Raw genomic sequence first — 288,358 nt, forward strand, 5'->3', positions numbered from 1 at the left:
CCATCACTTGCCCATCTAAAGTCTATTTAAATACCCTACTTTTCCTTATAACCAAACTTCAAGTTTTGTTTCACTCATCTGTTCTACTGTAAGTAATACTAATGCCAGTGTTTGACGAGCATATACAGTAGGTACATGATTTCAGAGAAGATTGGGAGCATTGATAAACAGTGGAAAAATACTGAAAGGAATGAGCTACATAATAGGAAATGAACGGGGCTCTTAGGCATTCAGCAGTGAGAAAAATATAATTCATCAAACAAATTTATCCATAAACATCCTCAAAGAATCCAAGAAAGCCTTTTGTTTTCACTCAGTGCCTCGAATTGAAAAGTAACAAGGAAGTTGTTAAGCAATTCACAGGCCACAATATTCAATCTAATGTATTATAGGTTAATGCAGGGTTAATTACAAGTTGCATCCATTATAGCAGTTATGAACACTTTGATCAAATATCAACTTGGGTGAGCGGGTGGGGGAGACACAATTAAATCAAATATGCCCTTTCCTGAATCTGTGATAAAATAGGTATTTTAACATTTTAAGATGTAACCATAGTCTGTATGATTCCAATGATCTGGTCTGATCTGATCATGAAAAAAAATGTAATTATTGCTTATGGTAATAATTAATACAATTTTCTATATTCATATTTTAGATGTATAAGGCCATCCAGTTCAACACTATTTATGGGCAACAAACAAAAACAAATGCATTAAAGAAATAGCATGGGAAAGAAACATACACACTACTCAAAATGGGCCATATATTTCACACCCTGATCTATCCCAGAGCTTGGGGGCAAAAAACAAAAGAAAACACAAACAAATAGCTTTTTGATGCAGTGTCAGGGCCATTCAGACTTCTGAGGGAATGATATTTGTATTAATTTTAATGCCTATTTTTTCAACAGCTGTTTAACTTATTTATTTTTATAATATTTATAACCAGCCCCAATCCTAATGGATTCTAGGCAAGGCCCAATGAGGTAAAACAAAAGCATTCAAAACATGTATAAATAATAGAAATCAGCAGCAAAACCTGGTACATCAAAAACATCATTCATTTGACTTAAGTGAAGTGCCAAACTATTGCTTGAATTATGTTGTTTTAGTTTATTTTCAAAGTATTTGTAGAGGAGGGTGCATTCATATCATCAAAATGAACTCAAATATTTGTCCATGAATCTCTTAACACTTCCAACCTTGGAATTTTGGAAAACTGCTCCTATCCCTAAGACTGACTTCAAAAGTGTTTCTTACCTTTTGCTGAGACTTTGTGTTTTATCTTTGGCTTGGCTTTCAACAAAGATAAGGTTGTAGTTGTATACTACTAAACTACAGCTTAACAAGTGACCTTCTGGCCTAATATGCACTTTGTGTGAAGCCATAAAAATTGGGCAATTCAGTGATTCATGAGTAGGCATGTTGTACAAGCAAAGCTCATATCTCTGCAAGCTACTGGCTGCTCCAGAAATGGGGCAGTGTTAACTGGACTTGGGGCAGGTCCCCACTAAGACTTCCTAATGTCTTCCTAGCATCACCTATCATGAAGTTATCATGGACAGTACAGGAAGTCTTTGTTTAGCAACTGACTTGTTTAACAACCATTTGCTATTAAGATGGTGATGGAAAAAATAACCTTGTGACCAATCCTCACCTTTATGACCTTTGCAGGTCTGTAAAGTGATGGAAAGCTGAAATAAGGTCATAAACACAGTAGCAGTTTCACTTAGTGACCAAGTTGCCGATCTCAATTGTGTTAAACAAGGACTACCTGTACTACAGAAGTATGTTAATTTTGCTTATATTCATTAATAGGTCAGCTGTTATATCAATCAAATGATTTCCTTTTTAAAGGTTTTAACCTACAGTACCAGCTTAAATATAAAATGCGTTATTTTCTATATAGGCTGGGAATTTCTGATCTTTCACAGTATTTGGGGAAATTGAAGACTACCTTGTTTGTGGTTTCAGTTCGCATGTCAATAAAGCAAATGGCAGTGAGCAAAAAATAGAAAAATGTTTTCGATTCCTGTGATTGTAGCTTATTGTTAGAGGGAATATTTAACTTTCTCCACAAATACTACCAATTGACCTGAAGGTTGGAATTGAACATTTGGCATCCTGTTTAATGCATATAAATCATACAAATGCATCTGCACACATTGAAAACACCCATTCCTTCTAATAAACTTAGTGGAGGACAAGATGTTGGCAAGTTCACCAGCCGTTTATCAGAAAGTAGATACACAAAAATGTCCACGAGCTATATAGCACACTATAAACTATATTGACTGTTTGCACAGCAAAAGTTATATGACGCATTAAACTTTATATGAAGAGACTGGTGATGATCTGATAAACTCTCATCTGTTATCTTTAAGAAATTCAGGAGATCCAAGAAGTACTGTACCAGACGATTGGAGGAAAAACAACTGTTGCCCCTATCTTCAAAAGGGGGGAAAGGAGAAACCACATAGCAATACTGTAAATCTAATGTCAATATCTGGGAAGAGTCTAAAGTAGATCATAAAGTGGTTTGATCTGTATGCAGTAGGAAAACAGTGCCACAGAACTTTGTTAACAACCGTAGTTTTGTCAGGATGGGTTTTGTTGTTGTTGTTGTTATTTTTAATCACCGGGATTGAAATGGACTTAATATCCCTTGATCTTAGCAAAGCAGAATCTCAGAAACTAAGCTTTATCGGGAGAGACTGGAGGAACTGGATGCAATTAATATTCAGGAAAAGAAAATGACCAAGAAGGACATAGTAGCACTATTCAAACAATTGAAGGGATGACATATTGAAGCATGCCAGAGTGCAAATAAAGAATTGTGGCTTTAAATTACAAGAAGGCAGATTCCCGCTCAACGGTAAAACCCCCATAGTTTGATAGTGAAGCCAATTATCATAGGAGACAGTAAATTTCACTGAGTGTTTCCTAGCAGAAGACAAACATCTTTCTGTTGGGATGGCTTTACATTGGAATTCCCTTGAGCAAGGAGTTGGATTCATAGAGCCCCTTCTATCTCTATTATTTTGTGATTCCTTCTTTAGTACTCTTTTCTCCTAAAATGCTAGATTCTAGAGTCAAATCTGAATCCTATAAATAATAGTAAGAGAGAAAGGCAAAGGAATCTCTGCAGATTTTACTCCACTAGTTGGGCCAACAATAGGGGGTGGTGCTCGTCTCCCTTTCAAGGTGATTGCGCCAGCGCTGTCCAAAGACATTTCCGTGATCATGTGGCCATCACGGAGTACCGTTACCTTCCCACCAAAGTGGCATCTATTTATCTACTTGCATTTGTATGCTTTCAAACTGCTAGGTTGGCAGGAGCTGGAGCAAATACAGAAGCTCACCCTGTCACGTGGAGCTCAGCTCTTGAACTGTGCTGGCAGCTTTCAAGCTAACAAACCCAGTGTCTTAACCACTGAGTTGCTCCATAAATAATAATAACCATCCAATATACCGTATTTAAAATCCAATTCTTCAAACTGACACTTATTGCTCAAAAATTCATAGGTAATTACTATGGTGCCTCGAGAGAACAGAACTACTTCAAGTGGTTATATTGCTTTCAATGACTCCTCAGTGAATATCTGAAAACCTAGTTTTTAAGATTGATACAGTTCTTAATTGAGAATATTTTCCAGATTTAATCTATGCCCTTAATCCCAGATTTCTAGGAATTGTTTGTCCATGATTACACAAAAACAAGCAAAAAGTTTTGTCTTCTTGTTGCTTCACATACTATATATGTAATACCTGGCACTGGCATGAAAATCAGGGAAAAGTCTGAAGTCCGCGGAGACATGGTTCAATTTAATTAAGCCCCAAATTATTTTCTTAGTATAGTCACACACATCCTTTCAAGAAATGCACAGATTGTGAGAACACCATTCCTACATATCTCCTTGAGAGGACAGAATGTGTTGGGGGAAAAAGTTGGCACCTCTGCATGGAGTTGGCTTTGAAGACAATCCAGAAATGTGGTGGCATTCAGAGTTTTGGATGCCCCAGGCTTCACTCATGTTACACCACTGCTTTGTGAGCTGCATTAACTTTCAGTTTCTTTCCAGATATGATTCAAGATTCTAGTTATCATTTTTAAAGACTGAATGGCACAGGGCAAATTATTTGCAGGACTGCGTCTCCCTGGGCACATCTGCTTGTTCCACTAGGTCTGATAGGATAGAATAGGCCCAACAGAGACTTCACTTCCTCAGGGTCTTGCGGAAGAACAGGGTAGAACAACGGCTAATGACCTTCTTTTACCGGTCTACTATAGACAGCGTCCTCTCACACTGTATTGTGGGTTGGTATGCTGGCCTGACAGCAGTGGATAGGAAGATATTACAGAGGGTGGTGAGCACAGCACAAAACATCGTGGGTTGTCCCCTGACACCACTGGATGACATCGCCAGGGTTCGCTGCCTTGGATGAGTGAGGAAAATTCTCAGGGATGACTCACAACCTGGTCGGTACCTCTTTACTCTCCTACCATCGGGCAGGAGATACAGGAGTATAGCCAGCTGTACCAACTGGCTGAAGAACAGCTTATATCCATGGGTTGTCAGGCTCTTGAACAGGAAATAACTTTATGTATGATTGACTTGCGAGGCCGGTGTGTTGTGTGCAGTTAGCTCACATGGTGTAATAAGATGGTGGATTTGTTGCCACTGTGAGTTGTGTGGGGGGGGCACGAAGGGAGGCTCAGCCAATCTCAATGTATACATGGTTGTACTTTGACAATAAAGGTTCTTTCATTCAGTCCTGTTTCCTTTTCTTAAAAACTATCATTTAGTGAGAACTAGGGACCACAGCTTTCCAGTAGTGGTCTCTGCATTTTCCCAAGATCTAGCAGGCTCCTACCTACCTAGCCTTCTGAAAATCCTTGATGATCTGGCTTTTTCCGTGTTGAGGGGTTGCATGAGACTGAAGACAAGTAATATTGTTGGAGGATAGATGGGGATGTGTTGTGTTTGGGAGCACTGGAAGTTTCTATGTTGATTTTTCTTTCCCACCCCCCCCCCCCCGTTTTTATTATGACCTGCTCATGATTATATTGCATAAGATGGGCAGAGTTATAAATCTTAGGAAGGAAGGAAGGAAGGATATTGCTTTTAGGCCATAAAAATTACCATGTGGAATGAAATAATGTCTTATTTTTGTTAAGACAGACTTGGATTACCCGGTCATTTATTTTAGAAGACTACTGCATCTAATCTTCCAAAATTACCACACCCTTTAGTAACAATATATTTTTCAAGCAAGTGTAGGCTTTTTTTTAAATAAAGAAAGGAACCTTGGGAATCCTGGCCTCCAAGAACAAAGAGATGCCTTGTGCCTCTGTCTCCAGACATTTGTAAAGAGCACAAATATATCTGATCAAATATTTTAATACATCCCTATACTCGGTTGTTAACAGCGAGACGGCAGATTTTATGAGGTACAAAATTATGCTTCTACTAAGTGGATATTAGGAAAATCCCAGAGTTTGGTATTTCTAGATGTTGCATTAGAATTCCTATAATCTCTAATAAGTCACTATTGATTCCAAGTGGATGAATGCTACAACTTTTCATTAGTCCATTACACGGTGAGCCACCAGCTTTAGGCAGCTTTTTTTTTGAATTATGGAAAACCAGTAATGTATTAGTGATTTTATGGAATATTTATGATCTTGAGGTAAAATGAAAAACTTATATAATCTGAAAAATAGACCAGAGAATGTTTATTTTTGAGTAAGGAGAGATGGCTGAGGGATTTTTTTGTTTCAATCTCAAAATAATTTATCTTTTGCTGATTATAACTTGTTTAGATTTCTTTAAATGAGAGATTAAATGATTTTTAAATTCTCACTTTCTTGATTGTGGTGCAAAAAATACTTGCCTCAGGTATATATCAGATAGGAATGGGCTTTTAGACAATCAGTTTGGTATCTGTAGGAATAGTGCTTACATATTTGTGAGGGTGGTTTTATTTTTTTTTAGTTAATACTCAATCTGCTATTCATGGCTTATTTTTAGAGTTTTCTGATTTATCTGGTATCTATTAGTCATAGTGTGCAATTTGAAAAGCATGAAAATATATATATTTAACTTCTCACCACAAGTTGTTTAGAGCAATGATATTAATGCTACAGCTTGAGTATACAACAGTTATTTTGCTCAATAGATGGAATCATTTTGCAAATGAAAATACAGATTTTTCTTTAATAGGGGAAAATAATAAAATCTGATCCCTACTCAGAAGTAAATCTCACTATTTTCAATTATGCTTACTTTACACTAAGTAAGCATAAGCTTTCGGTAATTATGTAGGAACAGTTCAAATAAAGGATAATTTAATTGTATTCAATTATTCTGCTCCAATAACATTTCTGAATCAACATAATCTAAATTTGCAGTCCTACTTAAAGTAAAAACTTAATTTTTTAAAGACTGTATAAAATTAACTTCTATTGCTGGGCTAGGATTACTTTATAATATAAAATAGTTTCCCAAAGAATTCATGGACCCTCCCAGAAATCTATTTTTGTCTCATATGATAGGAAAAGGTAAAGATGAAAGGAGGGGAAATTGTATTGCCAAATGTAGGTAAGAAAATGTTCTCTAGGAACAACTACTATATATCAGAAAAAGTTCAGAATCTAGTGAAAACGGAGAATTTGAGGGTAAAATGTATATTTACTGAAAGAAAAGGGAAAAAAAAAATAGCTGGCATTCGGTAAAGCCACTAATATCAACAAACCGACATCCTATCACTACCTATATTATATACTATGTGAAAGAACCACAGACCTAAGTACACTGGCACTGAGCAAGGCAATTAACAATTTGTAAGCTATTTTAGGCATACTGCTAAATTTATTCCAGAAAAACCTGTTTCACAACTACTATGGTTGTTTCTGTTCTTTTCTGTTTTGATTTGCAAAGGTAGATTTAGAATATAGTATTAAAGGCCTATAATTCAGTGATCCAGACACCTAAATTTTGATGTCAGCTAAAATTCTACATATCAGCATTCCTTACTCGCAACAGTCTGAAAATTTGCATCATGACTTAAATGGCGTGGAAAAATATGTTCCTGAGTACTAGAGTTTTTTAAAATCTACATTTTGGACCAGTTAGTGGTCGAGAAAGTAGGTCATTTTACCCACTATCAAAATCCATCACATTTTTCTCAACAAGGAGAAAAAAAAATACATATTGTATTCTACAAAACCAATACCTCTGGCTAAAGATAACAGTATTTTAAATATGATTCTACCTGGCCTATGCAAAATAGTGTTTATTAAAAACATACTGGAATAATTGATTAAATAAATACATGTGTAAATAGTAATGACAGCTCCTTGGCTTGTGTTTGTATTGGTTTTAATAATTTCAGATACATCTATTATTTGAATTGAACTTTTTAACAGTTATTGATGCTTCCTCTGAGTTTTTATTGTAGAAACAACAATTGTTAAGAAATTTCAACCATCTTTGTGAGTAAATCAGGGCCCTGTCCCGTAATTTTATCTACTAACTAGAACCCTCCATACGATATACCATTTTGTTCAATAAGCTATCTAGCTCCCTCACCCCACCTACCCCCCCAGCCACTGGTCACCAAAAAAACTGAAGGGAATGGCAGTTTTAAGTGGTTGTGATTGATCACAATTGATCAACTTAGAGCTTTTCAGTATGTTGGAGCATACTCATTTTAACAATAAATATTGTTACTTCATCATTTTGGGGGGAGGTAATCTAGATACAGGGACATGGTGGCTCAGTGGGTTACGACGCTGAGCTTGTCGATCGGAAGGTCGACAGTTTGGCGGGTCGAATCCCGAGTGCCGCGTAGCAGAGTGAGCGCCTGTTACTCGTCCCAGCTTCTGCCAACCTAGCAGTTCGAAAGCACGTAAAAATGCAAGTAGAAAAATAGGGGCCACTATGGTGGGAAGGTAACAGTGTTCCGTGCGCCTTTGGCGTCTAGTCATGCCGGCCACATGACCACGGAGACGTCCTCGGACAAGCGCTGGCTCTTCGGCTTTGAAACGGAGATGAGCACCGGCCCCTAGAGTCGGAAACGACTAGCATGCATGTGCGGGGGAACCTTTAACTTTACCTTATTAGATTATATTATCAGGCAAAACTGCTGCAAGAGTCTATTACTGTTGTAGATACTGCTAATATCTATCAATATAATTTCCCATTACAATTCCTGTCAATGTATAAGTAGATAACTAGGGTTAAAAGAGAAAGCACAACTATGCTTTTCCTTTGACAATGTCCTATTATTTGAACATTCATTTTAAGAAAAATAAAAGAGACAAAGTGATAAACATCTCACAGTTTCTAAGAGTAACTTTATTTGCAGAACTGTTACTAAAGGTTTAAAATATAATTAGAATACATTCATTGGTAAAGGATTTCTAACTAATCTCATCCCAGATCAAATACAATTTTAACTACTTAGTAGTATTCAGCAAACATTTAATTTTCCTGTACAATTGAAAAGAGAAAATTAATTAGATCACAGGGAACTCTTATGGGATTTAAGCAAATCAATATAGACTTTTTGACTTTCAAGCAATAGTGAATACAAGAATCTTTTCTCTGCTGCATTTAAAATGGTAAGGTCTTGCTTTTTTCTCCTTGTTCTGATTGCCATCATGTGCAAAGCTGTCATTGCTACGCATAGATTTTCCTTACTTTCCAGGAATCTGAGAGAAAATATAGTCACAACAAGGGTAAATACAAAGATAAGGTGCACACCACTAGCATTTAGCTTGGAACTAGTAGTAGAGTATGCTGATAACAGCATAGGTATCTAGCTATTATATGAATGCGATTCACTTGAGCTCTTTCATTCTGGTTGGGTATGTGAAAATACATGGTAAATACCTTGTTGTGGCCTCTTCAAAGGCACATGCCAAGTTCTTATGCATAGCCCTCAGGCAAAATTCTCCCCTGCCCTGACTCATGTGGAGGGTTGCAGTGGAACCAATTTATTCAGCTTTGAGTCAAAGGGAGTTTGATGTACCTTACATATGATTAAAAATACAGTGAAAACACTTACTCATATCAAGCAACAATGCAGCCAAAACAGTACTGAACATTAACTGTTTTGATACCACTAAATAAAACCTCAACATCTTCAAATATATTTGGATGAGAAAGAAGGCAGAGGATTCACTGGTGAGGTATCTTCGCCAGTGTTATTTTTTTAACCATTTATCACTCTTAGCAACATTATAGGCAAGTGGTCTCCATGCTACCCTGTCAAACACAGCTTCTTTCAATTGTTGGATGCTCATCTTGGTATCAGATCTTTGCAGCTACTTTGCCCATTTTTTTGGGGGGGAAAAACGTCTAGTTTTACACTCCAGTATAGGAGGGGATCTATGAAAAGTCTTTTTAAGATGATGACCTAGCATTTATTTTATGGGAAAGAAATGGGTCACTATCAGAAGCACAACCTTAACAGAAGACAAAAGGACAATTATCAAGAAAATGGAAATAAATCATGTGCATCCATAACTGAATTCCTTGCACTTTATTGAGTGTTTAAGAAGCTTTCAGGATAAAAAGTAAAAAATGTTAACTTTTGACAGTTTTACTATTCAAAAATTATTTTTAAAGCTTTCCAATATCAATGCATTATAGATTTCCACACCCCGGAACACGTAATTTCAAAGTTTATAATTGCGACATAAATTTACAGGAAAAAATGTAGAACACTGGAAAAAACATATATATTTCTCAGAGTCACAATAAAATAGAACTAAATTCATTATAAATTGATGAACAATTGGTGCACAGATGGAACTCTTTGGAAATACAATCATTACTGGAATTTGGCCAGTTTTGTTTTGTTTTTTTGCTTAGAAAAATCAATTCTTAACTTTTCTATATTTGTATAACCATTTTATTAATTTGATAACAGTCAAATAATGAAATTAATGAATGAGTTGGTATTTGTTTAACCTGCCTTTATATCAACAGACTTTACTGAGTATTTAAAGATATAGGCTCAGAATAATGACAGAAGTGACTGGAACTCAGAATTCCACGTCATATTTCTAAGAAAGGATCATAATTAACTTAAACATACCGTCTGTCCAGTGATAGTCCAATTGATTACTCTAGTAAGCAATTTAATTTGGACTTTCAATCTGCCCTCTTTAAGCAAATTAAAATAATTAAAATTGTGTACAAGTGACTATAGGTTTCTCTACTCTCATTTACTGTTCAAGGTGACAACTCATTCTACAAACCTGCCTAGAGGATGGGCATGTACATCATCTTGCTTACATACTGCTCATCTTTTAGGTACCTAATGGATAAGCATGTATTAACTTCAAACAAGACAGTCCCTCAGCTGCTTTTTATATTATATTGCTTGTGCATCTGTGAACATAAAACTTTATTCAGGTTTTTTTGGCCCAAGGCACCTGCTGCCTACCTTTGTTTTCCACAGTAAGCTTTTTGAAATTAATCAATTTGAAATATCTAGTTTATTCCATGTATATTAGGAAATCTGGAGTATTTTCAACTTTGAAGACCAAGCTCATTTACTCACATAATAAAGTTAAGTTGTATCACCCCCATTTTACAGAAATAGGAACTACACTTTATAATAACCTCATTCCAAAATTGCATATTTTTTCATGTAGGATTTTTCAAAATATTTTCTCTGAAATTCTTTCTGCTGTTTTAGGAAGGACAGGCTTGATCAAGAGAAAAAGTAACATCAATGACGGTCAAAAGTTCCCCGACCTATTCGAGTTCAATGGAATTTAATCCTGTGACATTAAAAACATGCAAACAATTCAGCAAAGACCTCACTAAATTCAACCCGATTAATCGGACAGGTGTAGTGAGGATTGTTGCCAAGAACATTCATTTCACGGTCTATACAAAACCAGACTTTTCTTGTAGAAAAATGGAAACAGGATATGGGGAGACTTGCCCAACTCCTAGCAAGGTTCCAGCATAGTGAAAAGACTACTTTATAAACACGGGTCTAGCACGTCCTGTTCTCCGCATTGTGGGTGTTTTATTCTTCGGCGACTCATCGCAGGTTGTTTGCAGCCGCCCTTTCGGGTTTGTTTTTTTTAAAAAAAACTGAGCAACTGAAACAAAACAAACCCGAACGTAACTCCCAGGGCTTCTTATCCGCAACCTCGTCCTCCATGCAGACCCAGCCCCTTTCAGTCGCCTCCCTTCATTGTTCCTGCAGCTTCGCCTGGCTACCGCGCGACTCTCCCCGTCCACGCGGATTCAAACTCAACGCCCTCAAGTGCTAATTTCTCCTCTTTACATAGACAACACAGCCAGACGCTTTGGGAGGGGAGGAGGTGGGAGCGATAGGCGCTCAAGCTGCTTTCCCAGCGCGCCCTCGCCCGCTCTTGACCTGACATCGGCGCGCGGATGCTTTCCTGGAGGTGCGCGCGCAAAGGACCGAGTGGGGGGGAGGGGAAGAGGAGGTGAGCGGCGTTCGTGACGCGCTCGTGATAGAACGGCGGAGCGGCCGCGCGCACGAAACGGTGTCTCTCTCTCTCTCTCTCTGAGAAAAGGCGGGGAGGAAGGAAAGGAGACAACCGGGGCGGGGAGAGAGGCGGCGGCGGCGTTGTTCCGTGAGGCAAAGGAGAGACGCTGCCGAACAGGAAGCGCTGCCACCAAACCTTAGAGCCGCTCGGTGCCTGCGCTGAAGCGAAGGGGCAAAGTCTAGGCTTCGCGAAGAAGGAGGATTTTGCTCGGCGAGGAGCGGCACCAGAGGACTGACTGCCCTACTGCCTGCCTTCCCCACACACACACACACACGCACACGCGCACGCACGTATCCCGCCATCCGGCTTTTTGTGGTGGTGGTGGTGGTGAGGCAAAAAAGACATATTCGCCGGGAACTCCGTGCCCGGGCCGTCACGGGCCCTCCCATCGTGTCGGTGGCTGTGAGAAACCCGGAGGACGGCCGAGAAGGATGTCGGGCGGCGGTGGCGGTGGTGGTGGTGGAGGAGGAGGAGGTAGCCGCGAGGAGGAACGGCGCAAGCTGGCCGATATCATCAACCACTGGAACGCGAACCGGCTGGACCTGTTTGAGATCAGTCCCCCCACTGAGGTGAGAAATACGAGAAAGGTTGTTTTCTCTGACGTCCCTCCCCCCCCAACTCCCCGCTCTTTCCCGTCCGGGTTGTGCTGTTGTTGCTGGCCGCTTCCCCCCCCCACACACACACTTCAACATGCACACATGCCCCAGCTCCCCCCCCCAACTTAAGTCCTGCGGACGCCTCCATCCTCGCCGAGGGGAAACTCCGCCCCTTCCCGAGGTGAGAGACCCGGCGGCTTCCCGGGAAAGAGGTCCCCCTTTCCTTCGCCTGCAGTGTGCCGGCGCCTTGGGGTGGAGGGGGAGGTCTGGATTTGGCTAGAATTACCTTTTTGATTAAAAAGTGACCTGCCTCTGTCGGGGGGTGGGGGTGTCTCGGTCGTTCTCGGGAGGCAATAATCGACTTCTACCTGACTCCACCACGTCTTTTAACGCCTGCAAAATTTGCCAGTCGTAGTAGTCATTTCCACCCGGTGAAGAAGGGATTTCGTGTTGTAAGAGGGAGGACTCGGTGCCTTGGCTTTACCACTTCCTCCACTGGCCCGTGGTCGTGATTCTCCACGTAGCCCGCCCCCAATTCCCCCTGGTTTTTCCTTCCTTCGCTTTGGAGGCATTGCCGTTCTTGTTACAGGCCTCGTCCAGCCACTGCAATCCCCGGATCAACCTTGTGTTTCCTTTCAGTGATTCCCCAACTAGCACTTCCTGACTCCCTCCCCTGCACTTTTTCCAATACAGGTAGTCCTCAACCACAATTGAGCCCAAAATTTCTATGGCTAAGGGAGACATTTGTTAAGTGACTTTTGCCCCATTTTACAACATTTCTTGCCACAGTTGTTAAGTGAATCACTGCAGTTATTAAGTTAGTGACACGGTTGTTAAGTGAATCTGGCTTCCCCATGTATTTTGCTTGTCAGAAGGTTGCAAAAGAGGATCATGTGACCCCAGGACACTGCCACCATCCTAAATATGAGTCAATTGCCAAAAGTCTGAATTTTAATCATGTGACTGTGGGGATGTTGCAATGGTTGTACGTGTGAAAAACGGTCATAAGTCACTTTTTTCAGTGCATTGTAACTTTGAGCAGTCACTAAACAAACTGTTGTAAGTTGAGGACTGTATTACGAATATTACCACCCCTTTGTACTCTTTCTATAGAAGCATGATTTAAGAAAGTGCACACAACAGAGTTTATTCCTTTTTAGAAATCTCAGATTAGTAGGAAGTGTATCATGATCTTTTAGACACTTAAAAATATTCTCAAGGACATAATTCAGTATGTGAAATAAGAACTGGTTTTGTGAAAGTATCCAAGGTCAGCTGTTGAAGAGTTTCATGCAGTACATTTATTTTAAAATTAAATTTTGACATCCCAATTGATTTTTACACTGATTACTTGTGTGTGGAGATAAACATTGAAAACATTGAATCTGTTCAAAATACTATCCCTAATATATATACTTCAACAAACATAACTTCTTAATTTTAAGAGGTTCTTTCAAAATATTGAAAAAATGTTTTATTGGAAAGCTCAATGAATAATTTTTTATTAAATCTCTGTTTAAAAACAAAAACTTAAAAAAAATCTTAAAGCCACACCTAATTGCTGGTGCTGTTATATTTTTAACTAGTTGTGAGTGTGTACAAGTCTGATATGAGAGATGATGAGTCAAGAATTTTAAAAGCTGTTTTTCCCTGGACAAAACAGAGCTATGATGCCTGCTTATTGAGTAGAGATTTGTCACATGCCTGTTCCCAAGATAACAAATGAAATTTGCATTTGACTGTAGTTGGTCTTCAGTTGTTAATGGAAGCCTTCTGATAAATAATATCTAATATGTTAAAATTATTAAACATAGACAGCTGAATCTGGTTGTTTTCGAGTAAAACACTTGTTAGTTTATTTTAAATACAGTTTGATTATGTTTGTCGATTTTTTCCTCATATGACAGGTTACAAACTGAAAACTGTTTTAGATTAGCAGTTCAAATTTTATTGTGATAATTCCTGCTCAAAATGTATTTTTCAAGTTAAATTTGGCACAGGTACATAAATTGTCATTGTCTGAGAAAATATTACAGGCAAGGGTGCAGTCTTTGGAGAACTTAAGTTCTTATTACAAGTAATATTTAACAATGGATTTTAGTAAAAAGGATAGTTCTTTAGGTTTCTTGGCTGCCTTTTCCCTGAAACTCCAATATTTGTGCAATTTTGATTTTGGTTTGCTTTTGTAGAACAGAACAATGCTTTTATTTCTTCTGTACAAGTCACCTTGTACATTTGTATTGCCAAATGTTACCTAATGCAGCGGATATGTTAGATTAATATGATGTGTGATTACGTCTATACACTGGCCACCATTCTTTGCATGCTTGTATTTTTAAAAGAATTCACTTAGCAACATAGAACCATTTCAACATTTTATCTAATGGAATTTCCTTAAACTTAAGCAATGCTGAACTTGCTTTCTTTAACATGAAAGTGGAGAAACACCTGTATTGTCATGGTAACTAAGTTATTTCCTGTTCTCTGTCTTACAGACTTCATGACTTCATTTCTGTTTGTACCTCATCATTTAATTCATCCATGCATAAATTATGTTCCTGGACCACTTTTATTTATTTATTATAAGTGCTTTCATACCAATTAAAGTGCATGCAAGCAATTTACCCTTATTGACAACAATACTCTTGAACAATACATACACCCACACCCATAGGTAATTGATAACAATAGTAACAGTTAACAAAATAAAAGAAGCAGCCCTCATATATCCCAAGTACTGTACTTTTAGTAACTTCTCTGAATATTAACAGTAAGAATGGGGATCTTATGTCCCAGGTGACTACAGGTAGTCCTTGACTTACAACTTCAATTGAGCCAAAAATTCTCCTATTAAGGAGACAGTTAAGTAAATTTTACACCATTTTATGACCTTTCTTGCCACAGTTGTTAAGTGAATCACTTCAGTTAAGTTTGTAACATGGTTGTTAAGCGAATCTGGCTCCCCCGTTGACTTTGCTGCAACCATCATAAATATCAGCCAGGTGCCAAGCAACGATTGTAAGTGTGAAAAATGGTCAGTAATCACTTTTTTCATTGCTGTTGTAACTTTGAATGGTCACTAAATGAATGGTTGTAATTCGAAGACTACTTGTAGTCCCACAGGAGAGAAGCCCTGGCAAAGAATGTATGCTTCTGAATTCCTTGCAATATGTCACACCTAATGAGAACTTTAAGGTACAGGCTCTCTGTGGCATATTTTGCCTTTATCTAATCTTTCTCCTCCCCCAGCAGTTCTATCTTATTCCCTTAGCCTTCATCCTCCAGCATTTTTATTTATTATAATGAATGTACGTTGTGAAAAGCATAGTACAGTGTAGACAATGTATGGCATTCTGAATGTTGCTGAATTGCTACTACAAGCATTTTAGTTATATTTGTTGGATTGGTCACTATTGTAGGTCAACAATAGGTGGGTTGCTATTGAGTGTTACCTACTCCCAGTGATGTACTATTAGTGACATAGCATAGTGCTTCCTTAAGGAACAAAATTTGCAAGCTCTTTTCAAAAGGGCTTCACAATTAAATACAGTACTGAATGATGCTGAATTATTCATTTTACAAAAAAATCAAAAGTCAAGATTTATATTTCACATAGAGATTTTCAAGTATTCCAGATTTTGTTCTTTAGAATAATAGAATAACAGAGTTGGAAGGGAAGAGGTCTTCTAGTCCAACCCCCTGCTCAGGCAGGAAACCCTGTACCATTTCAGACAACTGGTTATCCAATCTCTTCTTAAAAACCTCTAATGTTGAAGCATTCAAACTTCTGGAGGCAAGTTGTTCTAACTGTCAGGAAATTTCTTCTTAGTTCTAGGTTACTTCTCTCCTTGATTAGTTTCCATCCATTGCTTCTTGTCCTGCCCTCAGGTGTTTTGGAGCAGGGCTTTTCAACCAGTGGTACAGGTACCACCTGTGGTACATTGGTACCTGGCAGGTAGTACGCGACCATCCTAGAAAAGTGGTAGCGGGGGAGGGGAATGAGCTGAACCTGTGGCAGCACTGCACAAGCCTGAGCGAGAGACAGCTGGAGCTGCAGGCCTGTCAGGGCTCAGCGGAAGCGCCAGGATCAGCACCGCTTTCCAGCTGATTGGTGCTTCTTCGGGGCTGTCAGGGCTCAATGGAAGCGCTAAGATCAGCGCCAGGCTCCAGCTGGAACTCGGCGCTGATCCTGGCACATCTGCTGAGCCTAGAAGAAGCGCTGATCAGCTAGAATGTTGCAGCATCCCCAGGGTCTTGTGATTTACATTTAGATGCTTGGCAACTGATTCATATTTATGACGGTCACACCAGGGTCATGTGAAGTGACCAAAACCTGCTGCAACCACCCAGCAGATGGTGGGGAATAAAAACCAAACACCCCCACCCCACCCCCGCTGTCAATCCTCAACAGAAACATTCCCAACAATAAAAACCTTGGACAGGAGGAAGAGCGCCGTTGGGCAGGCAGGCAGGCAGGTGTCTTGCTTGGGGGGCACTTTTTTCAGTGCCATTGTAACTTCGAACAGTCACTAAGCGAACGGTTGTAAGTCGAGAACTACCTGTACTTCATAACTTTTTTCCTTTTTTTTTTTGGTCATCAAGTTTTTGACACCTTGCTAGGCGACTGGTGGTACTCGGATGTTGCCATATCCTAAAAGTGGTACAATGGGTGAAAAGGTTGAAAAGCCCTATTATGGAGAATAGCTTGACTCCCTCTTCTTTGTGGCAGTCCCTGAGATACTGCAGCACTGCTATCATGTCACCCCTACTCCTTTTCATTAAACTAGACATACCCAATTCCAGCAACCATTCTTTATATGTTTTAGTTTCCAGTCCCCTGATCATCTTTGTTGCTCTTCTCTGCACTCTTTCTAGAGTCTCAACATCTTTTTTACATTGTGTGACCAAAACTGGATGCAGAATTCCAAGTGTGGCCTTACCAAGGCATTGGTGTTAACACCTCACATGATCTTGATTCTATCCCTCTGTTAATGCAGCCTAGAACTCACAGTTACTACTATTGAGCGAGGTACCACCTATATTGTACATGTGCATTTGGTTTTTCTTGCCTAAATGTAAAACCTTACTTTTTTCACCATTGAATTTCATTTTGTTAGATAGTGCCCAATGTTCAAGAGTGTCAAGATCCTTCTGTATCTTAAGCCTATCTTCTGGAGTATTGGCTATTCCTGCCAGCTTGTTGTCGTCTGCAAATTTGATGAGTTCCCCATCTATCTGCTCATCTAAATCATTAAATGAAGATGTTGAAGAGTACTAGGCCTAAAACAGAGCCTTGGGGTTCAGATACAGTTCCATTGAGGACTACACATTGATATATGTTTTTCTTTGTGATTCTTACTATGTTCTAGAAAGCATAGTTATATATTAAACTTATAGAAGTTAAAATTAAGAACTTTTACAAAGTATTTCATATGATGTTCATTGATAACTTGAATTAATTTATATTTTTTTCAGGAAATATAACTGACACAGAATAAAAAAGGCTAATGATTTTTTAAAAAACAAAAGTAAGGAAAGTATAACTTCCCAGATATTATTGAAGTACAATTTTTATCTCATATTAGACATGCTGGATAAGGGCAGTAGAGTTGAATAATATTTGGATGGCCTTATATTTTCCACTCCTGGAACAAACATACATACATACATACATACATACATACATACATACATACATACCAAAAGAACTAATTTCAGTATTCTTAAGAATTGACATACCTGTCTGAAAAAGAAAAAGACAGATAGGCAGAAATCTTAACTAATATACTCCATTGTTTCCTGCACTTTTTAAAATGTTTTATTTTAGATTTTCTTCCTCTAGCTATATGTTCTTAAAAGCTGAACGGCAGGTAGCATTCAGCATGGAATACTATTCTTGCTGCTTAGCAAATCCAAGCAACAGATTTATCATACTTTCTTTTTTAGGTTGTTTTACAGGCACAAGATAACAGGAAAGCAGAACTCTGTATTTAATGTCTATTCTTGCTCTCCTGGTCAGGGCCCATTTCAAATATTGTGCCTAGTATTCCAGTTGGAACAATTTTAAAGAAGATAGTTAAAAGTATGAAGACTAAAAACTGAAAAGAAAAGGAATGAACATAATACTTTAGTGTTGAGAAAACTTACAGAAAACTAAATAACATTGCACTTTCAAAGAATTTTTTTCATATAGAAAACACTATCATTCATCTGTTATCCAAAATATTTATTTCTTAAGTTACAAGAAGGGGTGGAGAGTAAAAGATGACCTATCAGTGCCCCTTTCCCTAGCTAATTGACGATGTTTGAAAGAAAGTGAGGCTGATCTATAAATGTTGAGAGGCTGCAGAGAATCATATGGTAGACCTGTAGTATCTACTCTGATAAGGAGTTGGAATTACTTGTCCTCCCTCATGCATAGCTATGCTAATTTGGGTTTTTGTTTCTGCCATCAGCAGAATTTTACACACACTTCATTTTCAGTCGTATTTATTTTTTAAATATTTATTTATTTCTATCTTGCCTTTTTTAAAGTATTTTTACAAATAATTCAAGGCGGTTTTCTCCACAACAACCCTGTGAGGTGAATTGGGCTGAGAGAGGGTGACTGACTCAAGGTCATCAAGCTGGTTTTCATGACTAAGGTGGGACTTGAACCCACATTCCTCCAATTTCTACACTAGTGCCTTAACCAATAGACCAAACTGACTAACCCAAGGTCACCCGGTTGACTTTCATGGCCAATCTTCACCTGTTCACTTCCTCAAACAGGCCAAGGGTAGGAGATCAAGGTAAAATGGAGTTCTCTTTCAGAAAGTTTTCAGCAAGAGAGGGCTTGCTTTCTAACTGCAACCGTGTTAGACACATTAGCCAATCAAATTAAGCAGCATTTTAACATTAGATAACCCTCATAGCTGATTAACATTTTCTGTGATTTAGGTAGTCAAGGACAGGAATTCAATATCCATTTATATATTGCATTCTAGCCACTGTGTGGTGGCACAGTGATTAGAATGCAATATTGGAGGCATAGTCTGCTCACTGCCAGGAGTTTGATCCTGACTGGCTCAAGGTTGACTCAGCCTTCCCTCATTCCGAGGTCAGTAAAATGAAGAACCAGATTGTTGGAGGCAATATGCCTGATGTTGTAAAATGCACAGAGAGTGCTGTAAAGCACTGTGGAGCAGTATATAAGCTAAGTACCCTGTTGCCCTGAAAGTATGGCCTACCCCGAGAACAAGCCCTAGCTTGATTTTTTGGGGGTGGGCCTAATATAAGCCCTAGTTTTGGGGCAAGGCACACCTAAAAATCAAGCTAGGGTGGTGTGTGTGTGTGTGGATCTGCTCCATGTGCCCCGCACCCGCTTACCTTGTAGCCAGGTCTCTCCTCGCTGGCCCACTTCTTCTGCGGCGTTTTTTGCAGCCAGGACTGCATTTCGCAGACAGAGGCCTTTCACCGCAGCTGAGAATCGAGCTATGGATTCAATCCATAGCTCGGTTCTTCAAGAGATCTGCAACTAAGGACTGAGCTATGGATTGAATCCATAGCTCGGTACTTGTCTGCAGAGGCCTTCCAGAAAGGCTTGATTGTAAAATGCAGGCTGGAATGCAGCTGCAGCATGAAGCTGCTCCTTCATTCCAAGAAGAACTGGGCTGTCTGGGTGGGTTTGTCAGTGCCGGAGGGGAGTAAAGACATCCCCCAAAAGTAAGACCTGGTGCCTCTTTTGGAGGCAAAGAAGAAGAAGAAGAAAGACCCAGTCTTATTTTCGGGGAAACACTGTAGTATTACTACTGTAACACTCAGCAGTAGTACAAGAGGTAAATTGGCAGCTAGATATATATTGGGGAAAAAATACTTTCAGCTTGCTATTCTGGGTTGGATAGAAAGCCGACGTCCTTTTCAGTTTTCATTAGGCAACAACAAAACTTAACCATTAGAAAAATAGGAGGAACTATAATTGTGTTTCTTATCTCCACCGTTATTTAATGAAGCTCTTTGTATTTTAAACTGTTTCTTCCTCGTCTCCTGGCAAACTCAAACTATATCCAAGTGAAGCTTTTGGTGAGAAATGTATTTGGTTGACATTGTTTTAGGGCTGAGGTATGTTTCCTCATTAGGGACTCTAGTCTAGGGCTTAATGACAGGACTGATGCACATAGCTGTACGGGTAAAGATTCCTTAAAGACTCAACATACCAAAATATCCATTGTCTCATAACTTTTTGATACTTGTTTCTACTATTTAAAACTCTATGATTAATTAAAAACTGCAGTTTTTAATATATACAGAAATAAGTTGTAAATTCTCTTGTATTCATAAGTTATCAATAAAGAACATATTGGCAGCATTTTTAATCATTGTGGGGGCACTAATGACACTGACACATTATTACTGATATTACTTGCAATTTATTTAAAAGAACGTATTTGAAATGTAATTGTGGACTGATGCAGACTGACAGTCTTAAGGTTTAATTGGTAGTTTATGACTCACATTATATGCAAGAGTTGATTGAAAGAGGTTATATGTAAAATAGCTAGGGGAGGGAGGCAGAAAGAACAGATATGTGGCATTGTTTTGTTCTGAACTTTCAGTGTGAAAACTTTGAACTGTGTCAAATCATTTGCCAAGAAATCTCATTAATTTATATTACCGTAGTTTCCGGCGTATAAGACTACTTTTTAACCCATGAAAATCTTCTCAAAAGTCAGGGGTCGTCTTATACGTGCTGAAAATTTAGGGACAGGGCTGGCTGGAAAACCTGGAGCGGATCTCCCATTTAGTCTGCGCAGGGAAAGCGGGACCAATTGGAGAAGAAGCTGCAGTCTGTGATTTTTTACAGGCTGGGGTCTGAGCGTCTTTTCTTCTAAAGTTGAAGAGCAGCTGTAGTATATCCCAACTTGAAAGGCAGGTGGGGAAGGCAGCAGCCAGAGCAGCGGCTTAGCTCTAAGAACACATTTGACTCAGGAACTGGCCGGGCTGGCTGGAAAACCTGGAGCGGATCTCCCATTTGGTCTTTTTTTAAAAAAAATCCCATTTATATCCTGCCCTTCTCCAAAGACTCAGGGTGGCTTACAATTTAAAGCACAAATCAATGTGCTTAGCAATAGCCTTCATTCTGTGTATATGCCTGCTTATTAGGGCTTTCACCCCCCCCCCCCAAGCGGCATTATTACAAAGTCAGCTTAATTGCCCCCAACAGTCTGGGTCCTCATTTTACCTACCTTGGAAGGATGGAAAGCTGAGTCAACCTTGAGCCTGGTGGGATGCGAACCTGCACTAATTGCAGGCAGCTGGTTTTACGTAAGGCTCTGCGCAGGGAAAGCTTTAGAGTGAATTAGGAAAAGTGAAAAAGTGAATTAGGAAAATAGGGAACGGTTGCTGGAATTGGGTATGTGTAGTTTAACGAAGAGAAGGGTGAGGGGTGACATGATAGCAGTGACCCAATATCTCAGGGGCTGCCACAAAGCAGAGGGAGCCAAGCTATTTCCAAAGCACCTGAAAGCAGGACAAGAAGCAATGGATGGAAACTAGTCAAGGAGAGAAGCAACCTAGAACTAAGGAGAAACTTCCTGACAGTTAGAACAATTAACCAGTGGAACAACCTGCCTCCAGAAGTGGTGAATGCTCCAACACTGGAAGTTTTTAAGAAGAGACTGGACAGCCATTTGTCTGAAATGGTATAGGGTTTCCTGCCTTAGCAGGGGGTTGGACTAGATGACCTCCAAGGTCCCCTCCAACTTCTTCTTCTTCTTCTTCTTCTTCTTCTTCTTCTTCTTCTTCTTCTTCTTCTTCTTCTTCTTCTTCTTATTATTATTATTATTATTATTATTATTATTATTATTATTATTATTATTATTATAGTTTAATCCACTTGCACTGTTTTATGTTTACATGTTTGATGACAAACAGCCTTATGTTTATAAGTGACAGTTTTCCTACTAAGCACCTGCATGTCATAAGCATTTGAATTAAAATTACCATATTAAAATCAAATCTGATGTTTTTTAATTTTTATTTGGTGTGCATTGGAAGAGGGGTAGTCTTATACGGCGAGTATAGCCCAAACCCTATAATTTAACAGGAAATGTAGGGGGTCGTCTTATACGCCCAGTCGTCTTATACGCCGGAAAATACGGTATTTTATGGAAGTTTGCAAAAAGAATAAAACAAGTGAATTCTGGATATCATAAATATGTTGACGGCTTTTGAAATATTATTGTGAAATTTTATTTAATTGAACATAGTAATATTCTTTTCCATCTGAAGTTTTAGTTGAAATTGCAATTTACAAAAAGACAAATATCAGTTAATTGCATAAGGAAATTGACTATATTAAATGAATAAGCAAAATAAATGATGTGGTAGCCTTTTTGAATTAAAACATATAAACATTGTTTTACAAATGTTGAATATTATTTTCCACTAGAACTATTCATGATATGAATGATAATTATTTTTTCAAAATATAGTCTAGTATAAACATAATTTCTGAACTTTGGATACTTTACCATTAACCTTGTTTCATTATCAAGCAAAAACAGTTTCTTGCCAAAATATGCAGTGTATTATGGAAAAATATTTCAGCAGTGGATAAGTTTAGAGGTCAAAATGTGTGAGAACCACGGTTCCGGTAGTGCTGCCGCGCCGAATGGCGGCGTTCTGAAGTCGCCCGATCCTAGGAAGCATCAAAACGCCCGGAGGCAGCAAAAATCAGCTGTTCCGTGGCGCTGGAGCTTCTCCCTCGGGAGAAGAGGGAGAGGCGAGCCTGCCTGGATAGAGGTAGAGCTCCCCTGCGATTCTCCCAAGTAGTTTGGGGGATAACAGGGTGAGCCCCCTCGGAGCCCAGGCTTTCTCCGCTCCCAGGACGTCTTCGCTCCAAAAGGAGTGGAACAAGACGCGACAACTACACCTGCTGCTTAGAGGGGACTGTGAGTATTTTGTTTCTTTGGAAAGCAGGCAGAGCAAAGCAGGAAGATCTGAATTTTTAAATTGGATTTCAACTTTAACTCAGTTTCATTATCTTCTTCAAGTTTCAAGTTTGAAATGGAGTAAAAATGGCGCTGGAATGTTTCTCTCCTGTGTGAAGTGACTGTGTTTGAAAATTGTTATATTTTGCTACAAAGCAAGAGATACAATTTGCAACTGACTTTATCCAGTATCGGATTTTGTGTATTTGAAAGCCTGTTCCCTATTCTTCTTATTGAAGGTTAAGAACTTTGAGAGAATTGTTATTTCTTCTTCCCTTTTTTTTTCTTTTTGAACTTTGATTCTGCTGGGTGAAAGAGGAAATTGAAACTTAAGAGATGGTTGCGAGACGTGGGGGAGGGCCTCCGCTTTCTAAGAATGTTATCTCCTCACCTATACCACAAGAGTTTTCTAGATTTTTACTCGAAATTATATTCTAAAGAGAATATACAAGCTTTAGATGTAGACAAGTATTTACAGGGAGCTCATTTTCCAAGACTTTCACAAGAACAACAACTTGAGATGAATTGCCTAATTACATCAGAAGAAATTTTTTTAGCTATTAAACAGATGAAATTGGGCAAAGCTCCGGGAACAGATGGATTAACAGCAATTTATTATAAAAAGTTGTTGCCTGAAATGATTGAACCCTTAAAGATTTTGTTTAATGAAATTCAGACTGGAGGCGCAGTTCCTCCATCATGGAGGACAGCTTTTGTATCGTTGATCCCAAAGGAGGATCAAGATCTTACTCAACCTAAAAATTATAGACCTATATCGCTTTTAAATACAGATTATAAGATTTTTGCTAAAGTATTGGCTAATAGATTAATGCAAGTTTTGAAACAAATGATTCATAGTGATCAATCGGGATTTATATCTGGAAGGTATATGAAATATAATGTAAGACAAATTGTTAATTTGCTTGAATATTTGGATAAGAACAACCAAGTCTCAGCAGCATTGATATTTTTGGATGCAAAGAAAGCCTTTGACCAATTGAATTGGCAATTTTTATTAAGAGTTGTTGAGGAGATGAATTTTGGAGAAGGTTTTCTACATGCTATTAAAGCTATATATCAACAACAAACTGCACAAATTATAGTTAATGGGGGATTAACAGAGACTTTTAAAATTGAAAAAGGTACAAGACAGGGTTGCCCCCTATCACCATTATTGTTTGTTTTAACATTAGAGATTTTACTAATTAAAATTCGAGAGTCCTCTTTGATAAAGGGAATTAAAATAAAACAGAATGATTATAGATTGAGAGCTTTTGCTGATGACTTGGTTGTGACAGTATCCCAACCGTTACAGTCGGTTATAGACTTGATGGAAATTATAACTCAGTATGGTAAGGTTTCTGGGTTTAAGGTGAATAGTAATAAGACTAAGATATTATCCAAGAATTTATCTATGAGTGAAAGGGATATGTTATCTAAATTAACAGGTTTTGAAATAGTGAAGAAGGTTAAATATCTAGGAGTATATATTGCAGCCTCAAATGTAAAATTGTATAAGAATAATTATGAAACACTATGGTTGAAGGTACAAAGGGACTTAAATAATTGGAAAAAATTACAATTATCGTTACTGGGAAGAATTGCAGTTGTTAAAATGAATGTTCTACCAAAGTTTCTCTTTCTGTTTCAGATGATACCTATATTGAAAAAGGATGCCAACTTTGATCAATGGCAGAAGGGTATTAACGAATTTATCTGGGCGGGGAAAAAACCAAGAGTTAAATTCAAGATTTTACAAGATGCCAGGGAAAGAGGGGGACTCAAGGCGCCGAATTTGAAATTGTAGTATGATGCGGTTGCCTTGACCTGGGTTAGTGATTGGCTTAATCTAACTAACAAGAGAATACTTCATCTTGAGGGATGGGATTTGGTATATGGATGGCATGCATACTTGCTTTATGATAAGAAGGTAGACAGGGCTTTTAAATCCCATATTCTTAGAAGTGCTTTATTGCGTGTCTGGAAAAAGTATTATTATAAGTTAAATTATAAAATACCGATTTGGGAAATTCCTGGACACGCGATAGAGGGCGTATCTATGGGAGTGAGTATGGATATGGTTTCTTATAAGGAACTACTTAGATTGCAAGGGAATGATTGGCAACTTAAACCAGTAGAGGAGTTAAGACAAGAAAACATAAGTTACTCTTGGTTTCAATATACCCAATTGAAAGCTAGGTGGAAGTCAGATCAAAAGGTTGGCATCACAACTACAGATCAAAATTTAGTAAAGCAAATTAGAGATTCAAATTGTGTACATATAAAGAGGATATATAATGCTTTAATTGAATTGGATTCGGAAACGGAACTGGTTAAAGACTGCATGATAAAGTGGGCACAAAATATTCAGGAACCAATTTCGTTGGACACCTGGGAGATAATTTGGGTCAGAAATGTTAAATTTACCCAGGCTCAAAATTTAAGAGAAAATTTTTATAAAATGTTTTATAGATGGCATCTGGATCCCAAGAAGCTGTCCAACATGTATCCTAATTTACAGTCTAAATGTTGGAGGTGTGGTAGTTTAGAAGCTACCTATTTTCACATGTGGTGGACTTGTAGAAATATAAAAGCTTTTTGGATTAAAATTTGGTGGAACATTCAAAAGATTTTTAAGAGAAAGATGAAGTTTTCCCCGCAATTGTTTTTATTGGGCATTGTTGTAGATTGTGATGTTAAAGAAACTAACTTGATGTTGAACATGATAACGGCAGCACGATTACTGGTGGGACAATATTGGAAGAAGGATAGTTTGCCTACTATAGAAGAATGGGTGTTTAAAGTTTCGAATCTTGCAGAAATGTCTAAGATTTCTGCTTATCTGAAGGATCATTCACAGGAAAGATATATTTCAGTTTGGAGGAGATGGATAAATTATATTCAAAACAAATATGGGACTAAAAAGTACCATTTAGCTTATGAGTAGATTTTAGTGGGATATTGTTATTGGTACGTTGTTTGTAGTTAAAGCGCATTATGAATTTGGTTAATTGTATATTATGCATAATTTTTATTTAGAATATGATTATTGTAACTATAATCCTGTATTTAGCTCTGGGAAGTGGGGGGGAAGTGGGTGGGTTTGGGGTGGGAGGGATTTGGGGATATATTGTAAAATTTTGTTTTTGTAAAACTCTTTAATAAAAAAAAATGTGTGGGAACCACATGTGAAATTGGATGGGATTCATATGTCTTTATACAGGTAGGCAAATTTTAAAAAATAGTCTCTATTGTCCTCCAACTCAAAATGTCACATCATCATAGTTAATATGCTTTGTCTATTGAATATGTGAGTAAACATTATTGCTATCATAATATCTGATTACTGTATCTGAACATTTTGTGAGGTAGTTCCTCAGATAATAAATAATTGAAGTTAGATCTACAAGAAAGAATCACAGTTAGTTGTACTATAATTTTGAGGGCATCTTGTGAGTATCCTCACAAAATGCCTATTATTTGATGGACAAGTAGGATTTTTGTGATGGACAAGTCCAGCTTCAAAATACTCTTTTACTAGAGCATACAGAGTGCTTGCTACATTTCTTCTTTTTTTCTTTTCCCCTAGTCCAGTAGGTGCACTACATTGGAATTGGTTAGTTGTCAGGAATAGTTATTTGTATTTCAAGCCCATGGACACAAAATTGTTTATTTCTGATTTAATTCGATTGAAATCAGTTGGCATACATTTGATATTAAATAGTGAATGTTAATTGTATTATGGGCTAGAATTCATATTATTTAAAGCTATTAGGCACATAGAAAACCTATCTTCACTGGATTTTGCTGATAAAGATTGACTGATGCAGCATTTTGATTTTGTTTTCTGTACCTAAGAGATGAGCTATGAGGAAAAGAGGGATTATGTTTTATTTAGAGTTGGTGATATACTATTAAAATTGTTTTTACCTGCTGGGATGAAGAAAGAAGTTACCGTATTTCTGTTTCCTTTTCCTTTTTTCTTTCTTTTCCTCTTTCACTTCCCCCTTTTGTATTTTTATTTGCATTTTTTGTAGTTCGTATTGACATATTATTTATATGAATTATTCTTAATAAAATTATTTGGAAAAGAGTAATCATAGAAAACCTTTGGAATAAATACATATTTATTTGGCAGCAGAAGTTTTTTTCCTGTTATAAATGTCCTATCAAATTGTTCTTCCGGATTGCCACTTCACTGGTAGTTCTTCAGTATGCCATTAGATTTATAAAGCTATTACTACTAGTTATTGATAAAATAATCCTTTAACAAATAATTTCTTCTAATATTTCTGCATCTGATTTGCTTCCATCAATGGAATTGATAAGTAGTGTATGGGTTTTATACATAGTATTCAAATGAAACCAGTAGAGAAGACTGTGGGATCAACTTTTCCAATTCTAATTATAGCATTTATATTCTGATCTTTTTGAAAAAAAAACCTCTTACATTGAGTTTACATCCATTTTAACACCCCAATTTCCACTTAGTTACAATAAGGGTTAAAATTTCTAAAGACATAGGTAAAGGTAAAGGTTCCCCCGCACATGCGTGCTAGTTGTTTCCAACTCTAGGGGCCGGTGCTCATCTCTGTTTCAAAGCCGAAGAGCCAGCGCTTGTCCGAGGACGTCTCTGTGGTTATGTGGCCGGCATGACTAGACGTCAAAGGCGCACAGAACACTGTTACCTTCCCACCGTAGTGGTCCCTATTTTTCAACTTGCATTTTTACGTGCTTTCAAACTGCTAGGTTGGCAGAAGCTGGGATGAGTAACAGGCGCTCACTCTCTTACGCGGCACTAGGGATTCGACCTGCCAAACTGCCGACCTTCTGATCGACAAGCTAAGCGTCCTAACCCACTGAGCCACGGCATCCCTTTCTAAAGACATACACATCTTGAAATTATGTGATGTGGAACACTAAGTAGTATCAAATGAAAATCAGTAACTCAACAGGGAGAGCATTCTCTTACCTGGTCACGTGTACCAAGAATGGTCTCCCTTATGTCACCATACAGAAATTTGGTGGGAGGTGCATGCAAAATAGGGCAGGAGGGGTCTAAACAGGACCTAAGCATTGTAGATTTCCTACACCTAGTCTATAAATACTAACAGATTTGACCTGGTTTTATCAGGTAAAATATATGTGTGTGTGTGTGTGTGTGTGTGTGTTAAATGTTTATTTAGATTACCTTGCTAGGCCCCAAACATGGGACAAATCTTATTTCCTGTTTCAGCCTAGCCCAAGGCCATCCACAGGCAGTGGTCACAGTAGTGACAGCTCATATTTGTGTAAATTTTTTTGGATTGCTAACAAAGAGTTAAAGGGAGACTGATATGCATTTCAAACTTATTAGTTGAGAACAAATAAGTTTGAAATGCATGTCAGTCTCCCTTTAACTCTTTGTTAGCAATCCAAAAAAATTTACACACACACACACACAAAGTATATTCCCTCCGTACTTGTGTAGAGCTTCAAATTTAAAGGCAAAAGGTATATTATCAGCAGTTCTTTAAGCCAAGTGAGATTTTTCCCAGGATTATACTGCAACTTCTGGCTCTGGAAAAAGGATGCATCTGACATTTAAGGAACTAAACATGAGCTTCAGAGATCTCCCTCCTCTTTGAATGCAAAGCACTGTACAGACTTCCTTCCCTAATTACTTTCCTAATTATTGAAAGAAAGACTCAGCCATTCACAGTGCCTGTAATTTACTGGGTTTCAGTTTAGTCATTGTTCTTCATTTAGCTCACCTTCATTTCCCTAGGCTGATCCTGATGACTTAGATGATACAGAGATATTACTGAAAAGAGATACTTCATTAATACATTGTTATTCGTTATGTATATATATCTACTGTATTAAAACTCTTCTTTCTTGTAATGTTTAACTGGGTAAAACAGTACAACTTGGTCAGAACCTTTTGAACCAAGGGACCTCAAATGGCCTAATCTACAGAATGTGTCCAAAATCTGGGACACATGACTAGCTAGAATTGAAATTTGCAAATTTTAATTAAACATTTTATGACATAAAATTACCATAAAACAATTTATGACATAATATAAAATGTCATAAAATATTTCTGTACTTATGTTTGTGCTAGTTCAGTATGGGATATTTTCAAGCCACATACTTCTGAACAGGCTTTTCCACTGAAAGCAGTACATTAGAAGCTCTGTCATTGTTGAAGATAGCAAGGAGTCTGGTAACAAAATATTTCTGAAAAAATGACCCAAAGGGTCAAGGATTGCCTAATTGAAATTAAAGCTAAGTGGATAAACAATTGATCTTTTCCTTTGAAAATAAGTAGGACTTTATGCTATAATCCTATTTACCATGGGGGGGGGAGAGAAATAAGAAACTCCTTAATTTTAGTTCTGCTGACAGGTTACATAAATTTTATTTGGGATCAGTTGCCCCTTTACCAAGGACTCTCCATATGCCTCACTTACAGATGGCTCTGAAGAACACTATTCAAGGGAACATAAATATGCGAGCAGATATTAACATTGATCTATTCAAGATTTAGGGCTGCCATTAAATATTTTCTTATTTACTGCAGAGGGGTGTGCCCCTTTATTAATGTGATGCTATACTGGATAGTCTAGAAGAGATACTTTTTAAGATTACAGAAGTATGTGTGATTATCTGTTAAAATGAATGCTTTAAATTAGAGGCTGGGAATATTTTAGTATTTAAACGCAAGCAGCATTTAATATTTGAGGGCGTGAGGATGGTTGTGACTAAAATTAGTGGGAAAGTATCATATATGTGGGCAACAGCATAATTTTCATTAATTCTTTGGTTTTGTTAAACTTCTTCAAGGGTTATTTACCATTTTCATGTGTTCCCAACTTCAAAATCATGAAGAAATATAGCATTCATTTTTTTTCAGTGTGCTCATAGAAAAATGAGGAAAATTTAAAGAGATAAATAAGATATAGATTGTACTCCTACTTTAATTATTTGATTCCAAAATATTTTGGATGTGGAGGATCTAATCTTAAATCTTTTTTAAAAAAATACTTGCAGATTATTGTCAATGTATTTTAAAAAAATATAATATGAAAGAAATTGGTTCAATGAAGAATCTATGCATTAACTTCTTTTAACTGTGCTTACAGCTTATCTGCTAGAATCACTGGAGAAGTGGCTGTGTCTGCGTAAAAACTGCAGAATTAAAACAACAGCTTTTTTTAAGCAGGAAAGCTATTTCCGTATTAATACAATAAAGTTACAGTTTTATTAAACTAACTGTTATTCAGAAAACTCTGTAAAATTACTTTTGAAGGTGAATATCCCAAACTTGAAATTTTACGATTTATTTAGCAAAACAAAATAATAAGGAAAACTTTGTATTTCCCTAAAATGGTAGTTCATACAATAGTTTTACTGGTGCCATTTCACTGCTAAGAGTGACATGGAATTATGATCATAGTTAGCTTCATATTGTCTTTAAATTTATTTTTTTTAGTTTGTAAGTGTGTCTGAAAATCTAGGTTTACTTTTGCTGCATTTCAGCATGTTTATTCTTCATGGAGCTTCCACTGCTAAGGAACCTATGCTAAGTACATTCACCCAGATACTAATCCTAGCTAAACAAAACAAGCTCTCTCTCCATCCTCATAATTACCTGTGAATTAAGGGAAAGGGGGGAGGTTATTTTATATTGGCTGAGGAGATGCTGCTATTAAAAACACATAATGGGAAGGAAGTGAAAATGTCTGCAGACCATTGAAAATTAACTGTCAGTTGAGGGGAGTTGATGGCTTGTGGATTTTAAGCGTCTCCTAATACCCAAATAGAACTTCTATCATTTTTCTTTTATTGTTTCCCTTTCTCTTCTCTTTCCAGCATAGCTAACCCTTTCATTTGCTTCATCTCTTTCAGCTTTTTGCTGCTGCTTGCTAGAAAAGAAATAGGAAATATGTTTCTGTGTACTTGATATGTCTTTGGAGTGATTTTTGATAAATAGTTGCATACACAAAGTACATAGAGATGGGCCATGTGACTGTCTTTTTGCTGGTTGGGGGGTGTGAGTAGAAATCTTGCCTGATTTGGGAGCAGGCTACAGTGGGCAATTCTGGGTGAGCAAGGTGAGAGGAGAATGCAAATTGAATGTACTTAGTGATAGAACACTGAGGAGTGAATTGGGATGAGCAGTTAGCGGTTTGTTTTTTAACTTACTTGTTTTCTAGTCTTCTTCAGAGATCGTTTAATTCAAGAATCTATTGTTGTGGGTTTTTTCTTTCTTTCTGGGCAGAGGATTGTACTTGATAACAGGTCCATCTTACTTTTGAGCTGATTATTAACCCCAAATGTTAGGATAAGAATGTAAAGTACCAATGTAATGTACCTTCATGAGCATCTCAGTTTGATAAATGCTACTAGAAAGTATCAAGTTCTCTGTTTGCAGCTACAGCAGTCACAATGCTGTTGATGGCAGGGAAGATTATTGAGGGCCTGTTTGTATTAACCAGTAACCTTTCCACTTTTTGTCAGTCTAGTTGTTATGATGTTTTTATTATAAAAGGATTGCTAACACTTCTGCTTTTTTCACGTAGAACACCTTCAAAGCTCTAGTAACATTTCATTTGGTGAAGAAAATGTTTTAAAACTTAGGTTTGTTGTAGCATTGCTTAGTAAAACTATTCATAATGTTCTTAAAAATATTGAATGTGATGCAACTGCAGTTTGTTACATTTGTTGAAGCTTTTTATGTTGCATTTGTTGCTGTAATTAATACTTGCCAAACTTAGCATCTGCTGGGAGAAGTAGAGAATGAAATTATTTATGTGCACATCGAATTGCAGTCAATAGATATGTTATTTTACATTGTCAGCCTAAATATTGCATTGAGTTAAAATCTAATATAATTCTGATATAATTGATTGGGTATCTTTTGAAATATATCATGAAATTACCTTAGGGCTATTAGAGTGCTTCTGGTTGCAATCCTGAGGTTCCACATAATTGCTTTAAAAACTGACTGCCCCTCATAGTAAAAACCACTTTAGCTATATTAACATGGAAAAGCCAAAGAATTATTTGATGAACACCGTTTACTTACTTGAATATTTGGTTAAGATTATTGATTAAAATAGTTTATTTATCATGTTATATTTTTCTAATACAGTTGGTTTGAAATAGAATAGGTAGTTATGTACACTCGATCTTGAGATTTGTTCATGTTTGTTGTTATGCTACTTACTGCTTAGGCAGAATTAAATTATCAGAGTCTCTTAGTTATAACATGTTATCACAACAAAAAGTCTATTTGGTCCACATATATGAATTATGTTCTGTCAGAATTTAAAGTGGCAAGAGATTTGACTGCTTAAATTAAGCAATTATAAAAACTGAAAACAATTTTGTAAGGCTGTTAAAATAGTATTGCTGTGATTTTGCTAAAATTAATACATTCTAAGTATTAATTTTGAAAAATCTGAATTATATATGTTCAACTTTACAAAGTAACGCAGAGAATAGAAGCTCTGGCCCATTGAGCCTTGAGCAAAGCTTCAGCTTTTCCAATTTTCCATAACCTCAACAGGAACAACTGTGTCATTCACAGAACACTTTTTCTTCATGAGAGTTAGGAACAAGGCATTTGGGAAGCAGACAAGACTACCAGGTCCTGTTCCTCACTTTTCCATATCCGAATAAGTTCACCAGGTTTCCACCAACACCCATTTTGTCAAGTGGTGGTTTACTTGTGTCTCATGGGAGTCATGCATCTTTTAGGATGATTAGTGCACCAACTTTCTGTGATCAGCACTAATTAAAACATTGATCTCACTGGAAATGAATACAAAGAAATTTCTTGAAAAAATATACAAGGCTTAAAAACAATAATAGCTTATGATTCCTGGTTTTTTGATGTTAAGATACAGTTCTCAAATTTAACTTTTCAACTTCTATTTTGAGCAAGGATTTTTTTATATATAGTACCACTACAATTGAAAAGCATTAGGAAACATGGCAAAATGTGTCTAGAGTGTCTGTTAAAGTAGTAATCTTTGCCAATTTAGTATTATATAATTTATATGTCCCCTGGTTCTTCAAGGATCTAAATAATCTTTCCATGAAAAACACTGAAATTTAAAACATGATAGTCTCCGAGAAGTTTTAGTTTATCCTCTGCCTGTTATATTGATCTGAAACTTACCCATTTCATATCAAAGTTTTCCAGTTTAATATTCTTATACATATAGTACAAGTAGAATATTCCCTGTATTAATATACTTTTCTACTTAGTGTAATGCAATTAATTGGTCTAAACAATCACATTTAAGCTATTTTAATCAAAATGAATCAAATTAACTTTGTTTATTTCATTGCAGGATCTGGAATTCCATGGAGTTATGAGGTTTTATTTTCAAGACAAAGCAGCAGGAAATTTTGCAACAAAGTGTATCCGTGTGTCTAGCACTGCCACAACTCAGGATGTGATAGAAACACTTGCAGAAAAATTCCGGCCAGATATGCGAATGTTATCATCCCCAAAATATTCACTTTATGAGGTGCACGTCAGTGGAGGTTAGTGTATTCTATTTGGGCTCTTAAAAAAGAAATGACAGCAGTGGAAAAAATAGACTTCATAAAGTATCTTGTTTTACTCAATTTCAGCAGCTTAACAGTTGAGAAAAAGAAATTGCTAACTGGCAGTGGTATACTAAAACTTAAGAATGTCAAAATATGTACCAGTAAAAACGTATGCAATCAGAACATTCTGATACCTTAGTAAGTTTGTGGGCTCAAAAAAATTCTCAGCATATTTCATTGATGTAAATCTTACATTAAGTTTTGAAGGATTGAAAGCTTATTCAAAGATGGGTCACTTTAGGAAACATGCCTGGAATATTGGGACTGTGGCTATGAACATTTTTTCCCCCTAAAGAAGCCATTACAGTTCACGAGTGTACAGTAATAGCATAATGATCGTCTGAATGACGATTTTTAGTAAGGCGCTGGCCTAGAAACAGGAGACTGATCTTTAGTCTTCTTTTAGGTTTGAAAGCCTGCTAGATGACTTTAGGCCAGCTGCTCACTCCCAACCTCACAGTTTTGCTGTTGTAGGGAAAATAAGAGGAAGGAATAGTATACAAGTTTGCCTCCTTTAATTGCATATAAAAAGGTGGGATAAAATCTAATCATTATCATCATCTGAAGTCATTTATGCTAAAGAAATGGTCCTTGAAATTGGGCTGGAATTTTTAGCTGGCACAGAATATGATAATCTTCCTCCTAACAGGAATAGAAAGGCTCGAGTGCAGTAAATTTTCTTTCAGCTTCAGTTTGTTTTGAGAAACCATTCAGGATACCAATATTTTTATAAGACACTTGTCTAATCCAAGGTTAGCAGAGTTAGAGATAGTGCTCCAGAATGAGCCATTTTATTTGATGCCTTTTGAAATGGGGCCTTCTTAAAGGCACTTTTCCTTAGGTAAGTGAAATTTGATTATTAAAAAAGTGGACGTTCAGATTATTTTCTTAATCATTGTAGGAAGATCATAATTGAAAGATATTGTAGGTGAAATAATTTTCTTATTTGGGATGTATATGTATTTGGTGAGATAGATGTTTTGGCAAAAGACTATATACAGATATTTATGAAGTGGCCCTGCCCCATATGTTCCTGGTTGTGCGACCCTGCTTATTAAGTTGGGGTCTAGGGATCGGTTGGGACTGTTGCTATTATACCAACCTCCCTGCTTCTTAGGAGCCTTCCTACCTGAGCTCCTTTGACTCCATTTCTGGAGTTCCTCAAATTTATAGTTTTGCAGGATTTTAATCTGCCTCCCCTGGAATGGATTCTGATTTTTTTTTTGGGGGGGAAGAGATGGGTTGTTCCTTTATCTTATAAAGAGATTGTGGTCTGCCCCCTGCTCAAGATCAATAAAGTGCTGCAACCCACTTTATTGGATAATTTTTATCCAATATCGCACTCCCTTGCTTGGGAAGGTGGTAGAGAAATTTGTTATACCACAGTTTCAGAGGGCCTTGGAGGAAACAGGTTGTCTGGATCATTTTTAGTTAGGATTCAAACCCAGGTATGGGATAAAAACAGCATTGGTTGCACTTTGGGATGTACTTTGGCATGGGTGACTGAGGGTAATGCATTCCATCTTTTGCCCTTCATAACCTCTGAGCTTTCAATACCATCAATCATGGTAGTCTTCTTCATCAGTTCAGAGGACTTAAGAGTGGGCAGCATGGTGTTATGCTGCATCTTTCAGGGCTAATTCCAACTGTTGTTGATAGTGGAGGACAAGTCTCGTTCTCGGCCCCTACTATGTGAGGTGCCGTAGGGTTTGGTGTTTTCTCCTCTCCTTTATAACATCTACATGAGGCTGCTGGGTGAGCACATGTGCCACCATGGGCTGAGGTACCCAGTCATATATTTTCACCCTGGGGGTTTAAGCAATGCTGTGAATGTCTCATCCTGGTGACTGGAGGCTGTGGGACTCTAGATCAGGGGGTGTCAAACTGCCGGCCCGCGGGAAGGACGCGTCATCTGGAAGCCGTGCCCACCCCATTGCCAGCAACAGCAAAACAGTCCCGATACGTCTCGCGACATCCCGTGACGTTGTGAGTTTGACATGTCTGATATAGATGGAGAACAAGAGACTTCAGCTGAACTCTGGCAAGTGGCTTTGGCCTGTGGCTCTAGGATTTTGCCATCTTTGGTGCTGAATGGGATTTCAGTATGTAGAGACATCCAGTGGGCACTCTGAGGATCCTCCTACTCCTACTCAAGGAGTAGGGAGTTGTGGGTAGGAAGGCTTTTGCACAGCTTTGTCTTGTGTGCCAGTTGTGTCTGTTCTTGGATTGACTTACAGTCACATGCCTTGGTCACCTCCAGATTGTCTATTGCAATGTACTCTACATGGTGCTGCTCTTGAACAGTATTGGGAAGTTTCAGCTGGTACAGAATGTGGGCAGCTATGTGTATTCCTAGAGCAGTGCATGTTACAGCACTACTCTGAGCTGCACTGCTTGCCCTTGGGTCTAATTCAACATGCTGGTTTTATTTTTTAAAAGCTTATATGGCATGGGGCAGGTTATTTGAAGGACTATCTTCCCCAATTATATCAGCCCAGCCCACTAGATCTGGCAGATAGGCATGTTGTAGGTACCAACAGCTGGGGCAGGGGGCTTCGTTTGGTGGGTCCTGGGAGACATGCCTTCTCTATCACAGCATATACCTTATGGAACATTTTCCTCCCCCAAAGTTATATTAGCCCCATTGCTTTCGATATTCTGAAAAATCATCAAGTCTTGACTACATTGTCAGACCTGGGACTCCCAGGCAACCAAAGACTTGTTCAGATGGCTCCGTTGTTGAGATGGCCATTTTTATCCTCCCTCTCTTGTGGTTTGTATCTTTCATTTTTATTATATTTATTATTAAGGATGTTTATATTGTATATTTTGTTTTTATTTATTGTTTTTATCTGATTGTTATTTGCTGCTCAGTGGGATGGGCAGCTATACAAGTTTAATACTTAAATAAGTGTAATGATTTAATTCCTATAAATATATGGACTGTCTTATCCACACCTGTAATAGACTCCCCTTTAGACTTGTACCGGTAGGTAGAAATGGAAGAGCAATGGCTCCCTGTTCTGGGTCCACTTTTCTGTATAGGAGAATTTTTTTTGGTTTTTTAGAGAGAGAGAGGGAATAGTTGCCTCTTTGCTTACGCAAAAGGACTCTGAGAATTTAAAAAGTACATTCAGTATGTGTGTGATAAAACTGATGGATCTTATGTAATACTTTGCTGATAAATAGATGAAATGCTAAAACTCAATGCTACTACATTCTTATATAAATACTGTTTATCAATTTGTGAGCAGGAAGAAATAAAACATTAATATAGAATAATCAACTTTGTGGTTAGCACAAAGGAAAGGCATATTTGAGCATAAGAATTGTACGTAGGCCTCAATATTATCATACAAAAACAGAAACTTTCTACAGACTTTTCAAAACATGCATTAACATCGGGTACTGAAAGTAGTTAGACCTTAAGCCAGACTCTGTGTTTCTTTTTAAAATGTCTTTCTTTTCCCCTTTTTGTTCAGGTGTAACAACGTGCAATCATTAATACATTTATAGCATTCAGACTGTAATTTCTAAAATGTTTAATTCACCATGTTTTCTCTTTTGGAATATTTACATTTATTTTACCTAAAATCTCTTTTTAACAGATTAATAGAGGTATTCATTATTCCCAGCAGTGTGTTTGTTGTATCTAAAAATATATAATCAAAGTAACTCAACTGAAGCAAATTACATTGTGTAATTGAAGTAGCAGGATGATGTCATTTCAAAAAAGCAAATTGAGGCACATAATGAACACTGTGCCACATTTGATACTGAACCTATATGCCAAGGTCATCAGTATAGTCAACATTTGGAGGGAAAGCACAAGGATGTTGTGTTTTGATATTTTTTTTCTGGACATTTCAATGAAATGGATTATGGGCTTCATCTGAGTTGGCTCGGGAGTTCATGGCTTCCATGACGGCCATGGACCTGACGCAAGTAATTTCGGGACCGACTCATGAGGAAGGCCACACCCTTGACCTAGTTTTCTTATCTGGACGGTGGTTAGATGATCTTGGTGGGGGCTCTCCAATTATTATGCCCCTGTCATGGACCGATCATCATGTCCTGCGGCTGGTCTTCCGTTTTGCCACCCCCCGCCGTGGGTATTTGGAACCAATTAAATGGTACCGCCCCAGACGCTTAATGGATCCCCAGAGGTTCCAGGCGGCGCTGGGGTCCCCACCTGCCTCCCTTGCTCACAGCTCGGCAGATGCCTTAGTGGAAGCCTGGGAAAGGACGGCCACTGAGGCTCTTGACCGAGTTGTACCCCTGCGGCCCCTGACCCGGTGCAGATCCCGTCGAGCTCCATGGTTCTCTGCGGAGCTCCGGGAGATGAAGCGTCGGAGACGGGGCCTAGAGAGCGGTTGGAGGTCCAGCCGATCCGAATCCGACCGATTGCGACTAAGAACCTACATTAGGTCTTATCTCGCTGCGATAAGGGAGGCGAGGTCTAACCACTTCGCCACCCTTATCGCGTCCGCAGATAATCGCCCGGCCGCCCTGTTTAGGGTGACTCGCTCCCTCCTAAATCAGGAGGTGAGGGAGGATCCCTTGCAGGGTCGTGCCGAGGAGTTTAACCAATATCTGTCGGACAAAATCGCTCGGATTCGGACCGGTCTGGACTCTGACTGGGCAGAGTCTGACGATCAGGACACGGGCGGTCTTGTCGATATCACCTGGGAGGAGTTTGATTCTGTGACTCCGGAGGAAGTGGACAGGATCATGGGGAGGCTGAGCACCACCACATGTTTATTGGACCCGTGCCCTTCCTGGCTGGTCTATGCAGCCCGGGAGAGGACACGCAGCTGGTTCCAGGCAGTTATATCGGCTTCTCTGAGTGAGGGTAGCTTCCCCGCCGTCTTGAAGGAGGCGGTGGTGAGGCCTCTCCTCAAGAAGCCTGCCTTGGACCCAGCTGTATTGAACAACTTTCGTCCTGTCTCCAACCTTCGCTTTCTTGCGAAGGTTGTTGAGAGTGTGGTGGCGCATCAGCTCCCTCTGGTCCTGGATGAAGCGGATTATCTAGACCCGTACCAATCGGGTTTCAGGCCCGGGCACAGCACGGAGACGGCATTGGTCGCGCTGGTGAATGATCTCTGGAGGGCTCGGGACAGGGGATATTCCTCTGTTCTAGTCCTATTAGACCTCTCGGCGGCTTTCAATACCATCGACCATGGTATCTTGCTGCGGCGTCTCAGGGGGCTGGGAGTGGGAGGCACAGTCTTACAGTGGTTCTCCTATCTCCAGGGACGTTCGCAGTCAGTGTTGGCAGGAGGGCAGAGGTCAACCGCGAGGTCTCTCATTTGTGGAGTTCCTCAGGGGTCGGTCCTCTCGCCTCTCCTGTTCAACATCTACATGAAACCGCTGGGTGAGATCATTCGTGGCTTTGGAGTTGGGTATCATCAGTACGCTGATGATACCCAACTTTTCCTTTCGACCCCAAACCACCCCAGTGATGCCCTCAACGTGATGTCCCGTTGCCTGGAGGCGGTTCGGGTCTGGATGGGGAGGAACAGACTTCAACTCAACCCCGACAAGACTGAGTGGCTTTGCATACCTTCATCCCGGGTTTATTCGGACATTCCACCTCTGGCTATGGGGGGTGAACTATTACCCCCCGTAGATAGGGCTCGCAACTTGGGAGTCCTCCTAGATTCACGGCTCACCTTGGAAGACCATATAGGAGCTGTGACTAGGGGGGCCTTCGCCCAGGTTCGCCTGGTGCGCCAGTTGCGGCCCTATCTTAGCCGGGATGATTTGTGCACGGTCACTCATGCGCTCGTGTCCTCTCGTCTGGACTACTGCAACGCTCTCTACATGGGGCTGCCCTTGAGGACCACCCGGAAGCTCCAACTGGTACAGAATGCAGCCGCGAGAGTTGTGTTGGGAGTCTCCCGATACTCCCACGTTACACCTCTGCTCCGTGAGCTGCATTGGTTGCCAGTTGTCTTCCGGGTGAGATTCAAGGTACTGGTAACGGTGTTCAAAGCCCTCCATGGCATGGGGCCGGAGTACCTTAGGGAACATCTGCTGCCGGCATCAAGCTCCCTGCGCCCTGTGCGTTCCCACAGAGAGGGCCTCCTCAGGGTGCCACCGATCAGAGAATGTCGATTGGTGGCCCCCAGGGGGAGATCCTTCTCTGTGGGCGCTCCGGAGCTGTGGAATCAGCTACCGGTAGAGCTCCGGATGGCGCCCGATCTTCGCTCCTTTCGTCGCGATCTTAAGACGTTTCTGTTTGTACAAGCCGGCCTAGCCTGATGGGGATTGGTGGGGTTTTTTATTTTTGGTGTCTTAATTTTATCTTGGGGTTTTAGAATTGTATTCCAATTGTTTTAACTGGGGCAATCATTTAATCTCTTTTTAATGTTTGTATTTACTATTTTATTCTGCCCTGTGAACCGCCCTGAGTCCTCAGGGAGAAGGGCGGTATATAAATATTATTAAATTAAATTAAATTAAAAATTAAATTTAGAGTGGATGATAGTTTTTCTGGTTTAACAAATTAGCACTTTAACCAATTTAGTCTACAAGTTTCATTTAGTCATGTTTTCCTTACTGTTTCCACACCTTTTTGCTTTGTCGCACCATATTCATTTTTAAACTTGTTTTATTGTTATGCCCTTTTTGTTTTCATCTCTCCCTCCCAATGTTAGAAGACATGTCAAGCAATTTATGAAGATAAAAGAGTGACAAATACATGTATAAGAATTGTAGCAAAGCACTTTTCTTTATTTATTATATTGTGAAGACTGATGAGCTAATTTGTAAGTAAAAAGCCAACGTTTTTCTTCCTTCTCCCAGTCACTAGAAGAAATTTAGATTTGATTTTCATGAAGCTACCATGAGCACAACTAATGGGACAGTCTAGGGCAGGTTTCCCCAACTCCTGGTCCGGAGAGTGCTAGTAACTGGGCTGCGCAAACAAGCAAAACCCCATTCATGGGATGCAGACAGCATGCCAAACCATTCCCCCTCCAGTCCACAGAAAAACCTGTCCACAGAACTGGTCCCTGGTGTCCGAAAATGTTGGAGGCTGCTGGTCTAGGGAATCCTCTCTAGAAGCAGTTGCAGTGTGCGCAAACTTTTTCGATTTCACCTGGTTTAGTCAGCACAGAAACTCAGAGGCTACACCTATAATTAGGAATGCAGGTGTTACTTTTCCATGTCATCAAATGACGCAGAGAATACAACTAGTTTCCAAAACAAGTTAATATGCCAAAGATTCAAATACCTAATGATGTACTACATGCAATATTAAGTGAGCAGATTTACATGTACATGTGAGAGTTTTCTCTTGCTGTTCTGCTGCCTACTCTCTGGAAGATTTAACATTTGGAGAATAGGCCACATCTCCTACTACGCTTTTAAAGAAGACCAGAAGTTAGTAACCTGATCTCCAACAGTTGGAAGACAAATACGTATCTTCTATAATAAAACAGCCAAATTTCACTCCCGTTACCATGTTGCTTTTTCTTATTTTATTATAGAGATACGCCTGCTTTAACAGAAGGTTCTTGATACAGAGAAGCTTTTCATCAATCTTATATTGTTTCTGTAGTTTTCTTACTACTGTTTAATCTACATACATATTTTTGTAGCATAATAAACTGATACAAGACAATTCCAAAGGATTTTTTCTATAATCTATAAAATGAGTTTCTAATTTAATCTCTTATTGACATAAAGTTGCCAGTGTTTCTGAAGTAGAATATGATATTTCTACAAAGACAAGAAAACTAAATCACTATTTTTTGTCTCTTGGCTTAATAGAAAAAGTTCAGGTTGGTATGCGTCAAGGTACCAACAACCAAGAGGAAATACTTGTTTTACTGGTTTATTACGGTATTTAACTGACTGATTTTTTTTTCATGCTTGAAAGAGATTATAGTGATTTATAATGATCTGCTACTCTATATTTGACACTGATTGATTGATTTTGTGTCATTGGGTCATTGTCGGCTTTTACTGACCATATAGATTTTATCCATGATGATCTGTCGCTAACCTGATATTCCAGTGGTACACCCATTATTACTGTACGTCTATCTACCTTGTTCTTGTTCTTCTTCTCTTTCCTAGCATTAGAGCCTTTGGTAGAGAGCTGTGTCTTTGCATAGTTTGGGTCTGGTCATTTGTGCCTTAAGTAAAAAACTCTGGATTGATTAGTTTGAACATCCATTTGTTTGTTTTTTTGGTCATTCATGACATTTTTAGGAGTCTTCTCCAACAAAAAAAATCAGAACAGTTTTGCTTCTTGAAAATCCAACTTTCACTGCCAGAGAGTATCCCAGGGAAAGTGCTTGCACTAGACACATCATGGCATGAGTATCTTTTCATGGCTGCTTTGCTAAGTGCTAGTCTGTTTTCTTGACTTCATGTTTTTATACACATGATCCTAAAAGGCCAAAGCTATCATTTCAATATCTTCATTAGCATTTCTAAAACTGATTGTTGTACCTGATGTGATGATTCATTTGTTTTTCTTATACTTGATTTTAGTCCATTTTTTTTGCCAAAACTATTGTGAAATATAGTCACATGCTCTTGAGATGCTGCAAATGGCCATAAATGTGGCTGTGTCACCAAGCATTCATAGTTCTGTCATGTGACCAGTGGGTAGGGCAACTTGTAGAACATTGGATCCAGATTGTAAGTCCGATTTATCAGATCAGTTGTAACTTTGAACAGTTACTAGATCATTTTTGTTTGTTTTCTTTTGATTTTAGCTGATAATAAACCAAGTATTGAATGAATTGATCGATTGATTACTTAGTTGTAAGTCGAGTACTTGTAGGGTCATAAGCATAACACAGATCATTGATATTTTTTTCCTCCAAATACAGAAAAAGAACACGTTTCTTCCTCCAATCAATAATAATAATAATAATAATAATAATAATAATAATAATAATAATAATAATAGTAATAATAATAGTAATAATAATAATAATAATAATTAATAATAATAATAATAATAATAATAATAATAATAATAATAATAATAATAATAATAATAATAATAATAATAGATGTTGGAAAGGACCTTGGAGGTGTTCTAGTCCAACCCCTGCTCAGGCAGGAAACCTATACTATTTCGGACAAGTGATTGTCTCTAGTCTCTTCTTAAAACCTTCCAGTGTTGGAGTATTCACAACTGCTGGAGGCAGGTTGTTCCTATATTCCAGTGATGACGAACCTTTTAGAGACAAAGTGCCCAAAAACCGCCCCGCCTCCAACCCACCTCCACTCTGCCCGTCCACAGGGCCACCCACTGCCTTCACGGCCCACCGATTGCCATGGTGGCCCAGCAGCGCCATGGCGGCCATGCCTTCTGTCCGCACCCTGCAGCATCATCTGTGTGCGACGGGGCTCAAGGGCGGAGTCTTGTCCCCTCTACCCGGCTGCCATGTCCTTAGCTGTGCTGCTCCCCGCGGGCCATGCTCAGGGGCGACTCTCCTCCCAGGGGCTACTGGTGAGGGGGCTGCAGGGGCAGTTGGGGCTGGGGCGATGGCGCGTGTGCCACAGAGACGGCTCTGAGTGATGCCTCTGGCACGTGTGCGATAGGTTCACCACCACTGCTATATTCATTATATTGGTTGAATAAATAAGGGGAGAGTATAAGCCTTGTTTCACTACTTTACCAACCATATTCTGTCCATACTGTAGCTTCCTGATTGTATATATGTTTCTCATAAGGACAATGAGATGTTCTGTGATCTATGACACCATTAAATATTGATAATGAAGCTGTTTATTTAATTCTTGGTTAGTTTAGGAACATGTCTTTTGAATATTAATCAATAGATGTTTTACTGCAATAGTTACTTGAATAATAATTAGTAAATTGAAGTTTAGATAGTTGTATCAGCTAGGTTTACAGCAAGCAAGTTTTATATCCCATTAGCTTAATAATTTTTAAAAAACTTAAAATGATTGTTCATTCTTAATTTTTAAATCTTGTGCTTATTAAATCTGAACGGTTAATAATTATATATTATTTGGTTGATTATTTTTTAATAGATGAATGACTAAAAACAAAACGACCCCCTTGACATTATTAACTTATGTTGTCATAGAAGGAGACGTTTCTTAAGGTTATGGTGGAAAAAAAGGCTAGTAAATTAAAAAGGAGTGATTTTTTCCCCCCACCACTTACTGAAGAAACGCTGATATATATAAAACATTTCATTGCATGTTTAATTTTTGGACAACTACAGCTTACCTTTGAAGTTTTAAAGACTTTAAATGTTCAAAGCAAGTTTGTTTTAAAATAAGGTGCTTTTTATATTGTTCTAAGAGTATTCTCCCAGAATTCTCAACCAAAAAAATTGTGCTTCCTGGAAATTTTGAAAATTGTCCTAATACACCTAATGTCAGGTTAAAAATGGTTGGTTCAAATTTCAATTACTAACAGTTTATTCATTTTGATAACTGAAAGACTTGACAGTCTTCCGTTATGGTACAAGAGCAGTCTATTAACCTAATGTGTTTGCTGTATCATTTCTTGGCTTCTATGTTCATTGTCAATATTCTGCAGTGATTGATCTTGTCTTTTTTCTCTTACTTTGAAGAAGAAAGAAGATTGGATATAGATGAGAAGCCTCTAGTTGTACAATTAAATTGGAACAAAGATGATCGTGAAGGAAGATTTGTACTTAAGAATGAAAATGATGCACTTCCTCCAAAGGTAAAAAGCAGCAATGTTCTTCAATGTATATATTTGAGCTGCGTTTGTGTGTATATATGAGTTTTCTGTGTTTATAAAAATTAACTTTGTATATTTGAGTTTTCTGTGTTTGTAAAAATTAATTGTCTGCATGTTGTATTTTTTTTTGTACATCCCCATTTGTAGTCCATGGATGTGCTTTTACAGGTAGTCTTATGCATGTTGGCACAGTTGTATTAGGCAGAGTGTGTGATTTCCATTCCATTTTGTTTCTGTTAGAATAACTTTTCAAATTAGCCTGTTAATGCTGATTCAAATACTGCTTTTAGCCAGTAGTAAATTTTTGTTGGAATGGAAATGTTTTCAGTGCTTCTGAGGATCTTCGTTATATTTCAGCTCAAAAAAGGAATTTTATGTAATACTTAACACTCAGTTAAGGAAATTTTTGTTCATTGTTGCAAGTTAATAGCCATTCAAGGTTGACCATAATAGGAAGCCACATTATAAATGCTAATACTGTTCTTATTATAAAGCTACAGTAACATATTGAGAGCGTGGATACACATCCTTGATTCCTCCCTTTATCTTCATGAAAACTATAGAGGATTCTGTCTGAGGTGCTTTCCCAGATTACATTTTTGCCCAGATTTAGAATTCTTTTATTTGACATTGTTGTAGTTGTGTTTCTTCCTTCTATTCCTCAAACTTATATCTTCTGTCCATTACATAAGTGGAAGATTTATGTATATTGTATTATTTCCAATAAGAAATAAATTATAACCAAACACAGGTAATCGATTCATGTAAGAAAAAGTAAAAGTTAAAAGCAGTTTTAATACATTATAAACCAAATGAATTTGTTTATTAGTAAACTTAAATTCTGAGGTATGTTTAGCTAGATTATGATTATCATGAAGTAATTATTTCTATTATGATGTGTCTTGGGTTTTATATAACTGTAGTAGTCTAATGTTTACCAATTTGGCACATTCAGATTACTATGGGAACAGTTATTTTTGTGTTTCTTTGAATATAGGAAATGACATTTTTAATGGTTAGTAAACTGACTAATTCTTATATTCTGATAATTAGGCTGATAAACAATATATTCCTGAATTATATCTTATGTATTGATGTTTTATAATAAAAATCAAGGGGGAAAAATCCAGGTGTTCCCCACTATAAGTATTCTTTGCTAGTTGTCCTGAAAAAACTCTTTTGGCTATAACATACTCAGTTTGTATCTGTGAATGTCGATTAAAGGTCATCCACACTTGCGTGTAATACTGAACAATAGACTGGCAAATCCAAGTAAACTGAACCAACATAAAGATAGTCCTCGACTTACAACAGTTTGTTTAGTGACAATTCAAAGTTAAAACGGCACTGAAAAAAATGAGTTATGACCGTTTTCACACTTATAACCATTGCAGCTTCCCCAAGGTTAGTGAACTAAATTCAGATGCTTGGCAACTGGCTCATATTTATGACGGCTGCAGTGTCCTGGGATCATGTGACCCCTTTTGTGACCTTCTGACAAGCAAAGTCAATGGAGAAGCTAGATTCACTTAACAACTGTGTTACTAACTTAATTGCAGTGATTTACTTAACAATTGCGGCAAGAAAGGTCATAAAATGGGGAAAAATTATGTAACAAATTTCTTGCTTAGCAAGAGAAATTTTGGGCTCAGTTGTGGTTGTAAGTTTGAGGACTACCTATATTAAGCTTATGTACACTCTTTGAGGGGCACAGTGGTTCAGTGGTTAAAGATGCTGAACTTGTCAGCTGGAAAACTGACAGCCCAGGTTCAAGACCTGAGCGCCTTGTGACTGGGTGAGCGCCTGTTCTTGCCCCAGCTCCTGCCCACTTAGCAGTTTGAAAGCATGCAAATGCAAGTAGATAAATAGGTGCCACTTTTGTGGGAAGGTAACAGTGTTCTGTGTACCTTGGGCTGGCTTCCTCAGCTAAAAAACAGGGATGAGCATTGCCCCCTAGAATTGGATATGACAAGACAAGGGAAACCTTTTTACCTTATATCCCTTTGATAATTTAATGTCTACAGAAACTCCACTCAGGTCAAGAATTCTGGTTTGAAATAAATTCTGAGGTGTTGGTCAAGAATAATGAAATTGGTTTGTTAAAATAATCAGAACTTCTTTTAAACAAGAATCTTTGATTGAAAGATGACACTGAAGCTGAATTCTGTCAAAGTAAAAAATAATCGCTCTCTAGACAGTGATTTTGGAGACTCATGCAACTGCATCCACATAGGAATAAACTGGTTCAGCCTTGTGAATGAATTGTAACCATTCTGTGTTAATCATCTTGGTCAAACGTTGAGATAATTCTTGCTGATCCTTTGTCAAATGCATAAATGACAGTTCTTATCACCATTGACATTTACAATTGAATAATGTTGCTTTGGAAAATAATACAACTAAATGAATCACATAATACTAATAAAATTGACATGTTTCAGAAGGCTCAGAGCAATGGCCCTGAAAAACAAGAAAAAGAAGGAGTGATCCAAAACTTTAAGCGGACCCTGTCAAAGAAAGAGAAAAAAGAAAAAAAGAGGCGAGAAAAAGAAGCACAGCAACAAGCTTTAGACAATCATGGGCCATTTCATGGAGATGATATGTGAGTCTTAAATTAAAAAAATTACAGGAATTGTTAAAAAACGTCTTTTAAAATTATTTTACTGATTGTTTCTTACCACATAACTTATTGGTAAAAAGTTTTTTATGTGCATAACAGCACTTCCATTCATAAATACACTTGCCAAGCATCCAAATTTTGGATGCTGCAGTAGATGTAAATGTGAAGAACTGTCATAAGTTGCTTTTTTCAATGCTTTGTAACTTCAAATATCACTAAACAAATGGTTGTAAGTTGAGGACTACCCTATTTTTTTATTCTTTTAATATGTAAGCAGATATTAAGAATTATGATCACCTTTTTTTGTAATAAGTTTCCACATGTGTGCTCTTCATATGCATGTATGATCATCCCTCAATATTCTTGGGATTACTTTAAGCAGAATTTTGGGGGGGAAATTGAAATCAAGCAGGTTTCTTCTTTTCTCTTAGTGATCCATTTTATATTGCTGGATCCTAGAACTATTTGTCACAAGAAAATTATGATAATGTTCTAGAAACTGGTTGATGAGATGATAAGCTAGTTTGGGGCGCAGATAGCTGGTTTTGTCTATTAATTATTACAATAAATCACTGCTTATCTGACCAGTGGGTAAAGTACCTTTAAGTAACAGGTACAAGGAAAAGTAATATGTACTTGCGTATTTTGAAGAATTCTTGAAATTTCTTTTGGCAGTGAAAATTCTCGTCTTGCAGCAGAAGTCTACAAAGATATGCCTGAAACCAGTTTCACTCGAACAATATCCAACCCAGAAGTGGTAATGAAACGGCGGAGACAACAGAAGCTAGAAAAAAGAATGCAAGAATTTCGGAGTTCTGATGGCAGGCCAGATTCAGGTGAAAGTTTAGATTAAAACCGAAGAATTTATTTTATGCGTTAAGGTTGGTTGTCTAGCAAGAGTGTACAAAAATAAGCATTTTCCTTGGCAAGTGAAGTTTTCTTCAGTCAGAGAACAGTGTGTAATATTCATAAAAACCTATCTTTTGAAAATACTAAGGTTACCCTTGGGAAATTAGAGGCTTATAATTATGTTCATTACAATTATTAATGAAAGCATTGCTTTTGCAGAAAGTCATGTTATTTTGAGAAAGATCTTTTATTTTGAAATTATTGTTGGGAATTCCATGAAATGTATGAAAGAAATCAAATCACATTAGCATATATATAACTTGAATTAATAATTTATTTTTAGGTGGAACACTAAGAATTTATGCAGATAGTTTGAAACCAAATATACCATACAAGACAATCCTACTGTCTACTACAGATACGGCAGATTTTGCAGTTATTGAGGCCCTGGAGAAGTACAGCCTAGAAAAGGAAAATCCCAAGGATTATTGTATTGCTCGTGTGAGTAAATTAATGAAAGAAAATAGTGTCAAACTAATTAACTTTTCTCTGAACATTTGCAGTCTTTCAATGCTATCTCATTTGAATTTTATATCTGCTATTTAACATTAATACTGACAAGAAAGCACTTTTATTTCTTAGCCAATACACAGTAAATGTTTTGTCTCTGATTTGATTTGGCTATTAGTAGCCAAGTAGTAATGTAAAATAAGAGTTATTCTGGACTGGTTAAATTAGTTAAATGATTTGTTTTTCCTTGCTTTAATTTCTCTATGACTCCCAGAGCAGCTTTAATAAAGCAATACGACATAATAAACATATCAAATAAATAAGCTGTTTTCAAGATAATTCTTTTGAAATAACCTTTAAAGTTTTTGTTGGGTCCATGTTCAACTTGCGTTATAGAGGAGGTAGCCCTATAGACATTAAAGAGTTGCACAAACACATTTATATTTAACAAAAAAAGTAATTCCTTTGCTTTTTCCATCTTTCTGCCTCTTTCACCCTTTCACAATCTTATATCTTCCTCAGATGATCCAAACTCTATGGATTTTGCTTTAAGCATGTGATATATAGGTGGGAAGGAGGACCTTACTATTCTGTTTTACTTAGTAAAAAGATGCATAGTGCCCTGACTTGAGATTATTAAGATGAGCTAATTCTCAATTGTCTGCTGATTGGAGAGGCAAAGCTAAAAGAACCAAAGACACAGTGTTCACACTTCAGTCATGTTATATCTCTTCTCCCTTTCCTACTTTGTAATACTGAAATTCAGAAGGATGAGCTGTGCTTAAAATGTCCTTGATTAGCAAATTAAACTGAAGTATAAGCAGAGTGTAGATTGAAACATGTTATTATTACAAATAATATGGACATTTTCTATCTTACTTATACCCTGCCTTTTCATAGGTTATGCTTCCTCCTGGTGCTCAACATTCTGATGATAGCGGTGCTAAAGAATTTATCCTTGATGATGACGAGTGTCCACTTCAAATATTCAGGGAATGGCCAAGTGACAAAGGTAACTTTAGTTTTTTAAAGTATGTAATCCAATTGAGTGACTATTTTGACACAGTACTATTAGTGAGCTGCAAACAAATCTAAAGGGTTTGAGATTTGTGCCTAGACTTTTGAATAAATAGGAAAACTTTTTTGAAGCACCTGAATCTGGACTGAGGTATTGTAAGTTCCTCAGTGACTGAACGGTCAAACTCAGAAGTCCAAAGTGTTTTGATGGCCTAAAAGAGAGAAAGATTGTATAGTGAAGTTTGTGTAGGTACATTCTGTAGCACTAAATAAAAATTGGTAGTAATCTGAATACAATTGGATTTTGTAATGAAGCTGCATGTGATAGAGAATTAATTTTAATTTTGTAACTTTGTAATGAGACAATATGACAGCCATTGGCCATTTAGTGTAGTTAATTTATGCTTCTGTTTCTCAGGTCACATTCAAATGATCTGTTTGTGATTCTGTATTTTAGGAATATTAGTCTTTCAGTTAAAAAGGCGGCCACCTGATTATGTCCCAAAGAAACTGAAGAAGCAAGTTGATGTAAAACTATTAAAAGGAAAGGAAAGAATTGATAGGTCTGGTTATGGCTCTTCTCTTCCACCTGAGAAACTACCTTATCTGGTTGAACTAAGTCCAGGTAAGAATTACGTTATTAAAATATTATTTGCATTTGGAATGATTGACTTTCAGAATTACTCTTGACAATTTCTGAGAGTTCCAGTCTGGAAGGTTTGTCTCCTCAGAAGGAATGCCTGCCACAGAGCGTGAGATTGGGGGAGGGTAGTCTGGAGGGTAGGGTGCAAGAGGCCTCAAAGTGATAATTACTTGATTCAGACAACCAAACCCTACTATTGCTGGAGATCCACTGGGTTGGACGAAGTACAGTGTGGCCAGGCCACTGTTCTTCCTGGAGGGCATTGCTTGATCCAGTGTGCCCATGTCTTGCTGGGCAGCATCTTTAGTGCCTACAAAATGGGCCAAAAATCATTTGGAGGACAGAAAGAATGACTCAGAGGGCTATATGCATGAATTTATTTTACAGTTTTACCTTCTAGCTATCTAGTCAAATATTTATGCCTAATTTAAATACTGGACTACTTTCAAAGATTATCATCAGAAGAAAAATAGCTATTTCTTAGATACTATAAGTGGTTGTACAAGAATTCATATGGTGGGAATAAGTAGTGAAAGTACTTCCTCTTATGTAAAAGTAACCAGTTTCACACCGCCCATTATTTTATGTTGAAGTTTAACATGGGCCATTGTAGAAGAGAATATTGCTTTCAGATGCAATCAAACACCTTTATATTTTAGTCATTGTTTCATAAGGTGCTACGTGAAATATTAAATTATTTCCCTTATAACGTTAGAGCCACATGCCATTTCTGTACTTCTAAATTCCTGCTTTTATAGTTTGCTAATTGATAATGGATTGTACTCACTTATTTTTGCATGATCACCGATAACTTCTACTTAAAGTGGAGCAAGTGTCTTGATTTGTTGAAATACTTGGTTTGTTGAAAGATGATTCTGAAGAATGATTCTTCTCTGAGTGTCCATCAGGTATATTTGACATGTTTACAGCAGTAAAGAGATTAATTTTAAGGAGATAAGGACAGGGGATTGAAAAAGGAAAGTACATGAGATATTCTGTATGAACAATGTGGTCTTTGGAACCCTAAATTTTAAAAACAAAAGTACAGGACGGTTCTTTCATAAAGCATTAAATATATAATGGTGCATATTTTTAAGGATTATTGATGCTATAGCAGGGGTCCCCAACCCCACTGGTCCACAGCCTGTTGGGTACCGGACTGCGCAAGTGGCAGGCGATTGCACGAAGCTTCATTTGCACTTGCGTCAGAGCTAGGTTGCGTGCATGAAACCATCCCATCCCCCAGCTGCCGCTTCCAGTCCATGGAGCAAGAAAGATTGGGGACCTTTGTACTATAGCATGTGGGAATGAACAATACTACTTAAGAAACTTTGTGACATCATGAATGGTAATGGACTTGGATGTTTTTCATCAGTAAACTCACCTTGGGCTAGCCACAAATTTGACCAGTCACAAATTCTCAGCCTAGGCCAAGACATCCCAATATTTTCACACTGGGTGACATTTGAAATGCTCGGCATGTTATAGAGCTCTCACTAAACAGCTGGCAATGATGATTATGGTCAGTTATAAATTACCCTTTTACCAGAAGACAATGTGATGCTGCTGCTCCTGATCACTACTACTACTTCTCCATCATGCTGTCTAGTTTTACCTTCTTTTTTCTCTCTCCAGGCTTATTGTACTCCCAAAAAATTTGGGTGTATATTAGATGAAAAACTTTATTTGAATTAAAGATTATACATGAGGCTTTAGCATTTTATTTCTGCAATATGCTGCTTTTTAAATTAAAATAATAATTTAAAAAATCAAATAAAATATACCTTGTCTGTGTATGTCAGGGAAGGTGTCTATAGTACCTAGGGAGAAGGCTGACCCGTACTGTATTTTTCATTTTATCTGATTAAAATTATGTGTTTTGGGAGAAGAATTGAGTCCAAAAATGTATGTAAGTGAAGAAAAACCTATTGGAAAAAAACAGCATTGCACAGTGTTAATATGTATCCAGGTTTTTTTGAAATGTTGAAAGTTCAGGAGTAAAAGAATCTGGATTCTTTTCATATCCATTTTTATATACATAGAGATGGGTATGCATACATTAACACGTGCATGTGTTATATACACAGTGTGATGTATATCTTCATCCAAATTATCTTCCTCCACATTTTACTAAGGATTTTAATGGAATTCTTTTCCTACAATATACTTAAAATATACTTCATGGATTAAACGCATAGTATCTTCTTTGCTTAAATAAATGTGATTTTTGATGTTTCTGATTAGGAAATGTAGAAAAATGACAAAAAGAAAACTAATCAGTTGATTTTTTTGGTTTGCTTGAAGATTTCCTTAAAACTGCAGTTAACTGAATATGTACTGGATCTGCTAAGTTGTTGAGACCACATAATTGGAACTTTCTTTTTTCCCCATCTGAGTTTATAACTATATTGGTTTCTGGTCTGTTCCCAAATATTATCCAAACTGTTTATCTGTCCCTTTTAAGTCCCTATATACGTGGGGGAACAAATACTTGAAGAGATTTTTTTTTCCAACATCAAACCTCTCCACATGCTGAGATCACTTTTGGAGGTCTCTCACAACGTCCTTGCAATATGAATTTGAGAGTGGCAAAGACATAAACTGTTTTGATGTTGCCATCCTGAAAGTTAGAATATTTTCCTCACATGTAGTTAGTTGTCTTATATTCATTCTCACAGAAATAAATGATTTAGGCTGCCATGAGAAATTGATTAGGCCAGAATTGCCTAGTGAGCTGCACAGTTCATATCTTTGTCAGTACACTAGTGAAAGCAAAATAAATTTGTATTTCTTTCAAATGTGATAGGACATAATGCAGGTTTTCTCTGCATAAGATACAACTTTCAATATAATGTACTTCATGCATGACAGCATTCTGATATTTTGTTATATCTATATCTGGAAGAAATAAATCTTTGGTGGATATATAGTTACAGGACTCTGTGCTTAAATGTATATTACATTATCCTGGTGTAGTTGTAAAAAATAAACGAAAGACAGAACAGTGAGTATAATAACACAGAACTGTAACATTAATTATTTCTTATCTGTATACAATTACCGCCTTTTCACTTTGTTTGACGATTTTTCTGTGCTTTCTTCTAGCAGCTTGTTGCCAACTACTTAATCATATTAATCCATCCACAACACCAATGTCTATGTATTGTGCAGTTTTTAAAGTTGAAAGTATTAAAAGCACTGCATCCTTTTAAATTGAATCAGTGTTGGTGGCTTACAGTTTCACTCTTTCCTATCTTTTCTTTTCGCTGCCCTCCTCCGCATGTTCTGCATGGCATCTGTCCTGCCGATGCTGCCTTCACCTGGGTCCTGTGCATGTCTTTCTAATCCCAGGGAGAAGGAATCACTTTGCCTACTACAACTATCCCAATTATGAAGGTAATTCTACTATTTAATACTGCTGTTTCACACTAATCACTAATATTTTGTTAGCAAAAAAAAAAAAGCTTCTCTCCGTTTTGATAACAGACCTTTCATTTTCTTTCTTTTATTGCTAAATAGTAAAATAAAATTGTTCTTTCTCTCATAGACACCCAAACATGGTTAGGAAATATGACTTTTAAAAGATTAATGTGGTTTTCCTATTTGTCATTGATAATTTCAATATATTGGGACTTGGGTTATTACCTTTTTAAAAAAATTGTGTGTCCACAATCAGTGATCTTAGTCTTTTGTATCATAAATTTCACCAATAATAAATTCCTCACAAATATAGGGGGAAAGGCACACATTTAGGGGGAAAGTTTTCCATTTGTGTATGTATATGTATGTCTTTGTGTATGTGTATACACACACGCATGCACATACCCCTTTTTTCTTATATTTTCTTATATTTTTATTACTGTAACTAAAATAAAAATGAGAACTGATCGGGTCTGAAGCAGGACTTGCTACTGTGGGAGCAGTCTTTGTCTGAACTCAAACCAAATTAAATAATGAGAGCTGTCTAGTGCAAAACAGATTTTTATTTTTATGGTTCCTAATCCCAAACAGTAAGTCTGTTCTCAGACTTGTAACAAACTGCTGAGCTGATTAGTTTTATATGTGTATAACTTGAATTTCAAAAATGGAACATTCTAGAAATAGCAATAGCACTTAGACTTATATACCGCTTTACAGTGCTTTACAGCCCTCTCTAAGTGGTTTACAGAGCATATGGCCCCCAACCATCTGGATGCTTATTTTACTGATCTTGGAAGGATGGAAGGCTGAGCCGGTAAGAATTGAACTGCCGAGCTGCTAGCAGTCAGCAGAAGTAGCCTGCAATACTTCATTCTAACCGCTACACCACCACGGCAACTGAAGAATAGCAGTTTCCCAGAATTACCATACCCTGGAGGGAAATTGGAATGTTTGTGTGTTTCCTAGGCTTGCACTCTGTTTCATTTGCATTAGCGTTCTTAATATACCTATTCCTAGTTTTTGATGCTGAAGATCGAGGCACTTTTAAATCAGCTGCATGGAAGAAAGAGTATAACCCAGACTTATGTTTTGTTACACAAGATAAAACCAAACCTGTACCTGCCTCTCGGCGAGTGCTACTAACCTTCCCCCATAGCCAACATAGACCTATTATCATTAAGACAGGAATAAAGATACCTATTATCAGATCTATACCCCGACCAAGGTGGAACCTAAAGATGGCTAATTGGGAAAAGTTTACGATGGCCCTTGAGAACATAATAGGACGTATCCCAGCAGTCAGTAAAAGCTACTATCACTTTGTCGGAGCAATTATGTCAGCTAAAAAAATCCATCCCACGTGGCTTCCGTAAGGAATACATCCGAGGATGGAACGAAACCTGCGAAAACCTGTACCAAAAACATCTAGAGAATATGTTATGCTGAGATAGCCGATGAACTTCTTTATAACCTTGACCTGGTGAGCAAACTACGTCTGGATTAGACTTTAAACACTCAAGCAGGAAGGCATGGAGCCTACTGAAAAAACTGGGAGGAGGCCAACCAACTCAACGTAAACAACAAGAGATTACTCCAGATCAAATAGCAACTCGAATTGTCAACTTAACCAGAGTACCCCATGATAAGAAACACACTAAATTAGTGAAAAGAGAACTAAAGCACTTAAAAATTTTGTGCTTGCCTAACCAGGAATATGCTCAACCCTTCCAAGTGGCTGAAATAGATACTGCCCTGAAGAATGTCAAAGCTGGAAAATCTCCTGGTTTTGATGGAGTAATGCCTGAATTTATCATCCACTCTGGGCCTTGCACAAGAGAATGGCTGGCAAAATTCTACACAGATATCCTAACTTCCAGTAAGCTCCCTCCAGAATTTAAGAGAACCAAGGTAATCGGCATATTAAAACCTGGGAAAGAAAGCAATAAGCCAGAAAACTATCGCCCCATTGCTTTGTTAAGTGTTTGTTATAAACTACTTAAAAGGTTGATTCTTAACAGAATTGGACAGAAAATTAACGAACAAATACCGATTGAACAGGCTGGGTTTAGATCTTATTGGAGCTGTGCTGATCAAGTCCTTAGTCTTACTAGCCACATTGAAAGCAGCTACCAGAATAAATTGAAAACATCTGTTGTATTTGTGGATCTCACAGCAGCATACGATACAGTGTGGAGGGATGGACTACTAAGTAAATTCCTCCACGCTGTCCCTTGTAGGACCATGGGCCGCCTAATAAATAACATGCTTTTAGCAAGGACCTTTCAAGTTATTATGGGTGATAAAATTAGTAAGCAAAGACACCTGAATAATGGACTCCCCCAGGGCTCTGTACTGGCCCCATCTTTATTCAACTTATATATTTCCAATATACCACCTACGCTAACAACAAAGTTCTCTTATGCTGATGACTTGGCATTAGCATATAGCCACAAGGACATCGAAGTTACAGAAGGTGTACTAACAGCCGACCTTACAACTCTGAGTACATACTTCCACCAATGGAGGCTAATCCCAAGCGTAAGTAAAACAGTCACATCATGTTTCCACCTTAATAATAAACTGGCAAAAAGAGAACTCAATGTATACCTAAATAACAAATTGCTCCCATATGAGGCAACACCAAAATACCTGGGGGTTACCTTAGACAGGACTCTTTTAAAAAACATATTCAGAATTTGGCTGCCAAGGTTAACAGCAGAAACAACATTCTGCAAAAACTATGCGGAACAACTTGGGGAGCTTCAGCCCCAAATCTTCGATGTGCAGCCCTTGGGCTTTGCCACTCTGTAGCGGAATACTGCGCACCTGTATGGATAAACAGCTCACATACAAGGCTTGTCAATGTTCAACTCAACCATACGATGATGGAAGTATGGAGTAGCTATATCTCCCAAGATATTTCTGAGCATATTAATCCTAATAGTATACCTCCAGGATTTAATCTACCCCGACACATATGGGTGTCATACAGTAGAATTAGAACGACTCATGGGGTGTGTGCCGACTCTTTGTATAAATGGACAAAGACATCTTTAGCGCAATGTGATTGTGGGGCTCCCTGACAGACTATCCAACATATAGTGAGGGAATGCACTAATAGAAAATACCCAGGAGATTTCAAGGACTTCCTCTGCGTAACAACGGCAGCTACTGGCTGGATTTCCAAACTCGACATTAAACTCTGAAATGTTATTTCTGTTTTCCTCTTAGGTTTTATTATTGTTTCTTTTTAATTGTTTTAACTGTTTTAACTTGTAAATATGAAGTGCTTTTAATATTGTGTGTGACCAGCCATACGCTAAATAAATAAAGCGTTCTTAACATAGGATTTGGCTGATCTGCCTTCCTAGTCTTCTCTTTCTCTGCTATGACTCTTTGCTTATTTATAGAGGCAGTATGCATCCCAAGTAAGCTTTGTCTGCATGCTACCTTGACATACAATATCCTTATTATACTATGGATCTAACTGTTTTGTCAATCTGCTTGTTTACTTGGAGCTTAGATAATGGTATTTAGTACTACTGTAGGATTAAGCCTTCGACTTTTATAGCATAGCAATGTTGAGAGAACCAGTCATAAAAGTACTAAGTTTGGCTCTGTGATTATATACCAGCTTCTGGGAGAATTTGCTGTCATGGTGATAAACTGAGAAGGACCAGCTTATATTGGATGTACAGAAGATAGTTTGGCCTTATCACTGGCCAGTGTTTATAATAGGAATAGAAATAGAAATAGAGCTGGAAGGGACCTTGGAGGCCTTCTAGTCTAGCCCCCTGCTCAAGCAAGATGAACCTATACCATCTCAGACAAGTGTGTGTCTAGCCTCTTTTTAAAAAACTCCAGTGATGGAGCACCCATGATTTCTGGGGCAAGCTATTCCATTGGTTAATTCACTGTCAGGAAGTTTTTCCTTAATTCCAGGTTGCTTCTCTCTCTGATCATTTTTCAACCATTGTTTCTTGTCCTGCCCTCTGGTGCTTTGGTGAATAATGTGACCCCCTCTTCTTTGTGGAATACTGCTATCATGTCTCCCCTATTTCTTCTTTTTTTTAGACTAGCCAAACCCAAGTCCTGCAGCCGTTCTTCATATGTTTTAGTCTCCAGGCCTTTGATCATCTTAGTTGCTCTTCTCTGATTTTTTCCCCATAATCTCAACATCTTTTTTGTGATACGGTGACCAAAATTGGCTGCAGTATTCCACGTGTGGTCTTACTAGGGTTTTATAAAGTGGTACTAATACCTCATGTGATCTTGATTCTGTGTCTTTGTTTATACAACCTAGGATTGTATTAGCTTTTTTGGCTGCTGCTGCTGCACACTTTTGGCTCATGGTTAAGTGATCGCCCACTAGGAATCCAAGGTCCCTCTCACAGCTACTGTTTTAAAGTCAGGCCTTGCCCAATCTGTACTTGTACCTTTGATTTTTTTTAGCCTAAATGTAATTTAATGAGTTCCCCTTCAGTTCCCTCATCTAAGTCATTGATGAAGATATGGAGGAATACTGGGCCTAAGATGGAACTTTGTGGTACCCTACTGCTTACTTCTCTCCATGTGGATGTAGTGCCATTGAGGCCCCAGTGGTTTATATTCGTCAAGGTCGGATAGGTGTTCTCTTACGATTTTCTTGATTATTTTAATTTTTGTTTCTAATTTGTCTTTTGCAGTGGATTTTTTTGGGGTATGTTGGGCTATAGTTTCTTTTTGTGTGAAAACTGATGCAAAGTATGAGTTAAGCAGCTCTGCATTCTCCCTGTTGCCTGTTATTTCCTTGCCAACTTCTCTCTTTAGTGGACCTACAGCTTCTTTGTTAATCAAAAGTATTTAGTTTGGGCCAAATATCTTGAATCCATATACTCATTTCTACTGTAATTCCAGTAAAAAACTAAGGATGGCTTTATTTTGAGTCCAGGACCAAAAGCACCTGAAACCACTGATGGGACAAAAATTAATATGAGTGAGAAAATATTTATTTTATGCTTTTTATGCCAGGGCTACAAAATTAAATGGGGTTGTAATTCACGCTGACTTATCTATTCCCTAATTTGCAAAAAAGCTAGTATAATTTGTCTTGATTGCATGAGAACATTACCTGTAATCAATAGTCTGCTTTTTTTTTTTAAAAAAAAAAAGAAAAATTCCAAAATAGCATTAACTTATCCTTCATCATATAGGGAAAATCTAAATATTTTCTTGTAGAGTTTTGTTAAGTGGTTTGAATCATTTTGACTACATCTAGCATGATTAAACTTGTGTTTCAAACTTGTTTTTATGGTGATAGTGCAGGTAAACTAATCAGTCAGTTTAAGATTAATTTAAAAATCACTTATTCTTGAAGGCCTCAGAGAGGAAATACATTAATAAAAAAGCATGCTGGGGAGTTATTGCTTATTCATAAAGGTACGGAAGTGATGGTCTGTGAAGCCAGAATTTAAGTGGCTTAGTATGTTTAGGAAAGTTGAAGATAGTGGCTATGGATGGAGTGGAAACTCTTCTGGTACTAGTGGGACTGTTGGCAACTTTTAAGAACTTTGACCACAATAGTAGTGGAGGCTGGAGTAAATGCAAAAATGGCTGGTGAAGAACAGCCCTGCAAGAAGCAGGATCCTAGACATGTCAAAATCAGTCTAGCAGCTGGAGAAGATATGAAGTAGCTATACCCATTTAGCAACAGCAGCTGTGATACTGCTGACCAGCTGTTGATCAGTTACATTTGCTTACTTGGAAGTACAGCCAATCAACTGTTTGGTGCTAAGCTGCAGAATGGTGGAAGAGTGGATGAAGTCATATATCAGCTTGGGTTAGATATCATCAGTATGTTGATTTTACACAGTTCATTTCAGCCCCTAGTTGCCCAAATAATTCCATCTAGATTCGATTTCCATTTGTAGATGTGAGGATATGAGTGGGAGGAATATAAGTCTCATTTCTAATAAGACTGCATGGCTACATGTTTTGAAGCCTCTTGAAGACTTTCTGTGTTTGGTTCTGAGGTCCCACTACCTCAGATAATAACAGACTATAAAATAGTTGTTTGCTGTTTGGGGTTCCTCCTGGATTCATGACTTCTCTTTCAAGTGCAAGTGGCCATCATGGCTTGGAGGCTTTTGCAGGAATTTATCCATAAATTATGCCCATTCCTAGTTCAAGAGGCCATACTTAGTCACCCATGCTTTGGTCAGTTCCCATTTGGATTACTGCAATTTGCTCAACATGGGACTGACTTTGAAAATCATTTGGAAGCCACAGCAGAGTGCAAAATCTGTTTGCCCACGTAACACTGTTGTGACTGCACTGGTTCTCAGTGAGTTTCTGAGAGTGATTCAGGGTGCTTAGTTATCACCTTTAAAGCCTTCAGTGCATTTGGGCCTGGTTATTTGCAGCCTTGCTTATCTCTGATTCTTGCTGCCAACCAAGAAAGATTGATTCGATTGATATACCGTGGGTCCCATTGCTGATGGGATCCAGAAACATGCCTTCTTTGTTTCCATGCCTGCCCTTTGAAACATTCTCTCTGGGATTTGGATGGTCTCAATCCTGCTTGCTTTTCCAAAGACAGTAGAACTCTGTTTTCCCCAGGCAGATCTTGTGAGCTCATTTTACAGATTATTTTTGATTGTTTAAAACCATGTGTTTTTATTTTATTGTATTATCCTTTTACAGCTATTTTTGCTAGTTTGTTTTCTTTTTTAATGTCATACACAGCCTTGAGTTGCAGGTTGAGGGAATGCCTGTATAAATAAATATTGTCAGATAAATTATGCTCATATTTTTTCTTCTTAATGTCTATCCTAAGACCTTTGCTCTTCTTATTATTAAAGAGAAAGGCCTGCCTTTTTGTATCACGTTCTTTTTTTCCATCAGCATTCAGAGGAGAGGCTGGATTAGTAAAGCAACCATCTGATCTGTTGAGTCTCAGAATTATTTCAACTCTCTACCTTTACTGGTACTTTAGAGAAGGAACAAATACAGGGTCAATTTGAATTGCCATCTCATCTTTGCTAAGGCATTTGACTTTATTTCTATTTAATATTTAATACAAGAAGCAATTCAGAAAGAACCAGAGTGACAAGCAAGAATGGATCCCCTAATTCATTGACAAAGTGGACTGCTTTCAACTATTGGAGATTATTGGAGGTGACAGTAGAAAGTAATGATAGACACATGATCATGGGGAGTGAATGGAGGGTCTAAAAATAAGTGATATGTTTTACTCCTAATTCCACCATCTGTTTCCCTTTAGGATTAAGAATAACCTCTATAGGCTGGGTGAAAAGATGCACATCTTTCTTGTTTCAAATTTTTACTGTGATGATTCTGCTTGGGGGAATGTATCAGTGGGTATCTTATTTATAGCTCAGCCTCGCCCTTACTGTTGCTACAGATAGTTGGGGTAGATTATGGCAATTTTGAATTTGATAAGAACTCCCAAATTTAATGTATCAGAACTATCCTCCTAAAAATATTTTGGATTCTGCAGGACTGGAAGTTGACTAAGCAATTTACCAAAATTCAGCATCTTCTAAGATTCTCCCCTGATGTTTTCATCAGGGTAAGGCATTTGATAAAGTAGATCACAACCTACTACTTGATAAGATAGAAAAATGTGGGTTAGACAGCATCACCCCCAGATGGATTTGTAGCTGGCTGACTGGCCGTACTCAGCGTGAATGGAACCGCATCTACATGGAGGGAAGTGTGTAGTAGAGTGCCCCAGGGCTCTGTTCTGGGCCCAGTGCTCTTCAACATCTTCATCAATGATTTGGATGAGGGGATAGATGGGGAACTCATCAAATTTGCAGACGACAACAAGCTGGCAGGAATAGCCAACACTCCAGAAGACAGGCTTAAGATACAGGAGGATCTGGACAGACTTGAACACTGGACACTATCTAACAAAATGAAATTCAATGGTGAAAAAAGTAAGGTTCTACATTTAGGCAAGAAAAACCAAATGTACAGGTATAGTATAGGGGGTACCTTGCTCAATAGTAGTAACTGTGAGAGGGATCTCAGAGTCCTAGTGGGCAATCACTTAAATATGAGCCAGCAGTGTGCTTCAGCTGCCGAAAAAGCCAACACAGTGCAAGGTTGCATTAACAGAGGGATAGAATCAAGATCAAGTGAAGTATTAATACCACTTTACAATGCCTTGGTAAGGCCACACTTGGAATACTGCATCCAGTTTTGGTCACCATGATGTAAAAAAGATGTTGAGACTCTAGAAAGAGTACAGAGAAGAGCAACAATGATGATTAGGGGACTGGAGGCTAAAACATATAGAGAACGGTTGCTGGAATTGGGTATGTGTAGTTTAATGAAGAGAAGGGTGAGGGGTGACATGGTAGCAGTGTTCCAATATCTCAGGGGCTACCACAAAGAAGAGGGAGCCAAGCTATTCTCCAAAGCACCTGAAAGCAGGACAAAAAGCAACGGATGGAAACTAATCGAGAGAAGCAACCTAGAACTAAGGAGAAATTTCCTGACAGAACAATTAACCAGTGGAACAGCCTGCCTCCAGAAGCTGTGAATGTTCCAACACTGGAAGTTTTTAAGAAGAGACTGGACAGCCATTTGTCCGAAATGGTATAAGGTTTCCTGCCTGAGCAGGGGTTGGACTAGATGACCTCCAAGGTCCCTTCCAACTTTATTATTATTGTTGTAGGGAAAAAGCTCAACAAATTAGTTAAAGCAGCAGATTACAGCATATTTGTAGGTTTTGTATAACACTTGTAGGACTACAGATGCAATATATTCTATAATTGTTTAGTTACAAACAATGTTGAGAGAAAGTAAATGAAAACTTCAGTTTTATAACCATAATTTCATGACACACTGTACAATAATCTTATTTATTTATTTATTTATTTATTTTATTTTATTAGATTTATATACCGCCCTTTCCCGAAGGACTCAGGGCGGTTTACAGGGCATTTTAAAAATCACACCAATATAAAATACAAAAGTTAAAAGACAATTACAAAGATTAAATTATCCCTGAAAATAAAACCCCAGTTAAAATTCTCAGCCTGGGCCAGAGAGCTCAAAGAGCCAAGTCTTCAGGTCCCGGCGGAATGAACGCAGGTCAGGGGCAAGTCCTGATTAGTAGGTTCTTAGACTGAAACTCACTTGTATAACTCCTTCCATCATTTTCTTCATAAATTCTTTGGGTATCTCAGATTGGAGATTGTTAATTCCTGATGGAGACAGTTAAACCAAATAAAATAATGTTTAATATTTCTCTTGTACTTGGAGCATTTCACAAGGATCCACTTGCACATCAGCATAATTCCATATGTAGCCAGAGGAACCTGGAGGTTAAAAGAAATATAGACTGCTTCACTAAACTCCCCATTTCAGTTTATTCTAAAAATGGGATTTCAAATAAAGGTTTGAAAGGTTTATTAATTATAAATTCCATCCCTTGGGTAGGGTGCTACATTAACTCTTGCTATCTTAAGGTCAATATTAAAAAGGCAAGCTGGAGAAATTGAGCAACATTGTCTGGAAGGACATTCAGCATAGTTTTTGGGGAAAATACAATATTCTGGAGCTTCTTTACTGGACCAATGAATGTTAGATATATCTAATTATTTAGCCAATCTTAAATATAAATCACTGCTTGGGAGATAATTTATATTAGAATACCTGTAACCATTTAAAAACAGATTTCAATAACAATTCTGTCTCCGTCTATACGTCTATCATCCATCCATCCCTTGGTTTTAGATTTTTCTGACATTAAATATATTTCTGTGGCCCAATTTAACTGTATTTGTTATGTTAATAATTACCAGAAACACAAAACATATAAAACTCCCCCTCCACCGCATACTTGCATTTTCCCTTTCCTCCCTCCCTCTTTGGTGGTTTTGGCTTTTTCCTGCTTTTTTCCCCCTCACCAACACTTTTGCTTTCCACATCTGTGTTTCAAGGAATCCAGAACAAAATAGCCCTGTTTCAGTCTATATTCAGACCAACATTTCAGTTGGATCATGAATTATTCTCTGGATGCAACAATTTTTGCATAAAGTGGTTTGAACACCCCTTCTAAACAGTTTATTAATAGCTCCTCCTGCAAGTCAATGGAATCCATGATATTCACCTACAGACAAACAGGCATAGAGAGGCATAAACCTGGTTAGAGGCACTTCTGCTTAGTATTTACTTACTTTTAACAGAATTGGTTGGTTTACTTCAGTGCAAATGAGAATTTTGCTTAGGATTACTACTTTAATTTGTTGTTAGATTGAGATAACAATTTAACATTGAATAGAAGTTACAGCAATGGAGTATATATTACAGTATTGTTTTCTAGACATTATTTTATCAAAATTATTGACATGAATATTGCCATATCTATGCACTGCAAATCTTCAAATAAAAATATTTTTTGAAATACAATGATTGGGCATCCAGAATAAATATATGGCATTTAAAGAGATATTTTGCATATTAGGGATCACATACCAAAATCACATAATGTTTCTGATCTTTTAGGATAATTATATTTTGTAACTATGTACAATCAGTCAAATGGTAGAATTTATTGATATAAGGCAGGGGTATCAAACTCAATTTTATTGAGGGCCGCATCAGCATTGCGGTTGCCCTCAGAGGGCCAGGTGGGTGTGGCCAGGGTGGGCGTGGCCTACTGGGTGGGCATGGCTAGAGTGCGTATGGCCTACTGGGTGGGCATGGCCAGCTCTACATCGTTCGCATCAAGGGTGCCTATGGGGGCCTGGGCAGGAGTGGGACAGATCTGAGGGTCTCTTGCAGAAGGAGGGTCTCTGGGCCAGGGCCAAAGCAGTGGGGGCCGTTCCCTCACTGTTTCCAGGATGGCTTCGCGGGCCGCATGAAACCACTTTGCGGGCCGGATTCGGCCCCCGGGCCTTGTGTTTGACATGTCTGATATAAGGCATTTTTACATAATTCAGGATGAATAGATGTAACTAGTTCTCATCTTATAAGTGATAATTTGAGAATTCATATGCAATATTGTTCCATTAAAAACTAAAAACTTCTTAAATTTTTTTAGAAACCAGGAGGCTGTCAGTTCTAGTCACACCTTAGCATGAAAACTGACTGAGCCACTCATTCCCTCTTAGTCCAACAATAGTGGGCTAACAGTGTTGTTATTGTAGAGAAAATTGGAAGGAGCATTATGTATGTTCACTGCCTTGAGTTATTTGTAAAATAAAGGTGAGATAAAAATCTAATAAACAGGCAGAAAGCTGTGCAGCTTGTTCTCCCACATTTGGGGAAAGAGAAGATTTCTTAAGAAGTGTTCTATTTAATCTTTTAATAGTACACAAATGAAAATATGTACAGTGGAAAGAATTAACATTAAAAGCACTTTTCCTTCTGCAAAGGAAGAAAATGAGTGCTAGCAGAAGAAAGGGATGATTCTCAAGAGGCGCCTTTTTGGTGGCACAGGGAATAATTGATTTTTAAACATAGTTAAAATTAGTTTTGAAGGGGCATTTGACATAATACGGGGAGTCTTAACCTATGCCCAGAATTAAGGTCGCATGTTGTGCTGGTCATTAAGTAGATCACCAGCAACAAATTTCTTAAATTGTGATCGTATAACTATGAGGCATTGCAAATGACTTTAATTGCTGAGTGCCCAAAATGCAGTCATGTCATTCAGGAGGATGGGCAGCATCAGAACTTTGAAGCTGGGTCATGAGCAGTCCTGGAAAAGTCCATGGTAACAGTCACTAAGTTACTGTTCATTAAGTCAAGTGCTACTGTATATGGTTATGTCTTTAAAAATCAGTATCTTTTGTTTAGTTTCATGATAAAATTATCTGTTGTTACAGATGGGTCTGACTCCAGAGATAAACCAAAGCTCTATCGTTTGCAACTAAGTGTGACAGAAGTTGGTACAGAAAAATTTGATGACAACTCCATTCAGGTGAGCAATACTATTTTGAGACAAATAATTCCATAAAAGTTGGGTTCAAGTTTCAGAGTATTAAAGAATTATGTCTGTAAGCCACATTTAGCATATTTGGACAAAAATGTAACTGGTTGCAAAATACAGTGGGGAGGCAAATATCTTTGTGACGTGTAATGCAAAATTTCTAAGTGAGGCAGGGCATACAATGTGAACTCTTCTGTAACATTGCAATGCACAAAAGTCTATTGGAACATTTAAAGAAGATGTATTATGTTGAGTGATGCTGGAGAAAGGCTAAATTCTTAAATTAATAACACAAACTTGAGCAGTATTTTAAAATGGTTCTTTGAAGCCATTGTCAAATGCTTCTCATAACCATACACTATACTAATTTGAGAATATAGTTTTAGTAATAGTAGGTACCTGAAGAAAAAAACACTAATATTAATAGTTATAAACAACTGTGTATTCAGTAAGTGGGAAATGAGACAATCTTGGAGACTGTTCAAGGCTAATACAGGTGTGTATTCTGTCATTTTGAAATGAGTCATAAGGATCTTGGCTTTATATTTTAACTATTCTTGTATGAGAAGTTTTGATCACTATTTGTAAAAAGCCCACCAAATAATAGTCTGCAAAAAATGTGGATTTGCAAATTAGCATTTATGTCTCTTGATCCAGGCTTGTATTCTGATCTGACGGCACTTGTGATTTATTTTAAGTTGTATTCAGAAGTATTGGATTCCTAATGTGGCAAATGAATACTAAGAGGATAAAGGTCCTCAAAAGCCTAAAGAACTGTCTTGTATTACTTAATCATGGCTTAGATTAAATTTGAATAAATGCAAAATATAATTTTGTTTTTGTTTCAGCAATGACTTCTAAAATACTTTTGTATCATTTTGTTCAGTGTTCATAGATTTTGTCAGTTCTGGGTTCTGTCTTCATTAAAACATTTTGCTATAATTACTTCTAAAAATAATTCATAGTCACAGAAATAATGAAGGATACATTTAGGCAGGAATTATTGAGTGAGAAAAGTATCAGTTCAACATATCTTAGCATAAATGAATAAAAGTATAAACATTGGTTGGAAACATACTATGGAACAGATCTCGTTTCAACTTTTCAATCATCACTTCTTAGTAACGTGGTTTTCAGTTTGCTTCAAGATAAAAAATAACTGATTTTTTTTTAAAGTGAATTTTACTGCTACATTTTGGTAGTTAACAGGTATAAATTATGGTATATTGAAATAGGCTACATATTAATAAAACGTAACTTTCTATACAATAAGCATTCTTATTGGAAAGGAATTGATCACTAATTAATTGATCCCACTACACTCTAAAACTGTTCCGCTTACATAATATTTGATTGATGAGCGGTTATGTGCCATCAATTTGCAACAATTTCTTTAATAAGAGAAAATGGATGTCTCTTTGAATGAGTTATGTAGATGATTGTATATTTATTAGTTTTAAAAAAAAATCCTGATTTTTTTTGCTTTTGCTTTGATTATTTGTATCTTCAGTTATTTGGTCCAGGAATTCAGTCACATCACTGTGATCTTACTAACATGGATGGAGTTGTTACAGTTACTCCCAGAAGCATTGATGCTGAAACTTACGTAGAAGGTCAGCGGATCTCTGAGACCACTATGCTGCAAAGTGGTATGAAAGTTCAGTTTGGGACCTGTCATGTATTTAAATTTGTGGACCCCATTCAAGATCACATTCCTAAAGGACGTCTAGATGCAGGTCACATGGTCAAAAGTTCACGTCTCAAATCTGGGTAAATCCACAGTTTTTAAGAAGTAATCCCAAATTTAGAAAATTATTTAAGATGGTGAAGGTGTATCAATGTTTAATGTCATGTGCCAACTAATAATGATAATCTGCTCTTCAGTAATTGTCCTCCATTGTGTGAATTCTGATGCAGTTCACACTTCTTCATAATTAGAATAAATATTAGGATTTTGATAATACTGTACATTAGCGAAATCAATATATGCATTTATATTTTACCCTTCTTATGGACTATTCAGACACCTAATGACAACTAAAAGCAATATAAGGTGATGCCATTAAATGTTACAAAGAAGAGTTATAGAAGAGGGCAACTGTAGTAATTAAAATGGAATTTATTTGATAGTGGAACTAATATCATCATAAAGAGGGTCTTAAATAATTGATGGCAAAAAAGTCATCTGAGTGGTAGGAAGTCACCTACCTTACAAGGTAAGGAATTGTACAATATAAGCATACTCCCAAAAAGCTGTTTTCAAAAACAAAAGACCGACCCTATTTATCAACTTTTGAGACTGGCACTTTGCCAATGTTTAGCATCTCTGAAGTTCATCTTTGTCTAAGAAGGATACTTTTTTGCTGTAAAGTTCAGTTATTCAATTAGAATTGTACATCTTCTGTTTAGATTCCAGTGTTCAATCCTGTACCTATACCTAAAATTCACTTTATATCAGTGGAAGAAAAGAATCACCTATTGACAATTGCTAATTAAGTATTTAGATAGTTCTCTAAAAATAACGCCATAGCATTTCTGTCTTGAAGTAAATAAATAAATTAATAATAATCATTGCTAGCAAATTTACTGGAAGTATGACTATCACTTTCTCTTCAATCCATCTGAAAAAGAAATCTGAAATAGTTGTGGAGGAATAGTATTTAACAGTATTTTACATTATCTGAAATCAAATTTCAGAATGAGTGATGCCATGATACACTATTTAAAACACTTTGTGTAGCATTTCTGCACTGTATCTAAGATTGACAGAATAACTGATAAACAAAATGTTCAGGCTTGGAAAAAATAAAAGTTCCCTATATTTAGCTAGGTAGGAAAGTAGGTAGATAGGACTTAACACATTTCATTTTGAATCATATTGAGCATGTAGAGGTTTCCACTTCAAGTGTGAATATGTTTTGAGCTAGGGTCAGGTCTGTTTGATCCAAAGATACTTTGAAAATGCCCAGGATATTTCACAAACTTGAAATGTGAAATTATATGTTGAAAATAGTTTGAACCGAAATGTGCACACCCTTTCTTAACACTTTCAGATATTTTATACTTTTATGTGAATCAAATACACAGTGAATTTGCTAACAATGATAAAATACTGAACAATTGTGTAAGCATTGTTTGTATTATATATGCTTGTGTTTACTGAATATTCCTAATCATCTAGTTCTTGAATGTATATTGCCTTCTCAGAGGTGTACAAGAAACTACTTTTGATTTGGAAGGAGACATCCAAAGTGTAACAGGATTATCTACAAGCAAGGTAACAGTTTATTAGTCTGAATACCATGACTACTATCAGACTTAACAGTTGATACTTTAAATATTTAAGAACACAGGACCATCTCAGTATAACCATTCACTTTTCTGTTTAGTGCTTTGAATGATTTGATGATTTATGTTCACATTGATTTGTCTAACATTTTCATAGAATTTATGCAAAATAATTGGAAGGAGGTTTGTAGCAGCTGTATTATTGGAATACCATATGGGAATGGACAGGCCACCTTCAGTGGGAACATTTACTTATTTGGTTTTAGACAGTGATACATTTTCAGAAAGCATGTTCATTATTACTAGATTTAATAAAATAAATCTTTAAGAAACTTGTGAGGATTCACATATTTTATATAAAAATTTAATTCCACTAAAACTTTTGGATATGTTTCGTATGGAGCAGAGCATCAATAGATTGGACTGTGACAGAATATCAACTTCAAGCACAGCTGAACGAAGCGTGGTGAAACCAATGATCAGAATAGAACAGCAAGATTATCACAAACAGGATGGCAGGTACCAAAAATACTTTTTAAAATTTTGTGACTAAAATTTACACAGTGTTATTTTTAAATTAAAAAACAACAACAGACAAGTTTGAGAAGAAAGTTGAAAATATTTTTATGGAGAAAACTAAATACTTTGAAAGGTCTTTCCAAATAATATGTTGTATAATCTTTTATTAAGAGCTCATACTAGTAGTTTATTTTAAAATCTTATAGCCATTGCAAATCATGGTGTGCCACAGGTTCTGTAGAATACAATTTTTTTGTACTTGTTATAATTGGTTCATACTTATCTAGCATCCTCCCTATAGACTTTCTTTCTGAACAATTCCTAATCCTTCTTGCATTTAAGATCATATGGTGAAAGGGAGCAAACGGCTTGTGTTCAGTTCTCAGTGATAGCACCAATGTCTTGGGGTGGTCAAGGTTTTACTTCTTTGGATCCCAAATGTGCTTTTTCATGAGGCAACTGGACTTTCTTGTTTTTCTTTGAAGACATTTCACTTCTCATCCAAGAAGCTTCTTTAGCCCTGACTGGATGTTGAGGAATGGCAGACAGCTGGTCATTTGCATCCCTGACTGGATGTTGAGGAATGGCAGACAGCTGGTCATTTGCATTCTTCTAGATTCAGCAATCCATCTGCATTTAAAAGACAAAAGCCACTCTTTCAAAGACAGCAATGTCCACATTCTAGACAGAGAGGACTGCTGGTTTTAAATGGGTCAAAGAGGCCATCTATGTCAAAACTGAAAAGCCTTCTCTCAACAGAGGGGGAGGGATACGACATCACCTATCTCCAGTCCAGAACAGAGTCCTTTCAGCAGTTCCAAGAAGGCTCCACACCCATTTGCACTACTCAGGTGACCCTGATAACACAGATAAACTTCCAGGTGGCCTCAATGACTCTCCAAGATAATGCAAATGACTAGCTGTCTGCAAGGAGTATAAATCCTTCCATTCCCCACCATCCAGTCAGAGCTGAAGAAGCTAAAGGTCTTCAAAGAAAAACAAGAAAGTCCAGTTGCTTCGTGAAAAAGCACCTTTGGGATAACTATGACCTGGATGACTGAGAATCTCCATAGACACTTCTTTGGATCACAACTAATTTGAAATAGCAAAGGTGCTTTTCAAAAGGCAACTGAACTTTCTTGTTTTTTTCCTTGAAAATTTTTCACTTCTCATCCAAGAAGCTTCTTCAGTTGTTATGGCTTACCGGACTGAAGAAGCTTGGATGAGAAGTGAAACGTTTTCAGGAAAAAACCCCAAGAAAATCTAGTTATCTTTTCAAAAGCGCTTTTGGGACAACCATGACCTGCGTGATTGAAAATTAGATAACTAATTTGAAACATTCCAAGTTCATTTGTTTTGTTACATGCTTGAAGCAACCCTTCTTTTCTGGGCAGCCTCCTTTTAAGCAAGAGGTCCTCAACCTTTTGGGCACCAGGGACTGGTACCATGGAGAAAGATTTTTCCACGGACCAGAGGGATGTGGTTGTGCATACTGCTTGCATGTATCCCGCAGATGGAGCTTCGTTTGTTTGTGTGGCCCAGTTGCTGGCATGCTATGGCCTAGTGCCTGTCCATAGACCAGGGATTGTTTTAAGCCATGCTAAATCTAGTATTATGCGAGAAATAAATTAAAGCTGGCAAATGCTATTCAGCATTTAATATTTCTGTAAGTACTGTAATCTTCACCTGTAGATTATATTTCTGAAATCAGTCAAAACAATAACATGTTAAAAAAAAGCAAAGGTATCTGGTGCAAAAGATAGATGCAGTGTAACTCTCAGAGTAATAAATTTGTAGGAAACCATGATCACATTAGTTAAGATGAGATTCAGATCATGTACATTCTGCAAATTCCTAATTAAGTTGCTGTACATACATTTTTAAATTTCTCAGTATTTTGATCACAGTCAGAATCTCTTTCAACTGTCTACTGAGGAATATTATTGTGAGGCTAAAATTAAGGGAGAAATCCATGTAAGATTCCTTCTATTTCTGGAGAAAAGATAACATAAAGCTAACGAATTTAAAAATAGACATCATAATCATATAATAACAATATTTACTATTTTCAGTGACTCATAACTTATTACTCAGCCAAATTAAAACTGCTGACCTAACCCCCAAACCTTCATATTTTGAGATTCTCTTGTTTTCTACCCGTACTACCTGAACCTTTACTTCTGGGTACTGTGGCATACTGAAATCTGTCAGATGACACTACTGGATGAGCTATCTGATCAACAACTCCCCTTTATGTAACACTTTTATAATACAGTTTATAAATTAACCGCTCCTTCATTTTTGTTTTGCCCTGGTTATGAGTTTAAGTAACATGATCTAATTACAGTAGACGACTGTCTTGAACAGTACATTGTGTGCTGCAAATGCATTAATAATGCAGACTTTCAATTCAAGTAGGCTTGCTGTCTTTTCAGCAAGTGGAACCTCGGTGAATCTAATAATAAGATCAGGAAAGTAAACAAGATATATTTCCCGCGCCCCAGTGTTTTTGTGTTTCATATGTGTACAAAAGATGTATACAACCATGAAACAAAAATCTTTGAAAAAATCTCTATCTCTTGAAAGTGAAATTAATTTGTTCTCTTTGAACTGGATTTCTGAAGATCTGCTTTCTGCCTCTAGAATTCAGGATGCACATGGTCCAGAGTTGATACTACCTGCAGGCGTTGAATTCAGAGAAAACTGTAAGTATGTATTTTTATTTTTATTTAAAAAATAAGGCTAACGACAACTTTTATTACAAACTGTTTTATTTTGATAATACGATATACTGAGAGTTGACTGCCTATACAGTAGTAATGATATAAAAATAATCAGTGTTTAAATTCATGTCTGTAAGTAAACTTCTGGTTTCATATGATCTGGGATATAAAATCCAGTTTGAAAGCACTAGTTTTGTCCTGAATTTTGTCAAAGCCCGGTTATTCGGATCTGCTTTAGTTTACAAGAATGAACTTTCTAGTTTAAGATAGATCTACTATGTTATATATTTTAGAAAGCAGTTGCCCAAGAAAGATGAAATTGATTAATCTGCAGTCATTTTGCCAGTCTTGCTAGCAGTGATCATGGGCATCAAATACTTAAGGCAAAATGCATGGTTTTGACTATCTGATTAAAAAAAGAATAATTCCAAATCCATGTATAAATTTACTCAGGAATGTTACTAAATTACTTGTCATGTTTTAGGTTAACAGTGAGGAAAATTCATTTAAATTATTGTGGTGGACAACGTTGTCCACGGTGTCGCAATGGGTCGGACACGACTTTGCAACTAACTAAGAACAACAACAACAACAATAAAGATTTATTAAACTCCTTTTTGCATTTACTTGCCTGTTATTGCCCATTACTATTTAATTTTCAGTAATTTAATCTTGTAAAAATATTTTGGTATTAATGTTTGAAACATGAAAGTGATCTCAATAATTTAATTTGGGTATTTCCTGAAGTGGTGTCTTACTATTGCTTCTTAGATATTTCAGTTAAGAGTTAGCTTATCCCTTTTTTGTTTTTGTTCTTCAGCTGAGGATTCTTTTTTGTCTGCCATCATCAATTACACCAATAGTTCAACAGTTCATTTTAAGCTATCACCTACTTATGTTCTGTACATGACATGTCGGTATGTATTATCAAGCCAGTACAGACCTGACATCAGTCCTGCTGAACGAACTCACAAAGTCATTGCGATAGTCAACAAGATGGTGAAAATGATGGAAGGAGTTATACAAGTGAGTTTCAGTCTAAGAACCTACTAATCAGGACTGCCCCTGACCTGCGTTCATTCCGCCGGGACCTGAAGACTTGGCTCTTTGAGCTCTCTGGCCCAGGCTGAGAATTTTAACTGGGGTTTTATTTTCAGGGATAATTTAATCTTTTTAATTGTCTTTTAACTTTTGTATTTTGTATTGGTGTGATTTTTAAAATGCCCTGTACACCGCCTGAGTCCTTCGGGAAAGGGCGGTATATAAATCTAATAAAATAAAATTAAATTAAATTAATTCTTTTACATCCACAAAAAGACCTCACTTTTGCAGGATTGTTTTTACCAAGTTGCGTTTATATTAGAGATCATAAGCACAGTTTGTTTTGGATATCCTAATGCCATTTGTAATTGTGTATGAAATAACTTTAGTTGTGACCAAACTGCAGTTAGACATTTGTAATTAATCTACAAAAAATATTGAAAATGTTTTTAAGAACAGTGATACTTCTTGATATGGAATGGTGAACAAAGATATAATGATCTGTTATAGTGTTAATATTCGTATGTTTTGTTGGTAGATCTCTAAAATATATTTCAAACTGTCTTCAAATTTTGTTTGAATTATCAATATTGGTTCAGTCTTATGGAATATGATGGCAATCATGTTACAATACTATCATATTTTATACTCTATCTTTTTAATGGAAGTGGCTGTGAATAAAACTCTGTTCACAGATGTTTCTGCTGATGGCTGTGGGTGGGCAATTCCTCCTAAAAAATGTGGGCTGGTGGGTCATCCCTCCAGAAAAACTGCTGTAGAAAGTTGCTGAAAAGATGTGGGTGGCTGCAGTGGGAAGGAGGTGAATTGTGAACTGTGTCCTTTTCTTCAGCAAGATGTCAGTCATAGGAAGATTTATGGAATGAAAACTCTGGACCAAACTATTGTCCATATATGCAAGGACAATTATTATTGACAATAATAATAATTAAATATGGCAAGCTTTTAAATATAAATAAGTAGTGCCATAACTTGAGCACCACCCAATTTTTTTATATTCTGTGTCCAAATAATTCCATTTATATGAACAGCATATTATTTCCTAGTTATGCAGCCAATTTATTAGTGTTTCAATTTTCATTTTCTTTTAAATTGTCCTGTTTCTGTCTTCACATGTCTCCTGTTACTTTAATGATACTGTAAATTTGAAGTATGATTCTGCAAGGACTAATGTGCACAACTGTTCAATAGAAGCCAGTAGAACACTTCTCACAATGGGCTATCAACTTATTTAGCAAGCTTAGCTGCACTGCCTCTTACACTTTGAGGCAGACACTTGTTTAAAGGCATTTTGTGTATGTGTTTGTGTGACGGAGCTTTGAGTCAGTTTTCAACTTCTGATGATTGTCTGAACTAATTCCTGCTAGTCTTTTATACATAGATTTAAAATATAGGTAACATTTTTGCATAATAAAAATAATCTATAATGATTATTTTGATAATCGAGTACATCTCTATTTTCTCCTCAAAATTCAGATTACATGAATACCACAGGATAACTAGTTTGTTAGGTCAGGGACTATAGCACTAAAACCCTTTTATTAAAAGCCTGTAATGGTCAAGAATGGAAAAAAATCATGAATATCACAAATACCCTATTAAACAAAAATTTATTAAATGAAAGAACTTTACTGTGAAGCAGAACTGCTTGTAAAAAAAAGGTTACAAATGGGGCCTATTCATTTTGGCAATTAATTGGTAGCATTTTTATTAACCAGAACACTAATATTTTATTTTGTTATTGGCTTGGTATATAATTTTGTTTTAAAAATTTTTGTATCTACAATGATGCATCGTGGGGACCCATTCCACTGTGAATACAACAATCCTGTCCCTTTCCTCTCATTTGTTGCTGAGCAAAAATTTATTTATTTATTTATTTTATTTTATTACATTTATATACCGCCCTTTCCCGAAGGACTCAGGGCGGTTTACAGGGTGATTAAAAAACCAAGATACAAAAGTTAAAAACAAATTTTAAAAAAAATTATATTTGTCCCTGCATAAATAAAACCCCAGTTAAAATTAAGATTAATCCTCAGCCTGGGCCAGAGAGCTCGAAGAGCCAGGTCTTCAGGTCCCGGCAGAAAAAATATTGTTCCTTTTTTGCTTTCCCTTCTCTTCTCTTTCTTTGCCTAGGAGAGAAATGTTGTCTAAGTTCTTACCCAGGAGACACTCTTGTAGGGTGGACCAACCTGCCCCCCCCCCCTTAGTCACCTCTTCTCCTTTCGTGCACAATTTCAGTTTCATTCTTTTTTCCCCCCAGTGATTTGTTTTGCTTGATAGGAGATTCTTTCAAACAGCAACAATGTGTGTGTAGCCTTGGCTGAGCAGAGAGCCCACTTGGCCAGGAAGCCTGTCAGCTATGGCCAAGGTGAGCTGCTAAGCCACTGCTCCTTTTCTTCCTGCAGCACTTCCCCTGGCTTACACCGTGAATGTTTGTGTGGTTCTTAAGTCTCTGACCTTGCTGTGAAGTGTTGTTTCAGCGGTTTGGAAGTAGTATTTGGAGGCATAGAAAATGACTTTCAGTGAGGAAAAAAATAAGTGAGACGTTAGAAAAAATAATACAAGAGTGACTTATGAACTCCTCGATTCAAAGGCTAGTGAAACAAAAAGTGTGAATTTTTGAACAAATTCATTATTTTGTTTTGCAGTAGTTTTCATTTCTCTTAATAATACTGTTATTAGCTGTTATGGCTAGTGTGATGAAGAACTGCCAAGGTAGAAGACTTTACTGGCTTCCATGGACAGATTTAGATATTATTCCATGCAGGATTATACCATTGGTATTAATGCATATATATAGATTGGCTGGAGGAAAAACTTGGGCTTCCTCTAAAATGTTTCTCGTATATATCTGTCTTTTAATTTTTTAGTTATATCATGTTCCCCCAGTGAAATGTTTTAATGTGACTGAGCATAAGTCTTGTGCTTTCATATTTTAGTGTTTCATTTCTAAAATTGTCATGATTGTTCACAAGTTTCTTCTGTTTGATTTCCTTCGTTTTTCTCCAGGAGGTAGACCAGGTTGATCAGGTAGGATATATTGCTGGGAACTGATCCTAGCTATGTTGGCTTAGCTCAGTTTCTCATGCTGCTTCCATGTAAAATACAATATTTCTACAGCTGGATTGAACATAACACTCATTCAGCAACTGGAACATGCAGTACTAAAATCCTTTTTTGACTGCGCAGCCTATCAGCATTTCATAATTTCTGCTTAACGCACTTCAGTACAGAGATGCAATGACAAAAGTTCTTTTCCTTCCTTTTTTTTGTTTATTTTGTCTGTGGTTCTGTTCTTTGGATTTCATCTGAGGTTGCCTGGCCTAGCATTTGTGGTCGGGAAAGTGTGAGATAGACCAGTACTTGATACTGCTGGTGTCACAGCCAGTGACTAGGCAGTATCTGGGTGACAGTGTGTATTAATGAATGTGTGCTCACACAGATACAGATTACCAGATAATGCATACATTTAAGCTTTCAACATTTCATGACAACATGCTAAGTCCATTTCATTAATAGCATTTGGAAAATTTAATACTTTATCATTCAACTTGCAATTTAAAGCAGTTTGTAACACGCACTATTTATTATTTACACTTTCATTTAAGTTCTTTGCAATTATCTGGTATCTGAGACCTGTTTGGTTATTAGTTGGTACTGGTCTATCTACAGAGCCTTTGACAGAATGAAAGCTGAAGTACAGATGGATTTATGTTGATGTTTACACCCCTATTTCAATATTTGCAGAAACAGAAGAATATTGCTGGGGCACTTGCTTTTTGGATGGCTAATGCATCTGAGTTGCTAAACTTTATTAAGCAGGACCGAGACTTAAGCCGAATCACATTAGATGCTCAAGATGTTTTGGCACACCTAGTTCAGATGGCATTTAAGTAAGGAAAACTAATTTATGCTTGGGGATCAGTTTTACTTTTTCTTAAAGAGGAGTTGTTTATTCTGATTGAATTCTAAATCTGTATGGAAACAAAGTAATGTATGTTTCTAAAAGTGTAAATGTCCTGATGTGTATTCTTTCTATTTTTTAAAATAATATTGTTACATATACTGGCATAGTTACTATATTTATTCTGAAAAGCTATAAATGGTATGGTTACAAAACAAACATTCAGTTTGGAGCTGTAAGGAGTATTCAGGAATATTGGATTAGCCATTGTATTTTAAAATTAAATTAGCTCCCCCCACCCCCAGACAACCTGAAATTTAAGGTACCTTCCTATCCCCAAAAAAGAAAAATCAGGGGGGAAAAAGTTAAATATATGAAATTCCTGTCCACCTTTCCTAACTTGTTAAGTAGGGAAATCAATCAGTGATCCCCCCCACCAAAATAGTTAATAACAGTGCCATTAAATAATTAATTTGAGATACTAGTTAATTTTTTATCAGTTTATGATGGCCAAATTTCCATACTTTACTCAATTTTAGTGCTGGAATACTTCTGTATCTTGGAAATAATATAGTAGATATTTCATAACTTGTGAATATATGTATGTGTTTGTGCGTGTGTGTATATATCTATACATACACACATTCAGTGTGCGTGTGTAGGCTACTAGTATACTTGTTTGAAAATAAACACCATTGAACAACGGGACTAATTTTGAGTTGGTATGTATAGGGAACATCTATGAGAACTAGATTTTCTGTTTGTAATGAAATTATTTTTCATAGCACTACAAGCTTGAACTTATTTACCTGCTATTCATCAGTTTCACACAATTTACTTTTTCAGATACTTGGTCCACTGTCTTCAGTCCGAGCTTAATAACTATATGCCTGCATTCCTTGATGATCCAGAAGAGAATAATTCTCAAAGACCTAAAATAGGTTAGAGTATTTTATGTTATATTAGTTATAATGTATGTTACCTTAACAAGACTGTGATAGCATAATACGCATATGTTAGGAAATCCTGCCTAGTATGTTCATGAGCAATAAGAAATATTTTATTTACCTAGGGAAGTTGGTCGCTTACTAAAAACCAGATCGTCCATTACATTATTGTTTGTGTGATATTAGAATGCAGTTATTAATGTAAATACATTCACTTACATGGCTGGGCAGGGGCAGGGGCCGTCAACATAAATTTAATAGGAGGCCCCTGATTAATTTTTTATTGAAATTTTTTATGGGGCTAGGGGGAGGGGTGGGAGGGGGTGGGGGTTGTTTGGCTTTGGGGGGTGGCCGATCAACCATGGCTCAGGCCAGGCTTGGGTCTGACCGCGCGGGGGGAGAAAGGGGTGTGGTTGTCTCCGGGGCTCTGGAGCGGGTCGTGGGACTACCGATTCCCACGACGGGGAATGGCAGCTGGTGGATAAACAGAGGGCCGTATCGTTACCGGGGGGGCCGTCCCCGCTATTTGCAAGCGGTGAGGCGCTCCGACCCTCTGCTTTTTCCCCGAGGTTCCGGGAGCGAGGATGTGCAGCCTCCTGAGCTCCGGCTGGTGTACCTGAACGCCAGGTCCGTGGTTAACAAAGCTCCCCTTGTTAGGGATTTAGTTGAGGGTGAGCACGCGGACCTGGCTTGCATCACGGAGACTTGGTTGGGCCCAGAGGGTGGGGTCCCTTTGGTTGACCTCTGCCCACCAGGTTTCCGGGTGCTACACTGGCCACGAGCTCAAGGTAGGGGTGGGGGTGTGGCGGTAGTTATCAGGGAGACCTTATGTCCACGGGAGACCACCGTTCCTCAGATAGTTGGGTGTGAGTCTCTCTTTTTGAGATTTGGTTCGGGGGCGCAGTTGGGCTTGCTGCTGGTGTACTTTTCACCTAGTCGCGCAGCGGCAGCCCTGCCCGAGCTGCTCGATATCCTCTCGGGGTTGGTGATTGAGTTCCCCAAACTTATAGTTTTGGGGGACTTCAATCTACCATCCCTGGGAGGCTCATCTGAGCTAGCTCGGGAGTTCATGGCTTCCATGACGGCCATGGATTTGACGCAAGTAATTTCTGAACCAACTCATGAGGGAGGCCACACCCTTGACCTGATTTTCTTATCTGGACGGTGGTTTGATGATCTTGGTGGGGGCTCTCCATTTATTACGCCCCTGTCATGGACCGATCATCATCTCCTGCGGCTGGTCTTCCGTTTTGCCACCCCCCGCCGTGGGGGTACGGAGCCAATTAGATGGTACCGCCCCAGACGCTTAATGGATCCTGATAGATTCCAAGCGGCGCTGGGGTCCCCACCTGCCTCCGTTGCTCACAACTCGGCGGATGCCTTAGTGGAAGCCTGGGAAAGGGCAGCCACTGAGGCACTTGACCAAGTTGTACCCTTGCGGCCCCTGACCCGGTGCAGATCCCAACGAGCTCCATGGTTCTCTGCGGAGCTCCGGGAGATGAAGCGTTGGAAACGGGGCCTAGAGAGCTGTTGGAGGTCCAGCCGATCCGAACCCGACCGGTTGCGACTAAGAACCTATATTAGGTCTTATCTCGCAGCGATGAGGGCGGCGAGGTGTAATTACTTCTCTGCCCTCATCGCGTCCGCAGATAATCGCCCGGCCGCCCTGTTTAGGGTGACTCGCTCCCTCCTTAATCAGGAGGTGAGGGAGGATCCCTTGCAGGGTCGTGCCGAGGAGTTTGGTCAACATCTGTCGGATAAAATCGCTCGGATTCGGACCGGTTTGGACTCCAACTGGGCAGAGTCCGGCGATTAGGACACGGGCGGTCTTGTCAATGTTATCTGGGAGGAGTTTGATTCTGTGACCCCTGAGGAAGTGGACAGGATTATGGGGAGGTTGAGCTCCACCACATGTTTATTGGACCCGTGCCCTTCTTGGCTGGCTTATGCAGCTAGGGAGAGGACACGAGGCTGGTTCCAGGCAGTCATATCTGCTTCTTTGAGTGAGGGTAGTTTCCCCACCGTCTTGAAGGAGGCGGTGGTGAGACCTCTCCTCAAGAAGCCTGCCTTGGACCCAGCTGTGTTAAACAACTTTCGTCCAGTCTCCAACCTTCGCTTTCTTGCGAAGGTTGTTGAGAGTGTGGTGGCACATCAGCTCCCTCTGGTTCTGGATGAAGCGGATTATCTAGACCCGTACCAATCGGGTTTCAGGCCCGGGTACAGCACGGAGACGGCATTGGTCGCTCTGGTGAATGATCTCTGGAGGGCTCGGGACAGAGGATATTCCTCTGTCCTTGTCCTATTAGACCTCTCGGCGGCTTTCGATACCATCGACCATGGTATCCTGCTGCGGCGTCTCAGGGGATTGGGAGTGGGAGGCACAGTTCTTCAGTGGTTCTCCTCCTATCTCCTGGGACGCTCGCAGTTGGTGTTGGCAGGAGGACAGAGGTCGACCCCTAGGACCCTCGTTTGTGGAGTTCCTCAGGGGTCAGTCCTCTCGCCTCTCCTGTTCAACATCTACATGAAACCGCCGGGTGAGATCATTCGTGGTTTTGGAGTTGGGTATCATCAATATGCCGATGATACCCAACTTTTTATTTCGACCCCAAACCACCCCAGTGATGCCCTCGATGTGATGTCCCGTTGCCTGGAGGCGGTTCGGGCCTGGATGGGGAGGAACATACTTCAACTCAACCCTGACAAGACTGAGTGGCTGTGCATTCCGGCATCCCGGGACATTCAAAATATTCCATCTCTTCTTATGGGGGGTGAGTCCTTACCCCCCGTGGATAGGGCTCGCAACTTGGGAGTCCTCCTAGATTCACGACTTACTCTGGACGATCATATAGTGGCCGTGACTAGGGGGGCTTTCGCCCAGGTTCGCCTGGTGCGCCAGTTGCGGCCCTATCTGGACCGGGATGCCCTGTGTACGGTCACTCATGCGGTCGTGACCTCTCGCCTGGACTACTGCAATGCTCTCTACATGGGGCTTCCCTTGAAGACCACTCGGAGGCTTCAACTGGTACAGAATGCAGCCGCGAGAGTTGTCTTGGGAGTTTCCCGGTACTCCCATGTTACACCTTTGCTCCGCGAGCTGCATTGGTTACCAGTTGTCTTCCAGGTGAGGTTCAACGTTTTGGTTATGATCTTTAAGTCCTTACATGGCATGGGTCCGGGATACCTCGAGGACCACCTGCTGCCGGCGTCAACTCCCCTCCGCCCTGTGCGTGCCCACAGAGAGGGCCTCCTCAGGGTCAGGAAATGCCGACTGGTGGCCCCCAGGGGGAGGGCCTTCTGTGTAGGTGCTCCGGCATTATGGAACCAACTGCCGGTTGAGCTCCGGATGGCATCGGACCTTCGCTCCTTCCGCCGCGGGCTCAAGACCCACTTATTTGAACTAGCTGGTCTGGCCTGATGGGGGAATATGGGTTTTTTTAATGGGTTTTTTACTATTTTATCGTTGTTGTATTTTAATTGGGCATTGGTTTAATTTCTTTTTAATTTTTGTACTGCTATTTATATATGCCCTGTGAACCGCCCTGAGTCCCTCGGGAGAAGGGCGGTATAGAAATCGAATAAACTAAACTAAACTAAACTAAACTTAACTATAGAGGTATAAATAAATATAATAATGATCTAATAGGGTCTTACAGTAAAGTCATATGTAACTTCATTGTGGACAAAAGATACTTTACATAAACCTCAATGGTTTATATTATTTTGCTGAAACTGTAAATAGTAGAATCCTAAAATATTGTAGAATAGGATTTAGATGGTAGCATTACTAAAAAAATTGTGTAAAGTTTAGAAGATACTCAGCTAAAGTTTGATGGGATGGGATGCCCAAGAGTATAGTTTTGGAATATCCCAACAGTAAAATTTACTGTGAAGTAATGAATAACTATACATCACCAGTGGATTCCTTAATTATCTTGTTTGTGACTCAAATAGGAAACATGTGGACTTTAATTTAGTATAGATTGTATCTGCAAATAAGCAAAAAACTGCTGCTCCTATGTTTACATACTGTTTATGTTACAACTAAGGTAACAGATCTGGCAAGTTACCAATAATATAATACTAATAGCCAATTGCTTGTTTTTGTTTCTGAGAGTCAGAGAGGAAGGGAAAGCAGTAAAGGATTAAAATTATAAAAATATATTTTTATCCATATCCATTTATTTGTATTAATTATGTATCACATTAATATTAAAAGTTTATAATATAACAATGTAGTATAATACATATAGTGATGTAGTTCAGTATTATCTTTCTGCAGTAAAGATTTCCATGCAGACTTTAGTTTTTTATATTAACATAGTAGTTCTATTTAGAATTTATTGCTAAGTGAAATGTCATGTGTAACTTTTTTCTTGTAGATGATGTCTTGCATACGTTAACTGGAGCCATGTCCCTGTTGCGACGATGTAGAGTGAATGCAGCACTGACAATACAGCTTTTCTCCCAGCTATTTCATTTTATCAACATGTGGCTTTTTAACAGATTGGTTACTGATCCAGATTCAGGACTGTGCTCACATTATTGGGGAGCTATTATTCGCCAACAGTTGGGTCACATAGAAGCCTGGGCAGAAAAACAGGGTTTGGAGCTGGCTGCTGATTGTCATCTCAGTCGGATAGTACAGGTAGGTATTTGAGTACTTTGGAAAAAAATTAATTCAGTCTTTTTGGGGCACATACATCAAGTTGTATAAGACACCCTAAAGTCACTTTAATAATCAGCTTTAGGAAATTAGGAAATCCCCATATTTTTTATTCTGTTCTGCCATATTATTATCCCTGTTTCTGTATCATAATCTGTGGTGCCTTTGTTGAAGGTTCTTAATAGGATGGGAATGATTAAGAACTATTTAACTGTGGATCTAATTCATATGAGTAGATTTCAGAATGAGTTAATCAATCTATATAGTATATGGGATTCCATAGTGTTTCATTTGTGCCTGTAGCTTGCCTTTATATATTCAGAACTGTTGGGACACTTTGTCTAAGTATGGCTGGTTTATCTGTGCAGTTTTAATAGGCTGCTCTGAAAAGTTGATAAATCTAGTAAATTTCCTAATGTTACTAGTTTTCTGTTCTTCTAGACCAGACAGTTAGGCCTTGGATTGTATTTCATACTCTGTTCTATACTATATTTACATTTTATTATGCAGAAGCTATGCGGATTCTAAATTGGTGTATGCTTTTGGTAATTGGTTGGATAAGTCTACATAGCATACTTTGTGATATCAACATTATTTTGTAATATTTCAAATTATCAAATTAATATTTATCATTTCTTATTACGTTGTATGAGGACTCATGCCTTGAGCAGGGAGTTGGACTAGAAAACCTCCAAGGTCCCTTCCACTTCTGTGATTCTATGATTCTATTTTTCTGTTTTACAGTTTGGTGGCTCTGTATACAAACAGCATGAAACAATTTCTGACAAAGCCCCTTCTTTCTTTCTGCATCTATCACTTTTAAGTTATGGATGGAAGTTTCTGGGGGCATTGTTTTTGTTCTTTTTCCTTCCAAGTGGAGACGGCATTGGTCGCGCTGGTGAATGATCTCTGGCGGGCTCGGGACAGGGGCTGTTCCTCTGTCCTAGTCCTATTAGACCTCTCAGCGGCTTTCAATACCATCGACCATGGTATCCTGCTGCGGCGTCTCAGGGGGTTGGGAGTGGGAGGCACAGTTCTTCAGTGGTTCTCCTCCTACCTTCTGGGGCGTTCGCAGTCGGTGTTGGCAGGAGGGCAGAGGTCGACCTTGAGGCCCCTTGTTTGTGGAGTTCCTCAGGGATCGGTCCTCTCGCCTCTCCTGTTCAACATCTACATGAAGCCTCTGGGTGAGATCATTCGTGGTTTTGGAGTTGGTTATCATCAGTACGCTGATGATACCCAGCTTTTTATTTCAACCCCAAACCACCCCAGTGATGCCCTCGACGTGATGTCCCGTTGCCTAGAGGCGGTTTGGGTCTGGATGGGGAGGAACAGGCTTCGACTCAACCCTGACAAGACTGAGTGGCTGTGCGTGCCGGCATCTCAGGATATTCAGAATATTCCATCTCTTTCTATGGGGGGTGAGCTATTACCCCCCCGTAGATAGGGCTCGCAACTTGGGGGGTCCTTCTAGATTCACAGCTCTCCTTAGAAGATCATATAGGAGCTGTGACTAGGGGGGCCTTCGCCCAGGTTCGCCTGGTGCGCCAGTTGCGGCCCTATCTAGACCGGGATGCCTTGCGTACAGTCACTCATGCGCTCGTGACCTCTCGTTTGGACTACTGCAACGCTCTCTACATGGGGCTGCCCTTGAGGACCACTCGGAGGCTTCAACTGGTGCAGAATGCAGCTGCGCGAGTTGTGTTGGGGGTCTCCCGATACTCCCATGTTACACCTCTGCTCCGCGAGCTGCATTGGCTGCCAGTTGCCCTCCGGGTGAGATTCAAGGTGCTGGTTATGACCTATAAAGCCCTACATGGCATGGGTCCGGATTACCTACGGCAGCACCTGCTGCCAGCATCAACTTCCCTCCGTCCAGTGCGCTCCCACAGAGTGGGCCTCCTCAGGGTGCCTCCGATCAGAGAATGTCGATTGGTGGCCCCCAGGGGGAGGGCGTTCTCTGTGGGCGTGCCAGACCTGTGGAACCGCTTGCCGGTTGAGCTCCGAATGGCCCCCGACCTTCGCTCCTTCTGGCGCGATTTAAAAACTTATTTATTTGAACAATCTGGCCTGGTCTGATGGGTTTGGGGTTGGATTTAGTTTTAACACACTTTTATTATTGTATTATATTGGGCATAATTATTTAATTCTTTTTAACTCTTTTTTAACTTTTGTATTTACATTTTGATATTTATTGCCCTGTACACCGCCCTGAGTCCTTCGGGAGAAGGGCGGTATAAAAATTTAATAAATAATAAAAAAATAATAATTTTCTGTTACTGGATAAATTTGCATCAGAACTTTTCTGCATGGCTACAACAAATCCTACTGACTTCTTATACATACATAGTGCAGAGATAAAACAGTTTCCTGCTTGTATCACAGTGTCACAGGATGGCAGCTATCTGATATCATACTGACACAGAGGTAGAAGCCATTATAAACCTAGGCAGGAAAATTACCTCCATCTGTTTGTTGACAGTCAGAACTCAAGCAAAGACACATTCTTAGTCCTTGCTAAACTGAATGTTTTCAAGCTCGCTTCATATTTCTGTGAAGAACGTGGGAACTTTTGATAAGGGAAGTTAGCAAAGGGAAATGATTAAGCGCAATTTTCAGTGTAAATGTATGTGAATGCAATATTACTGCACAGTGACTTTGAAAACCCTTTCCTGTTGGGTCCATCTTCTGGCAACCAGAAAGGCATGTCATGGCAATCTCAAGTATTATTTATTGTTCCATATATGTTGGATAAGTGGTAAGACAGGATGTTGTACGGCCAAGTGCCAGCCTCAAATATATTGTGTTTCCCCGAAAGTAAGACCTATCCCAAAGATAAGCCCTAGCTTGATTTCTGGGGTTGGGCTTAATATAAGCCCTACCCCCCCCCCCCAAAAAAGAGCCTTGGTGGAGCAGTGGGCTAATGCCTCCTTAAGTAACACCAGCTGCCTGCAATTAGTGCAGGTTCGCATCCCACCAGGCTCAAGGTTGACTCAGCCTTCCATCCTTCCGAGGTAGGTAAAATGAGGACCCAGATTGTTGGGGGCAATTAAGCTGACTTTGTAATAATGCCGCTTGGGGTGTGTGTGAAAGCCCTAATAAGCAGGCATATACATAGAATGAAGGCTACTGCTAAGCTTGTAAGCCGCCCTGAGTCTTCGAAGAAGGGCGGGATATAAATGGAATTAAAATTAAAATTAAATTAAAATTAAAATTACCGTAAGTCCTAGTTTTGGGGTGAGGTGCACGCCTAAAAAGCCAGGGCAGGGGTGGGAGTGGGGTAGCTTACTGTTGCAGGCTTACAGGCTTCCCATGGATCAACACTTGTGTCTCTGGCACACTTTTTATGCAGCCGAAGGAGCAGCTTCATTCTGCAGCTAAGAATGGAATTCTGGTGTGCATTTTGCAGTCAGAGGCCTTTCCGGAAGGCCTCTGCAGCCGAGAACTGAGCTATGGATTCATAGCTTGATTCTCTGCTACAGAGGCTTTCCGGAAAGACCTCTGACTGAGAAATGCCCGCCAGAGCTCCATTCTTAGCTGCAGAATAAAGCTGCTCTTTCAGCTGCAGAAGTGGGCCGGCTGGGCGGGGCTGTTGGTGCTGCTGCCACGAGGTGAGTGGAAAAGATCCCCCCCCCAATAAGACCTGGTGCCTCTTTTGGAGGCAGAAAAAATAATAATAACATGGTTGAGAAACATGGTACCTAGTTTTAAAAATGTCTCTTGACCTCATGGACCTCATAAATTATGAGATATGTCTCTTGAGGCTGTTTTATTAACTATTTTATTTAGTTATTGTGTGATTATTTAAATAATATATGTTTATTACTTTTATATTTTGTGAACCACTTCAACTATCCTTTGGATGAAAAGAGAATTTTTTTTAAAAAAAATCATAAATGTGAACTATGTGCAAAGTAGGAGTTACTTAAGAATTTCCTTAAAACAGTTTTTGGTATAAATTTGTCTGACAACCTTCCATAGAAAGGTGGTAATACGCTGTTTTAATTTAGCTTGGAATGAATTTATATTGTACATCTTACAGTTCATTCCTAAACAAACCCAAATGGTGGGGAACAAACAAAACTCAAGCATTTCTGGTGACTAGGTTGTGATGTCTAACGTTAAACCGATCCATGACAAGAAAAAATCAAGCCATATTTTAAGTGTCCAGTGGTTATGGTATGCTGACCGACTGAAGACGAAAAAATAAGACAAAGCATAATGCAAGATGAAAAATGCACTGTTTCAATATTTTATTGAGGAACCTAGGTAGTGCTAAATCAGAAGCATTTTATCTATATTATAGTGTCCACTGCTATATAGATTAATATCAAAGTGGATTTACTTATAATCCTCTCTTTTTTCAGGCAACTACATTACTTACCATGGATAAGTATTCTCCTGAAGACATTCCTAATATTAATAGTACCTGTTTTAAACTCAATTCCCTACAACTGCATGCATTGCTACAAAATTATCATTGTGCCCCAGATGAGCCATTTATCCCACCAGTAAGTTAATCTTATCTTTTAATTAGGGGGGGTATTTTTTTGCCATTGATACATTATAATAATACCTTGATACTGCTCACTTAACCATTTATTCAGCTATTGTTTGAAGTTGCAATGTCATCAAACAAATGATAGTTATGACTAGTTCTCAAAGTTGCAGCCATTGCCATGCCCCGGTGGTCACATGATTAAAATGTAGGGGCTGCCAGGAGATATGTGGGGTCCTTACTGGACAACAGTTCAGTCATGGCCTAATAGCTGCAGCCAGGACTACTGAAATTACCATCATTAAGTTATGCAGTGCCATGATATTTCGCCTAACCACTTCAATAGTAATGGGAATTCTGATCCCAAGGATTGCTAAGCAAAGCTTATCTGTGTTTAGTGTATCTGTTTCCTAGAACAGTCACCAGAGCAGTGTTTATATCCTAAATATTTTCTTCCGGATGTTTAATACTCCTGAAATATCTCTTATCAAATGAATTAGTCTTCTTAACTGAACAGTGAATATCTGCATCTGAATCAATAACATGACTAACTCCAGACAGCAAAAATGTAGAATTCCCTTGCCTACATTTCCATGTATAATACTGTATATTTTTCCTCTTTCCACCAGGAATTAATAGACAATGTTGTAGCTGTTGCAGAAAATACCGCCGATGAACTAGCTCGTAGTGATGGTAGAGAAGTACAGTTAGAAGAGGACCCTGATCTTCAGCTTCCTTTTCTTCTCCCAGAAGATGGTTACTCATGTGATGTTGTCCGAAACATTCCAAATGGATTACAGGAATTTTTAGATCCACTCTGCCAAAGAGGTTAACTTTTTTTTTAAAGTTCGCATTTATGTAGAAATTATATGTCAGCCCTCCCAGGTAAACCAGACAGGAAACATGACTAGATAAGCTAAATCTACTTTATACCTTCAGACTTGCAAAATTCTGTTAATGTAGCCTTTCAATAGCTACATTAACAGAATTTTGCAAGTCTGAAGGTATAAAGTTCCCACCACCGGTTTTAACTATCTGATCAATTAGGGCACATCCTTCTTAAGTTTCTTTCCCTGACCATTAAGCAATTGCAGGCTACTTCCTCTAGGCAGCATCTTTTTATCTTGTCCCCGTCAGTCATCTACACATTCCATTACCCAACCTATTTTAATGCATTGGTTGTTTTACACATACCTCTTGAGGCACATCTTTATTTATTATACAGTTTTAGCTTCTTAGCTGATTAATGACCACAATAAAGTAATTTATTTATATTTTAGTTTCTGTTTGGTCCAATATCCTTATTACTATTTTGTACGCCACCCAAAATCTATGGATTGGTGGTGGTGTTGTTAGCTGCGAAGTCGTGTCCGACCCATCGCGACCCTATGGACAACATTCCTCCAGGCTTTCCTGTCCTCTACCATCTTCTGGAGTCCATTTAAGCTCACGCCTACTGCTTCAGTGACTCCATCCAGCCACCTCATTCTCTGTCGTCCCCTTCTTCTATTGCCCTCGATCTTTCCCAGCATTAGGCTCTTCTCCAGTGAGTCCTTCCTTCTCATTAGGTGGCCAAAGTATTTGAGTTTTAGCTTCAGGATCTGGCCTTCTAAAGAGCAGTCAGGGTTGATCTCCTCTAGGACTGACCGGTTTGATCGCCTTGCAGTCCAAGGGACTCACAGGAGTCTTCTCCAGCACCATAGTTCAAAGGCCTCAATTCTTTGGCGCTCAGCCTTTCTTATGGTCCAACTTTCACTGCCATACATTGCAACTGGGAAGACCATAGCCTTGACTATACGCACTTTTGTTGACAGGGTGATGTCTCTGCTTTATGGATTGGTGTAGGTTACAATAACTGCAAGTAAATAAATGCATTTATCAAGTTGATGCCCAATTTTTTTTAAAATAATGAGTCCTTTGTGGAGTGAGTTTTTGGGAGGTCTATAGTGTTCTAATTAATTTATTTGAGCATACGGAATATAAGTCCTGTTATCCGTTAACATTTTCATTTAGGGTTTTGCAGGTTAACACCTCAGCCACGATCACCAGGAACTTGGACAATATATTTTGAAGGTGCAGATTATGAAAGCCATCTGTTACAAGACAATGCAGATTTGGCAAGTATTCATATTGCAGGAGAAACAACAAAAATGGATACTTTAAACTATGCAATGAAATATGACATTTGTAGTAATGTGCATCATGGTAAAAATTAGAATGTAGAATTCTCCAACTTTGTCTTACAGTAGAAAAAAAGCATTCTCTTAATAAGTCGTTGCTTTTTTCTTATTCTTTAGTATTGGAACAATAAGACAGTAGGATAACTTCAAGTAAAAAAATATATTATTTCTCAGAAATTATTTCTCTACCCAGTTCTCAATATTTTCTTCTTATTTTGTTTCATCAGGCTCAGCCATTGAGGAAAGAACCTGAAATAATCACTGTAACATTAAAGAAACAAAATGGGATGGGATTAAGCATCGTTGCTGCAAAGGTACTAAATGATTTATTGGTATGAAACTTGTTACTCAAAGTGATAACAATAGCTCATGTGTGAAGCTTAATATGAATAAATATTGGAGGCAGTCATAGATTAAGATAAAGTTGAAAAAAATACTTGGTGAATTTTCTTTAAAAAGTTTTCACTAATGCTGTTATAGCAACTGTTTCATTTTTCAGGCAGCTGTACTTTCACCACAGACAGAAGAGGGTGTCTCCACTGTATTTTAATAAGGAGGCTGGCTGGTATGGGAGCAGATGGTGATGCCCATCATAATATTTCTTGCTCTTTAAAGAGGAAAGGCAATGCAGTCTGACTAGGTTTTTCTGTTAGAAGTAACTGGAATCTGTTAGTGTGAGAGAAATGGCATTTCTCATGTGGAAATAATAACAAGTACCATATATTTTATGCCATTTTCCACATGAGAATAGCCTTTCTTAATCCTGAGACACTTGCAGGTCAGCTTGTTCTTTACCTCATAGATGACTAAAGGTACAACACCAAAAGCTGAAAATCAGTTAAAGATGCAAAATGGCTGCTCAGATGAATGGGCACATATTTCTTCCTAAGATTCCATGCGTCTAAGCTCAGCTCAACACAACAGGATTTTTTTGGATATTGGGTTAAGATGAACACTTCTTTCTCACAAGCATATATCTGTTTTGTCTTTCTTGTTTCCACTGCCCCTTGCTTTTGAATTAGAGACAGTTTTGGTTGATGTCAGTTGGAAGTTGAAACCCTGATCAATTTAGCTAAAACATGAATAGATGGTTATAGATTAGAAACTCCCTCCCTCCATATTTTTGTCAACAAAACTACATGGATGTGTCCATGACATTATCAGGTTGTATTCATCTTACTAGAGCCTTTACTTTTTAATTTATCTCATTAGCTATACATCTATATTGTACAAGCAAGAAAGCCTTGCTTGTTGATTTTGTAGCAACCTGAGCATAATCTAAAGTAAATTCTTGACTCACCAGTTTTCACCCACCAGATGGTGCAGTTCTCCAGTACTGAAAAATATTAAATTCATGTAACTAAAAAATAAAGTACCTCTGATGCAATGTAATGTTTGAAACTTCATTTTTTCAGATTATTCTGTAAATATATTTTTATTTATAGGAACATATGAGGAATACAGCTTTGGTGTTATTAAAAAAAGCCCTCTACCTCTGTTTATTTGGGCATTTTACAAACTATGTAGGTGTCTTCATATTAGCTGTAATACACCAGTGCAATCCAGATTTCTAACATCTAAGAAGTTAAGGATTTATAACCATAATGGGCAGACTCCATTACAGTGTTAACTTGAAGACTACTTGTATATTCTTTTGCTGCAGATAAGTAGGTCTAATTCTCAGTTATTTAAAAAGGCTGTGTAAGAATACTGACATCTTTGAAGGAAGGATCATAATTCTGTGACTTTTCTATAGGTAAGTGGTGGATTAGTATGGTCCAGTTATTAAGATATTGGACTAGAATCTGGGAAATTCAGATTCAGGTACTGTATGCCCTGAGTCATTAAAGCTTAGTAGACATTTAGGAAGCAGTTTCTCTCTCTCTGGCAGTTACCTCACAGGTTTGTTTTGTGGAGGGAGCAAATTGGAGAAGAAAGTGTTATGTATACAGTGTTTAGTTCCCAGAGAAAAGATGGGATATGAGGAGTGAAATAAATAGCACATAGTTTACCAAGTTCCACAAATGAAATTTCTTGTTATTGATTTTTAAGGAAGAGTTTACAAGGATGTTGGTTTGACATTTATTTCTCTTAAACAGTATATAAATAATTTCTAAATTATTCTGGCAGTGATATTGCTTTTGTGTACCACTTAATGGGCTATTTTTTGTCTCAAAAGCTATTGATTCACTGAATATTTTGCATTAAGATGCAAACAGAACATGTTGTAAGGTCATATCTGACTTCTATGAGAGTTTGGTTTTGAAAAGTTCTTAGTGTAATTTTATTAACAACTGAACAATTTCACTATCTTTTTGAAGCAAGAGAAAAATTAGCTTGTTGAATGAGACAATGGAATAATGTATACGCTTGATATGTCTAGGCTCCCTAAAATTTCTATTACCTAATTGATCACTTAGATTGATTAATTTCTCTTTATTTACCAAGAAACAAGTTCTGAGAAAGATTCAGCAGGGAGTCAAGATTGTTTTATTCTTACAGCCAAAATTCCTCTAGTAGAGAATTAAAACTTAATTAAAGTAACCTTAGTAGACGAGAAGTATATTTTTCTTTTTGTAATTTTAATAGGATTAATGTATAATCATCTTAAGTATTTTTAATACCTCTTAAATGTTCTGTAATAAAGAGTTGATAAACATCAGTCTTTCTGCTAAAGTGATGGTACTTTTAGGTGCTATTATCTAAAATTAAAGAAGACAATTTTTGAAAAGGGATATCGTTGGTCTTCATATATTCTGTAGTGGCATTTTAGCCTTTGAGAAATATCTGGCAATTTGAAATTGTTGACTTCATGCCTTGCCATTGAGTAACCAAATGCAAATTGTTGGCTGCTTTTTAAAACAAATTTCTGAACTCACCAAATTTTTAACCAATTCAATCACTATATCGCTGCTAAAGAAGACTACTTCTAATTCCTAATATTCCTGAAATAATTACTACAATACCCAACCACTTTTTAGTTAATAGGGGATTAACCCAATCTATTATTAATGGTGAATGGCAGGGATGTGGTATTGGATCAAACGTCTAAAAAGCCAGATGTTTCTGTTAGCATATTGTTTACAACATTGGCATTCTATATGAGCATAGCCATTCTGAGCTGAAGGGCAATAGTTATAATTCCAGTCTCTTTTGAGTGGGTTTTCTACTCTTGCTGTGATGATTTCCATTTGCTGACATTTAAATGGTTGCTTGCCAATAATAGTACCAAGAAGCACACTTTGGGTGGCAGAAATTGGATTATTTGGGGTTCAGGGATAATAATACTCTGAGAGTGAGGGCAAAATTTTAGTAGTATTATGTCTAAAATAGGTTTTGATGTTAAATGCTGCTTAACTTCCAACCACACTATGGTTACATTTTATGAAATCCAGATGAGTTGGAAGCAGTGTGTGCATGCAGTTTACTTTAGAAATATATCACTTGGGGGAGGAGGGAGGGTGGGGAGGAGCCAGCATTTGATTTCTTCAAATCTGAGAGCCAGCACTTTACTTCCTGTTTAATTTGGATTTTCTATATCTTGTACAATAGAGTGATTGATTTTTTTCTAGGCAGTATCTTCATTTTAATAAAGCTTTTAAATGAAAATCAGAGTAGCAAAGCTGTGTATGAGTTGGACTATTATATCGATTGTAGCTAGTGTTGATAGATGTTACGCAGCATCAGTTCCTGGCCAAATTATCCTGCTGGGTGTTTTGGAAAATCTAGCAGACTGAAAGTTGTGCTTAAAGTCTAAGAAACAAGTGAGGAGTTGTATTTTCTGGAGTTACAATGTGGTTTTCAGTTGTTGGAAGAACAGAATCCTTGGTAAGTCTCTACAGCGAAAGTTTCCCTATAAACTTATACTTTTAATGTTCTTCCTAATCTTCCATTTAATCTAAAATTGTTTGGCAAATTTAATTTTAGGAGCACTGCTTTTATAACATTACTATCTATTTGAATTTATGGAATTAAAAAACAAATGAATTATACATAAAACCTGTTCCTATTATCTGATATTAAATGAAAAGTACAGTGGCAGGGTTTAATTTCTGTAACTTGTAAATAACAATTGTTATATTAAGTGTTGAAAAATCAGGTCTAATTTAAGCACTTTGTGTTGCTTGATAAAATGGATGTACTATTTCAATCCTGGACATAAAAAATGAATAATTTGACATTAATAAATAAAAGAACGCTTTGCAAATGTTCTCATTTCATAAATTTCATGTAAGTAAAATAAATGTTGGTATCATTTGATTCTGATGTTAGAAAGCAAAAATATTTTAAAATGTCTTAACAGGTTATTTAATAGATTGACAACAACAATTTTAGCTGATCACATTTGCTATTCTTTGTTTTCAGTTGCTTTTACAAAGAAAGAGTAAAGAAAAACAATCAGTTTACAATGATTAAAATTGTAAAGAAAAGTGGAAAAAAATTAGTGGGAAACTTGAAAATATGTTATATTAAATAATCTTAAAAAGCCAAACAAAAAGGCTTAACCTTATCTATGCTCTCTCTCTCTCTCTCTCTCTCTCTCTCTCTCTCTCTCTCTCTCTCTCTCTCTGTGTGTGTGTGTGTGTGTGTGTGTGTAGGTAGATGTCTGTCTCCATGTGTATTTTTATGTATGGAACAGTATAACGAGAAAACAGCATAATGCTAGGCATGCTTATTTGTAGGTATGTGTATATACACCCACAATAACTGTTTAACATTCATAGCTGAAGCCCTATTTTTATTCCAATTCATAAAAAAGGTACAATTGCACTTGACTTCTAAACTTTCCTCTTTTTAAAGTGCTTGATCACATTTGATTTTTTTAATTCTGAAATTTGTCTTACTTTTCCTTTCAAATTGTTGTACTTAAAATTTTCAGTTAATATTACATTTTGTTTAGTAACCTCTCTTGAAAAATATTCAGAAGCTGGAAATACAGTATTTGATCACTTGTTTTTTTAATCTCAGAAATAAGTGACCATTGTACACACACGATAAATTCATTAGATGGAAATAAGCCTTTCCTCAAAATTTATAACAAGCACTCACCTGAGGGAGGGAGGGAGGCAGGCCATTTTCACTGGAATTGCTTCCTCTGTACTTCCTTGCATCATCTAAAAGCTACTTCTACTGTACAGATTATTAGGAAGAAATAGGAAATTAATAACATGACTTTTAATAGAACAATCTTTACTATTTATAAGGAGCTATTGTGAATATTTATATTTTATTACATCAGGACTTTATAAAAGTAGTGGAGTTATATCTTTTTCTGGTTTAATTCTGGAGGGAGTAATTTTTAAAAACCCTTTGAACTGATTTCTTTGTCACTTGAATTGCTGAGTGTTCGTGAAAATATTTTTTTCATTGTAATATTAAAACATTCCTCTGACCATTATCCTACAAGCTACTTGGAACTCTTCTCCAATGTTACACATCAGATTTCTGCTTATGAGTATTAACCTTGTTCTACTCTGCCCACTTCACTCCAACTGACTTAAATCAAGGTTTACTCTGCAGTATTTTCAGTGAAAGGGATAAGGATGATACATGCTAAGCTTGTGCAATATTTTTCTTTGGATTTGATGAAAAAAATTATTTTGGAGCATGTAGAGATGCTCATGTACTTGCCTTATCAGCAACTCCTTAAAAGTACTGTGAGCTTTCACTAGGATTGTTGTGATGCACCAGTCTTCAATCCAAAATGCTGTTTCTAATAAAATACTTCAGAGATATTCTTCATCGATCTTCAAAGGATGCTGCAGGGACACTTGTCCCCTTATATGTTTATTAAATACTAAGGTTTGTGTAATTCTGCACTATCATCTTTCTATTGTATTCATCTGAAACGCCAAAATGTTCAAGGAAAGTGGCATCATATTCTTATTGAATATTATTTTATTGTTATTAATCTTCATGGGAATTGATACAGCCTTGGTGGAGCAGTGGGCTAATGCCTCCTTAAGTAACACCAGCTGCCTGCAATTAGTGCAGGTTCGCTTCCCACCAGGCTCAAGGTTGACTCAGCCTTCCATCCTTCCGAGGTAGGTAAAATGAGGACCCAGATTGTTGGGGGCAATAAGCTGACTTTGTAATAATGCCGCTTAGGGGTGTGTGTGAAAGCCCTAATAAGCAGGCATATACATAGAATGAAGGCTACTGCTAAGCTTGTAAGCTGCCCTGAGTCTTCGGAGAAGGGTGGGATATAAATGGAATAAAAATAAAAATAAATAAAATACATTCCATTGGTAACAGCTATTAGGAAACCTTTAACAAATAGATTAATCTAGTGGCTATGGGTAATTTCTCTGTGAAAATGGTCAACTTACTCATCATCAGAGTTGATTCAGGTGATTGATCTGCTGCCTTTCTTCACCACCATTGCACATGTGACTTTCCCAAAGCTGTATACTTGGTGTAAAAAAACAACCATCACAGACATCATATGTCATTTTTAGACTAAATATATTCAGAGCTTTTTACTTAGGAAGATTGTTGGAAACGTACACAGGTTGTCAGAAAGCTCCATAGACTATCCAGGAATTAAGTGTTTGCATTGACCTCTACTGCAGCAAGGAGCAACTCTATTGCAAATGCTACTCCTTGCACCCCAGCTTCTGTAATGGAAATTTCTCATACTTGATATCCATAACCAAAAGAATAAAAAATACAATAGACTTAGTTGCCAAAGGTCTGAATTAAGAGCCACCTGACCATGGAAATAACATCAGACTATGCTAAATCCCTCCGCCCCCTAGAATTGGACATGACTGGATAGGGAAAACCTTTACCTTTACTTTTAGGAATATTTACCTCCAACTTTATAGACCGACTTCCAAATATGCAATTTCTTCCATTCCAGTCTGAAATACAAAAAACAACAATAGTGGTTATCCTTGTTAGAATTCTTAAAAGTCTGTAAAATGCTTTATACTTAGTTGAGATTGCTTTATTACTGACACTTAGATGATGCATAAGATGATGGTAAATTCCATAAAAGTGTGTAAAATATTGCTGGAAGGAATATATCTCTCCAGAGGTTGCTAGCTTGAATTCCGACCATTGCTCATTGTTAAGCAATGCTACTTATTTCACTTTGTTGCTAAAAATGTGTTGTCTATAATATATTTATAGTTAAGGTTGCTACAACTCTTTGAAAACATATTGTGATCCATTGTATGGATATTTGGAAATAAGAGAATCTAAATCAGTTACATCACTCTCTTATAAAATGTCTTTATGATCCTAGCCTTACTTATCTTTTTTTGTTTTAAAAAAATTGCTTTATATCTTTTTAGGGTGCTGGTCAAGATAAACTTGGCATCTATGTCAAATCTGTGGTAAAAGGTGGCGCTGCAGATGTGGTTAGTAATACTTGTAATTATTATAAAAAATGTTCACTTAGTCTTTTAATTTCAAATATTTCTAAACTGCATGAAATCTGTTTTCATGCCATGTTAAATAATATAATTCTGTTTTGTCAAATATGTAAACAGGATGGTCGATTGGCTGCAGGAGATCAGCTGCTTAGTGTGGATGGGCGTAGTTTGGTTGGACTTTCTCAAGAAAGGTATATCATACTCTGGAAATTGTAAACATAGTAACAGATATTGGTGCATTATGTAAAACAGGTGTGACTTGTTTGTTTTCCATATTTTTTCTTCTTAGCTATTTTATGTTTCTTCATCATTGCTCAATATATTATTAGTCATACCATAAAGGCTGAAATGCATCATTTTCATCCAGAACACTTTTAATATAAATATATTTGGTGGGGTCTAGGACAATTTTTCGCAGCCATTTCGCTGTGGCCATCTCATTGCAGCCAACTCACCATGAACAATTCCATGTGGGATAACTCAGTGCCATAAATGTTATGCACTGCTGTTTCTTTGACATTATTTCCACCCCATGTGGAGTTGCCTGCAGCAAGTTGTTCCACGGAGACTTGGCTGCAACAAGTTGTCCCACAGTGAGTTGGCCATGGCGAGATGGCTGTGGCAGATTGTCCTATTCCATATATGGTGGTGCTTAAAAGTTTGGGAACCCTTCTGATTTTTCAAAATTATACTTGTTCATTTATTTATTGTGGAAAATGGTCCAAAGCTGCAATATTTCTGCCTGATAAATATATGTGGGCAGCAACGTATTGTTTCCAGTGTCTTTTAATCAGTTCTTTGCAATTGGTTTGGAGGAATTTTAACCCATTTCTCCTCACAGAACCACTTCAGCTCTGGGATGTTATAGGCTTCCTTGCTTCAGGTCCTTCCTGATGAGGTTACTTTCTTACTTGGATTTTGCCGTTCCCAAACATTAACCTTCTTCGCTTTAACTATTCTTTGGTTGTTTGACTTTTGTGTTTTGGATGATTGCCTTGTTGCATGACCCACTTTCTTTTGAGCTTTGGATCACAGACAGATTCCCTGACATTTTTTTAAAAAAGATTTTTATCCCGCCTTTTATTTCATATACAACTCAAGGCAGTGAACATGCTAATACTCCTTCCTCCTCCTATTTTTCCTCTAACAAAAACTCTAGGTTGTAGGTTGGGCTGAGAGAGAGAGTGAAGGCCCAAAGTTACTCAGCCAGTTTTTCATGACTAATTTGGGACAAGATCTACTAAGTCCCCTGTTTTCTAGGCCAGCACCTTAAACATTATACCAAAATTCCAGTAGAATTTGCTGGTACAATTCAGAATTTATATTCCATCAATGATGGCAAGCCATCCCTGTCCAGAGGGAGCAAAGAGGCCTAAACTGCTTTGATACTGCCACTATGTTTTACACATGGAGTAAAAATTCTTATGCTGGAGTACAATTTTTATCTTTTGCCAAACATAATGCTTTTTATTTAAGCCAAAAAGTTCTATTTTGGTCTTATTCATCCATAGAGCGTGCTTCCAATAGCTTGGCTTTTCCACAAGGTCTTTCACAAACTGTAGTTAACAGTGTTCTTTTTGGAGAATAGTGGCATTCTTGCAACACTGCCATGCACACTATTGTTGTTCAGTATTCTCCTGATAGTGACTCCTAGGACTTGTGTGAGATCACAAGATCATAGGTCATATTTATGCAGAACTATTGAAACACAAAGGGTTCACAAACTTTTAAGCACAGTTGTAGCTTGCAGTATTTCTGGAAGTTACGAAATGTATGAAGCATAAGCATAACTGCTTCTCATATCTGTCAGTCTGTTGAGTAGGAGATAATTGAGTAATATACCTGAGCATTGTATTGCAAGCTGTAGTACCATTATTAGAATTTTAAGGGGAATTAGACAACTTGTGACTCATTGGATCATTGTTTCATTTTCTTACCTAAACAGAGAAACAGAATGACCACAGGACAAAAATACAGTAGGAATGGGAGTGACTTCTGACTTCCTGTCAACTTCCCCATTGATGTTCCTTGTGGGAAGCTGGCAGTGAGCATCAGAAATTTCCCTTTCCTTTCCCTTTCCTTTCCCTTTCCCTTCCCTTCCCTTCCCTTCCCTTCCCTTCCCTTCCCTTCCCTTCCCTTCCCTTCCCTTCCCTTCCCTTCCCTTCATGAAACAGATGGAAACATTTAGTAGTATATAAATAACCTCTTGCTGGTTGTGAAAAAGATATGGCGTAATCCACTTGTTTTTACTATGATATTCCTTATAGAACCCAAAGGACTGCACTAGAACTCAAATATAGTGCCAAAAAATCAGTTCTTGTTCCTAATATGCAAATATTCATTGCTTATAAATGAGTCTTGGGCATATCTTTATGGGAAATAGATAAAAAAATGAACATTTCTTTTCAGGTGGTTTGTACCCAAATCAAATATTAGAATATTTTATCTAGATATGGAATGAAACAGGACTTTTCTGTTTCAATTATAGACTAAACTACAGTTGTTTCAGGCAGAATTTTGGGGGCAGAAAGGAAGAGAACAGAAAAATGTCAAAGGCATCAGTAACTATAGCTGAAGGCAGGCAGGAAAGAGAGGGAGACAGGAAAGAGAAGGAAGATCAAGCGATGCACAGGCTAGTAAAATATTCTGAGCAGCAGAAGTGAGAGTACAAATATGCTTTGTACTTACTTACTTACTCCAGGATCCTTGCAAGTTTGCTTTGGCCAAAACCCAAAGCGACAGGAACATTCTGATTTTTTTTACTTCTGCGGAACTTAGCCAGATAGAAATTATCTGCTGGAATGACAAGGATTTGATGTGTTTCTTTGTGTTTCTTTTCTATTTTGTAAACAGTTCTATTACTTACCGTATATTCATTGTGCACATTTTTCTACTGACTAAATGCTTCAAATTTGCTGTGTCATAGTTTGTTACTACTAATTCTTGCAAACTCACCATTATATTTCCAAATTTACTCAGAGCTGCAGAACTGATGACAAGAACAGGAACAGTTGTCACACTAGAAGTGGCAAAACAAGGAGCTATTTACCATGGTTTAGCAACACTATTAAATCAACCGTCTCCAATGATGCAAAGAGGTAAACAACTAAAATACATCTGTCCACATATGAAAAATATATATATATATATATATAGAAATTCAGTTTTAAAAATTAGTATAAAAATAAGGCCTATTCAAGTACCTAGTGCGTAATCTGACATGCTCATAGCTCTCTCCCTCAAGAAGACTAAATTAAAGACCTAGTTAAGTTCTGCTCTAAGCAGTAACATGGAATTGGCTTGCCACCTCCTTTTTCTAGGATGTTTTTCCAACGTTCCAGACTAGCCTACTATTGTAGAATTGTCCAGTGATCTTCATTTGGTACAAACAAGTTTTAATCCTGGAAAACCTTTCAGCATCCATGGCAGGACTTACAAGTATTACTTTGCAAGGATTGTTACTCTTAAAATCTTACTGAATTCAATGGGATGCTTAGTCTTAAGGATTTTCCATATGGGATTATCCTCTTAACTGAGTGAGATTTATATCCTCAGAATATTAGCAACACTCCTTTCTCAATTTGTTCTTAAAAGGGAATTATAATGAATTGATGAAAAAGGAGAGATTTGTGTTGTAAAGCATTTTTTGTTAAGAGGTTTTATTTAAAGATGTTTGTTTTTCTAATATTTTTTGGCATGTGTAAAATTAGTCTGAAGACAAATCTGTGTAGTCTGCTACTGTTGGTGTGAATTTTAGCTGTTCTTCAAACTCTCAAACATTGCTTTCCCCCCCCCCCAACTATAGAACATGATTATAATTTTAATAGAGAAACTAGGAATATAATCCGGAACATTAAGTAGGTAGTATAGACTGGAGAAAGTCAAGAGCATACCATCTGAGTTCTACAGGACCAGGAAATGCAAGCAAATTTGCAACTACTTTTTTTTGTCTGCCTGATTCTATTTTATATGAATTTTGGTTTTTGAAACTGCACATATGAAGAAGGTTAAGGGAGAATTTAGAAATGGGGTCTCTCCTACCTTCATTGCAGACCAGAAAATTATTATTATTCATTCTCTCTCTCTCTCTCTCTCTCTCTCTCTCTCTCTCTCTCTCTCTCTCTCACACACACACACACACACACACACACACACACTCATTGTTCAGTTTCAGATCGCCGTGGCTCAGGTAAACCCCGACCAAAGAGTGAAGGTTTTGAGCTATATAACAATACTGCTCAGAATGGATCACCTGAAAGCCCTCAGCTGCCTTGGACAGAATATAATGAACCAAAGAAGTTACCAGGGGATGATAGACTGCTGAAGAATCGAGCTGATCACCGATCTAGTCCCAATGTAGCAAGTAAGCAAGTACCAGCTTTTACAACTGTTTCTGTGAATTAACACCTGAAATAAGCCTAAAGGGATTGGAATTTATATAATTAACTATCACATAAATTAAATTGGTAAAAATGAAATTTATTGTCTTAACTAATTATTTAAATAACCTTATTAATTATTTAAATAATCTATATGGCTGCACCCACTTAAACACTGACCCTGTATAGTGTATCGCACAGGAACTCAAAGCCCAAGGAAAAAAAATTTACTGTCCTCCTGATGACTGATAGGGTCAGAGGCAGTCACATCTTATTTATTTATTTATTTAATAATATTTATATACCGCCCTTCTCCCGAAGGACTCAGGGCGGTGAACAGGGCAAGAATAAAAATACAAAGTTACAAAAATTAAAAACGAATTAAATATATGCCCACTAAAACAGTCAATACAATTAAAACCCCAATAAAACAACAATAAAAAAAACCCCACCGATCCCTCATCAGGCCAGGCTGAAATGCATCAGGGGGAGACTGTTGCAAAGGGCTGGCACCACGGTGGAAAATATAGCTGAAGAAACGCTAATAAATCCTGGGCCTTGTTTGAATGTTTATTTTGCATTTGTTAACATTTAAATCTGCTTGCTTTCAATAGATCAGCCTCCAAGTCCTGGGACCAAAAAGGCTTATACTGGAGGAACTACAAATAAGATAACTTCAGTGTCTACTGGAAATCTTTGCACAGAGGTTAGAAGTAGTAAAAAAATCTTTACCTGTGAATATTTATAAAATGTTTGATATTATTTTTGACATCTGTAAATGATCTTTCCATATTTACGCAGGAACAGATACTACCAGCTAGACCTGAAGCATATCCAATTCCAACACAAACTTATACCAGAGAGTATTTCACATTTCCAGCCTCCAGGTCTCAGGATCGAATGGGTCCTGTTCAAACTCAATGGGCAAGTTATGAAGAAAAGCCCCAAATTCCTGCTGAAAGTAATCACTATATCAATAATGCAAATCAGGTTAGAAATCATTTGCTTCATCAAATTAGTAGTTTGGGGATTGTGGGTAGAATAAGAATTATGATGACTAGGATTGGTCTAGTATTAAGTTGTTGTAAAAAATACCTTCATATTTTATTATATTTTGCTATTCCTAAAATACAGTATTTGGCCAGCTTCTAAACTAGAATCCTGCAGTCATTTATATTATGTTTGAAATCTGCTGCTTTGTTTGTATTGTGTTTGAAAACCTATCAATTTATATTTGGATTTGATGGTTGAAATGCAGAAGAATACTGCTATATATATATATTTTAATCACATTTAGAGCTTTTGAGAAAGAACTGCTGTATAGGAATAAGAGTATGTTAATTTTTACAAAGTATAGAATGCCTGGTTTATCTTTGTTTTCTTTTAAGATATTACTAATCTGTCAATGCATTTTAATCATGTGCATTGTATTCAGTGCTTTTGGACTATTAGAGCATAAGAAATGCATTCATTGAAAACAGCATTTTTAGGTCATAAATTAAGGTCTTTGAAAGAGAAGTACAGAATGTTGCTTTTGTTCAGAGCTGCCAGCTCTTCTATCTGGTCTTTTTTGTATTCAAAATAAATTGTTGAAGTACACAACAAGGCTTGTGAAGCTTATAAACGGATTAGAAATTTTCAGGTATTTGGTATGTTATTATTACATTTCTGTACAGCTGTTGTATTTTATATTTAATACTGCAGATATTCACAGCAGCACAGTATCTTTTGACAATTGAGCATTTAATAAGGAATTTATAGTTAGTTTAAATTTCAGTATTGCAGAAGTAAAAAAATGAATAGGAGATGAATAATAAGGTGGGATGAACAAATAGTTCCTTTTTCTTTGCAATATTGGTATATGTATCTTTGTGTGTGTGTAATTATACTAAACGTTGCCAAAGCAGTGGGAGGAATGATGTTAGTTATTTGTATAAGCTCTTAGACCTAAATATTTCTGGGAGCACAAGTTGTAAAAGTGATACTAGTTTGGCATTATTCTGAAGAAAAGTATAAAGCATGGATTCTGCTGATGTTGAACATGTGCCAAGATAGTGTCAAAATCTTGTCTCAGGTTGCTTTAGGGTTTGTTTAACTTGATTGGAATGAAAAGCTGAATGTAGGGTTTCAAACTTATAATGTATACCACTTGTTAAAAGCTGATTTTTAAGAACAAGTGAGTAAGCATTTCATCATCATTATGCAAAGGTAATAAACTGCCATTTAGTTCTTGCAGTATGGCATATTAATATGTGGAAACTAATGTTATATTCTTTATTTTTTTAAGCGTGTAACACGTTCTCAAGAGGAACTACGGGATAATAACATTTATCAGGCAGACCGGAATCAATTAGAAGTTGCCATGCAAAAAGATATGGAATATATGGATAGAAAATCAGATAGCGATCCGTGGATGAATTCTTCTGTGGATTCTAGCACATCAAGCCAGGAGCATCTAAACAATTCCTCTAAATCTATCCCCTCTGGATCTTCTTTAACCAAAACTGGACCTGGCCGCTGGAAAACACCTATAGTTACTCAACCAATGTTGCTGGCAGTTTCTCAGTCCACAAGGACAGACCTTCCTCCCCCTCCCCCTCCCCCACCCATGCACTATGCCGCTGACTTTGATGGACTGCAAATGGATTTACCTCTCCCACCACCGCCTCCACCTGCAAATCAGTTGGGGTCACAGTCCTCTCAGGCTGCTGCTGCTGCTGCAGAGCGCAAAAAGAGAGAAGAGCACCAGAGATGGTATGAAAAGGAAAAAGCGCGCTTGGAGGAAGAACGAGATAGAAAACGTCGAGAGCAGGAAAGAAAACTGGGGCAAATACGTGCACAGCCACTAATGCCGGCTCAGTCGTTGCTTCCTCCTCCTCTTCAGCAGGGGAAAGCAGAGAAACCTTCCACCCTGCAGAGGTCTCATGAGACTGTCATCAGAGAATTGCAGCCCCAACAACAGCCCCGAACCATTGAACGAAGAGATCTCCAGTACATCACCATAAGTAAAGAAGAGCTGTCCTCTAGTGATAGTCTGTCACCTGATCCCTGGAAAAGAGATGCTAAGGAGAAACTGGAGAAACAGCAGCAGATGCATATTGTGGATATGCTAAGCAAAGAGATTCAAGACCTTCAAAATAAGCCAGATCGAACCGGTGAAGAAAATGACCGCCTGCGCAAGCTCATGCTGGAGTGGCAGTTCCAGAAACGACTTCAAGAGTCAAAGCAAAAAGATGAGGATGAAGATGAGGAAGAAGATGATGACATTGATACTATGCTGATTATGCAACGACTAGAAGCTGAGAGAAGAGCAAGGGTAAAAATGAGAGAACCCATTTAAAAAATGTATTTCATGGGCTAAAATTCCTGCATACTGCTACCATAAATAAAAATTAGTTATAACTACAGGATAAATGAGGACTGGACTCTCATAATGTCCCTGTCTTTCATTGCATATAATCAAGTTGACTATTCTGATTTGTCAGTTAAGTGGTGTGTTGCAAGCTATTACCTAGAAATTGTCAGGGGGAGGTAACCTTTCAAGTTCCTTTTTTTTAAAAAAAATCCCTATTAATATTTTATAAGTTTAATTTGTATGCTGCATATGTAATATTCCAGAACATTAGTGTAGCTTTTTTAATCTTGTCCATTGAAAGCTGTTTTAAATTTTATGTTTCAACTTTTAATAGTCCATAGCATAACAGGATTTGGAATTTTCATTCCAAAGAGTAATGATTTTGTCTTTACCAGGAAAAATAGCTCTTTAATAAATCTACTTCTAAGAATACAGCTTCAAAAACAATCCCATACTTTTTTTAAAAAAAAACATATAGACTCTGTACTAGGGGGCTGTATAAATAACACTGATGGATGATCAAATTATAGCAGCAACTTGATTTCAAGTGAGTTTTTTTTTACAGCAATTGCTTTCTACGTTATGCTTCTTTTCCTGTTTTTAAAAGCTTTACTTTCCATTGCTGCTTTTAACGCATTTTCTTGCTAAATGCATAGCTTTGTTTTTATTTATTTTTTGTTTGATTAAGTTTTTTATACTGAAAATTAGGTAGATAAAATGAAAGTAACAACTATCCATGGTGTTGTTGCTAGTTCTACTTGTTGTCATTCAACTTTTTAACTGCATGGATAAAAATCTACATACTGTATAATTTTTAAAACATTTTCATCATTATTGAGCAGTTTGACCTGTTTTCAAACTTGCACCACGTGCTTTGTTAAAATCTTTCTAAATAGTTGCAAAATATATCTTGTATTTGTTTTGCACAGTTTTAGAACTCCCATTAGATTTGCTTCTTATTAATGGTAAATTTAAAATAATATAGCCACTTGGCCATTTTTCCACAATACTCTGTTCTCCTGATATTGTGTAAATCTTTAAGCACAAATAGATGAATTAACAGAGTTTACAGAAAATATTTTTTTAAAAAAAACTTTTCCTGATTTATCTTAAGAGATTTGCTAACATATTAGACTGTCACATTGGCTTTTATTTTTATTCAGTTGTAACGAATCAAAGAAAATGCTTTTGGCATAGTGCAATCTAAATTTACCCTTATTTTCACTGTGCATCTTTCTTTTTCCTTCTCTTATTACCTGCAGCAGACTGCTTTGCCAGCAATCTCTGTTCTAGATTTGGTATGTTCTTATTTCTTTCTCTTCGATGCTTTTCCTTAATACTTTTTTCTTTTTATTTTTAATTAATGATAATCCAATATGCATTGGATATTTGTTTATCTTTAAAGTGCTTCAGGGCAAGGAATAGTACATTAAATTAGCGGTAAGCAAGAGACATCTGCCTAATGCTTGAGGAATGCTCCTAATTTTTTTTTCTCCTACTTTTCTTTTAAAGTTGTATTCTGCTTGCATATTTTAATTGTATATCGCTGTGAACTACCACAGTTAAATGAACCACATTTTAACAATTTATCATTAGTTTGAAAACATTTTGTACAGGTGAGTTTCCATTGTTCATTTCCCCATGCTTTTTTTTAAAAAAAAGTCTTCCCTAAATCATATATTTTAATGTATTTTAGCATTCCAATATATTATTTGTCTTGTCCAAGCTTTTGATAATTTGGCATTTACAGTTTTAATGATTGGGGTTTTGGCATACAACTTTAGGGTCAAACCTTTGACCTTAGAGGATTTAAAATATTTTTACAAAAAAATATTTCAGTCATTGCTGTTAACTATATTGATGGAACAGTAGAACTGTACGTTACACTAAAAGCATCAAAATATATATGAATAGTTTTATAGTAATTTCATGTTGTATCTATTATTTTATTAACTGAAAACAAGATGTATTGTACTGATCAGTTTTATGAATCTATTATGACAAAGGTGTTAAAGGAATCAGATCTGGTTAAATCACTCAGTGCAATATTCAGTTTCCCTTCCTTAAAACTAATAATTTTGAGTATTAAACTGCAAACCATAAACATTACAATTCAATGACGTAAAGAGTTCTCAGCATCTAGTTCATCCTTACTGAATTAAATATATTTAAAAGTGCAGTTGGATCATGACACAAGAAACCTATCAAATGGAATATTTAAAGATTTTACCTCCTTCCCTTTTATAAAAAATAGCAATTTAGTTTTTTCCCCCTTTAAAATAACACCACTTGGTGCAATGCTTGGAATTACAGTATAACTTAAGCTGTTTTAAAAAGTGTGGGACAGAGTCCAGTAGTTCTCCTTTATTCTTTTGTAACACTTCTTCTAACAGGTGTTTAAAGGAGATGATAAGTCATTTTTTGATAAGTCATTTTTTGAGGAACATTTTTCTGAAACTGTTTAATTTCCAAAAGATGTTTGATAATCTAAGATTATTTGAACAGCTATAGATCCTTATTTAATGTGATTAAATATTTGCACTTTGAAGCATGGATTTTCATTACTTTTCCTACTTTATAGAGATTCCAAATGCTCCTTTGCAGTAAAAATATTAATATATGGAAAAAAAACAAGGCAGCTTAAATAGCTGATATATTGAGTTTCCTGTCAAGAAAGAATAGAAGCTTAGCATCGACTATAATTTGCACATTTTCCCAGGAGAACAATTGTAAACCATATAGTTTGAACTATAAAAGCAATGTCCCAGAACAGAAATACCTACAAAATCTATAGCATGGGTGTCCAACCTTTTGGCTTGCCTGGGAACTGTCTTGGCTGCATATAAAATATATAATATAGTTAATGTATATAAATCACATAAGGTTAAAATTTACAATCTTATTGGGCCACATTACTAGCTGTTCAGGTCCACGTGCAGCCCCTGTGCCACAGGTTGGGCACTCCTGACAAAATACATCTCCTTTTTGAATTTCCTTTATAATTTTTTTTTCCCAAATGCAAAAAAAAAATTTTTCCAAAGAGAAAATAATAATTATTTTTTTTAAAAAAAAAGTTCCTTTTCAACAGCAATGGGGATTTTTTCTTCATGAAATATTATTTCTGTCTTCAAGAGGATCTGAGGTAAAACACAAGATATAAATCTTCCTTAGTTGCAGGATGAGGAGCGCAGACGGCAGCAGCAGCTGGAGGAAATGCGCAAACGGGAAGCGGAAGACAGGGCCAGGCAAGAAGAAGAGCGTCGTCTCCAAGAGGAGGAGCGGACAAAGCGAGAGGCTGTGCAAAAGGTTTTACTTAAGTCTTCTGTAACTTGGTATACTTCACTTCAATTGGTTTGGCCCGCTGGTGTTAGCTGTAATATTACAAGGTTATTAAGTCTTCAACAAAGCTTGGGACAGAATTGTAAGCGGCGGCTTTTGTGGCTCTTAACATGTACTGTGTTGAATTCTGTACGCTGTTCGAAATAAAAAGCCAAGCTGACCCTGTTTGTAGATTTCCAATTTAAGAAAAAGCACACAAAATTTTTTTTTATTATTCTTCAAGAGCCTTTGGGAAGCAGGTGGTATATAAACTAGTAAATAAAATCCAAATAAGATTATATGAAGCTGGAAGAGTACCAGAAAAAATTTAAGGACCTCAGATATTAAGCATAATGAAAGAAAATCAAAATGAAATCAATTCCAGGAAGTAAGTCTAAAGGGTTACAATTACTTTTAAAGCAATAAGAATAAAGTTACAAGTTATGAAATCCTATTTTTATAAAAGGTAGAAAGAAAAGCTGTCAGATTTAGAACAGTAAAGAACTTAATTCAGAAGAAACCACAATCAACTACTGGACAATGGCACTAAGTGTGTTTAAATAAGTGGGATTCATTATACAAACAGAAGGGAATGGATAGACAGTGGTATGATAATGACACATTTTTGTTGGTAGGAAAAAGTTTAAACATGAAGGATTCCCAAGAAAAATATTAGCTTATAATATTAATTATAGTTTAGGAAACAGGTCACCAGTACTCCTTCATCTTCCCACCACCACCATTGTTAATTTTTCATGTCACTCATATTTGATACTATGTGATACCATTCTAATGATTGAAATCTCATCCATTTTTTGCCAATGATAAATATTTGAAAAAATTGAAAGCTTAATATTAATGAATGAAACTATGGTTAGGCAACATACTGAACTTCACTATCCTCCAGACATTCTGCTAGTATTCTATTAATTTAAAGAGAAGTGAGGAAGTGACATTGAAAATAAAAATGGAGGTGCTAGAATCCCAGTGTTTTGTATGGAAGTAGACCACTGGCTACCAAGAAAGGCAAAGGTAAGCAGGGCTGGGAATTTTTTTTTCTTAGAAATAGTGATGGAGAACAACTTCATCATTCTGGTAAATAGACATCCAATGTCTAGTCATGGGCACCATAGCTTCCATTTTTTAGAGTGGTCACTATCTTAAATATGCTTTATGGCTTAAAAATGCCTAACCCTCTTTTAAGGAAAAGAAATTGGATATAAATCAAGCCATGATTTAGGAATGCTCCTTCAGCGGTGTCTGTCTTTGTGCATAAATTCCTATATTCCGTTTAAAGAAAGCAAAACATCATCATCAACAAAAAGACTCTCATTATCTCTGCTCTGCATGTTTGGTAAAGTTACATGTAAAGCTGACCTAAGGCTGACTACATTCTTCCTCAGTGCAATCCTTTCTGCTTTGTATTTATAATGCCAAGCAGGGAGATGGATGTACATTCATGTAATTTCAGACATCAAACTGTAATTGAGAGTTTAAAGCATCCTGGCACTCAGTACAAGAAGGTTTATGAAGTTGTTGGTATTGAATATCCCTTGTTTTAATGGCAGCATTTTTTGGTTGCAAGGTAGACTGTCACATTTCGTTCTTTCTTTTCATTCTCTTCTTTCTTGATATTCCCTGACATTTTAATAATTTATTGCAAGTTTACTTTTCTCAGTGTAAATATGTATCCTATCACCGAATAGAATCCAAAGGTGATTCTGTCGTTTTCTTGATGTTCTCTTTCAACCCTGAACCCTCAATTCAACCTGAGCCAGAAATATTCTCTTCTAAAAATGGTTCTGCTGACATCAAAAGCAGGAAGGATTCCGCTTGATTTCTTCTATTCTGTCCCACTCCTGCTCTCAATATCTGCCTCGTAGATTCTCCTTCCTCTTAAGAGGCAGTTGGAGAGAGTGGATTTCACCCAAAGTTCAGAAGTAAGCCAGGGTTTTAGAGCAGGCAATGCGATTTTCTTCCTTGATAAAAAGAAAAAGCTATCCAATTTTTTTTAGTGAAAATTTCCGTGCATGCGCTTGGTATTTGACATTTGCTGATATCTTTTTGTTCCCTTTGGCTCAACAGAGGCGACAGGAAGAAGAATATTATAATCGCTTGGAAGCAGAGAGGCGCCGCCAGCATGATGAAGCAGAACGGCGATTGCTGGAACCCGATGAGCCTGGTCTGTACAGACCTCCGCTTCCACGGGAATATGAATTCCCCTCCCCACCCCTTTCATCTAATGCTCCTCCTCCCCCACCTCAACGAAACACTTCTTACCTCAAAACTCAGGTCCTCTCTCCTGACACGATTTATACTGCCAAGTTTGTTGCATACAGTGATGAGGAGGAGGAGGACTCCTGTCTAGCAACAGGTCAGGATAAGTACACCAGTACAAGAAAGTCTTGCGGTGACCTTCCTCCTGTTCCCCCTAAGCCACAGCAGCCCTCCCGCCAGCCACGCCCAGCCTCAGATGGCCTCTGTCTGTCCAACTCATGCCAGCCCTCCGCTGTCAATGCCAACAGTACTGCTAACAAAATGAGCCAACCCCCTCCCCCACCACAAAAGCCAAGTTTCATCAATCCCAGCAACACAAAAGGTAGACGGAATATTTTAATTTACAATCTCTCTGAAACTCTCTACAAATTTCCCACTAAAGTACTCTTCTGAACAAAATCACTCTCCTGGGCATGGTGATCCAACTCTCAATCTGATTTGTTGCTATAAATTTTACTTTAAATCTGTCCTTTCCATTTCTTTATCAAATTCTATAATTCTTACTTTCATACAATGAAAGCAAATGATTTTCAAAATTCCACTAAAAGTACTGTTGGGTTTGGCTTTTGATCTACACCTCTTTCATTCACCACTTATTTTTATTATTATTCATTGGTCCATGGTGCTTTCACATTTCTGAGGTACATGTTTCTTGCGATAAGGATACTTATTCACTGTGGGAAGCAGTGGGCTTTCTGCTTATTACTTGCCATGTAAACAGTGTGCAAAAGGCTTTGAAAGTATATAAATCAACAATTACATTTGAAGTGAAACATTACTTGGGTGTCTGTTTTAGAAAAAACAAACAAAGTAGATAGGCACATTTTTATGAGGTTTCTACTATACATTGCTCAGTACTCTCCATTATTCATGTTGTTTTGCTTTATTCTATTTACATCCCTTACTTTCCTCTTTCCCTTTCATTGTAAAATATGTTACTCAATAATATTGGCCACGAGTAGATTCACTAGAATTCTGATTTCAAAGAATTACAAAGCTTTAGGTCGTAACTGGTTTATGCTTTGACAAGAGACAAGCAAAAGTCAGATTATTGGAAGAAGGTGGAGCATTAGTGAGTTTTGGGAAGCTTGCAAGATATTTTGCAGCTGCAGCTGCTTACTATATTTTCCTGTATAGAAGCAAATACTTAAGCAAAAAAAGATAGTAAAGGAATCATGGAAATCTAGTGGACTATTGCTCTTTCTATAATAAAACAAAGCAAAATAATGCTGCTGTTATTATAGTTAAAAATGAGAAACTTCAGAATTAACATTCACTTCCTAAATGCAATGCTTCCCCAGGCAACCAACCACAAGGGAATCTTGGCAATAGATAAATTTTGCCAATCCTTATTTCATATTTTGGAAATGCTATAAAAATAGATAATGTTTATAAAACAGTGTAATATGATAATATCACTGTTAAATAAACCCACAACTGAATGACTGCACCCAGAAGTGCTTATTAATTGCTCCACTTCTGCTTGGAAGTATTTGCATGGCAGACTCTATCCTGGGCCCCATTTCGGTCAATATTTTCAATAGTGACTTGGATGAGGTTGCTGAGGGGAGTCTTTAAGAAAATTTGATGATTACACAAAGCGATGAGAAGTACTTTAGATATAAGTGAGAACATTTTAAAAAGTCTAAAAAAGATTGAGCATTTTGATGAAATGAATAGGTGGAATTGTAACAGAAATTTAAAAATTCCCATTTCAGTAGGAAAAAATGCAAGGCATATTTGTACAAGCTGTTAGCTAGTGGAACAGGCTATTATCTGAAGACCTTTGCCAGACGTCTTCAACTAGAAACTAAATGGTTATCTGACCTATCTTGCACTGGGCAGAGGACTTTACTAGATTATCACCCAAGTCTGTCCTTCTGTACCTAATAATTGTTCATATATATAAACAAGCTAAGGGTTGTTACTCAAAAATGCCATATAAATTTTTGTTTCATCTTACCTCAATATTATGCATCCCTACAACTATTTAAATATTTTTAAGTGTATAAAACAAGTCATATATTCCTTTTGAACTTTCAATCTTCTGTGAAGGATGTCTGCCTAAAGTAAAAAGCTCTTTGCACATAATGCAAAATCACTACGCAGCTTCTCTCTTCATCTCATTTAAACTCATATTGCTGTCCTTAAATGAATGTATGGCAAATTGTGCTTCTGCAAAATTAAACTTTCCCAGCTCCTTCCATTAGATTGTTGGGATTACTTTAGAAGACTGGTACTCCTCAATCTGGGAATAAAATGTGAGCAACTACAACTAATACTAATGTGGATAAGCTTCTATATTTAAAGACAAGCTTAAAATTGGGCATGAAGCAAGATTAATTTCTAACCAACATAGTATTAATATTCTGAGTAGTTTCCTTAGAAGTTTACCTGACTAAATTCAGTTTCATACTTAATTCACTAAATTCATAATCTCACTAAATTCAGTTGGGATTTCTTAGAAGTACCCATGCATTGAGTTCTCTTTAAGTAATTGTTGGGCACCAGTCTGATATTAAGTACAGCTTTATACTGCTGAAATCTATGAAATATTTTAAGTTCGATAACTGAATAAGAACTACTAATAGAAGGAGAATATATATATATATATATATATATATATATATATATATATATATATATATATATATATATATATATATATATATATATATATATATATATATATATATATATGCTTTTGTGTTGAACAAGGCTTACAAGAAAAACACATGCAGTATTTAAAAACTAAAAAAACTACTTGAAAATTCAAATGTTTTGTGGAAATGGTTATATTTAACCAGTACAAATAGCAGAAGTGAGAATCTATGAAATGTGGGGGATGAGTTGATCTTTCAGATACAAATGATGTGTTTAATCTTGTGGCCTTTAGTGAAGATTCATCAGTAGTGTAAGAGTTTTGCTATTTTTGCTGTTTGTTCATATGAAAGCAAAGTAAAGGTGCAGTGCTGCAAAATGTATACAAAATAGAAATTTTAAAAATAGCATTTCTTAAATAGGCATTGCAAAGTTACTGATTCATTGTGGACATCTGCAGTTAAAACAATATATTGGAAAGTTGTCATAAGGCTATATTCTCAAATTCTGTATATTTGAGATATCTTATAATGTAGTCTTTGGTAGATATATAGGCAATAGTTCCTGATGTTACTGGATATGTTTTCATTTAGTCTTCTTATAAACAGGAAGGCTAAAGCTTATTTTACAATTCTTCATCCAAACTTCACTTAAACCACTAGAATTTTGGCAATCTATATGCAAGATTTGGCAAGTTTGGAAATTTATTTCATATATATTTGATTTCATTTATATTGTCCATGATGAAAAGTTGTCTTATGATAGAAATATTTGCCATTATATTCAGTTTTTAATAACATTTTTTTCATTTCTTATAAGGAAGCTGGTAGTGTTAGGAGATTAGACCTGAAAGTATAAAGTAAGATCCATTTAAAGCACTGCACCTTTTGAGGGGAAAAAATAGTTATTGTTATTGTTATTTTATTTTTACAAAGGCTCAAACTACACTGGATCTACTGGAGCACTTGCAGGTTCACAGGAACCTTATTCAGACCTAAGAGAGAAGAAATTGAAAAGGTAAAATGGAAATAAATTTGCTTTTAAATGCTGATTTACTGGTGTAAGTTATTACATATACTCCTGGTTGATATTTAGGTAATTAAATTAAATTTAAGGTTTTTAAAGATCTAAAATATTTTTAAACATAGCAGTGCACCCAATAAGAACATTTAGAAAAGATTGAAAGATTTTATAGTAATGATAGCACTTATAAGTGTCTGTATGGTGTATTGGGTAAAGTGTTGGACTGGAAGCAGGACAGCAACTTTTAATTCATCTTTAACTTTAGAAGTTTTCTGGGTAACTTTGGTCAGTCATTCTCTCTCAGTCCAGCTTAAGTCATAAAAGAGAAGTTGTGAGAGGAAAAATAGGTCTTGTACTGTGCTTGCATATAAGTGCACACAAAACAAGAAGCTAAGTATCATATTAAAGTCAATACTGTGTTTCCCCAAAAATAAACCCTACCCCGAAAATAAGCCCTAACTTGATTTTTACATGTGCCCCCAATATAAGCCCTACCCCCAAAATAAGCCCTACTTAAGATCCTGCCCCCTCCATTGCACCTGGTTGCATGAGATGGGGCAAGGTGCATGGGTAAAAAACCAAGCTAGGGCGGGAATGGGGGGATGGATCTGCCCCACGTGCCCCGTACCCACTTACCTGAGGACAGTTACAGCCAAGCCTCCCATGCCCCGACACCTGCCTCTATGGCCCACTTCTGTGGCTGTTAGCGCACATAGTCCCCGGCCTCTGTTTCACTGTCAGAGGCCTTCAGGAAAAGCCTCTGCAGCCAAGAAACAAGCTCCAGATTGACATGCACTGCACCCTCCCCCTCCGGCCTCCATTTCACCGCCTTGACGAAAAGGCTTCAGAAAGACCTCTGAGAGCGAAACAGAGGCCAGGGGAGGCGCCGCATGGATCAATCCAGAGCTCATTTCTCAGCTGCAGAGGCCTTTGCTGAAGGCCTCTGCCAACAAAACAAGCTGAGGGAGACTCACGCAAAGGCGGTGAGCAGCCGCAGAAGTAGGCCGGTGAGGCGAGGCAGGTGTCGGAGCATGGGAGGTCTAGCTGCGGCAGTCCTAAGGTAAGTGGGCAAGACATTCCCTGGTGCCTCTTTTGAAGGCAAAAAATATATATACGACCAGGTCTTATTTTTGGGGAACAGGGTATTTGTAATCTTAACATGATGTAGTTTATATGTAGAAATCTAGAAACAGGGCATTGGAATCATCTCAAATGTGAATCCACCCTATATAAAATATTTTAGATTTCCTAATAGCTACACCAATGTTTAACAAATGTCTAATCGCATGAACAATTTAGTGATGAAAAATGGTTGTCTAATACTACTGTTTATTTAGTAATTAATCTAGCTGATTTTTAAAAAAAGGATGTGAATGTTGTATAGACCAAGCTTAGAAAAGGAGTAGCTGCACTTAAAATATAATGTATTTTTATAACATTGAATATTTTTTATATTTGTTGCAGTCAAGATACAGATTTACCTGGTGCACCAGAGAACTTGACTTTCCGGGAACGACAAAGACTTTTTTCCCAGGGTCAAGATGTGTCTAACAAAGTAAAAGCTTCTAGGAAATTAACCGAATTGGAAAATGAATTAAATACAAAGTAGGATAACTATCAACTTGTCCATTAATCGGAAAATCTCTATGGAACTAGAGTTGGGGCAGTTCAAGGAGAAGAAGAATCTCATACCAAATGAGTTTTTTCTGTCTGGACTATTTCTTTCTAGACTGTATGTTGCAATAGCAAGAAAATCAATTATTTGCCAAGTGCTTGTGGTTTATACAATTGAGGCACTGTAAAATATATTTTAATTAAATAAATCAAGTGTCATGTCCTTTTCCACATCATTGTCCTTTAGCTGCTTTTGGAACTGTCTGGAATTGTTGCTTCCTAGTCTTTAGAAAACATGTAAACATCTGTTAAGCAGAAAGAGTGGCTGTAGCTTGAACTGCCTAAGTACCACTGGTTGTTGCACTGTAGGTTTGATACAAGTGTAAGGTAATGTAAACTTTTAAGAGATCTTGGGAGCTAGTCTTTCAGATTACTAGCATAACAGTGAACACTAGTATTAGGAGTCCAATTTCTATAGATAAACCCTTGCTATAAACACACTTGATTATTAGAAGTAAAAGGGCTCCATTATCATGTCCATACTAAGCCACACGGAGTAATATATGTACATCTGGATTTTGGACATTAAATACTTGACTTGTTTTGATGGCAGCCCAGCAATGTAACAAGATATGCATCCTATTTTTCCCACTGTCTTATCTCTTCTTACACTGAAGTATTAATCACTTCTAAAACTTGAGTTTTGAAACATTGATAAGAATTTAAAAAATAAGTCATATTGGACACTGGGTATGATGGTGTGTGCGCGTGTGCGTGTGTATGTCTCGTTTTAAAGCTGTTTTGAAATTTCACACTTTAGCAATATGGAATAAACTTCATCTGGTAACTCCTTTGTAGCCAAGATAAAACCAAAGTTATATATTCACAAACGGACTAAAGATGTCAATTATCAGTAGCAGGCAATTAAGCACTACTCGCAGGGAAAATACGGTTACTTGTGGCTGCAAAAGGAAAAGAAAATGCCTTTCACTGAGAATTTCCTTTGAGGGAACCTGGCAATATTCTGATGGCATGTCATCAGACATTCGTGTAGAAAAGTGCTGGTCAAGGTACCTCTAGTTTGCTATTGTTCTTTTTCTTTATATTGTAGAAGATGTTGGCAGTTCAAGCTATTTTACACACTACGTTGCAGGATTATTTAATTTTTAGATGGTTGAAATCTGTTTCAGCTATATGTATATAGCTGATGTTAAGAATAAAGACCTCATCTTAGTTTGTTTTCGCATTGTGTGATCTTTAAAACAGTATATTATATTGTGATTCTAAGCAAATTTTCTATTTGATAAAGTCCTTAATTGGGTTTTAGATGATTTTTCTGTATAATATGTTCTCTTTTAAATATATATTTAGGGAATTATGCACATTTCCAAATGCGGAGGGTAGACTTTACTGCCTTAGAAATCACTTTTAATAAGAGTTGTATGATAAAAAAAATAAATGCAAGTTAATGATAAAATTGGAGTGTAAATATTTTTTTTACATAGTTCAGGTTTCTTATTTGAAAGTGTTCTTTTAATTTTCACCTGTTAAATATGAAGTAGGAAATTAAATTGGTTGAAAGTGTTAATGAAGGATTGCATGCTTGTTATGTCTGTTATTCAGGGGAAAAAGGAGGTGTCCCCCACCAATTTATCTTGAGAACACTAGATATTCTGTGGCTGGAATACTGTTGCTGCTAGAATTTAAGGAAAGAAATATTACTTACTGTGGAGTGGATGTGAACACTATTGGGCAGGGGTGGGCAACTATGGCAACTTTACAACCTGTGGATTTCAACTAGATTCCTGAACCAGCCATGCTAGCTCAGGAATTCTGGGAGTTGAAGTTCACAGATCATAAAAGGGCCATAATTAGCCACCCCTGCTTATTGGGCATTCAAGCCATGTGAATATGAATAAAAATGCTTTTCATAACTATTGGTGCATTATGGAGAAAACAACATAAGAACTGCTGTGGTTTCCCATTTCTACTGTATTTCACTTGCAACCTATTTTTAATAAACTTTGTATTGTATTTAACTTTGCACTGTATAATGTCTGATCAGGAGTATTTGTTCATATTATTCAGACATATTTTCTGTTGCAATATTAACACTTGCTAGATATTATATGGGAAAATTCAAGCTATTATTCTATGGATAATTAAAATGACATTGATCTATTTTTGTAGCTAAAGATTTTGTGAAATATTTGATTTCCAATGCACACAGTCTTTATTAGATCTTTGGAGTTTCCTTATGTACATCTTCCATCTAAACACAAAATATGGCCAAATATAAAAAAGTAAATCACAATAAAGCCTTGTTAAAGTTAAATAACAACTAACAATTGATTTAAAGATCTGTAAGGCAATCCAAAGTACATACTTCACATGTAGTATTCTATATAATACTTGAACTTGAACAACTAAAGATGTTTCAGTTGTTCAACTGGTGGAGCAGTGGGCTAATACCTCAAGTAACACCAGCTGCCTGCAATTAGTGCAGGTTCGAGTCCACCAGTCTCAAGGTTGACTCAGCCTTCCATCCTTCCGAGGTAGGTAAAATGAGGACCCAGATTGTTGGGGCAATAAGCTGACTTTGTAAAAATGCCACTTGGGGGGCCCCGAAAGCCCTAATAAGCAGGCATATACATAGAATGAAGGCTATTGCTAAGCACATTGATTTGTGCTTCTTAGATTGTAAGCCACCCTGAGTCTTCAGAGAAGGGCGGGATAAGGTTGACTCAGCCTTCCATCCTTCCGAGGTAGGTAAAATGAGGACCCAGATTGTTGGGGGCAATTAAGCTGACTTTGTAATAATGCCGCATGGGGTGTGTGTGAAAGCCCTAATAAGCAGGCATATACATAGAATGAAGGCTACTGCTAAGCTTGTAAGCCGCCCTGAGTCTTCGGAGAAGGGCGGGATATAAATGGAATTAACATAAAATAAATTAAATAAATTAAAAAGAAATATGGCTATTTTATAGCATTTAATAGCTATTGGCAATAAATTAAAATTAAAAATCAATAAACTAATACTTATATTTAAAAATCAGCAATATAACATATGCCTGCATATTTTAAATCATGCTTAATTTCTGGGAAGGTGGAAAAAAGCTGCTTCTCTTTCCAGAATGTGTGTCTGAATGCTTTAGCAGGATAGCTCTCCTTACAGTAATTAATATCGGATGCATAACTTACTGCTGTATCAAACTGAATGCTCAGGCATTCATGCCCAGTGCATTTCTTCAGCACAGGAAAATAATCTATGTACCTGCTTTTCAGTTCTCATGCTTCTGACTGTACTCACTTGTGGTAAGACAGAAAATGGTAAGATAAAATAATGTAAAAAAAAATGGGAGCAGAAAAGAAACGGAATTGTGTTTCTAATATACTTCATTTAGTACATTAGTTTAATAAAGGTAATGAATATCAATGTTTCTTAATTTCTTAAATTAGTAAACAGTGCTATTGTAGATAGAGCACATACTTTCCTACATATTGTAACACAGGCATCTCAAACTTGCGATGTCACATGATGTCGCACGACACATCGCGACTCTTTCCCCATTGCTGGCAATGAGCTAGGTGCGGTTTCGGCATGACGCATCCGGCCCACAGGCCAGCAGTTTGACATGCCTGCCGTCATGTTCATAATTTTACGTCTATTTTTAAAATTTAAGAACTTTGTCTAGCCATTGTTTCTAGCCTCAAATTTAATGTTTGTTTTAGAATTACATTTCTGATAGTGATTACTACTTGCTTCTTTACTACAACCAATGCCTCCATGAAATACAAAGTTATCACTTTATTTTATATAGACAATACAAAGCTGCACTCCTTACTAAAGTCATAATAAACCCCAGGTGCCAAAAATGCCTTTTCATTAAATTTCCCAACTAGAAGAATAACCTTAAAGTTGCTTGACCTTTTAGTGATTTGCTTATAAGAAACAACAAATCACTTATTTTTATTGCTATAAAGTCCTTTGTGATATTACAGAAATTATGCAGAAGTATTTCCCAAGTCAGCCATCGGAGAAGATGATACTTTTTTTGTAACAAAATGCTTGAAATAATCAGCTTCTTCAGGCATGTGAAAACCTTTTTAAGAACAGCTCTGGCCCTCAAAAAAAATGCCAGCAAATATTTTTTATTAACCAAAGCAGAAAATTATTAGACATACAGAGCTTACAGTGTGTGTGTCTCTGTGTGTGTATGAGTAACTGCATGATATTAGATGTTAAATAGGAAGTTTGTCCTCAAAAGTTCAGCCCTTAATACAGAAACATTCGTGTATCCCACCTGTAGTTTGTTTATTCATGTCAGAAGCATCACAATTTAAAAAAGCATACTATATGACATAAAATTTAAGTTAACAGCTGTAGATTATTAACACATTTCATTGCAATTTAATGGCTATTTTCCATTTGCTGTAGAAAATTGTAGAATTTAACAGCGTTCATATTCATGTCCCAAGGAGTTATTCAGATCTAACCAAACGTCTCTGCGAGCCTGTCACCATAATTGTGAATCCTAAGTAAGTTTGCAGCATGAGCGATGCATTTCATCTCTTTCTCCAGTGACAACAACAGATCCATAAACTACAGCCCTAACCATTATGCCCTGAAGGGAGACCTTGTGTTTCATAGTAGGCATTTTCAATCTTTTTCAGCTAGCAGGCATACTTAGAATTTTAAGACGATATAGGGATATTGGGTAACTTAGAGGAGGACATATAAATGATCACTTCTGTACAGATAATTTCAATAATATCAATAATGCATCAACCATGTGTATGAGTTTGAAAAAGTACCTGCTTATGCTGCAAATCAGAAACACAGCATCTGCTGTTGAATGTGTTCATTCTATTGCATCGCCTGCAAGATGGGATAACCACCACTATGGATATGTGTCTTAGTTTCTTGTGCACCTGCCTCAATCTTGTGGCTTTCAGAATCCTGAGGGACCACAATGAAAATTTGAGAAAGTGCCAGGATGGAGAAATGAGATGGCTCCAATCAAGACAAAAACCGTAGCATATTTAGAAATAGATCTTAAAACTGCATTTACCTTCCTATTTTGCTCTGTTGTGCCAGCTTGAAGGGGAGGTTAAACTCAAACCCAAGCAATTTTACCTTCTTCTCCAGCGCCCTACTTCTGGGGAAATGGATGGGCACAGTTGATTCTTAGATTAAAAAATAATAGTTTTCCGCCAGGGGGGAAAAAAAGGTGTAAACCTAGATCTGCAGTTTACTTTTGGAGAGTAGTTGGTGGCATCGAATAAAAACTGAAGTGCTGCTAGGGAACCTTGTCCTGCAGCCTGCTGCAGATAAGTGGGAATGATGGGTTTTGTTTTGTTTTCCCCTTTTAGTACTATCAAGTTCTTGCAACAGCAGTGAGGCTCCTTCTCTTGTTTCCTAGTTTACGATAGCTGGAGAAACAAAAGAAAAAAGGCCAGGGAATACTGGGGTACACCAGGCCTGATTGTTTCGTATCTCTGGCCTGTTTTCTCACACAGTATTCAGCAATTTCTCCTTTAGGCACGGGGAAAACAAGCCTCATATGGAAATGTTCATTGTCTACTTCAGGAGTCTTCAAACTTGGCCCTTTTATGACTTGTGGACTTCAACTCCCAGAATTCCTCAGCCAGCATGCCTGGCTGAGGAATTCTGGGAGTTGAAGTCCACAAGTCATAAAAGGGCCACGTTTGAAGACCCCTGGTCTACTTGAAAGCGACTACATGCACCCTAAGGCCTTTGGAAGGATTTATTCAAGGCTGGTGCTACCCCACCGATTCTTCCTAGCAAAAAGCCTCCCGATCACCAGCGCCCCCAAAAAGGCACGCGCCAGGCTTCCCAAGCCATCTCTTTCGAAGTTCCGTGTGTGCCGGCGCGCTCCTCTGCCTGAAGCCCGGCGGGTAGCTATAGCAACCCCCGTGAAGCTTAGTCTTGGCTTGTGATTGGATGATTCAAACGGCTTTCCTTGAAAGCGGAAGAAGGAATGAGGAAGGTGCTCCCTCGGCTTCGACTATCCGGGATGGTCAGGCTCCAAACGAGGAAGCCCGGCAGTGGGGTTAGCCCTAGTTTTGTGTCGGAGCAACAGATTCGGCAGCTGGAACGGAAGCTGCGAGTGAGTGTTGGCATAGATTAGTGTCATCAGGCAGCAAAACTACCCATCTAGGTAGTCGCTAAAAATCCACACCAACTTGATGACCCATAATCCCTCCATCAATGGTTAGCTGCCAAAGGGAATCCTCTAGTCCAGGGGTAGGCAACCTCGGCTCTTTTATGACTCGTGGACTTCAACTCCCAGAATTCCTGAGCCAGCATGGCTGGCTCAGGAATTCTGGGAGTTGAAGTCCACGAGTCTTAAAAGAGCCGAGGTTGCCTACCCCTGCTCTAGTCTAAGCCTTGGAAGGAGGTAGTGGAACATAAGGTGTCTTTAGATATTTGAGGGAGGGAGTTAAACCTAGGAAAGCTGGGGTCTTTTGATGATCTCATCTCAGTTTCCCGATTTTCTCCACTAGTATCCTTCAGTTGCATTGCCTTACAGGGAACTATGAATTATTAACATCTCTTCACGCAATATTTCTTTATTTTTTTACAGTTTTTTTTTAATTTAAATAGTGAGGATAATGATTGTTTTAGTATTTATTAACTACCTGTTTTTGGCTTTGTTGTGCACTGCCTAGAGTCACCTGTCAAGAGATGGCAGTTATATAAATTTGGTAAATTTGCATGGGCAAATGCTAATGGGGGACTGTAGACCCAACACATTTAAAAGGCCTTGAACTCAAAAAGGAATGGTGGATGATGTTACTAGTCTCCTGGAGTTGCAAAGGCCAGACCTCCACTCAGTGGTGGGATTCAAATATGTGAACAACCGGTTCTCTGTGTGGATGCCGCTTCCGGAACTCCATTCTGGGCCTGGGCAACAAAAAAAATTAGCTACTGGTTCTGCCGAAGTGCTGCGAACCTGCTGAATCCCACCACTGCCTCCACTTGAGAACTTCAGGTTCACAAACTCTAACATGGCTAAGACAAATAGGACTCCAAAGGCGGCTGGCTGGGACAAGTCATTTGAATCTTTAAATAAGTATTTAAAAGATCCAGTGAGAGATAAACCCAATAACAGAATACATGTAAACACATCACCCTAGGCTTTAGGATTTCTATTAAGAAGGGACCCAGGTTCTTTGATGGAGTGATTGGTGGGATTTAAGATATGAAAGGCTGATTAATGCAATCACTGAAGAAAGATTATAATGAGCTATTTTGGCTTGTGGCCTCACTCATTATACTTGTTTAAGTTCAGGCCCCTCTGAACTGTGTTTTGTCAGGCAAAAGAAGAAAGGATAATTGTGCTGGAAACAGAAAATGCCCTTCTGCATCTCAAGCTTGCAAAGGTAACAACATTTTCAATTCTTCAACCTCTTATTTCGCACATATCTTTTTCTAGACTTTCCAATTTAAACCATGAGCAAAGTCCAAAACAGCCTATCTGTTTTTTTAGGTTTCTTTTCTTCACAGAGTGGCTATATTTATCAAAAATAAATTTTTATTTTTTTAAACAAAATCTACAAAATCCCTGATTTTGATTATGGACTTACCTGAAATGTATCAAAACTGATTGCTGTTTGTGTTGTGATCTAACAGGTGGTACCTTGGTCAGCAAAGCACTGAATAGACATAGATTAACATTCATTTTGCACTGCCAGTTTGAATGCACATCCTTATCTGTGCAGGTGATTACTGTGTGTTTTGGTAATCCTCTGAAAATGCAGTTAAGCGTAAGCAGATTGAGAAAACATCTGTTAGCCTTCCTTCCCTGACTAAAGCACTAATAATTGTATTTAATGACTGATCCAGTTCTTGGTTTAAAAAAAATCAACCAGCGTAGGTATGGATGTGGATAAAAATAAATGAAACAAGACAAAAAAAGTCTTCCCAATATTTAAAGTTATTTTCTCAAGCTTGGTTACCAGTTAGCTTACCCCAATATTCAGTGTCTGGTTTGAAAAATCTCAAATCCAGATTATTGATACTGAGCAAGTTGGTTTTTTGTGCTAGACAACTGCTTCATTATTCCCACTAATTAAATATTTGTATTTAATAAATGTGGGGAAAGTTTGGCCACAAGAAAACGGAGAAACTTAGTTCAGTGCTACTGAATTTGAGCCAGATATATGGCCTGAGTCTGAATTAGACCAAGAGTCCATCTGATTCATCATCCTGTTTGCAAAGAAATCCTCTCTTATTTGTTCCAAAACAACATGTTCAGAATTCTACTGCCTCTATGTCTGGTGTACATGCAATGTGCATATGATCTGGCAGAGCTGTTATGGAACAACGGATAGCTGGAAAATGTTTATTATTATTACTTTATTTGATTTATATAGCTGTCCATCTCAGCCAAGTGACTCTGGAAATGAAGCATGCTTGTGAATGCTGATAATATAGCAAGCTTATTCATGGCTGATCTGCTCAGAAGTGATTAAAAGTGAAGTCTTCTCAATTTCCAGCTGTCCCTGGTTAGCTAATTCTGTAGAATACAGCAGAGCAGAAGGAGATGTTACTTACATCTGTAATTGGAGATGTAGTATCTTGTGAATAAAAAAGATTTTATTTTGTCATTCTGGCAAAAAGCCATTCATTGAGTAAGGATTTTCTTCTTCCTTTTTTTTTAGTGATTTAAGCTACAGTCTTCTCACCTGTGCGTTCCCACAGAGAGGGACTCCTCAGGGTGCCACCGGTCAGAGAATGTAGACTGGTGGCCCCCAGGGGGAGATCTTTCTCTGTGGGCGCTCCGGAGCTATGGAACCAGTTACCGGTTGAGCTCCGGACGGCGCCGGATCTTCGCTCCTTTCGCCGCGATCTGAAAACATACCTGTTCGAACAAGCCGGCCTGGCCTGAGGGTGGGATTGCTGGGGTTTTTATTATCATTTTATTGGGGGTTTTATTAATGTATTTATTGTTTTTTATGGGCATGTATTTAATAACTTTTTAATTTTTGTAACTTTATGTTTTATTCTTGCCCTGTACACCGCCCTGAGTCCTTCGGGAGAAGGGCGGTATAGAAATATTAATAAACGAAACTAAACTAAACTTACCTTCCAAGAGCATTGCCAGCTCTTATTGCAATGAATTGCCCTCAGTTTTATTCTATTGAAGTTGAGGAATTTTGATGTTAGTCAGGGCTCATAGATTAGGGAAAAATGACAAGAGAAAACATTATCTTTGTTTGCAATCCACAGATCACATCAAAAGAATTATATTACAAAGCTCAGCAAAAAAATTACTAGGGTTTATAGCCATAATAAATGACTGCATCTTCTCATGTACTGAATTCTAACTTAGTGAGTTCCATTGTTTTCTCTATATGTTTAGGATTTTGTTTCAAAAATCCTGCGCTTCTTTCCTTGTCATAAGCATGCTGAACTCAGCTTTGTCTAATGGATGCAGGCTCAGTTACAGGACAGAAGGATCAGGCTGGATAGCTGGAATTGCCAGCTTTCTATTGTACAATACATGCATAATTGCTATCAACAAAGAATTGGCTTTAAATGTAGTGTCTACATAGCACCCTTTACCTTATTCAATCTGCATTTTTCTTTTTAAGTTTGACCTTTAAGTTAAGAGTCAACTGGGTTTTTTTCTCCTCTGTGCAAAGCTATAAAGGGTTAATGTGCCCAATCTAGTGTGTTTGTACATTCCTCGACAATGAGGTTATAGCAAAAATACCAATACAAGGATGTGAATGAATTGCAAATGAAATGTTCTGGATTGGAAAGAAAGAATGAGTAGCCAACTGGGTTTGGTTGGTTCCATTGGTTACTCCAATTTAATTGGTTCCATTCATGATTACTCCCTGGCTCTACCTAGACCAGGGGTCTTCAAACGTGGCCCCTGCTGAGGAATTCTGGGAGTTGAGGACCCAGATTGTTGGGAGCAATAAGCTGACTTTGTAAAAATGCCATGGGGGGTGTGTGAAAGCCCTAATAAGCAGGCATATACATAGAATGAAGGCTGTTGCTAAGCACATTGATTTGTGCTTCTTAGATTGTAAGCCGCCCTGAGTCTTCGGAGAAGGGCGGGATATAAATGGGATTAAAAAAAAGTCATAAAAGGGCCAAGTTTGAAGACCCCTGACCTAGACTGATTCCTATTGTTTTGCTCCACTCACTACTGATCACCAGTTATTCCAGTCTGATACTTTGATTTCTTGGCTGTTTAAGATTTACAGAATCCCTAATAATAGAGTTGGAAGAGACTTTGGTATAGGTGGTACCTTGCTCGATAGTAGTAACTGTGAGAGGGATCTCGGAGTCCTAGTGGACAATCACTTCAATATGAGCCAGCAGTGTGCTGCAGCTGCCAAAAAAGCCAACACAGTGCTAGGCTGCATTAACAGAGGAATAGAATCAAGATCACATGAAGTACTATTGCCACTTTACAATGCCTTGGTAAGGCCACACCTAGAATACTGCATCCAGTTTTGGTCACCACGATGTAAAAAAGATGTCGAGACTCTAGAAAGGGTACAGAGAAGCGCAACCAAGATGATTAGGGGGCTGGAGGATAAAACATGTAGGGAACGGTTGCTGGAATTGGGTATGTGTAGTTTAATGAAGAGAAGGGTGAGGGGTGACATGATAGCAGTGTTCCAATATCTCAGGGGCCGCCACAAAGAAGAGGGAGTCAAGCTATTCTCCAAAGCACGTGAAGGCAGGACAAGAAGCAACGGATGGAAACTAACCAAAGACAGAAGCAACCTAGAACTAAGGAGAAACTTCCTGACAGTTAGAACAATTAACCAGTGGAACAACCTGCCTCCAGAAGTGGTGAATGCTCCAACACTGGAAGTTTTTAAGAAGAGACTGGACAGCCATTTGTCTGAAGTGGTATAGGGTTTCCTGCCTTAGCAGGGAGTTGGACTAGATGACCTCCAAGGTCCCTTCCAACTTATTATTATTATTATTATTATTATTATTATTATTATTATTATTATTATTATTATTATTATTATTATTATTATTATTATTATTATTATTGTTATTATTATTATTATTATTATTATTATTATTATTATTAGTCCTCTGGGGGTTGGAAATTCTGGGAGCTGAAGTCCACAAGTCTTAAAATTGCCAAGATTGGACACCCCTGCTATAGAGGCATAGAAGACATTGTAGATTCTAGAGAAAATGCTTTGAATCTTCAGTCAAGCTCAGTATGATACAGTTCACTGTCAGAAAGCTTAACAATTAATTTTATAGTGATTATTATTATTACTGCTTTTAATATTGCTGGATTTTTGAAAATTTCTAATTCTGAGACTACTTACCTTCAGAGTAACGTGTGTTTATTTTTCTTAAAAGCAGAATCAAAGAATAATTAGGAAGAGCTCAGCAGAACATAATTTTGCTTATGGCAATAATACGAAGAAATTTTGTGGCACTGCAAAATCCATTGTAATCCAGCTTTATAGAGCCATGCAGGTAAAGAGTTTAATTAGAATTGGAAAGGTTCAGCATGTTTCAAATTGTCAGTCATTTGAGATAGTCTGGAACAAGAACCCAAAACCATGAGTACTAACTTTAGCTTTATTGTTAAGATTGCAGTAACAGAATCTTGCATGTCTGAAAGCACGTATCCCCCCTCACCTTTACTTTCCAGCGAACTAAACAAGATCCCTTCTGAGATGCTCTCTTATCTGGCCATTGTGCTGGCTGCATCTCCTTCTCCTCCTTACTCTCAGGGCTATTCCTGCAGACCATTATATAAACTCTGTACGTATATGTAAGGGGAGAAAGAAGGGGGGAAAAAACCAGATCCATAAATAGACCTTGAATTTTTATGACCTAATGTAACACCATCTCTTTATGTTTGTGATGTAGAGACTAAAGCAAGACATGCAGAGTCTTCGTTTGTCTGCCCTTCAATTTTCAAGGGATATGCACTATCAGGGTGAGAGTTTTCTCCACCAAGTTCTACTCGCTGTCGAAAAGCTACAATTACAGAAGGAGACTATGGAAAGTAAGAGACATATTCTGACTAAAGTTGATCAAGCAGACATTTAGAGGACTGACCCGCTGACTGGTTGCAACAACTTTTTGAACTGTTGGCTTGGAATTCTGGAAGCTGTTGTTTCAACCATTGTGGAAGGCATTTGGTTTGGGAAGGTTGTACCATAGAAGATCTGTTGATGCTAGGACCTTATCTAATGCAGAATTTGTGGAGCAGAATAGCAAAATAAAATGAGAAGCAAATAGTTTCCCTTTTATTCGGGATATGTCATGGGGTGCTTTATCAAGCTTTATCAAGTTGTAGAGCTAGTGCAAAATTAAATGATGATGGAAAGAAATTCCACAGAGCATAAGGATGGTAATGGAAGATTCTACTATTTGACCTGCTTTACAAGTACATTAATGTTGAGACCTCAGATAAGGATCCATTTTATTTACCATCCCATTCCCATCAATAGGAACCAGTTTTTCTGGAAGTTCATGAACAAAGTCCAGCATACATTGTATACATATGTGATGTGATTGTTCCATTTAAACTTACTCTGATGTGAATCCACACTAGAGCTTAGTATTATAGTTCAGTCCAAATCACAATGACTTGTTCAAGAAAACACAGTTAAAAATTCTAATTTGTGTGTAAACTCATACCGTATAGCCAAATCTTTTACATGCTTTATGAAATATATATTGTTCATCTTTGTTTATTACTTGTAGAATTTTGCATGTAATCATTTCAGCTCTATTTCAAATGTTCATTGAACATTTGTGAAAACTTATTTCTAGCATTTCAGATTAAAACACTGGAACTTGAGCAATCCTTGCATGAAATTAATGAGAGATATATGAAAGAAAAACAAAGAAGCAAAGTATTGCAGAATAATCTACTTGTAAGTATCTTGATAATTAACAATGTCTGAATAGAGCTGTGTGATTATTTTGGAATTCATTTTTACTTTATTAACAATTATTTCCCATTGCCCGTTAATCGTCATAGGCATCCAGAGGGGAAGAAGGCAAATAACAAAGTATACATTGCAAGGCAGATTTCATCTTTTGTACTTGTGTCATGACATTGCATGCAAGTGTGTAAAGAAAGGACTGAGTTTGCATTGTGACATCACAATGAACATTTTGTCATTGTTGTGAAATCCTGGCTTGAATCTTAGGAAGTAATCATTGGGATTTTTTTTCAACAAATTACACTTAAGCAAACTAGAGGTAGTCCTCAACAGTTCATTTAGCAACTGTTCAAAGTTACAAGACTGGAAAAAGATTTATGATTGTTTTTCACATGACCGTTGCAGCATCCCCATTGTCACGTGATCAAAATTCAGATGCTTGGAAAGTGACTCATATTTATGACGGTTGCAGTGTCCTGGAGTCACGTGATCACCTTTTGCAACCTTCTGACAAGCAAAGGCAATGGGGAAGCCAGATTCATTTAACAACCATGTTACTAACTTAACAACTGCAGTGATTCACTTAGCAACTATGGCAAGAAAAGTTGTAAAGTGTGGCAAAACAAACAAATGTTTCACTTAGCAACAGAAATTTTGGGCTCAATTGTGGCTGTAAGTTGAGGACAACCTGTAAACTAACCAACTCTGGATCTTAGGACAGCCTAATAATGAGTTGGTGCCATCCAGGTTGGCTTTCCCAACGTATTTGTTTCTTTAAATAATTCAAAGGCTAGCATTTGATTAAAACAAAAACAAAATCGAGATTCCCAAGATAGTAAATTTCATGGTTTGTGCTCATTTCTCCACTTGTATAAAAGCATCTGCGAACCTCATACAGTTGTGTTTGAACTGAAGGCATATTTTGCTTTCTGCAAACCATAATCTGTAAAAGCTGCTAATTTTATAATTACATAATTTAACTGGAAAATATTTTCTGCTTCAGGACTGCAGTTCTCTTCTGATCTGTTTGTAGTAACAGATTGGACTGAGGACCCTTAACAATAAGCAGTCTACTCTTCTACTCAAGTTCCTGACATTTACTGCCAAAATAAATGTGTTCAGTGTCAGATCATGAGATGGTCTTACATATTCTGTCATTTTAAACATAATCTATGCAGCAATGCATTTCTGGAAGACAGGTGAGATTGGCATGTTACCAATCAATAATAAGGTTTCTGTGTTGTAACTGTAGGAGCTAAGAGGCAACATCAGAGTGCATTGCAGAATCCGTCCATTCTTACCATTAGACGCAACTCCTGAAGAATCAGCCATGGAAGACAGGTAATTTATTTAGTCAGTGTGGAAATGATAACGGTAGCTTTCCTGGCAAAGGAATTTAAAGGTTTGCATCTTTCATTGAAACTTTTATTAAGATAGACACTAATACTATAGAGCTACAATTTGAGATTTACCTTCAAGCATTTAGCATCTTCTGTCATAAAGCCAGGTAGACTCTAAATCTAAGCAAATGAAGCAGATACTGTTCACAAGCGTGAAAATATTACTTAGTTTCCAAGGTTTTGCATCTTATGGAAGACTTTTTAATTTACAATTAAGGGTCAAGTCTCTTTTCAGTTGAGCTGAACTCCTGATGATTGCATGAACATGTCACCCTTCAAGGTGGAGCATACCTGCCTTTGGACATCTACTTTTACAGGGGTCCAGCCATAAATTTCTTGTGTCCTTTTAATAAGCTTTTCAGGGTTCCCTAATGAATCCCTTCTTGCCTGTTTACCTGAAAATAAACATATAGACAGCGTATTGAGTTGAAACAGAGAAGAAGGGGAGATCAGCCAAACTGGTAATCCATCTCCCTCTCCAGCAGAAATATATGATCATCTATCGTTTTGATGTTCCTCTGTTTTATGTTGTATTGCATAATACTCTGAATGTTTTGTTCTAGCAGCCAATTTTATGTTCCTGGGCTTTGGCCATAATAAAGAATTCATTCACTTATTCATGAATGTCGTATCTCTGTGAGGTTTTCTTGGCAACAACCCTAAAATACTTTGCCACTGCCTTTCCCCAGGATGCTTGTCAACTTCCCAGTCTAGCCTATAGCCCTGAGATTTCCTGGGAATTACCCTTCCAAGTATTTCCCAGGGCTAAGCTACTTAGTTTCTTGGGATGAGCCAGGGATGTCTAGCTTCTACTAGCTGCTGCATTTTTTTTTCTTTTCATTTTTTGCTCATCACATGTATCTTCTCTTATTTCCTCTGTTTTGATTCAGTTGTCCTATTTTGGTTTTAATTTTGTCAGCATTCGACAGCTGAAGGTGGAAGTCGTGGGCCTGACAACAGGGCTTAGTGCCTCCCACTCCTTCTAGAGAATTAGTTGATCCTTGGCCTTGACATTATGCTTACTAGATTTAGAGTATAGGTAGTCCTTGATTTACAACCACAACTGTGGGGCCAGAACGTACATTGCCAAGTAATGCAGCCGTTTAAGTGAGTTGTGCCCAATTTTACTTCCCTTTTTGCTGCAATCATTGAGTGAATCAACAGGTTGTTAAGCAAATCATGTCTTTGTTAAGCAAATCCAGTATTCCCCATTGATTTGCTTATAGAGAACTCCCTGGGAAGGTTTCAAATGGTGAACCTGTGATTCCAGGACACTACAATTGTCATAAATACATGCTGGTTGCCAAGTGCCCAAATGTTGTTCACATGACTGCAGGGACGCGACAATGGTTGTAAGTGCGAGCACTGGTCATAAGTCACTATCTCGGCATTGTCATAACTTTGAGTGGTTGCTGTACAAATGGTTATAAATCAAGGGCTACCTGTAGAGAGGAGTAAAAGACTGAATGGGTTACTCTTCCAATCAACCATGGTAAAGGTAGAAATGTCTATATATTACCCTTTCAGTCAATCTGAATTTGTGCAAGGTTAGAACAAAGGATCGTGTAAATGCCGAAAGGAAACATGGGGTAATCCATCCCATACTCCAAGATTATCAATTGGGGGTGGGGGGTGGGGAGGAACTAACAAAGTCATTTCAAACTTGATTTCCCTTACATCATGGAGATCCGTGGTAGCACAGTGGTTAGAATGCAGTATTGCAGGCTAATTCATCTGACTGCCAGAAGTTCGATCCTGACTGGCTCAAGGTTGACTCAGCCATCCATCCTTCCAAAGTCAGTAAAATGAGGACCCAGATTGTTGGGGGCAATATACTGATATTTGAGAGGGCGGTAAAGCACTGTGAAGAGGTATATAAATCTAAGTACTATTGCTATCATTATCAGAGGGAGTAGGTATGACCCACTGTTTTGAAGAGAGGAAAAGCAGATTGCACAATGTCACATGACATTGAACACAAATGTCTCTTTCTTCCAGTGTTGTTGTATTACAACATTTTGTTACTTATCTTTATGTATGGTCTATCTCCAAAAATATCCACTCATACCTTTACCACTTCTACACCGATGCATCTTGTTGTATCTAGCCAGCAGAATAGAACAGCCTCTATTTCATCATCCACTCAGATATACCCTGGCTTATGTGCTTGAGAAAGATGTGCTTACATATAATGAATTGCTGTTACAATTAGGAAAGTACCTATCATTGTGGGGAAAAGTTATGTAATGCTGACCCTTGGGTCTCCAAAGAGAATGATTGCCTTCATGTAGCAACAGCTGTTAAACTGGAGCACCCAAAGCAGAAAAATCAGTGATATTCCAAATATTTATACCTAAACTACTGCATTACTACTTCAGACAGGAAGGCAATGCAGAGAGTGGTGAGAATGGCAAAAAAGATTATTAACAGTCCACTCCCTTCTATCCAGGACATGGCATACAAGTGATGCTTGAGCAAGGTCTGCAGGATTGTCTGGGATGCTACACATCCTCTTCACAATCTGTTTTCTTTGCTACTTTCTGGGAGGAGGCTCTGTGGTATCCAGAGCAGGCAACAGAACTTCATTTTTAATGTGGGCCAGTGTGCTCAAAGTAAAAAAAAAAGAATAAAGGTTATCTTACCTAAATGCTGCAGCTTTTTATTGTATCGAAGAATATAAGGATACTCTTCCTAATCTAAGTTGCCTGTTTTTCAAATTTATCTCCTAGCATTGACACAGACAGCATGAAGTTGCACATTATTGCACATCCAATGTGCTGGCAATATTGCATTTTATTTTAAAATTGAGCCAGTAATTATTATCATAAATTGCTGCTGTTGTAAGTTGGGGTATGACATGACCCAATTTTTTTGTGGCAATCATTAAACAAATGTGCCAGTGGTTATGCAGATCCATTTTCCCCAATGGACATTTATTGCCAAAAACCAGTGGGGGGGGGGAAACCAGTATCAGTCACGTGACCATGGCATGCTGCAAATGGTGTAAAGGTGGGCCAGTTGCCAAGTGTCTAAAATGCAATCATGTGACTGGGGTGTGTGCAACTGTTATAACTTCAAAAATAAGTCATAAATAGGTCTGGGGAGATCTGTCATAACTTTGAACAATTATTAAGTGATCGGTTGTAAATCAAAGACTACCTGTACATAGGTTGGACCTCCCCATTTCTGTGTTATAAATAGCAGGAGGAAAAGGTCTGTTGATCGTGATCATGGTGACAGTATTTTTTTTTTACCTTTTTTCTCCCTGCCCCAAATTTAATTCAGAACTCTTCTTATTTTATTTATTTTTATTTTAATTCCATTTATATCCCGCCCTTCTCCGAAGACTCAGGGCGGCTTACAAGCTTAGCAGTAGCCTTCATTCTATGTATATGCCTGCTTATTAGGGCTTTCACACACACACCCCCAAGCGGCATTCTTACAAAGTCAGCTTAATTGCCCCCAACAATCTGGGTCCTCATTTTACCTACCTCAGAAGGATGGAAGGCTGAGTCAACCTTGAGCCTGGTGGTTCTGAAGTTGCTATTTAATTGTATTTAATTGTAGTAACAAGCTGGCCCCTAAATCGGAGTGATTTCATTTGGGTTTTTTGATCCCCAACAGAGATTTCATTTTAAAAGCTGCAAATCTTTATATTTATCTACAGAAGGAATCTAAATATCGCCCTATTTTTCCCTGTTAGGAGGAGCATGGCCAATCGGTGGGGCACAATGTTCAGAATTGCAGGGGGTGTTAAAGAAGCTCCTATGTAAGAAGGAACATGAACATGAAGCGGTCTGAGAAATATGGTCAGTTGGAGTTCAAGTTCATTTTGGAGCTTGCTTAGCCTCAGTGATTGATCCAGCCCTGCCTCCATCCTTCCTTCCAATTAATTCCTCACAGGTCTTATTGCAAGCAGAAGAAATAAGGGCTTAGAATATTTGCCAAAGTTTTACTGTATATCTTTCAAGCTAGAAGGTCAGTGTAGGAGTGGCAAGGAAAAGCAAAGGATGGACATGTTGTGAAACATAATGACTTTTCTGTGAAAACTCATGTGAACTCGACCTTCACTATCTTCGATGTTAGTTTTCTAGTTTGAAAATAAATACATTTTCTTTTTAAAAGGCAGAGAAGCATTTCAGAAAGTGTGATCTGTGCAACAGATGACGTGAGTATTCTCAACTGCTCTTACGTTCTCAATCCTCCATAGCTAAGCAAAAAATGCTTAAAGCTCAGATGTAGCACTTGGGCCACTAGAACACTTCTCTGAATCCTATCACTAACAGATAATTTTGTGATCAAGACATCTCTTTAGCCTTCCCATTAAATAACTCTTCTTTGCGTCTCTGATGCTGTGCCATGGCAAATGTATTATCTCCAGAATGAAACATGGCTGCTTACCAAAACTTGCTTTCAAGGAGCATCAAGGCAACCTGGTTTACATCCCGGAGGCATTAAACCCCAGATGGGAGCTGAACTGCAAATCCATATGGTATTCCAATATTAATTTATCCTGTTACCAAGAGGTAACATTTGAAAGGCTTGATGTGGTATGCTAAGAAGCCACTTTTAATTCTGGTTTTACTCTTTGGGTGCTTTCAGACAGATGGTCCAGCTTATCTATTTCATGTAGACCATAGCCAGCTTGTCCTTGTCTGAAAGTATTGGAAAAAGATGCAGGAAGATGCCCTTTATAAAAAGAAGGTTATGCACATCTATTGAGACTGACCATTCGTGCAGTCATTATTAATCTAAGTGATTACAATTCTTCTGGAATTACTTTAGCCTCGTAAGTTGCTGCTTCTTTTTTTTTTAAGAGGACATGCTGGGGACTGAACTAGGAACCTTCTGTCAACAAAGCATGCAGTCTGGTAGTGCATTAACTTCACCCCTATGTATTCTCAAACATGACCAATGGATGTGCTTAGGCCTATTTGTTTTGGCCTACTAGACCAAAAAAACTAAAAGGCAAGGAAAACTGGCTTGCGTTTACCTCCCTGTCTAATTCTGGGATGTACTGAAGAGGAATTTGCACATCTTCCCCTCAAAAAAGTGACACCGGTACATTCAGAAACAGTCTGTCCATCTTGCGGGAAGGCAAGGAAGGGTGGAAATGCAACTCACTGGTGCTTTCTCTCAAACCCCTTGAAATATTTACTTTTTTTAAAAAAAACCTCCAAAAACATGCATCCATTTGAAATAAGGCAAAGTACAGAAATATCATTCAGAAACACAAGACAGTTATTCTATTGCAGCCTTTGAAGTGATTTGTTCCACTTATCATTTCATGGAAATTGTCAGAAATGGTTGGAAGATGGTACATAATGGTACACAATCAATTGATCCACATTATTTATTTATTTATTTATTTATTTTATTTTATTTTAATCCCATTTATATCCCGCCCTTCTCCGAAGACTCAGGGCGGCTTACACTCTAAGCACAAATCAATGTGCTTAGCAATAGCCTTCATTCTATGTATATGCCTGCTTATTAGGGCATGTGGATATACAGACAATTTTATGTGGATATATTATGTGGATATACAGACAATTTTAGGTCCTATAGTGAACTACGGATTTCCCCAGCCAGCATGCAAAAATCAAGTTCTCATGTTGGTTAATAAGACTTGCAACAACATTTTGTCCTGTGCTCTCTTTCCTTCTACTGTCCAGTCGTCATCCTCCTCCTCCTCCTCCTCCTCCTCCTCCTCCTCCTCCTCCTCCTCCTCCTCCTCCTCCTCCTCCTCCTTCTTCTTCTTCTTCTTCTTCTTCTTCTTCTTCTTCTCCTTCCCCTTCCCCCCTCCTCCTCCTTGTTTTTGATTTTTTTTTTACAATTCTGCACCCTTGAGGTTCCTCCAATGGGCTGATATTATTTCGTGTGTGTGTGTGTGTGTATGTATATAACATGTGTATATATGTGTTATGTATAGTTATGGGTATATATATTTCCTTTTGAGACCGGGCAACAGAATTTCATTTTTAATGTAAGGTAATGTAATGTAATGTAAATGACAATAAAGGTTATCTATCTATCTATCTATCTATCTATCTATCTATCTATCTATCTATCTATCTATCTATCTATCTATCTACCATCTATCTATCTATATTATATCATTATCAGCCACTGAAATTTGGCTCCAGGAATATTTGCATTTGCTATCTGATTTGGCCGAAGATTAGATTAAAATTGTCTGTGGGCCTTTCTCCCTATTTTTGATCATTCTGCATAAATAGAAATTTCTGTGATTTGGTCTAGGTTGCCCAGAGAGCTCGGCTCCTCAAAAAAAGGAAGCCTTTATCAAATGCATTTAGACCAATATGTCTGGCCAACATTTCCTGAAAATCGTGAGATTCTTCAAGAAGGGTCAGAAACTAGCAATGCTAAGCCAAATCTGGTATTTTGACATTTTTTCATGTCTGAATTAGCAGAGTATAAATCATTTGACTCTTGATTAAAAAAACCACTAATCCCAAAAAAGCATCGATGGGTTTCGGCTCCAAAAAATAAGTGCTTCCTCAAAACCCTCCTCTGCCAACTGATATTGTCTCTGCTCAACTATCACAAAACTGCACAGTTTCAATGGGGATTAATTTGCTGTTGAAAACAAGCAGGGTTTATCTCAATAGTAAATTGGCCAGCTCTTCTCCTTTCAGTCGCTCCAAAATTGCAAGCAGAGACTGATTTGAAATAATACAGTCGGCCAAAATTACTTTGGATCTGGGGAGGCCCAAAGACTTTTGAAAGTCTGCGGTAAATAAAATTAAAAGTCATTTCCACTTTGTTTATTTGCTAGAAGACCAAGCGATTTCCTCTCTTCTAGGGTCTTGTGTATTTTGGCTTGATAACCAAGACTTCAGTTCCAGAGTTTTAAAATATGGTTTAGGTTTTTATTGAAAAGTAAAGCACAGGGCTTCATTGGAGCTCATTCATCCTTGTAAAGCCTTAGAAATCTTATTTTCCTATGGATGATTTTGGCTACTGCGCCAAAGGAATGAGAGAGCACTATTGCTGTGGCGATGTCTTACCTTACTAATTCAAAATGAAATATTGATTTAATCAATTTAAAAGAGCAGAGGCTTGGCTTTCCTTTCCATTCCTTTCTCTTGTTTTTGTTTGCTTGGCAATGCGGCTTCCTGCTTTGTTAGCGAGGGCTAAAATAAGTAATTTAATCCACAGTCTTTCTCAGGTTTTAAAGCGTGCGGTGTTACCATCTAATTCACTGTAACAGAACTTGAGCCCAGTTCAAAGGGGAACTGTTGGCAATATACCTGCTTGACCCAGAATATGGAACTATAATGGGTGTCCGTTTCTGACGATAGAATACGTGTAGTCCTCAACTTATGACCGCAGATGAGCCCAAAGATTCTGTTGCTAAACAAGACAGTTAAGTGAGTTGTGCCCAACTTTGCTACTCTTTTTGCCACAGTTGTTAAAAGCAAACATTGCAGCTATTAAGCGACCCTGACTTCCTCCACAGACTTTGCTTATCGGAACCCAGCTGGAAAGGTTACAAATGGTGATCACACGACCCCAGGACAGTGCAACTGTCATAAAGATCTGTGGTGGCACAGTGGTTAGAGTGCAGTATGGCAGGCTAACTCTGCCGACTGCCAGCAGTTTGAATCTCGCTGGCTCATGGTTGACACAGCCTTCCTTTTTTTCTGAGGTCATTAAAATGAGGACCCAGATTGTTGGGGGCAATAGGCTGACTCTTTAAACTGCTTAGAAACAGCTGTAAAGCACTATGGAGCGGTCTATAAGTCTGAGTGCTATTGCTACTGCTATAAATACATGCCAGTTGCCAAGCATTCAAATTTTGATCATGTGACCATGGGGATGCTGCACAACAGTCATAAATGTAAAAAACGATCATAAGTCACTTTTTTTTCAGTTCCGTCCCTTTGAATGGTCACTAAACGAATGGTGGTAAGTTGAGGACTACCTTTATCGTGTGCTCTTTCTTGTGGAATACCATTTTGTCCTCCCTTCCAGATCTCTTCGGCCCTGATCTTGCTGTCATTCAGGAAAGTGTTAAAAAATGACTTTTGGAGCAGCCCCTGTAGCAAAAGGCAATTTGGGGACTGGAATTTTCTTTTTACACTGTTGCTGTATTTGGTTCTTTAGTTTTTGTGTTAATGAAGTTTTTCATCCATTGTGCATCACTTTGAGTCATTTTCCAATGGGGCTGTATAAATTGACTCTGTAAATCCCTCTGTATTCAATGAGGTTTAGTTCACGGTAAGAGTGTTTCAACTCTTCCTAGTGAATCTTTGTACGGAAAAATTGATGCCTACTCCTTGGATCAATGTTTCTTAAAGGGTAGTCCTGAAACACCCAGGGCTTCCCAAGACCCTCTCAGAAATTCTTGAAATCAAAACTATTTGCCAGCCTTTGTTGAAAAATAATACAATATTAAACCGTCCCATCAAACAATTGTGAGCTAACAGAGGCAAATGTGTCAATTTTCATTTTTAATACAGTACATATCAATCAGTACAACCCATACAATGTAATAACAGCTCTTTTGGGGTCCTCAGAAAATGAGAAGGGATCCTGGGAGAAAAAAAGTTTAAGAAAATTACGGTAGGTTGATGGAATCCAGGTTTTTTTTTTTCTAGACCCACATCAAATATTCTCTAAATGTCTTCCACAGAGTTTGAGAAAAATGCTTTGAAGCAGATATATATCTAACCGTCCTGTCTTTTTCCCAGGTCTTAAAAGACATAGTTCTGTCACTGGGTTTGGGATCCATATGTGTGGTAGAGCCCATGCAGTGGCTCTGTTAATTGCTATCGACAGATTTTGTACCACAGTTGCTGATTCTAGTGGTATGATTTTTTTAAAAAAAATACTGTTTGTTGTTTTTTTGCATACTTTTTACTTGTTAGCTGCAAGTAATCTGCAGAGTCATGAAACTGACGTGGGTGGCCATATAAATTAAATTAATAAATACAGTAATATTTTCATTATTTATGTTTTGCCCTTCAAAACAAGAATCTTTTCTATCCTCTGATTTGGCTCATTGACCAACCTGGCAATGTTTTCTCAGGTTGTTTCCTGTTTATTAATTTTTTTAAAAAAAATGTTGAAAAAGCCTTCAGCACGATAGTTTTGGAGACCTAACCAAATGCATTTCTCTGCTGCAGACTCCCTCAAAGATAAGAGACTTTCCTGGTCTCCAAGTGCTGAGAGCAGAATAAGGAGGCAAGCTGGAGCCAGCATAAAGTTTTATCTTCCCAGGCCTGAGTCATAGCCTTCTATGGAGCACAGATACACCTTATAGTCTTCTGTCCCTCTAAGTTAAGTGTAGAATTGTGGTAGAAATACAGAGAAGGGTGAAGGTAAACCTCACACAACTGCGTGTGGCAGCTCAAACTGCAGCACCCAGTACCCACCTCCCCATGTCTCCTTGCTGCAAACCCTACCAATCTATGTTTCGAAGACAGGAAATGGCAATGTGGCTTCCACCATTTGGAAGTTCTTAACATTCTGACTTTGTGGCAAACCTTTAAACATACTTTTTTTTTCCCATTTAGATCTTAATGATACACGTTCTAATTGTTTCCACCCTTCTTTTCTTTTTGGCTAGGAAACCATCTTAGTAAAGTGCAGCCGTCCTGGTCATGCTTTGATAAACAAGACATACCAGTTTGAAAGGTGGGTGGTCTCCAGAGCAATTTTGGTATGGGCTGTTTCTTTTAAAGAAAATAGGATTTGCAGTGAGAACTTACAACAGTCTGTTAGTATCCCAAGATTCCTTTGGGGACTTCCCCTTTAATCATCCAGGCTTTAAATTTGGAACAAATACGTAAGAATTCCAAGCTCCCTCAAAATGGAAAAAAGCAGATGGCTTTATTCCCATTTCTTTGAATGCTGTAGAACAGCGGCTTCCAAACTTTTCTCTACCCCGCACCCCTAGAATGCTTCTGATACATTCTCGCACCCCTTACAAAAGTTTGAAATAACGGCAACGAATTATGCATATACACTATCATTTTGAAAACCCAAGGTTTTGCACCCTCTGGAATATCGTCTCTCATCCCCAAAGGGGATGCGAGCACCCCTGGTTGGGAACCCCTGCTGTAGAATATCAGGTTAGGTTTTTTTTAAATACATAATTGTGTCATCTCTAAAATTAAGCTGCTGATAAAGTGACATCCCCCTTCACAAACAGTCTGCAGCAGTTGAACTGTTCTTCTACACTGTACAGTAGTATGTCCCTGTGATGAAATGTTACAACGAATACAACTACATACAGAATAGTATTCACATAAACAGATTCTTAGAGTCCCGTGGAAAGCAAAACAAGTACAGGTAGTCCTTGACTTACAACAGTTTGTTTAGTGACCATTCAAAGTTACAATGGCACTGAAAAGAATGACTTACAACCGTGTTTTTCCCCCATCCCCACAGTCACGTTATCAAAAATTCAGTTGCTTGGCAACTGACTCATTCATAATGGCTGCAGTGTGCCAGGGTTATATGATTACCTTTTGAGATCTTCTGACAAGCAAAGTCAATGGAGAAACCAGAGTCAGTTAACAACTGTATGACTAAACAGCTATACTGATTCACGTGACAACTGTGGCCAGAAAGGTCATAAAATGGGGCAAAATTCACTTAACAACTGTCTCACTTAGCAGCATAAATTTTGGGGTCTATTATGGTTGTAAGTCAAGGACAACCTGTATATATGGATTTCAACCACCAATAATCCTTTTTGTTCCTCCGTTATCAACTTCCCTGACTAAAAGTTCTTCAAAGTCTAAAGCTTGTAGCAATTTCATACAATTTCAGTTGGCCTAGATTAGAAAAATGTGATGTTTAGAAATTTGGATTCATTTAAAATACATTTTTGGTCATGGACACCGCAGTTATTATCTTTTTTACAGTTTTTCACCTTTTTAAAATCATTTATGGCCTAATAATATTCACTACCTGTTCTACATTACTTGTTTTGAAGAGAATCTATAGAAACAATTTCTATACCCCAAACAGAGCACACTATGGTGTTTCACATGAAACCTAACTGGTATTCAAGAATTCGATGTCATAATGAAATAACAATCTTTCTAAAACGTAAAATAGAAATCTATAAGCTATGTCATTCTAAGATATGGGTCAGTGTATATTTCGTACACGCACAAGTATTCCCCCCCCAAAAAGGAAGTTTAAAGTAAGGTTTCCTCAAGAACGCATTTAATTTGTTAATGTCCTGCACTGTAAAAGTTCAGCATAAGGTTCTGGTGAATTTCACAAGAGTATTTTTAGTGCATTATTGAAGGAAGTAGGAATCATATGAATGCAATGCTATAAAAATCCACCTGGCCAAAACAACGGGGAGGGAGGGAGTATGATGAGAAAGGGAAGGAGTGGGATCTATCAACCAATGGAACACCCCTTTGTTGAAACCCCAAGCCAACTGGCAGAGCAGGTCTTCAAGCTCTTACGGAAGATCAGGAGGGTTAGAGACAACGTCACTCTGGAGGGTAAGATGTCCCAAAGCACAGGTGCAACAACAGAGAAGGTTTAAGGTTTATTAAATTTATATGCCGCCCTTCTCCCTGAGGACTCAGGGCGGCTCACAACAATAAAAAGTTAAAAGATATAAATACAAAAATTAAAAGAGGATTAAACAATATAAGAAATAAGAACAATTTAAACCAATAAAAAACCAAATTTAAAAACCATGATCAGTCCAGGCCCGCTTGTTGGAATAACCAGGTCTTTAGGTCACGGTGGAAGGACTGAAGGTCAGGGGCCATCCGCAGCTCCGAGGGCAGTTCGTTCCAGAGGGTTGGTGCACCCACAGAGAAGGCTCTCCCCCTGGGGGTCGCCAGCCGGCATTGCCTGGCCAACAGCACCCTGAGGAGGCCGACTCTGTGGGAGCGAACCAGGCGATGGGAGGTTGACATTGGCAGCAGGTGGTCTCGCAAGTACCCCGGGCCTAAGCCATGTAGGGCTTTAAAGGTGATTATCAGCACCTTGAATCGCACCCGGAGGGCAACCGGAAGCCAATGCAGCTCGCGCAGGAGTGGTGTAACATGGGAGTATCGAGATACTCCCATAAGCACCCGCGTGGCCGCATTTTGCACCAGTTGAAGCCTCCGGGCGCACTTCAAGGGCAGCCCCATGTAGAGAGCATTGCAGTAATCCAGGTGAGAGGTGACAAGGGCATGGGTGACCGTGCATAGGGCATCTCGGTCCAAAAAGGGGCGCAACTGGCATACCAGGCGAACCTGTGCAAAAGCCCCCCTGGTCACGGCAGTTAGATGATCTTCCAAATTAAACCGTGAATCCAGGAGGACACCCAAGTTGTGGGCCCTTTCTGAGGGAGGCAATAGCTCCCCCCCATAAGAAGAGATGGAACCTGTTGGACAGTACGAGATGCCGATATCCACAGCCACTCGGTCTTGGAGGGGTTCAGCCTGAGCCTTTTCCTTCCCATCCAGACCCGCACCGCCTCCAGGCACCGGGACATCACGTCAAGGGCATCACTGGGTTGGCTCGGGGTGGAGATAAACAACTGGGTATCATCGGCATATTGGTGATACCTCACCCCAAAGCCACGGATGATCTCACCCAGCGGCTTCATATAGATGTTGAACAGGAGGGGGGAGAGAACCGACCCCTGAGGTACCCCACAAGAAAGGGGCCTCCGGGTAGATCTCTGCCCCCCTGCCACTACAAACTGCGAATGGCCCGAGAGGTAGGGGGAGAACCACTGTAAAACAGTGCTTCCCACTCCCAACCCCTCGAGCCGTCGCAGCAGGATACCATGGTCGATGGTATCAAAAGCCACTGAGAGGTCAAGTAGGACCAGGACAGAGGAGTAACCCCTGTCCCGGGCCCACCAGAGATCATCTACCAGTGCGACCAATGCCGTTTCCGTGCTGTAAACGGGTCTGAAACCGGACTGGTACGGGTCCAGATAGTCCGCTTCATCCAGGAATTGTGGAAGTTCTTCTCCTAAACCCCACCAGCTAGAATACCTTGGCTGATGGAGCCCACAACTTGCCTCCTCTGATGGCACAAGTGGGGCAGGCCAATCCCAGTGGGATGAGACAGTCCTTCAAATAGCCTGGACCCATGCCATGAAGATGGCTTTACATCACAATCTTCTTTTTAAAATGATGCTTTTAAATTTTACAATGAAACTACTACAGTATTAAAAAGCATATGGAAGGAACACGTAGGTGAGGAAATGGATGTTAAGCCCCCCCCCTTCTTTTTTTACTAACAGTTCCTTGGCATGGTTGAGTTTTCATTAACCTTTCCATTTCAGTAAAGCAAATTTTAAATGCTTATGAGCACAAGGTTAAGTTACGATGCTTGTTCCATGCAAATATCTTCTATTACTTTATGCTGGACCTTAAGATATTTCACAAAGTAGAATAGTTTTATAAAGGAAAATTCACATTGTTAAATAGTGCACAAACGTCCTCTGCTATTCGGAATTTTAGGATGTTTTCTACAGTGTTGTTTTTTGTTTTTCATCCAAACTTCCAAATATTTGTACAATAATGTAATAATCAAGTATAAGTTGTTGTTTTTTTTTTTTTAAAAAATAAGTATGATATAACACTATGCCAGGTATTAGAGTAGCTGGCAACCATATAATTGAAGAAATGGCTTAGCAAGTCTGATTTGAGAAAGGGTGATTGAGATCTTATGTTGTTCTGTATTCTGGCTGTTATCTTACTTCCTACTATCCATTTTATTGTGCTGTTAAATGACATGCTGGTTCATATCTTAATCTGTCCCCTGTGATCTAATAAGGTGCTATTTATGTTTGAATTAAAAGCTGGAAAGGGTTACTGGCTTCCACATATTTCTGGCTAAATATTCAGTGCCCTATTAGCTGGAAGGTCAACCAGAGGAAACCACTCCAATAAATGAAATTAAGGTATAATTATCGGTTACATATAAACTAAAGCAGGGTGGCCTGAAGCAAAGCCTCTGAGCTACTCACTGTATGCTCCAGTGATGTTGGAAATGGCCAGACTTGAAGGTGGGTTTTTTTTTTCTTCCTTACAGGAAGTCTCTAAAGAGGAAGAATGAATACTTTAGGACTCATATCTTATTGAGACGCTCGCTCGTTGCACTCATTAGCCTTACAGAGAATTAGGACACCAATTTCCCCCTTCCCCCCTTAGTGGTAGTATTTTAGGGAACAAAATAGGTATCCCCCATTTTTACGGTTTGAATTTCATCATGCATGAACTAATAAAGTTCTAAATACTTCAGAGTTAATGAACTGGGATAATCTTAGATTTGAACAAATGTAACAGTAATTACATTTGTGCGTTACAAAAGTGCGTATAGTCAAGGCTATGGTCTTCCCAGTTGCAATGTATGGCAGTGAAAGCCGGACCATAAGAAAGGCTGAGCGCCAAAGAATTGAAGCCTTTGAACTCTGGTGCTGGAGAAGACTCCTACGAGTCCCTTGGACTACAAGGCGATCAAACCGGTCAGTCCTAGAGGAGATCAACCCTGACTGCTCTTTAGAAGGCCAGATCCTGAAGCTAAAACTCAAATATTTTGGCCACCTAATGAGAAGGAAAGACTCACTGGAGACGAGCCTAATGCTGGGAAAGGTTGAGGGCAAGAGAAAAAGGGGACAACAGAGAATGAGGTGGCTGGATGGAGTTACTGAAGCAGTAGGCGTGAGCTTAAATGGACTCCAGAAGATGGCAGAGGACAGGAAGGCCTGGAGGAACATTGTCCATAGGGTCGCGATGGGTCGGACACGACTTCGCAACTAACAACAACAATAACAACTGTAATTTAAAAAAAAAGGGAAGGCTGGCCAATTAAGATATCAAGTGAACTCTCCAATCACTCAAAACCCCACCTGCTCAAAAGTCTTTTTCTTTGCCCTCTGTTTAAAATATGTTTGCCCCTTAAAGTGTCCTCCCAATGAAACACCCGGACTTTCAGTCATAACTGTTATGTTGACTTTTATCTTTCCCTTACTCTTTTTTTTCCCCTTAAAACCAAAACACTGAAAAGGTTTATTTGGATTGGGGGGGGGGGATTGCCGAAACCTACATAAAAATAATGAAATTTTTTAAAAGCATTAAAATGCTACTATATTTGAAAAAAAAACGTAATTGAAAATTTTTTAAAAGGGCTTAACTCTTAATGGAAGGTGGGTGGGTGACCCTCAATATGATCTGCATACCTTGGAGTAATAGAAATTGTTTTCCTTTTCTTAAAAGAATATTTGCAGTTTGAGTAAAGATTATTGATCCAATAGTTTCTTTAGAGGTTAAAATGACCTTCTTGCTCAAACATTTCAGCAGCTTCAGCGGATGCACCACCTTTAGGCTTATTTGATGGCAAAGGCTTGGTCAGAAGTTATCTAGCTTTGGCAACTATCCTTATAATGTGTGATACTACAGTTCGTGCTGGCAGTTCTAATTATTGGACTGGGGGCTTGATTATATTATCCCCACTGTCCATCATGTTGGCTTCTATATGTGTTCTTGGTCCTTGTCAAAAGTATTTGTTTTAATTTGTGATGCCCTATGGTACTCAAAAGGGACGCGGTGGCTCAGTGAGTTAGGACACTGAGTTTGTCGATCAGAAGGTCGGCAGTTTGGCGGGTCGAATCCCGAGTGTCACATAACAGAGTGAGCGCCTGTTACTCATCCCAGCTTCTGCCAACCTAGCAGTTCGAAAGCACGTAAAAATGCAAGTAGAAAGATAGGGACCACTACAGTGGGAAGGTAACAGCGTTCTGTGCACCTTTGGCATCTAGTCATGCCGGCCACATGACCATGGAGACGTCCTCGGACAAGCGCTGGCTCTTCGGCTTTGAAACGGAGAGGAGCACCGGCCCCTAGAGTCGGAAACAACTAGCACGCATGTGCAGGGGAAGCTTTACCTTTACCTTTATGGTGCTCAAGGCCAAGCTATTTGACAGGCTATGTCTCTACATATCTATTTTTAACCTCTTTATGGACATGGTCACAGGTATCCCCACCTAAGGGGACACGGTGGCTCAGTGGGTTAGGACGCTGAGCTTGTCGATCAGAAGGTCGGCAGTTTGGCGGGTCGAATCCCGAGTGCCGTGTAACAGAGTGAGCGCCTGTTACTCGTCCCAGCTTCTGCCAACCTAGCAGTTCGAAAGCAGATAAAAATGCAAGTAGAAAAATAAGGACCACTACGGTGGGAAGGTAACAGCGTTCCGTGCGCCTTTGGTGTCTAGTCATGCCGGCCACATGACCACGGAGACGTCCTCGGACAAGCGCTGGCTCTTCGGCTTTGAAACGGAGAGGAGCACCGGCCCCTAGAGTTGGAAACGACTAGCACGCATGTGCGGGGGAACCTTTACCTTTACCTTTACTTTATTCCCACCTAAGGCCATAGTTATCTCTTCAGTTACATATCTACACACTGTGAATATTCTCTTTCTCTTCTCTCTTTCTCTCTTGATTTTTACAGTTAGAGATAACTTGACATTTTGTATTCATTATTTATTTTTCTTGTTTGTGCTTTGATCCTTTTAGTCTTGAAGGAAAGCTGCATGGAATTCAAAGGCTCTCATTTTTTCCCTTTTCCTTTGGCGTTTCTATGAACATTTTGTTCAATAAAATATAAACTGTGTCTCTACAAATAGGTTGTAGTTGACAAGGGCCTACGGCCTTGGCACTCCTCAGAACATATTAAATGACTAACATCTGATTTTTGGAATATCATTGTGGCTCTACTGTTCTTCTATTTTAATTTCCTGATGTTGGAATGGGCATAATTCTTCCTTACTCAGGGGCTTCTGAAGAAAATCGGCATTGTTAAACTAACATAACGATTGCATTGAGTAATTTTATTCTTGTTTTTAGTCCTTACTGTGATCATTGGTTGACTGAATCTTGTTTTATTTTTCTCAGAGTTTATAACACTTCTGATTCACAAGTGACAGTATTTGCAGATATTTCTCCTTTGCTAACCTCTTTGCTGGATGGGTAAGTAAAAAGTAAAGCAAAAAACAAGTTCAGAACTATTTCAAAGAAAAAGAGAGGGGGGGGGCTACAAACATGATAATATGTCTGCTACAGAAGTATGCCAACAATCTTTTCTCCCAGACTGTAGAACAGCTAATTAAGGATGCTGTAAATTAAATACCTCAGGAAGAATCAGTTTCATAGTAATTCTAGTGAATCTCTAGTGAGCATCAAAAGGTTGCTGTTTTCTTTAACCTTTTAAAAGACACTAGACCACAGTGGAAGGATTCCTTCCCCAAATGTTGATTGTCTGTACAAATAACCACATTTTCTACTAATTGCAATTAATGTACTGATTGGAGAAGCTTTATCCTCAACTGCAACCAGCTTCTGTTTCAAAATACAGTGCCTACTTTGAAATGTGTTTTCCCCTCACAGTTATTACCATTTGAAATCTGTTTGCACTGGATTGCAATTGCTCATTTCATATTTTTGATTAGGTTGATTTTGATAAGGTTGTATTCTACTTTAAATACCTCAATTACAAGTACAAAAATAAAATACTGGTCCTAGTAGAACAATTAGACATCTTCTAATTAAATACGTAAGGACTTTTCTGACATCTCAGAAGTACTGCACTTAGGTCATAGAAGGTCCTATGCCATATCCTTCCCCTTTTTCTAATTCTGATACCTTTTTATATAAATAGCCATATTTTTTTCCTTTTCCTTTTTCTCTGCACTATATCCTATTTTACCTATTGATTTATCATAACCTTCTCGAGAGTTGTATTACTCTAAGGATAGATCTGGTTGGGAAACCACAGTAACATGTTAGAGAATTTACTGCTCCAGTAGAGCATGAATTTTCTGTGCTTTATAAAAATCTTACCGGTAGGTATCTAACTTCATTATAAAGCCTGTCCATCTGGAGCACTATCTGGGGAGTGTTGGGTTCCTGAAAATACTGTCTCTATGCTACCTGAAGCTTGCAGGGCAAGTGGTATTAAAGCAAGAAGAGTAGTTTCAGATTTGAGGGGGTGAAAAGTTGCTAAGGCAGGCATTGCTGTCAGATTTAAGTGCATGCTCTGTGTTACACAGTGTAGCAGGAAACAGGATCTTGTATCACTGTGAATGAATCCTGCTGGCATTACTGTATTTCTTTCTTATTAAGTCAGTAAAATAATGTTTTTGGTGATACTTTAAAGCAAATACTGGAGGCTTTTTTTGAGGTGGGGGGAGGTCTGGAGCCTCACTTCCATTTTATAAAAAATGTCCACCAGAAGACACAAACGATGTGGCCATTGTCACCAGTGAACAGGGCTTAGACTTTTAGGCTTTGGAGGAAGAAATTAATGGATGGAAAGAATGCATCCATTGTGCTCCTTATTTTAGTGCACACACACGGAATCTTGTTTGTTGAAAATTGCAGTCAACTTGCCAATGGAACCCAGTCTCTTGCCTCTGTTCCAGCTGTTGGAACCAGGACACACGCTCCAAGGAAGAAATGGGAAAGCATTATCCTAAAAGCAATGGTCTGCTTTTGCTTCTGTCCTATCTTTTCTATTCCGTAGCATTCCTTGTTTTCTGCTAGGAAGAAACTGATTTCCTCATTCAAAGAAATGTCCAACTGGGGATAGGTAAAAGAGACATGCAGGTGAGAGGCGGAGTGTTTTTACAATTATTATTCCACTATTGGAACAATTCTGTGCAAATTAGTAAGATGTGCAAATTAGTAAGCTTCCTTCCAAGGTTTAGTTTTGATCACTTAATGTTTGTGTTTAAGAATCTTCTCTCTACTTTTCAGGTCCAATGTGTGTATTATGGCTTATGGGCAGACTGGTAGTGGGAAAACATACACAATGTTGGGCCCAGAGCTTGAAAAGGGTCTCCATTTCTCGGTGGAAGGTGAGGCCGAATTAGGAATCATTCCTAGAGCCAGCAAAGAAGTATTCAGGTATTGATTATATTGAACGTTTGTGGGTACGCATGTATTTACGTATTTCAGTTTTCTTTAAGAAAAATTATTTGCTTATTACCATAAGAGTCTCAAAGTTGCAGTTGCAATCAGGGAGACAAGAAGCGTTGGGGGGGGGAACCAACAAGAGTGCATTCTTTAAAAAGCTTAATAAAATCCATGTCTCAAAAGGATACTGTAATAGATTTTTTTTTTTACAATTGGTCTAAGAGTAGAAAGTTTCCAGAATTGTTTGGCAGATTCTTACAGAACATAAAGGCCTTTATGAGGAAATTGCTGTGATGTAATCATCAGCCCGATGACAGATGGACATCATTAATACATTTACTGTACTGGATCTTATTTTTCTCAATAAATCATGAAAAGAGCAAATCATCTGAGTGGAACTTGAATAGTTCCTCTGGCCTATAATTTAAATAATTGTGAACACCGATTCAGAAAACAGGAAAGTGGACATTTAACACTTATCAACATACTTTAGATAAAATAAATCAGCTGACAGCAGAATTATTTACACTTTTTTTTATTGAAAAGTTTTACAATACATTTTTTAACGAAGCAAAACCCCTCCCCACCCCCTCCCCTCTCCCCAACCCTCCCCAACACCTCCCTCCCTCCCCCCTCCCCCCTCCCCGACTTCCCAGAGCTCAATACAGGGTATAAAAATACAAACAATCATAGTCTACCTTATGCAAACAACAATAAACTATTAAATCTATCGCACTTTAACTCTTATAAACTAACTACAAGCAATATAAATATCACATCAATACTTATTCAAATGCTAGGTGAAACTTTTTAGTCCCATATTTATTCTGGATATAATCAATCCATCTTCTCCACCCCACAATATATCTCTGTTGCGACACTTTTCATTCATAGTGTTTCTGTACAAGTCTGTCTCTGTTGCAGTGATTGATGTCTTTTTTCCCCCATTATTCTTTGTGATTTTCAATCATTGCTTTGTATATTTACTGTACAAATAGGCTTCCTCTTTTTACAATTATAAGATTGTTCTTTGAAATTTGGGAGTAGTCTTTTAATAAAGGATAATGGCAGATGTGCACAAGAAGCTGGGTGCCCCTTCCACTTGTGAATCAGGCACTGTATGTTCTGCAAAATACCCTGGAGCATTTGAAGTATTGAGAGATCAAATAAAAACTGCTATCTATCAAGGAAACTAGTGAACTTGTACACAAATAGGCTGAAAATATGAGCCGAGTGAATTGGATGTCGAGATAGGTCAGCGGAAGAAACTCTGCTAGCTATGCTTACTGCAAGTTGTCCTACTGAAGACATAGCAGTAATTTAAGCATAAGCCTTGAAACTGTGCAGTTCTTTATGCAAACTGTTGCAGCGTAGGCCATGAGACTTCGTACATAAACTCTGAGATCCTATATGCAAGAGATTGAATACAACAGCTTGAATTGATAAAGGTAAAGGTAAAGGTTCCCCTGCACATGCGTGCTAGTCGTTTCCAACTCTAGGGGCCGGTGCTCATCTCCGTTTCAAAGCCGAAGAGCCAGTGCTTGTCTGAGGACGTCTCCGTGGTCATGTGGCTGGCATGACTAGACGCCAAAGGCGCACGGAACGCTGTTACCTTCCCACCGTAGTGGTCCCTATTTTTCTACTCGCATTTTTACGTGCTTTCGAACTGCTAGGTTGGCAGAAGCTGGGACGAGTAACAGGCGCTCACTCTGCTACGCGGCACTCGGGATTTGACCCGCCAAACTGCCGACCTTCTGATCGACAAGCTCAGCGTCCTAACCCACTGAGCCACCGCGTCCCTCTTGAATTGATAGATATATGCTATTACATTTCAGTTCTTTTTTTTCATACAAAGAGATTGTCCACTAGTTCTGGGGGGAAAAATGATTTCTCAGGCAGCCTTCTAGTCAAGGAGGACCTTGTTTTAATTCAGCCTGATATATACATGAAATGATAACTGTACACTAGACTTTGAAGTTTGTTGCGTCTATTTGGCCCCAAAATGGAACTTCTATGTAAAATACCTATGAGCTTTCCTTGTCTTCCTTTGTTTGTCTATCTATAGTAGCCTGTTACTTCCAACAACTTAATATAGAAAATTGGTAATGTATTTATTAATAAATATATTAATAATAATGATTGCAAGATTCTTGCAAAATTTTGTTAATGTAACCTGACAATAAAATAAAATTAGTTTATCTAGTCATGTCTCCAGTCTACCTGGGAGGGTTGGTATTGATGTTGCAAATCTGAAGGCACAGACCTCCCCACCCCCATTTTTAACTGCTTGATCCATTAGACCAGGGCAGGGGTAGGCAACCTTGGCTCTTTTATGACTTGTAGACTTCAATTCCCAGAATTCCTCAGCCAGTATGTCTGGCTGAGGAATTCTGGGAGTTGAAGTCCACAAGTCATAAAAGAGCCAAGGTTGCCTACCCTTGGACCAGGGGTCTTCAAACTTAGCCCTTTTATGACTTGTGGACTTCAACTCCCAGAATTCCTCAGCCAGGCACACTGGCTGAGGAACTCTGGGAGTTGAAGTCTACAAGTCATAAAAGAGCCAAGTTTGAAGACCCCTACATTAGAGTCTTTCCTAATTCTCTCTCTTATCTGAATGTTTCCATCTCTTCCCCTTCCTCCCTAAGATCATCCACACATTCCATTAAATTTGCAGGGCTCTACAGCATGTTAAGGGACACGGTGGCTCAGTGGGTTAGGACGCTGAGCTTGTCGATCAGAAGGTTGGCAGTTTGGTGGGTCGAATCCCGAGTGCCGCGTAGCAGAGTGAGCGCCTGTTACTCGTCCCAGCTTCTGCCAACCTAGCAGTTTGAAAGCACGTAAAAATGCAAGTAGAAAAATAGGGACCACTATGGTGGGAAGGTAGCAGCGTTCTGTGCGCCTTTGGCGTCTAGTCATGCTGGCCACATGACCACGGAGACGTCCTTGGACAAGCACTGGCTCTTTGGCTTTGAAATGGAGATGAGCACCGGCCCCTAGAGTTGGAAGCGACTAGCACGCATGTGCGGGGCAACCTTTACCTTTACTTTTACAGCATGTTACTGAATAAGCAATGCATAAATAGTTTGAATCACATTTTAGAAAAGCTCATATATCTCAGAAAAGCAACACATACCCAAAGATTATGGACTTTTGATATCCGTTCAAGCAGTAATAATCTGCTGGATCACAAGCATAGCTTACTTTGGTTGGGATTTTTTTGTTTTTGTTTTTTAATGTCAGTCTTTTAAGCCCTTTTTCTTCTTTCAGGCTTCTTTCAGAAGAGTCACCAGGAAGGCATTTGGTTGAGGTTTCTGTTATAGAAGTGTATAATAATGAAGTTTTTGATCTTCTGGCCAAAGACAACTCTGGAAGGCTGAATGGTATCAAAAGGGGTATAATGACAAATAAAGAAGGAAAGAATGATATTCCACTTCTTACCAATGAGTGAGTACACAGGGAGTGTCTTTGAGTAACAACATGTTGGGCAACACAGGCCATTGGGGCATTGTCAAAAAAAATGTGAATTTAACATCGATCAGAGTGTCTTCCATTCCATATCTGTTTGTTTCTTATTAACATTGTAACACTGTGGGGTTTGTTAAAAAACCTCTCAATTGCCTGGAAACATTTCTTCTATTTCCTCTCCTAAAGTTTATGTAATTCAAGAAGATCCAAATGGGGAAGGATTGTAGGGGCACATTCAAACTTCACTCCGGTATTTCTGTGTGTACAAATCCTCCCATGTTTAGCACAAAAGATACAGAAAGGAGTAGTAAGCAAATATGGCTCATGTGTTTGGAAATCTTTAACAGCATTCAGGAGCCAGTTTTATCAAGGTTTCCAACTTTAGGGCTCTTGCGAGTGCGTCTCATTAGGGCCCGTAATTAAGATACTGTTGACTATAAGATTAAAACAATAATAGAATACCACGATGCATAATAATAAAGAGCAAAATAGTAGTCAGAAAAATGGCTGGCAGGGTTTCTTCAGCTTCACCAAATTCAAATTTAGCAGAAAGCAAATTGGTGAAATTGCTATCTGTCACCCTTCCTTTCCCCCCAAGATATTCATGGTCAGTCTCAGCTTACCTTTGGCTTTTCTTTTAGGCAGGTGGGCACATTTTCAAACAACGGCCTGAGTCTCCCCACACCTAGTCCAAAGCTTAACCATGATGGCGCCTCATATATGTAAAGCTGCCAGACAACTGGCCTATGCAGTTATTGTGGAAACTCTCTAGTTAGCTTTGCACGTGTTGTAGGCAAATGCCTATATGGATTTCAAATGATCTGTTTCCACATAATTTTTTTCAAGCTATGTGCCTTGGGCTGATGGTGGGGTACATTGTACAATTTTGCTTATACAGGTAGTCCTTGACTTACAACTGGTCACTTAACAACTGTTTTATGTTACCACAGATTTCCCCCCCTCCTGAAAATACTTAGCATCCAGTTTCAAAGTTCCAACATCTGCGGGGGGGGGGGGGCACAGTCACATGATTACATTTTGGGTGCTCAGCAACCGATCCACATTTATGGCCATTTGAAGCGCCCCATGGTCACATGAGCACAATTTATGACATTTTTGCCAGTAACCGACATTTATTTTTGGTTTCCGGAAAAAAAAGCAGCCCATAGCAACAGCTGGTTCGCTTAATGACTGCTGCAAAATAGGTCATAAAGTCAGATTCAGTCAGGTGGTGAGCCACTTTACAACCGTCCCAACTTAGAACTGTAAGTTCAGGGTTCAAATACAGTCATAACTCGAGGATTACTTGCACATGGCCCTTCAGTAGAGGAGGACTGTAGATGATTTTAAGAAGAATTTTGCTGCATGAAAACCGTTTCTTGTGTTAAATTTCCAAAGTAAACTCTCTTTCTGACCTCAGTGGAGTTGAGATTTTTCGCCGCTTCTTTAGCTTGCAAAGTTGCATTGCATAGTGCAAGCATTTCATGTACGGTTTAGCAGAGGAAGGGAGAGAGGGAAATGGAAGTCAGACACAACAGTCCTTTTATTTCCTTTATAAACTATAATATACTGCACCCACAAAGGAGATAATTTAAGGCAGTATTTTTGTCTGTGGGTTTTACTAACATAAGCAAACCACTGGAGCTTTGTTTATGTGTTTCTCTGTTATTGCCAAAAAAGCCTTGATTTAAAAATATGCCAAACACACTGGGGGTAGGGGAGTCTGAGCAGACATAATTCTCTCCATCTGGTTTTATAATCTGCATAGCCTGATCACAAAACAGGAAAAAAAATAACCTTTTTTTTTTACACAATCATGGTTTGAACATTTCCTTAAGGCTGATATTTTAGGGGCAGTAAATTTTCTTTTTATATTTAATGGCTAGTGGGAGGGGAGCTGGATTCTGTGTCATTAAAAACAATAGTTTTTAATTTTAAATAATAAGGGCATGATTAATTTGAAAACGGGATAATATTTTAAGAGTTCAAAGGTTGTTTTTTTTTAAAAAAAAGTCAACATCTGAGCTTTTAAATTTTAGTACGAAGAATTAAACAAAACCAGATAACTATTGAAATTTTGTCATCTTCTAAAGTAGGTTTTAAAAGTGTAGCTTTTAAATTGGCAGTGTACTGCCAATTTTGGCCCACTTCTCCAGTTTTAGGGAAATGTCTGGAAAGGGTTTTAAAGAACAAAGTGAGTATCTTCAACCAGTGTTTTTCAGCCTCAGCAACTTTAAGATGTGTTTACTTGAACTCCCAGAATTTCCCTACCATTGTAGAGGACTAGACATAATCTTCCATCTGTTAAAAACCTCCACTATCCTTACCCTGATTTTGGTGGGCAAAAGTTGCACTTTCAGAAAGTGGCTATCAATACATCAGGTCCAATGTAAACATCAAGTTGTTAAAGGTTCTGCTTTCCCCCTTCTAAACCATTTCGTTATTCTGTGTTGGTTGTTTAGCTCGAAGTGAACGTCTGTCTTGCTTGCTGGTTGGCAGTGTCTAAATCTTGCTGCGCAATGAATTAATTAAAAGTGTGAGGACAATCTGCAGAGCAAAATAGGCTCCTTCCTTCTGCGTAACTGCAGGACAAATGACAAAAGGAATGGACCGCAGAGAGATTGAATTAAAGCAACCCCTTGCATTATTCATCCTCTTTCTCAACAATACTGCTAGACTCTGGCCTTGGCCAGGCAGCTGATGATTAATATTTAAAAGCCCAGAAGTTTGAAGGATAATTTATAATTCGTGTTGGTGCTCTGAAGTTCAAATGAAAGAGAATTGGTTGCAAAAACCAGAATTTGTGTCATGTGATATACAGTAAAACTGATAGGAGAGTGATCTCACTCCCCACCTGCACTCACAGTTGTTCCAGCTTGTAGCAAAATAAAAAATAAAAAAAATTGAAGTATAACTTTGGGGGAAATCCATTAAGAAAAATATTTTTGTAGCTGAAACACATACAGTACATGTTAAATTCTACACAATTAAGAAAAAAATGCACCAATAAATGCACAAATTTATACAGAAAACTGTGAAAACCAATGTAAAAGAAATAAAACATTCATGGTTCTTGGCTGCCCCAACTCTCTGGCGTCTAAAATATGCTATTGGGAGTTTGAATAATATTTCATCTATAGTGAATTTGTGTAGATAAAGCATGGAAAACCCTCAGTGCTCTCTCCCAAATATCATGCAAAGCAGTAAAAATGTTAATTTTGCTTCATCTGGTTAACCAAGAGAACAAAATTGGCTTGCTTTCTTCTCAAAAGAAATGTTTACAGGCAGTTAGGTTTGCCTTCCCTTCAGCCACCACGTCAGTAGCATTTTGATCTGCCCAAGATGCAATGATACCATCCATGACAAATAATCTTCCAATCTCTATTTGGTTATGGTTAAGGAAGGAAGAATCCTGATTTTCTGAAACAGTCTTTCCATTGTTAAACATCTATTCTGCTAAGAAGTATGTTTTCATGTTTAGCCAAAATCTGCTTCCTTTGCAAATTCCACACAGTAGTTCTACCTTAACTTTGGGATAAGTTCCAAAAGATATGTTGTCTACTGTTTGTGATCTGTTTATCTGTAACAAAAAACAGAGAGCAGTTAACACATAGGAATGGAGAAGAGAGACAGGAAACTCAGTGGACATGCATGCTGAATAAATCTCCTCAGTTTGAAATGGTTCCTGACATGGGCAGCATAGAGGAGCATCTTTGAATGAACTGATGATTGCTTAAAAAAATACAGTTACAATTAAGCAATCTATTCACACTCATACTAATTTCTGTGAACATTGGCTCATGTCATCCTCTAATAATCACTGAATTTTCCTGCAATTTTAATCTTTTTTTATTTTAAAAACGTTAGATACTGGCAGGAATTTATATTTTCTTTGTTTTGTGCTAAATAATAGCGAGTAAGGTTTCATTTTCCCCAATCCATGATCTAGAATCAAATCTGGACAGGATGCTTTAGACTAATTCTGAGGGGCTGCCACAAAGAAGAGGGGTTCAAATTATTCTCCAAGGCACCAGAGGGCAGGACAAGAAACAATGGTTGGAAACTGTCCAAAGAGAGAAGCAATCTGAAATTAAGGAGAAACTTCCTGACAGTGAGGACAATTAAGCAGTGGAACAGCTTGCCTTCAGAAGTCGTGAGCGCTCTATCACTGGAGATTTTTAAGAAGAGACTAGACCAGTGATGGCTAACCTTTTAGAGACCGAGTGCCCAAACTGCAACCCAGAACCCACTTATGTATCATCGGGTGCCGGGTGGCTGTGGCCCATTGGCCATGCATGCTATAGGTTCACCACCACAGGACTAGACAGTGACTTGTCTGAAATGGTATAGGTTTTCCTCCTTGAGCAGGGGGCTGGACTAGAAGACCTCCAAGGTCCCTTCCAGCTCTATTCTATTCTGTTCTGTTCTGTTCTGTTCTTATTTTTTATTCTAATCTGGATTATGATGGGTTCTTTCCTCAGCAATTGGCTAACACTGGATCAAACTGAACTTTCTCTTCATAGCCCTTGTTTCATTTCTTGAAAAATGTATTGATTTCCCCAAAACTGGACCATTCTAGATTTGTGAAGCTTTCTGAAACTGAAAGCTTTTCTGCAACACTGATTTCAAGGAACAGTAAATGGCTTGCTAGAGAACAGTGTAACATAATTAACAATGTTTCATTGTGAATGCATTATATATACAAGCTCTATCGTTTTGTCATTCCCACTGAATATTTTGCTGTAAAATAATTCTAGAATGCTCTGAGTTTTATAAAAATATTATTTAATATATGTATACATATATTTTCTAAGACCTGTTGAAGATGTTGTGGAATTCTTGGAGCTTGTTACCCAGGTGCTACAGCTGAGGGCCAGACACTCAACCCTTGTACACACTGATTCATCTCGTTCACACCTTGTGATAACTTTGACAATAACCATCAAGGCTGCCTCAGAGGATGATTTTGGTAAGAAGCTTGTTTATGGCATACTTTTAATATATATATAAAAATAGAACCATAATAAGATTTAATGTGTTCGTGCAATTTCATGAAGTCCTCGCTCATTAACAGTAAGTGGGATTGGAAACTCGGCCACTAAGCTTAACAGTTGTTAAGCATGACATTATGTGGCTGCACCACTTAGTGCAGAAGTCTCGATTGTTGTCATTAAGCAAGGACTATACAGATTGTTAAGGGAAGATATCATGTGACTATGACTTTAAATTTCTTGCTGGCTTCACCATTGACTCGGGCGAATTGCAGTCACAGTTTGGGACTGTGGGATGTTGAGATGTAATTGCAAGGCAGTCAGCAAGTGCCAGAATTGCAATCATGTGACTGTGGGGACTTTGCAACAGCTGCAACTATGAGGACTGGTCATACGTACCACTAGTTCAGCAGCATTATGACTTTGAACAGTTGCTGCACAAGTGCCATTCAATGAAGACTGCCTGCACTCTGTCCCTTTTCTGCATGTCATGTTGTAAACACTTACAAAAGGTGTGTGTGTGGGGAGACCTTGCCGTATGATGGCAGGATGCTGCTAACAGCATTTGAGCCTATAGATGCCTCTGAGATTTCCTAAAGGCTGGAACAGTGGAGGCAATATATAATTCCTAAGGAATACTTTCCATACCCTAACAACAGTGCAACAAAATGGCCTTGCCTACATATATTAAACTCTGTTAATGGAGTTATCTTCAAGAGGACTTCTCCTACTGATCTTAACAGTTGACAGGTCCATAATTGGAGACTAGATTCCTTAGATAGTCAGACTCTTAGCCATTTATGGCTTTAAAGTTCAATTGTGCCCAGTAAACAATTGGCAAGCATCCATACCTTTTGGGCAGGCATCATATTATCCCTGTGTCTAGCCTTTTGTTATTAGACTAGCTGTAACATTTTTAGCCTTAGGTCTGCAGGTCTTTAGAAATAATCCAAGCCTATTGTATGTTTAATTTTGCAGGTTCAAAATAAACTTTTTTTCCCTTATTTTTATCCAGCTGCTCCCTGGACAGGTGACCATTCTAATCAAAAGCTGGGTAAAGAACATTTCTTCACTTCGGCTTGCTCTTCTAGAGCTTGTTCACCAGGACAGCTTTTCAGGGAATCTGTGGAGAGACGGAAGGAAATGAGAACAAAACTTCAGTTGGTAGATTTAGCTGGTAGTGAAAGTGTTGGTAAGTTAGTCTTTTGGAGCAAAACAGTCCTGTGCTTGTGAAGAGATAAGCCTAGTTGGCATTTAGCTTCCAAAGGTATATGCAACATATGGACGCTCCAAGGATCATATCAGAAATCCATCAAATTAGATTTTTGATGTCAAGATGGTAAACGGGAAGAGGCAATGCTTGAGTAGCCCCAGAGCAAATTTATTTTTGTATCAGTGGATAGGAAAAGAAAAGGGGTGGGGGGAAAAAGGCTCTCCCCCCCCTTTTTTTGTTGTTCTGAGGTTGGAGTTAACATAGAATTGCTTTGTTAAGTCTCTTGGAAGTTTGACATTTTGCTTCTATTTCTTATTTTGGTTAAGAAACCCACTGAAAATGTCACCACCTTTATTTAATAGTTAGAAGCCAATTTGAGCACCGTGCTTGTGAGGAAGCCAGGAGGCAGACAAAGGGCTGTTGCCAGCTACTGCTGCAAAATATGGTTGCTTAATATTTATGGAATACTTATTCTCCTGAAAAAAGTCAGGGTTCCAAACTCCTATTTCTTTTTTTGACAAAGCTTCAAAGTGAGTGTAGTGATTTTTGTTGTTGTTGTTGCCTCATTAAAAATCAGGCTGGTGGTGCACAAATGTTAGAACCCTGCTAACAATTTGCCTGACCTACAAGCATCCATGTATTGCTTTACCCTAAAAAATAAAACAAGGGAGTTGGCCGAGAACATTACATTTCGTGACCTTTGAATATGTACTATTCAGTCAGCTATAGTGTGCTGGTACCCCACTGCATGACGGCTAGAATAATTTGGTATAAAAATCTCCCATGGCTATGTGAAGCTTTCTTAATGCCAGTCTATAAAATCTCATACTATCTGCCCATTCTCTCTCCCTGCCCCCCCCCACCAAACAGCCAGCATTTTGAGTTTATTGAATGGTCAACCTCAACCTCAAATCCCATTTTTGGATGGTTTTCTTGACTCAAAACCTTTGGCAAATCTTAGCATTCTTCTGTCCCTGCTAATACTTTTCTTGACAGGTGGTTGGCTATATAAGGACAGTCACCCATGAAATCATATATATATATGACACACACACACACACACACACACACACTAGTCCCAATCTCTTCATTTGGAAATGCAAGGGAGCTTCATGGATAAAGAAATCACCCCAATGTTAGCTTTCCAATTCCTCAGCCATTATGCCCAGCCAAGGAAGCTATGTTTACGTTACTGCTAACAATCCTGCTGTACTAATAGATGTACTAGGTTAAACCCATTAAGAATGCTTGCACCTTAATATTATGCTGCTTAAGCAGAAATGTTTGATATAGGATCTCCTGCCATTGACAGCGGGGTGGTGGTGGTGGATGAAAATACCTCCAAGGTCATTTTCCACCCTATCATTCTCTGTTCTGTGCAAATATGCCACATATTTATTAAAGCACACTTAATTTGTGAAGACCTAGTTCTCTGGAGAAGACTCTAATGCTGGGTAAGATGGCAGGAAAAAGGAAGACAACAACCAACAGCCAAGTAGATGGATTCAGTTACAGCAGACATGTCAAACACAAGGCCCGAGGGCCAGATCCAGCCCGTGAAGTGGTTTCATGTGGCCCGCAAAGCCATCCTGGAAACAGTGAGGGAACGGCCCCCACTGCCTTGGCCCTGGCCCAGAGACCCTCCTTCTGCCAGAGACCCTCAGATCTGTCCCACTCCTGCCCAGGCCCCCATAGGCACCCTTGATGCGAACGATGTAGAGCTGGCCATGCCCATCCAGTAGGCCATATGCACTCTAGCCACGCCCACCCAGTAGGCCACGCCCACCCAGGCCATACCCACCCGGCCCCCTGAGGGCAATCGCAATGCTGATGCGGCCCTCAATGAAATTGAGTTTGACACCCCTGAGTTACAGTGTCAGTGAGTTTTGGAAGACCGGAAGGACCAGATTAGGGACAGGCTGTCATGGAGGAATCTATCTCTGTGGTCAAATGACATGATAGCACATAATCAATTAGTATAAATAAAAAAATATTTTGAGTCTCCTTATGGAAAATAATAGTAGGAGGAACATTAATGGCTTTTATAAACAATTTTCTGTTTTCTTTGGCTTCTACCCTTCCCAAATGTTTTCTTCCTTTTTTAAAAACACAGTGGGATTTTTTTTCTCCCCACAAATTCTGATCATCTCCTAAAGTACAAGTATCCTTACCAATAAAAGCCACTTAGTTAAATGTAACCTTCCAGAAATAATGTTTTGAAAACTGAACCTAGGTTATAAAAGCACACTTTTTGTGACTGCCAAGTCCTCCTTTTTTTTTTAAAGAGTAAATAGGGAACTTTAAAAAGAACTTTAAAGTTTGCTTTTTACACCAGAATGCAGTTGAACCATATTATACATTTCCATCATTTACTGATGAGAATCATTTGATGGTCTGTTCCTATGAAAATCCAAATCTTGGTGGGAAGTATCATATGGCATCATTAACTGCAGGGATTAATACCAATTTGCCTATGTTAACATTTACGTAATAAATAGATTAGCATAGTAATTCTAAACACATTTATTCAGAATTAAGTCCAGCTCTATTCAGGGGATTCCTGTCCCAACTCCATGTTAGGATTGCAATTGTGCTCTTAATTAGGATTGTAGAAGGAGTTGCTGAAGTGATAAAGAAAAGGAAAAGAAATACTTTATTTGTCTAACACTGAGAACAATCTTAGCATGATTTTCTCTATCACAAAATGTGTCATATTGTGGATACACTTTTACTATAAGTTGGATTTTAAAGATGAATAATTTATTGGAATTGATCATTGAACTATAAGAATGTCACATATTTTCATCAGAGCAATTTTTGTGGTCAGTGATTCCTTCATGTGGTAAATGCTGGCTTGATTCATTTGGGAAATAGTTTGATTGGAGCTGCCCAGAGTTTAACATAACATGGGCAGCTATGTAAATATCTTAAATAAATAAATACTGCCTTAAAAATAATGAGACTTGAACTTCTATGCAAAAATAAAAAAATAATCTGTGCTTATTTTAGGTTTGTATAATCCCTCACAATTTAATAGTTACCTTACCAACAAAGTGCCTTCTAATCATTATTTATATTACCTTGTCTTTATATTGGCATCTATATATCTGAAGCATGTTTTAAAGTGGATTGTGTTAAAATTTGTCTTTTTTCATCAAAAACAATTCAATTCCAAAGTGAGGAGAAAGGTTGTTGCACTTGTAAGCTTTGCATGGATCCCTTGCATTAAGTCTATATATCTTTTATTACTTAGATTAAACTTGTACTAATCTGGTTCTCTTTAAATATGGTGACATTGCACGTCCCAGACTACAATTAGCTCATATTAAGCAACATGGTCATTGATGTCTAGGACTTCTGGGCGTTGAAGTCCCATAGGAAGGGGATCTGCCTTAGAAAAGTTGAAGCAACTCATTTCATAGATTTTAACAGGGCCTTGAAAGTGCTTCTCTATTCTGATGGTATGGATTATATGTTGACTTCTTCAACCTTGTATAAAGCCAAAGTATAAATCAATAAGTTTATTTATAGTTTTTGGTGTTTCCTGCTACACAGTTTCTTCAGTTGTATTCATTTCTTGTTCATTGTTTGTTTATATGTTATTGTGCCATTGTGGACTCTTAACCATCACATAGATAGACTTTCTCCATGATGATTTGTCCCTAACCTGGTCCTTCAGTTCTTCCAATGGTTCAGTCATCACTTCTAAAACTGAATCTATCCACCTTGGTCACCATCTTCTCTTTCCTTCCACTTTTCCCAGCAGTGGAAATCTAAGTCTTCTCATAATACGTCCAGAGTAGGTAGTTTGAACCTGTTTATTTGTACCTAGAGTGAGAACACTGACTTGTTTCGTTCAGTGGTATGTATGTTTGTTTTCTTGGCTGCCCACAGTATTCTCAAGAATTCTCCAACTTTTTATCCAGCAAAACTCAAATGTGGCATATGCAAGAACTAGAAGTATGAAATTATGCAAAACATTTACTTTTATTTTCAGATGTGGGTTTTTTGTGTGATTATTGTACTAGGTATGTCTGGTGTAACTGGGTCACTGTTGAGAGAGACCTCCTTCATTAATCGCAGCTTGTCTGCTCTAGCAGATGTACTTGGAGCCCTATCAGAACAGAACTCTCACATTCCATATCGAAATAGCAAACTTACACATTTGCTACAGGATGCCATAGGTGAGTATAGCTTGGTACAATATAATACTTACACTTACTTATATACCTCTTATTAATACAATTAATTAGTATTTCTACACCAATTTTCAAATGTGTAGTTGATATAGAAGTGTGATTTCAAGAAGCAAAGGGTGACTTTAACGATTGGATGCTAAATCCTTATTTTAAGTAAGGAGAGATACTAGATTCTCTAGGTGTTCCTTTTTTTATTTTTCTAGCAAGATTCCTTGACTATGTCACATGCATATTGTAAAGTGAGATGGTTACCAGAATGAAAGAATAGCCCTTCTGGATCAGACCAAGGCTCATCTGAATCCACAATGGCCATAACAGATGTCTCTGGACTGCTCACAAGCAAATGTAGATGAGAGCCAGTTTGATCTAGTGGTTAAGGAACCAGGCTAGAAAGCAGGGGACCATGAGTTCCAGTCCTGCCTTAGCCTAAAAGCCAGCTTGGTTCTCAGCCCAACTTACCTCACAGGGCAGTTGCTGTGGGAAAAATAGGAGGAGGAAGATGTGTCCGTCACCTAGAGTTCTTTGTAAAAAAAATATAAGGAAGCTGGAATACAAATAAATAAATAAATACTCCTACTCTTCCTTACAACCGGTATATGGAGGGATACTGCCATTAATCAAGAGGAATACTGAATTCTTTAGACCAGTGGCTCTTGACAGACCTATCCATAAATGTATCCAGTCTGTCAGGTTAGCAATGTATTGTGGTAATTATGCACGATATGAAGATGTACTATTCTAAACCTTTCAAGCAACTTCTTTGGATCATTCCCGGTTGTCGAGTTTTCAGCGAAGGAAGAAAAAAAAAGTCTCTCTGGCCATTTTCTCCATGTTGTCAGTGATTTTATATACCTTAGTCATCCCCACTCCCCACTCCCTTTTTCTTGATAAAGGGTTCCAAGTGTTCTAATTGTTTCTCATACTGAGGGTTTTTGAATGCCTAAATTTTTGGTTGAATATTGTCCATTGGTTGATGTTTAGCCACTTAAAGAGTTCCTTCTGGAGCTCTTCACAAACATTTTTGGTTTTCCCCACCATTTGATATTATTTGCACACTTGAGATGCTTGGTACTTATCCAGGGTCAAGATCAGTAGGAACAAGTTAAAAATCACTTGTTTCAACACAGACACTTCAGGGACTTCACTTCTTACAGCCTCCATTGAAAAAAAAATGGTCCCTTTATTCCTAGACTTTGCTTTGCTTTATTAATTATCCATACAGACACAAATTATTATCCTATCTCATGGCAACTAAATTTATTTAAGAGCAAATTCAATTGCAAAGTTTCCTTTACAACACTAAATCCTAAGAACTCTGCATTTCTTACTCAGACAGGAATGATTCAAACCGTACTTTACTAGAGATTTTCTTTTTATAGTATTTATGCTTAAGCTTTCTTGAGTCAAAGTTTGGCATTGGGGCAATTGAATCAGTTGACATGTATATCTTTCCAATTCTTTTTAGGTGGTGATGCAAAGTTGCTGGTGGTATTGTGTGTCTCTCCAAGCCAGAAGTACATAACAGAGTCACTTCAAACCCTAGGATTTGGGTCCCGTGCTTGGAAAGTTCAGAAAGGGCATGCCAAGAAAAGAAATGAAGTGGCACTGAACAAATCCAAATAAGGCATCAGCCGTCTGTGGATTAAAACTTTATTAATGAGTTCCTCAGATTGAAAAATAATCTTGTTATAAAAATATATATAAATTGCCTTTTAAAATAAGTATTCTTTAATGCAGTACTGGCAAGACATAAACATGCTAAGCAATATTAGTTGCAAAAATAATTGGGGATATTAACCAAAAAAAACCCCCTCATATAATAATGTTTTTAGGAAGAACAGCAAGATATTAATGTTTATACGAAAAAGTATTTTGACAGAGAATTTCTACAATATAGATCAAGATGGCAGCTAGAGTGTCTACAACCTATAGCCTTCAACTTCCAGAATTCTGGGAGTTGAAGTCCACAAGTCATAAAGATACCATAGTTGCCAAACCCTAATCTAAATGGTAGCTATGCAATTAGTTCAATGGCAGTTGGCTCAATCTCTGATGAATACATGGAGAAGTGGTCACTATCCCAACTTTTTCCAGTATCCACCCATAACTTTCTAATTCATCATCTTTCAGAACATTTTCCCAAAGTCTTACAACGTAACTATAATTGAGTAACTAGAATGTCCTGAATATTGACATTGCTATGGTTTGTTGGGAGAAAAAAATAACTTTATTTTTTCTTACATATGTAAAGCAGGCATTCCCCAGGTTTATGATGTCCTAATTCCCAAATAAATACATAGATTTGTGTGACTTTCTCCTCCTTCCTTCTTTGAATCACGATGCCAATGGTTGTCCAGCCAGGGATGAGTCTGGTCTGGCAATTATTCAACAAGAGAGGTTTGTACCCCAAAGCTGAATTGTTGTCAATGCAGCAAAGGCTTTTGCTGCAACCCCCAACTCACCCCTAAGTTCCACTGGAGGAAATTTGGCTAGGATCAAGGCCCTCTTGGATGGCGTCATGTTTCCCCTCTTCTAAAGGCTGTTTCTTGCAAGATAACAATGATACAACAATAAACACTGATATTACCTAGTTTAGTAATGAAAAGTATGCAAGAAAACCAGCATGCTCAGAGAGCACCAAGGACCCCACAGATAACAACGGGTTGAAGAGCAACCCTGCTCTTGTATCTCGGACATGGTCCAGTCCAGCATCAATTTCTATCACTCCAACAGATCTAGAAGAGAAGATACAGTCTGGCTTCTTTCTATCACACAAGCCCATCTTGTTGAACCCCAGAGTACTACCTTCTTAGCACTTGCCATCTAAGACGGCATGCCACGAGAGATTCAGACAGCCTTGTTTGATCTGTCTGTTTCTCCCAGCATTTGGGTCAAGTGGGCAGATGAGCTTTGTTGTTATTGATGGATTATTTTTTTTCAATGAGTGGTATTGTTATATATCCTTGAGTGTGAGGGTTTAAAAAGGATCCTTGCAGTTAGGCAGAGTAGGCCTGTCCTTCTCAGCTTTGCAAACCTGCAGAAGTCATTACCCAAGATTTAAGGATTTCTGATGAGAGTATAGACTATAGAAATGGTTTTTATTTTAGTATTTAGAACAGAGGTCCCCAACCCCTGGTCCATGGACCAGTACCGGGCCACGGCATGCCAACAACCGGTTCATATAAACAAGCAAAGCCCCATCTGTGAGATGCAGGCAGCTCACAAAACCAAGCACTTTCTGGTCTGTGGAAAAAAACCTCTCTCCATGGAATCAATCTGTCCCTGGTGCCCAAAAAGATTGGGGACCTCTGATTTAGAAGATTTACTTAATTGTTCGGCTCTTGGAATTGCAACTCGGGACAGTGTAACTCAAGTAAAAACAAAACAGAAAAAAATGATCACAATTAAAAAACACACACATTCAAATACAAAAAAAACCCAACAAATTCCATAACTAACATATTAGACAACATACAGCTGGGGTCCATCAAATCTACCCTCCACCTGTCAGAAGATGAGCTTATCTATCTTCCTGGCCCAATGCCTGGAGGAAAAAAAACAGTTTTTTAAGCTTCCAGAATGCTAGATATTTACATATTACCCTTCCAGTAACTGTCCTCCCCATCACCACACACATGGCTCAGAAAATCAAGACTCAGACATTACAATATAAAAGAAGAAAACTGATAATTAAAAACTAGTAATAGGGGAAGATTAGAACAATTAAGTTGCAAGATTTAAATAATGTGCTGGGAACAACAAGATTTTTGCTTGATGACAAAAAAAATTGTGCATTAAGTACTGGACAAGCAACTTAAGCAGCCCTAAGAACTGGACAGAGCACAGAGGCACAAGAATGTCTTTGAGATTAAAATAATTAGAAAGAAACACAGGTAGCTAAATATGTAATTTTATTTATTTGACTCATACCTTCTTTTGAAAACACAAGTATCGTAAGAAAATTTGTCAGATAATCAGAAGCCATGTTTTTTTTCCCCTTTTGGCTCAAAGTAACAATATTTTCCATGAGGAAAAAAAGGATAACTCAAATTTAGAATGAGAAGGGAGAATCATTCTTCACAAGTTTCTGATCATCAGCGTTTAAAATTATTTTTCTTTCCTTCCCAAAATTACCTTATTCTAATTTTGTTTCAATCAATTTACATAATATAGTTTAAGGATTTTATAACACCTTGGGTTTAAGGAAATTAAATGCAACATGCCTCTAGGGACAAGATAAATACATAATATTTTTTCTTTATGCATATCTTGACCTGACTCAAGAACATAGTCACTTGCCAGGAAATATGAAGATGTTCAATATATCTGATCTGGTTCGTAAGTTGCATTTGGTCAGTATGATAGTCAAGAAACATGAAACAATTACTAAATTACTGCATAGGTTTGATTTTTTTTTCAAAACAAAAGTTTATTAATCTGTAATATGACAGCTGATAACTTTTAATCTAGCAAGAAATTTCCCTGCAGTGAGGAAATTTAGAAAAATAATGATGAGACACTCAAATTCTCCCATGCTGTTGTTAATATCTATAGTAAGTAATATCTCGGCAATACATGATTTCATTGCAGAGTACCCATGATGGATAGTCAACGAAGGAACACATGAACTTGGCTTCCCATTATGTTCCATTTCCACAACTCCTTTTAGCAAATTAAACTTCAGACCCTCATTTCAGAAGCTTTGTCATTCTGCAAAGAAAGCATGTTGCAGTTGATACGAAAAAAATAATAATACATACTTTCTTAAAGAATTTTTGCCATCTTTGAAACATGGCAGGTGGGCAGAAAGATGGCAGGAAAGAGGATCCAACAATGTCTTAAGGATCAAGAATGATTCCATGGCATATGATTAAGCTTTAAAAACATCTCCTTTGTTTGGACTTCCGGTGGCGACGCGACGCCGAAGACAGCCGTTTTCGGGCTGCCCGCTCCGCAGCTGTGTTTTTCCATCGTAAACAGCGCCGATCAGCTGTTTAGATGGATTTGAAGCCCCCTCCTCGGGAGAAGAGGAGGGGGTGAGGCCCCAGGTAGGGGTTGAGCTCTCCGGGGCCGCCTGAGCTGAGAGTTTGGGCGGCTGAAGGATTGAGCCCCCCCGAAGCCTGGGTTGCTCCGAGCTGCGCAGCGCCCCTGCTCCGGGATTTATGGAGCAGAGCCAGGCGTTAGCAACCACCCCTGCCAAAAGGAAATACCTTTGATTATCAAGATGCAGGCAGAGCGGTACAGGAGGTCAAGGTGATGTGGACTCTTATCTTTACTCTCTAGCTCAATGGATTTTATAGCTTCAAAGTGAAAGTGTGCAATAAGTGAAAGTGGGGGAAGATGGCGGCTAAAACTTCTAAAGCTCTTCGGAGTGCGGGGTCTTCCCTGGTGCAACAGACCTCATTGCAAGCTTTGCTTCCTCCTGCACCTCCTCCGGCATTGACGCTTAAGGATTTACAAGATGCTCTTGGAAAGCATTCACAATTGATGTCTGACATGATGGATGAAAAGCTGAAAAAGTTGGAGGAGAAACTGGAGAAGAAGATGGAAGAGAAGTTTAGAGCAATGAGGGTGGACATGTTGTCTATGATTGAATCTGTAGCTGAATGTGTGCAACAGCTGGATGAAAAAGTGAAGGATCTCAGTCAAAAGAACTCTATATTAGAAGCAAAAGTATCAGAAAGTGAAAATATAAGGGATAAAATGGACGGAGAATTGAGCCTTGCTCAGTATCATCAGATGCAGTCTGCTATTAGAATCAGGGGTTTAAAGGAGAACTGTAAAGAAGATTTAAAGCAGCTGATTTCTGAGGCTCTGGAAGGGGTATTGGGCCAGCCAGCATCTGAAATTGAGGGAAATATGGACAAAATTTTTCGTGTAAATTCATGGATTGCAAGACAAAGGAAGTTACCCAGAGATGTGGTGGTCTATTTTACAAAGAGAGTAATTAGAGATGAAGTTATTCAAGCTGCCTATGATACTAAACTGGTAGTGGCTGAGCAAGAAGTCTTGGTTTTAAAAGAGATTCCTCCGAAGATTTTAAGGAGAAGGAAAGATTTTGCATTTTTAGTACAGGAACTTAAGAAATGTGATATTAAGTTTAGATGGGAGATTCCAGTTGGACTGGTGGTGACGCATGAAGGTAAAAGACATCGTCTGGTTACTGTGGCCCAGGCACATGATTTTTATAGCAATGTGTTAAAAGCAACCCCCCTATCATTTTTGGAAGCTGTTAAGGGATACGGCGAGGGAAAGCTTCAAGATGTTGCAGACAGACAGATAGAGGACAATGGTGTTGGAGGGGATCAAGATACAGTTTCATTGGATGTTGCAGGAGGCCAGAGGAAGACGCGTGCCGCCTTAAGAAGAGCGAGACGAGAGCAAGAGCAAGACCAGCAGATAGTTATGGAATCTCCAAAGTGTATTTACAGTGAAGATGTGGGAGGGGCGCGGTCCAAAGAAGTTTTGGGGGTCATGACAGACGTGCTCCAAAAGTTTTGGGGCGTTAAGATTGCTGATTAAATTTTTAAATTAGTATCTTAATGGATTAAATTTATCATAGAGGAGAAAGAAAGTTTTTTTTTAATATGTAACACAATTTAAGATGGATGTTATTTGCTTGTTAGAAAAGTATATTAGGGTTATGGACTAAGAGTGTGTGTTGAACTAAGAATGGGTATGCAAGCTCCTAATTAACAATAAGTTGTCTTACAGACTGCTTAACCCTTTTTTTTTTTTACTCTTTTTATTTGAACTCAAGGATGACCTGGAACTGCGAGACATTTGGTGTGATACATGCAAGAATTATTTTTGATTATGGTTTAGTTTGGTTGGAGATTATTAAGGTTAATAGATAGGCGCTTTTGGCGCGTAACTGAGAATTTGTTTATTTTTTTTTCTTTGAAATTAATATGAATAAGGACTGGGATTAAGAAAATCTATTCTGAGTAAAGTTTTTTTTGTTTTTCTCTTTTTCTTTTTTACTTTATTTGTAATATTAATATTGTTTGTATTCATTTTACATGAGCTAGAGGGAGATAGAACTAATAGTTTATTGCTGATAACATAGGGGTGCTTATGTTTGTTTTTTGATTTTATACCCTGTATTTAGCTCTGGGAAGTGGGGGGGGGGAGGAGGGAATGGGGGGAAGGGATAGGGAGGGTTGGGTGGGGGTGGGGGAGGGGGGGATTAAAGTTAAAATGTATTGTAAAACTTTTTAAATAAAAAGAAACATCTCCTTTGTTTGAAGTACTACTCTAATATCCTACACTGGCCCATGATTCATTCTAATTGTCTCTTCTGAACACAACTGTCTTGAGACTTGAAAATGGAGGTCACTGGCAGGTCGTAGTGAGAAGACTTCAGGGGCAGCTTGCCTATTAATAAGACCAGAACTCCTAATACCCCAAGCTTTTTAAGCTTCCTGAGCATAAATATTTACTCAGAAATGTTATAGCATGTTCCAATTGGAATTTCACCCTTGAACATGTACCAGCTGCTGCATTATGCAGGGAGCAGTATGTGGTTTGGCTTTTGACCTTCTGGAATGTTTGAACTGCAGTGACTCAACTTGCAAACCACAGTCATTTAGAAATGACTGCATATATCTCTTTTCTATTTTTTCCTAAGACTCTGCCCCCTCCCCACCCTACCCTGAAATACTGGCAAACATTCCATTCATTTGTCATATAAAGGTATGGAGGGCTGTGGAGTTGTGTGTGAAGATAATGGCTCTTCATGTGGAAGAGTCATGTGATTTAAGTCCACAGCTCTCTTAATTTTCTGAGCACAAGAAAAATGACTACCGGTAGTCCTCACTTACTGACCGTAATTGGAATCAGCAACTCCCTCACTAATCAGTATGATCATACAGTGAAATGTCACATGACTGTGCTGACTAACAATGATTTCTGGCTGTCAGGTGATCACAACTTGAAACTTCTTGTCAGTTTCCCCATCAACTCTGCTTGTGGGAAGCTGGTTATGAAGGTAATTAATGGCAATCTTGTGAGTGTGGCACACCGCAAACATTGTAAATACATGCCAGTTGCCAAGCCCTCAAATTGTAACCATGTGATCATGGGGATGTTGTGATAGCTGCAACTTTGAGTCTCAGTTTTCAGTGTTGTCCTAGCTTTAAATGGTCGCTGAAAGAGTGGTTGGTAAGTGATGACTGCTTGCATTGTTGGCAGCATATTTGGGTTTACAGTCATAGAATCATAGAGCAGGAAGAGATGGACGATTTTAAGCCACCAGTTCACTCCTGTTAGGTGAAGTAATCCAATTATGTATAGCATCCCAAACAGTAGCTATCTAGTACCTGCCTGAACATTTGCACAAACAGTTTGCTCATTAGGAGCAATTCCATTCTCTTACTGTTAGAAGTTCTTTCCCCCTATTGTTTAATCAGAATCTCTCTCTCTCTCTCTCTGCAGTTTAAATCTATAACTGTGTCCTGCATTCTGGAATGAGAGAGAACAGGTCTAAATCTTCTATCTGACATTCTTTCCCATTTTTCAAAAATGCGCTATCTCCCCTCAGTCTTTTTTCAAGAGAAAACATACCTTATTCCCTCGGTCTGGTTTCACAGGACTTAATTTTTAGTCTCCCGATTGTCTTTCTCTGCAATAGTTAAAAAATTTCCCCAAATTGGATACAATACACAAGGAGGATTCCCTTGAAAGCAATATAAAGGGCAATATACACTTCCCGTGATTTAAAAATTACAGTTCTGTTGATCCAGTCTAAAAAGTGCACATCTCATTTTTTGCAGATGCATTGCTCCTGATACAATAAATCAACTGCTACTACCAGATCATTTCCAACTTTGTGTCATTTGCAAATCTGATAAGTCACCAGCGAAAATACAGCAAAACCTTGATTCCTGGCAGTCTTGTGTTGAGTGGGTGGTTATATAACTAGATAGACTAAACAAACAGTATCCTGAAGTCTATCTATAAAATCAGAAGCAGGAAAATTAGGAAAAATATGAGAGGAGAGAAGAAGGAAAGAAACAAAATAGTTATTATTTTCTTTCCTTTCTGAGGCAAGCCTCAAGGGGAAAGGTGTTCCCTCACACTAACCAGAGAACACAAGTGACTGGAACTATGCTGGATAAGAAAGAAAATGGTCTTCTATAGGATGAGGTAGGAAAGGAAGCAAAGGCAATGGAGAAAACAATCAAAAGTTTCATTTGTGGGTCTGAGTAACAAGAACCAACTTTGGAAAGTGTCATGTAGAAGATGAAATGTAATATACCTTGAAAAGATGCAGTTGTCCCTTCTCTTCAGAAGAGGAAGTGTGAGCAGTGGTACAGAGATTGATTTTCTCTCTCCCTTTCTCTCTCTCCCCCTCTGTCTTCTAGTGTGCAAACAGGCCAGGTGTGCTAATGAACATACAAAATAAAAAATGGCAGTGCTTGGGCAGAAGTAGTTGTCAGTGCAAACTTCATCAACAATAGATTTCCTAAAACAGACTTTAGGATGAAGCGCAAATGCAAGTTTTGTCCATGGTAACCAAAGGCCTTTACATGGCTTCCATTAAATTGATGTTTCACTCTTTTGTAGAGTAGTAGTAAGCTTTATAGCACCCGCTTGTTACTCCTCTCCAGTTTGATGAGGAACCATTGATAAGTACTCTTTGAGTATGCTTTTTGAGCCAGCTATATGTTCCTTTAATTGTTATGGACTGTAATAATCCATTCTCTCTTAACAAGCTTCCTAGTCAGCATGTCAGTAGGTAAAAATCTGTCAAATGCTTAGCAAAAGTCAATTAAGGAATTTATCTGAGTCAGGAAAGATTTGTTGTCAGGTCCAGATTGACTCATGGTAATTAGAAAATAGTAACATTTAATGTGGGTGATTTGCACTTTAAAAAAGGATTTCCCGTATTGTGCTATGTTCTAAGATGAATGCATTCTTAGAATCCTCACTACTGTATTGTGTTTTTTTTTCCATTTCCCAAAACAATGTTTTCCCTCAGGAAAAATAAGGTATGTTGCCTGCTTGCATCCCAGAGGTTTTGATACAATCACTATCAGGATTCCCAATTCACTTGCTGGGCTGTGAAGTGTTTGCAGTGCTTCATAATGTCTTTGTGTGCTACATAGCTGTCTTGGTAAGCTTTTGATGCCTTGGTGTGAACATTAGAGCTGGGTGTGAATGAGTGAATGCTTTCTCAATTGCACCAGCCGGTCTTTTTAGCAATGCCAATGGAATACCTATTTTAGTCCCAGGGTAAATAGCTTAATCTTTCTTCCACTGACTAGATCATCACCTCCAGCATCTGTTCTGCTTTACTGGCTTCTTAGTATAAAGAGTCTTTGATAGTATTATCATTTACAAGCACACTACCAGGTGTTGTGACTGAAGTTTTCTGTGGAGTGACAGCTTCAAATGCTCACACGCTCTTCTGCCTTTATGTAGTCATTTGACTTCATTGGAACTGTTGACTGCATGATTACAGAGGGGGAAAATGAGGCATGTGGGACAAAAAAAATTACTACAGAATGTAGAACCAGTTCAAGCTATCAGTTGACTCTTATAGTGGGAAAGGTAACTTGAAATATAGATTAACTTTCCCCGTCCTCTGCCATTGACCATATTCAAACACATGACTTGTTTAGCCCCCTATGAAGACATCCCTGACAACACTAATTTGGGGAGGGCGTAAAATCTCAGATTGCCCCAGGATCAGGGTCCAAGCAAAACATAGGATCGATTGCAGTACCATAATAAAAAACAAAATAAAATATTTCTGGAGGTTTAGCTGTTATAAAGGTTAGATATTAAAGGAAAAGTAATCACTTTCAGAACAGTGAAGTATTGGTCCTGGGGATTATTTAGAACAAAGGCAAACTAAGGCTTGAACTAAAAGAGAGCAAAATCTTGATTCTTCTTAGCATGGCCAGACCCAGATTTCCTGATGTCCTCCTGGAAAATGCGGGGGACAAAGCATCAGGGACTTTGGAAACCGATACTGCTGTGTAGGATTTAAAAACCCAAATACATGCAATTATACATACAATATACCTGTCTTGTTTGACTATAAATACAATTGTGGGCCTCAGTATGTAAAGCAGTTAGAGAACCTTAAACACAAACCAAGTTACATATCTATCAGTCAAGGTGAGTCCTTTCTCTATTTCGGCTCAATAATACATTATCTACATCAGCCAGCATGCCTGGCTGAGGAATTCTGGGAGTTGAAGTCCACAAGTCATAAAAGGGCCACGTTTGAAGACCCCTGATCTACATAATTTCATTCTGAGGAAAGCATAGAAACACCTTTGATTGTGATGGTGGAAAATGAATGGGGAGAGAATTGGAGCACTTTAAACCTAGCTTAGTAATATTAATACAACACTTAAAGCAGTTGCATCCTTTCTTTTCAGGACACACAAAGCCTTAAAAAAGTTGTCTGCTTTAATGAGTTAACAGAAGTGTTATGTTTGCAGGAGGTTTGAATTACTTGTTCTCAACCAAGTTTGAAGTGTGCATTGCCAATCATACATTTTTATTATTTTTCTTTAGCCCAAGGAATTTGGGACAGAAACCAGAATGTGCAATATACAGATCTACTAATATAATAGACTGAAATACCAGTAGAGTCATCCAGGTCGTGGTTGTCCCAAAGCTGATTTTTCAAGAGGCAACTGGATTTTCTTGTTTTTCCTTTTCATCCAAGAAGAGGGAGAGGAAGGGAGGGAGAGGAATATCAGGCATATCTTCTGCTTAAATCAAGAAGGTGATTCCAGAAGGGATTTCAAAGATCAACTAAGATAGTAATCTTACAACCTTAGAAATAAACCACATTGATCTCATGAAAAGTTATTTCTGATTAGACATGCGTAGTATTGTGATGCATACATTTTGTTGTTGTTAGTTGCGAAGTCATGTCCGACCCCTCGCAACCCTATGGACAATGTTCCTCCAGGCCTTTCTGACTTCTACCATCTTCTGGAGTCCCTTTAAGCTCACGCCTACTGCTTCAGTGACTCCATCCAGCCACCTCATTCTCTGTCATCCCCTTCTTCTCCCTCAATCTTTCCCAGCATTAGGCTCTTTTCCAGTGAGTCCTATGCATACATAGTGATCAGTAAAAGAAACTGTATTAGGAACAAAGGAAATTATGACTCAGCAGTTAATTTGGCCCATGGTGGATTTAGAGTAGTTCAGCAAAGAACATCTTGCCACAACTATATAGAATGTTATGGAATTCACTATCATAAAACATTGGGATAATCATAAGCATAGATCATTTTAAAATGAAAGGGAGCCAAATTCCAAGTTTCCTTTTGTCAAGGCCTAACTGCTTTGATGTTTCTTAAAGTTCAACTTACCCACAGCATTTTTGTCATACAGCTATGCTCTCATTTAGCTATGTTTTTTTCATTGCTTTTCTTTTTTTTAATAACCACTTTCAGAACAAGGCAAAATTCCCCAAAGCAGTGAGGCTTATCACATCAATATGTCCCACAATACCTGCCCTTTTTGCCCTTTCCTATTTGATTGTTTTCTTGGACACAAAAGATAATTTGCATATTCATATTCTACAAATGAATGGTAACCACCTTATGCATCAAAATAAAGATCCAGGTGGCATCTTAAGAAAAACAGTGTAATGAGTCACATTTTCAAGAAAAGAAGAATATGGCATGGCAAAAATATGCATTCTCTAATTCCAATGTAAAAATATTAATGTTATCTATATACTACTAGAACCCTCGCCGTCATTACTTTTAACTGAGTGAAATGGTGCATCATAAGGTAGCAATTTTGAACCAAGATACCTCAAATGGGCTAAGTTATAGAATGGGTCTAAAATCTGAGACCCATGACTCAGGGAATGAAATTTGAGGAAGCTGGGACTGCTTCAGTGCTACTGGCTGCTGTTGGGCTGCTGCTGCAGTGATGTGACCTTCATTTTTAACATTCTGTGACAATTTCCCAGCCAGTCTTGCAAACCCTAATATCCTCAACCATCCAGCACTAGCCGCTTACCTGCCTGCTGGAAAGAGGAAGGGAGGTGAAGGAAAAAAGGCTTCCAATGCTTCCTGCCAGATTCCCTAAGAAAAGTTAATGGGGAAGCCAGCAGGAAGTTGGAAGTCACTCCTGCTACCACTACTTTTTGGCTTGCCTTTGATCATTCTGTTTCTCCATTCAGATAAGAAATGTTTCTGAAACAATGATCCAAACTGGGGTGGGCGTGGCTTCCACATGATGCAACCGGCCCATGGCCCGGCAGTTTGACACCCCTGGTCTATATGAACAAGCTTAGTATATACATATGAAGGCTCTGATTCAATACATTACAGGTCTTCCTTTGTCAAAGGATCCAGTATTCAAATAATTTTTGTTCTAACATGTATACAAGATATGCAGATGACACTCTAATGGCAGAAAGTGAAGAAGAACTAAAGAGCCTCTTGTTGTGGGTGAAGAAGGAGAGTGCAAAAGCTGGGTTGAAACTTAACATTAAGAAAACCAAGATCATGGCATCCGGCCCTCTCAATTCCTGGCAAATAGATGGGGAAGAAATGGAGGTAGTGACAGATTTTATTTTCCTGGGCTCCAGGATCACTGCAGATGGGGACTGTAGCCAAGAAATTAAAAGACGTTTGCTCCTCGGGAGGAAAGCCATGACAAATCTAGACTGCACACTAAAAAGCAGCGATATCACCCTGTCAACAAAAGTGCACATAGTCAAGGCTTTACATGAGCCTTGGTGGCGCAGTGGGCTAATGCCTCCTTAAGTAACACCAGCTGCCTGCAATTAGTGCAGGTTCGCATCCCACCAGGCTCAAGGTTGACTCAGCCTTCCATCCTTCCGAGGTAGGTAAAATGAGGACCCAGATTGTTGGGGGCAATTAAGCTGACTTTGTAATAATGCCGCTTGGGGGGTGTATGAAAGCCCTAATAAGCAGGCATATACATAGAATGAAGGCTACTGCTAAGCTTGTAAGCCACCCTGAGTCTTCGGAGAAGGGCGGGATATAAATGGGATTAAAATAAAAAAAAAATAAAAAAATGGTCTTCCCAGTTGCAATGTATGGCAGTGAAAGTTGGACCATAAGAAAGGCTGAGTGCCAAAGAATTGAGGCCTTTGAACTGTGGTGCTGGAGAAGACTCCTACGAGTCCCTTGGACTGCAAGGCGATCAAACCGGTCAGTCCTAGAGGAGATCAACCCTGACTGCTCTTTACAAGGCCAGATCCTGAAGCTAAAACTCAAATACTTTGGCCACCTAATGAGAAGGAAGGACTCACTGGAGAAGAGCCTAATGCTGGGAAAGATTAAGGGCAAGAGTAGAAGGGGACGCCAGAGAATGAGGTGGCTGGATGGAGTCACTGAAGCAGTAGGCGTGAGCTTAAATGGACTCCAGCAGATGGTAGAGGACAGGAAGGCCTGGAGGAACGTTGTCCATAGGGTCGCGATGGGTCAGACACGACTTCGCAGCTAACAACACAACAACAACATGTATACAGAATGTAGTTGTTTGGGATGCTAATTAGAGGCATTGCCAATTATCAACATACTAATATTAGACTTTTTTAAAAAAAAAACCTGATCTCATTTCTATGCCATCCAGAGGAACTGTGCTGACATTTTATTTTGGCTCATCAAGGGGAGGGAGTGGGCTGCAATCCTAGTTGTCGCCTGTTAAGTTCAAACAGCAGTCTTGTGGCCACCTCCATTGAAAGGATCACAGTCCCACTTGGAGGGCTTCAATTAAGATCAAGACCCGGAAAACAGAGTGATTAGTGTCTAATAAACATGCAGCTCTTTTCTTCATGGGCCAATAATAATACTTTATTTTTCAGCACTAATTTAGCTTGGGCTGTGGAAATGGTTTGCTTTGAAGTAAATTAGAAAGAGCTGTTTTATGTACTGGGATTATTTGTAGTACAAATACTTTAGGACAGTACAATTAGATCCAGCTGCTGAAGCCACAGTATATTCCGCTGTTAATCATTGATGGAGACAGATCTGACTCAACCTGAAGCCACTGCTGCAAGCAGACTCATATAGAGATTTCCAGAAGCTTTAAATGCTATTATTCCACAGGAAGAAAAGATAGCAAGTTTAATACCCAGAAGTTTCAGAGAATTACCTATTTCTTCCACCTGCAGAAGTAGGACTGGTAAACTTTTCCTTCACCAACTTCCTTCATATCAGGAAAAGTTTCACCTGCATATTTTTGCATAAAAAGATCCTTCTAGTGGCATAAGATGTGAGTCAATGATCAGCAGTCCTCAGAACAATAATTGGTTTGATTTTGGTTGAATATACTGGGGGAGCTAGCCCTTCTGGTTTGTAAATTATGCTACGTGATTCAGTCAACTCTGATTTAGTCAGCAAATCATAGCTCAGTGGGATGGACAAATAGTTTAATAGAACTATTCTAAGAATTGTAACTAGTAACTGTACCTATTGTTGCATATAATTGTATGAATTAGTTTAATTGTATTAATCAAGATTTTAATTGATTGGGGGGGAGAATGAACAAGTTTGCCTTTTAGCTACATTAAAATAATTCCAAACAACAAGAAAAACAGAATTCTGAACTTCAACAAGACAAAATAGAAGATATCTACTGATGCAAATTTAAACTATGCAATGTTGTAATGCTAACCTAGCTTCCTCTCCCTTTTCTTCTCACACACTGAATAGAGAACTTCAGCAAATACAGATTCTCCATCAGACTTTAAAAACCAAGAATGACACACTGAGGTTCTTTTAAGCAGTTTCTTTAATTGTACTTCATCTATAGACAGAAATCTTGCCTAACTAAAGGAGGCCACTTGTGCCATTAAAGATATATTCCCACAGAGGAGCTGTCTTAACTCTCTTTCTCTCACACAAACTATCTAAACTTTGCTGACATGTGAAGAGACCAATTCATATTGTTAGTTATATGCACCCCCAGATCCTTAATACTGTTGACCACCTCTACAGCTGCATCCTTGATATTGAGTGGAGTGTGGCTATGCCAGCTCTTTCTGAAATCTACAATGATCTCCTTTGTTTTATCAACATTTAGAACCAGGTTACTTTTATTGTACCAGTCCACCAGAGCCTTCACCTCTTCCCTATAAGCATCTTCACTGTCATCCTGGATAAGACCCACCACTACCGTGTCGTCTGCATACTTCACAATGTGATTCATAGCAGATTTTGCACAGCAGTTGTGGGTCATCAAGGTGAACACTAGCGGACTTAGGACACAGCCCTATGGAGAACCTGTGCTCAAGGAGATGGAATTGGAAACTTTCTTTCCATCTCGCACAACCTGGGGCCTATCAATAAGGAAATCAAGTACCCAATTACATAAAGGAGTATTAAAACCTAATAGACCCAGTTTGTTCACCAGATGCTGAGGGATGCTTGTGCTGAATGCTGAACTAAAATCCACAAACAGCATTCACATATGAGTATTCTTCCCCTCCAGGTGTGCCAAGCTAAGATGAAGCACACAGGAAAGTGAATCATCTACAGAGCAATTCTTCCGATAGGCAAACTGTAATAAGTCAAATGTAGCTAAACCATGGAGTCCTTTACCTATCTCTCAAAACACTTCATTATAATGGAAGTGAGTGCAACTGTATGGTAATCATTAAGGCATGTGATTTTAGTTTTTTGGGGCACTGGTACAATGATTGCAGTCTTAAAGCATGATGGAACCAGGGCCTGATGCAATGAGAGATTGAAGATGTCTGTGAGAACAGTGGCAAGCTGGTCAGCACACTCCTTAAGTACTTGCCCAGAGATATTATCAGGACCTGAAGCTTTCCGAGTGTTGACTTTCCTCAGGACCTTCTGAACAGCAGTTGTATCAAACCTGAGCATATGCTCATCAGGAAGGGGAATAGCCTTCCTTGCTGGAACGTTGTTTGTGGCCTCAAACCATCCAAAGAACATATTTAGCTTGTTTAGAGAGTCTGTGTCACCCTTTCATGTCAGGAAAGCTGCCTTATAATCAGTAATTACCCGAATACCTTGCCACATACGTCTTGGGTCCATAGGATCTTGAAAGAAATTCTTCACTTTCTGACTATAGTCCCACTTTGCTGATTTTATAGCACACCTCAACTCAGCTCTTGATGCTTTCTTAGAAATCATGCTTTCTTAGGTGTTGATACATAGCTTTCTAGATTCCGTGTCATTTTCATCAGACTTACTCGATTCCTACTTATAATTACCTTTTATGACAGAGGTTTGGGAAAGTACAAAGTTATGACTAGGTTAAATAAAAAAATATTCAGGACAATATAAAAGAGAAGTTTTCAAGTGCAAAGAGAGGAAATCATGTGCGAATTCTAACCTCAAAGTCAGGGAAAGTATTAGAATTCTGCATTTTCTCACATTATAAATCAAAACTGCTTGAAAATGTCAGCTAGAGTTTTTGTGGGCTCGCTGAATTGTTGCAAGTAGACAAACTTTCAGATTGCATTTTCAAAAATGGTTAATATGTAAATCAATGTGCATAAATGCTTGTGCATTTGTCCTGATTTAGGTAAGAAAGAAGGAATCAGTAACTGATCTGCACTCATTCATCTGATTTCTTGGCAATGAAAAAACAAACAAACTGGTTGAAGTGCTGACTGATAAAATTGTCTGTGGTGTGTTGTCCAGGTTATGAACATATGTAAACTCTAATTTGAAATTAGAGTCATCTTCACATGAAGAACAGGATTCCATCCATTCCCCACTTTTGTTTAACATCTACATGAAGCTGCTGGGGAAGGTCACTTGTTGGCCCAGGACAAAGTACCATCTGTATCCTGATATTGCTCAAGTAGTCAAGTCCTATGGCATGCCTTAATTACTTTTTGGATAGACCTCTGCAGCACACTGAATATGGGGCTACCCCTTAAGGATGAGCCAGAAACTACAATTGGTCTAGAATGCAACAGTATGGTTAGTCATAGTTATGTCTGTTCTGGGAATTGCAGTGACTCTTGATGGACTTCCAGGTGGAATTCAAGCTGCTGTTTATAACCTTTAAAGCCCTGCATAGCACAGAGCCAGGTTAGTTATGGAATCATCTGTCTCTGGTTATTTCTTTCTGTCCCATTAAGTCACACAGGATAGGCATGCTCCATATCTCTTCCTTGAGATGGTGCTATCTCCTGGGACCTAAACATGTGCCTCCTCTGCTGCTGTGCCTGCCTTTTGTAAAGTGGTTCCTTCTGAGATACAAGATGGCTCCAGCCCTACTGATCTTTCATGGACACATGCAGACCTGGCTCTTTCCCCATGCATGGGGTTGGGATAGTACTTGCCATTCTGTTAGGAAACGAAGCATTGCTATTTCCATCCTTGGGTAGGTCAGGGTGTTGTATGTGCACATCTGTTTACATACACATGCACACCCAGGTTTTATACTTATATGCTACCCGGAATCATGAATTATGAGTTGGCCAGCCTTATAAATCCTTTAAATCAACTAACATTAAAAAAAAACCACAGTGTGGAATAGATTGCAGATATGGAACAACAAAATCAAACAAACAAGCAAATAAGAATGTATTTTTGAATGCTAGATCACAGGTCTGGAATTGGTGAATAAATAATGTGCTGCATGCATTTCCTTCCCAAGAGACATCAGCCAAAAACAAAAAACAAAACCCTCATCTAAACAAAAACACAAGCACTACCATCTCTGGACAATTGTGATATGAGCAGGATCTTGAGTAAGAATCCAACTTTTTCTAGCTGGCTGCTATTGGGCCTTTTTTCTGTTCAGAAAAAATGTAACATCCCCTGTTTCTTACAACTTTTTTTAAAAAAAAGTAATGTAGAGGACAGGACAGAAGGAAAAATAAAGACAGAGGAAGGGAAGTAGCCAAGACTAAAAGATCACAATGAGTCACATTCTCTTGGAAAATAGTCTTTCTTTTCTTGTTCAGAATATGGAGAGATAATAGAATACTTGGCTCTGGAATCAAAAAGGATCTTAGTAAACTAATTTATCCAACATGCATCTTCTTTTCACAAATTCCACTCAGTCACTTAATCATTGCAAGAGATGAGGAAAACTCACAGAAATGGTATGTAACGCAGATTGCTGATCTCTCCCGTACAATCATTTCCAAAGAGTAGGCCACAAATAAGCTGGGGCCGAAGGATAAAGTGCTGAAATATTGCTTTTATGTCGATTGAGTTATGTTTCACAAGTGAAGGCGAACATATGTATCCCTGGATAATGTTGCAGGATCCAAACTGGGTCAGTCACTGGGTTTTGTCTTCCGAGCTTTTGGACTTAGGGAATTTCTCTTTGTGCTCTGGGCTTACCTGGTGTGTGGTATTTATATGGTGGCTGCTTATATTGTGTGGTATTTATATAGTGGTCCCATCCAATCTATATCTAAAAAGCTACACACAACAGCCACCATATAAACATCGCACACAGAACAGTCCAGAGCACACAGAGAAGTTCCCTGAGGATGGGCTCCAGCATGAGGTCTTGAAAGCTCAGAAAAAGAAAAGAGTCTGGGTTTCAATTTGTAGTTTCAAGGTAGCAACTTTATCTTTGAGTCTAGAATTAATTATCTCAGTGGCTTCGGGAATTTTTTCAAGTATAAGCTTAGAGTCAGTCGAAGTTTGTAGCTGGTTTCCCTCCATTTCTGGAATAATTATGGATAGTCTTTTAGTGGAGGCTAATTCTTAAACAAGAGTCAGTAAATATTGACCTCCACAGTTCTTAGAAGCCAAATTCATCTCCCAGCTGTTTTAAGTTTTTATCTTTAGCTAATGCCAAGGACAGATCTGAGTTATAAATAGATTTGTTTGCCAGGGATATTCGCTTGCTGTACCAGGCCTATCCACAAAATGTCCCCAGTGTTATTGAAAATCCTTTTGAGAAAGAATAGGCTTTTATCAAATTTAAGTTCTTCTTTGTCTTTTTTCTTTTTTTCTTTTTTGTCAAGTGCATAAAATAGCCAGATCCTGTGAAGATAGGAGCTTTTTAGGTCGCCAAATGTAAGAGGGATGTAAGTCCAATTAGTTAATTATATTTTTTCAAGGTGCTTTTTTCCCCAATGTATTCAAACGCTGCCATTTAAGAGGGTGGGAGAAGAAAGAATTCCCTTCCCTATCTCCTTGCAGGGGGAAGCAATTTCAGAGGACTTTTAACAGGCCAAGAAAAAAAAATTGGGAGGGGGAGAAGGCAGTTCTCACCCAGTTCCTCCGCTGTGCTTCCAAGTGCTAAGTTGTTAGTTTGGCCTTGGCTGGGAATGGCATTAACGATGGGCCATGGGAGTGGTCGATCCTTTCTTCATTGGTCCAAAGAGCTGTTCCAAGTTGAAGGGGAGGGCCGCCGCTCTCCCACAGTCGATCGGAGAATCCTCTTCCCCGCTCGTCGCCCCTCCAAGGTGACTTTCAACCCCCTTTCAGGGGTCCCCTGGCAAAAGAAAGCCAGATGGCGGGAGGAGCGATCCCCCACGCATCTGCCAGAGCCCAGATCCAGAACCAGAAGCCAGAACCGGTAGCTAATGTTTTGTTGCCCAGGCCCAGAATGGACTTCCGGAAGTGGCATCTATACAGAGAACCGATTGTTCACATATTTGAATCCCACCACTGCCTAAACTCCTTCAATGTTGTTGGGATACAGGTTACAATTCATAGACTCAGAAATGAATCCCACTGAAATAATTTTAATTTATTCACAAGCCAACACAGATATAAAGCAATTAACTTCTATTTATTTCAGTGGGGCTATTCATAATCAGCTTCCAACCCGCTGGAGAAAGTCTTGATGTTAGGGGGCAGATCTAAGCAGAGCTTTCCAGACAATTCTCTGGACAATTTGGCGAAGTTTCACAAGGTAAAGGAGAAAACCCCTTCCTCAGTGGGATCAAGTAGAAGATAGTAGGTTTATGCTACTTCCCAGAGCTTAGCAATGAAAAGGTTAGGTCACCACAGCTACCAATAAAGCACAGCCATTTTCAGAAGCTTTCAGAGGTAAGCAGTGGGGTGCTGAAAGTTATTGGCAAGAGAAGCAAACAGCACTAAAGAGTTTAAAGGCATTCTTGGTTCTCTGTGTTCCCTAATGAGGATTGATAACTAATGCCAGAAAGCCAGCTGTCTGTTCATCTCAAGAGAGGGCAAATACTGGAAACAGCCCAAGTCACAACCTCAGAACTATAAGGAGGCTGGCATTACCATGCAGAGCACATCTGAAGATAAAGATGAAAGGAGAGGGGGACCTCTTTAATGTTAGACAAATAGTATTTCCACAGTACAGTATAATTTTGTTTAAAAAAGAAGTATTTTAAAACTCTACTATAATCCCCCCTTTATATTCTTCAGTTGTTCTGTTTTTCTTTCATCTTCTCTTCCTACTAAACTTTCACATCGATTATGGACAGCAATGGGACCTGAACAATCTTGGATCCTTTTTTTTAATCTAAATAGACAAACAACTGCCATGATTCTGTTAAATCTTCAGTTTCACAATTTCTTTGCTTTTTAGTGGATTATTTTTACCCTCTCAGCCAAGATAATGTTTTCCATGGTTAAACTACATTGTTTTAATGTGATTTATTGTTAGGTATATTCATTATTTCATAGTAAAGAGCATCATTAAGACTTTCATTAGGACTGAGATCTTGGCATGTGGTAAGCTATCAAAGATTTTTCTCCTACATAATTTTGTTGTAAGGAAAAGATGCTGTCATTAGGAGAGGATACACTTCCGGGTTGAAGAGCTACCTCAGGGACATTCTTTTACAACAACACTGCTACATATGCAAAAGGCAGGGGGAAAACAAGCAAAAATAACTATCTGCTTCTCTCTCTCTCTCTCTCTCTCTCTCTCTCTCTCTCTCTCTCTCTCTCTCTCTCTCTCTCTCTCTCTCTCTCTCTCTCTCTCTCTCTCTCTCTCTCTCTCTCTCTCTCTCTCTCCTTTTTTTGTAAAAGAAAAAGGTGCCGGAACTCACCCATGTCATACAACCCGCCTTGCCTACCCTACAAGGTTCTATCCAAAAAAGGTGCCGGAACTCCGTTCTGAGCGTTCAATGAGAAAAAAAGCCCTGCTCTCGTGTGTATGTGTAGAAATGCATATATGACATTTATGTGTAGAAATGCATATATGACACACACACATTTCAGAAGCAGAAATAAGGGCATGTTTATTTGAGTGTTGCCTAAATTATATGGCAGTGGTGGACAACTATCGCCCCTTTATGACCTATGGACTTCAACTCCCAGAATTTCTTTTTTTTTTGAATTTTTTTTATTAATTTTTATAGGGTTGGGGAAGGGGGTAAGAGAGTGGGGATTAGGGCTAGGGTACAGGGAAGGTTGGGGGTAAGTATTGGGTTTTCCCCAATAACATTCAATATTTGGCAAACAGCATATTGTCTGGGTAAATATATATAAATAAAAGTGATAAAGCTAATAATTGATAACAATAATAGGTATAATAAATTATCATAAACAATACTAAGTTTTCAGTGTATAGTATTTTTCTTACTCGAATAAATTCAAAATTACATATCACATTCCTTTCTCTCTAATTCGTTTATCTAGCCATTGATAAAATTTATTCCCAGTTCTATAATAAACTGAATGCTCTTTCTCTTTAATCTCTAAAGTTAATCTATCCATTTCTGCACAATCCAATATTTTCTTAATTAATACTTCTTCAGTCAGTAACTTTTCATTTTTCCAGTATTGGGCATACATAATTCTCGCTGCTGTTAATAAATGTAATATTAGGTATCCACTCTCCTTGTCATAGTTGGGACCTATCACTCCTAACAAAAACAATTCTGGTTTGAATTCTATTTGTTTTTTAATCATCTTCTCCAACCATAAGTGTATCTTAAGCCAGAACTTTTTAGCTTTAGGACATATCCACCAGATATGATAATAAGTACCTGGTCTTTGCTTACATTTCCAACACACATTTGAAGTATTTTTAAACATTTTCGCTAATCTCACTGGTGTCATGTGCCATCTATAAAACATTTTATACAAATTTTCTTTATATGGTACAGCTTTGGTTAATCTAATATTTCTGTCCCATAACTTTTCCCATTCTTCAAGCTCTATAGTATGTCCAACATTTTTTGCCCATATTATCATTGTTTCTTTAACTTGTTCTTCCTCCTTCTTTAGATTAAGCAGAGATCTATAGAGTTTTTTAAACAGCTTTTCATCTGTTTTTAACAATATAAGATCACGTTCTGTCTGTCCCTTGTAGAGCCCAGTTGTTTTCACGTCTTTTTCATATCTTGATTGGATTTGTAGGTATGGCCACCATGCTAGGTGAATACCTTGTTCTTGTAAGTCTTGTCTAGATTTCAATCTTCCTTCATTGTCCAGTAAGTCTTTATATGTTACAAGTTTATCATAGTTAATTAAGTTTGGGCAAGCAAAGTCTTCCATTGTTGAGAGCCATTCAGGTATCTTAATACAATTTTTTTCTTTTATTTTTTCCCATTCTAAGAGAAGTGCACTTCTTATAGCATCTCTTATATTCCTAAGAGTATGATCTCAGTCCAATGCAAAAGAGAGTCAAGGGCCTATATTTGACTTTCTGGGATGGCCCCTAAATTATTGGTGTCATTACATGAGATTAATGATCAGCCAGGTATCCAGAAGCGAGTTATGTGCCCCATTTCAATGCAGCTCCGAGATAGTTTATGATGAAAAGCAATGAGCAAAGAAGAACGGTACATAAATAAAACACCAGCATTAATAATATTGGGGAAAAGGACTTGACCTGTTCCATGGGGGCCTTTGTTTTGGCCTGGGGTTAAATGACTGCTGTGTCAAGCTGGAGCCGACTTAGCATTTGGCAGCAGTTGAAAGCCTGGATAGAGGGAAATGAAAGCTCCACAAGCTTTGCGTATCAACATTGGTGTGTGTTGGAGCCACAGAACAGACAAGTCTGAAGTAAGCTATCAAAGAGCACTCATGAGTGTTTGCTACAGCTTAGTCTGCTCTGTGGTCTTGGGACCTTTCCAAAGTTGGTGGTTTGCTGGCTTGTGTCTATTTCTGTGTGGCTGTCGCTAAGCTCCCATACTTGTCTGTAAAGACATCAAAGGCCATTTGACAAGCCTGGCTGTTCTTGACATGGCTCATTTTCTCTACATTCAACTAATCAAATGACCTGGGAAACAACTTTTGCCTTTATTTCAGTGGCAAAGAGACTGATTTACATATCAGGGTCACATTTCACTTCAGCCACATCAGATTCTACTTCTTTCTGCCCAATATATACATGAAGGCAGTATGCATCTCTTCCCCTCATGCATGCTGGCCTCTCCACACATCCTAGCATGGACAGAACATCCGAATCTTGCCTAGAGATATTTCATGTTTCCTGTGCAAAACCAGACTAAGGAAAGAAGGTACCTAAAAGGACGACATGTTATCTCATCTTCATTTTTCAGCGAACTGAAACACGTTTATTCTTTACAAAGAATTTTTCACTACTGCAATACCCAGTTCCATAATTGTACCCAAGGATGTATTTATTGTGAGAATATTGCACAGATGAAAAATGTATTTTTATACATCAAATTTAGAGGCCACCTATCTGACTTGCAGAGCGACTCTGAATATTAGACAAGCTTGTGTCAAGAAGTACATATGTTATGGGTTAAGCAAAAGAAAAGAAAAAGAAAAATTTGAATGTGAATGTGGTTGTTAGAAATGCAAATTACAGACCTTTCCAGAAACTGAAAGAAATAAAGTGATGATACCTAATTCAAGGCCCCCCAACCCCTGGGCTTTGTGAGTGGTGGATAAGTGTGCACATAGCACCACTTGCGCGAGTGGCAGGCAGTCACACTCACACATGAAGCTCCATTTGTATGAATGGTGTGTGTGTGTGTGCGCGCCTGCCACTCAACCAAATGGAGCTGAACATGTGTGCTACTGCTCACATGGAACTATCCCCTCTTCCCCCCACCCCCAACCAGTCCACCAAGCCGGAAAGGTTGAGGACTGTTGACGTAATTCACCTATGTCTTCTTGTCAATATTTCATGCTTGTAGTAAGATATTTTACAGTGAATTAGGTCTTTGAAGTGCTTTGAAGTGAATGGGAGCACAAAGTTAGCAGCTCTCTGCAACACTTTAAAACAACCTCGTCAATTCCCTGGATCACGTGGAAGCTGCACAGAACAGCTATGCAATCCTGGGAAAAGATGTGGTTGCTTTGAGCTAAGTCTGTGTCTCATTCTCTTCAAAGCACTTGGTTTGTGCTTAAATTGTAAGCCGCCCTGAGTCTTCGGAGAAGGGCGGGATATAAATGGGATTAAAAAAAAACCAGCATTTTTTGAAGTGAACCTAAAGCATCACAGATCTGCTTTGAGTACGGCATAACGGAAAAGTCTTCTGTAAGTTGCTAGTTAAGGTTATTATAATCAGAAATCTTCAGATACAGGTTAGAAGAATGCTCAATACCAATATATAACAAGGTTTTGATTTTCTTTTGTTTTCTTTTGCGGTTGCATATGCAGAAATGACAGCTTGGATATTCTTGGTGCTATATTTGAAATATTACTAAAAAGAGTTGGAGTGTATGAAGTTGGCTGATGTCCATGTGTACACAATATATGTTTTATTACAAATGGAGCGAACCCATGTGTCACTGATCCACTTTCATAGTTACCTTTTGGTCTTAGTACAGGTATGTGAATTGTTGGTTCCACAGTCTCTAGATTCAGGCCCCATTTTACTCTATATACCATATCAATCCACACTGTCTGGAATCATAATCATGAATAGAAAAGGAAAGGAAAAGGAAAGAAGAGAAGAGAAAGAAAGAGATAGACACCCTTGGAGAAGTTATTTTTGCTAGTTTAAGCTATCAAACATTACCAAACTGACTGAACTAAACACAGATAAGTAGACACATAACATACACACCACGCCAGATTTAATATTGTTGGGAACTGATGGATGTACTGTAATATTCTAGTCATGCCCTCTTGTGTTACAAAAGGATAACACAAGCAAATTTAAGCAGTGCAAAGCAAGTTAATTTGTAAAGAATTAAAGAAATTTAAAAATACTTTTTGTAAGCCAACAAGCCATCTCAGGCCCAGATTTAATGTTTGAAAGCTATTATTGCTTTCTGAATCAAGGGGTATGGGAGAAAATGCTTCACTACTATTTCTTTTTTTGTGCAAATCATTCAAAGAATATTCTGTTTCTTGAAACCAGATTCCCAAATAGATACAAAGTACTATTTAGGAATCAAAGCTATAATGAGTCATTCTAACCATCTAGAATACCAGTGACATATCACGATGTTTTTTGCCTTTGCGGAGCTGGGGTGGGTGTGGACTGTACATGACACATCTGGCCCACGGGCCACCAGTTTGACACCCCTGATCTAGAAGATTTCTAGTAAGAGTAATCCTGACAATAATATGTCAACAAAAACATTCCAGCTAGTCCTTGAACAGGACTGCAATGAATTCTATTCACAACTACAGAAATGTGAGGCTATTCACTTAAAAGTCTTGGATGATAAAATATGCTACTATATATATAGTACCACGCACACACATATATATATATATATATATATACATATATATATATATATATATATATATATATATATATATATATATATATATATATATATATATATATATATATATATATATATATATATATATATATATATATATATATATATATATATATAGTATTGTATATAATGCTATACAGTATAATCTCCCTTTGTGCTTACAATTCAGCTTTTGATTTCTGACAACTGCTTGGCCTAGTCTTGCAGTTTTCTTGGCAAAATATTTAGGAAGTGGTTTGCCATTGCCTCCTTCTTAGGACCGAGAACAAGTGACTGGCCCAATCATCCAGCTATACATTTTCTTTGATATGCAGATGCCACTTTCTACAGGGGGACGATTGAGAGCATCCTGTCATACAGCATCACAGTCTGGTTTGGAAGCATCACTGCTTCAGACAGGAAGGCAGTGCAGAGAGTGGTGAGGATGGCCGAAAAGATCTTTGGCAGTTCCCTCCCTCCCACCCAGGACATAGCACAGAAGCATTGCTTGAGCAGGGTCCGTAAGATTATCTGGGACACTACACATCCTCTTCATGACCTGTTTTCCTTGTTACCTTCTGGGAGGAGGCTTCGTGGTATCCGTAGCAGAACATCCAGATTCAGCCATAGTTTCATTCCATACTGCATTAACCTTGTGAACTCTCAGGCTTCCTCCTTCCATTATATATTCAAGATGGACAGTGTTATGTACTGGGTTCGTTGCTTAGTAACAAAGACGAGGTGAGTGAGTTCAGCAAAGATCATTGTTTATTGCTTGCAGGATCTGAACTGAGGAACAGTGCTGCGAATGCAGCAATTTATACCCTAGCCTCTAGGCAGCAGCCAATAGGTTTAAAGCAACCTATTGCTGCCCTAGAGGCAACCAATAGCGGCGCTGGAGACAGGTTGTCTGAAGAGCTGGGAGCTGTTAGTCAGCTTCCCTGCTCAAGCAACCTTCCAGCAATTACCCATGTGGTGTTCCCTTAACAAAACAAGCCCAATACATTACACCCCTCCCCCCTAGAATGAACAAACATTATAACACAAAAGAAAAGTAATTACAGCAATACAAGTTTACAAAAGGTATAACAACAGTGTGAGTTAACACGTTTCCATCCTAGCTAATACAGGTGATTCCTAGCTAGCAGCACAATAAAGGTACATACACATTATAGCTTCACTATTTCAGGACAAAATCTTGTAGATAAGCAAGAGGTTTGCAAGCCCTTGTGGAATGCCTGGGGGACCCAGGCACTTCCTGGCCTACCAACTTGCCTGCCAAGCTGGGTAGAACAGTTTCTCTCAGTTCAAGTGATTCAGGTTGGCTCGGCAATCTCTGGCTGGCTCTTCCAGGTTGGCCCACCCCAGAGTCAGTTTGTTCTGCAGAGTTAGCATAGTGGCTGTAGTACTCAGGTTGGCTTTCTCCGTCAGGGGACCCATGTTGTACTTCCGGGCTTTCCTCCCCTAAGGCCATCTCCCCATTGCTCTGGCTGTTTGGGCACTCAGAGTCTATGCATGGACTGGCCTGGCTGCCAGTTTGCAGCCCGAGGCAAGGACCTGTGACGAAGTCCTCACTTTGTGGCTATTCTGGAAAATGCCTCCTAAGCTGATCGATATGGCATCGGACAACTCGCCCGCCCTCTAGGCTCACTTCATATGAGAGAAGGCCTGATGTTTTAGTGATTTTTCCTGGCACCCACAAGTTCCCATGCCTGTAGTTCCTGGCCCACACCCTGTCGCCCACTTACAGCCCGCCTGGGGGTTTTGGGCGAGAGGCCTCTGTTGCCACCCAGTCTGGGTTGCACCCGGTCTGGGTGCAACCAGTTTCGTGATTAGTCGCCTCCCCCAGCGCAGCTCCGCTGGGCTTTTCCCTGTAGCCGTGCATGGCGTGGAATGTTGGCAAAGCAAAACGTCAGCCAGTCTGTGGTGCCAGTCCCCAGTCACTATACACCTCAGTGACTCTTTTGTGGTGCGAACCATATGTTCGGCTTGACCATTAGTAGATGGGTGAAATGGGGATGATGTCTCATGCCTAATGAGGTTTGCTATCAGGAATGCCTGAAATTCTGCCGCAGTAAATTGGGCCCCGTTATCGGACACTACGACATCTGGCAGCCCATGCGTGGCAAAGAGTTTCCTAAGCATTCTAGGGGATAATATGTGGGGTGTCTGCCTGTCTGTAGTGAATAACCCCAATAGCGGTTTATGGTCTGTGAAGACCGTGAAGTCCCTGCCATATAAGTAGTCGTGGAATTTTTTTAACTCCAGCTACTATGGCCAATGCCTCATTGTCAATTTGAGCGTAATTACGCTCAGCAGAGGACAGTGTCCTTGAATAAAAAACTATTGGAACTTGAGTTCCATCTTTCTCTAAGTGACTTAAGACTGCACCCACCCTGTATGGGGATGCATCACATGCTAAGCAGACTGGTTTAGACTCTTTGAAATGAGTGATAGTGGAACTGACCGAGAGAAGTGACTTCAATTCCTGGAAATTCTTTTCGTGAACACTAGTCCACTTCCATGAAGCATTTTTATCTAACAGCCTATGAAGCAGCTCCGCCACTGCGGCCTTGTTAGGAAGGAACGCGTGGTAAAAATTGAGGAGGCCCAGGAATGCCTGCAGCTCTCCTTTTGTTTTAGAGCTAGGTGCCATCTGAATGGCTTTCACTTTAGACTCAGCAGGGTGGATGCCATCAGCATCAATGCGAAACCCCAAGAATTCAGTTGAAGGGAGTCTAATACTGCACTTATTCTTTTTAAGCTTGAGGTCTGCTTCTCTCAGCCTTTGCAGGATGGCTTTGAGCCTCCTTGCTAGCACCTCAGTGGATTCACCAGCGATGAGCACGCCATCAAAATAGGGGCAGACCCCTGGAATGCCCTTAAGTGTACATTCCATAATGCCCTGAAAAATTCCCGGGGCTACACTGACCCCAAATTGCAGGCACTTTACTTTAAACGCCCCCCTGTGGGTTACAATTGTCTGTGCCGTGGCTGCGGCCTCATCAACAGGAAGTTGCTGATAGGCCTGAGCCAAATCTAATTTTGCAAAAATAGTGCCACCCTGCAAGGATGCCAGGATGTGGCTTACTACTGGTACTGGGTATGCATGCTGTTTGAGTGCCTGGTTAATTGTGCATTTATAATCGGCACAGATTCTGACCTCCCCATTGGCTTTTAGTGGTATTACAATTGGGGTCTCCCACTCACTCCCATCTACTGGCTGCAATACACCCTGTTCAACAAGTTTATCTAGTTCAGTGTCTATTTTGTGTTTGAGGGCAAATGGAACCCTACGAGGTTTAATCCTGACTGGCACTACATTTGGATCCTAGTTTGAATGCTATTGGCAGACCCATGTATGTTCCCAGAGTTGAATCAAAGACATCTGCAAATTCCTCGCATACTGTCGCTAGACTCACGACTTGTGTCCGATTGATTCCAGTTACTTGGATGCCTAGTGCATCAAACCAATCGAGCCCAATTAGGCTCATTTGCTGGCCCCCTACTATGACAACATCCAGGTGCCCTGAAAACCCCTTAAATTTAACAGCCAGTGTGGCCTCACCCTTGACTGTGACTCTGGCATTCTGAAAATCAGTTAGTACAATGTCAGAAGGCCTCAGCTTGGCCCATCTCTTACTGCGAGTACAAAAAAAATTAAATGTTTCAAGGGAAATAATAGAAACAGCAGAGTCTGTGTCCAGCTCCATCTTGCAGGGGACCCCTTGCAGCTCCACCTGAAGACTATACTTGGTCTTAATCGGACAGCGAGTCCCTGTATGACAAATGCTTCTGCGGCTGGAGCAAAAACCCATGCTATACTGTCCCCGGGCCCCAGTACCTCTCCTGGTCAGATCTTCCGACTGGTGACCGATGGCCGGTCTCTCTGGTGACCTCTGCAGACGGACGCGATGTGGTTAATTGTTCTAACTGTCAGGAAGTTTCTCCTTAGTTCTAGGTTGCTTCTGTCTTTGGTTAGTTTCCATCCGTTGCTTCTTGTCCTGCCTTCAGGTGCTTTGGAGAATAGCTTGACTCCCTCTTCTTTGTGGCAGCCCCTGAGATATTGGAACACTGCTATCATGTCACCCCTTGCCCTTCTCTTCGTTAAACTAAAGGTAAAAGGTAAAGGTTCCCCCGCACGTGCGTGCTAGTCGTTTCCGACTCTAGGGGCCGGTGCTCATCTCCGTTTCAAAGCCGAAGAGCCAGCGCTTGTCCGAGGATGTCTCCGTGGTCATGTGGCCGGCATGACTAGACGCCAAAGGCGCACGGAACGCTGTTACCTTCCCACCGTAGTGGTCCCTATTTTTCTACTTGCATTTTTTACGTGCTTTCGAACTGCTAGGTGGGCAGAAGCTGGGACGAGTAACAGGCGCTCACTCTGTTACGCGGCACTCGGGATTCGACCCGCCAAACTGCCGACCTTCTGATCGACAAGCTCAGCGTCCTAACCCACTGAGCCACCGCGTCCCTTTTCGTTAAACTACACATACCCAATTCCAGCAACCGTTCCCCATATGTTTTAGCCTCCAGTCCCTCAATCATCTTTGTTGCTCTTCTCTGTACTCTTTCTAGAGTCTCGACATCTTTTTTCCATCGTGGTGACCAAAACTGGATGCAGTATTCCAGGTGTGGCCTTACCAATGCATTGTAAAGTGGTATTAGTACTTCATGTGATCTTGATTCTATCCCTCTGTTAATGCAGCCTAGCACTGTGTTGGCTTTTTTGGCAGCTGCAGCACACTGCTGGCTCATATTGAAGTGATTGTCCTCTAGGACTCCAAGATCCTTCTCACAGTTACTACTACTGAGCAAGGTACCCCCTATACTATACCTGTGCATTTGATTTTTCCTGCCTAAATGTGGAACCTTACTTTTATTATATGTAAATATTCATGTAGGTCACCTATAGCTCCCAAAGCTCCCCAGAATGCATGAGATTGAAGTTCATGGATTTGGGCAAAACAAATGCTTGGTGCTTTGCACAATTTTAAGCCATTCATTGTATCCCTCATCCAAAATTGGTCCAACTTTTCCAGGTTTCGTACGTTTAAGTGGTTAAAAAGCCTCAGAAATTATTCCCTCCTTATTCTCCAAACTCAAAAAAGAAAATATGATCTTGACTTCCGCTGGCGGCGCGGCGCCGAAGACAGCCTCCCCTGGCTGCCCGCGGCTCAGCTGTTTGTTTTTTCGCCCGAAACAGCGCCGATCAGCTGTTCGGGCGAAATTGAAGCCCCCTCCTCGGGAGAAGAGGAGGGGGTGAGGCCCCAGGTAGGGGTAGAGTTCTCCGAGGCCGCCTGAGCTTCGAGCTTGGGCGGCTGAAGGATCGAACTCCCCCGAAGCCTGGGTTGCTCCCAGCTGGCCGTCGTCTCTGCTCCGAATTTCCTGGAGCAGAGCCAGGCGTCTGCGAACCATCCCTGCCTGAAGAAAGGACTATGATTTAAAGGAGCAGGCAGAGCGGTACAAGAGGAAAAGGTGAAGAGATGAAGAGGATTATTTTATTTTACTCTCAAGCTTGATGGACTATGCTTAAAACTTAAAGTGAAAGTGCGTCACAATTGTAAGTAAAAGATGGCGGCTAAACCTCCCCCTAGAACTTTTCGGAGTGCTGGAAATTCTCCGGTGCAACAACAATCATTACTGCAGGCGTTGCATTCTCCTGATGTATTGACATCGAAGGATCTTGAAAAACATACCCAGTTAATTTTGGAGTCAATGGGTGTTAAATTTGCACAGATGGAGGAGAAATTGGAGAAATTGGAGCAGAGAATGGAAGAAAGGATGGAGCAGAAACTTAGAGAGATGAAGGTAGACATTTTGTCCTCAGTGCATAAAGTAGCTAAATGTGTGGAGGTGCTGGATGATCAAGTGGAAGACTTGACTCAAAAGAATGCTATATTAGAAGCAAAAGTATTGGAAATTGAAGATTTAAAAGACAAAATGGATAGCGAACAGAGTTTGGCTCAATTTTACCAGATGCAGTTTGCTGTTAGAATTAGAGGCCTAAAAGAGAATATTAAGGAAGATTTAAAGCAGCTGGTTTCTGAGGCTTTTGAGGGGGTATTGAACCATCCAGCATCTGAAATAAAACAAGGCATGGACAAAGTGTTTCGTGTGAATTCCTGGATTGCTAAGCAGAGAAAGTTGCCTAGAGATGTGGTGGTTTATTTTGTAAAAAGGGAAATTAGAGATGAAGTTATACAAGCTGCCTATGATACTAAAGTTGTGATTGCTGGTCAAGAAGTTTTGGTTCTAAAAGAAATTCCTCCAAAGATTTTAAAGAGAAGGAAGGACTTTATATTTCTTGTGCAAGAGCTCAAGCAAAGAGATATAAGGTTCAGATGGGAGATCCCAGCTGGGTTGAGCTTCATGTATGATGGCAAAAGGTACTGTTTGGGTACTGTGAAGCAAGCGCATGATTTTTACAACAATGTTTTAAAAGCAACCCCATCAACACTTCTGGAAGCTGCAGAGGGATCTGGAGAAGGAGAACATCAAGAGGATGAAGATGGACAGATAGACGAGAAGGGTACAGGAGGAGATCAAGCTGCAACTCTTTTGGATGATCCTAGAGAACAGAGGGTGACGCGTGCTGCCTTAAAACGCTCAAAAAAGATTAAAAAATAAGACCAGTAGAAATCTATGGAACTTCCACAATATACTTATAGTCAAGTGGTAGCTGTGTTTTTAAGAGTTTTGGGATGATATCTATGGTAACAGAATGTTCAATTTGGAATTAATGGACAATTTACTACAGAGGAAGAGGAAGAAAATTTTGTGGGTTAATGCGGGTTAATTTGTGTAAGAACTATCTATTATAGCCTATTTTGGCTAGAGAGGTTAATAGGGATTGGTGCTTGTGATGTGTAAGTGAGAATATGTCTAGGTAATAGTGAATTGTGGAAGAACATAGATGGGAATGATGCTAGTTTTCTTTTATTTTAGTTCTTTATACATATTTAGTATTGTTAAGGATTGGTTTACTCTATATAAGCTAGAGAGTGATGGATTTTAGAGTTTATAATTGTTAGTATATGATTGTTTATGATTGCTTTTTAGATATATACCTTGTATTTTGCTCTGGGAAGTCGGGGGGGGGGGAGGGGGGGAGGAGGGGAAGTAGAGGGGTGGGAGGCAGGGGAGGGAGGAGGGAGAGGGGGAGGGGGGGAGGTAGGGAGGGGAGGAGGGAGGGGGAAGGGGGGTTTTTCAAAGGAAAATTGTATTTTAAAACTTTTCAATAAAAAAAAAAAAAAAAAAAAGAAAATATGATCTTGAAATGTTGGTCCTGCCCATTCTAGTGGCAATACAAATCCATTTAGGCAGATTATGCTGGACATATTAACAGATGAGGAAGAAACAGAGAAAGTGGAACAAGGGGCATCTAAGAAAAATAGTCCTGGAGGGGTTGAATCCAGTAGTGTTGGAGCCAATGATTCCACTTTGAGACAGATCCAGAAAGCTCGCAGGAGTCCTTGCCTGTATCCCCTGACTTGATAGATTCTGCTACCAAGTTCAGCTACCCAGCCCTAAGAGAAGCATATGTTGAAGCTCAGCTGATCTATGCAGGGCTGAGCACTGCAGGTGAGACAGGTTGCCCAAAAGCAATATGAGCCAGCAGTGCTAGGCTGCATTAACAGAGGGATAGAATCAAGATCACGTGAAGTGTTAATACCACTTTACAATGCCTTGGTAAGGCCACACTTGGAATACTGCATCCAATTTTGGTCCCCACGATGTAAAAAAGACATTGAGACTCTAGAAAGAGTACAGAGAAGAGCAACAAAGATGATCAGGGGACTGGAGGCTAAAATATTAGAAAATGGTTGCTGGAACTGGGTATGTCTAGTTTAATGAATAGAAGGACAAGGGGTGACATGATAGCAGTGTTCCCATATCTCATTGCTGCCACAAAGAAGAGGGAGTCAAGCTATTCTCCAAAGCGCCCAAAGGCAGGACAAGAAACAACGGATGGAAACTAACCAAAGACAGAAGCAACCTAGAACTAAGGGGAAACTTCCTACAGAACAATTAACCAGTGGAACAACCTGCTTCCAGAAGCTGTGAATGCTCCAACACTGGAAGTTTTTAAGAAGACACTGGACAGCCATTTGTCCGAAATGGTATACGGTTTCCTGCCTGAGTAGGGGGTTAAACTAGATGACCTCCAAGGTCCCTTCCAACATTATTATTATTGTTATTTTTGTTGTTGTTGTTGTTGTTATATTCCAGCAGAAGAGACTCCCATGAGTGACATGGGCCTATGAGTGGAGGCTCATCATGCTTGGCTTTTTGACCTTAGTTCTTGAAAGAAAGCATTGAGATCACCTTTCAGGTTTCAGCCCTTTCATGTTTACCTTGCTGAGGATACTGGTGAAAAGACATTTTCCTTCCCAAAGTTCTGCCTGAACTCTTATAGTGTTGGACATCCAACCTGCTATCTTGTTGGCTGGCAGCTAGCAGTGTTAAAATATAACTTGTAGCTTAATACATACGTTCTTGAATTTTTTTCCTACATCTTACAAAATTGATCATACATCCTCATATTATGTGTAACCTATCACTATGTGTTCTTTACATACGTTTATATTGCTGCTATCCATGCATTTCATGCCATAGGCAAAATAAACTCCTGTTCTAAATTACCGTATGCCTCGAGTCTAAAGTAGTGTTTCTCAATCTCAGCAATTTTAAGTTGTGTGGACTGAGGAATGCTGGGAGTTGAAGTCCACACATCTTAAAGGCCCTGAGATTGAGAAACACTGCTCTAGCCGAAAGGTACTTCAGTGGAGAACGTCAAGCTATACTCAGACCATGGAAAAGCTAAAGAGCCCAAGTTAATAGCAAAGTAGGTATTTCTAGCAAGATCAGTCAATGGTATGGATCCATGTCAGACAATCATACAATACTGTACTATTAATCCACCTTTTGTATCACCTAACAATTTTTTTTTAATCCCATTAATATCCCGCCCTTCTCCGAAGACTCAGGGCGGCTTATAATCTAAAGTACAACGTGCTTAGCAATAGTCTTCATTCTATGTATATGCCTGCTTATTAATTGTAGCTACAGAAACAGAAATTTGCCAGTGTAGTTAGAAAAGGTGTGGGAAACTATGACAATTTTATGACCTGTGGACTTCAGCTTCCAGCATTCTGGGAGTTGAAGTCCACAGGTTGTAAAATTGCCATAGTTGTCCACCCCTGAGTTAGACAATAATTGAGTTCTTCGGGAAAAATAGCAAAATGCAGTACAAGACTACTATAAGGGAACAAAGTAATTTCACCCCCCCCCCCAGTATTATAGAAAAAAAAGCTGAAAGGAAAAATACATTGCAGAATAATTGAAAGGAAGGCTGGTTATTATTAAAGAGAGATTTGAAACAGGGACTATACTTGCTTGGGGATTAGGGTTAGATTTGTACAGCCAATCTATTAAAAAAGAGCATGAAGTCTGCACAATCTATTGATTGCTCAAATGTTTCAGGGAATGAAGATGCCAAAGAACAGCATGGAGAAGAAAAACTCGGGGTGGGGGGTGGGGGTTGAATAGCTATTATAAAAAGTTTACCATGTACTTTCTGAAAAATGAATTATTTCTAACTACTATCACCATTCACTTCATCAGAAAGAGTTTTGTGGGTTTTAGAGGAACAAAATTACATTTATTACATACTAGTTCCCCTCCCCCCTTTTTATGACATACTACAGTAAAAATGAATGAAATGCTAGAGAAAAAAAGGAAGGTGATGTAAGTTCTGGAAACTCAGTAAAGTTATAAAAATGGCAATATAATAAAGTGAATTTTCCTAATTGTTTTCAGACAGACAGAGCATTTGTGGAGATTCACATCTGAATATTTTTATTTGAAGTACCCCTGAAATACACTGCTCAGCAACTAATACATTCAACAGACATTCACAGACATCTGCTTTGTTTAATCTTGTAATTCTGACATCTCCCTCTTTTTATTATTTTTAAGCATGTACCTTGTTTCCTCTCTTCTTTCCCAGACAATAACTGCTTTCCCCCACAAAATTGAGTTTCCAGAACTTACATCACTTTCCTTTTTTTCTCTAGCATTTCATTTCCTATTTGGAGCCAGTCTATTTCTGATGAGATGAACAAAACACAGGTATATTTGACCACAACTTAGCATTAGGCAGATGTTTGCCTTGTGGAAAAAATGGACTTCCCCAAAGCTGGTGGGATCTAGAGTTTCTATGATTAAATGCTGGGTTTCATATGGACGCTAGCTGATCTGGCAATAACAGTTGTGTCATAAGCATGAGGATCAAAGAGGTTGGCAGGCAGTATTCCCTTGGGGTGCAGAGATCTTGTCTTTTCATTTTTTGTTCCACAGCAGCACACATTCCAGTGTAGCTTTGACTGTCTTTTATTATGTAAATAGATGATTGGGGTGTGTGTGTGTGTTTTAATAGAAAATATTTCCTTTCATAAAAAGGAAAACATTGGGCATAAAAATGGAGATAAAAATATTATTCAGTTGAGACAGGTAGTTTTTCTATCTTCTATAGATTGTAAGGCATTTTAAAAGAGCAATCCCATAAATCAGTTAAGCTGTACATAAAGTAGAATCTCAAGACTGAAATTAGAAATAACAGGTTGAATCAAAAGAAAGTTGTGTGATGAGAGTTTTCATTAAGACTTTGCATCAGTTGAACCTGATTCTTTCTGTGCCAAAGCCTTAAAGACTCTGAGTGCACAGCCTAGCCAGAAATAACACAATGCTATGAGTTCAATAGAAGAGAATTAAAGATGAAATAATGACACCTGGAAATACTATTAAACTTACTACTCCACAAGAACTCATCTTCATATTGCCTGTGGTTTGGGAATTCCTCCTTTGCCCTGTTCATCTCCTCATATCTCTTGTGGGAAATCAAGCCAAAATCTGAACAGGTTGCACATTTTCCATTCTCACTTATTACAAACAATAATAGCACTACTTATACAGCAGATACGAGTGACTGTATCACAGCCTTTTGTAATGCGGCAGCATGTAAAGAAAAAGATTGGCAGTGATTTTTCATGCACAAATGTGAAAGTTGGCATCATTTATAATCAAGCAGATACAATAAATAAATTGTTGCAAGAACTAATTTGAGCAACTGGTGCAACTAAGATATTGCTTTAACTGGGGGTCATAGAATCTTTCTCTATGCAAGAGAATTTTGTAGCAGAAAAGGCTCAGAGTTTGATGCTGTTCATCTATATACTAAAACTCTTGTTGTCATGTCCTTTAACTGGGCAAAATGGTCCATCATAGGGCAACAATTTTTGAACCAAGGTACTTCAAATGGGCTAATTTACAGAATGTGCCCATAATCTGACACCCATGACTCCTGAGGGGATGAAATTTGGGAAAGTTATGGCTGCTTCAGTGTTACTGGCTGCTGCTGCTGCTGCTGCTGCTATGTGATCATTTTCAACATTCTGTGACAGTTTCCCAGGCAGTCTCGCAACCACCCACCAAGCAGTGGCCACTTACCTGACTGCTGGAAAGGAAGGAACGGGAAGAGAGGCAGATTTTCAATGCTCCCTACCAGATTCTCACAAGAAAATTCAAGGGGGAAACCGACAAGAAATCGGAGGTCGCTTCTGCTGCCAATGCTTTTTTTCTTTTTGGCCCATCCTGCTTTTCTGTTTAGCTAAGGAAATGTCTCTAAAACAATGACCAAACAGGGAACAAGTTGTCTAGGATTCTTTTAAATGTGGACTCATGAAAATAAAATAGTTAACACGAGCTTTTGAATGAATGAATGAATGAATGAATTCTTCCTCTGATTGAATACAGGTAGTTCTTGACTTATGATCGTGATTGAGCCCAAAATTTCTGTTGCTAAGCAACAGTTGTTTTTGCCCCATTTTACAACCTTTTCTTGCCACAGTTGTTAAATGAATCACTTCCATTTTTAAGTTAGTATCATGATTGTAAAGTGAGTCTGTCTTCCCCAGTGCTTTTTTTGTAAAAGAAAAAGGTGCCGGAACTCACACATGTCATACAACCTGCCTTGCCTACCCTACAAGATTCCATCCAAAAAAGGTGCCGGAACTCCGTTCTGGGCATTCTATGAGAAAAAAAGCCCTGGTCTTCCCCATTGACTTTCCTTGTCAGAAGGTTGCAAAAAGTGAACACATGACCCTGAGACACTACAATTGTCATAAATAATGCCAAGTCTCCAAATTTTGGTCACCTGACCATGAGGCTGCGGCAATGATCAGGAGAGTGAAAAATGGTCATGTCTTTTTTTCATTGCCACTGTAACTTTGAATGGTCACTAAACAAAAAGTTGTAAGTTGAGGACTAGCTGTAATATATGGTCTACATTGCCAAACTGACCATCTCAGATTGTCTGTCAAAATGCAAGTATTTTTGAGAGAAGATCATTTACACTGAAAGAAACAAGTAAAAGGAAATTTCTAAAACAATCAAGCCTGTGCTGTCTGTACTATGTATACTTCTTCCAGACTTATGATTCTTGGTTCATCTGTTTTTATTATTTTTATTATTCAAAATAAAAACTCAAAATTTGCTGAAATGGCATTTATATAATTTTTAAAAGGTGTCATTTGTTTTTTTAAAAGAATTCATGTGGGAAGTCTCGTTTGGACCGTGGCTATGATGTGTCTATGTATGGATAATGGTGGTATGTTAGCCTTTTGACCAAATGTGGTAGTCTTCTAAACATGGGAGCATAGGGGTGGGGGGGAAGAGACTTCTCCATCTGAGTGATGGGCATCTCTCCTCTAATGTGGCCCATAGAGATTCGCAGTCAAATATATATTTCCTGAAGGGGAATAAAAAACTCTACTTTTTAAAATGGTGAACTTAGAGAAAGTCAATTTAATGGTTTAGGGAGAAAAATTCTACCAATTAGGGAGGAGATTGGAAACATATGGGAATGTAGGAAAAATGAGGACAAGAGCAAATTTTTCTTTTTTCCAGAATAGGTTTACTGCCAAGATACTCCTATAAGTGGCCCCTTTGCCCTTCCAACCCCATCCTTGGAATGACAATGTTTTATGACACAGCATTAATACAACGGGCCCCTGAGGGAGGAAAGAGCAGCCACCAGCCCTATTACCCAATTCACATTTTTTTGCAGAAAAGACTCAGAACAGACCTGCTGGCATGAGGCTATCAACTCATCATAGATAGATGGTACAATTCAAGAGCAGTGAACTGTCTCTCAGAAGAAACACATGACTCTGTGTGTCTTGCGAAACTTATGGCAACACCATCTCTGTGAAATAAATCAAGCATTAGCAAGCCAACATTTCTCAAGAATGAGTAATTAATATCCATCTAGAATAATAATCATATAAAAAGTGCACCTAGTTCCAAACCAATGAGGTGTTGGTACTGAATTGTATTATCCTTCAAATAGGGGGATAATTTTGATATAGCTCTGAATACTCTTTATATACCAATAGTATAGAACTTTCTAGTCAGGGACTTGCTGATCATTTCTAAAAAAGGGGCAACATTTGTTGGTATAATTCTTTTTGTTTCTTACATAGTATTCTATTACATGGATCAGGCCCCTACAAATATTACTGCAAGTTAGCAGCTTCTAGCAAACAGGGATATCTCCCTACATAGAAGTAAATTAAACAAGGAGAAGCAAAGGCTGAAAACTTTCCCACCTACATTGATTTATTCACATTGAAAATAGGCAAAAAAGGTTGTTTATAATTAAAAAAAATTGGAAGGAGAGTCATGAATTAAAAAAAAACACAGTTTATAAAAACAATGCATATCCTAGCTTGATGAAGCCAATGGTGATGGAAATCATAAGCTTCGGCATAGTAGATATTGCTGGCAGTAGACTGCTTTCAGGAAAATGGAAATGTCCCCCCCCAAATTATACACAGTACAACCAGGTGAAGAAAAAGTGTCTGACGCAACAGACTAGGAGGAAATACATTTAGGTTGGACATTCACTATTTGAGGTCCTTTGCCAGCTGTATTCTTAGTGACAAAATGTTCCAGTGAGATGTAAAGCATTAAAGATACTTGTGCATGTACTGTTTCCCAACAGTAGTAATTCATTTGTTTTGCAGATGTTCTGAAAAGATGATCTAAGAGCTTCCACCATGTGGCTACACCACAAATTCTTCTGGGAACTGATCTTCTCCCAAGAGATCTAAAGACAAGCAGTTCATGGACCTCTTTCCATAGAGGGCTGACTTAGTTTTACAATCAGCTGTTGAATACACACATCCATAGCTGGCTAGCTTATCGTCGAAGGCACAACCAAATGTATAACTGTGAGAGGTATCTGATGATAAAGTGGCGCTCAATGGCGGATGCAGACATTTGCAGTGACGGACATCATCTAGACTTTGGCTGTGCTGCTCTGGGCACTTTGCTGCTTTGGGCAGGGCAACCTGCCAATTAAAGAAAAGCACGTCTTTTTAAAGCAAGCAGCATTCAGCAAACAGGACATCAAAAAAAGTTGGTTTATGCAAGCTGCCCCCGATTATCCATCTTATCCAATATTACTAGCATTTCTCTTGTGAAACTTGTCAGTGAAACAACTATGAACCATTAAGCAATTATGAAGTTACCCAGTGTTTCATGGCTACATTCTAAGCTCCATATGTATCATCCCCACTATTCTATACACTAAACTAAGTGCTAAATAATCTGAACAACGTACAGTATGTATTTGGCAAAAATATTTGGGGGGATTTGGGTTGGTTTCCCCCCCCCCCGCCAAGTAATTGATGTAAAACCTATTGTTTTAATTTAAATGGGCACTGGGGAAAAACCCGATTTTCATTTCTCCGCACTCTGTCACCAACTGTTGTGGCACAATTTTGTGATGGTGGCATTCTTATGGACTCACAGAGGAAACCAAGTGCCTTGATAAAGCAGAAGATAAATGAAACGAGATTTCATTTCACTGTTTAATGTACCATGAACTTACCTGATTAAGTGAGTCCGCACTCTGGCCTTTGACACTTATTACGGCGACATGCACCACAGGTAAAGGATTCTTATTAATACCTATGAGAGAGGAAATCAGGATAGTGAGTGACAGTTGAAAATGAAGCTGGGTTCTGCAGCTTCCAGAGACAGAGTTTATTTATTTATTTATTTTTGGGACTTATATGCCGCCCTATCTCCCGAAGGACTCAGGGCGGCTAACAACAATAAAAACAATACAAAAGTTAAAAGAAATTAAATAAACAGCCCCAAAATAAATTAACTAAACAATTAAAATTAAAACATTTTAAAAACCCGTCGTCAATCCAGGTCAGCCTGATGAAAAAGGCGAAAGGACCAGAGATCCGGGGCCATCCGGAGCTCAAGGGGGAGTTGGTTCCACAAGAGTTGGAGCCAGCTCTCAACATATAAATCAATACAATCTTATTCAAAAGAATTGACTCAATTCAGTGCATGATGAACTCTGGGCTGCCAGGATAAGATCCTAAAATTGTTCAAGCAAGTCAAGCAGAACTGGATTTTCTGAAGACTTACTTCTTACTTTTCTTACTTCACAAGAGATGTAGATGTCCCATTAAAGAAGTGTAAATCTCATTCAAAGCTTGAGTACGTCTATATATGGGCCAACTATGCTTGGTTTTGGTTGGATTTGGATGCACTGATTTCATAGGTATGCCTACATACAGTTTAGAGTTTGTATCTATTTAAGGAACTTCAGTCCAAAAGACAAACCTTCCAGTAATGTTTTAGATTACTTGTTTTAGATTACTTCCTGAAGATAAGAGATGATAAAATAACTTTAAATTTTTCACACAAACCTTTCCCCCCCCAATATAATTGATCTTTTACACCTATTGGCAAGTCATAGCGGTATGTTGCCCACCAGTTCACACATCACATTATAGCTATCTAATACACTATGGTACACTAGTACTCACAGGTAAATGCATGTTAAGTATTTAATAACAATTTGTAAAGCAAGTTATAGAGAAAGCAAAACATATTATATATTCAAATTGACTTTATGCTTCTAAAATTCATAAAAAGTGCTGAACGTGCTAATGGGTCATTTAGCAATTTAGGAACCTCAATGCTTAGAGAAACTGCTGGACTTATCATTATTCCTTATGAAATGAAGACCACACAAAATGTTGACCTTGCACCTTTCTTAATCAACAATAGACAAATAAACCTACCCATAATTGTCTCCCTTCACCTTATACATACAAACTCTTCTAGTTCAATAAAAGGGTAGAACTAAGTTTCTTACGTAAAATTAATCTCATCTGAACAACTGGTAATCCAACTTGTTTTAACTAAAGTTAGGAAATGTCAACGTTTTACTAACAGGGGGCAACGCTGAAACATGAAGAAGAATCATGCAAAAGCCATCCTACCTTGGCACCAAATATCATCTTTTGCCTCAGAATCAATAGATCCCCCATGGATCATTTCTTCAAAATGACATTCATCCGCAGGTAAAGTGTCTGGTTCATCCACTGCCAATTCCACCTCTGGACACGATATAAGCAAAATTATTGAGAATGCTGCCTTGTTCTTAACCCACCTGCCAACCATTTTCTGCTTTTTCCATCTTGTCTTGGAGACAAAATTCCCACTAGTGATCCTGTCCTTTCACAACTTACCATCATTGTGCAAGTCATTTTCGGCTTTCTCTTTGCTGCTGCTGTCAATTCCAGAGCTACTATAACTGAGATTGGAACTGTAGGACTGTTCCTTCTGATGAACTGGATCCAGCCCAAAGGGTTCGTCCACAGACATCTCCATGGATAGGTGTTGTCTCGAGTCAGCCTCAATGCCAGAGGTGTGTGAACTGCCATGGCTGTCAGTGGACTGTCGAGACAGTCGGTTGTTACTCTCACTTCCTCTGCTGCTTCCACTGTCATGTGAATGCTTATCCGATGGATCGAAATCTATGTCCAAAGTATCACTGATGTAGGATTCTCGATACCTCTTTTTCTCTGGAAGAGTGGAAGGGGCAGGGGATAAAGACAAGTGTGAAAAAGAAATAAATAAACTGAATTTTACATAATAATTAAAGTTAAATCAATATAAAAAAATTATAACCCCGTGATAGCAAAAGCACTTAGACTTATATACTGCTTCACAGTGCTTTATAGGCCTAAGTGGTTTTACAAAGTCAGTATATTGCCTCCAGCAATCTGGGTCCTCGTTTTACCAACCTCGGAAGGATGGAAAGCTGAGTCAACCTTGAGCCGGTAAGACTTGAACTGTCGAACTGCTGGCAGCCAGCAGTCAGCAGAAATAGCCTGCAGTACTGCATTCTAACCACTGTGCCACCATGGCGCACCACGGATACCAAAAATGTTACAGCAAAAAGAGAAATAAAACCTAGCAACCAAGAACTAATTTATTTTTTAAAAAAAAGACAATATCCCACAGTTATCATATACAGTATAGTATTTATGATTTGCTTCTGTTCCAGCATTGTTCCACATAGCACTTTTCCTTGCTCTTCATTTAACCATACTTCTTTTGTATAAGAATTATTCCATGTGTTGAAATTAATAAAAAATGGATACCCTTACAGAGGAAAAATAAATTGGAAACAGTATGAATGCATCCCTACCAACATGCAACATTTATTCTGAATGTAAGAGGTGAATTTTTGTGCTAGTTTTATGCTTATTTTGCAGTCGTTTAATGTCCACTGAATGTATTATAGTTCTAAGCTGAAGCACACACTTCTTTTGAGACCAGCTACTTCCAACTGGATCTGCCTATCCAATAAGATCAGGAAGAATAGGAGGATCTCATTGGATCCCATCCATAGGAACAATGGAGGCAGACTTGTACACCTTCCCCTATGAAACTGAGGCTGTCCCTTCTTAGAGCAGGATATTTGTGTAATGTGGAATTAGGTGCCTAGGTGTCTAGAGATAGAAATTCTGTTTTATTGGGGGTAATTATTCATTGTTGTCATCTGCTTTATGGATGCTGGGTATGTCAGCTGCTCAGAGTTTGTAATAACTGGAGGGGCCCATTAGCTCAGTTAAATAAAATAAATAAATAAAGAATAAAATGCCAAAGTCGGTCGGAGAACTTTCTCTTCTTTCATCTCACCATCTGCCTTTTTTTGGCTCCAAAGTTAAGCAAACCAGAAAAGGTAATAATGATTAGTAGTGGTTAGGGGCTTGGTTGATAGTCTATTGATAGAATACAAATTTTGGCAGGTGCCCAACAATGCTACACATTGATATTGCTCCCGCTTGTCTCAAATGGCTCAAATAGTGTATTTGGCTTACCAAATTAATATTTACATAGTCAACCAACCCACCCACCAACCAACTTAATCATGGCTTTCATTTTTTTTTAAAAATAATCTTTATGGCCAGTATCATTTTCACATACCTTCTGCGTCTTCCAGCATCTGGATCTGTTTGAGTATGGGCTGGATATTAAGAAACAACCGGTGACTGTTGCTGAGCAGTTGTAGCAAATGCCGAGATCGGAAGGGGCAGCCTGTATAGTAAACCAACTTACGGGCAGAAGGCAAACCATCTGGCTGGATCACAAATTTTTTCCCCTAAATTTAAAAAAGAAAAGAAAAAAGAAAGACAAGAGAGGAGAGAGAAGGAAAAAAAATGTAAGTCTTTGAAAGACATTGTAATAAGTCATAAAAGCAGTGCATAAAAAAGGGGGCTTTAATGAATAAATTTCTCTATGGATGTTCAAATATAACTTTTCCTGTTGAATTATGACTGCTTCCTATCAGTAAGCTTATCATTCCGGTCCCAACACGGTTGGCATCTTCAGATGTCAAGATCTTTTAAGATCCAAACTACTCTCAGGCTTGGTCAGATCCATTTCTTGGGAATTTGGAAACTCTCTATAAAGGGAACGTGGAGTTCATTCTGAGCACGTTTGGAGAGCAGGAAGGGTTCAATGGACCCACTATCTTACTAATTCCTAGGTTATCTAACATATGAGATGGAAGAAGAAATAAGTTTACCATCAGATTGACCAGTGAAGGATAGGTACTCTATGTTATTCAAAAAGTCTGTTAGCTCTAACCAAAAACTGGGACCATTTTCACTTCAACTTAACAACTGTATGCAGGTTTCTTTTCTCTTCCTATGTATCACTGCCCTCTTTTGGCATTGCTACTACAATTTATTTTATTTTAATACACTACAGTTACAATTCTATACAGAAGCCCACTTAATTCACTTGAATTAATTCCTGGGTACATGAAAAAGAACTGCAGGACTACAGGTTAAGTTACGTTTTATCTATTTCTGTTCTAGAATAAGCACACACACATGTATATACAGATTCATACAAACACATATTACATTTAATTTATAGTTATCTGTTCCAAGCTTTTAACAAATCATGTGATTTAAACTAAAAGTAGGTTTAAGAAGTCTTATTTAATATTTACCAGAAATGCAACTTTTCCAATATGTGACCAGGGAAAATCGTAAAGTAGTTGTCGAACGTGGTTTACTTCCTATAATAATATTAAACGCATAAGAGTCAATTTTCCCCCAAAACATGACTCAAAAACTTGATTCATGCAATACTAAAGGCTTTTTCTGCATCTAAACAAAGTGCCAAAATGATTTTTTATGTTGATTTTCTAAAATTATCTACTAATCATTTAATATTATTGTAGGTTTGCCTTACTTTTGCAAAGCTGGATCATGCAGGATGAATTATGGAAGGAAATATATTTTGAAATCTCCATGCTAAAGTTGTTGTCAAGGTTTTAACAAGAACATTGAATATCAGTTCTTTACCTGATGTTAATATGTAAATCAGAATGTAAGCCTCAGTAAAATGAGGAAAGAAATGTTCTGGTGACATTAACTTCATTATATATTATCAACAATATTGAAGACAAAATGTTGATATATAACGTGTATCATCCTGTTAGAAAGCCATCTGGACCAGGGACCTTTCTTTTTTATATATATAGATTTAATTTATAAGTATGCAAATGTTCCTTGATTTTTTCCCCAGGATACTTGGTTGAAATTCCTTTGTCCTTTTCTTTCAAATGCATATATAATAATTCAATGTTTAACATATGTTTGGAAAGTATTCAATGTACAGTAATTATCACATTTATGGAAATTTTTCACATATGTGAAAAACTCATCTCACAATCTTTTTTTAACTAATCAAATTTAAATCGTTTAATGGTGATACATTAAAATGGGTATTCTTAACTTCCAGTCAACGTAGCAGAACGTGGTTGTACCAGTTAACAGTTTGCACAATTGTTTATGTGATTTACTAAGGATAAAGATATTAAAAAATAATCCAGTCAAGAACAGGTCTTATATGGGGCTAAAAAACCTTATTTTTACTTTGTTGTCATATAACCCCCCAGTTAAATTCAAATACATAACTTGACAGTACATTTCAACTATGTAACCAAAATTCTTCAGAGAAATACCATAAGCTAATGTCAGAATAAAAATGTAATTAAAATATTCAGCTAGTATCATATAGTCCACTTTTTTTAGTGAACCAGATGAGCAAAACATCTACAGGGAACTTCTGGTTTATCGTCCCCAACTTTTCTGGCTTAGCAGACTGAAGGGATATCTGCACTCCAATGCTATGGATGTTCTTACCTGATAGATGTGTATCCCTTTAAGTGTCAAACCAAGGATGACTGTAGGACGATCCTCCTTCTTATCCTGAGAAGAAGGAGAGATTCAACATGGCAAGGAATTCTGCATCTTCACTTCCCTGAGAATTGGTGAGGATGCTATTATCCATCAAAAGACAGCCATAGCCTACAGCAGGCATGTCAAACTGCTGGCCCGTGGGCACAGTGAAACTGCGCCCACCCCATTGCTGGCAATGGGAAAAAAGTCACGATACGTCACGTGACGTCACGTGATTGACATGCCTGGCCTACAGTGATTCTCAACCAGACACAGTTGCAGGCTAGAAGTAGGTCAAGGTTATCTCTCATCAGCAACACCTTTCTTTGGAAGATAGAATTTTGTTACACTTATCCATGCTTTAGTAACCTCTTGAATGAACGCCTGAAATGTACAAGGTAAGGAGCTGGCCTTGAAGACTCAAAAGGTTTTACCTGCCTGCTTCCAGAAGATGTGGACATGTGGGAGCAGGTTGAACTAAATTGGGAGTGACGCCATCTGTTGGAGGGAGGTTCCAAGTGCTGCTCAAGCCTCTGCTTTCAATGTTTAAAGTTGTTTCCAAGCTGAAATTCCTATGGCAACAGTTACCTTCAAGTGTCTCTACACTGTCACTCTTCTCCCTGCTTCCTGTTAAGTCTACTTTGTAGACGTTTCACCCCTGTGGTTGTGTTTGTACAATGCTCTCAACCAAATCAGGAAAAGACCCAGAAACTGCATTTGCACACTGGACACATATGCTAAGCTGGAATATAATGTTAGCTATTTTATGGCTTACTTGCTCATGCAGGTGATTTAATACCCTGTGGTCTATACACTGTGAATGCAACCTATGTGAATACAAGTGAAGTCCAGCACTGTTATTTTCTGTTGGTCCTAAACTGAAGAATGGTTCACCTAACCACTTTCGGGTGATATAGAAAAAACTTTTTGCAATAGCATTTCAGAATTCGGGTCAATGGAACTGGACATTTCGTTGGTTCTTAAGAAGTTTTATTTCTTTGCGATCAACCTGTCAAAAGATACTCATGTTGCTGCACATTTTATTCTTTTCTGGATGCTGGGTGCTTTCTGGGCAGGAAAAGCAAATATCAAGAAAAGCCCTTTCTCTCAGAATTACCATCCAGCCATACTAAATATTCCTTCCTAGTTTCAGGTGGAAGCAGCATAAAACACCCCTCCCCCCATCATTATTTTTTAGCCTAAAGCAGGGGTCTTCAAACATGGCCCTTTTATGACTTGTGGACTTCAACTCCCAGAATTCCTCAGCCAGGCACGCTGGCTGAGGAATTCTGGAAATTGAAGTCCTCAAGTCATAAAAGGGCCACGTTTGAAGACCCCTGGTCTAAAGGGTATCACTTGCACCAAACCTTTCAGGTCATTTCAGGACTGATGAAATGGAAGATCAAGTGAGAAGAGCATTTCTTAGCAAACACAGCTTTGTAGCCAATAAGCTGACAAGTCAAGCTCCAAAGGATTAGCCAAGACCATCACAAGATCTCTGAGAAAAGCACTCAGCAGGATGCATGGAAGTCTTTTTTGTTCTCTACTTCGGTTTGGTTTCATCGCTCGGCAGCAGCCACCCATGATAAACAGGAGCTATATGAATTAGGGAATTAACAGTTTTAAGGATTAGGTTTTGACTGGTGCACTCCGAGTAGTAATTCCAGATTTCTCTTTTATCCAATTATGCTGATTATGAAAGAGCTTCTTGTGAAGGTTACCAGCAGTTTAACAACATTGTTTCGAAACCTTAGATTAACATCTATGCCCACTTCACAAACAATTATCCATCTTTCTTCTTTTTCTTCCTCTTCAGCATCACCACCACCATTACAGAAAGCAATAGTGTAAGAGAAATAAATAAATACAGTTTGCCTATCCATCAGCATATGGAGGATGGCGGGGGGGGGGAGGGGAGGAGCACATATACACTCATAATCACTCATTCACTCACTCACTCACTCACTCACTCACTCACTCACTCACTCACTCCAGTATTTCAGGTTAAGCAGGAATCCAAGTATTAAAGCAAACAATTTTCAACCTGTTGCATACTTGGGCATGAGGCATGTTAGATCTTGCCACTTTTTAGCACTTTTAGCTTACATCAGGCAAAAATCCATGAATATCTTAAAAGAGAAGGAAAATATGAGATCAGGTGAAAGGAGAAGGTTGACAAAAAGCAAGCTTTCTTTCACCGACTATTCTAGGGAGGTGAAAACCCCTGCTATTGAATCACAGTCTGATAGCTGTAGCTTTTTTTCAAAATACATCTAGGATAGGAGCGCAAACAAGATCGACTGGCAGGCAAAATATTATAAGCAGGGGTGTCCAACCCTGGCAACTTTTAAAACTTGTAGACTTCAACTCCCCACAATTCCTCAGCTAGCGTGGCTGGTTGGAGCATTCTGGAAATTGAAGTCCACAAGTCGTAAAAATTGCCATGGTTGGACAGACCTGTTCTAAAGCTTGAAAATAGACCTTTTATTGCACCTTATGCAATCTGTAGAAGTGGACAGGGACATCTTCCAGCAGACACGACTCCTTGACATACTTCAGAATAGCTTCTCTGGTTGACAGCCCTTTCTGTTCTCGGTGCATCTCTGGTGCATGCTTTAGGATGTAATCACTCCCACGTTTGGCAATTATCTATCAGAAGGGAGGAAAAAAACCATAATCAGCTTCCCTTCAATAAACTGACAGGAGAAGGCAGCTAAAATTCAAGAAATGGTAATATTAAACTAAAAGTAAACTGTCTCAAAAGTTCTTAACCGTCATACAGTGCAAGGTGTTTGTGAGAATGCCCTTTTTCATTTGCCCATCTTTGCCAAATAGCTTTTTTAGCTGCTGTTCTTGACTATGGAACACGCTCAAAGAGGCCTGCCCAATGCCTTCATTACCATCTCTTTAATTTTATAAATATATCTTTCCCAAAATATGTCAATCTAGTTTCTTGGAGCATGAAGGCTTTGATTATGTACTTTCTTATTTTTAATGGGAAAAACAGTTAAACTATAAAGCATGTTGAACTCCGAACCAGGTGAAGAACTGTATTCAAATGCATAAAAATAAGTTAAAATAAATACAAATATGCACACATCTTTTTTTTTCTCTAAAGGAGTTAGCTATTGTTACTTACCACATGTCTAATAAGAATTTTTTTTTATCTTTGTCTCCTTTTAAGTGCATGGCAAAACTGCTCAATAAATAATAATAAAAATCATTTATGGTATGTATATTCATGATTTTCAAAAATAATGTAAGTTTAAGTAAATCTAAATTTTCATCTGGATAGAAGTTCAGGAGATGCAATTTTTCTATCCGACTGCAGCACAATAAAAACTGAATCTGTAAAAGCTCTGTCTTCAGAAGATACTTTTGCTAATAGACTATTCTGTTCAGACTTCACTACATAGGGAATTTCCAGATGTGTGCACTGCAGTCATCCAAATACTTAACAATGGCCATAGTAAGCGAATTTGGGAGCTGAAATCTGTGCACCTGGAGGGTGTTGGAGTTGGGGAAACCTAACTTAGTTTATTTTTAAGTTTTTGTTATCTCATCAAAATGGCTATAACTGATAATTGATCTAATGTAAGCAAACATGACTGTAGAGATGTAGAAAGAGTTCAGAAAGCCCAAGATATCAAGTCACCTTTGACTATCACCCTAGATTTGAATCAACAGCTTCTTAGCTTTTCAAAGTGTGTGAACCGAGAAGAATTTCTCCTGCATGCTGGCCTCTATGACAATTCCTGGGTACTCTGTGAGAGAGTAACCTAAGAAGGTTTGAGAAGTAGGGTTATGCAGATCTTCAAAGGAGTGCTTCAATTCATCAGAAGTCTGAGCAAACACATCTTCAAAGCAATTCAGTGAAGCAAAGCAACGGCCCCTCCTAATTGGCAGATCAGGGCCTCCTAGTCATTTTGCTCGCAGAAAAATGGATCAACCAATCAAAGTGAAAGTAATCTCCACATATCCCCCATTAAAGAGGATATCCCAAACGCAGGGATATTCTTAAATAGAGGAAGAAATGTTATCTATGCTACCTTGAACTCCTGGAATAAAGATGGGACAGAAATCTCACAAACCGAAAAGCTGGCCGAAACCGAACTGATGGCAATGAGGAGAGAGACTCATGGATCTCACCTGGCAATTTTACACTTCTCAATATATGGAAGCTCTACCTATCTTTCAACTGGAGATTTTTCTTCCAACTTCATCAGCTTTGTCTCTGTGGATGACCCAGAGACTCTCTGCAATTCTTAGTAACCAGCCTATATATGACCATGCTTGTTAGGGAGTGAGTATGCATTTAGGAGGGACGCGGTGGCTCAGTGGGTTAGGACGCTGAGCTTGTCGATCGGAAGGTCGGCAGTTTGGCGGGTCGAATCCCGAGTGCCGCGTAACAGAGTGAGCGCCTGTTACTCGTCCCAGCTTCTGCCAACCTAGCAGTTCGAAAGCACGTAAATGCAAGTAGAAAAATAGGGACCACTACGGTGGGAAGGTAACAGCGCTCCGTGCGCCTTTGGCGTCTAGTCATGCCGGCCACATGACCACGGAGATGTCCTCGGACAAGCGCTGGCTCTTCGGCTTTGAAACGGAGATGAGCACCGGCCCCTAGAGTCGGAAACGACTAGCACGCATGTGCGGGGGAAACTTTACCTTACCTTTATGCATTTAGGGAGCTTTTACAACTGAGAAACCGAACTGATGGCAATGAGGAGAGAGACTCATGGATCTCACCTGGCAATTTTACACTTCTCAATATATGGAAGCTCTACCTATCTTTCAACTGGAGATTTTTCTTCCAACTTCATCAGCTTTGTCTCTGTGGATGACCCAGAGACTCTCTGCAATTCTTAGTAACCAGCCTATATATGACTATGCTTGTTAGGGAGTGAGTATGCATTTAGGGAGCTTTTACAACTGAGACCGACTATGCTAGCATTCTTCTGCCTAATCACTGTCTGACCTTTAAGAAGCCCTTAAGATCTACCTTGGACAAGAATTCCTCCTGAATATCTTCTTAATTAGAGGGAGGATCCCTTAGGCGGCTCTGGTATGTCTGTTCTTTGTGTGCCTCATCAAATTTCACACAGTGTTAATTATCTGGCTGCCTGGGGGCCTGATCTTTCTTAGCTCATCGACTCAGCACCAAGGGTTTAGGAACCAGATTTCCAAACAAAATTGCCTGTTTGCTTGCTGCTTTTGGCCTCCTCCCCAACAGCTATGACCATGACCACAATTCTTTGTTTCATGCTGCAACAATCCTGAACCTCAGAATCAATGGAGAAGTATTGTATGCATAATCTCACTGCCATACCCGGGGTGGGGTGGGGAGATAGGGTGAGCCACATCTCACTGGATGCCAGGTTCATTTCTAATAGTAAATTACCTACTTATCTGATAGCAGGCAAATAATAAGGACAAGGAGTTTTGGACTCTAGTACAAAAACTGGCTCTGAGAACAGATAAGTGCTCCTCCTTTCCCGCTTCACTTAGGTTTAATTTTATTCTCAATGGAGAATATCCACAGGAGAAAAAAAAACGTGGTTGGCTGAGACTGAAGCACTGTATTAGGAAGATGTGTGTTTACATAATATTAAAACCACCCTTCCATGGTATAGAATTCCCTCCTGGTGGTCCCTCAGGGCTGTATTTCTGGCGGTTCAACCTAGTTTCCAGAGTGTTCGGGAGAACAGGCTCTGGCTAAGTGAAGTATTTGCCTCAGGAGAATTCCCCGTGTCCCTTTCCACCCCGCAGTCTTAAGGACCTTATTGGATGGGGAATTTTCAAGAAAGACTGAAGATTTAAGAAGGTCGCTGGTAGGAAAAAGTTGTTTCTATACTCTCTCTCAGTGCCATTGCCCCATTTTTCCTTTCAAACATCTTCACTTGCTGAAGATCTATAAACAGAGACTCTGGGAGAACTACAGAGCTGCCTTGAGAAAAAGCACATCTGAGTGGCTCATCCTGCAAGGATGTGACCAGCATCAATTGCGGGGTGAATTCAGATTACTTGTATCCTGTCCGGGCAAAGGTGAAACAGGAATGCAGAGAACAGACTCACCCATTGAGGGAAATATGTCTGAGGTTCAAAATAGTTGTCTCCATGGACGTTATCTTGGTAATCACCAAGGTCAACCTGCAGACCATAAGCAGCCAGTAGGAAGTAAATTTCTTCTTTGTTGGTGCATCGTGACTTCAATACCTGTTCCCTCAGATGGCAGTAGTAATAATGTCGGGCTACCCGGTCACTGCAGAGGAGGGTAACAATGAGGTAGGAGAAGAGGACAGACCATTAATTAAAAGCAAAATAATAGAAGGAGGGAAAGGAGGACATGTAACCAAATTCCCACCATTAGAGAATTATTATACTGATGAAAATTCAATTCCAATCATATATTGTTAGGTACGTTGCAAAGAGAACAGTCTAAGATCTTCCTTCAAGATGATATATGTGAGAATTACAGAATTACAGCTTGGCTTTTATTTAAGGCAACTTCTCTACTCACTTTTCCACAAAGATACCGAATGACAATTTTTTATTATTCTCAGCAACTTAACCAATAGTAGCAATGGCCGTACTAACTAAGGGTGAAGGGAATTTTAACTTTGAATTCAGGGAAGCCAGACCAGTTAGAAATTTAGCTAAGGAACAAACTCTATACTACTTTGAATAATCAGGCACAGAGGGAGAGTACTCTGAGAGAGAAGAAATCTATAGAGGAACGTATTCCATACTTTGTTGCCCTGGTTCTAAATGAAGGCTTTGTGGGTCTTTTGACGTAAAACGTATACGGAGCAACTGTGCTACAATGCACTCAGCAAGTCTCAATAAAGCACCTGGGTGCCATATTCTACATTCACAGCTGCTTTTGGAATGCTATTTCTCAGCAGCCAAAAGAATGCTATGAACAGAGAAAACCCCAGTCTAGAAAATGTCTGGGAGTTTTGCTTTGTACAACATTTCTGCCTTTCTGAGGATCTGGTTTCTCTTGGAATGAACAGCAAAGTATCTTCTGATTTCAGAAGAGGGCTATGTCTGCTTCGGCCATTCCCCACCTAAAGCAGCCATAAATGGGCCCTGCCTTTAGCCCCCATGAACAAGCCCAGAGGCATGTCTACAGAGGCCACAAAAATTCTTCTTGTGATTGGAAGTCCAGATCATACATGGAGATAATTTCAACCATCTATGTAAATTCAGAAGTCAGCCCTTCTGTAAAAAAAAAAAAGGGGGGGGGTTGGTTTTCTGGTAAAAGGAGTCAAATGAATTCATCACAAAATAACCACCACCAAATGATTCTAGTGGTTCAGGCATCAGGCTAGAAACTGGGAGGCCAGCAGTTCTACTTCCCTCTTCAGCATGAAGCCAGCTGAGTGACCTTGGGCCTGTCCATTTCTCTCAGCCCTAAGAAGGAGGCAGTGGCAAACCACTTCCAAAAATGTTGCCAAGAAAAACTCCAGGGACTTGTCCAAGCAGTTGCCACGAAGCATCAAAGATTCAAAGGAACCAAAAGGAGAGAGAAAACTCCAGGGAGTTGACGTTAAACTGAATTTTCCTTGCTACTTAGACAGATGATAAAGAAAGTTATTTTACCTCTGCCATCCCCACATTATAATAATGGGGCACAAAGAGGACAAACCAGTCAATTGTGTACAATAATGACCTCTGAATGGCTTCCTAAGGGGAGGTTTTCTTACGATAAGAGAAACAAAGAGATCATTTCAACACCAAGCTACCTTTCTAGGATTGCGGCTAAGGATATATACTTTAAGGAGCACTCATAATTACAGAGTTTTGCTTTGACCAAGAGGCTTTGGAAAACACTAAGGGATACTGTGAGAAACACTCTTATAAAGACCGGGGGGGGGGTTGGGTGGTGGTGGGATGTCCTTCCTTCAGCCCAAAGGAAAAGAAACAACGCAGTCTTGTTCAAATATAAACTTTAAAAAAAACGGTTACGCAAATGCAAAGGATAAGCTTCAATTTAGGCCTTTCTAAAGTTTCTTGCTTGACTAACCCAAGGACACAAATTCAGCTTGCAGTATGGGGCTATCACACAAATATATTCTGTTACTTGCCCATTTGGACTGGTACCACCTTTTGGAAAGATATCTGTCTCTCGCAGGCTGCGTTCCATAAGAATCAAATCCATCCCAAGTTCTATTTTTCCCCTCAACTCCTACTTTTTTTTCTTCATTAATAAAACTAAGCCGCCTCCCCTCCCCAAAAAACTCTGTAATTAAATATGAGTAGAAGATGAATTGTTGGTAGTTTGTCATATTTTGTTACATATTATTATGAAAACGAGGTAGCTGATACAAGAACATCTGGAAGTGTCCTATGCTTCTTACATCTACTATGCTTCCTCAATAGCATGCCTGCAATGTATTGCCCATTCCTAGGTCAGGGGTACTTCAGATGGTCATTCATGTCCTGATAATGTCATGGCTTGACTACTGCAAAGTTCTCTACTTGGGGCTGTCCTTGAAGACCAATCCGGAAACTTCAATTGGTCCAAAATGTGGCAGCAAGCAGTAATGGCAAGATGGAGCGACTGTGGGTATGTGGACCTTCCAAAGACAAGGTCCTTCCATCTTTAGCTCTGGATGGGTTTGTAGTACTCCAAATAGACCTGCAATCTGGAGGAGGCTCTGCTCCAAGAATAGGCACAACTAGCGCACCACCTCAAGGTGTGCAAAGACCTTCCTGGCCACAGCTGCCAGCTGTTCTTTGAGCAGGAGTTACGTGTCTAAGAGGATCCCCAGATTGCACACCAGGTATTGATTTGCCTCTGAAGGTGATTCAGGGCTCTGTTTGTTATCTATAAAACCCTTCATGACATAAGACCTGGTTACTTAAGACACCATGTATCTCCCATAATATCTGCCTAGTTGGGTTGATATGCTCCAAATTCCTTTGATTAAACAATGTCATCATTCAGAACCGCAGAATCATGCTTTTAATAGCATCTGCCCTCTGTAACGAGGTTCTCTCCAAGATCTGGATGCCCCCCCCCATTCTGCTATTGTTTAGAAGAGTCATGAAGCCCTGGTTCTTCACCCAGGCCTTTGACAAGGGAGAGTGAGACACACCCACCCACCCAGACACACTTTGCTTGCCATATTTTCTTCATTTTTATGTCCATACAGAGTTGTGCAGCAAAAAAAGTTTAATAAATCATTATCATTTTTATATATGTAAAAGAGTGTTGTCCAGGGAAAAAAGGTGATTTCGACAGGCCACAGGTATATGTGCTGTACCTATCTACATCACCTTAAATACAATTCATTTTTCCTGAAATCAGATAGCAGTAGCCATGTGAATCAGGAAAAGACAAAGCTTCTTTGGATTTGATTTAATTAATTAATTAATTTAATTCCTGGCTGAGGAATTCTGGGAGTTGAAGTCCACAAGTCATAAAAGGGCCAAGTTTGAAAGCCCCTGATTTAAAGTGATGCCTATGTGTGTGATGTGCATGCTCACACATGCTACATATCACCTTATCCTTTTCAAATCCAGATCACTGCATAGAGAATGCAGCTCTATCAAAGGTGTGTGCACAGGTGTTTCAATGCACCTGCCATTCATTCTCTCATTGCTATGCAAAAAAACCTTTGCAAGTTTGACAACAGGCCATTATAGGTAATACAGATAATGAAAGAATTAATCTAAGTTCAATTGTGAAAAAGAGGCAACATTTTTCTCTTCAGGTTGTTAAACTATATATACCTTAATCAGACAAACTAGATTTCCATTTACAGAAGATGTCACATGTGATGGAAGAATGGTTTAGTGACAAACTATCATTTTGTGTTTGACAGTGTGGCTAAGCTACTTGAAGCCAACACATTCACAATCCATCCTCTCCTAAGTAAACTGGTTACAGAAAGCTAAATACGGCATTATATTAAATAGAAGAACAAAAGGGAAACATTAATGTAGGTTTTTTTTTAAAAAAAGTAATAATCAACAGTACCTTATAACTCGCCCATTTTCTACATAATACTGTACTCTGAAGAACGCAACCAAAGGAGGGATGAACTTTTCTGTTCCCTTTGAAATAAAAATAGCAAAAGAGAAGTCAGACAACTTCCTCTATCATCCATCTATCTGTCTGTCTGTCTATCCATTTAGTGTGTCAGTAGACTATTGTGATTGAACTGAACCCATTTGACGGCTTAACTTAATCACAATAGTCTACTGACATAATTGATCCCAAATAGAGGATCCCAAACAGCAATCTGCAGGTTATATTTATGAAAAGCATCAAATTATCTCTGAACCTGGTTCTGCACTAGTTTGATTTTCTGTAACAACAGAGATTAAAATTGTTTTAACTAGAATCAGATTGTACTGGGTATCCGTCCCTCAGTTTTTAAATGAAATATAAGGAAAACCAAAAGAAATAGTTTTCTATCAACAGGCACCTATCTGCCTGGGCTTTCTAGCAAGGGACAAATACCTGTGTGTTGATGCTTACTCGTATTTTATTTACAACTTTATTTTAAAATATTAAACTTCTTATACTTTAGTCTCTGTCTTTTTAATACTGATTTCTGATAGATCCTACATAATCAAGCCCACATATTTAACCAGGTACGTCTCAGCCAACATGAAAATGTGGCTGCCAAAGTAGACAGATAAAATTGGCAAAGATACATTATACTTAAGTCCTATTCTGGCTCATCTTGAGGTTTATGGCTGTGGAACCACAAACAATGAAGCCTAAATTTAAATAACATAAATAAACAATAACTGAAAAACCTTGCTATACCTAGAGCAAAACATTGGAAACATGGAGAAATACAGAACACTAAACACTGGGCCAAAAGCAAGCCATGACATTTTGGATCAGTTTCTCATGGAATGACGTATTTCCTTAACAATCAGCAATATACATTAATATAGGGCTTATTTCTGAGTAGAGGGGCAGTGTGGCCTAGCGATTACAGTGTTGGATTGGCACTGGGGAGATCCAAATACATGTCTACTGGTAGCCATGGATACTCACCCTACCTCATGGGATTGCTCTTGTAGTAAAAAGGAGAAGAAAGAATGCTACACACATACAAGCATAGAGAGGCAGTCTACTCTAATCTAAGGCACCAGGCTAGAAAGCAAGAGACCATGAGTTCAAGTCCTGCCTTAGTCATGAAAGTCAGCTAGGTGATGTTGGGCCAGCCGTTCCTTCTCAGCCCAACTCACTTCCCAGGATTGTTGTTGGGGGGGGGGAATAGGAGGAGGAAGGTGTGTTAAATATGTTCGTTGCCTTGAGTTATTTGCAAAAAAATACAATTAACACACAATATAAATATATACATACTGTTGCCCAGGAGTCTGAATAAAAGTCAAAATACAAATCTAACGAACAAATAACTAAAGTATAGGATTGGATTGTTAGAATTTCAAAAGTCCCCAAGAAAGGAAAAATCATTAGAGCAGACAAATGCTAGGTGGACTATAAAACTGACATTGGACCCGTTATAATTAGCTTTAGTTCCATCAGATGCAGCCTCAGCCATACAACACAGCAAATAATTCAATGTTACAAATACACACGGAGGGACTTACTCTGCTTCCTTCTTTCTTCCACTCCTTTACAAAATATTTACAAAGCTTCTGCTCCAGGTCAATAAATACATACTCATTATCTGAAAAGGAGAGAGAATAAATGGTAGGAGGAACACCTGAAATTATTTAAATGCTTAGGATTTTATAGAAAGAGAAAATTAAATACACAATTCAATCTTTGGGAGTGTGTTCTGCTTTCCTGCCAACTAAGTAATTAAAATGTCTGAGCATCCTCTGATGGATCTCTGTGTTTATGGGTACCATTCATGGAAGAAAAAGTTTGGAACCAAATCTGTGGTATATTTCATGAAATACAGTTATATGCAAGCCCACCAGATTAACAAAATCATTTGGCATAAATTGTAAGTTTACTATACACATATATATGTTAAAAATTCATTTTACATAGCCATTCACCCTCTTGCCAACTTTTCCCTAGCATAACTATTACTGTAAGATGAAATTTAGTGTTGTATAAAGATGGTACATTCCAGCTTGTAATTTTCCACTTGTATACAAGGATATAGGAAGCCACAGCAGTTACGGGCCCAATATAACACAACTAGTGTTATCAGATGGCTGATAATTTATCAGGACCACAATCATTTGAAGGATTTCTGTGGGTTGGGATGTGGGTGTAATAATCTTACTACGACCTCTTTTCATTTCACTCCTAAGAAAAGTTGATATTTCCTAGGAACAAATCACCCATTGGTATTAATGAGCAATTTTTCCTACAATTAGTTACTGAAATGACTTTTCAGAACTGAAAAAAGAAGGAAGAACTACTCCCCTTAAGCCCTTTTTGCAATGATCTCACTAATTATCAACCTACCTCCCAGGTAAAGTTGTTCAGGTCTAGGGGGAAATTCCCTGCTATGCTTTATGTCAAGGTAAATATCCTTCCTTCCTTCCTTCTTTCCTTTTTTTCCTCCCTCCCTCCCAGCCCAAGCTAGCCTTATGGACTCCACCTGGGGGCTTAGCTCCCTTTTTGTTCAGAATTGGCCTCTGAGACTATTTTGTACCTAAAGAGGAAATTAGGTATTTAATTGCTTGGGTGGGAGAAGGATTGGGAAGACCAAATATAGGAGCCAAGCAAGATTTCTTTGCACCAAAAGTCAGTCAACCTTCGTGACTCACTAAGCCATTTTGGAATTTCTGTAAACACCAAGTGACCTGCCTGCCCTCCTCTGCCAAGTGCCCCCCCTCTCCTTTTGCTCCTCCATTGCCAACCTGTCCCCAGTCTCACCCTGCAGTTGCTGCCTTCGTGCAGGAATGCAACCTTACATTCCAACTCTAATGAGGTTAAATGTTGTCAAAATGCCAACTTGCAGGGTAATCCTCCGGCTACAAAACCCCCACAGCTCAGCTGTCCTCCCCCCCCACACCTTTCACAAGAAAAGCAGCAGGCAAGAATGTGTATTTCCAAGATTAAAGGTAAAGTTTAGAGATCCTTGTCATGTGCTTAAGTTTCCTCTCTTTTGGGTGTGGGGGGGTGAGGGAAGATATATACTCCTGAAAAAAATGACACCTGAACCCTCATTTGATTAAGGTGGCCTTTTTGGGGGAAGGGGGAGGTTGGGGAGAAGAGACAGTCCTGCAAATAAATCTGGCTACTGAATTTTGCTAGAGCTTAACTGATGCCAAATGTAATCCTGCTAAAAGCATCCTCAACAAAACCAGGGGAAGGGTTTGATTTCTGTTCATGGCATGGCCACAACCACAAATGCCAGCTCTATCCATTCTCTTTCCAACCACGTTTCATGCAATTGTGAGCATGGGCAGTTATAATCTCCCATCAGACTCTTCTGACCAAAAAAGGAGGGCGGGTGGGGGAGAAATCAGACTCGGGTGAAAACAAATTCTTTAGAAATAATAATGAGCAAGAAAGGAAGAAAACCTCCTCAGAGGTCATGTCTAAACCCCACTGACTCAGCCTGACTGGACAGCACAGATTTGGAAGAAAAGCTGATTTAAAAAATGCATGTGACTTCTTGGGAGACCACAAAAGTAATTCTGAAGTGTGTAATTCTCATTTTAAATGACAGATGAACAACATTTAGTCTAGGATTATGCCTGCTGGACCAGCTTCAAACTGTCATGTATATAGGTACTTCTGCATTATATTCAGGTGTGCAGTATCTCTATTTTTGAATACAGAGAATTCAAATTTATACTGAGTTGCAAACCAGGGAGGAAATAATGTATTTTGAGGGCCAAATCCTGATCCTCCTGCTTAATTATTAATTTCTGCAGAGAATAAAGTACAGCAAAGGATTTTTATGTTTTTACTGATTCTAAATGAATTGAAGAAGAAGTTAATCAATTGATAATCATTACCTTGGGTCAAAAGAGATAAATTTAATAGGGATTATTAACACATAGTTAGGTAAACACACTCCAGATGGTCTAGTCCAGTGGTGGCAAACCTATGGCACGCGTGCCACAGGTGGCACTCAGAGCCCTCTCTGTGGGCACGCGCACTGTCGCCCCAGCCCCGCCTCATCCCTCATCATCATCAGCCCCCCCGGAGGAGAGTTGTCCCCGAGCGCGGACCACATGGAGCAGCGCAGCCAATGACATGGCAGCTGGGCAGCGGGGACAAGACTCTGCCATTGCGTGCGGTTGATGCTGTGAGGTGCGGGTGGAGGGTGTGTCCTCCATGGTGCTGCTGGGCTCCCTGGGCGATCTGTGGCGGGCCGTGGAGGTGGTGAATGGCCCTGTGGGTGGGTGGGGTGGGGGTGAAGTGAGCAAGATGGGGGCAGAGCAGGGTGGCTGGACAGGGCAGGGCCGGTTTTTGGGCACTCGGTCTCTAAAAGGTTCGCCATCACTGGTCTAGTCTCAAACGCTTTTGGACAAAGCAATTGGACCAGGCCCACTCATGGTGGACTTTCTTCTTAGGTGTGGAAATATTTTAGTTTCCATACATAGCCCGTGCCACTGGGCCACTGACTTCAATGGATAAAAAGCACCAATGGATTTCCCCCTCCTCCCAGGGACACCAAATACAGAGGCAAGCCGAGAAGAAGAAAGCAAGCAGAGGCAACACTCAAATAAACATTATGGTTCCAGGTTTTCAGACTTCAGTCCCTATATTCCTTTGCCATTGGCCATGCTGACTGAAGTTGATTGAAGCCACAACTTTGAAGAGCATCAAATTATCTACAGCTGATATGCAAAACCTGAGGGTTAGGGTTAGGGTTATTATCTACAGCTGACATGCAAAACCTGAGTGATCATTTTTACCTCAGGAATACTTCACCATTATATTTTGAGGGAGACTTTTTTTAAAAAAAATCACAGCAATACTCTGGCATCTAAGAGAGGAAATACTCATATATTTGTGCAGAGAAAATAAATTCCACACAACAGTCCACCCAGTGCCTACAAAACACTGGCTGAACCAGATATCCAAACACTGAAGGTTGGTTTTCTCTTATAGAATCTCTTTTTGAATTATATCACATGCAAATATTCCCAGGGTATCAAGGTGACAAGGATTAGCTACAAAAATGCTGTCTAATATGTTGGAATGATTTGTAAGCCTTTCCCATGGCATAATTTAATATAGTTCAAAGTGCTTCAGATTTTTATAGAAACAACATTCTTCGCAAGTTATAAAAGAAACTGACTTTGTGATGACTTTGCAAATAGTCGGCCTTGTTACACAAACAATGCTTTAAATTCTACCTACAGGTGAAAAGAAAAGTTGGCAGAAAGAATGGCTGAAGGTAGGAAAGGAGAGGGATAAAGAAAGAGAGAGAAAAGAGAGAGAAATAAGTGCAAATAAAGAGACTCTCCCTTTATCATATATGCATATCCACAGGTTAGTGATGAAAGGATGCTGAGATGTCTTTCATGTCTGCTTAAATCTATCTTAGGTACAGGCTATGGATATCTGTCAAATAATTGATCTTACTTTTTACAACACTGATGCCAAAGAAATGAGGGTCTTTAATTTTCAGTACATCACAAACTTGGTCAAAGAGTTCCTGTCCTGTGGCTTTTGCCTGCAACACAAAAATAGTATTTAAGCAGTTTAGAGTAAGGTATTTCAAGCCAATCATAACTTTCTACTATGGCATTACATACATGAATGGAACACACTGCTATAGAGCAAACTTGCAGATTACTGAAGCACTGCCCTGGTAGGATCCTAGGGCAATGATTATTATGAAGTATTTTTCAGTTAGTCAAAGGCCTCAAATGAGCTTAATACAGTATTAATTTCTAAACAACATTTTAGCAATGAATCATGATATTACTACATAGTAAAACAATGATGTACAATATTGCGTGATATCCTGCCATGCTGTTGTATACCTGAAGGATAGAACAAACAGTGGACATTTTATATATCAGAACACTGTGATCCGCTGCTTTGGATCACACAATACACACCAAACCAAAATGTGATTTGCTTGGTTTTCATTAGTTTGTTCTATAAGTCTAATCATCTATGACTTGAGAGTAACTAATCAATTAACATTATAATGATTAAACACCTCAGAACTTTTTATGCTCTTCAATAAGAGGTATAAGTGATTCAGGTATAAAATGATACACAGACTATGTTCACTTGGCACTGAAACTATCTTATTATGTCTTGGGTTAAAAATGCCCTGCATCAACAGATATCCCAATCAAATTAAGATTGCCCATATTTGATGAACTTCTAGATACAATGAGATGGCTGAGAGGCTATCGTATTTTGGCCCTTATTAGGTTTTTTTTAAGTCTATGGTCCAAGTCAAATCAGCACCTATGATTAATTTGGAGAACCTTCCTTCCTTCCTTCCTTCCTTCCTTCCTTCCTTCCTTCCTTCCTTCCTTCCCTTATTCACCCTAAAATGACTGCTAGAGGGAAAAGTGAAAACGAAAACAAAGAGCTTAAGAGTTGCTAGTTTCCCATTTTTGAGAACCACTTTGTACCATTAGCAAGAACAGTTAGTTAACCCTGTCATCTCCTTTGTTTGGTTTGGAGAAGATAGCTGTTTAGGGGAAATCAGTTTAACCCAAAACAATCTTGGGACTGCTATGCCCTCTAACTCCAGTGCTGAATTATAGCATTTGTATAATCTCACCCATGTCACGTATGTACAGCCATTCTTTCTGTATTGCTTCCTAGGTTGAACATACAGACATTATTTTATTGCAAACAATGAAGAAGCCTTAAGGAATATTGCAGGACACCTGCCTACTCCAAAACATAGTAATCAAGCTCTACATATAAATCCAGGCCCAAAGTTGAAATCCTAAGCATTTTCACTCTGCCTTTTCAAATTAACAGACTTTGAACATTGTTTTTCTAAGGTACCTCTTTCATTTTTGCCTCAGTCGATCCATACCCTACAAGTCCAGGGCTAAATATTTAAAAGGGGTTTAATTACTTAATTGGCTAAGGTGGCATGGGCTTTAGGTCTAGAAATTATCTGCAGGTGGCCTGGTTACCCATTCTTGCTTTCAATAAACTCTGTTTTATATTTAATGTGTGACAAGTCGTGGCCTTGATCTGAAACCAACAAACCAGGGTTTGAAATTGAAGCTTGTCCTAATTGTACATTACTCCTATGTCTTTTCCATTTCCCTTTCCCCTTTCCATCTCAGAGTACTTTTGTATCTGGCTCCATCACAAGAACACAAAATCATACAGATAGAAGTCAAGCTATGAAGCTTTGCTTGTATAGATGGAAAACAAAACAACCAGGCAATGGAAAACTATGCCTGTTCAACACACCATATTTTCAAAGAGAAATGGAAAAGAGAACGCAGCCATATCTTGATTCTCATCCTATACTCAATGATGCTGGGAGGAAAAATGGGGAAGGGATAACAATTCCTAATTCTGAACAATTACAGAAATGACTACATTCCAGTATTTTCCCCAAAGGGAGATAATCCATTGTAAAAAAAAACGGAAAAACTGGTCTGCTTCCATTACCGTATTCTCAATAACTTTAAAATGACACTCCCATTGTAAAATAAATTACATGGGGGAAAACCCTTTTAGGTAAACAAAGCAAGACATTCAAGAAATCAAAAGGAAATATTACAATCAGCACTCTGCATCAGCAGATCTACTTCTTCACAATTTATATAGAGACTATTGCAGTGCTTTTTTTGTAAAAGAAAAAGGTGCCGGAACTCACACATGTCATACAAACCACCTTGCCTACCCTACAAGGTTCCATCCAAAAAAAGGTGCCGGAACTCCGTTCTGAGCGTTCTATGAGAAAAAAAGCCCTGGACTATTGTATCCACAAACAAGAAATACAGTGCTATGTAAAGGCCCTTCCATTTCTCTTTAGAAATGGATAGAGCCCACCCCAATACTCTATAATACTCTCTCTTAAAAACTATTTAAGTAGTTCTTATGTAGTTGTTAAAATAGTGTTGCTCTTCCACCCTGCTTCTCCAGGGTGGCTTACCATTTTCATGGCTCTAGTCAAGATGATACTGAAAAGCGTCCATAAAAACCATATTTGATACAGACAAATGTGGAGAGAAGGATCTCGGACAACTTCTGAAAAATCATTTTGAAACCATCATATAATCTAATCTCAAGGGAAGACAGAAACTTTAATATCACTGCATTAAAACAAAACAGTAGAATTTCATGCAACAGCAGGGAAGCAGAAATAAACAGGACCTTTTGCAAAAAGAGGAAAAAAGAAGAGGGATCTTAGGAATAAGGATCCTCTGGCTTCCTTAACACACACACACACACACACACACACACCGGCCATTTATCCTCCCTGGCAGGAATATCTCCAAGCATTAATTAATTAATATTTCCTCAGAGAAGAAAAAGACTGGTTGTTCCATTTTCATCTCTAACAAACCTAGGAGATCCCCAACAAGAACAGCAAATTCTTGTGAAGTGGGGTGATTATTTATTTATCAGATTGCTAGGTTGCTCTAACCTGCTACAACTCTGGGTGGCTTACAAAATGCAATAATAAAAAAAACAAAGTAAAAATTAAGAATTAGATCATGAAAAAAGAAAGTCAGCAAAATATACTATAGCAACAAGTGCTATATTATATACTTTGTCAAAAATACACTATAGCAACATATACCATATTATATACTTTGTCAAAAATACACTATAGCAACTTATACTATATTATATACTTTGTCAAAAATACACTATAGCAACATATACTATATTATATACTTTGTCAAAAATACACTATAGCAGGGGTAGGCAACCTCGGCTCTTTTATGACTCATGGACTTCAACCCCCAGAATTCCTGAGCCAGCTATGCTGGCTCAGGAATTCTGGGAGTTGAAGTCCATGAGTCATAAAAGAGCCGAGGTTGCCTACCCCTGCACTATAGCAACATATACTATATTATATACTTTGTCAAAAATACACTATAGCAACATATACCATATTATATACTTTGTCAAAAATACACTATAGCAACATATACTATATTATATACTTTGTCAAAAATACACTATAGCAGGGGTAGGCAACCTTGGCTCTTTTATGACTCATGGACTTCAACCCCCAGAATTCCTGAGCCAGCTATGCTGGCTCAGGAATTCTGGGAGTTGAAGTCCATGAATCATAAAAAAGCCGAGGTTGCCTACCCCTGCACTATAGCAACATATATTATATTATATACTTTGTCAAAAATATACTATAGCAATTAACCAGTGGAATGCCTTGCCTCCAGAAGTTGCCCCCATCCCTGGAGGTTTTTAAGAACAGACTGCACAGTCACTTGTCTGAAATGGTTTAGCGTTTCCTGCCTGAATAGGGGGTTGGATTAGAAGACCTCCAAGCTCCCTCCAAACTCTGTTATTCTATGTTATAACACAGAGAGAGAGACATTGAGCAATTTAAAAGATCAAAATAGTACTTGTCTGTAACTCTTCAAAGCAACTGCATCTTTTACCAGGATTTCATGGCTGCTTTCCACAGCTGCTGCATGATTCCATTAAAAAAATTACAAATACTATAAATAGCTTCAGATATATATTATAACTATGCCCCTAAATATTCCAAAACAGTTATTTAGAATAATCATCTATTCAATTAGGAAGAACTAAATTTCAAACTTCCTGGGTGTATTTGGACCTGATTTAAACTGGTAGTCCACAATGAATTACTGCAACGTGAAAGCCAAAACAAATCTTGTGATTAATGCCTGATTATATTTTCAGTTTTAACTTTCAAATGGCTTCTAGTTACTACTAGTAATAGTAGGGATTAGAAATAATTGAAGTCAATGTGAGCTACTGGTTTCTTACAAGTTCTTAACTCTGATCCCTTTATAAAAGGCCATTCTGAAATCTTATGAAGTACTGTTGGAATCATAGGAAATCAGAATATTTTAAGATGATTCCATTAAATAGATTTCTCTTTTTTAAGGAACAATTTTATAAGAACATTTTGCTAACATACCATAACTACCGAAAGAGATAATTTGAAAGGTTTAATATGAAGCAAGCTATAAAACACAAGGTGGCCATAAATAAAAAAAAATATTTTAAACTGGAAGGAACCATATTTTCTTACATTCTTACATATTTCTTACATTCTCTATCACAAGTTATGGTTCTCCCCCCCCCCACCCATGAAGGAATGTAATCCTCCTACCTATACAGAAGGAACATGTAGTATAGGAATATGGATGCAACACCTGTATGCACTTCATTAAAGCAACCATGTCTTTTTTCAGAATCATGCAGGTGCTGTGGAGAGGCTGCTTTTGCAGCCATGCAATCCTGAAATCAGACATTCCTGAAATTCAGCTATGAGAAGAGCATCAGTAAGGAATACCATATTGGAAGTGGAAATCCACTCTAGGTAGTTTCTCCTATGGCTGATCTATCTTTTCTTTTCCTCCCTAGAAAACAGCATGATTTTATAAGAATTTAATCTAGACTTCAAACACTTAATCTAGACTTCAAACAGGCTTAACGTTTGTTGAGGTATTCAGTCACAAGCTAAGCTGAAGAACTGTATTCATAAATTTCAAGTTGAATCTACCTATAAGGGATATTATTACAAATTCACAAAGATTATGAACTCATTTGTACCCATGGCAGTTTACTGAATAACTGATGAGGAAAAGAAAAGCTCAATTCAAGAAATGTATATACAAAGTTAGACCACCCTCCCGGAGATAATGGCATTACACCCTTCATTTCTACCTACACAGCCAATGTTCAAAGGTGGGTCTATTTTGGGGAACTTTAATTCAGTTTCCCAAGTGCAGCAATTTGAGGAAAGATGAGATAAATAGTAGAAGAACAAAGTATGGGAAATTGATAATAAAATGATGGTACAAGAGGAGAAACAAGAAAAATGCGCTTGTGACCTCCTGGCTAGACTACTGCAACGCTCTCTACATGGGGCTGCCCTTGGAGGCTTCAGCTGGTGCAGAATGCAGCCACGTGAGTTGTGATGGGAGTCCCCCGATACTCCCATGTAACACCTCTTCTCCGCGAGCTGCATTGGCTTCCAGTTGCCCTCTGGGTAAGATTCAAGGTGCTGGTGATGACCTATAAAGCCCTAAATGGCTTGGGTCCGGATTATCTGAGGGAACACCTGCTGCCGACATTAACTCCCCATCATCCTGTGCGCTCCCACAGGGAGGGCCTTCTTAGGGTACCGCCGGTGAAGGATTGCCGGCGGGTGACTCCCAGAGAGAGGGCCTTCTCTGTGGGTGCGCCTGCCCTCTGGAACCAACTTCCTATGGAACTTAGGACTGCCCCCGACCTCCGTTCATTTCGCCGGGACCTAAAAACTTGGCTCTTTGAGCTGTCTGGCCTAGACTGAGGGGTTTTAATTGGGTTTTAAAGTTTTAACTTTTGGGCTTAAATTTAATTAATCGTTTTAAATTTATTTTAACTTTTGTATTGTATGGGAATAGGGCGGTATATAAGATAAATAAATAATAAATAAATAAATAAATAAATAAATAAATAAATAAATAAATAAATAAATATAAGCCAGCTAGAGTTTGGTTTAAGATAGGGGGCTATACAGATGGCATAAATAAGTCAGCCAGCCAGTCAGTAAGTACTAGATCAGTTCACCTTAGGATGTGAAAATCCAGATTCAACCATAGTTTCATTCCATACAGCATGAGCCTTGTGAACTCTCAGGCTTCCTCCTTCCGTTATATATTCAAGTTGGACAGTATTTAATATTTTATTGTTATGTAACAGCGTTCCATGCGCCTTTGGCGTCTAGTCATGCCGGCCACATGACCACGGAGACGTCCTCAGACAAGCGCTGGCTCTTCGGCTTTGAAACGGAGATGAGCACCGGCCCCTAGAGTCAGAAATGACTAGCACGCATGTGCGGGGGAACCTTTACCTTTACTTTTATATGTAGGGGTGTGGGTCTATACATATGTTGTATGTAGTATGTTTTAGGTGTGTGTCATATATGTGTTTCACTTTGAGATCAGGCAACTAAATTTCATTTTTTATGTGCGCCATTGTGCCCACAGTAAAAAAATGACAATAAAGATAATCTTATCTTATCTTACTATAACACATAAACACCAAAGGAGGAAAAAAATGCTCTGAACATCCAGCATTAAAAAAGATGATAAAAATTATTTAGAAGCAAGCAGACCCAATGTATGAAGCTTCTTAAAACAGATGAGCTGCAAAGGGATAAGGAAATTCAGCAACATTCTTTTGGCTATTTATGTTGGTTTTTTAAAATACCTTTTTGAAGGGCCATGTTATTCAAAAAGAGAGCGGGAGAATGAATTATAGTCCTTTGACAGTTTATTCTGAACACACAACCCCATGTTTTCTCTTCCCAGATGATTTTAAAATGCTCAGTAAGCTTCCCATTCTTTCTTTCTTTGATTCTTTTCTCTTGTGACAGAACAGATTAAAAAAAGAAAAAGAAATAGACAGGTCTGTGCATGACTAGAAATAGCTGCCTGATTCAAAATTTATATTTTCTAAGGGGAATCTACCCAAACAGGTGTATGTCGCTTTTTTAAAAAATGCAAATCCTGACAGAAGTTTAACTCCAGTGATAACAATTTTTTTATTACAATACAGATCTTTAAAAGCATGAAAAACCTGCGCATTCAAACCTGCAACACTACAGAGATACATAATTCTATTGATATCTCTAATAGGCACCATAGATTCCAAATTACTTCATTCTCTACCTTACTTCCTGCACTACATTTCAAGTTTTATTTTCCTACAAGGTAAATAAAGCTATATATAGTGCTACTTAGTTTGGTTTGAAGATATACAGGATAATAAAACTTGCGAAGTATGATTCCCCAAGTCCACCATGTTGAAAAATTAACACAACTAAATCAACAACTTCCAAGGAAAAACTTTTTTTTTAGTTTTCTAACACTACAAAAACATCAAACAAATAGGAAAAGAAGTTGCAGAGGAAACAGATCCAACTTATGCTAATATGGACCCATTTTTAAAAGAAAATTATTTTTCAGCTTACAAGCTTTTGTCTTCAACTTGCAAATCCTCAGAACCTCTAGTATATTCCCCACACTTTCTAAACAACACAGGTACCTACCTATCTGTGTTATTCATAGGGCTCTCTGAAACAAGCTTAGATACACTTACCCCAACAGTCAAACTGAGCTGGTCTCGGTCTGGCAGAAGGACAGAGACATTCCTAAAATCCAAAGGCATCTTCTTTGGCAATAGCTGTTTGCTCATTGCAGAACTGGTTGTAAACTTCTCATACCGCTCCGTCAAGTAACAACAACGCCGCAGTCGGAGCCTTGGGAATCAAGCCAACTTTGCTCGGATTTTTTTTTCAACCTGAGGAATAAAAATCCTTAGAATGAAAGGTTGGATGACTTTATAGCAAGAAGCCTATACGTTAAACAATGATTTCCTGTAGCTTTATTCTAAGAAGCAGCTCTAACCACCAAGCATCTGTCCCTGAGCTCTGGCAGAGTTATAACTAATCTTCTCATTAGTCAGCTCTTTGACTGATTAGCAGCTGGTTACACTACACGGTAGGTGGGAACACTAACCAGCCGGGAAATTTATCTCAGGGAGGCCCAGGAAAGTGGCATCCACAGGCTTGCATTCCGTTCTCTTGAATCAGCTACTTTATCCTGTGTGCCAAGAATCATAATCCAGAATTACTGGTGGCTGATTTTTTTTTTGCACACACACTTCCCTATGCGATACTCGGCTTTTAAAAAGCAAAGTCCTGAGTCATTGGAAAGAAAGACGGAGAAAGCAGTGTAAGGGGCAATAAGAATAAAGGGGGGAAAAAATGACATTGGACCCGAGATTATAAAGTCATTAGTAAATAGCATCAAAGATGACTCAGAAGAGGAGCAATCATGTGTTTCTGTGGGTTTTAAAGTATTCATGGAAGTATGCGGGGAAGTTTTTCTTTTAATCTAGCGTCTGATTTCATTGGAACTGGAGGGAAATGAAGCATGTAGAAGAAATGCTTGGTGCTACGTAATATGGCACCACTGTATTAGCATCTCTCTCTAAGTGTGCAGTGCCTCTACAGATGGCAGCATTTAAGCAGGGATAAGTTAATCCTTCAATAGGAGAGCACCTGATCAGGGTTTCTCAATCTTTTAAGATGAGTGGACTTTAACTCCCAGAATTCTCCAGCCAGTATGGCTGGCTGGAGACTTATGGGAGTTGAAGTCCACCTATCTTAAAGTTGCCAAGGTTGAGAAACACCTTGTAACCAATTAAAGGAAGTGGGGGACAAATTTATATTTTCTGTTTGAACATAGTTAAGACTCTTTCATTGCTTACAGGCCATGAAATCCACTGATAATTGTTGCTCCATTCTACCTAGTCAATAATTCTTGCAACACACTAACAGAAACTTACTAGATCCACTTTCTATAGTACATGTCAACTTCATATCCAAAATGAAAATTAATGAGTTTCTTTCATATTTCCACTTTATAAAGCCACTGAATAACAATGGCTATTTCCCCCTTTGACTTTTAAAATGTGTCTGGAACCCCAGTGTGTGCATTAGACAAGATTAAATTATTATGGTTTATATTTTAATTCTGCAGAATATAAATTAATATTACGTACTGATATTTTATTATTGATCTCTATGCTCCATGCTTGAGTTCCAGTTCTGATGCATTTAATAATATAATTGGGAAAACAGCAGGATATTGAATTAACTGAGCCAATTCAGAATTTATGCCAATTGATAAAAATCCCTTCATGAATTTATTAAACAATTATCATTTTAAGATGTGCCCTGAATATATTAACTGTTTTTATTTCACATGATTATGGCAAATAATCACTTTAAATATGAATTAAAAATAAGATCTCTTTGGACTTATCCTTTGGAGCAAGATTGATACTCATACAATGAATGGTTTAGAATATTATATATTTTACCTGGTTTTGAATGAATCTTGATTGGACTGAGAAAGTATGGTTACCCCAAACTTAAACAGTGAACTCCCATGTCCACCCAAATTGAAAGTGGGTGCCAAAAAACTCAATAAAGGAACTTGAGAGTGCATTTAATTAGTACACCCTATTCATTGCAAGATATCCAGTTCAGGATCCAACTACAGCGTGCATGATTGGTATCATCCAACATCTGCTAAAATACCTTAAGCAGAAGTACATCTTTAGTCAGCTTTTAAATCTAAAGTGACAGACTTGAAGGATCAGAATTGTGGAAGACTGACATAGTCCAAGAAATTATCTTTTTTGATATCAATGTTTATAGTTAGATACTAGTTCTCTTTAAAAATGTGCTGATGACCAGCAAATGACCCTGAAGCTCAACTCTGTTAGCCATCTGATGTACTTTCTCTACAAAGCTGAGGTCAGCTCAGGCCAGAAAAAAGAGATAACCTTGATGAATATCATTTACTTTCCAGATAAACTTGCAGCTAAGATTATCAGTCCAAACCTGCCTGTAGTGTATCAGTGATGGATTAGGTTTCCAAACTGGGTAGCTTTTGGAATGCATGAATGATAACTAAGTTATGCCAAATTAAACCAAGAGGCATCTGTGAATTTACTCTGAATTCTCAAAACGCCTCTCTATCCACTCTCCCAAAAATGCCAAACCCCAAAACAAAAAAACAAAACAAAAGAACTTGGCATCTCTTAAAATACTGAAAAATAGGTAATTTCAGAGGGACAACAGCTTTAAGAGTTCCCTCATTTATCTTCTTTTCGATGTGGCTGAAAGCATCATTCTGGTTCTGAGACTTAAAAGCAAAGATGCTGGACTGAAGAAATGGTTGTTTTAATGCATTTCAGGTAGATATGTTAATAGATCTCAAATTTTCAGTTTCAGACATTAGCCCATCTCCTAACAGTTCAGTACCAGAAGCTCAAACAAAATTGTATGGGCAAACAATCCTTACCGGTCATTTCAAGAACCATAGCTGAACAATAACCATTAATGATCAGTAATGATGATAGTATGACGTAGTATATAGTATGCAGTAGTAGTAGTATTATGACAAGCTGGAAGGACAGATTTTTAATCAATAATCAATTTAGGCTGAGTCAGTTTGCTTTAGTGTCAGGTCACTGGGATAATCCTGCCTTTGGCACAAAGTCAACTGGGTGACTTTGGACCAGTTATATCTTCTCAGCCCTAGGAAAGGGGCTATGGCAATCCACTTCTGAAATCTTGCCAAGAAAACTGCCAAAATTGCAGGTCTTGTCCAGGCAGTTGCCAGGAGTCAACATGCACTCATAGGCACACACACCACCCCTGACAAATTTAGTCTTAGTGGATATAGAAAGATTTTACCACATGGCCATCCAGTCAGATTATCAAAAACATCTCCATTTGTTAACTGAGCAACTGCAGACTTTATAGGATTATTTCCCCATTTTCTATATTAATAAAGAAGGGAAGAAAACCATGCTTTTCATAAGTTGCAAAAGGTGGGAAGGGGAACACTTAGATGTTAATCTAGTGAGCAATTAACCATGAAAATGCACATGACATGGGGAAGATGCCCAGCAGGTTGGAAACAGAATAGCCACGAGATATAGAATAAAGCAACACAGTGTGGAATAATCAGGCACAAAGTTTTAGCCGTTTTTCTTCTAGGATACTCCTTTCCACTCCCTTCCCATTTTACCTCCTCATATCATATCATATCATATCATATCATATCATATCATATCATATCATATCATATCATATCATGAAGTCTTTGGCACAGTCCAGATTATTCTACACTATAAACTTTGGGAGTTAACTTGAATCTATCATTATCTTCTTTTGTGAGTGGATGTACAAAATGCAGTCTTTGTTATCTAAATTCAGGACAGACAGACAGACAAATACATTGTTACATACACACACACACACACACTGATATACAGTACTGATATATTATATATATATATAGGACTGATATACTGGATAACCACATCACAAAGTTTTTGGAGAGTACCATAACTGCGAATTAAGTAGAGCTGCATCCTGATAGCAAGCCAAAATTTAGCAGTGAATTAGAAGAAGAAGAAGAAGAAGAAGAAGAAGAAGTAGAAGGGACGTGGTGGCTCAGTGGGTTAGGACGCAGTTTGGTCGGCAGTTTGGCGGGTCAAATCCTGAGTGCTGCGTAACAGAGTGAGCACCTGTTACCTGTCCCAGCTTCTGCCAACCTAGCAGTTTGAAAGCACGTAAAAATGCAAGTAGAAAAATAGGGACCACTACGGTGGGAAGGTAACAGTGTTCCGTGCGCCTTTGGCGTCTAGTCATGCTGGCCACATGACCACGGAGACGTCCTCGGACAAGCGCTGGCTCTTCGGCTTTGAAACGGAGATGAGCACCGGCCCCTAGAGTCGGAAACGACTAGCACGCATGTGCGGGGGAACCTTTACCTTTACCTTTTTAGAAGAAGATTCCTGCGATGGGGGAAAAAAAGTTTCAGGGTCAACACGTAGATGTTTATTTTTATTTTTTAATTTTTTGTTGGATGATTGACATGTGCTTATCCCAAACATTTTTAAACTCAGTACTGATGACTGACCTTCGTTGGAAGATGAGTCCAAGCTTCCATTACTCTTTCTGTGAAATAATACTTTCTAACATTACTTCTGAACTTCCCTCCTGTCAGTTTGAGGTTATGCCCCTGTGCTCTGGATTTTTGCTTAATTAAAAAAAAACAACAACCCAGGAGATGAAAGTCAAAGTACAGCATATATATCTTTCAGAAATGCTTTGCTTTCTCTAATTTCTGTATCTATATAAATATTGTTACCTATGAAACAAATGACTGATGGCATCACCTCTTCTAATAAATTATCAATTATCAAATTATCAATTCCTTCTAATGCATAACAAACCAGATCTCTTTCAAAGCAACTAATTCTCATTAGAATTTGGTGCTTTATTTCAGTGAAGCTCCCCGGGTTCAGTTTCTGGATTCAATTTCTTTCAGTTAAATCCCAACACAGGTATGATTTATTAGATCACATAAATCCAAAGAATATAAGCTGCAATGTAGTCAAACCATTACCCCATCTAACTGAATACTTTCGCTCGCTCCAGGATTTCAGAGAGGCCCTTTTCCCAGCCCTATCTGGAAAGGCCAACAACAACAAAGGATTAAACCTGAGAAACGTGCATATATGTATCTTTGCCATGGAGTAAGCCACACCCAAACATCCATCACTTGAGTCTTTGATACAAGAGCCATGAACATGGTTACTGCCATGCCACTGAACGCAGAAATTCAAAAGAGCATCAAAGACTTTGGTTTATTGAGCCATTATACCAGAAGCCAAGATTTATTTATTTTTTCATTTTATCTATAGCACTGTTCAGCACAAAACTGTCTAGTAGCAATAATTCTGGCTTTTATTCTGAAAGAAGGGAAATTAAATAGGTGATTACTCTTGATTTCAGCCTTCCCCTCACTTTCATTGTTCTGAATAATAATAATAGTAATAATAGTAATAGTAGTAGTAGTAATAATAATAACAACAACAGTAATAACAATAACAACAATAATAATATCCTACTTGTAAAAGGCTAAGTAAAAATTGCTTGGCAGAAAGCCTAAAAGTCAATCAATGGATTTGAGTGTGCCTCTGTTCACAAACACTTGAAATTAATGCAAGCAAACAAACAGCACAAAAGACTCAAGAGTGACAGACAAAAACCCAAATTCACTAGTTATATTTTTATTGACTTTAGGAACTCCCTTTTCAAGAACGGAACACGTAAGGTAGCACGATGCCTGTGGTAACCATACATACTAGGAAATTTCTTGGTTCCAAATCTAAATACAATTAAATAGACTTTGCTCTGGCAGCAAAGGTCAAGTATTGCTGTTGAAAAATTGAGCAGTCATTCAAGACAAAAATGGGCAATCTCTTTGTTATGACAACACATCTTCGTTTCAATACTGCAGATTTCAACATTCAGGATGTACTGTTGATAAGCAGGATGTGCAAACAAAATAGAATGGGAAGATATAGTAAATTCAACCCTTATGGTCGGCCTTTGTCCATAAAAAGGATTGATTTGAACAGTGGGGCAGAGCGGTGTAGCTCCGATGTACATTTAGAATCTGGCATGTTCCCCCTTTCTGCAATCATGACAAGTAATCCTCAACTTATGATCGGTTGCTTAGCAATTTTTTGAAGTTATGACAAGCCTGAAAAATATAACCTGTATTCAAATTTCTGACATCTACTTCCCCCCCATGGTCACATGACTGCATTTTTGGTGCTTAGCAATTGGGCCACATTTATGGCCAGTTGCAATGTCCTAGGGTCACAGGATCACAATTTATAACATTTTTGGCAGAAACCAGCACCTACTTCCAAGTTTCCATTTTTAAAAAAACAGCCTTAGCGAACAATGGGGTCGCTTAATGGCATTCACTTAACAATCGCTGAAAAAAAAATTGTATAATCAATCACGATCGCATGGTGACCCGTTTTACAACTGTCACAACATACAACCAGAATTGCAGGCTCAGTTACAGTCATAAGTCAAGGACAACCTATGTCATTCCATGCACTGGAAACAGAATGGATGATGAGAAAGTTTCTTTCTGAGCTCCCCACATTCATCCACTCTGGTCACCAATGAAAATATCTGTAAGAAGCAACTGTCCCAGCCTCATTGCAACATGTGTGTTTCTGTCTCTTCAGCAAGTTGACCTAGTAAGGGTATTGTACCTGGAATGTTGGAAAGTAACCCAGAACACTATGAACTTTTTTCTCCTGTTTCCCATGTTCGACAACAGCAAATTTCTGGAAAAGACTGAGCAAAAACAAAGAGGAAGGGAACACAACGCTATCTACCAATGTTGGCAGATGTTGACGAGTCATAATGTAATATATGTCACTTCCTAACACATTTTAAACAACTATCCCACAGGTGCTTTTTTCAGAGGCAACTGGACTTTCTTGTTTTTCTTTGAAGATGTTTCACTTCTTATCCAAGAAGCTTCTTCAGCTCTGACAAGATAGTGGAGAATGGAAAGATCTCGTCAGAGCTGAAAAAGCTTCTTGGATGAGAAATGAAACATCTTCAAAGAAAAACAAGAAAGTCTAGTTGCTTCTGGAAAAAAAAGCACCTTTGGGACAACCATGACCTGGATGATTGAGAATCTCCATAGACCAGGGGTGTCAAACTCAATTTCATTGAGGGCCGCATCAGCATTGCGGTTGCCCTTAGGGGGCCGGGTGGGTACGGCCTGGGTGGGTATGGCCTGGGTGGGCGTGGCCTACTGGGTGGGCGTGGCCAGTTCTACATCGTTCGCATCAAGGGTGCCTATGGGGGCCTGGGCAGGAGTGGGACAGATCTGAGGGTCTCTGGCAGGAGGAGGGACTCTGGGCCAGGGCCAAGGCAGTGGGGGCCATTCCCTCACTGTTTTCAGGATGGCTTCACGGGCCACGTGAAACCACTTCGCGGGCCGGATCCGGCCCCCGGGCCTTGTGTTTGACATGTCTGCCATAGACTTTTAAACAACTAGTTTTTTAAATAAATAAATGAATGAATGAATTTGATTTACTTAAAAACAGTTACTGTTTTTAAGCCAGGTCTTGCACAATCTGTACTTGTACTTTTCATTTTTCTAGCCTAAATGTAAAACTTTGCTTTTCTCCACACTGAAATTCTTGTTGGATAGGCCCATTGTTCAAGTTTGTCAAGAACTTTTTGCGTCCTGAGTTTGTCTTCTGGGGTGTTGGCTACTCCTGCCAGTTTGGTGTCATCTGCAAATTTGATGAGTTCCCCTTCTATTCCCTCATCTAGGGTCATTAAGGTTTTGGTAATGGTTTTCAAAGCCCTACATGGCATGGGTCCGGAGTACCTCGGGGATCACCTGCTGCCGGCGTCAACTTCCCTCCGCCCTGTGCGTTCCCACAGAGAGGGCCTCCTCAGGGTGCCACCGGTCAGAGAATGTCGGCTGGTGGCCCCCAGGGGGAGGGCCTTCTCTGTGGGCGCCCCGGCCTTATGGAATCAGCTGCCGGTTGAGCTCCGGATGGCACCTGACCTTAGCTCCTTCCGACGTGGTCTGAAGACCTACCTGTTTGAACAGGCCGGCCTGGCCTGATGGGGGATGGGCTGGGGTTTTTATTGGGGATTTTTATATTTTTTATTGTTTTAGCTTGGGCTCTTATTTAATTCTTTTTTAATTTTTGTATTCTGTACTTTTATATGTGCCCTGTTCACCGCCCTGAGTCCTTCGGGAGAAGGGCGGTATACAAATATAATAAATGAAATGAAATGAAATGAAATTAATCACGATATTGAAGAGTAATGGGCCTAGGATGGAACCATGTGGTACCCCACTGCTTATTTCTCTCCATGTGAATGTAGTGCCATTGAAGATTACTCATTGAATACAGTTTGCCAGCCAGCTACAGATCCCAAGGAGTAGGTTGTTGTCTACTTTATCAAATGCCTTACTGAAGTCTAAGTATACTACATCCACAGTATTTCGCTAGTCTATTATTTTAGTCACTTTGTCGAAGGATGAAATAAGATTGGTTTGGCATGATTTGTTTTTAACAAACCTGTGCTGGCTACTAGTTATAACTTTGCTTCTAGTTATTTGCAGATCTGTTTTTTGATTATTGTTTCTAGGATCTTCCCAGGTATTGATGTTAAACTGATTGGTCTGTAGTTTCCTGGGTCCATTTTTTTCCCTTTCTTGAAGATGGGAACCACACCAGCCCTTTTCCAATCCTCAGGTACTTTCCCTGTGCTCCAGGATTTTTGAAATATGTCATGCAATGGTTCTAAGATAATATCTGCCAGCTCCTTCAGAACTCTGGGATGTAATCTGTCAGACCCCAATGATTTATATTCGTCAAAGTCGGATAGGTGTTCTTTTATCATTTTCTTGCTTATTTTAATTTTTGTTTCTAATTTGTCTTTTGCAGTGGGTTTTTTTGGTATATTGGGCTGTGGTTTCTTTTTGTGTGAAGACTGATGCAAAGTATGAGTTAAGTAGCTCTGTTTTCTCCCGGTTGCCTATTATTTCCTTGCCATCTTCTCTCTTTAGTGGACCTACAGTTTCCTTCACTTTTTTCTTGTTACTATGGTGGAAGAAACTTTTTTTATTACCCATGATTTCTATTGCAAGTCTTTGTTCGTTCTGAGCCTTTGCTTTCCTGACTTCATCTTTACATGTTCTGGCTGTCTGCTGATAATCGGCCTTAGTTATGTGCCCCTCTTTCCGTTTTTCGTATTTGTCCTTTTTGTCTTTCAGTTTGTCAGAGAGACTTTTGTTCAGCCATGCTGGTTTCTTCTTGAACTTCTTGTTTTTTCCCCCCAGTGGTATTGTGCTGATTGGGCTTTTATGATCACATTTTTGAGAGTTTCCCATGCTTCTTGGATTCTTTAGGATTTTCATCCATGGGATCTTTCCTAGATTTTCTCTGAGTTTGTTAAAATCAGCTCTTTTGAAGTTCAAGACACTGGTTGGATTGTTTTCTGTTGCTAGTGTTTGTTATATTAAATTCCAATATGACATGGTCACTTTCACCCAAAGTTGTGGCAACTTCAACTCCCTCTATCACTTCTTCTCTATTAGTTAGAATTAATCCAGTATGACTTTACCTCTAGTCCCCTCCTCCACCTTTTGAATTACAAAGTTGTCAGCCAGGTTGGTTAGGAATCCGTTCGATCTCGCACTCGCTGCAGAGTTTGTCTCCCAGTTGATATCTGGATAGTTGAAGTCTCCCATTACTATTGTGGTATGCTTCCTACATACATTTGTTAACTGGTTGGCAAAGAGTTCATCTATTTCTTTTGATTGGTTGGGTGGTCTGTAATATACATCTATGTTAATGTCACTTTTTTCTCTTTTATATTGACCCATATGCATTCTGGAGAGATTTTATCTTGATCATGTGCGTTTCTGTAGATATGTACTGTTCTCTTATGTATAGTGCAACTCCTCCTCCTCTTTTTGTAGACCTGTTTCTTTTGAACAATTTGTATCCATCCATCAGTCCATTCCATTCATGGGTTTTATCCCACCAGGTTTCTATAATACCAAATATGTCATACCCTCCCTCGTGTACTATTGCTTCTACTTTGCCCTGTTTGTTCCCCAAGCTTTGAGCATTTGTATATAAGCATTTAAGGCTTTTGTGCCTGTGCATGGGTATGTTTCCTGCACCTCCTGAATGTTGTTTGGGTTTTTCTTCTTTCTTTTCATCTCTGCCAACCTCATTGTTTGATTTGTTTTCTTGGGATTTATGATAGGTTTTGTGTTCTAGAGATTCTGAAGATTGGTCACCCCCCCCCCTCAATTTTAGTTTAAAGCCCTCCTGATGAGTTGGGCCAGTCTTTTTCCGAGTACATTTTCCCCTGTTTTTGTGAGGTGCAGCCCATCCCTTGCCAAGAGTACTTCATGAAGGAAATGCACTCCGTGATCCAGGAAACCAAAGTTTTCTTGGGAACACCAATCCTTTAGCCAATGGTTTATTTCTAGAAGGATGACCATGAGTTGATAGTCAGGTGAATGTGTCACAGGAAGATTTCTATTTTGTATACATAGCATAAATTCTTCTCAAGGATTCCACAGTCCTTTTCAGGTGTTATCTCTGTTAATTAAAGTTTCCTCAAACTTGGCAGCTTCAAAATATGTACACTATGACTATGCCTGCTTAGGAATTCTGGGAATTAAAGTCCACACACTACAGGATTCTGGTTAGGGAAAATTTAGTTAATCATTACCAGGGATAACCTTGTGATTTTCCAGTTCCTTTCCAATCCTTTACTCAATATCCATGTGCTGAGTACAAACATCTGAGTCGCTGAAATCTATGCATATAAAATCTATATCTATCTATCTATCTATCTATCTATCTATCTATCTATCTATCTATCTATCTATCTATCTATCTATCATCTCTGTAGGAATTTTATGCAGGAATTTGGCTTACATAAAACTTTGTACATAACTTTTCAAGACAACCATACCTCAACACAAGGATATCAGAACAAAGCTAGGAAAACACACAAGTTGGGCCAACAACAGGGTTACAGTTTGCTATAATTTGAATTCCATGAAGACCAGGCACACCATATTGTGTGCCCCTCTTTACTGCCTGCTATTCAAACTTGAACATTAATTCCCAGAGGGAGAAAAATATCTTTTACTTCTATTTTTTAGCAGAGTGCTAGAGCTAGTCTATTGAAACAAACAAATCAGTCCTAGCAGTTTAACACTTCCATAGTAAGTAGGAGCATTCTTCATTATAAGAACATCCTGGATTTAAAACCCAGCTCAACCATGAACCCTTGGGGACCCTTTTGCAATAAATAAATAAATAATGAGGTAAACCTCAAACAGGCACCAAGGAAGGAAGGAAAGAAAATTTGAATTGCCCAAAGCGCCAGAGCTTTACTGAGCCAGCAACTGCATCTTTTGCTCTGCTGCAATTATTTTCTTGACATAGGAGAACCTGCTTGTTATTGCCCCAATAAAGATTATATCAAAATACCTTGGCAACTCTTGGCACCAATCCTTTTTTTTTCTTCACTTGTCAATCATTTTGTTGCCATTTTTTTCAAGGTAATGAAGTTGCTGTTTGTTGGCCCTATTTTATTACCCATTAAATATATGGAGGAAATAATATTTTTTTTAATCTCTTAAATATATAGGGGGGAAAAATGCTGGCCTACCTTGCATACAAGAGCTCAATGAGCAGCAGGAAAATAGCCTCACTCTTGCCATGCTAATTCTGGAATTCAGTGAGAAAATAACTTATACCCTGCATTCTTTCTTTTCAGGAAAGAATTCGCTAATTCCAACGTATTCCCATTTACCAAACTCACCTTCTCTGCCAGTTACACATATACTTCTCAACTGTACTGATAATGAAAGTTAAGTCCAACAAAGAGTCCTGGAACACTGGGTATAATCTGTCCAAATGCCAAAATCTAGAAATCAAAACTGAATATGTGAACCAGTGCCAAACAATAAAACACTCAAGGTAATTTACAGATAAACAGAACATCACTGGAAATATCCCACAAAAGCAGAGACTGATCATTGTACAGATTATTCCAGACATGAGACTTAATATTCAGTGTCAGTTTGGAATCAGTTCCCCAGGAAAAAAAATCAGCCCTTTACAGGAGGTAAGGCTGTGCTTTCATCAGATCAGACGAAGAAGATATTTTTATATAGCTACAGACGAGCAAATCAGACTGTGAAAAAAGGAACCTCCAATTGTTGGAAAACAAATAGGAAATACAGATAACTTCTGGCAAATTTTGGTTCTCGCTGCTTTTACTACGAGAGCTACATACTCTTGTGGTAGAAATCTGGATCATCTTAGTTTGGACTGAAGATGGAGCTATTCCCATTTTATATTCTCCTCTGTATATAAAAACAAATATTAAAATTGTGTACCAGGGAATTGGTTTTACAGAGTCTCTTTTTATGTCATAATATTACCTATAACTTTTTTTAATATTTAAAAATTTTACTGGCTACCTATGGTCCCAAATTCTGTGACTTCTGGTTTTTCTTCATAAGCTACAATTTCACATATTAGCAACACGTGGCAAAGACCACCCATTTGTGCTTCATTCTCCAAATCCTTCTCCCAGAGGTCCATAGATTAATTTACTAAAATGTCCAGTTTTCTGCCTCTTCTTCCCCAACATGCAAATAGCTTCTATAAAAAATGAATACAATGCAATTTTTATGACAAAACAGAATTAAAACACCATTCATATATTTAAGGAACTAATGAGGCCAGTGCCACAGTGGCACACTCCAAATGCTGAAACACTTGGTGGCCTTTCAACATTAAAAGAGGGAGTTCTACAATTGACAGGAGGGGAGGAAGTCAGCATGCCATATTTATTCCATAGACATGGGGCTGCCACAATGAAGATTTGCTCCCAGCTCCAGCCCCTCTTAAACTGTCCTTCATGTGCTACAAAGCGCAAGAGGAATCTGTCCTAGTTTAGTTAAACAGGGGTAGGCAAACCTTGGCTCTTTTATGACTTGTGGACTTCAACTCCCAGAATTCCTGAGCCATCCATGAGTCATAAAAGAGCCAAGGTTGCCTACCCTTGAATTCTAGGCGAGTCCCAACTGTGCAAGACAGCTAACTTTGTAGCTTATGCATTTTCAATAAATGCGCAGATTCCTTCAATCAAAGACATAGAGACATTGACGATGGAGCTTGAATGTTCCTGCTTTCTTCTTCACATGTTCTCCCAATACACAGAAAATTAACACATGGGAGTTTCACTGAATGCCTTCACCTGTATTTGACTGCTGATTCTTATGGCTACAAGTTTGCAAGAGAGGATAACCCTAAAATCCACATTGTACAGTAGAACTACAGAAAATCTGTTAAAAGGGGGCAGATTTCAAGGCAATCTGCCATGAAATTTAACCACATCCATTGACCATTGAACCATTAAGTGCTAAGTGAATGTGGGATTCTATGTACCTTAAAGGAGTCTTGTGAAAGCAAGATTAATCATTTATCCAAGTATGTATTTATTTTATTAAACAAATTTAGATAGCCGCCCAACTCACAGGCAGGTGACTACCATGTTCACAAGAAGCTAAATAGCTGGGTTAAATCTCTATTTCCTTTAATTCTTAAAGGAGGCAACATTGCTTATTTGGTATGTGGGCAGTTGGAGGAAAATGACTAACTTCAGAAAATATGCACGCATGATATTTCCAGATGACAATGTTCCTAGCTTACTCCTTGTAGGTAAAAGTGTCTGAAGCAGCCGTAAGCACATAATTTTAATTGAATGAGTACAGAAATTTTTACCTTCTCAGTTGAAACACTCATCTTTAACTTTAAATAAACCCCCTTGAACAGCACATTTTCACAGCAATTCCAAAATTCAGTTGTCTGATAAATCTGTTAGATGAATATTCTACACATACATCCTACATTTGGATTTTTATATAAAAGTATTTCAAACTAAAATACTGTGCTGCCTCTAAATACTGCAAATGCATCTCTGTAATGCTGTTGTCTAATACTACTGATACTCCTGAGCATACAAAACTCGGGGGGGGGGGACCCCGGAGGGGTGGGTTAGTGCAGGAAAATTAAGAGTGGAGAACCTCTGAAGTTTTCCAGGGATTCATCTGAGCGTTTGCATAAGTCTAAACTATTTTATTTTTTCAAGGCTACAGCAATGGAATTTAGAATTATATTGTTTCTTCTGTCGTATCTTTATTTCCAACGCTCTTGAAACTGCTGTAGATCAAAACCTAGAAGCTAAATTAGACAAACGTTACCGTTTTTATGCAGAGCTAGGCAACCTACACATTATTATTATTATTTTTTTAAAAAAAACATTCTTCAGGAAAACTTTATCCCCCAAGAAATGAACATTTCAAGACTTTCTCCGAAGCCGATGCCTGCTTGAACTTGTTGCTTGGCACGCGACTCTAAACGTTCGCGCCGCCGAGCACGTCTAACAACAACAACAACAACAACACAACCGTCTACTCTAGGAGGAAAAGCAGCAGCAAAGACTTGTAAGCTTCGCGCTAATCGGAAGTTTTACCAAAAGCGTGCCCGAAAAGGAACCGGTGCCGATCGTGTGAAACGTGAAGTAAACGTCGCGCGCGTGCGTGAGTCAGTCCGCACACGTATAAAATCCAGAGTAGCTAGTACTTACAGACGAGTCCTGCGTGCGGAGCAGCGAGTAGCCGATGAAAGGGGGGCGGGGTTTTTTTTCGAATGTATAAATTTGACTCGGACAAGCTCCCGTTTCTCGGGCGCATCTAATCTCGGCGCTTTGCCCCCCTCCTCCTCCTCCAAAAGAACTCAGGAGTCAACCTGATCCTCTTAAATGGCGAGGTACCGTCGACCCCGCACAAAGAAGGGGAGCCGGTGGGACCCGCGGAGGGCGGAAATCCAGCATCGGGAGGCACCCTTCCAGATGGCCCATTGGGATTAAGGGTGAGCCGGGCGGGTCAAGCCCTCGGCCTTGGCGAACCAGCCACCAATCGGAGCGCTGCTCCGGCTATCGCACCCCCGCCCTCGCTCGGTGGCGCTTTCCAAAGCGAACGGCTTGTAAACAGCTGAGAGGGCGGCTTTGTGGCTTTCTCCAAGGAGCCCCACGTGGAGAGGCGGGGGCCCCAAAGACGGAGTCACCCCGGGAAAGCCCAGCGGCCCCGCTTCCCCGATGCCCTCCCCCCACAAACAGCGGCAGACACCACCACCCCCTTTGGGGTGAATGGGGGTGGGGGTTGGTCAACCCCAGAGATCGCGCAGCTACTATAGTTACAGTTCAGGTCGGTGCTCCGGATATTGGGAAGCTCACCGAGGAACCAGCAATGTGGAACTGGAACGGAGTCCAGAAACGGCCCCTTTCCCCCACTTTCAAGTGCTTCGTAGCGGGTCACTTTTCCAAGGAGGTAGAGGAGAATCGTTGAAGGTGTGTGGAGGTCAGCTGGAGTCGTTTGCTGAGGACTAGTGCCTTGCAGTGAGGTTTTAGTCCTTAGTCCGGTGATTCAGACTTCATTATTGGAGCGGGTGATTCATGAGTCAACTCATAGGTGGATTTATTTGTGTCACAAAAAAGAAAAAAAAAGGGAGGCGAGGCCATGGTCACCAGCCAATACAAAAATGGGGTAGGAGGGCAAAAAGGAAAAAAAGGTATCTTTTAATTTAAAACGATGAAAAATGTGGTACTGGGGAAAAGCAGGTGTTGGCTTGAGAAACACGGTTACAGATTTCATGAAAGTTAATTGTTACTTGCTGGGTGGAGAGTTGTTTGTTTATTTAAAAGCCACCCAACTTGGTGCTAACAACAGTTTAAAAGAACAATAACATAAATAAAATAATAATGCCATGTCACCAACCATTGACTCAGGCCCCACCAAAACATGCCTATCATGCAGACCAAGCTCACTAAAAATCTGTCCTCGACTTACAACAGTGCATTTAGTGACTGTTCAGAGTTACAACAGCACTGAAAAATGTGATTTGTGGACATTTTCCACAGTTAAACCTTTGTGGCATCCCCATGATCGTGTGATCAAAATTCAGAGGCTTGGCAACTGGTTCATATTTATGACTTTTGCTGCGTCCTGGGGGCCATGCGATCACCTTTTGCGATCTGACAAGGAAGTCAATGGGGAAGCCAGATTCACTGAACAACCGGGTTACTAATTTATCAGCTGCAGTGATTTACTTAATGACTCTGGCAATACAAGTTGTAAAATGGGGCAAAACTCACTTAACAGATGTCTCACTTAACTGCAGAAATTTTGGGCTCATTTCTGGTCATAAGTCGAGGACTACCTGTATAGGGAAATAGCCAGGTCTTTAAAACTTTGGGGAAGGCCCAATAGGGTGGGTGCCATCTAGATCATGGAGGACATAAAGCAGGGTCTGTGATAGAGAAGGCACATCTTGTGATCTCATTAGATAGCACCAGGGCTTTTTTTCTCGTAGAACGCTCAGAACGGAGTTCCGGCACCTTTTTGGGATGGAACCTTGTAGGGTAGGCAAGGTGGGTTGTATGACATTTGTGAGTTCCAGCACCTTTTTCTTTTACAAAAAAAGCACTGGATAGTACTATCTTATAGAGGGGTTATGGAACATTACCATTTAGTTGGATATGGTGGGATGGGTAGAAACAATTGGAAATAGCCACAGAAGTGACTGTTCTGGCACTATGGCTTTATAGGTAATATTCAGTAACTTCAACTGCAGTTGGAAGCTTATGGGGAGGCAGCGCAGCTTGGGAAGCAGTAGCATTGCATAGATATGCTGTGGGGCACCTACATAGGTCACCATCATTCTAGATGGGTTGAAACTTCTGAACACTCCTCAAGGGCAGCCCTGTGTAAGGTTCGTTACAGTAGTCCAAATGCGAGGCAAGTAAGGCATGGGTGACCATCAGCAGGGCCTCCTGGTCTAGGAACAGGCACAGTTGGTACACAAAATGGATGTGTGCAAAAGCCTTCTTGACTGCAGCTGCCACTGCTCTTTGAGCAAGACCTGCAAGTCCAAGAAGATTCCCAAGACCTCTTATTTGAGAAAATGTAACCGTACTCGGAATTAAATGTGGACATTATACAAATACAGGGAGGTTCCAAAGCCTACGGTATTTGGTCTTGGCCAGACTGGGGCAAGACCAAATCTGTTTCTTTCCCATCCAGAGTTCTACAATCTCCAGGAAAAGGGAAAGAACCTATACTATCATCTCACCACTTTGTTGCAGAGATATTTAGTTTTGATATCATCAGTACACTGATGATAACTTATCCCATATTGATTAACGACATCACCCAGCAGCTTCATGCAGATGCTAAAGAGAGGAGAGCATAATGTCTTGAGCTGTCCTGCAAAGCAGAGATCAAGGCCCAGAACTCCCACTCCCAGATCTTCAGCTGGTCCAGAAGGATGCCGGGTTTAATGTGAAACCTTTCCTTAGCTCCCTCCCTATCTTCCTTTGCCCATCACTATCATGACATTGCCACCTGCCCTTTCTTCCTTAAAACCACGCCCCACTTCTCCCAATTCCTGCCCTCTATTCTACAAGAGGGCCCATTCCTATACCAAATGACACTGATTCAACCAGCTAACCAGTCAGGTGTCAGTGATGGTTCTGTTTAGCACTCAGTGCTCCTTGGTCTAACTAGTAATTTGCACTCTATACCACAGACATATAGACACTCATCAAAATAAAACATTCCATTCTACCCACCGCCCTGTCACCACCTCTGTAACCAGAGGGGAACAAAACAAAACACTTTAGTTCTAGGCTGCTTTTTCCCCCTATTTCTCACCCAAGAGTGATCACATGACAGTCGGCAAACAACCCTCAACATTAACCAGAGCCATTTCCAAGACCAGAGCTTCTCCTCACCTGTTTTCTGAGAGATGGTGATCTATAACTCCAGAACCACAAAATGATGTTCATAGGACAGGTACTAGTCCTGACAACTTCCTCAGCTCCATGAGTCTGATGAAATGGACAACATAAATTGATCACCAACCAGCAGACTTGGTGACCCAACTGCCAAGTTGATGTGCTCTACTAGGTGCATTCTGCTCGCCTATTCAAAATTGATAGCTCTTGGGCATTTGCTTCACATTTCCCACCTGTGGGTGCCATCGATCAAAGCATGTAATTGATATGCAAATGGGATTATTAAAAAAATATCACATGCTTTAGTTTTATCAAACCTTGGGAAAGAAAAGTGGTCCACGTTCTGTATCTAGGACTGCTGTGTACTAGGCTTTGGAACGGAGTCCATTTTTTCCTTCAGCTTCAGCTCCAAATTTCTTCAACTGCGTCAACAAATGTTGGGAGGTATCATTACCAGAAGTGTTCTTTAAGTAGAGGCCATTATGAAAATGCCCATATTTCCTCTCAGCTTAATCAGAACAAACTGTAATTAATTTAATTCTTCTGCTGATGAGGAAATATCATTTACACTGTGACACCAGTTTCCCTTGAATGCATGCACACATTACATAGGAATCACACTTGGCATTCGGCCCTCTACATTCTTAGCTAGTTACACATTGCAACATAGATTTAACAGTAGGGGATTAACTATAGGAAGTTGAAAAAGATTGCTTGGTTTGGAGTCCTTGGTGCTCCCTGAGTTTGGTTGTTTGCCTGCATGTGTTTCATTACCCAACTGGGTAATACCATCAATGCGAGTGAGTGGGGGGTTTGCTCTCTCTTTATCTATAGGGTAGCTTGCCCTGCCAGTGTAAGTATTGGTGGGAGTTTCTCCTTGGTATTTTCTTGATTAGGGTATTGTTTTCTGCTTGATTGTTTGCCTGAGCTCAAAGAGTACCAAGGACTCCACAGTTCAAACCTGAGCCACATACATTCTCTTCTGTTGTTCGCTTTTCTTGAAAATAATTCCTTATGAACATCTAATCCTACTATGCTTTTGAAGAGTTTCTATTCATTTCAGTATTTCCTTATCAGAAGAGACTGGTAGCCTGAGCCACGGAGACATGACTGACACTCATTTTGCTACTCTTAGATCTCCAAATCTGTTGCCTTAGGTAGGAGGACAGATCAGAGAAAGGGATCCTGGAACACTTGTGGTCATTGGTGCAGCAGATTATTAACCTAAGCTTGGAAAGAAGGTAGAACGTGTTCTAAATGGGAAGCTTGAGTTCCAGATAGTAGAGAACAGTAACATCCACAACATAAATCCTAAAAAAGGATATCTATTTTTCATCATTGTGGAGTTACGATTCTTGTCTTTCAAAGTTTCTTGTTTGTCAAATCCAATGTCTTGTGTGTTGTTTCTTGTGCGTCAAGGCCAGTGTTGATTATAGTGCCTCAACACCTAATTTCTGCTTTTTTGAATTTTATAAGCTACCTATGTCAGTAGTTAGAGATGTTAAAATTCATACCCCTCTTCTTGCTCCTAATCCATAGGCAAATAGTGCAGACTAGAGCCTGTGGAGAACAAAATAGGACAGTGAACTGGAATCATAGGTAGGGTCAGCTAACATAATGATGGGTGGCATACACATTTAATAAATAAATAAAATGATAAACAAGCCCACAATCCTTAGAAACAAAACCAATATTCCCACCATTGCAGTAATTGAGGACTATAATATATCACAAACAAGTATTGCTTTGAACTCACATTTTTCTTTTCCAGGAATAACTCCTTTTTACAAGGCTGTGCAATGTAAGATCACGACGAGTAGTAGCAGCAACAGTAAGCTCACCACCAAACCAATTCATATTCCTTGGATACAGACTCAGATTTTGCATTCCATGGGCTTCACAAGCTGATTAGAATCTATGATTTTAAACTCATGTATACGTGAACTGGGATTAGGGAAAGTAACAAGGTAGTCACTATAATTATTCTGAATATTTAAAACAAAAAGATATTTGAAAGACAATCCCACTCCCAAGGATCTTTTCGAAACAACTCTTTATATTAAAATGGCAGCTTAATTGTATACTATGCTGTGCTATATTCTGTTATGCATTAATTCATCAGGGAACAAACATTATTGGGAATGTACTGACCGTCCAGTTGAGAAAATGGATGGGATGTTGTAAGATGGGAAAATGAGCAATGGGGGGTGGGGGGGGTTGATGGAAATATGTAAAAGTATACATGCTCTGTAGAGCACGGGTGTCAAACTCGCTGCATCACGTGATGTGTCGCGATGTATCGTGACTTTTCACATTTCCGGAGCTGGGTTGGGTGCGGCCTTTGTATGATGCAACCAGCCTGTGGGCCGGCAGTTTGACACCCCTGCTCTAGATAAAGTGGCTAGGAGAAATTTTTCTTACTCTGACAAAATAGTAGAATTCAGGATAGCCAGTGAAACCAAATGGAAAAATAGAGAAAAACTTGGTTTATGCATTAATTTAAGTCATGGCTTATTTAACCATGCATCATAGTTGGCAGGATTGACATGTGATATGCCATAAATAATGATTCACAAGCCATGATGGATTTATTTGCATAATATTTTAAGTTCAGGATAGATTATGGCTTTGCATAATGTGTGAATCCAGCAGTTAGGAAGTACTTCTTCGCATAACAGTTAATTGTTAGTGATAGAAAAAAAGATAATGCAATAATACATTTATTGTAAGCCTTTTCATTATTGTGATGTGGCTATTTCTCTGGAAGCTAACTTAAGAGATCTTGACTCATCATCATCAGCCATTCAGTCATGTCCAACCTTTGGCCATTTTATGGATCAGCACTCTCCATGCCCCTCTGTCTCACACCACCTCCTTCAGATCTGCCATGTTCATCCCAGTGTCATCCTTTATATGTCCAACCAATGAGTACTAGGGTGGCCCATTCTTTTTCCGCTGATCACTCCCAGCACGATGGACTTTTCAAGTGAGTTCACTCACTTGACATGACCAAAGTATGATAGCCTTTGTTTGGTGATCTTGGCCTTGAGTGGTATTTTTTTGTTTTCTTGATGTTAAGGTGCAGACCAAACTTTTTGCTTTCATTTTTGACTCTGAATATTAGTCACTCCATATCTTCGTTGGTTTTTGCAAGCAATGTCATACCATCTGCATATCGGAGGTTGTTGATATTCCTACCACCAATTTTAATCCCAATGGTAGATTCCTCCAAATGTACATTTCTCTTAAGTATTTCTGTATTCATGTTGAATAGTATAGGCAACAGGATGCAAGCTTGCCAAGTGCCTTTTCCAATTCTGAACCATTTTGTGTCTCCGTATTCCATTCTTATAGTGGCTGCTTGATCAGAGTACTGCATGAGCTGGATATGGTGTGGTGATATTCCCAGTTCTTTGTGGCAGTTCCAGAACTTGTCATGCTCAACACAGTCAAAGGCATTTGCCCAGTCAATGAATCACACGTAAAGGTCTTTGGGCTATTTCTTTGTTTTCTCCATCATCCAACATAGATTGGCAATATGATCACGTGTTCCTCTTCCTTTCTGAAATCCTGCTCTCGACTGGCAATTGGATTCAAATGTTGCTGGATTACTTTCAAGAGAATTTTACTCGTGTAGTATCAAAGCTATGGTTCAGTGGTTGGAACAGTCTTTTGTATCACCTTTCTTCAGTATTGGGATAAATACTGACCTTTTCTATTCTTTTGGCCACTGACCAGGCTTCCGTACATTTTGGCATTGTGCTTGTCAGTGCTTTTGTTGGCAGCGGTCTCAGCAGCTTTGCTGGAATTCCATCAGCTCCAGGGGCTTTGCGGTTAGGTAACTGGTTGAGTGCCCACACTACTTCCTTCTCCAGGATATGTGGATCCATTTCTGGTAGGTCTGCTTTTCATCTTACAACTTGGCCTTGTTTTTCCATTTGTCTAAAGTTGTCCTGTGTATTCCTGCCTGCTTGTTGGTCTTGCAATTCCTGCCCCTCACCTCCTCTGACCATAGCCTTTTTTGCTATAAAGGGGTTTCGGGCCTTCTTCACAATGTTCACTATTGGTCTCATCCCTTAATTGTAAGAGATTAATATCAGGGCTAAATAATTGTTTAAGGGTATAATTGTTTACTAGGGAGTAAGCCTTATTAAAGAATTAGATAAAGAATTATCATTTGAAACATGGATATAGTACCAGTGAGAAGAACTTCCCTTTGCACAGAGGATATACTAATCTTTTAACTATAATCCCTGATCAACTGCTAGAGCTAATACTTAATCAGTAAGAACAATGGAAGTTTTCATGACTTTTAAATGCTCTAACCTGTTTCAGCACAAGTGAATGACTCAAAAGTTAGAAATCTGGGATATTTAGCCTCCATACATTTAGTAAATACATATCAGTGGAGGAATATGCAGAAGGCATCCATAAGTATAAAATAATTCAAAGGACAAAACAGAGCAGAATAAATTTTCTATTATTTTTTCTATGAGCATCGTGTAGGGAATGGAATTACACTTAATTAGCTTCCGACATATTATGCTGAACACCATTTCCTCTCTGAAGTGTTATTTTATTTTCTTTAAATATTACACAGCTTGCTGGTATCTAGAATTAGAAAATAAATGTTCAGGTGCTTTGGGATAATTATTTTTATATGGTTACACTGAAAACACAAGCTAACGCTCTTGAGAATTTCATTGTGAACCCTAATTTTAGTTAGGTCCACATTTGGTTGGGAGATTTTTCTTCTATATTGAAAAGGAGTACCCAGAATTAACAGCTTCCATTTAATAAAATAAACTACAGTATGCCAAATCCTCAACATCCATTTAGTCTAATAGATTAGAACCAGATTTAACTGCAACTCACCTGGGGTTCACCCAACACACTAAATTAGGCTAAAATGATACATGGTTTGGCAACATAGCCACTACTGTAGTATATGCTGTGTGAATCAGGTCATTACATCATGAGGCAACATTCTTTATTTAGACCAGGGGTAGGCAACCTTGTCTCTTTTATGACTCGTGGACTTCAACTCCCAGAATTCCTGAGCCAGCATGGGAGTTCTGAGAGTTGAAGTCCACAGGTCATAAAAGAGCCAAGGTTGCCTACCCGTGATTTAGACTTATACAGATAGTCCTCGATTTAACCACAGTTGGGACTAGAATTTCCCTGGCTAAGCAAAATGATTGTTAATTGAGTCATGCTCAATTTTATGGCCTTATTTACCATGGCTGTTAAGTGAATCACTACAGTTGTTAAGTGAATCCAGCTTCCCCCATTGACTTTGCCTGTCAAAAGCCAGCTGGGAAGGTTGTTAAATAGTGATCACATGACCATGGGGCATTGCACCTAAATACATGCCAGTTACCAAGTTCCCAAATTTTGATCAAGTGTCCATAGGGATACTGCAATAGTTGTGTGAGGGCCTGTCATAAATCACTTTTTTCAGTGCCACTGTAACTTTGAACAATCACTAAGCAAATGGCTGTTAAGTTGAGAACTACCAGTATTCTATGACTGTATCAGTGGTAATTTGTCACATGTTTTGTTGTTATTAGTTGCGAAGTTGTGTCCGACCCATCACGACCCCATGGACAACATTCCTCCAGGCCTTCCTGTCCTCTACCATCTTCTGGAGTCTATTTAAGCTCATGCCTACTGCTTCAGTGACTCCATCCAGCCACCTCATTCTCTGTCGTCCGCTTCTTCTCTTGCCCTCAATCTTTCCCAGCATTAGGCTCTTCTCCAGTGAGTCCTTCCTTCTCATTAGGTGGCCAAAAGTATTTGAGTTTCAACTTCAGGATCTGGCCTTGTAAAGAGCAGTCAGGGTTGATCTCCTCTAGGACTGACCGGTTTGATCGCCTTGCAGTCCAAGGGACTCGCAGGAGTCTTCTCCAGCACCATAGTTCAAAGGCCTCAATTCTTTGGCGCTCAGCCTTTCGTATGGTCCAACTTTCACAGCCATACATTGCAACTGGGAAGACCATAGCCTTGACTATATGCACTTTTGTTGGCAGGGTGATGTCTCTGCTTTTTAGTGTGTCACATGTTTTAGAGTTTAGTATGTTGAGTGAACTCAGCAACAGAGCTGAATAAGTTCCTTGTGATCCGGCTTCCAAATATAAATAGATTTTCAGCCAAGATCCATCATGTTGCTCTTAATTAAGCAATCCACAAATACCCATAATATTTAGTTTTGATCAATAAATTGGAAATAATATGATTCTAATTTGTTTTTGTTTTTTTATCTAGCTCCAGATTTAGAATCTAGAATAATTTACCAGTTATAAAAATTCAAGTAATTTTTAACTTTTCATATAGTTTGACTTAATCACTCTGGATAGCTGAAGACTTGTTAAGTAATCTATAATTCTGCATCTTAGTGTTACAGTATTCTGTACTACTGTGAAACTAAAAGAATGAAGCTTACTTGGAAAATATTTTTTTAAAATAATGCAGTTGAATAAGCCTGCAGAGGTATCTCAGGCACCATGTTAACTAAAACCTTCAGAGCTTGAAAAAGATCAAACCTGAAGATATTACCAAAAAAGCACAAAGATGTCCATTAAAGTTATTGCTATAGCTATATTTATATTTTTATAATTAGGAACCACAGGGGTTGCTTGATTCATACTTTGTCCATTGTTCATTTTGACATAGTATGGTTTGAATTACCAGAACAACAATATCATTTCTAAAGCATTTATTCCATCTCATCCTATCTATGATTAAACTGTTAAATTAACAGTTTCCCCCTTCTTCTAGTGCTGTCCAAAGACATCCTCAAGGTATGTAAAATTGTTTAAGCTTTATCATATGTTACCCTTGGAGGGAGTTCATAGTCATGTGGCTGATCATGACTGAGAATACCATCAAGATAGAAATTGGTATGGGACAGCAATTCTTTTAAAATAGATTTTTGTTGACTCAAGGATGAGTGGATTCCACAGTATCTCAGCAATTAGGGAAAGGCTGTAAATGTACACCCTATAATATTATTCATAGCCATAGCAATATTGCAGAAGAAACCATTTCCAAGCAGATGCTTGTGTACCTGTGTGACAAAGAAGCTCCACAATTTTAGATATAGCTCTGCTAAGATTCTGCTACCTGGACTTCCGGTTAGGCGTTGTGTCATGACAGATGCAGGAAGATGGGGCTCTGTCATCCACATTCGATTTCACCCCCCTAGGGACCCTAAAAAGTGTTGAAAGTCACCCTGGAGAGGCAACAAAGGAGGGGACCCTCGTCAATTGTGGAGGGGTGGCAGCCCTTCCACTGGATCTGACAAAGCCCTCCAAACCGGCGGGGGAAAGTCTGGCTACATTTGTGTGGCCAGTCAGAAGCTGCTGACAAGAATAGAATAGAATAACTTTATTGTCACTTTGAATGTACACTAATCAGCATACATTAAAATGAAATTTCATTGCATTCAGCTCTCAAAGGTCACCACCTCCGATATACACTTTGAGAGCCAATGCAGCCGCAGCCAATCCAGGCACTGCCATTTTGGTACCTAAGATGAACTGAAGATAAGCACTAACTAGCAATTTTTGAGCAATGTGGATGGAACTGGTGAGACTTTATCCTCTTTTTATGACCTTAATACTACTTTCCTGGAAAAAAGAATGCCCAAAGCAAAGAATCCTCCCTGATGAGAGAAGGAAGGAAACTTTTTGACCCGGTCCCTCAGGAAAAGAAAAGCGGCAAATTAATTGCTTTGGGGAAAAATAGAGAAAACTACAAGATCAATTTGGAATTAATATGGATATATAGCTTTGAAATTTGGGGACTAAAAGTACCTTTGAAACTTTTTTAGAAAAGATATTTGAAAGTCTGTAAAATAGGCTTGGATTTGGAAAGCTGGATGACAGTGTCAATGACATCTAGTGGTGAATCACGGCAATACAATTTATTATGCTTAAAGGAAACTTTGCTTGAAACCCAGACTTAAAATAAGATTCTTTATTGTTCCTGGAAACTTACAGACTGCAGCTGGGAAAAGGGGAAAAAACACTTGGGCTGCTTATCTGTGTTGGGGACCCTATTGGACTATAAAAACTACATACAAAAACAAAATGGGTGTTCCATACTTAGCCACAAATGGTAAAAAAATATCTTTAACATTTGTTTCCGAAGCCCCCAGCTTGATATACCAGCAAGAAAATGTTAATGAATCTCAGAAAGAAATTCTTTCTATGTTGAAATCAATCCAAGAGACAATTGTTTTATTTCATGATGAGACTAAATATAATGCAAATGAGATAAAAGAACAATTTTCTTACCTAAACTTACAAATCTAGACAATGACTACAAAGAAGGAACTAGTAACTCAGAAAACAGAAGGAAAATTAGAAGAAATAGATCCAAAGATGGAAGACCTAAAGGAAGGAATTAACAGACAGATAAAGACAAATGAAAAATGAGAAGATGCAGTAATAACACTAGAAATGGAAAAGATATCTTACTTGTCAAGGTCTCAGAACACATTTAAAGATAAAGAAGAGCTGATCGAATGGATGATAAAGCTGTTAGGAGAAATGCTGAATATTGACAAACAAGAAATGAAAAGAAAAACTGAAGGAGGACGGAGGCTGTTTAATGAATATAAATGGGTTGAACGTTCTTCCAAAAATACTTCAATCTCTTCCTCATTCCAAACAATATATACAAAAACAGAGGAAGAATTAAATGCACTGACTTGGAAAGTTATTTGGCAAAGGAAGAAAACTAGAGTAAGACTGAAGAAAATAGAGGTTTTGATCTATTAGATGGCATATTATACTATTAAACAGATGTTTGAATATGGTTAAGAAAATAGATAACTCTTAGAAATAAAAGTATTATAATTAGAAGTATAGGATTTATAACTAGAATATTATTCTTTGTTATGAGATGGGAAATATGAAAATTTTAAAAGAGTTTGAATAAGGGAAGCTTTTGGTTGCCCAAATATAATTTATTATGAGAAAATTATAAGTGATAGAGATATTTTGATGGGAAATTAAAACTTTAAAATTTTAAAAAAGCAGGAAAAACTGGATATTGATTGAAAAAATGAATTTTAAGTGCAAATACTATTGAGATATGTTCTGGCTAGAAAAGATATAAACTGACACTATCGATATTATGTATAATATCAGAAAAATGTGATGAAGATGTCTATATTTAATTGTATATGTATTAACAGTAACAAGAATTGTATTTGCCCAGTGTGGAAAAATACGTATCACCAGAAGAGAGGACCAAGGAAGCACTGGATGGTGTAGTATTGGAACTAAACTGAGAAAGTTAATATGTACCACTGAATTACCAATGAACCCAGACAACACGTTTATTAAGTACTCATGATTGTAATATGTGTGTGTGTGTGTGTGTGTGTGTGTGTGTGTATGTATATGTATATGTATATAAAAAGATTCTGCTATCTGGATTTGTGAGAAAGGATGTATGGGCATATATTGTCATATTGGAAATATAGGTGTCATCAGGGTGGGACTTTTTAGCAAAGTTGGGAGAGTGCCTACAAATTCATCAGCGCTGGCTAGGTGCATTTTTGACATAAACTATGTGATCTATGTCACCATCTAGAATTAGTGCACACAAGAACATTGGGCTCGAAGTAATATTCATAGTTTCAGACAATAACACCTAAATAGCATTTTTGTTCAGCTACTCGATATCTAAGAAACAACAGTCAGCTGGGACAAAAGATAGCCATGATTGTTCATGGCTGGTTCAGTATTAGTCTATCATTCTTTTTTTTTTACCAGCAATTTTGGATTGTTTCTAGAAGTAAATTGGGATAAAATATTTGGGCAGAAAAGTAAATAAAGAATTAAAAATTGATCCTATCATCTATCACTAGACGTTACCTGTTACAGTAGGTGAGATGGGCAGCAAATCAATCAATTAATCAAAGAAATAAGATCATCTATACAAAAAGGAACAAATTAACCACATTGAAATAAAACAACTTTTTCAACCTGATGTCTTCCACATGTGGTGAACTACAGTTCTCATCATCCCATTTCTGTGCTGGTTGGAGATGATTCTATTTATATTCCAAACCATCAGGTGGGCACAATGAAAAATGAAGGATTGCCTAAAACATTTTTTCCATTGTGGAGACTGTGTAAAAAGTACTTTTTCTGATTCTATGAATCACATAGGTTCTAAGAACCCTGCAGAAACCAATTGGAAGCATTTGTGTGCATGGTTTCTATGACAGGAACTCCTAAGGCATGGAATTAGGCTAAGGTTCTTTTAAAATCATTAAAAAAACACCTTATAGGGAATTCCTCCTGGGTCTGCTGGCATAATTCATGCTACCACTTACAGCAACAGCATTAGCCTAAGCCCCACAATTCAAGCAATTATCTGGGTCATTGGAAGTAGGTGTTAGGAGCACACATGATCTTTAGTTATGAATAAATATGCCAAATTGCACTCTTTGCTTCTGGCGTTTGAGTCAGAAAATTTATACTCAGGGGTAGGCAACCTCAGCTCTTATGACTCGTGGACTTCAACTCCCAGAATTCCTGAATCAGCCAAGCTGGCTCAGGAATTCTGGGAGTTGAAGTCCACGAGTCATAAAAGAGCCGAGGTTGCCTACCCCTGGTCTAGATTGCCTGAATTAAAATAACTTCATGTACATGTAAATTATTTAGTACAAAACAAAATTGTTTATGATCACCTAATTATCCAGTTCTTAAACAAACTATCCCAATATTTTGCTTATGAACAGTTGTGCTGATGAGGAAGTGAAGCAATCTGTGCCAAATTCACCTCCCTCTCCCTCTCCCCCCTCCTCTCTCATAAGCTCCCTTTTAAGATAGAACCACTCCAAGCATGATAAAACTGCTAGAAAAATATCAAAAGTATTGAAACCATTGAAGAACTGCCAGATGAAACTGACCAGCATAATAATAATAAAAAACGCAATGGCTTATAATTATCTCCCTTTTTAGAATATCTGTTTAGTAGTTCATTATGATTTACCCAAAAATGTTCAGTAGAGAGGATGATCCCATCAATGGTCATGTAAAACTGCAGTTTCCATAGAAATGAATAAAATAAAATTGCTTTTACTACAGTTTTATGTGAGTTCTGGAACAAGTACTATAAAACTGTTAAAATTATTTAAGGTAAACCACCAGCTGTGTTGGGCTTCATTTCATTTCCAAAATAATGGCGGGTTCTAGTCTGATATTTCTGGACAGTTTCAAGTTAGAGAAGATTGCGCTTGGTTAATAAAGTACAATCCTTCACCAGTAATAGTTTATTCTATGTAAATCTTCTCTTGTGCAGTTCTTCTTTTCTCAATCCCTATTTCTTTCATTATAGTTAGTTTCATTCAAGCCTGCATGAAAATCCCCAACAATCTCCTTTTCAGAGATTGACCAGACCCAGACTTACTTGCCTTCACTAAGATTGTAGCTTTGGGTTTTCAGACCTGAACGTTTGCACCTTCTTTGTGGCCACCCAGATGGTTTTTTTTAGTTGAAAACACATGTGCAAATATATTTAACTGGCATAGCCACACGTTTGCTGCTGAAGATAATGATAGGTTTCTAATGAAACAGGGAACTACTTGGAATTCGGAATCTTGAGCAATGATTACATTTTGGAAGTGAGACTGAGCTCCAGTTTCACCTGGTTTTAATGCCAACAAATTGGGATTTGTCTTTGTGTGTGTGTGTGTGTTAACCACTGTCTTCTTTCTTAAGCAAGCAGGGTTCCACATGGCTAAAATTCCAGAAGTTAAACGATACACACATTTTATTACAGGGGGATTAGCAGTGGTTCATTCCTGATGCGTTTTCCTGAAAGCATGTTCATTTTTTGTCCTTGATTTTTTTCCCTCCTCCCAAAGTGCTTATTTTGATTTATGTCTCCGGTATTTCCCAGATCCACCCAGAATGGAGGATCTGGCAGGTACAGTCTGGAAACTATAATCTTGACTGCTCCCTTCTTCCCTCCTTTAAAATGAAAGAAGGAGCTTGGAGAATGAATAAGGGATTGAAAAGAAGCAGACGTGACTCAAAGCAGCTCTGCAGCGCCAAAGCCCTGAAACAAAAACAATTGGAAGCAATTGTCCTCACTGAAACTGTCCTTTGTAAATTCCTCTTAATTTCTCTGCAAGCCTAAGTGAGATGCGACCCCTTCTTTGGTCCCAGGCTTTTTCAGATGTTGCCCTGGAGGCAAACAGCATTCCTGAAAAGCAGCAGAGGCTGCACAAGCAAAGGAAGATGTCAGGCCAAGAAAGGTAGTAGAAAAAAAACACACATCATGATGTGCAGAGATTCTTCCAGGAATTATTGCCTGAAGGGTTTTGTTTTAATTATACATTTTGTTCCCGGCATAAAACTCATCTACAAAAGGTTCTTCTTGGGAACTATCAAATTTCCCCAGCACTCAAAAGTATTTCATGATATCTCTGGATGATGTGTTATGGGCCAAAATGAATTTGAGTAATTACTGAACAAAGGCAGAAATTACATTTCCATTTCTCCTGAAATAGATAAATAGGACAATCAAAAAGGAATTCTGTGACTGGCCATGTCATCTGTGACAGATTATCTGAGAGCCCTCGACATGTTCTCAAGTTTCTCCTTGGTTTATACTGCTAATTTCTTGCACTTTAGTATACTTCGAGTCTTTTTCTTTGAATAGGAGTAGCAGAAATTTCTGGGAGTCATGCCAATGATAGACTTGGGTTTTTCTTGATTTTCACTAATATGTTTTTCTGTCTAATGTAATGCAAAAAGTCCAAGTTCCAGGACATTTTGAGAGTATGCGAATAATAGGCTGTCTCTGATCACTTGAGACTAATCTTCAAGCATCCAAGATCATGTGGATGTGCTCTGTGGTTTCCTGGATCATTGCCGTTGATGTTATTTCTATTATTTGAACATGGAAGGCTCTTATTAACACAAAATCTGGGGAAATAAATGGAGAGTGGAGTCATTCAGAAGACCCGATTCTACCTGGATTTTCTCTTACTCTATAACTGCTGTTAAAACACAAGGCACACCCTACCTTCCTTTCCCAGCCTACCGTTGACAGATTGAAAGTGTTGACATGTCACTCTTTGCACTTTGCTCTTTAAAGAGTTTCAAAGGATTATCTCACTTGTTAAGCTACACATTTTTACATATGTTGGCTTATAAAGTGGGGGGAAATGATGGCCATCATTTTAAAATACAAGTGGACTGCATCACTAAATGCCTTGTAAATTAGGAACGTGGCTTTAAAACCTGATGTCTCCAGGGGATCAACTTAGCTTTTCATCTCCAAAACTGGGTAAGAATATCATATCCGCTTACTTTCCCTTAAAAAAGTGTGGCTAGCCCTATGCAATAAAATCTAACTCTGTTTTAAAACTATCTTAACTACACCATAAATAATCCCATCAACTTTGAAAGGAATGTTAGCTTAATCCTTTTAATTCTCTAATATATCAAACAGATATTCCAAGTCATACCACAGTTAGGCAACTAACGTTACATCATCTCCCTGCATCTTTTTAAAAATCCTTTAAACTATTAATGAATTTTTTTCCCCCTCTACTGCTGCTTTTTTGCTTCATTCTATATAATCACACATTTTCTGAGTCTGGCTTCTTAAAGTAGCCTAAAGAGCAAGACAATGTATGAAAAGATTTCGGGGGAAGCCAAGGTTTGTAAAGGAGCTAAATTTATTCAGTATAAGTGCCACTCAGTTTCAGAATGACTCTGGAAGAGTTGTGGGGAGGAACAAAGAGCAACTTTTTTTTTAATTCTTCCCTGTTTAAAACAAAAGTCAGGATTGAGTTCAGGATTGATAAAATTGTGAGGTAAGAATGGGGTGTAATGTAGTGATAAGTGTAGATTTTTCTTCTCTTTTCTAGTAAGAAAAAAGAATACACAATTATTAAAAAAAACAAGTGTAATACTTGCATGTACATACACAGTCTTAAGGAAAAATCCATATAAAATAAAATAAGCATCTGTATTCAGAACCTCTATCAACACCATTCGTCAAGATAGAATTGCAGTTTATCTAAATTTGAGGCCTGCAGATGGGGTGGGATGGAACCCAAATTCTCAACAATCCCAGCAATTGGTGAACAGCTTCCTATTTTACTGTAGCTTCAGAACTCTGATAGAAAAGTCTTCTAAATGCTACTCTTCTTTGACCCAAAAAAAGCACTCCATTTGTCACAATATAAGCAGGGAGACAGAGATCAACAATATCCAATAACTGGGTGATTGAAGCCTCACCCCATTTTATATGCTTGCAGTACATGCTAAAAGGCTTCAGTCAACCAGTCGGGCCCACTATTTCAGTGCTTTCCCCCCCCACCCCCTTCTGAACATTCCTGAGACCATTTGCTGTAGGGGTAAAAGCTGAGACCTCATTTAAAAGTAACTTTTAAATTTAAGTTTAAAAGTAACTTTTAAAGCAACTAAGATGATTAAAGGCCTGGAGACTAAAACGTGAAGAACAGTTGCAGGATAAGATGTTATTCTTTTATTTTTGTTACATTTGCTTTTTTAGGTAATGTGGGATGCCATTGAGGGAATGTGCTTTCTTGATATATAACCCTGTACATTGGCAAATAAGAAATATTTGGGGAGTTTCCAGTTCTGCAAATGTTATGGTTAAGACTCTGAAATTACACAATTGAACACCTGTATCGTACAGTACCTGGTAACTAGGTATTGGAACTGAATATTGTGGAATATTTAACATCAGAATTCCAACCTGTTGATGTTTAGTTTTTTATAATGTAAAAAAAAAGATTCTAAATTCCACACTTAATATAGAATAGAATCTACTGTAAATCTATTGTGTTTAATGCAGTTTTGCATGTATGGTTCTACTCTGGAACTATGTGAGTCATAAAAGAGCTGAGGTTGCCTACCCCTGGGCTAATCTAAAGAAAAGAAGGACTGGGGGTGGGGGGGGGGGGGAATATGATAGCAGTATTCCAGTATCTGAGAGGCTACCACAAGCAGGAGGTCAATTTATTTTCCAACAAATTGAAGGCAGGACAAGAAACAATGGATGGAAACTAATCATGGAAAGAAGCAACCTGGAATTAAAGAGAAACTTCCTAACAGTGAAGACAATTAACCAGTGGAACAGCTTGCCTTCAGACATTGTGGGTGCTTCATTGCTCCGAGGTTTTTAAGAAGAGATTGGACAGCCGTTTGTCTGAAATGATATAGGGACTCATGGTCCCTTCCAGCTCTATTCTGACTCTGATTCTAACAGGGTGGTGGAATCCTTTCTAATCTCTGTCACTCCGAAATACAGTGGAGAGTCACGTGGTGACATGCTTCCAGTGTCTGAAAAATGATTTCATTTTAGCCTGCCTTGCTTTCTGAAGTAATAGCTTTCCAGAGGTTGGTAGTTCTGAACACTGCGAAACATTTAAAGATGTGTGCTCCCATTTTCCTTGTCCGTAGCTCAGTTGCAGCTATGCAGGCAAGATAGCTTTCATTTATTTTAGTGCTGTTCACCTGTATCTCGGGACGCCCACGTCCTCCAAAGCCTTGGCTTCCGGTGCTTCTACCAAGACCCTTTCCTAGATTGGAATTTTAAAGTTTTTAAGAAAAGGATGGTATAAGGGCAGGGGTAGGCAACTTTGTCTCTTTTATGACTCGTGGAGTTCAACTCCTAGAATTCCTGAGCCAGCCATGCTGGCTCAGGAATTCTGGGAGTTGAAGTCCACGAGTCATAAAAGAGACAAGGTTGCCTACCCCTGGTATAAGGACTCCTGCCTTGGGAAGTAGGTTGGACTTGAAGACCTCCGAGGTCCCTTCCAGCCCTATGGTTCTAAGCTGAATAAAATTTAGTTTTACCCTGGTTCCATCCTCCTTTTTATCCTGGCTTAATCTTGGTGTGGGAGCTAGGCTCCGGCTTGTTTTTAGCCCTTCTTTGTTTTACACAGCTGTGCCGATGCATTCATCCCTTGGCACCTAGGTTTTCTTTTATGACTGCAAGGTTTCTTTTGAAGTGCAGCGCAAGCAAAGAAAGCCAGACATTATGAGAGTCTGTGTTTATGTTTTACAGGGACAGATCTGAAAGTGAAGGAGCCGCAATTGCTGTGAGGGATGAAGAGGAATGCTGGTAACTTCAGCTCTCTTTGAAAAAATATTAGCTGCCTTGGGTGTGCTCGAGGCATCTCTAGTCCCTGGGGACAGACCTCTTTGAACCTGGCCAGAGTTTTTTAGACCACGTGGCACAGGGATTCTGCTGTCTTGGGTAGGCAACGTGGTTTTTTTTCTCTGTTTCTCTGCCTGGCTCCCTGTCCTTTCTTTGTTGTTGTTGTTGTTGTTCTTCTTCTTCTTAAGCCTGCCTTCGTAATACCTGTTGCCTATAGCACCACCTGTTGGAATTTGTGGGCAGTTTAATGATTAACAGATGATTAAACAGATAATTCAGACAAAACAGGATGTTGAGCCACAACAAAGCATAATTTATTACCATGCTAAAAGCAAGTGGGTAGAGTAGCACAAACCCAAACACAATAAAACTCAGAACTGCTAATAATTTACAGCTTGCCCAGTGTTCTAAATCTTCTCCACCCAGAATGTGCAGAGATGAGGGACCACTTTTCAAATGTGGGTCAGGCATAACCGCAAACTTTGCAAACTTTTTCCTGCTTTGGTAGGATTGGCTTGCCCCTGGAGGTGGCTCTCTGATGGGCCTCCTGGGGTCCTTTTTTCTTGAAGTCACTGAACAATTACCAAATGCCGTTTGAGCTCCTCCTGTGGTTTGCATACAGGGCATTACATCATCTCACAAAGCATCTTTCACTCAGACTCCGCACAATGGAAAGCAGTTGGTCATCCTCAATTGGGGGTTCATAGTTGTCAAGGAAATGCCGCATTCCAGCATCAGCTGAAAATGCCCAGAGTGTGCTGTAAGGAGCTGGCCAGGAACAGGGCATGGGAAAATTTTGTGTACATTTTATGGGACCAAAGAAACAACCCCCCCAAAAAAAGAAGCAACAACCCAGCAACCCTACTTTCTCAAAAATAATATACAGAGAATAATAGAAACTCTTCAAACACGCTGGAACTTTTAATGCAGGCCTGGGGAGTAGAGAAGCCAGGGGAATTTGATTCATGTCAGTTCAATGTTTCCATGTGACTCTATTTCAGATATCTAAAGAAAACATGGCTGTGGACAGAAGGGATCTGATGTCAAAGAAAATGAGGTTTTGTGGAAAGCTCATTTGTGTAATAATTAACTTCTGAGAGGAGCAAAGTTCCAAATAGCGTGGCACACAGAATTATGACATCTTTTGTCCCCACTTTTTTAAAAAAATTCTTCAGTTTAGTATTGCAGCGGGAAACAGCAGTTGTTGTTCTTTTTTTGTCTCTTCAAGGCTTTTCATTCATTCTAAACAACACTGTTTACTAATGGCTGGAGTTTCTGACCAGGCTTTTGTAGTATTTTTTTAGTGATATCAAATAGCCAAAATGCCCAGTGTTTAGGGACATGTATGTTTCCCTTACTTTTCTAAGCTGTGCACAGAGAGAGAAAAATGGGGGCAAAATAAATAACATATAAAGAGTGTTGTTAAAATTGCATATGTATGTCCACAACTTTGGACAGCTTATTAAGCTTTAACTAAAGAAAAGTTAGCTTTCAGTTAAACAGAGAAAATGTTCTTATGTAACTAATTTGCAAAGCAACAATCTGGCCTTCAAATACATTGTAATAATGTGATTCTTTTAGGAGATCTCCTTCATTCAAGTTTATTATGTCTTGATCCCAGAGTGTGATTCTTTGGACAATGGCACCCTTTGTATACACAAAGTATGTATTATACACATGCACACAGAAAGGCAATATCAGTAGGCTTGAAAAAATGGTAAAATCTAGACTAGTGTTTTTCAGTCTTGGCAACTTTTAAGATGTGTGGACTTCAATTCCATGTTGGCTGAGGAATTCTGGGAGTTGAAGTCACACATGTTAAAGTTGCCAAGGTTGAAAACAATGGCCTAAAGTCTAGACTGATACACACACACACACACACACACACACACACACATTCTTAAGGATCCCCCTCCACCCCAAAAATAAATAGTCCAATGAAAACAGTGTAGGCTGCCCAATCAGGGAATGAAGACGTTGGAATTCTAAACACAGAGCTGTCTACAGCTCAACAATTCTTTCCTTACGTTTTAAACAATGTTTGGAAAAATCCTCCAACTTCAATGAATGCTGTTGTCTTCATGCTCTGCTTATGGGCTTCCCAGAAATCTTTCGTTTGTCATAATGGGCATAGAGTCCTGGGTTTCAGAACTCTAGTCTGATCCAGCACAGCTGTTATGTCCTTGGACTGTGATGTTCTTGCTTAGGGATGATGCATTGGTTACATAGAGGGACTGGAGCTTGGACTGACCAAAGCTTTCCTTAAACTCTTTTCAGCCTTGGATTGATATGGGGGAAGCTGCAGCCTCTCCTGGAAAGGGGAAAACAAACTTGCAATAAATTAATGCTCTAATCTACAGATCCTTGCACATAGAAAGGAAAGAGAGGAATAGAGGAACTCAATAGCCAGGAAAGTAGAAATAAAGTTAGAATTGTCCCAAATTTCAAAACAAGAACCATGTATAAACTTCTGTGTTACATGTAATTGAGCCTTGGTGGAGCAGTGGGCTAATGCCTCCTTAAGTAACACCAGCTGCCTGCAATTAGTGCAGGTTCGCATCCCACCAGGCTCAAGGTTGACTCAGCCTTCTGTCCTTCCGAGGTAGGTAGATTGTTGGGGGCAATTAAGCTGACTTTGTAATAATGCCGCTTGGGGTGTGTGTGAAAGCCCTAACAAGCAGGCATATACATAGAATGAAGGCTACTGCTAAGCTTGTAAGCCGCCCTGAGTCTTTGGAGAAGGGCGGGATATAAATGGAATTTTTTAAAAAAATTGCATATATTGACTGTTTCCATGGGGCACGGTTGAAATCTGGAGATATGGTATTTCACGAATGAGGCAAGATGTCCAAATAATTATTTCACGAATGAGGCAAGATGTCAAAATAATTAACAAGAATAATCATATAAGTATCTGTTAAAGAAATATAATTTGTTTAAAAAGAAATCATATGGATCAAGTCAAATGTTAAAGTCTGAAAGTAAAGGGTACTCCCTTCAGTATCATCATGCTGGTTAAACTTTTCTTGCCAAACTATTACATGTAGAAAAGAAAACTATAATTTACTAAACAATTTTATATATGAAGTCAGCAGAACAGGAGAACTGCTTTTTTGTTTTAGTTGGGGAACCAGAGGACAATGGCCTAGAAGCAGAAGGCAACTTCATTGTTACAATATAGCTCAAAACTGTAATGGAATCAGCAGAGATAGCAACAGTTTGAATTGTAATCTGCCCAGGGTCATAGATTGAGATGGGCAGCCATAGAAATTGAAGTAAGTAAGTAAGTCAGTCAGTCAGTAAGTAAATAAGTAAATTAGGAAGGAAGGAAGGAAGGAGAAAGAAAGAAAGAGAAACAAAGAAAAAAAGAAAGAGAAAGAATGCTGAAATATATGGTTTTAATCTGTAGTCTTATGAATACACTCAATTCAAGTGCAACTGGGTTTTCATATTATTATTTTTGAAAGGCAGTGGCAGCTTTCTCTTCTGTTAACATCATTACCCAGAGTTCTTGTTGGTCACTGAATTCTAGCCATCTGAGTACCCTTGCCTAGAAAAAAAAAGCAGATTTCCTAATGGTTTGGTATTTCCTTTGATTATATGACAGCAAGATGTAACATAATTAGCTGCCAACAGGACAATGCTAAGTGAAGAATCATATTTCTATCAAGGAATGTCGATTCTAGCAAATACTACACAGATACTGATAAGATAACCTTTACTGTCACTTATTTCCTGTGAACACGCTAGTACACATTTAAAAATGAAATTCTAATGTGCTCTTGCTCTCTCTCTCTCTCTCTCACATACACACACACACATTCACTCACTCTCAGGAGTGAGGAACCTGAGGTATAGCAACATTTGGAATGTTACAAATATGCTCACTTTTTTCCTCTCTCTCCCATGGACATTTATTCATGGGAACTCATAATTGGAATGCCTGTGCATTGACCCCAGGGACCTTCATCAATGTCAGTCACCTGCAGGAATGTTCATCACCTTGACCAACATTGTGTCAACAGATAAAAACTTAGCATTGAACATTCCACAGCAGCAACGACCCTTTGAAGCTTTCTAACCTTTCATTGTCACCAACAAAAAAATAGATATATCACTAATGCAATTTTCTCCCATTTGTTTTCCGGCCACTTTGGGTCAAACTCACTTTTCCAGAGCTTTGGGAAAGTTAATTTGGAAGTGGCATTGCTTAGGGCAATAAATTTCTTTAATACCATCTTTGGTTCAGCTGTAGGAATGTTACATGCTTCAGAGGCTCTGCAGGAAATGAAAAACCCCAGTGTAACCAACACATCTAAGAAGAATTACAACAACATTCCCAGGTGTGCTTATATCTGGACGTTTCAAAGGTAAAGTGATCCAGACTCATCCCCCCCCCCCGACGGGAAATCCTGGAAACTGTACATCAGTACAGCACATCAGTCTGGGGGACATGTGTAACAGATAAAATCAAATTTGATGGACAGATTGCCCAATAGTTCTATTTAACATAAGGTAATTTCTTATGTTCCTAGCATCAGCCCAGTGTGTTTCCTTTCTCAATTTTCATAGTGTGGATATTTTTAAAGCTATATATAATTTTCAATGTACTTTGAAAGGAAACAATGTTGTTTTCACTACTGGCAAGGCTATCTTAGTCCCCTAGCAACTTCATTTCTTATATGATGAGGTTCTGCTTCAGAATTTTTGTTTAGCACAAAATGGTGGTTTCTAAACAAACATTTATGAGCCATCATTATGTGAAGAGTCACCAATTGTGGCTTAAGTGAACTATGATTAAAGCAAACCTGATTTAATATGATGCATTGACAAATATTAATCATAGATTAATAGTGTAACCTAGCCAGTGTGTTTCATTCACTATGGAATGCTTTATTTATTTTTTCAATTTTTTTATAGCTGCCTATCTCCAATGGGTTCTGGATGGCATACAAAAAAAATCCATAAAAAATTACATAAAGAGCTAGAGAAAATGATTTTACAAACAAGACAAGTCAAACATAGCAAAACAGAAAGCTAACAGTACATTAATATATAAACCCCAGGTTTGGAAACTGACCAGGTCTTAAAGGCTTTCCAGAACCCTTGGAGAATGGAAACATCCACAGCTTTGCTGGGAATGCTTAGAATATTAGAATCAGAATGGAGCTGGAAGGGACCTTGGAGGACTTCTAGTCCAATGTCCTGCTCAAACAGGAGACCCTATACCAGTGATGGCCAAACTGCAACCCAAAACCCACTTATGTATCGTCAGGTGCCGGGTGGGCGTGGCTCATTGGGTGGCTGTGGCCAATTGGATGAGCATGGCCCATTGGGTGGGCCTGGCTGCGGTGGTAACGGCAGACTGGGTGGGACTAAAAAATTCAATCAATCAATTCCGACTTTGGGAGATCTTTTTTTTCCCCATGAGAAGTTGAAATTGATTGATTGAACCTTTTTTTTTTTGCACACGGCAGTGGAGGCCTAAAGCAAAAAGGTTTTATAAAACCCAGCTGAAGGCCTAGGACTGGGGCGATGGTGCGCATGCCCACAGAGAGGGCTCTGCGTGCCACCTTTGACACACGTGCCATAGGTTCGCCACCATGGCCCTATACCATTTCAGACAGGTGGCTATCCAGTCTTTTCTTAAAATCCTCCAGTAATTGAAGCACCTACAATTTCTGAAGGCAAGATGTTCCCCTGGTTAATTGTTCTCACTGTTAGAAAGTTTCTTCCAGGTTCCTTCTCTCTTTGATTAATTTCCATCCATTTTTTCTTGTGTTGCCTTCTAGTGCTCTGGAAAATAATTTGACTCCCTCCTCTGTGACAGCCCCTCAAATACTGGAATACTGCTATCATGTCACCTCTAGTCCTTCTTTTCTCTACACTAGCCATGCCCAATTCCTGCAACCGTTCTCCATACAGTATTTTTTAGTCTCCAGGCCTTTGATCATCTTAGTTGCTCTTCTTTGCACTTTTTCCAAGGTCTCAACATCTTTTTTGTAATGGGGTGACCAAAACTGGATGTGTGGGAGCCATGTCAGAGAAGGCAGACTTCCTTGGTCATACAAGATGACAATGTTTCATGCAGGGTATCTGGAATGCACTGATTCTGCTGGATGTTCTGAGCAGGCAGAAATGTTTGGAGACGAGGAATCCCTTGGATAGCCAAGTCCTCTTCCATGGCCTACTTTATAGGTGATAACCAGCACCTTACTGACCTAGCATTGTGTGAAGCCAGCACAATGCTATCTTATTAAGATGTTTGCCTTAACATAGTATGTATCTCGTCATTCTGAGTTTGATTTATAATAATTTACAGATGGAAAACCTCTTTTTTCACTTTTGTCAGCCCATCGGATAGGCCACTACACAACAAAATAAATAGGATGGCCTGAAATGCCATGCCCCAGGCACAGGTTTTTTTATATAATAAGTACAGTAATACACATTAGTGTCAAGTGCTGAGGATATTATAAAACCACAGCATCCAAAGTCTCAATTGGCTGAATTTATCACTGCATAATGCAGCATCTGTGTGCTGCTTCACGAGATCCTTCACAGTTTTGGCAAATCAAATCATCCCTGACTTCTGCTACCATTTTATATTTATCTGTTTGCTTATTTACTCTTTCAATAAACCGATGCTCCACAGAATAATGCAGCATGGAGAGACAATCTATAATAAAAAAACTTGCTATAATGGGACAAATTTCCATGTACTAACACAGCACGGTTGCTTTGCTTCTCAGGGAAAGCAGTCCCATATGCCTGAAGGGCAGCAGAGAATCAAAGCTTCAGAGTCAGAGGTCAGTACTGCCTCATCCTTTTAAAACTCTTAAGTAGGACCTGAGATAAACAGCTAATCTTAAATAGAATCAAATACACAGATAGGTGGAACAAATTTAATATAGCCTTGTGTTTTCTCTACACAGTGACTAGCCAACTATTAAAACAGACATAGATCTGTTTATTAAATAAATTAATGTTTAAGAAGGTAATTATGCTTTTATCAGCTTGACTACCCTTGCTCTACCCATGGATGCAGCAGGAAAGCAGAACCATTTACTTCCTGCATCCCTGAATATACTGTATAAATATACTTTTTTATTGAAAAGTTTTAAAATACATTTTATCTTTAACAATCCCCCCCTCCCCCTCCCCCTCCCCAACCTGTCCCTCCCTCCCCCTACCCCCCTTTCCCCCCTCCCCCCCCCCCCGACTTCCCAGAGCTAAGTACAGGGTATAAAAACAAAGAACAATCATAAACATCCATATGCTACCAACAATAAATTCTTAAATCTATCACTCTCTAGCTCATATAAAATAACTACAAGCAATATTAATATTACATATAAAAAGAAAGAAAAAAAAAGAAAGGAAGACTTATTCAAATGCTAAGTGAAACTTTTTAGTCCCGTATTTCTTCTGAATATATTCAATCCATTTTTTCCACTCCATAATATAACATTCTTGCAAATGATCTTTCAAATAAGCCGAAATCTTTGCCATTTCTGCCAGGTCAGAAACCTTTAAAGTCCATTCTTCTATAGTCGGCAGTTCCTCCTTCTTCCAATACTGACCTATTAAGAGTCTTGCTGCTGTAACTAAATTTAACATCAGCTTAGTGTCCACAACAGTAGCACCTGTAATTATACCCAACAAAAAAAATTGCGGACAAAACTTTATCTTTTGCTTGAAGATCTTCTGCATATTCCACCAAATTTTTATCCAAAAAGCCTTGACCTTTTTACAAGTCCACCATATGTGAAAATATGTTGCATCTTCACCACCACACCTCCAGCATTTTGGCTGATAATTCGGATACATACTTGCAAGCTTTTTAGGATCTAAATGCCATCTATAAAACATTTTATAAAAGTTCTCTCTTAAGTTTTGAGCTTGTGTAAATTTTATGTTCCTCACCCAGATCTTTTCCCACGTATCCATTGTAATAACTTCTTGGATGTTCTGGGCCCATTTTATCATACAGTCTTTAACCAATTCTGTTTCTGAATCAATTTCTATCAATGCAAGATATATCCGTTTGATATGTGCTGGACCCTGATTTCTAATTTGCTTTATCAAATTTTCATCAGTCATTGCAAAACCAGTTTTCTGATCTTGTTCTGTACCAGCCTGCTACCGGCTTTGCAGAAAGGCAACCCCTGTACAAACGGCAGAGGCTGGAGAGCGTCTGAGGCTGGAAAACGTCTGCCAAGATTTATTACACAAACAAGCAACAAAACATGAAACAAAATACCGGAACTTTGATCCTCAAATGGAGCGGTTGCTTTCAGCAACCAGCCCTTCCCCAAACACTCCCTTTATTAGAGTTCAGGGCGTGGCCTCCCTGTGCCTCCTTCCGAGGAGTCCCACAGCCTTTCTCTGCTTGCTCCTGCTTGACTGCCTCCTGCGTCGGGCGTCCTTGAACAGGGCCAGCTGTGGGTCATCATCATCCGCACTGTCGGGCTCGCGCAGCTGAGAAGAGGGGCCTGGCTGGGGGCTCTGCGAAGCCTCCAAGCCATCATCAGCAAGTTCGTCTTCAACACCCTCCTCCTCCCCCTCGTCTGAGTCATCCGAGTCATCCGACCCGGCTGCCGGACCCACAGGCTGACCCTGAATCACAACACTATCCCGCACCGCAGGGCCCTTCCCCCGGGGCTGCCGATCCGGATGCGGTCGGGATGGGAATTGTTCGTGAAAAGCAGTCACCAACGCAGGGGCATGAATGGCGGTCGCGTCTTCCCAGGTGAAGTCCTCCGGCCCGTACCCTTTCCACTCGATCAGGTACTGAAAACGACCTTTCAGCCAACGGGAATCCCTGATGCTGGCGACCTCGTACTCGGGGGTGCTGCCTCCATCACGAGGTCCTGATGGGGGAGGTTCCGCTTGGCGGAGTGGACAAGCCGGTTGCTCGGGGACCAACAGAGACCGATGGAAGATGGGGTGCACGCGCAGGGAACGTGGCAGAGTTAAGCGATAGGCGACCGGATTGATGACAGCCTCGACTGGGAACGGTCCTAAATATCGGTGGTCTAACTTCCTCGCCGGCCGTGTGGACGGTAAGTTCCTGGTGGACAGCCAGACCCGATCCCCCACCGATAGTGGAGGCGTATCCCGTCTTGACCGATCAGCAAACCTTTTGTAATCGGCCTTGGCCTTCTCCAACTGCCGTCGCACCAATCGATGGATCGCCTGTAACTCTGCCATGAAGTCGTTCGCTGCCGGCTCCGGTGAGTCCACGGGAGAAAGGGGGAAAAACCGGGGGTGATAACCCACATTGGCCAAGAACGGTGTCATCTGTGTGGAGGTGTGCTGCGAGTTGTTAAAGGCAAACTCAGCTATGGCCAGATAGTCCACCCAATTGTTCTGCTGCAGGTTGACGTAGCAGCGCAGATACTGTTCCAGGATACCGATGACCTTCTCGGTTCCCCCGTCAGTCTGAGGATGATGCGCGGACGAGAGGTAAACCTTGATGTCCAACGCATGCATCAACTCCTGCCAGAAGCGGGCTGTAAACTGGGCCCCCCTATCGGAGACGACTCTATCGGGGAGGCCGTGCAGCCGAAACACCTGTTGGATAAACATACGACTAGTGGCGCGAGCTGACGGTAAGCCGCGACAGGGGATGAAGTGCGCCATCTTGGTCAGCATGTCCACCACCACAAACACTGTCGTGAAACCAGAGGATGGGGGTAAATCCGTCAGAAAGTCCATGGACACAGCCCCCCAGGGTCTCTTGGGTGTTGGCAAAGGCTGCAGTAATCCAGGCGGGGCCCCTGTCGCTGACTTGGCCTGCCTGCATGGGATGCAGGAGGTGACATAAGACTGGACGTCGTGTCGGACTCGGGGCCACCAGAAGGTACGGGAGACCAGGTTCAGAGTCTTGAACAGGCCAAAATGCCCCGCTGCCGGGTTATCATGACACTGGCTGAGGACGAGTCCCCTGAGTGGCCCTTCCGGAACATAGAGCCGGTCACGATAATACAAGAGTCCATCCGTGACCGTCCAAGGCGAATCTGGCCCCACCTCCTCCTTCCTCTGAGCCACCCACGCCTCCTGCTGCTGTGCCTCCCGGATCCGAGCCCGTATATCAACCGGCTCCCGCACCGCAGCAAAAGACTCGACGGGGATCACTGTCCTGGGCAGAAGCTTGTCTTCCACTCGGGTATATTCGGGCTTCCTGGACAGAGCATCCGCTCTCTAATTGTGCCCGCTTGGTATGTACCGAACCCGGAAGTCAAACCTCGCAAAGAAAAGAGACCACCGGATCTGGCGTTGGTTCAAATTCCGAGCGGTCTGCAGGCTTTCCAGATTCTTATGGTCCGTCCGGACCTCGATTTGATGCCGCGCTCCCTCCAGATGATGCCTCCAAGCCTCGAACGGCGCTTTGATGGCCAGCAGCTCCTTCTCCCAGATGGTATAGTTGCGCTCCGAGGGGTTCAATTTTCGAGAGTGATACGCGCAAGGGAAAAGGGTACCGCTGGGCGTCGTTGCCTGGAGTAACACTGCCCCAATGGCAATGTCGGAGGCGTCCACCTCCACGACAAACGGCCGTTGCGGGTCAGGATGCTTCAAGATGGGCTCCTTCATAAAGGCTTCCTTCAAAGCCTGGAACGCCTGTTGTTCTGGTGCGTTCCACTGGAACCGAGTCTTCTTCTGCAGGAGCCGGGTGAGGGGGGCTGTCAAGGCAGCAAAGCCAGGGATGAATGTTCGGTAGTAGTTGGCAAATCCAAGAAGTCGCTGAACATCCTTCACGCGACGCGGGGGTTGCCAACTCTGCAACGACTCCACCTTACTCGGCTCCATGGCGATGCCCTCAGGAGAAATGCGGTGACCCAGGAAATCGATGGTCACCTGGTAGAACTGGCACTTCTCCAACTTGGCAAACAGCCGATGTTCTCGAATTCGCTGCAAGACCTGACGGAGATGCTGATGATGCACTTCACGCGACGGGGAGTAGATCAGGATGTCCAGGTAGATCACGACAAACTGGTCCAACAAATCCCGGAAGATGTCGTTCATAAAATGCTGAAACACAGCGGGGGCGTTGGTCAGGCCAAACGGCATCACCGTGTACTCGAAATGTCCATAGCGAGTACCAAACGCCGTCTTCCACTCATCACCCGGCCGAACTCTGACGAGGTTATAAGCTCCACGCAGGTCCAGTTTCGTGAAGATCTTAGCCTCCCGGAGTCGGTCCAAGAGCTCGGGGATGAGGGGCAGCGGGTAACGGTTGCGCACCGTGATGGCGTTGAGTTTCCGGTAGTCGCAGCAAAGCCGTAATTCGCCCGACTTCTTTTTGACGAAGAGCACGGGTGCAGACACTGGCGAGGACGAGGGCCGGATGAAACCGCGAGCCAAATTCTTCTCCAGGAAGTCCCGCAATGCAGCCAACTCGGGCTCCGACATGGAGTACAAACGCCCCACTGGGAGAGGCGCATCAGGGACTAAGTCAATGGAGCAGTCATAGGGCCTGTGCGGGGGTAATTGATCCGCCTCTGACTCGCTGAACACATCAGCAAAGTCGGACAGTTCGGGAGGCAAGGAAACCCCTGGGGAACCCTCCACCTGGCCGGCACAGATATGGCGGGAGTGGTCCACGCACTGCAAGCTTGGGAAGGTGACCAAGTTCTGTGACCAATAGATCTGTGGGTCATGCGCCCGGAGCCACGCCAGTCCCAAGACCACGGGGAAGTGCAGATCCGAAGTGATGTAGAACTGGATGGCCTCCACATGGGAACTGATGGCCATACATACTGGTTGCGTGGCGGCCGTAATAGGCCCGGACAGGAGCACTCGACCATCGATAGTCTCCACTAACATGGGCGGATCCACCGGACACTGGGGAACAGCCCATTTGGCCACAAAGGCTGAGTCCATAAAGTTTGTGGTAGCCCCAGAGTCAATTAAGGCATGGACTGGAATCCCCTCTGGCTTGCCAGGAAGGATCAGACGTGCCTCCAAAATCAAATGCCGTGGAGGTTCACAGGCACCATCGGAACGGCGTCGCTCAGTGTTGTTGTTGTGGGACGCCTGATCTATCACACCGTCTAGATCGGGCTCGGGGCGTTTCCCGACAGCAAAGTAGGGGACTTTCTCGGGGCAGGCTTGGTCACTGATGCCCGCTGACGCTTCTTTGGGCAAGAAGCAGCCAAATGTCCAGGGTCCCCACAGTAAAAACAAACCCCCCCCGATCGTCGTCTGTTCATTTCCGTCACCGATAGACGAGACCTGGCGGCACCCAGCTCCATTGGCTCCTCCCTTTGGACTGGGGGCTCACGCACAACAGGGGCGGCAGGGGTCTGTGGGGTGGCACGGCGACTCTTTCGCTGCTGCAACCGGGCATCGATCCGCAGGCAAAGATGGATCAGCCCATTCAGGTCTGAGGGAATGTCCACACGGGCCAGCTCATCCAACATCTCCTCCGACAATCCATCCTGGAAGGCATCCACGAGCGCAGCCTCATTCCAGGCGGAATCCTGGCTAAGCAGCCGGAAGTCGCTGATATAGGCCTGTAGGGGGCGTTGACCCTGCCTCAGAGCTTTCAGGTGTCGGGTGGCAGTCTGCGTCTTAATTGGGTCCTCGTACATTAGACGCATATGGTCACAAAACCCCACAAAGTTGTCCAACAATGGGCTAGGTTGAGCCAGCAGAGGCGTGCCCCAACGAGCTGCCTCCCCCGAAAGAAGGCTTAACACAAACCCCACCTTATCCCGGTCAGTGGGGAAATCAGCTGCTCTCACGCTGATAAAGAGCTGGCATTGACCCAAGAATGCAGGAAACAGTTCAGGAATACCTGTAAATTTGTCCGGCATTGCAACTTGGCATTTTCTCCTGGGTGGGGGTGCAGCATGAATCTGTGCTTGCAGTTGAGCCACCTGAGCTGCCAGCAAAGTGAGTTGCTGAGTGAGCTGAGCATTCTCGGCACGTAGCTGCTCCATAATTAGTTGTAAGGGGTGGGAGGCTGAAAGCAAACTGTTCTGTACCAGCCTGCTACCGGCCTTGCAGAAAGGCAACCCCTGTACAAACGGCAGAGGCTGGAAAGCGTCTGAGGCTGAAAAACGTCTGCCAAGTTTAATACACAAACAAACAACAGAACAAGAAACAAGATACCGGAACTTTGATCCTCAAACGGAGCGGTTGCTTTCAGCAACCAGCCCTTCCCCAAACACTCCCTTTATTAGAGTTCAGGGCGTGGCCTCCCTGTGCCTCCTTCCGAGAAGTCCCACAGCCTTTCTCTGCTTGCTCCTGCTTGACTGCCTCCTGCGTCGGGCTGTGGGTCATCATCATCCGCACTGTCGGGCTCGCGCAGCTGAGAAGAGGGACCTGGCTGGGGGCTCTGCGAAGCCTCCAAGCCATCATCAGCAAGTTCGTCTTCAACACCCTCCTCCTCCCCCTCGTCTGAGTCATCCGAGTCATCCGACCCGGCTGCCGGACCCACAGGCTGACCCTGAATCACAACACTTCTTTCCACCTGGCCCGTAATTGAGTATATTGAAACCAGGTTTGAACAATCTTCTCATCTCGCAAGAAATTATACGATTTTAAACACCATATACTTCTTTCCAAGCTTAAAATCTCCTTATACGTAGTCACGTCATGTTTAAAACCAACATTTATGTTTTCTATTGCGTGTTTTGGAATAGCCCACAATGGTATCTTGCAGTCTAGCTTGTATCTATACTTTTTCCAAACTCTCAACAATGCCTGTCTTAAAATATGCACTTTAAACACATTATCTACCTTCTTATCATACAACAAATACGCATGCCAGCCAAATAACAAGTCGTATCTGTCCACAGTATATTTTGCCAGTAGTGCTGTGGAACATCCAGGTGCTCTTTTGCAAACTTCAAACGTGGACAGATGAAACCAAAATTGAGTTGTTTGGGAAAAACACACAACACTATGTGTGGAGAAAAAAAGGCACAGCACACCAAGATCAAAACCTCATCCCCACTGTAAAACATGGCGGAGGGAGCATCATGGTTTGGGGCTGCTTTGCTGCCTCAGGACCTGGAAGGATTGTTGTCATTGATGGGGAAATGAATTCCAGAGTTTATCAGGACATTTTGCAGGAAAACGTACGACCATCTGTCCGCCAACTGAAGCTCCGCAGAGGATGGGTGAGAGAGCGATTCACACCAGACATCCCAAGAATATTGCTACACTGAAACAGTTTTGTGCAGAGGAGTGGTCCAAAATTACTCCAGATCGTTGTGCAGGTCTGATCTGCAACTACAGGAAACGTTTGGTTGAGGTTATTGCTGCCATTTCAAAAGTGGGTGAAATCAGTGGGTAAAAACAAGCCTTTATTATTTAGATTCTAGATCAGTGGGGAAATAAAAGGTCCGTCTGCCTGCTAATTTTGTAACTTGTTGGTTTCACATGGAGAAGTCGTATTCTCCTGGGCTGGGCTCTTTCCCCTTGTGGGTTCCAAGAACTGCATTAATTTAAATGATTAGATCCTTAAAACAATTGGATCTTTCTTCATCTTATATGGAAGCCCAAAAAGTAGCACAGCCTAACCAAATAGCAGAGAGATTCTGTTGTACTTGGAAGGTCTGGGATACTTCTCTTCCTAATCATATCCCCCCACGCTCCTTTATGTTTTACAATTGATACAATAAGGTTGTTAATTTGTTCTTTAAATCTGGGGTGTATTCTTGACTGCTTGTTCTTTTATTGTTGATGGATGGTCCTAAAAGGCAGAAGCTATCTACCACTTCACTGTGGTCATTGTCAGGCCTAATGCCAGAATTTTATCACTTGACATTTTTCTGCATATTATCAGACATATTAATCTGGAAGGCCATATTTATAGACCTCTTGTGCATAAAGTGAATATATGTTTGTTTGTAAATCTCTTTTCCCAATGCCGCTAAGATAATTGCCCCTATGCTATGCTAGAAAAATAGACATTAAACCCTTTGTCAGTCATTTAACAAAAAGAACTATTTCTCTCTAACTCTTAAATGAACAATCACTTCAAAAATATTTGCTTTTCTCAGAAGTGCCTTTGCCATTAAAAAAAATAAAAGCCTAAAGCTCCATGGAAAAACAATATAAAATAAAGGGCAGTTATTTCAGAGGATGGTAACTAGAAAAAAAACATATTTATATTGCCCATGTTGATACAATAAAGAATAGTTGCAGTAATGAAGATGAAACAATGCTGTCAGTTATCTAATGAAATAGAATTTGGAAATAAGCCACAAAAAGCAAAGCACATTCCTCCATTGCTTCTGTCTGTGACAATTTCTTCCTCCTCTGGCCCCTTTGCAATTGCTTTTTAACACCAATACAAACTTCAGATGTCCCAATCTCTTCCTTTCAATTAACACTTGGCAGAAACAGTGGGTACATTTCCTGTTTTAAATCTCCCAGGAATGATAAGCAAAAGAACATCTTGGCATTATGTCCAGAAACATCACAGCACCGAACTCACGTACTGCAAGGTGCTTCAAAGCACATCTTAGCAGAAAAGGAAAAACTTAGCAGGAAATTAAGACAGGCTCTGAGCTCCTCGAAGCAATAAACCTGAAAGAGCTCACCTGCATGAGTGCTTCTTGCAGTGTTTCTCCCACCAAAATGCAAAGCCATCCACCTGGGAGAAAGTCAGGTCCTATTACCTGCTGCAAGGACATAATCACGCAGGTTCACCTTCTTCTGGTAGTTGAAGACCGAACATGATTGGTACCATTTAAAATTAGTAAATTGTGAACCAAGATGCAAAAAGTGGAAAAGGGATGGAGACTCAAAATCAGCTCGGTGATGGTTAAATATCACAATGAAGTCCCCAACCATTTTGAACATCTCTGCAACTTGGACATTCTGCACATTTGTCCAGAATGGTTTAGGCCAGGTACTCCTGCTTGAGCAGGGGTTGGGCTAGAAGACCTCCAAGGTCCCTTCTGTTGTTCTGTATTCTGTACACATACAGACATATTCCTTATTTGGTGCATGATTTTTCTTAGCTTTTTTCCTGCTCTTGATCCATATTGAAATCTGAACAAATGAATATGTGCAAAAGGGGCTGAAATATTTACCCATGGGTAATACAACATTACTAATAATTCTATTTTCAGAATAAATTCTATGCATGTATGTCTGTACAACATATCAGTGCCTCTCCAGCCTCCACTTTCTTTCTAATAGTTATGATGAGAAGTTGCAGTCAACGGAGGAAGAAACTTCTTGAAGCATACAAGGCTAGGAATGTTTTCATCAAGGTAAATCTAATAGTTCTGCCTCCTGTTTTCTGCACAACACAAACAACTTTGGGAGGTGGATTGGGCTGAGAGGAAATGATTGGCCCAAAGTCACCCAGCCAACTTTCATAGCTAAGAGAGGCCTAGAACCCACAGTCTCCTGGTTTCTAACCCAGCACCACTATACCAAATGGCTGTCATTCAAAGTTGCTTATTGCATTTGTGTCCATTGTGTATAATTACTCAGTCACTAGGCTGTAGTCAGTCTTTTTGTTTCATGCATTTGTTCAGTTACTAGAGAGAGAAAAATTAGCTTCTTCACTGACGTCAGCTAGCCCTATCTCAGTAGGGTACACAGGATAAACAATATGTGAGAAATAAGTGAACACTTAATAATTGAGAGAGGCACCTCATCAGTTTAACATTGCTGTCTGGTTTGATAAATGACCTCATGGACATGGAAAATTAGAACTTAGGGAAGCCTTCATCAGTTGAGGTAATTTGCTTTGAGATAAGAGCCACAAAAGTATTGCGTTAAATCAAAGAGAGTAATTCTTTGGATAGAAATGGTCAGAGGGAATGTAAACCAAGGACTAAGAGCAAGAACTTATTCCAGCCTTCTGCTTCTATTTAATCCTTAGTTGCTCATCCTGGCACTAAAAAGACAAAGAAGGGATAAATAGTAGTAATTCAACTGATCTACCAATGCAAACAGTGCTAAGATAAAAACTAGCCAAATCCTAGATAATTCACCTTTTAGGTCAAATGGTTCAATGCAATGATGGTATTTGGAGACAAAGCAATGAGACCATGTTTTGCTAAAGGGAGGTGGAAATTGAAAGAATAAACCAACTGCAAACTTTTATGCTGGGAAATGACCGCAAGAACCAGAGACAAGATGGGTGGGGAGGAGATCGAAAGCCCACGCAAGGTACGAATGAAGGTAAATCAAGAATCCTTTGCAAACGTAATAAGGGGCCCTTTATTTGAGTCTTAATTCTTTTCACTCATGATTAGAAGGGAATGAAACTAGCCCAATTGCTATTGCTCTTCAAAGCATATAGAAAACCAGAAAAATAATGACTGATTTTTTTTTTACAACTTGGACAAAAGTGTATTACTGAGATAGAAATTCTTCCCTATAGCAGACTTTAAGAGGAGAATTTATATCTTAGTGATATAGTACATGCTTTGCATGCACAAAGTTCTAAATTGAAACCCTCAAGATCTCCCCACAGGGCCATAAACATTCTGCAGCACTCGCTATTGGTACTGCTAGGCTAGATGGACCAATATCTGACTCAGTATATTGTGGCTATATTTTTAATGGTGGCTATTAAAAATGCATTTATAAGATAGCTGAAAAGTTAGCTTCCTTATCTTGACTTATCCATGGAGACTGTTAAGGTTATGGAGTCCTAATGGAAGCCGATCAAATGCATCTTATGGTTTACCAGGCAGTTTGTGTTACCTCAGTCTTGTGGATCAGGTGCTCTAGCACTGGGGTCTCCAACCTTAGCAACTTTACGACTTGTGGACTTCAACTCCCAGAATTCCTTAGCCAGCTGAGGAATTTGGTTGGCTGAGGAATTCTGGGAGTTGAAGTCCACAAGTCATAAAGTTGCTAAGGTCGGAGACTCCTGCTCTAGCAGGTCCTAATGGATAAACTCATAATTTAGCCATCTGTCAAAACTCACTTCTTTCCCCATAGGTAGAGTAATGTGGACGACTATTTTTACTTCCAGAAAGGAGTTCTTTTTCCTGTCTTTCCCTTACTCCTCTTGAATTAAAACAGTGTGGACAGGATCAAATGCATGCACCACTGATGACGAAGAATACTGTATTTTCCGGCATATAAGACGACTGGGCGCATAAGACGACCCCCTACATTTCCTGTTAAATTATAGGGTTTGGGCTATACTCACCGTATAAGACTACCCCTCTTCCAACGCACACCAAATAAAAATTAAAAAACATCATATTTGATTTTAATATGGTAATTTTAATTCAAATGCTTATGACATGCAGGTACTTAGTAGGAAAACTGTCACTTATAAACATAAGGCTGTTTGTCATCAAACATGTAAACATAAAACAGTGCAAGTGGATTAAATAATAATAATGATAATAATGATAATAATGATAATAATGATAATAATGATAATATAATAATAATAATAATAATAATAATAATAATAATAATAATAATAATAATAATAATAATAATAATAATAATAATAATAATAATAATAATAATAAGTTGGAAGGGACCTTGGAAGTCATCTAGTCCAACCCCCTGCTAAGGCTTCCTAAGCCAAACTTCCAGTGTTGGAGCATTCACCACCTCTGGAGGCAGGTTGTTCCACTGGTTAATTGTTCTAACTGTCAGGAAGTTTCTCCTTAGTTCTAGGTTGCTTCTCTCCTTGACTAGTTTCCATCCGTTGCTTCTTGTCCTGCTTTCAGGTGCTTTGGAGAATAGCTTGGCTCCCTCTTCTTTGTGGCAGCCCCTGAGATATTGGTTGACTGCTATCATGTCACCCCTCACCCTTCTCTTCGTTAAACTACACATACCCAATTCCAGCAACCGTTTCCTATTTTCCTAATTCACTTTTTCACTTTTCCTAATTCACTCTAAAGCTTTCCCTGCGCAGAGCCTTAAGTAACACCAGCTGCCTGTAATTAGTGCAGGTTCGCATCCCACCAGGCTCAAGGTTGAGTCAGCCTTCCATCCTTCTGAGGTAGGTAAAATGAGGACTCAGATTGTTGGAAGCAATAAGCTGACTTTGTAATAATGCTGCTTGTGGGGGGGGAGGTGAAAGCTCTAATAAGCAGGCATATACATAGAATGAAGGCTATTGCTAAGCACATTGATTTGTGCTTTAAATTGTAAGCCACCCTGAGTCTTCGGAGAAGGGCGGGATATAAATGGGATTTTTTTAAAAAAAGACCAAATGGGAGATCCGCTCCAGGTTTTCCAGCCATCCCGCCCAGTTTCTGAGTCAAATGTGTCCTTAGAGCTGAGCAGCTGCTCTGGCTATGGCATTCCCCACCTGCCTTTCAAGTTGCTCTTGCATTCCCCACCTGCCTACAGCTGCTCTTCAACTTTAGAAGGAAAGACGCCCAGACCCCAGCCTGTAAAAAATCAGACTGCAGCTTCTACTCCAATTGGTCCCGCTTTCCCTGCACAGACTAAATGGAAGATCCGCTCCAGGTTTTCCAGCCAGCGCTGTCCCTAAAGTTTCAGCACCCGGCTATAAGACGACCCCTGACTTTTGAGAAGATTTTCATGGGTTAAAAAGTCATCTTATATGCCGGAAACTACGGTAGGTTAAATTACACGACTACCACATGTCTGGATGTGCCTTTAGACTGCCAAACCAAGGCATCATCAAACCAAGGCATCAGCTCTAGTTTTTATTGACAATATGTTTTATCAGCTTAAAAGAGGCCATTGTTAATTTCTTGCCCAGATTTTCATGAATTGCACTTCACAAAAAAATAGTCAATAAAAATATAATTTTAAGATGCTTCAAGATTATATGTTATTAATATATTTTTGGAACATTATTGTTCATATGCTCTGAAGATGAAAGTGAAGTAACCATTGCTAACACTTCTTTTCCGTTGAGAGGGGGCATGATTTTTATAATTTATATACAGGCAGGCATATACTGCAACAGTAGCAACTTTTCCCAGCATTCTGCTAAAGCAGCCTTCTATGATCTGGCATTCTCCGTTTGTGCTGCATTACATCTCTCAATATTCTTAGCAAGTGTGGTTGAAGAAGACAGTATATATAACCATTAGCTAAGTATGTGGTAACTCTAATCTTAGGGACAAATATTGAAGGTCCACAACTTCTTGGCCTATAGTCTTATTCAGAAATGAAGCCTGGATGCCAATGAAAAGAATATAGAAGATAATTGTATTGACCTTGGTACAGAGATAGCATCAGCAAATCTCTCTGCATTTTCCTGTTTGGGAATCAAGGGGTATTGAGATTTATCTTATGGTCTTGTTATAGTTTGTGTTCTCTGTTCCCCAAAGAAGTGAACAATTTATTCTTGCCCAAATTATTATTTCTGCTAATTAAGCCCATACCTTCTTTGTTAAATCAAAACACAGTTTTATTTCCTTGAAGATGAGATCTTCATGAAGGTTAGTTGTGGATTTGTTAAGCTTAGAACTAACTGCAGAGTAGGGCTGTCGGATCTGGGCTTACAAAATCCATGGTACGGGTAGTTGACAGCAAAGGGACAGAGAAAATCTTTGCTGCCATCTAATGGTGCTTTGGATTTTTACAACCCACACCTGGTAACCTTAGTACAAACAATGGAAAATTGGGATTATGTCACTGTTTTTTGTTTGTTTTCGGTTAAGACAAAGCATTTTTCTAGTTTTATGATTCTCTCTCTCTCTCTCTCTCTCTCTCTCTCTCTCTCTGTGTGTGTGTGTGTGTGTGTGTGTGTGTGTGTGTGTGTATGGCACAAAACCATAATATGCATAGAACATTCACTTCTTAAGTCTGACATAGTAATGCATAAAGCAAAACTTTGAATGAAAAACTCACTATTTTGAGGGAGAGTTATAGGAAGAGGTCAGCCACAATACAGGGTTTGTTTAGGCATTCTAGCAATGCAGGAATGTATTCTGAAAGAGTCTCCTATCTGATGAAGCTCTCGCAAATTTTGTGGCATTTATTTGACTTCCTCATCTTTGAACAATAAATGAAGGAACCCTTGATTATGCTAAGCCTGCATAGCTTCTGAGTCATCAAACTGAAAGCCAGATAGCATGACTCTTGGTGGACACTGAATGGTATCTGAGTGGTATCTGCTAGGTTGGGCAAAGCTAAACTGTGTGATTCTTTCCTCTGTGTAATATCTAAATTCCGTATAATATACAACTGACTTATGCTGCCACTTGAACTTGCTTAATCACAACTTGAGCAAATTAACTGATAAGGAAAGTTGTTGATATGTGTATGCCTGCATACATATGCATTAATGCAAAACCTCTTCCACTTCAAGAGTTCTAAAAAGTGATCTATTTTTAAGCCTGCCTCCTTGATATCACAACAATAATATGTTAAATATTTACACCCCTAACTCTCATCAACTTTGGGCAGTTCAGGTGCAAACATTGTGTATATTAAGTAACTGCACTTTTCTTTGCATGTGTATTTTGAACATAAAGGGTGGCTAGTTCACAAGATCTTAGGACATCCCATAAAGGACCTTCAGCATCCTGGTATTTATTACAGAAACCCGATGGAAAATGGTTGATTTGTTTTAGCATTTGGAAGCGTTGTTTTATGAGTGAGAATAACCACAGAAAGAATTGTTCCGCTCTGTCACATTCTCATCCTTCAGCACTTCCTCAAATTCAAAATACTGATGCAAAATTTGTCTCTTTCTGCCAGCTGTCTTGAACTGTTTTATACTTTCAGGACAGTTTTAAGGCTGGAAATTGGAGCCAATGCCTTCAACGACTTCCTTGCCAATCCCATTCCTCAGTTTCTCCAAAGCAAGGCTCAAAGTTTGCCTTCCCCTTTCTGATGACATCTCAGTGTTTTTGGGAGGCTGTTTTGTCTGTTTGCAGATGTATTTGACATCAAAAT

The 288,358-nt window shown here is 39.0% G+C and overlaps 4 protein-coding genes across 11 annotated transcripts in view; 3 read left to right on the forward strand and 1 right to left on the reverse strand.

Annotated features, from left to right (window-relative positions):
* Positions 1-11,524: 11,524 nt before the first annotated feature.
* On the forward strand, positions 11,525-117,349 carry AFDN (afadin, adherens junction formation factor). 8 transcript variants are annotated; one of them, XM_081328857.1, is made up of 33 exons: positions 11,525-12,116; positions 33,460-33,655; positions 44,299-44,414; positions 46,874-47,034; positions 47,728-47,888; positions 48,245-48,402; positions 49,312-49,423; positions 49,886-50,053; positions 65,335-65,429; positions 66,949-67,208; positions 68,646-68,715; positions 69,133-69,245; positions 71,889-71,950; positions 72,789-72,994; positions 76,043-76,063; positions 76,781-76,926; positions 77,784-77,878; positions 82,264-82,529; positions 86,912-87,055; positions 87,672-87,870; positions 89,056-89,159; positions 89,450-89,536; positions 96,521-96,586; positions 96,719-96,792; positions 99,581-99,699; positions 100,770-100,964; positions 101,595-101,686; positions 101,782-101,970; positions 103,268-104,296; positions 107,507-107,641; positions 109,739-110,252; positions 113,467-113,548; positions 115,019-117,349. In XM_081328857.1, the coding sequence occupies exons 1-33, from the start codon at positions 11,979-11,981 to the stop codon at positions 115,161-115,163; spliced, it is 5,718 nt and encodes a 1,905-aa protein (XP_081184983.1). In that variant the 5' UTR covers positions 11,525-11,978; the 3' UTR covers positions 115,164-117,349. The 8 variants fall into 8 exon arrangements, with proteins under 8 accessions (XP_081184983.1, XP_081184989.1, XP_081184990.1 ...); XM_081328863.1 differs by having other exon boundaries at positions 109,739-110,027; XM_081328864.1 differs by having other exon boundaries at positions 109,739-109,835.
* Positions 117,350-122,517: 5,168 nt separating this feature from the next.
* Positions 122,518-163,910, forward strand: KIF25 (kinesin family member 25). Its single transcript, XM_081334362.1, has 14 exons — positions 122,518-122,575; positions 126,546-126,665; positions 127,065-127,203; positions 127,977-128,080; positions 129,345-129,433; positions 133,618-133,660; positions 139,088-139,155; positions 146,391-146,465; positions 148,251-148,400; positions 151,677-151,853; positions 156,689-156,843; positions 157,881-158,057; positions 162,107-162,262; positions 163,743-163,910. The coding sequence occupies exons 2-14, from the start codon at positions 126,660-126,662 to the stop codon at positions 163,898-163,900; spliced, it is 1,497 nt and encodes a 498-aa protein (XP_081190488.1). The 5' UTR covers positions 122,518-122,575; positions 126,546-126,659; the 3' UTR covers positions 163,901-163,910.
* A 30,094-nt stretch (positions 163,911-194,004) lies between these two features.
* The window catches only part of LOC308668787 (uncharacterized protein), a 497,063-nt gene continuing 402,709 nt past the window's right edge, over positions 194,005-288,358 (forward strand). Inside the window, exon 1 of the mRNA XM_081328949.1 lies at positions 194,005-195,495. Within this exon, the coding sequence (XP_081185075.1) occupies positions 194,386-195,441 (1,056 nt within the window). The 5' untranslated portion in view covers positions 194,005-194,385 and the 3' untranslated portion in view covers positions 195,442-195,495. The remainder of the gene's footprint in view (positions 195,496-288,358) is intronic.
* On the reverse strand, positions 202,494-232,816 carry FRMD1 (FERM domain containing 1). Its single transcript, XM_081314339.1, has 13 exons — positions 232,621-232,816; positions 224,950-225,040; positions 221,031-221,110; positions 219,436-219,512; positions 215,523-215,709; positions 211,944-212,099; positions 209,415-209,480; positions 208,214-208,282; positions 207,181-207,355; positions 205,434-205,769; positions 205,185-205,301; positions 203,768-203,847; positions 202,494-203,225 (listed from the first exon to the last, which is right to left on the reverse strand). Exons 1-13 carry the CDS (start codon positions 232,714-232,716, stop codon positions 202,938-202,940), a joined length of 1,818 nt encoding a protein of 605 aa, XP_081170465.1. The 5' UTR covers positions 232,717-232,816; the 3' UTR covers positions 202,494-202,937.

This window comes from Vipera berus, assembly GCF_964194415.1.
Source record: "Vipera berus genome assembly, chromosome: 1".
NCBI lineage: Eukaryota > Metazoa > Chordata > Lepidosauria > Squamata > Viperidae > Vipera > Vipera berus.

Bases quoted from the DNA above. Each gene is read 5' to 3' on its own strand.
- AFDN (XM_081328857.1), top strand. From the start codon at position 11,979: ATGTCGGGCGGCGGTGGCGGTGGTGGTGGTGGAGGAGGAGGAGGTAGC. The intron at 68,716-69,132 runs GTAACAGTTTAT...CGTATGGAGCAG, and splicing joins CAGGATTATCTACAAGCAAG to AGCATCAATAGATTGGACTG. The intron at 96,587-96,718 runs GTTAGTAATACT...ATATGTAAACAG, and splicing joins AAGGTGGCGCTGCAGATGTG to GATGGTCGATTGGCTGCAGG.
- KIF25 (XM_081334362.1), top strand. The intron at 133,661-139,087 runs GTGAGTATTCTC...CTTTTTGGCTAG, and splicing joins TGATCTGTGCAACAGATGAC to GAAACCATCTTAGTAAAGTG. The intron at 151,854-156,688 runs GTGAGTACACAG...ATATTTTCTAAG, and splicing joins ATTCCACTTCTTACCAATGA to ACCTGTTGAAGATGTTGTGG.
- FRMD1 (XM_081314339.1), bottom strand. From the start codon at position 232,716: ATGAGCAAACAGCTATTGCCAAAGAAGATGCCTTTGGATTTTAGGAAT. The intron at 225,041-232,620 runs GTAAGTGTATCT...TTTGTGTTGCAG, and splicing joins AGCTCAGTTTGACTGTTGGG to GCAAAAGCCACAGGACAGGA. The intron at 207,356-208,213 runs GTAAATATTAAA...TTTTAAATTTAG, and splicing joins TTGGAAAAGTTGCATTTCTG to GGGAAAAAATTTGTGATCCA.